At 65.0% G+C, this 257,661-nt stretch overlaps 14 protein-coding genes across 29 annotated transcripts; 6 read left to right on the top strand and 8 right to left on the bottom strand.

Moving 5' to 3' along the window:
- Positions 1–8,089: 8,089 nt before the first annotated feature.
- Positions 8,090–16,420, top strand: WBP2 (WW domain binding protein 2). Of its 2 annotated transcripts, XM_012934318.2 has the most exons (8): positions 8,090–8,239; positions 10,699–10,807; positions 13,652–13,787; positions 14,175–14,267; positions 14,946–15,080; positions 15,164–15,289; positions 15,501–15,577; positions 15,685–16,420. In XM_012934318.2, the coding sequence occupies exons 1-8, from the start codon at positions 8,181–8,183 to the stop codon at positions 15,736–15,738; spliced, it is 789 nt and encodes a 262-aa protein (XP_012789772.2). In that variant the 5' UTR covers positions 8,090–8,180; the 3' UTR covers positions 15,739–16,420. The 2 variants fall into 2 exon arrangements, with proteins under 2 accessions (XP_012789772.2, XP_054989507.1); XM_055133532.1 differs by lacking the exon at positions 14,946–15,080.
- A 989-nt stretch (positions 16,421–17,409) lies between these two features.
- UNC13D (unc-13 homolog D) lies at positions 17,410–29,103 on the top strand. The gene is made up of 32 exons (XM_055132292.1): positions 17,410–17,529; positions 17,889–17,981; positions 18,172–18,279; positions 18,428–18,487; positions 18,572–18,638; positions 18,733–18,913; positions 19,800–19,844; positions 19,934–20,002; positions 20,214–20,283; positions 20,421–20,525; positions 20,621–20,713; positions 20,781–20,884; positions 22,540–22,657; positions 22,742–22,866; positions 22,960–23,050; positions 23,131–23,187; positions 23,273–23,370; positions 23,455–23,506; positions 23,579–23,709; positions 23,795–23,915; positions 24,294–24,437; positions 24,594–24,692; positions 24,779–24,985; positions 25,089–25,157; positions 25,712–25,791; positions 26,344–26,449; positions 26,531–26,602; positions 27,043–27,126; positions 27,210–27,330; positions 27,461–27,584; positions 27,827–28,023; positions 28,112–29,103. The coding sequence occupies exons 1-32, from the start codon at positions 17,410–17,412 to the stop codon at positions 28,231–28,233; spliced, it is 3,333 nt and encodes a 1,110-aa protein (XP_054988267.1). The 3' UTR covers positions 28,234–29,103.
- A 77-nt stretch (positions 29,104–29,180) lies between these two features.
- UNK (unk zinc finger) lies at positions 29,181–53,354 on the bottom strand. Of its 3 annotated transcripts, none has more exons than XM_055131684.1 (16): positions 53,201–53,354; positions 36,951–37,160; positions 36,688–36,864; positions 36,473–36,603; positions 35,690–35,825; positions 35,480–35,597; positions 35,111–35,195; positions 34,294–34,436; positions 33,916–34,116; positions 33,599–33,664; positions 33,334–33,508; positions 32,826–32,927; positions 32,564–32,752; positions 30,652–30,833; positions 30,305–30,559; positions 29,181–30,208 (listed from the first exon to the last, which is right to left on the bottom strand). In XM_055131684.1, the coding sequence occupies exons 1-16, from the start codon at positions 53,302–53,304 to the stop codon at positions 30,053–30,055; spliced, it is 2,430 nt and encodes an 809-aa protein (XP_054987659.1). In that variant the 5' UTR covers positions 53,305–53,354; the 3' UTR covers positions 29,181–30,052. The 3 variants fall into 3 exon arrangements, with proteins under 3 accessions (XP_054987659.1, XP_054987660.1, XP_054987661.1); XM_055131685.1 differs by having other exon boundaries at positions 33,952–34,116; XM_055131686.1 differs by lacking the exon at positions 33,599–33,664.
- Positions 53,355–61,317: 7,963 nt separating this feature from the next.
- Positions 61,318–64,492, top strand: LOC101557733 (histone H3.3A). The gene is made up of 4 exons (XM_055131399.1): positions 61,318–61,474; positions 61,835–61,969; positions 62,055–62,208; positions 62,285–64,492. The coding sequence occupies exons 2-4, from the start codon at positions 61,842–61,844 to the stop codon at positions 62,411–62,413; spliced, it is 411 nt and encodes a 136-aa protein (XP_054987374.1). The 5' UTR covers positions 61,318–61,474; positions 61,835–61,841; the 3' UTR covers positions 62,414–64,492.
- A 6,917-nt stretch (positions 64,493–71,409) lies between these two features.
- Positions 71,410–75,678, top strand: GALK1 (galactokinase 1). The gene is made up of 8 exons (XM_004615662.2): positions 71,410–71,655; positions 72,431–72,620; positions 73,139–73,258; positions 73,417–73,552; positions 73,648–73,829; positions 75,097–75,247; positions 75,319–75,481; positions 75,556–75,678. Exons 1-8 carry the CDS (start codon positions 71,491–71,493, stop codon positions 75,625–75,627), a joined length of 1,179 nt encoding a protein of 392 aa, XP_004615719.1. The 5' UTR covers positions 71,410–71,490; the 3' UTR covers positions 75,628–75,678.
- An 85-nt stretch (positions 75,679–75,763) lies between these two features.
- Positions 75,764–101,883, bottom strand: ITGB4 (integrin subunit beta 4). Of its 2 annotated transcripts, XM_055131133.1 has the most exons (40): positions 101,639–101,883; positions 99,503–99,594; positions 98,603–98,685; positions 98,383–98,484; positions 98,081–98,285; positions 97,691–97,787; positions 95,162–95,333; positions 93,772–94,035; positions 93,567–93,656; positions 93,329–93,451; positions 92,806–92,970; positions 92,602–92,678; positions 91,704–91,906; positions 90,067–90,170; positions 89,874–89,972; positions 89,666–89,795; positions 88,961–89,083; positions 88,762–88,868; positions 87,606–87,639; positions 87,274–87,465; positions 87,082–87,185; positions 86,858–86,916; positions 86,660–86,683; positions 85,735–85,883; positions 85,472–85,651; positions 84,140–84,288; positions 81,768–81,972; positions 80,445–80,605; positions 80,065–80,245; positions 79,843–79,980; positions 79,198–79,380; positions 78,867–79,001; positions 77,996–78,226; positions 77,757–77,915; positions 77,396–77,533; positions 76,877–77,065; positions 76,610–76,765; positions 76,362–76,526; positions 76,161–76,271; positions 75,764–76,070 (listed from the first exon to the last, which is right to left on the bottom strand). In XM_055131133.1, exons 2-40 carry the CDS (start codon positions 99,582–99,584, stop codon positions 75,931–75,933), a joined length of 5,409 nt encoding a protein of 1,802 aa, XP_054987108.1. In that variant the 5' UTR covers positions 99,585–99,594; positions 101,639–101,883; the 3' UTR covers positions 75,764–75,930. The 2 variants fall into 2 exon arrangements, with proteins under 2 accessions (XP_054987108.1, XP_054987109.1); XM_055131134.1 differs by lacking the exon at positions 77,757–77,915.
- A 3,261-nt stretch (positions 101,884–105,144) lies between these two features.
- SAP30BP (SAP30 binding protein) lies at positions 105,145–130,043 on the bottom strand. Its single transcript, XM_055133043.1, has 11 exons — positions 129,870–130,043; positions 127,855–127,964; positions 123,997–124,044; positions 113,328–113,370; positions 110,159–110,247; positions 109,098–109,189; positions 108,529–108,589; positions 108,233–108,284; positions 107,772–107,830; positions 107,333–107,417; positions 105,145–107,229 (listed from the first exon to the last, which is right to left on the bottom strand). The coding sequence occupies exons 1-11, from the start codon at positions 129,973–129,975 to the stop codon at positions 107,048–107,050; spliced, it is 927 nt and encodes a 308-aa protein (XP_054989018.1). The 5' UTR covers positions 129,976–130,043; the 3' UTR covers positions 105,145–107,047.
- A 332-nt stretch (positions 130,044–130,375) lies between these two features.
- RECQL5 (RecQ like helicase 5) lies at positions 130,376–160,925 on the top strand. Of its 5 annotated transcripts, XM_004615713.3 has the most exons (19): positions 130,388–130,590; positions 132,185–132,306; positions 134,287–134,805; positions 135,172–135,277; positions 135,757–135,868; positions 137,339–137,501; positions 145,414–145,493; positions 158,191–158,412; positions 158,489–158,588; positions 158,671–158,707; positions 158,786–158,844; positions 158,917–158,990; positions 159,138–159,231; positions 159,327–159,461; positions 159,559–159,980; positions 160,067–160,124; positions 160,196–160,396; positions 160,473–160,542; positions 160,618–160,925. In XM_004615713.3, the coding sequence occupies exons 1-19, from the start codon at positions 130,464–130,466 to the stop codon at positions 160,716–160,718; spliced, it is 2,802 nt and encodes a 933-aa protein (XP_004615770.3). In that variant the 5' UTR covers positions 130,388–130,463; the 3' UTR covers positions 160,719–160,925. The 5 variants fall into 5 exon arrangements, 4 of the variants coding, with proteins under 4 accessions (XP_054988388.1, XP_054988390.1, XP_054988387.1 ...); XM_055132412.1 differs by lacking the exons at positions 159,327–159,461; positions 159,559–159,980; positions 160,067–160,124; ... (1 more) ...; positions 160,473–160,542; positions 160,618–160,925 and having other exon boundaries at positions 130,384–130,590; positions 158,917–159,043; positions 159,138–159,230; XR_008629293.1 differs by lacking the exons at positions 158,489–158,588; positions 159,327–159,461; positions 159,559–159,980; ... (2 more) ...; positions 160,473–160,542; positions 160,618–160,925 and having other exon boundaries at positions 130,383–130,590; positions 159,138–159,202.
- On the bottom strand, positions 146,874–147,490 carry SMIM6 (small integral membrane protein 6). The gene has a single exon (XM_055132416.1). The coding sequence runs from the start codon at positions 147,488–147,490 to the stop codon at positions 147,311–147,313; it is 180 nt and encodes a 59-aa protein (XP_054988391.1). The 3' UTR covers positions 146,874–147,310.
- Positions 160,926–161,074: 149 nt separating the features above from the next.
- Positions 161,075–189,685, bottom strand: MYO15B (myosin XVB). The gene is made up of 64 exons (XM_055132291.1): positions 187,533–189,685; positions 187,399–187,462; positions 186,382–186,491; positions 186,192–186,268; positions 185,908–186,017; positions 185,627–185,730; positions 185,468–185,531; positions 185,212–185,325; positions 184,976–185,137; positions 184,190–184,303; positions 184,050–184,108; positions 183,843–183,981; positions 182,954–183,049; positions 182,708–182,839; positions 178,231–178,356; positions 177,271–177,348; positions 176,993–177,093; positions 176,875–176,920; positions 176,665–176,789; positions 176,373–176,490; positions 175,872–176,035; positions 172,777–172,870; positions 172,216–172,353; positions 171,967–172,024; positions 171,640–171,770; positions 171,029–171,124; positions 170,712–170,947; positions 170,437–170,615; positions 170,249–170,321; positions 169,429–169,590; positions 169,162–169,267; positions 169,001–169,066; positions 168,834–168,915; positions 168,643–168,738; positions 168,482–168,576; positions 168,272–168,397; positions 167,960–168,041; positions 167,848–167,855; positions 167,332–167,549; positions 167,160–167,250; positions 166,883–167,067; positions 166,217–166,379; positions 166,068–166,127; positions 165,666–165,741; positions 165,464–165,582; positions 165,259–165,377; positions 165,020–165,161; positions 164,828–164,939; positions 164,629–164,759; positions 164,292–164,440; positions 164,155–164,206; positions 163,994–164,066; positions 163,725–163,801; positions 163,538–163,611; positions 163,351–163,466; positions 163,167–163,261; positions 162,798–162,875; positions 162,613–162,709; positions 162,381–162,526; positions 162,187–162,302; positions 161,974–162,107; positions 161,759–161,892; positions 161,545–161,685; positions 161,075–161,253 (listed from the first exon to the last, which is right to left on the bottom strand). Exons 1-64 carry the CDS (start codon positions 189,683–189,685, stop codon positions 161,197–161,199), a joined length of 9,039 nt encoding a protein of 3,012 aa, XP_054988266.1. The 3' UTR covers positions 161,075–161,196.
- A 1,905-nt stretch (positions 189,686–191,590) lies between these two features.
- Positions 191,591–209,590, bottom strand: LLGL2 (LLGL scribble cell polarity complex component 2). The gene is made up of 26 exons (XM_055132366.1): positions 209,498–209,590; positions 203,808–203,896; positions 199,514–199,611; positions 198,867–198,948; positions 198,352–198,467; positions 198,112–198,270; positions 197,369–197,531; positions 197,160–197,292; positions 196,997–197,051; positions 196,529–196,683; positions 195,487–195,704; positions 195,300–195,367; positions 195,057–195,210; positions 194,882–194,986; positions 194,433–194,725; positions 194,197–194,347; positions 193,869–194,019; positions 193,436–193,552; positions 193,170–193,336; positions 192,775–193,039; positions 192,546–192,699; positions 192,388–192,416; positions 192,253–192,300; positions 192,118–192,160; positions 191,966–192,027; positions 191,591–191,885 (listed from the first exon to the last, which is right to left on the bottom strand). The coding sequence occupies exons 2-26, from the start codon at positions 203,880–203,882 to the stop codon at positions 191,878–191,880; spliced, it is 3,069 nt and encodes a 1,022-aa protein (XP_054988341.1). The 5' UTR covers positions 203,883–203,896; positions 209,498–209,590; the 3' UTR covers positions 191,591–191,877.
- Positions 209,591–210,259: 669 nt separating this feature from the next.
- TSEN54 (tRNA splicing endonuclease subunit 54) lies at positions 210,260–217,118 on the bottom strand. 2 transcript variants are annotated; one of them, XM_055133687.1, is made up of 11 exons: positions 216,994–217,118; positions 216,742–216,906; positions 216,609–216,672; positions 216,450–216,533; positions 216,176–216,274; positions 215,281–215,333; positions 212,991–213,092; positions 212,277–212,872; positions 211,403–211,463; positions 211,051–211,167; positions 210,260–210,684 (listed from the first exon to the last, which is right to left on the bottom strand). In XM_055133687.1, the coding sequence occupies exons 1-11, from the start codon at positions 217,041–217,043 to the stop codon at positions 210,534–210,536; spliced, it is 1,542 nt and encodes a 513-aa protein (XP_054989662.1). In that variant the 5' UTR covers positions 217,044–217,118; the 3' UTR covers positions 210,260–210,533. The 2 variants fall into 2 exon arrangements, 1 of the variants encoding a protein (XP_054989662.1); XR_008629363.1 differs by having other exon boundaries at positions 210,665–210,684; positions 211,391–211,463.
- A 1,090-nt stretch (positions 217,119–218,208) lies between these two features.
- Positions 218,209–229,231, top strand: CASKIN2 (CASK interacting protein 2). 3 transcript variants are annotated; one of them, XM_055133276.1, is made up of 20 exons: positions 218,209–218,345; positions 219,362–219,840; positions 222,867–222,918; positions 223,616–223,713; positions 223,932–224,077; positions 224,165–224,260; positions 224,344–224,474; positions 224,564–224,672; positions 224,867–224,975; positions 225,301–225,392; positions 225,488–225,743; positions 225,845–225,966; positions 226,045–226,105; positions 226,184–226,275; positions 226,353–226,463; positions 226,552–226,653; positions 226,730–226,868; positions 226,965–228,353; positions 228,446–228,668; positions 228,845–229,231. In XM_055133276.1, the coding sequence occupies exons 2-20, from the start codon at positions 219,747–219,749 to the stop codon at positions 228,933–228,935; spliced, it is 3,513 nt and encodes a 1,170-aa protein (XP_054989251.1). In that variant the 5' UTR covers positions 218,209–218,345; positions 219,362–219,746; the 3' UTR covers positions 228,936–229,231. The 3 variants fall into 3 exon arrangements, with proteins under 3 accessions (XP_054989251.1, XP_054989250.1, XP_054989252.1); XM_055133275.1 differs by having other exon boundaries at positions 225,298–225,392; XM_055133277.1 differs by lacking the exons at positions 218,209–218,345; positions 219,362–219,840 and adding an exon at positions 222,690–222,760 and having other exon boundaries at positions 225,298–225,392.
- TMEM94 (transmembrane protein 94) lies at positions 229,216–255,858 on the bottom strand. Of its 5 annotated transcripts, XM_055133274.1 has the most exons (32): positions 255,733–255,858; positions 244,699–244,828; positions 239,338–239,457; positions 238,678–238,805; positions 238,416–238,552; positions 237,375–237,577; positions 237,066–237,217; positions 236,715–236,817; positions 236,554–236,640; positions 236,338–236,454; positions 236,082–236,138; positions 235,881–235,985; positions 235,635–235,799; positions 235,336–235,545; positions 234,623–234,938; positions 234,326–234,499; positions 234,127–234,229; positions 233,814–234,031; positions 233,190–233,371; positions 232,964–233,102; positions 232,677–232,792; positions 232,475–232,574; positions 232,234–232,342; positions 231,943–232,132; positions 231,789–231,866; positions 231,581–231,666; positions 231,389–231,470; positions 231,149–231,297; positions 230,944–231,038; positions 230,755–230,848; positions 230,344–230,514; positions 229,216–230,065 (listed from the first exon to the last, which is right to left on the bottom strand). In XM_055133274.1, exons 2-32 carry the CDS (start codon positions 244,720–244,722, stop codon positions 229,993–229,995), a joined length of 4,083 nt encoding a protein of 1,360 aa, XP_054989249.1. In that variant the 5' UTR covers positions 244,723–244,828; positions 255,733–255,858; the 3' UTR covers positions 229,216–229,992. The 5 variants fall into 5 exon arrangements, with proteins under 5 accessions (XP_054989249.1, XP_054989246.1, XP_054989247.1 ...); XM_055133271.1 differs by lacking the exons at positions 244,699–244,828; positions 255,733–255,858 and adding an exon at positions 242,575–242,720 and having other exon boundaries at positions 233,190–233,368; XM_055133272.1 differs by lacking the exons at positions 244,699–244,828; positions 255,733–255,858 and adding an exon at positions 242,575–242,720 and having other exon boundaries at positions 235,647–235,799.
- Between the last annotated feature and the right edge of the window lie 1,803 nt (positions 255,859–257,661).

Below are 257,661 nucleotides of genomic sequence, written 5' to 3'. Positions count from 1 at the left end.
CGGCATCCCATATGGTCCCCTGAGCGTGATTCCTGAGCACAGGGCCAGGAGTAACCCCTGAGCACTGTGGATGCGGCTAAAGAAAGCCAACAGGGTCCAAGAGATAGTTTAGGTGTCAGAAGCCGCATGAGCCAGGCTCGGTTCCCAGCACCGCGGGCTCCGACCCGGAGGCCCCTGTATGGCTGCTCTGGTTTGCCGAGAATGAGCGGAGGTGCCTGGGCTCCCCAGCGCCGGAGCAATAACAACCACAGTCCCTTAATACAAACAGCTAGAAAGAAACACAGCAGGCCAAGGCAGCGCTTCCGCCAGGGCCGAGGCAGGACCTGAGCCGCTCTGGGCCCCCCAAGTTTCCTGGTGGAGCCCCGCAGACCGCATAACAAAGGAACCCCAAGAATGCGGTATGAACAACAGCCCTGGGGGGGGCTGGAGGGGCCTGGAGGGGGGTTCTGGAGGGGGCTGGGGGGGCTGGGGGGGCTGGGGGGGCTGGAGGGGGCTGGAGGGGGCTGCTGGGGCAAGCTGCAAACCCACAAACCAGAGGGTCCCTCAGACCCACTCCGCCCTCCGTGTGTCTGACCCACAGCACCACATCACCGTCACCCCCACCACTGTGCTGGTTTAGTTTGTGGGTTTTGCTTTATTTTGTGTTTAGAGCCACACTCACCCAGCTCAGGAGCTACTCGTGGCTCCGTCAGTGCTGGGGAGAAGGGACAAAGTGGCCACCACTGTGTCACACCCATGACTGGTTTGCATCCCTCTTTTTTTTTTTTGGTGTGGGGAGGGAAGCCATACGCAGCAGTGCTCAGGGTCTGTTTCTGGCTGTGTGCTCAAGAATGATCCCTGGAAGTGCTCAGGGACCCTGTGCAATGCTGGCGACTGAGCCAGAGTCGCTGCGGAAGCGGCCACATAAAAGGCAAGTGCCGTCCCTCCTGCACTCTCTCCGCCCAACTCTCCCTTTTTATAAGGGCAATAGCTCTTTTGGGTGCGGGCCCAGGTGAATGACCTCACCGGCAGTAACTACTTCTGCAATCACCCTGTTTCCAAATGAGGTCCCATTTTGGGGCTGGAGCAATAGCACAGCGGGTAGGGCATTTGCCTTGCATGCGGCCAACCCGGGTTCGATTCCCAGCATCCCATAGGGTCCCCTGAGCACCGCCAGAGGTGAATCCTGAGTGCAGAGCCAGGAGTAACCCCTGTGCCACGCCAGGTGTGACCCAAAAAGCAAAAACAAAACAAAACAAAACAAAACAAATGAGGTCCCATTTTGAAGACTGAGGTAGGGGTTAGAAGCCCAGCCCAGGAATTGGGGAGGGTGGCCTAGAGGACCCCCTGGGAAGCGGCTGGGACAGTCCTCTTGGTGCCGGGCTCCCTGCCACACCTTGCCAGCAGGGGGCGCTAGAGGCCGTGGCAGGTGCTGGGCTGCACTTCCTTTGCTATCCACCCACCTCTTTTTTTTTTTTTCTTTTTGGGTCACACCCGGCAATGCACAGGGGTTACTCCTGGCTCTGCACTCAGGAATCATCCCTGGTGGTGCTCAGGGGACCATATGGGATGCTGGGAATCGAACCCGGGTCGGCCGCATGCAAGGCAAACGCCCCACCGGCTGTGCTATCGCTCCAGCCCCTCCACCCACCTCTTGCAGATCCCACTGAGACCCCAGACCCAGGAGAGCATTAGGCCTCTTCCCTCGGACACGGATAGGGCCAGCATTTGTGCCGCTTGTTAATGTTTGGCGTTATGAGAACGATGTCATCAGCGAAGCGGAGGTGGTGGTGTCGCCGACCGTCTATCTTCACTCCCATTCCTTCCCATTCCAGTTGTCCCAAGACGTTCTCAAGGGTGGCACTGAAGAATTTCTTTTTTTTTTTTAATTTTCTCTAATTTAATTGGCTTTCACTTTATTTCTATCCTGATTTTTTAAATTAATTTATTATTTTTTCTTTTTTTTTTTGGAGGGGGGGTCACACCCGGTGATGCACAGGGGTCACTCCTGGCTCTGCACTCAGGAATTACCCCTGGCGGTGCTCAGGGGACCATATGGGATGCTGGGAATCGAACCCAGGTCGGCCGCGTGCAAGGCAAACGCCCCACCCGCTGTGCTATTGCTCCAGCCCCTAATTAATTTTTTTAATTAGTGAGTCACCATGGGACTGGAGCGATAGCACAGTGGTTGGGCGTTCGCCTTTCACACGGCCGACCCGAGTTCGATTCCTCCACCCCTCTCGGAGAGCCCGGCAAGCTGCTGAGAGTCGAGCCCGCAGGGCAGAGCCTGGCAAGCTACTCGTGCGTATTGGATATGCCAAAAATAGTAACAATAAGTTTCTTAATGAGAGACATTACCGGTGCCCGCTCGAACAAATCGATGAGCAACGGGATGACAGTGATGGGATGACAGTGAGTCACCGTGACGGTACAGTTACAAATTTACCCATCTTTGTGAGGTACCCAATTTACCTCATACAATGTTCGAGAACCCATCCCTCCACGAGTGTCCATTCTCCACCACCAATGAACCCAGTATCCCTCCCACCCTCCAATCCTGTCCCCCCACCCCACTCTGCCTCTGTGGCTGGGTATTTCATTTTGTTCTCTCTCTACTTTTGGGTGTTGTGGTTTGCGATAGGGGTATTAAGTGGCCATCATGTTCAGTCTCTAGTCTACTTTCAGCACGCATCTCCCTTCCTGTGCGGGACCTCCAACCATATTTTACTTGGTGTTCCCTTCTCTATCTGGACTGCCTTTCCCCCCAGCATGTGAGACCAGTTTCCAAGCCATGGAGCCAACCTCCTTGTATTATATACTACTATTTCTTGGGTGTTAGTCTCCTACTCTGTTATTCTATATTCCACAGATGGGTGCAATCTTTCTATGTCTGTCCCTCTCTTTCTGACTCATTTCACTTAGCATGATACTTTCCATGTTGATCCACTTATATGCAAAGTTCATGACTTCATCTTTTCAAACAGCTGCATAGTATTCCAGTGTGTAGATGTACCAAAGTTTCTTTAACCAGTCATCTGTTCTCGGGCACTCGGGTTTTTTTCCAGATTCTGGCTATTGTAAGCAGGCACTGAAGAATTTCAGTGAAATGGTATCACCCTGCCAAGCCCCTCTCTTTACGTCAATTATCACTTCCTTGTAGAATGGTGAGATCCTGGTGGTGAATCCATAATACAGGTCACAGAGAATCTTGATGTACTGAGCTATATATACTTATATCAAGTATATAAGTATACTTGATATATCTTGACCTCCACTACCCAGCTGTCTCTCCAGCCTGAGAAAATTTATTTTTGTTTCTTAGCTGACGTGATTTAATCTCCTAGAGAAGAAAATACTTCAGCTATTTTTAGATAGACTTCCAAGGGCACGAAGGTTTGGTCTGACTTTTCTCTCTGTGGTGCCAAATAGCTCCTGCAAAGAAGGCTGGGGTGATGCAAGGAGCCAGAGGCCCCAGGACACACCCACAAGTTTTCTTTGCACCTTGGGGTTGTGGGGTTCACGGAACAAACCCGTGGGTGTGCAGAGCTGCAGGAACTTGCCAGGAAGGAGACGGAGAAGGGGCATGTGGCACCAGGTTCCCAGAGCATCCGCGCCAGAGGGACTCCTGAGCAGTTTAGAAGGTGCCACAAGAAGGACTCGACAGAGCAGCACTGGACGCCAGTTACAGATCCTGTCACCTGGTCCAAAACCAAGACGGTTGACGGGCCGGAGAGACAGGAGAGTCGGTAAGGCGCTTGCCGTGCATGCAGCTGGCCCGGGTTTCGTCCCTGGCAGCACACAAGGTCCGCCAAGTCCCACCAGGAATGACCCTGTGCAGAGCGAGGGCACCGGGAAGGGGACAGCCAGAGATGAGGGTTTTTTTTTTTATTGTTTTTGTTTTTTCTTTTTTGAGACACACATGGTGATGCTCAGAGGTTCCTCCTGGCTCTGCACTCAGGAATTACTCCTGGTGGTGTTTGTGGGACCCCAGGGGATGCTGGGGATCGAACCCGGGTGGGTCTCAGCCGCATGCAAGGCCAATGCCGACCCTGCTGTACTATGGCTCCAGCCCCGGGAAGGGGTTCCTGAAGCAGACAGAGCCCGTGGCAGAGGGGCTGCACGGGGCCTGGGGGGGCCCCGGCCAGCAGTGGCGCCGTACCCCAGCACCCACGGAGGGCGCTGCTCACACTGCGCTCATGTGATCTGTGTTTGCACAGAACCCGCCGGAAGCAGCCGGCTCTTATCTCCCCCACCGGCAGACTTCCTGCCAGAGGCCTCCGTGGGGCCCAGGCCGCTGGTGCGCACGACACGCACGACCCGTCTTCCAGCTCTTACGCGTCTTCCCAAACTGGAAGGGCGTCAGACCCCCCACCCCAACCTTCTTGTACCTCATTGTCCTTGAACTTCCTTCCGTGGAGGGGAGCAGAGCGGCTAGACTCCACTTTCTTTTGTTTGTTTGTTTGTTTGGGGGGCCACATCCGGTGGTATGCAGGTCTTGCTCCTGGGTCTGCACTCGGGGCTGACTCCTGGCTGGGCCGGGGGGACCCTAGGCCAGGCAAGTGCCCGACCCCCCATACTCTCACTCTGCTCCTTCCACTTACCTTTTTATGCTCCTTAGAAGTCACTGACTTTTTTTTTTTCTTTTTGGCTCACACCCAGCGATGCTCAGGGGTTACTCCTGGCTCTGCACTCAGGAATCACTCCTGGTGGTGCTCAGGGACCCTATGGGATGCTGGGAATTGAACCCGGGCCGGCTTTGTGCAAGGCAAACGCTCTCCCTGCTGTGCTATCGCTCCAGCCCCAAAGTCACTGACATCTTACTGGGGGTTTGTTTGTTTGTTTGTTTTGTTTTGTTTTTTGGGTCATACCCAGAGATGCTCAGGGGTTACTCCTGGCTCTGTGCTCAGGAGTTACTCCTGACATTACTTGGGGAACCATATGGTATGTTGGGGATTAACCCCGGGTCCCGGCTGCGTGTAAGGCAAATGCCCACGCCTCTGTACTTCTGCTCCAGTCCCTGGGTGGATTTTCTCGCTGAAACTTGCTATGCTTATTTAAAGTCCACCATTACTGGGCTGCATCTGGCTCTGCCTGTGAGACCCACATGCCATCCTGGGCGCTGTAAGATTGCCTGGACGCCACTGGGCATGACCCCGGGCACAGAGCTGGGAGCCCCTGAGTGCCTCTAGGTGTGCCCCCAAACCCCCAATAAAACCAAAATAATCACAATTAACAATTAAACAATGAGCGAGGGGGCTGGAGAGGTGACGTAGACTTGCCTTACATGCGGCTGACCCAAGTTCGATACTCAGTACTGCACTTGCTCCCTTGGCACTGCCAGGGCTCATCCTCAGAATACAGGGAAGAGGAGCCCTGAACACCGCAAGGCATGGGCCAACCATCCCCCCAAAGGAAATTAAATCAGAATGTCAGAGCATATTTTATTTATTATTTTTGTTTTGCAGGGCCATATCTGGCAGTGCTCAGAAGTTACTCCTGGCTCTGTGCTCAGGGATCACTCCTGGTGGGGCTCAGGGACGATATGGGGTACCAGGGACCAGACCCAGGTCAGCTGCGTGCAAGGCAAATGCCTTCCCCGCTGGACTATAGCTCCAGGCCCTAGAATAGCATATTTTAGATACTCTAACCCAGACCTACATCTCTGGATAATAAAACTCCAGGGCCGGAGAGACAGTAAAGCAGAAAAGATGCTTTCCTTGCACACAGCCAGTTTGGGTTCCATCCCCGACACCACCCGGCCCCCTGAACCCCGACAGGGGTGATCCCTGAGCACAGAACCAGAAGTAAGCCCTGAGAAATGCGCGTGGGTCCCCCAATTCCTAAGAGAATAACACTTCACTGTCTGGTTGTTTCCAGACCTTTTCTGCCTAGCTTCTATTTATTTATTTATTTATTTTTGCTTTTTGGGTCACACCCGGCGATGCACAGGGGTTGCTCCTGGCTCTGCACTCAGAAATTACCCCTGGCGGTGCTCAGGGGACCCTATGGGATGCTGGGAATCGAACCCGGGTCGGCTGTGTGCAAGGCAAACGCCCTACCCGCTGTGCTATTGCTCCAGCCCCCCTAGCTTCTATTTATTATTACTGTTATTGCTCTATCATTTTCGTTTGGGGGAGCTGCACCCTACCGTGCTCGTAGCTTATGTGGGGTCACTCCAGGAGGTACTCAAGGAACAATGTGGAACGGAACTGGCGACTCCCAAAGCCAAGGCAGCCTTTCAGCTCTGAGCATCCCCCCGCTGTCTCCTCACTAGCTCCCATCCTGGGTGGGGAGGAGTTTGAGCCACAATCGTTGGTGCTCACGGCTCACTCCTGCCTCTGCACTCGGGTTACTCCTGGTGGGCCCTGTGTGGTGCCAGGGATGGAACCCGAGTCAGCCGCATGGGGGCAAGCGCCTTCCCCGCCGTGGGATCGCTCCAGTCCCACATATTGTCCCTTTTAAGCCAACGGCAGCTCTGCACTGACTTTTTTTTTTTAGTTTAAAAAATGTAAATATAAATATTTAACCTTTGTATCATACAAAGTAACTCTTTTAATATCTTCCTCACTTGTAACTTTTTTTTTATTTTTTTTATTTTACTGCACTGACTTTTTAGGGCACAGGTCACCACGGAGTCTGACTTCATTCAAGGGCAGCCTGAGATTGCACCGGCCGCAGATCCTCTAACCCCACGGCCCGTTTCCTCAGCCTCTCTCTCATGCATCCGCCCAGGCCTGCCAGTTCCAGCCCGGTTTTGCACAAGACCGCCCAGAAAGGCGAGAGTCGTCCCCTCATCTTCTCCAGGGAGGTGTTCTTAGTCCCGGCACCCGAGAAACGTCTCTGGGGGTGCAAGCAGGTAGCTCAGTGGGCAGGTGCGAACACTCCGCACGCTGCCCAGCACCGGAGGGTCCTCTGAGCACCACGGGAACCAAGCCCCGTCCCCAAGTCAGGAGCAGGCCCTGAGCACCATTGGGTGTGGCTCCATAAAAAAAGTAAATGCAGTGGGTAGATTCTCAAGTTGGCCACCACGTGTCAGGAAATCAGCTGACCGCTGAGTCCAAACTGCGGTCTTAAGATGAATGATGTGGGGCTGGAGCGACAGTACAGCGGGGAGGGCCTTTGCTTCGCAGGCGGGCCGACCTGGGTTCGATCCCCAGCATCCCATAGGGTCCCCCAGCACTGCCAAGAGTGATTCCTGAGTGCTGAACCAGGAGTAGCCCCTGAGCATTGCCAGGTGTGACCCAAAAGAGCAAAAAAAAAAAAAAAAAAAAAAGATGAATGATGCAGGAGCACTGTCCTGGTTCCTCCCAACACTCCCCTCCCCCTCGGGGGTGGGGCCCCCGGGTTGCGTCACACCAAGTGAGTCAGCCTCCTTGCTGAGCGGCTGATCTCACCGGGCGCCCAAGTCTGCGCTGAACCTTCCGTGCCAGGGCGCGGCGGGGGGTGGGGAGGCACAGGCGGAACATTCCAGAGGGAGCAGCGCCACCGCGAGGCCGCGCGCGCGGGAGGCGGGCACCGGGAGGGGGCGCTGCGGGCCCACCTGAGCGGCTCCGGGCCCCCCTGCCCCCCCGCGCACACGGAGCCTCTAGGACCCCGCTTCGGGGGCGTAGGCTGACTTTCACCAAGCGGGTGGGACTTTTTTCCTAATTTCCACGGCCGGCCCCACACGTCCTGTGCTGACGACGCAGAGTTAAGCGCTCCCTAGGCGACCCGGGAGCCAATGACAGGCATAGGTGACCCTTGCTCTGCGGGTAAGGTTTCGAGCTCAGGGACCTTAAGACCGACGGCCCCGTGACGTGTGCAAGTGTTTATTCCGGTGCCTCTGGGGACAAGGTGGGGACTGGGGAGGGGCTAAGGGCGCTGGCCAATTAGTTATGCAATTAGTGGACTCCAGCCAACCCTATCGGCTGAGGGACTACAAGTCCCAGAGGGCCCGCACCCTTGGAGCCGGGAGAGGCGGTGGCGGGGGGAGCACTGCCTTCTGGGAGTTGTAGTCCTGAGCTTGTTTGTGACGCAGGCGAAACTAGAGCGCAGGGAAAGAGGAAACGAGCGCTCTGTGACGCTCGCGGTCAGGTGGTTGGACGAGCCTCGGAACGAGAGCTGTGATTGGCTGGCCTCGAGACGACCGACGCCGCGGGGGGCGGGCCGAGGCGGCGCGCAGGCGCACTGCGGCGCGAGTCTCGGGACCCCGCTCCGAGACTATGGCGCTCAACAAGAACCACTCGGAGGGCGGCGGAGTGATCGTCAACAACACCGAGAGGTGAAGCCCGCTGCGAGGGGCGCGGGGCTTCGTCGGGGGGCGGGAGCGGGCGGGGGGCGCCGGGGGGCGGGGCGGGGCGGGGGCGGGTCGCGGGGGAGGGGCTGATTTCCGCTCGTTGGGGGCGTTTGGGGGCGGGGGGCGTCCGGGCGGGGATCTGGTCGCGTCTGGGCCCTCCCCAGAGTCGCTTCCTTTAAGGGACGTGGGCGCCGCGGGCGGGGCGGGGTGGGGGGGGAGGTTAAGTTACTCCCGGGACCTGCGCCGCTTCAGGTTACGGGGAGGGAAACTGAGGCCGGGAGCGTTCAGGGGCGGGCCCGGGACGACAGCGCCGGGGAGGGCGTTCGCCGGGGACCAGGCCGCGGCGGGCTCGTCCCCGGCACCCCCAGATGGTCCCCGGGGCCCCGCCGGGTGTCGGCCAAACTAAAGAGCGGCACGAATAAGTCAAGTCGCTGGACCGGGTGCCGGGTGTCGCCTGTGCCCCCATCGCCCCGTGCAGCCCCCGCCCCCGCACTCTCCTCCAGCCCCGGGCTCCCCTTGGGAGCACCCCTTGGGAGCACCCCTTGGGGCCCGGACCCCGCGGCGGGGCGGCCAGGCCAGCGTCGCGCCCCGCTCCCCCTCCAGCAGCTGCTCGGCGCTGACAGTGGACAGTGACAGGGTCCCAACGGACTGGGCTGCTTGCTCCTTCCTGTCGGGCGCAGGCCCCCTTAACCTCTGTTCTTTCCCCTCTGACCCCAGCTCTGCCGCTTACTCCTCCCCACCAGGGACTTCTGACCTTTGGAAAGTGGAAGAAGTCTCGTGGAACCGTGGGACCTGAGACCTTGTTACCTTTACTTTTTTGCTGTTTTTGTTTGGGGGCTGTGCTCGGGCCTGACTCCTGGCCGTGTGCCCAGGGGTCACTCCTGGTTATGCTCGGGACTTCCCGTGTGCCAGGTACAGGCCAGGGCCAGCCGTGTGCAAGGCAGCCACCCTACCTGCTGTACTATCTCTCCGACCCCATCATTAAAAGTTTTTTTTTTCTGGTTTGTTTAGGGCCTTACCTGGCAGGGCTCTGGGGCAGCTCCTGGCACGGGAGAGCTCAGCGGTCACTCCTGGTGGTGTTCAGGGAATTTTTTTTTTTGGGGGTCACACCCAGCGATGCACAGGGGTTACTCCTGGCTCTGCACTCAGGAATTACCCCTGGCGGTGCTCAGGGGACCATATAGGATGCTGGGATTAGAACTCGGGTCTGCCTCGTGCAAGGCAAACGCCCCACCCGCTGTGCTATCGATCCAGCCCCTGTTCAGGGAATTTTTGAGGAACTCCAGATTAAATTCATCCCGAACAAGAACATTAACCCCTGTTACCCTCTCCCTGGGCCTTTTTCAGTCATTTTCTTTTTTGTAGGGGTCACACCCAGCAGTGCCTGGGCGGGAACTTGGGGTCACATCCACACAAGGCGCGCACTATCTCCGAGGCCGCCCCTGTGCCCCTGTTATCTTTCCCTTGGGGAAACGTCACAGTCTGCTGGCTGATAGCGTGGCAAGGCCGGCCTGGGCACCCTCCTCCCAACCCCCCTTGATGGTAAATGGACACGCTCTCTTGGAATGACTTCTTAACATTCCTCTTTGGAAAACCCTTTCTTTCTCTCCCAGTAAAAATTGTGCAGAAGGGGTGTGCAGAGCCGTGGCACAGCCGGTAGGGCGCTTGCTGTGCATGTGGCTGACCCGGGTTCAGGCTCCAGGATCCCATACGGCTCCCCTGCCAGGAGTGATCCCCGACTGCAGAGCCAGGAGTAAGCCCTGAGCACCCCTAGTGTGGCCCCCAAGGCCCCCAAACAGTTTTTTTTTTTTTTTTCGCTTTTTGGGTCACACTCAGGGGTTACTCCTGGCTGTGCACTCAGGGGGACCATATGGGATGCTGGGAATCGAACCCGGGTCAGCCACGTGCAGGGCAAACGCCCTCCCCGCTGTGCGTCCATTCTGGCCCCCCAAACAAATACTTGTTGGATGGGAGCTATATCCCTCCCGCTGGGCGTTCTCCCTGTGTTGCGGGTTCAGCGCTGTGAAAGAAGCAGTTTTGTTTGAGAAAGCACTTCGGCCTGGCGTCTGCCAAGCACCGGTTTGGAACTTTTAGTTTGGCGGTTTTGGTGGTGGATGGTGCTGGGGATTGAACCCGGGGCCACTGGCATATCACAAACTTTGTGACTGAGTTTTAGGTTTCCTTGTGCCCGAGTGGGAGCGATCGGACGGCGGGCAGGGTGTTTGCCTTGCAGGACGCTGACCCGGGTTCCTTCCCTGGCACCCCCATAGGGTCCCTGAGCCCCCCCCCAGGAGTGAACTCTGAGCACCGAGCCTGAAATAAGCCCTGAGCACTGCCAGCTGAGGTTGAAAAACCCAAATCAAGTTTCCGTGCAGCCTGGCAGCGGCTCGGGCCCTGCGGGTCAGGGGTCGTGCCGCAGGCCCCTGAGGTCTGTCTCTCCGCAGCATCCTCATGACCTACGAGCATGTGGAACTCACGCTCAACGACATGAAGACCGTGCCGGAGGCCTTCAAAGGGACCAAGAAAGGCACCATCTACCTGACCCCCTACCGGGTGAGGCAGGGCCGGAGGGAGGTTTGGGCGCCGCGGAGTCCCGTGGCCTCTGGCCCTTACCGTCCAGCCACACTGTGGAGCTAGGGCTGCCCAGGCGTGTAGCTGGAGGCCCAGGAGAGGGGCGGCCCCCGCACCCCTCTGGAGTGGTCAGTGCTAGCAGGGCGGTCTCGGGGCTGGACGGGAGCCCGGCTTAGCCAGCAGAATCGGATCGGCCTTGCTGCCGGCGGGCCTGGCCTGCTGCGGGCAGGGTCGTCCACGGGCAGCGTGCCACGGCGCTGAGTCCCCTCCTGCGTGCCAGCCACAGACGGGCGCCGTGGGTGCGAGATAGGGTCCTCTCCTGCCCCGCCCTCCAGCCCCCACCCTGCTCCTGCCCGGCTGTCTGCCCTCAGCCCTCCACCCTCCCCACACGCCCCCCCACCTCCGGGCGCCCGCCAGCCCAGGCTAAGCCTTCCGCTTTGTGTTACCCTGGCCCTGGGCCGGGTCTGGCTCCTGCGGGCACTCTGGCTGGAGCTCAGTGTTTGCTCCCGGCAGGCTGGGGGGCCCCGGGGCGCTGGGATCCAAGCCTGCCCTCCCGCATGTGCGGGCTCTTTGGATCTCTCCCTGCCCCAAGGGCTTCTCCTTTTAAAAGTGCTCTTGGCCAGAGTGATACCCGGCAGAGAGGGCGCTTGCCTGGCAGATGCCTGGCCTGGGTCCACTGCCCAGCGTCCTTCTGGCCCCCTGAGACTGCCAGGAGTGGCGCCTGAGTGCAGAGCCGGGAGCAGGGGGGCTGAGCATTGCTGGGAGTGACCCCCACCCCCACACCAAAAAACAAAACAGAAAAAGTGCTCTTTAAGGCTGCACCGGGCTCTGGCTTTGCACGTGACTAAGCCTGGTTCGATTCCCAGTACCCCATATGGATACCAGCAGTGACAGCCAGGAGTAGCCCCCGAGCATCGCCAGGTGTGGCCTCAGAACAATAAAATACAGACTGCCCTCTGCCTTGCCTGCGCCCAGCCCGGCGGTCCCCACCACCTCCTACGGCCCCCCCGGTCCTGCCAGGAATAAGCCCTGAGTAGAAGGGGATGTAGGGGGAAAGGACGGGAGGAAGGGCCACGGCTCGGAAATTTCTCTGGGTTCAGAGCTCTGCTGGGTGCCAGTGCTGGTGCCAGTGCTGGTGCCCGAAAGAGGGGGTGGCAGGGGTGGGGGTGGAATTATGCTCGGCCACCGCCTGCTGTGCTCCTGGCTTCATCCTGGCACCGCCTGGTCCGGGGCCCTGCCGAGGCCACGGCATGCTGCAGTCCTCACGGCCTCAGCAGACAGAGGGGGGAGGGAGTTTGTTGTTCCTGTTTGGGGGCCACACCTGGCGGTGCTCCGGGATTACTCCTGGCGGTGCTTGGGGGGGCCATATGGGGTGCCGGGATCTAACTTGGGGGGCCATATGGGGTGCGGGATGGACCCTGGGCCTGCCGTGTGCAGGGCAAGCATGGTGCCGCTGTACTATTGCTCCAGCACCGGGGGTTTTGAACAAATAAATAGTTTTGGCTTTTGGGGCCACACCTGGCGACACTCTGGGGTTATTCCTTTTTTTTTTTTTTTCTGCTTTTTGGGTCACACCCAGCAATGCACAGGGGTTACTCCTGGCTCTGCACTCAGGAATTACCCCTGGCGGTGCTCAGGGGACCATATGGGATGCTGGGATTCGAACCTGGGTTGGCCGCGTGCAAGGCAAACGCCCTCCCCGCTGTGCTATTGCTCCAGTCCCTCTGGGGTTATTCCTGGCTCTGCACTCAGAAATTATTCCTGGCAGTGCTTGGGGACTATATGGGATGCCGGGGATCGAACCCGGGTCAGCCACGTGCAAGGGAAACGCCCTCCCTGCTGTAGGGAGCGGGTCTTCTCAGTAGTGGGTGTTCCCCTGGGAGGGCCCGCGGCCCCTCACCGCACGCCTGTTTTGTTTTTGTATTTTTCAGTGAAGCAGTCCAGTTATTTTGGTTTTTGTGTTTGGGTTTTGTTTTGGGGCCATAACCAGCAGTGCTCGGGGCTTACTCCTGACTCTGCACTCAGGAATTACCCCTGGCAGTGCTCAGGGGACCATATGGGATGCCAAGGATCGAACCCGGGTCTGGGTCGGCCTCAGCTGCTTGCACGGCAAACGCCCTACCCCTGCCACTATTGCTCCTTTTTAGTGAACAGAATGTCCTTAGCCGAGAGGCGGGAGGAGGGTGTGTGTGTGCGAGAGGGAACACGGGCTTCTCCGGGGGCAGGAAGCAGAGGAGGGTGTTGGAGACGGGCTGGAGAGAGCGGCTGTGCCACTCGCTGTGGTTCTCGGCCGCCCTGACTCCACGTCACCCAGGCCCCTGCGGTGCCGAGGGCCTCCAGCCTCAGGCCCGGTGACCCTCGGGTGACCCTCGGGGGGCCCTGTGTCGTGGGGACCAGAGCGGGGTCTGCCGTTTTCGAGGCCCGGGCCCCTCTCTCGGGCCCTGTTGTCTTTTTTTTTTTTTTTTTTTTTTTTGGTTTTTGGGTCACACCCGGCGATGCACAGGGCTTACTCCTGGCTCTGGACTCAGGAATTACTCCTGGCGGTGCTCAGGGGACCATATGGGATGCTGGGATTAGAACCCAGGTCGGGCCATGTGCAAGGCAAACGCCCGCCCCGCTGTGCTATCGCTCCAGCCCTGGGCCCTGTTGTCTTGTTTGACTTTGACAAGGTGCTTCCCAGAGGCCAGAGATAGTGCAGGGCTAAGGTCCTCGTCCTGCATACAGCTGACCTGGGTTCGAGCCTCCGCCCTGCCAGGGGTGAGCCCTGAGCACAGTCAGTGTGGACCCAGGTGCTGCGGGCCCCTCGGTGACAGCCTGTCCCTGCAGGTCATCTTCCTGTCCAAGGGCAAGGACCCCCTGCAGTCCTTCATGATGCCCTTCTACCTGATGAAGGACTGCGAGATCAAGCAGCCCGTGTTCGGCGCCAACTACATCAAGGGGACAGTGAAGGCCGAAGCCGGAGGTGGGTGACAAGGCCTGGCGCCCCGATCCTCTCCGGACCCTTATCCTGGCCGCGTCCACTTCCTGGCTCTGGATGAGCTTCCGGCACCAGCGCCGAGGAGCCGGGTGGCCGGGGGTGGCCTGTGGGGCCAGCACAGAGCCTGGCGCCTGGCGGGGGCGGTGTGGAGTCCCGGGGACCACCAGCTGCCCCGAGACCCCAGGCCTTTCAGCCCCCCAAGCTCAGCCTGGCCCAGGGTGGCCGTCCAGAGGCTGTGGGGCCTCCCTGGGCATAGGTGAACCCCTGGGCAGTTGCCACCCGCCCCTGCTCCTGGGGGTGGGGGACAGGCGCGTCTCGGGCGGGGGAGGCCGCCCCCCCACCCCCTCCTGTTCCTTGTCTGGTCCTCCCCAGGCGGCTGGGAAGGCGAGGCCACCTACAAGCTGACCTTCACGGCCGGGGGCGCCATCGAGTTCGGCCAGCGGATGCTGCAGGTGGCTTCCCAAGGTACCGTCCTTGCCCAGGGGCTTGGGGGCGCTCAGGCCTCTGCACTCGGGACACTCCTGCCGGGGCTCGGGCCCTGAGCGGGGCCAGCAAGCACCCTGCCCGCCGCCGGACTGACGCTCCGGCCCCGTTTGCTTTCTGATGTCCCGCAAGAGGCAGGGCTGGGCACAGCTTCCACTCCCCCTCCTCCCCACCCCCGGGATGTGTGCCCCAGACCCTCCTCTCGTCCCCCAGTCCCCAGGCTCTGCGCTCACCCTCCCCGCCCCCTCCCTGCGTGTCCCCTTTGCCCTGGTGGTCCTCCCTGGCCCTGTGTCCCCCCCCCTCAGTGGTCCTTCCTGACCCCGTGTGTCCCTCTCCCTGATGGTCCTCCCTGACCCCGTGTGTCCTTCCCCCTGGCAGTCCTCCCTGACCTCGTGTGTCCCTCCCCCTGGCAGTCCTCCCTGACCCCATGTGTCCCTCCCCCTGGTGGTCCTCCCTGACCCCGTGTCTCCCTCCCCCCAGTGGTTCTCCCTGACCCTGTGTTCCCCTCACCTGGTGGTCCTCCCTGACCTGGTGTCCCCCCCAGTGGTCCTCCCTGGCCCCGTGTCCCCCTTCCTGCCCGGGCGGGAGCAGAGCGGGCGGGGGGGGGTGGTCCGCGCACACCCCTGGCGCCACTCACGCCTCTCTCCCGTGTCCTTGTAGCGTCCCGAGGTGAGGTCCCCAATGGAGCGTACGGCTACCCCTACATGCCCAGCGGGGCCTATGTGTTCCCCCCGCCCGTCGCCAATGGAATGTACCCCTACCCTCCGGGCTACCCCTACCAAGCGCCCCCACCTGGTGAGTGCCCCACCCCCGCCCAGGCCCGGGGCGGGTCTCGGAGAGGGGCTGGGGCGCCTCACGCCCGTCTCTCCCGCGAGCAGACTTCTACCCGGGGCCGCCCATGATGGACGGGGCCATGGGCTACGCGCAGCCCCCGCCGCCGCCCTACCCGGGGCCCATGGACCCGCCTCCGGTCAGCGGCCCCAATGCCCCCTCGACGTCCGCAGGTGAGACCCAGGGCCAGCCTCCCCCCAGCCGCACCCCCGGGGACGGTGGCCGGGGGCCCAGCCTGGTGGGGCCAGCCCCGTCCCCCTCGGCCTGCGTCCCGCGTGGGGGTGAGGTGTGACGGGAGGGCGGGGCTGCCTGAGGGGTGGGCAGGGTGGCCGGGAGGGCCCTCGGCGGCCGGCCTGGCCCTGACCGGGCCCGTTTGCTCCGCAGCGGAAGCCAAGGCGGCGGAGGCGGCTGCCAGCGCCTACTACAACCCGGGCAACCCGCACAACGTGTACATGCCCGCGGTGAGGCCCGGGCGGGGGGGGGGGGGGGGGGGGGCGGGGCGGGGCGGGGCGGGGCGGGGTCTCCCGGGGACCTTCCTGCCCTGACCCTGCCTTCCTTCCTTGTGCAGAGCCAGCCGCCCCCGCCCCCCTACTACCCCCCGGAGGACAAGAAGACGCAGTAGAGGCGGCCCGCCCCGTGCTGCCCCCCCTCCCCCGGGCCGGGCGGGAAGACGAGGGGCGCCTCTTGGTCTCCAGTTCTGATGTCCAGATTTGTCAGGACCCCGCCGGGAGGCCAGGGAGGCCCTGAGCGCAGGGCAGCGCCCCCACCTCCCCCGCCTGCTCTCCTGGCGCCCCGAGCCGCGCCCACTCGCCCCCGCGGCTGCGTCTCGTCTCGGGAGGGGTGTCCCGCCTCCCGCCTCGCGCCAGCAGCTTCCACCCACCCAGAGGGACCCTCTGGCCACCTCTGCCGCAGCCCAGCCCCCTGCCCCCTGCTGCTCCCCTGCCTTCCCGGGGCCCCCAGGCCCTGTGGCCACATTCCCTCGCACGGGGGCTGCCGGACCCCCACGCCCCCCGCCCCCAGTGGCCTGCTCCCCGCCTGCCCCCACTCTGCGACCTCCAGGGCTGCTGGGCGGGCCCGGCCCAGCCCCTCCATCGGCCCTTTTCCTTCCCAGACTGGAAGTGCCCGGAGCGCGCGTCCCTCCTGCCGTTCGGGGAGGGGGCGCCCACCCCCTCCAGAGCTGCCCGATCCTCTTGCTCCTGGGCCGGCCGAGGCACGTGGCGATGGTTATGTAAAGAGAAGCCCTATTTATTGACACACAAATCCAATTAATATATTAATGTGAAATAAACCCTGTTTGCACCTTGGTTTGTCCGCTGAGAATGTGACTAGTAAAAACAAGTGACTGTTGTCGTCTGGCTCCTGCGTGACCAGGGCGTGTGGGGGGGGAGACTGGCCCGAGCCCGAGGCCTGACCGAGTGGGGGACGGGTGACCAGTGCCCGGGTCCTTGTCCATCCGTGCTGGCCGCTCTGGGAAGAGCATTAGCCCGGGGCCAGGGCCTGCGGCCATGGGCAGGGGTAGGGGTGACGGAAGCTGAGCTGGGTTCCCTCAGCCCCGTCCTGCCCATCCCCAGGAGGCCGGTGGCGGCTTCCCAGGCTGCTGCTTCCTCCTGGGGCCCCGCCCGGCGTGCTGGCTTGGGTAACCCCCCACAAGGGCATTTGGAAGCTCCTTGCTGGCCCTCCTGCGGGCTAAGAGGCCCCAGGGCTGTCCAGTCACCTGGGTGGAATGTCCCCAGGGGTGGGGCAGGCCGGGTGGAGCCGGCTGAGCAGGTCCAGCATTTGAGCAGGCTTGGTGACACCTCAAATGTATCAAACGTGTCCCTGGGGAGAAGCCTCCCTGGAGCCCTCCCTGGAGCCCCCCTGGAGCCCCCCTGTGCCACACTCATCTTTCCCCCAGGCTGCGCGCCTGGGCCCAGGTGTCCCTCGCCCACCCCCAGGGGCCGCGGGCACGGCACCTGGAAGGGGGTCTGGGGGCCTGGCACCCGCCCGCCCTGCTGGGCATCTCCGGGCCCTCCCTGGGCCGGGCCAGGAGGGAGGGGCTCGCCCGCCCCCGCCCACTGGGCCCACCTACCTCTGCCTCCGGCCCAGACAGCGCCCACGGGAGCCGCGGGCACGACGGCGCTGGGGAAGACACAGCCACCACCCCGTGATGAAACCCTGACGGCCGCACCGCCGCCTGCCCCCTCCCCCCTCCCCACCCCCGGGCGCGGGGCAGCTGCCCTGGCGCTTTGCATAACCCGGTGGTGGCGACACTGTGCAGCGCCTGCCTGCGGGCAGCGGTGGGCACAGCCCGGCCATGGCGGCCCCCCTCGGGCCCCGGCAGCAGCGGCGCCCGCCCCTCTTGCGCCAGGCCATCAAGATAAGGCGCCGCCGAGCCCGGGACCTGCAGGAGCCCCTGCCCCAGAGCGTCCCCGAGGTAGGCCAGGGCTGGGTGGGGTCCTGCGGTCTGGGTGTGCCCGAGTCACCTCTCTGCCAGGGCGTGGGCCTCCCCGGCCTGTCTCGGAGTTCCTCCTGCCGGGGGACAGCGCCCATCCCTGAGGCGCGGCTCCCCGGGGCCAACAGGCCGCCCCCGGCCCCTCAGGCGCCCCTCGTCTGCCGCCGGGCCTCACTTCCGCTGCCGGTGCACGCGGGGCGCTGATAAGCGGGGTGCTTCCTCCGGGGACGGAAGGAGGTGGGGACCGCGGGGCCAGCTCCTGCTGCAGATGGACCCCAGCTCCAGCCCACCAGGGGGCAGGCGGGGGGCCCCGGAACAGGTGGGGGCGGAGGCGGGTGCAGCCCCCGTGGGTGTGGGCGCCCACGCCAGCCCTGGACACACTGTTCTTCCTTCCCCAGACCCAGCCGCCAGCCCCCCACCTCTCCGCGGAAGAGGTAGGAACCGGGGGCCGGGGGAGGGGGCGTCCGGGGTGCGGGAGGCCCTGGCAGCTCTTAGACACCCGCTGGGCCTCTGGCCGGGCTGGTGGTGGCGGCCGTGGATGGGGTCGGTGCCCCCCTGTGGGTGCCCGTGGGTGCTGGGTGGCCGGGGGAGGGGCACGGGACCCCTGACGCTGCTGTGTCTCAGCGGGACGTGCTCTACGAGGAGGCCGTGTACAGCGTGCTCCACCGCCTGGGCCAGCCCGAGCCCCAGCACGTCTCCCAGGCCGCCCAGCTGCTGGACTACCTGCAGGAGGTGAGGCCACCTGGCCCCCAGCCACAGCCTGGGCTCAGCCGCCGCCGCACCCCCACGGGGGCCAGACTCAGCCCCTCAGCCCCACCCCCCTGCAGCCTGCACTCAGGCCCCCGCGTCCAGCGGGCTCCAAACCGCCTCCTCCCCCCAGGCCTTCCAGCTGAAGCCCGAGGAGCACCAGCAGAAGCTGCGGGCGGTGCAGGAGCTGGAGGCAAGGCAGCACGGGTTGGGGGGCGGAGGGTCCCGACCCCCCTCCAGCCGACCCCTGCCCTCAACCTCCCTCCGGTCCCTGCAGAAGCCGATCTTCTGCCTGAAAGCCACGGTGAAGCAGGCCAAGGGCATCTTGGGCAAGGATGTGAGCGGTGAGCCCGCTGGCCTGTCCGGGGGAGGGGGGAGGGGGGCGGGCAGGGGTCTCTCCCGGGGAGCCAGCCCACACCCTGCTGCCTCGGCCCCCAGGCTTCAGCGACCCCTACTGCCTGCTGGGCATCGAGCAGGGGCTGGGCACGCCGGGGGGCAGCCCGGGCACGCGACGCCGGCAGAAGGCCGTGGTCCGACACACGATCCCGGAGGAGCAGACGCACCGCACCCAGGTCATCAGCCAGACGCTCAACCCCGTGTGGGAGGAGACCTTCATCCTGTAGGTGCCGCGCCCACCCCGGGGACCCCGGCCCGTAGTGCCCACGCCCACCCCAGGGACCCCGGCCCGTAGGCGCCCACAGGCCCACCCTGGGGGGTTGCTGGACTCAGGCCAGGGACTTGTGCCAGGAGAAGTCTGGGTGGGGGACAGGACCAGAGCAGAGACCGAAGTCACCCTGTGCTACCCGGCGGGGCCTTGGGCACCTCTGGACTGGCCTGGGGGTGAAGCCTGTCCCTGCGGGCAGGGGGGTGGCGGGGAGGCAGCTCAAAGGGCTGAACTCGATGCATCTCCAGCACCACATGGTCCCCAAGCACCCCTGGGAGCAACCCCAACACCGTGCCGAAGCTTCCCCGAGCACTGTGCGGCACCACAAAGGACAAAAAGTGAAGGGAGGCAGGGGCTGGAGCGAGAGCACAGCGGGGAGGGCGTTTGCCTTGCATGCAGCCGACCCGGGTTCGATTCCCAGCATCCCTATGGTCCCCTGAGCACCACCAGGGGTGATTCCTGAGTGCAGAGCCGGGAGTGACCCCTGTGCATCGCCGGGTGTGACCCAAAAAGCAAAAAAAACGTGAACGGAGGGTGGGGTGGGAGGGCGGGGGCGCGATGTGATAGCACAGTGGGCAGGGCCCTTAGCTTGCACGGGGCTGAGCCGTTTGATCCCTGGCACCCCGTAGGGTCCCCTGAGCGTGCCAGGAGTGACCCCTGAGCTCAGTCGGGAATAAGTCCTGAGAATGCTGGGTGTGCACCCCCCAATAAAAGGCGGGTGGAGGATGTTGGGGGGCTGATAGCAGTAGCTTGGGGTGCAGGACCTTCAGCTCTCCTTAACCCGGGTAGTTTGGGTTGGGGGGCAAGGGTGACCTTGGGCTCTACTCTCTGTTCCCTCTAGGGAGTTTGAGGACTTAAACACCTCAAGTTTCCACCTGGACATGTGGTGAGGGGCGTGCGCTGCCCTGGGCGCGGGGAACGGGGTGCCTTCTCCCAAGGGGTCACGGGCTCCGGGACACTCCCCCTGTGCCCCAGGGACCTGGACACAGTGGAGTCGGTCAGACAGAAGCTGGGCGAGCTGACAGACCTGCACGGGCTGCGCAGGTGAGCCCCTCGGGCGGGGAGGAGGGGCGCCCAGGTGGGGTGTACCCCGCTGGGCAAGGGTCTTGCGGGAGCAGGTTGGGACCATACCTGGGAACCCTGGCTCTGTGCTCAGGCGCGCCCCCTGGTGGCGCTCAGGGACTCTGCAGCGCTGGGGTTTCCCGGCAAGTGCCTCCCGCCCCGCCTTGCTGCCTCCCCCCACTCCCCACTGTAGGATGTTTAAGGAGGCCCGGAAGGACAGAGGCCAGGATGACTTCCTGGGGAACCTGGTCGTCAGGCTGCAGGTGAGTACAGGACAAGGCCGCGTGGGAGGGTGAGGGCGGCAGGGAGGGAAGGGAGTGGGGCTGCGGCCAGCAGGACCTGGGCCCGGCCGCGCCCGGGTGCTCACAGCCGACCACCCTCTGCCTGCGGCCCCCGCCAGGACCTGCACTGCCGGGAGGACCAGTGGTACCCCCTGGAGCCGCGCACGGAGACTTACCCAGACCGCGGCCGGTGCCACCTCCAGTTCCAGCTCATTCACAAGCGGGTGCGTCCGCGGGCTTCACCCAGTCCAGCTGGGGTGGACCCGAGGGGCTGCCATGGGCATGGGGGCCCCCACTCACCCCAGCTGGCCCCCCGCAGAGAGCCACTGTGGCCAGCCGGTCCCAGCCCAGCTACAAGGTCCACCTCCGCCTGCTGCAGCAGCTCGTGTCCCACGAGGGCATGCAGCACCAGGTAGGTCCCCCACCGGGCCGGGCGGGGCCGCACTGGGGGCCAGCGCCTCACCCCTCCCCCCCCTCAGGCCGGCAGTTCCTCCTGGGATGGGTCACTGAGCGCCGAGGCCACCACCATCCTGCACCTGCACGCCACCCAGAAGGATCTGTCTGACTTCCACCAGTCCATGGCGTGAGTGGACACCACAGTGCTCCAAGTCTGTCCTGGGCTCTGTGCTCCAGGGCCGCTCCTGGCAGTGCCCGGGGGACCACAGCCTGGGGTCTGCCTTGCGCAAGGCAAGTGACTCACCTCTGTGCTGTCTCCACCCCCAGAGTTCTTTTGGGTTGAGACTGTTTCAAATTTTGCTTTGTGGGACCAGAGCAATAGTACAGCGGGGAGGGCGTTTGCCCCGCACGCGGCCAATCCCGGTTCGATCCCCAGCATCCCATATGGTCCCCCCATGGAGCACCGCCAGGAATAATTCCTGAGTGCAGAGACAGGAGTAACCCCTGAGCATCACTGGGTGTGACCCAAAAAGCCAAAAAAAAAAAAATTTCACTTTGTTTTGTTTGGAGGGTGTCAGATGCTCTGGGCTGTCCCAGTGACCCCTGGTGGCCATAGGGGACTGTATGTGGTGTTGGGACTTGCACCCGGTCAACCACATGCCCTGTACTATCTCTCTAGACTTCAAGAAATTCTGAGGGACCGAGAGATGGCAAGTGCACAAGGAGCTTGCCTTGTGCACAGCTGACCTAGGTCCAGTCCCCGGCTCCGCATGTGGTCGCCTGAGCCCTGCCAGGTGTGACCCCTGAGCACTGCTGGATGTAGCCCCAGACACCAACAAAAAACCAAAAAATCCTGAATATTCTTTTTTTTTTTTTTTTTTGCTTTTTGGGTCACACCTGGCGATGCACAGGGGTTACTCCTGGCTCTGCACTCAGGAATTACTCCTGGCGGTGCTCGGGGGACCATATGGGATGCTGGGATTCGAACCCGGGTCGGCTGCGTGCAAGGCAAACGCCCTACCTGCTATGCTATCGCTCCAGCCCCAAATCCTGAATATTCTTTATAATTTGGCCCAGCTGAAAATTGAACCTGGCACCTCATCCAGGTGAAGCTTGTGTTCTGCCACAGGGCGACATCCCAGTCTAAATTTTGTCCGTGGATTTTTGGGCCATACCTGGCCACGCTGGAAAGGCTGCCAGGATATTTTAATCACAAATACCCTAATGTTTAGGGTTTGGGTTCATTTAGTTATTCATTTATTTGGGTCACACCCAGCAATGCCCAAGGATCACTCCTGGCTCTGCACTTAGAGATTGCTCCTGGTGGTGCTCAGGGGACCCTATGGGATGCTGGGGATCGAACCTGGGCTGACCGCGTGCCAGGCAAGCGCCCTACCTGCTGCGTTTCCTCTTGGCCCATTTTTGATTTTGGGTCACACCCAGCAGTGCTCAAGGCTTTCTCCTGACTCTGAGCTCAGGGATGCGCCTTCCTGCCAGTGCTCGGGAGACCAACCTTGGAGCTGAGGGTCAAACTGGGGTGGGCCACATGCAAGACAGGTATCTCGACCGCTCTGCCCTCCCTCTGGCCCCTAGTTTACGGGGTGAGCTTGGGATGTGAGTCGGCGGCAGGGAGCAGCGCTCACTCTGGTCCAGGCCGGTGACCCAGGGCTGATCGCGGGTTCTGCACGCGGGACCCTGGGCACTGCCAGGAGGAGCGCCAAGCTATGAGCGGGGAAGAGCCCCCAAGCACCGAGAGGTGTGGCCCAAAGGCCTTCAGCCGCTGGATTTCCCCCGTCTGGGCACAGCAGGCAGGTGGGGCTGAGGGCTTCCTGTCCGCCGCAGGCAGTGGCTGGCCTACAGCCGGCTCTACCAGAGCATGGAGTTCCCCAGCAGCTGCCTCCTGCTGCCCATCACCAGCATGGAGTACCAGTGGATCCAGGGCCGGCTCCAGGCCGAGCAGGTGGGCGTGGCGCGGTGGGCGGGGCCGTGGGCGGGGCGTCCCGCGCCCTCCCGGATGCCCGGCTCACGGCCCCTCTGGCCGCAGCTGGAGGAGCTGACCACGTCCTTCAGCTCGCTGCTGGCCTACGGCCTCTCCCTCATCCGGAGGTTCCGGGCCGTCTTCCCGCTGTCCGTCTCGGACTCCCCGGCGCGGCTGCAGTCGCTGCTCAGGTCAGGGGCGCCCCTGGCCCGCCCCCGGTGGGGGGGCTCTCCGGGATGGGAAGCCGGGACCCGCAGGGGATCGGGGTGCGGCTGTCTCCACAGGGTGCTGGTGCAGATGTGCAAGATGAAGGCCTTTGGAGAGCTGTGCCCCGACAGTGCCCCCCTGCCCCACCTGGTCACCGAGGCCCTGCGGGTACCGTGCCCCCTGGGGCGCTCCGGGGAGGGGGCGTGCCCGGCTCCGCCCTGCCCCGCTCACTCGCTCTTTGACCGCAGACTGGCACCATCGAATGGTTCCACCTGAAGCAGGAGCAGCACCAGCCTATGGTGCAGGTGAGGGGCCAGGGGGGTCTCGGGGTGCGGGGGGGGGTGGCGCGCGTGCCTGGCGGCTCTGCTCAGTCCACTCTGTCCCCACCAGGGCATGCTGGAGGAGGGCAAGGCTTTGCTGGGCCTGGTGCAGGACATCACGGGGGACCTGCACCAGTGCCAGCGCACGTGGGACAAGATCTTCCACAAGTGAGTGGGGGCCAGAGGCGGGGGCTGGGAGTGGACCCTGGGGAGTGGGGTGCCTGGGGTCACACCTGGCCGCCTTTCCCCCAGCGTCCTCAAGATCGACCTCTTCTCCACCGCCTTCCTGGAGCTGCAGTGGCTGGTGAGTCTCCGGGCCGTGCGCCCCCGGTCAGGTGCACCCCCCACCCCCTGCCAATGGGACTTCGCTCTGCAGGTGGCCAAGCGGGTACAGGAATACATGGAGGAGGTGGGCAGCCCCGTGTCCCCGGAGATGGGCGAGAGTCTCTTCCAGCTCTACGTCAGCCTCAAAGAGCTCTGCCAGCTGGGCCCAGCGCCCTCAGAGAGGTGGGCAGAGAGAGCCGGCCTCGCCCGCGATGGTGGCCCAGAGGGGAGGAGGAGGGGCGGCCTGGCTGAGCTCCGTCCTCCGCAGGGAAGGAGTCCTGGACCTGGACGGCTTCCATCGCTGGTTCCAGCCGGCCATCCCCTCCTGGTTGCAGAAGACCTACAGCGTGGCCCTGGCCCGCGTGCAGCGCGCGGTGCAGATGGACCAGGTTGAGCAGGACAGCGCGGGGCGGGGCCTCGGTGTATGGGTGGGGCCTTTGGTGTGGGCGGGGCCTGGGTATATGGGCGGGGTCTTTGGTGTGGGCGGGGCCTTTGGTGGGTGGGGTCTAGGGCGTGTGGGCGGGGCCTCAGCTCAGGACGAGGACTCCAGTGGACCTGGTGACCTGGCTGAAAGGTGGCCTTGAGGCCAGTTTTATGTGGAACGTGGCCTGACAGCTTTGGGGTGCGCTGTCTGAGGGGAGCCTGGCTGGCTCCGCCGTGGCCCCCTCTCCTGGCTCCGGACCCTCCTTTTAGTGGGAGCAGCTCCGAGTGCTCATGGGGGCCCCACCAGCTCTGAGCCTTCTTCCTGTGCCTCTCCTGCTCCCTAGCTGGTGCCCCTGGGCGAACTGACCAAGCACAGCACCTCGGCGGTGGACCTGTCCATCTGCTTTACCCAGATCAGCCAGACCGCCCAGCAGCTGGACTGGCCCGACCCGGAGGTGGCCTTCATGATCACTGTCAAGTTTGTGGAGGTGCCATCTCCTCCCACCCCACCCCTACTTCCCCCCTACTCATGCAGCAGCCCCGCAGAGGCCTCCTGACCCCGCTCGCTCCCCTCTGCACATGCCCTGCTCTGCCTCCCCACCCGCCCCCGGCACTGAGTGCCCCGTAACCCCATGCCACTGCAGGACACGTGCCGGCTGGCCCTGGTGTACTGCAGCCTGATAAAGGCCCGGGCCCGGGAGCTCTCCGCAGGCCAGAAGGACCAGGGCCAGGCGGCTGACATGGTGAGCGGGAGCTGGGGGCCAGGCGGGGCCTGCGCGGTGGGCTTCTGCCCCAGAAGCCCTGAGTCCTGGCCCCGTGCCGCCCCCAGCTGTGCGTGGTGGTGAACGACATGGAGCAGCTGCGGCTGGTCATCGGCAAGCTGCCCGCCCAGCTGGCCTGGGAGGCCCTGGAGCGGCGGGTGGGGGCGGTGCTGGAGCAGGGCCAGCTGCAGAACACGCTGCACGCGCAGCTGCAGGGTGCGCTGGCTGGGCTCAACCACGAGATCCGCACCGGCGTCCGGACCCTGGCCGAGCAGGTACCCGAGGCCCCCGCCCCCCGCCCCCCGCCGCTCGGCCCCCTCCCTGTGAGCTGGACCCCAGGCAGCCCCGGGCCCGCTCTCCCTCTCTCTCTCCCTGCAGCTGGAGGCGGGCATCGCCCAGCACATCCAGAAACTGGTGGGCGCCGGCGCGTCGGTCCTGCCCGATGATGTGAGTGGGACCCCCTTCCCGCTCTGGGGGGCTGAGACTGCCACGGAGGGTCTGTCAGCAGGGGTGGCTGGTCTCAGCACTGTGCGGCCACTTAGGGACAGAGTTGCCAGCTGCCCCCAGCCAGCTGCTGTCCGTGCCGCACCGGGCCGTGCGGGCGTCCTCTCGTGCCTGTGATTGTTTGCAGCCAGGCCCTTCATTCATTCGTCTGCTTCTTAGTAAGCGCGAGGACCCGGGTCTCCGCCACCGTCGGCGAGCGCGGAGGAGCCGAGTGTGTGCTGGGCTTCTCACCGCACACAGGGGACCCCTGCCAGGGGACCCCCAGGCCCGTGTCCTGGCTATGGACCAGGCTGACCACGGGAGGCAGCTGGAGGATGAGGGGGCGGGGGACAGCCAGGGCAAAGGCTGCAGGGTGAGAGAGACCAGGGTGTGTGACCGGGGCAGACAAGCTGTGGTTCTGTCACGTCGACCCAGACCCCCGCCCCACAGATCAGGGGACAGTGTGGGGTGCAGCCTCCTGAGCTGGTCACCCCCGCCCCCCGCCCGCCACCCCGCAGGCCATCCTGCCCCTCATGAAGTTCCTGGAGCTGAAGCTGTGCTACATGAACACCAACTTGGTGCAGGAGAATTTCAGCAGGTGTGTCCTGCGCCCCCGCGCCCCGCAGCCCTTCTCAGCACGGCCCCGCCTGCGCAGTCCGACTCCCCCCACTCCCGTGCCGGAGGGACCAGGCCGCCCTGCTCCTTCCTGCTGCCCCCCCCCCCCCCGTCGGCGTCTGAGAATGGGGCGTGGCCCCTGGGGCAGGAGGGCGAGAGGCCAAGGATGGGGCTGCACCCCTCGAGGGGGCCTGTGTGGAGTCATTGTGGGAGAGCCCTCCTTAGTTTAATGGGGGTGTTTTGGTTTGCTTTGGCTTTTTGGGTCACACCCGGCGATGCTCAGGGCTTCCTCCTGGCTCTGCACTCAGGAATCACCCCTGGCGGTGCTCAGGGGACCCTATGGGGTGTCGGGGATGGACCCTGGGCCAGCTGCGTGCCAGGCAAACGCCCTCCCCGCTGTCTGATTGAGTTGGGTTCCCCCCGCCCCGCCCTGGCCCTGGTCCTCGTGACGTGTGGGGGTGTGACAGGACAGGGCTGGGGCACCCGCCCCCCCCAGGCCTCCTGTTGCTCGAGTGTCCTGTCCTGTGCCCGGCAGCCTCCTGACCCTGCTCTGGACGCACACACTCTCCGTGCTGGTGGAGGCGGCCGCCTCCCAGCGCAGCTGCCCCCTGGCCTCGGGCAGGCTGAAGCTGGCGCTGCAGGTACTGGCGGTGGAGGGGACAGCGAGGACGGGGCAGGGGGGTCCAGTGTGCGGGGACTCACCTTTGACACCTCGTCCCCAGAGCCTGGAGGCCTGCTTCTACGCGGAGGGCTGCGGCCTGCCGCCGGAGGCCCTGCACACGGACACCTTCGAGGTAGGGCCGCTCCGTGACTGTGGCCGGATCCGCACCAGGAGTGTGGGTCCCTTTAAGGAACATCGGTCGGGGCCGGGGCCATAGGACAGTGGGGAGGGCGCTCGTGTCCCTGAACCCACCAGGAGGGATTCATGAGTAAACCTTGAAACCACTGCGTCTGTCTCCCCAAACAAATGCAAAAGCAAAACAACAGAAGCAGTGGCTGGGGCTGGGCAGAGGACAGCAGGGAAGGCGCTGAGTGACCCCAGGGCACCGCTGGGGGTGGCTCCCCACTGAAGAACACGGGTGGGGGCACCAGGGAGGTGACTCAAAGGGCTGGTCTGCACTCGAGAGCCCAGGTTTGATTCCTGGCACCACCTGGTCCCTACGGCACTGCCCAGGAGCGACCCCCGAGCACTGGGCTGGCCACTGGGGGCTGAGCCGGGCGCTGCTCCCTGCAGGCTCTGCAGAGGGACCTGGAGCTGCAGGCGGCCTCCAGCCGGGAGCTCATCCGCAAGTACTACTGCAGCCGCATCCAGCAGCAGGTGGGCTCGCCTGGCCGCTGCCCCCGCCCCTGCCCCCTGCACGCCCCCAGGGCGGCCCTGCTCATGCTGCCCCCGCCCCACAGGCCGAGACCACCTCGGAGGAGCTGGGGGCGGTCACCCTCAAGGCCTCGTACCGGGCGTCGGAGCAGAAGCTGCGGGTGGAGCTGCTCAGTGCCTCCAGCCTGCGGCCCCTGGACAGCAACGGTGAGTGCCTGGGGCCCCGCTGCAATTCCTCGGGGTGCCCAGGCGGGGGCAGTGCTGCCCCAGCGGGACCGCGGCCAGGCCCGGTGGCAGAGCCGCGACTAAGGCCCCCCCTCTCCTGGACGCGTGCCAGGCTCCAGCGACCCCTTTGTTCAGCTGACCTTGGAGCCCCGGCACGAATTCCCCGAGCTGGCCCCGCGGGAGACGCAGAAGCATAAGAAGGAACTTCACCCACTGTTTGACGAGACCTTCGAGTTGTGAGTGGGTTTGCACGGCGCGGGCCTCCCACAGGGCCCCCGACCTGTCCCCGGAGCTGGGTGGCTTCTGGGGACCAGACACGTTCCCGAGGGCCCGGTCCCCCAGCTGGGGTGCAGGGAGCCGGGACTCGGCCTTGGGCACAGGCAGCCTTGCGTGGACGTCATCCCCCTAGTCCAGCTGGACGGCAGGAATCAGGGCGCCCCGTCTGATGAGTCGGGCTGACCGCCTGCCGCCCCCGCAGCCTGGTGCCCGCCGAGCCGTGTCGGACGGCCGGAGCCTGCCTGCTGCTCACGGTCCTGGACCACGACACTCTGGGCGCGGACGACCTGGAGGGGGAAGCCTTCCTGCCGCTGGGCTCCGTGCCGGGGCTGGCCGGGCCAGACGAGCCTGGCGAGGTGCCGCAGACCCGCCTGCCCCTCACCTATCCAGCCCCCAACGGTAGGTCCCACTCCAGGGGGCAACCGTGTCCCCCTGGCCACACCGCGCGCGGCCCTTCCTCCACCGTTAGCCCTTTCTCCACCCGCAGGGGACCCCGTCCTGCAGCTCCTGGAAAGCCGGAAGGGTGACCGCGAGGCCCAGGTGTTCGTGAGGCTGCGGCGCCAGCGGGCCAAGCAGGCCTCCCAGCACACACTGCGGCCGGGGCCGTAGCAGAGGGGGGACGCAGGGCTGGGCAGCCCAGTAGGTGGAGGCCTGAGATGAGCGCCTCCGAGGCCCCAGCCCCCCTCCCCTCTGTGGGACAAGCAGTGGCCCCGCCTACCCCGCCCCCACTGGGGCCCTCCCCCCCCCCAAGAGGGTGTTTAGCTGCCCCCGGGTGGTCAGGGATGGAGAGGTCAGGGGTCAGGGCCGGAGGGGAGCTGCACGGACAGATGGAAGAGAAGGGATGGTGGGGCTGGACAGCACCTGCCACCTGGACACTCCTCACAAAATAAAAACGGAGGCCACCAACCTGCTGTCCTCATAGCACGTCACTGTAGCCTACCTGGGGGGGGGGGAAACTGAGGCAGAAGCAGCGACACAGCAAGGGGTCAAGGGCTCTGGATGCACCTGCCTGCACCCTGCCCCCCTGCCCCAGAGGCTGTGGCCTAGCAAGGGCCTGTAGGAGTGTGCAGGGGACAAGCAGCTTCTCACTGGAGTGCCAGGCTGAGAGGCCTGCCTGGAGGAGGTGGCCTGCGTGGGAGCGGGAGCTCAGAACCCTCTCACGGTGAGGGAGGTCTTGGCCGTCATGTCCCCTCTGTGCCTGTGTGGGCCAGCAAGGGCCGGCCAGAGCCTGTGCTAAGGCTCCCGTGCCCCGCCTGGCAGAGGGGACCCTGAGCTGCCTGGCTCAGTGGGTGGGGTGGGGCAGGGCAGGCCGAGCTGCTGCCCCGGGGCCACCCACAGCCACAGCAGTCACAGGGCTGTGGGAATCGAGGTGGGGGACACCAGAGGGGCCACAGCTGGGTACAGCGAGGTGTCAGTCAGGCCAGCACGGGGGTCCGAGCTGGCATGGGAGCAGGCAGGCCCTCTGGGCCCCAGCAGCTGTTCCCTCGGCTGAGGCTGGGACAGTCAGTCCTGGGGACCCCCCACCCCCTCCCGCCCCCACGTAAACAAGCCACCACTGCAAGTTCATATTTTATTTCCAATAGGTTTGGAGCTTTGTTGATTTTTGCATTTTTATAAAAAAAAAAGTTTTCACTTAATTCATTGAAAGCCCTTTCTTCCGTGCTGAGTCCAAGGGGGCCTGCGGGGGGCCAGACCCTTCCAGCCCTCCTGCCCGCGCCCTCCCGCCCGCTGCCTGTCTGTACAGAACAATGTTTAAATGGAAGCTAAGACACGAGACCCACGGACAGGCACACACACGCACGCGTCCGCGCCGAGGCCGGACTGCACTGCACTCAGAGCACCAGGAATGCGGACGGCGCCTCCACGCGGGCCCACAGCTGCCAGGGAGGCGGTTCTGGGGGCGGAGGGGGGAGGGCCGAGGGGGCGCCTGCGGCCGGGCCCCTCCGGGAGCTGCTGCTTTGGCCTCTAGTCCCGGACTAAATACACATTTGGTAAACCTAGGCGCCGCGGCCACTGACCGGCACGCGCCGCGCCGCCCCCGGACCCCCACTCGCTGCCGGCTCGGCTCTCGCTCCTGGGCGGGGAGGGGGGCGGCCGGGCCTCCCCGCCCCCCTGCTCGGCCCCAGGAGGAAGTTACAAAGAGTTAGTTCCTACGTGTAAAAAAAGAGAATCCCGGCCAAGGTGCGGGGGCAGGGCTGCAAAATAGTCTCTTCTTTAAAAAGTGCTTGGTAAGTCTGTTTAAAGTGTGCGCGCGCACCCGGTCCGGGCGCGCACACAGACACTCTTCCCACACTGGCCGCGCGCGGCTGCACGCACACAGATGTATACAGTCATGTACATATACATACATACATACATACATACATATATATAGATACTTTAAAAAGTCCTAGTGGGGCCGGGCCGGGCCGGCACCGGGCCTGCGGGGTCACGACTGGAGGGTGTGGGCCCGGCCCGGCTGGCAGACCGGGCACTCGCTGCCCTCGGCACACAGCTCGCACAGCACGGCGTGTTGGCACGGCAGCACCGCCCGGTTCTGCTCCTGGCACTGGAGGCATTTCACCGACTGCATGTGGAACACGGCCTGCGGGCAGGGGCGGGGCGGGGCGGGGCGGGGCGTGGTGAGCAGGGTCACGTGGCCCCCACGCCGCCCCTCCCCTCCCCGGAGCCCCGGGCTCACCTTGTCCACCTGCTCCAGGTGGGCGCGCAGCTGCTTCTGCAGGGAGTACAGGGTGGACAGCGAGAGCGCCTCGAGGTCGGGGAAGGGGGGCGCGGCGTGCGGGTCGGCCGCGTGCAGCCGCTCCAGCTCCTCCTGCAGCCGCTTCACCTGCGCCTCCAGCGCGTCCCGCTGCTCCCGCGCCAGCTCGCACTCGGCGCCCGCCGCGCTGGCCCGCTCCCCCGCCTCCTCCGCCTCCTTCTTCCACGCGTCACAGGCCTGCGGGCCCAACACGCGGGCGCGTCACCCCTGGGCTCCGGAGCACCGGGCCCGGAGCCCGAGGGGCAGTGACCCCTCCCCCGCGGGCGCACCTGCTTGGCCTGCTTCCAGGACTCCTCCCACTGCTTGATGGTGCCGTTGGCGTCCTCCAGCTCCTGCCGCAGCCGCGCCAGCTCGGCAGCCCCCGGCCCCGACAGGAAGGCGGGGGAGGTGCCTGGGGAGAAGCTCCCAGAGGCGAAGTGCTCCCAGATGCTGCTGTTCATGCCGTTCAGACCTGCCCGGGAAGCGGGGGAGCGTCAGGGCCGGCCGTGCGGACCCCAGGGCTGGCGCGGGCGCGGGTGGGGGGCTGGGGTCTCGCAAGGCCCAGAATCCTCGTCTGGGCAGTGAGGTCTCATCCCTGGTCTCGGGAGACCGTGAAGCCGGCAGGGACCCCGGGGCGGCTTCGGGCCACAGCCGGGCCGGGAGGGCAGCAGAGTCCACACGCAGGGCTGGGGCCGATGGCACATGCCAAGTGGCGCCAATGCCCGCTGCTCCTGGTCTGCCCACACGCCTGCTGCAGCCGATCCCGCCGCCCCCCTTTCCCAACGGGCCCAGATGTCCCACACCAGATGGGTGGGGAAGGCACCCTTGACAGGGCTGACCAGGGTTAGCCCCAGCACCCAAGAGGGTCCCCTGAGCCCCGCCAGGAGTGAACTCTGAGCACTGCCGGGTGTGGCCCCAAAACAAAGTCACACACACGGGGTGTTGGTGGAGGCTGCGGTGCGGGCGTCAAGCCCTCTCCCCTCCACCCCCGGGAGGCCTCTTGGCCCGACCGCCCAGCGCTCTCCTGGGAGCCGGGCGGACAGTGCCGCTTCAGCCTGATGCTCCGTGTGACGGGAGAGTCGCTGTGTGACTTCCAGACCAGGAGGCCCGTCCCTCGGGTCTCCCGCAGGCAGGAGACAACGGGGTAGCTACCTCCTGGCCAGGACGCAGCACACTCTGCACATGCATACACACACTCACGGATACACAAGTGGGGAGACAGGGCAGGACACACACACAAACACACACACACATAGATACACATGGAGAGACAGGACAAGACACACACACACACACAGATACACATGGAGAGACGGGGCAGGACACACACACACACACACACAGATACACATGGAGAGACAGGACAAGACACACACACAGATACACATGGAGAGACGGGGCAGGACACACACACACACACACAGATACACATGGAGAGACAGGACAAGACACACACACACACAGATACACATGGAGAGACGGGGCAGGACACACACAGATACACACGGAGAGACAGGGCAGGACACACACACACAGATACACATGGAGAGACAGGACAAGACACACACACACACAGATACACATGGAGAGACGGGGCAGGACACACACAGATACACACGGAGAGACGGGGCAGGACACACACACACAGATACACACGGAGAGACAGGGCAGGACACACACACACACAGATACACATGGAGAGACAGGGCAGGACACACACACACACACAGATACACATGGAGAGACAGGGCAGGACACACACACACACACACACACAGACACACAGATACACACGGAGAGGGAGAGACAGGGCAGGACACACACACACACAGATACACACGGAGAGACAGGGCAGGACACACACACACACACACAGATACACACGGAGAGACAGGGCAGGACACACACACACACACAGATACACACGGAGAGACAGGGCAGGACACCCCCCCCACCACACACCCCCCCCCCCCCCCACACACCACCACCCCCCCACCCAGGCCCTGCAGAGCCAGCATGCAGCTCGGACTCCAGGGGTGACGTCGGTGACATCCACCTCTGGGCAGAGGTCAGAGGGCGGCCAGGTGGCTGGGACCAGCCTGCGGGCAGCGACTGAGGCGCGTGTGGGGACTAGAGACCCAGGGCGCCCCGGGCGCTCGCCCTCCTCCTCCAGCACCCCTGCAGCTGGCCCTGCCGCCTTACCCAGAGAGCCACGGGACGCAGAGGTGCCCAGAAAGGTGTTCTCCGCCTGGCTCAGGTGGCCCTGGGGCTGCTGCAGGAAGTGTGACGGGAGGCTGACGGGCGGGGACGGGGACGCCGAGTGGAAGGACGCGGAGCTGCCCAAGGAGCCGGGGATGTTGACGGGCGCCGAGCTCTGCAGCAAGCTGCCTCCTGCGGGCGCGGGAGGGGGTGAGCGTGCGCAGCGCCCCCCACCCGGGCCCGGGGTCCCGCGCTGCCCCAGTACCGAGCGTGACGCTGCCCGGGTGGGGCGCAGCGCCGCTGTCGAAGGTCTTCTCCAGGGCGGCCACCCCAAACTCGTTCAGGTCCAGGTCATCCAGGGCCGACTCTGAGGGGAGAAGCACGGGGTGAGCCGCAGCCCCGGGCCCCATCTCAGGCTCAAGGCCCTCCCCGAGCCGTCAGGCCTCTCGCCTTCTGGAACTTGCCAGTGATGCCCGATGCCAGCCCGCCCGCAGGGACGCACAGCTGCCCGGGCCCCAGGAGCGGGCGCCTGGTGGTGCCCAGAGACGCACAGCGCCCCCTGCTGCACGGCACGGGGAGGGCAGCGCTGGGGCCGTGGCTCTGGTGTGAGGGGTGGGTGCTGGGCGGGCTGCCTCCGGGGAAGGAGGGGTGCGGCCCACGGGCCAGAGGCGCGGCGAGTCCATCTGCCCTGCCCTGGGGGCCCAATGCCCACCCTCTGGGCGCGGGTCCGAGCGCTGGGGCTCCCGGGCGTCTCTCAGGCCTGTCCGCATTACCTATGACCGACTCGACCGTGTCGCTGGTGGGGTAGAAGGGCAGGGCGTTGGCGTTCATGCCGGGGGCGCTGCTGGGGCCTGCGGGGCTGGGGGGCGTGGCGGCCAGGCTGGACGTGATGCTAGAAGAGATGCTTGAGGTCAGGGGGCTGCCCGCGGGGAGGATGCCCAGCACGTCCTGCAACGAGAGCGGGGAGAGAGGCGGTGGGCGCGCGGCGGGGCAGCGGCAACAGCCCCCGCCCGGCCGGGGGGCGGCGCCAGCCCCTACCTGTTTGGGCTGGAGCAGGGGCTGCTCTTGGCTCCGCGCCTCTAGGGAGTGGGGCTTTAATTTGGCCTGGGGAGAAAAGCCGGGCGTGGGTGAGTGGGCACGGGAGGGGTCCCCCCGCGGCAGCCCCCTGGGCTGCGGCATGAGGGGCCCGCGGAGGCTGCGGGGTCGCCCCCAGCTGCGTCCTTTCCCTGGGTGGCCCTGAGCGCCTCTGCCAAGCGGGCCTGGCCCGGGCGGGGGGCTCTGCCTCGCCCCGCGGCTTCCTCTGCGGGGGTCGGGGGCTCGCTCCACCCCGGCCCGTGGCGCAGCCCCGCCCTTACCTGGCAGGCGAAGGGTTTCAGGTACTCGGCTCCCACCTGGTCCTCCCTCTCGAAGCCGGGCGCCTTCTTATAGCTGCCGGGGGCGAGGCCGGCCTCCCCGGGGAAGACGATCCCTTCCAGGTTGGGGGGCTTCCTCATGGAGCCTGGGGGGGACCCACACAGCCGGGACGGGCTGCCCAAGCCACTGTTTCTACAGAGGAGCTGTGGAGACGGGAAGGGACGACGGGTGAGCGGGCCCGGGCGGTCGCTCCCGACGGTTCTACTCACCCCCCACGCCCCCCCCAGCTCAGATGCGGGGACAGTCTCTGGGGCCCGGGCCCGAGACACGGCCAGGCCCCCCGCCCCCGCCCCACCCCCCGTCCTGCCCCCGGCACGTACAGCACTAAGGTCAGGGGCGTGCGGGCTGGAGGGGCTCACGGGCACGGAGTCGCCGGCGGCGGAGGGCATGTAGAGGACAGGGCCGGGCTGGGTGGGGCTGGACACGGCGGAGGAAGGCGGCAGCTCGTCGCTGAGGGGGGGCTCTGCGGGTGGGGGCGGCATCAGTGGCTCTGCCCAGCTGGGTGCCCCCCGCAGTCTGGAGGACACCAAGGCCCGGGGTGGGGGGGGGGGGGCTGCCCAGAACAGCCGAGGGACAGCCCAGGCTCAGCCCGGGTCTCTTCCCCGAGTGGCCGCGGGCAGCCTGGAGACAGCCTGAGCCCAGACGGGTGCCAGCCTCCAAGGGCCCGGCTGGAGGGAACAGCGGGGGCGTCCCCGACACCCCCCGGTCCCCGCACGATTCTTCTCTACAGATTTCAGATGGACTGGAGTTTGTGTGTTGTGTCTGGGCCACACCCGGCGGGGCTTAGGAGTCACTCCTGGCCCTGCACGCAGGAGCCACGGGGTGCCGGAGAGCGGACGCAAGCGCCATACCCGACAGGCCACACTCAGGCCACGACGCCGGAAGGACCCCCGGGGGACCCCACGTGGCGCCAGGGACCAAACCCAGGCGGGCGGCATCTCTCCGGCCCCTCGTCTTGGATTTTTAAGAAACTGCTGAAATGGAGCCTGTCTGTCCCGCCCCGCCCCCGTCACGAGAGAAGGGCTGAAGGGGCCTGGAAACATCTGGCTGGCCAGCTGCCCTCTGCCGGCAGCTGGACACAGGCCCTGCTCCCCACGGGGGGTCTCCGGGGCGGGGGTGGGGGTGGGGCGCTCTTACGTTCTATGTGGGCGAAGGCGCAGAAGGGCCCGCGGGGACAGCTGCCCGACTGCTGCATGTCGTTGCACTTGGTGGATTTGTAGATCTGAGGGGACAGAGCAGAGGGCGGCGCCCGGCCGGGGGTCAGCACGGCCTCGCCGCTCCCTCCTCCCTGCCCGGAGCTGACCCGCCCCGGCCGCCTGGCGTGGTTTCTCCCGATGCTCCTTGTTGCCCTGGCAGGACCGTGGGCCCAACTGCGCCAGGACCCCCCGCACCCGGCCCCTTCCCCGTGCAGGAAGTCGGTGGGAGAGATGCCGAGGCTCTGTGTGTGTGTGTGTGTGTGTGTGTGTGTGTGTGTCCCGTGTCCCGTGTCCCCCCCCAGGCCCCCACCTCGGGGTGGAACTGCTGCTCCGTGCGCGTGTGACATGACTGGCAGGCGTCGCCATTCTCACACTTGCTGGGGTCCCCCCACTCGTCCCCGTGCTTCACATTTGGGCATGGAGACGACCTGGGGTGGGGGACACGGGGGGGGGGGGGTGTCAGACGATAAGAGCCACACACAGAAGCCCCGTTCCTGGGCGCGGGCGGGCGCGGGCTGACCTGTACTTGTGCTTGCGGGGCCCACGCCGCCGGTCCTTGCTGTTGTGGTAGTAGGGGCAGGCGTAGCCCTGGCGGCATAGCCGCGGCGGCTTCCTGCACGGCTCCGTCTTATAGTTGCCCAACACGTACGCCGTCTCTGCAGGGGCCAGGTGGGAGTGAGGGCGGTGGGCCAGGGTGGGGGTGAGCAGGGCAGGGCAGGGGTGAGGAAGGTGGGCCGGGGTGCAGGGGCTGAGGCGCCTGGGTGCAGAGAGGTGGTGGGTTGTGCACCTCAACAAGCTGTCAGCCAGCAGGTGAGGGGAGAAGGCCAGTGTCCCCATCAGTGCAGGGGTGCGGGGAGAGGGCAGTGCAGGGGTGCGGGGAGAGGACAGTGCAGGGGTGCGGGGAGAGGGCAGTGCAGGGGTGAGGGGGGAGAGCCAGTGCAGGGGTGCGGGGAGAGGGCAGTGCAGGGGTGCGGGGGGGAGAGCCAGTGCAGGGGTGCGGGGGGAGAGCCAGTGCAGGGGTGTGGGGAGAGGGCAGTGCAGGGGTGTGGGGAGAGGGCAGAGCAGGGGTGCGGGGGAGAGCCAGTGCAGGGGTGCAGGGAGAGGGCAGAGCAGGGTGGGGGGGGAAGAGCCAGTGCAGGGGTGCGGGGAGAGGGCAGTACAGGGGTGCGGGGGGGGGAGAGCCAGTGCAGGGGTGCGGGGGGGGGGGAGAGCCAGTGCAGGGGTGCGGGGGGGGGGGAGAGCCAGTGCAGGGGTGCAGGGAGAGGGCAGTGCAGGGGTGCGGGGAGAGGGCTGTGCTCCATACCTTGCCACCGCGGCTCCTCGCTGAGGATCTTCTCGATCATGGCGTGGCTGGCGGCACTGGCCGACTGGCCCTCCAGGCTGCTCTCCACGGTGCTCTGGCCGTTCTGCAAAGCCTCCATGGCCTGCAGCTCCCTGAGGGGCAGGACGGGGTGGGCATGAGGGGCGGGGGCGGGCGGGCCGGAGCCAGGGGCAGGGCCGGCCCGCCCGCCCGCCCACCTGATGTCGTAGACGGGGGAGCGCAGGTCATGGGGCCCGTGCGCGAAGGCGCAGTGCAGCCCGTTCTTGGTGCAGTTGCCCTTGGAGTCCGTCTCGTGGATGCAGATCCCCGTCTTGTAGTAGCGCAGGTGGTAGCGGCGCTCCGTGTCCCCCGTGGTCCGGTGCAGGAACGGGCACCTGGAACGGGCCGCGGGGGGTCACTCGCGCCCGACCCGGACGGAGGGGAGGGGCGGCGCGCAGCGGGCGGCCAGGCGGGCACTCACTCGTCGCCCTCCGGGCAGAGCCCCGCGGCCTCGTCGTACTTGGTGCAGTAGACGTCGGGGCTGTAGTTGAAGGTGCCGTCGCGGCGGCGCACCGAGCGGCGCCGGCGCTGGTTGACGAAGTGCCAGTGGAAGCAGGTGTAGGGCCGGTGCTGCGTGCATTTGTGCTGCACGAAGAGCGGGCACTGCTCCGTGCGGAACTCCTTCAGGTACCTGCGGGCGCGGGCACGGTGAGGGGGCGGGGCGGCACCCCCACGGCTGGCCAAGCTGGGGGGCGGGCCCCCCGGAGTCCGGAAGGGGCGGGCGGCTGTGCGCTGGGCCGGGCTGGCCACTGAGACCCCGCCACGGCTCCGGGTCCCTTATTGGGGATGAAAAGTGGGCGACAGCGACTGCAGCGGGGGGGGGGGGGGAAACGGGACACTGGCCTCGCACATGGATGACCAGGGTTCGATCCCAGCACATATTTGAGTCCTTCAAGCCCCACCGGGAGTGACCCCGAGCACTGAGTCACAGTCAGGAGTAACCCCAGAGCACCAGGGCGTGTGGCCCCAAAACAGCTGCGCGGAGGAAGGTCCGGGAAGGGGCGGGGGCAGGGGCTCTCCCTGCACCGCACACGCCTCCCCGACCCCAACAGGAGGGATCCCCGGGCAGAGTCAGGATGAGCCCTGAGCACTGCTAGGTGTGGCCCCAAAAAGAAAAAGAAAAACATGGTCCTCACCCCGCCACCCTGGGGGGGGTCAGTGTGGCCGGCGGAGCAGCAAGCCGGGGGTTCCAGCCAACTTTCCCCCCGAGACAACTGGAAGCAACCCCCAAGCAAAGGCAGGAGAGCCCTTAGTACTGCTTGGGTACGGCCCCCCCAAAACAAGACTGAATTTAGCAGTGATGACGCTCTTGGTGCCACTACCTCCCTGAAGCCCTCCTTGACTACTTATCCTCCTCCTGCTTCCAACCCAGCTAACACTGTCTTTACTACTGTACTGCACTTTCTCTAGATCTGTTCACTGGGGCCATCCCCAGTGGTGCCCAGGATGGCACCAGGGCGATGCCACGCAGGGCTCCTGTCCTGCCCTGTCCTCTCTCTGGCGCGCTCTGCACTCCTCAGTCCCGACCCTGCGCTGCCTGTGACGACGTTCGTCTCTCCCCACTGGACTAGAGCCAAGTCCTGGAGACACCACACCGTGAATGAGGCAGGGTGAGAAAAGGAAAAATAAGTATCTGGAGCCGGAGCGACAGTACAGCGGAAGGGCGCTTGCCTGGAGCACAGCTGACCCGGTTTGGCCCCTGAGCATGGCTGGGCGTGGCCCCCAAAACCATTGTTATTTTTTTTTTTGGTTTTTGGGTCACACCTGGCGATGCACAGGGGTTACTCCTGGCTCTGCACTCAGAAATTACTCCTGGCGGTGCTCAGGGGACCATATGGGATGCTGGGATTTGAACCTGGGTCGGCTGCGTGCAAGGCAAACGCCCTACCTGCTGTGCTATCACTCCAGCCCCCCAAAACCATTCTTGCTGAACAAATGCAAGAAGTGGGGTGATCCAGTCCCCGTGCCCCGGGAGTGCATCCCGCGAGCCTGCGAGGAACCCTGGGGCTCAGCAGACGGCCAGGGAGCCCCAACGCGTGAACCCAGGCGGGCAACGGGCAATGGACACAGGCCAAGGTGGAACCACAGCTGCCTCCTGGCTCTCCGCTGTGAAGGCACACTGCCAGAACCACTTCCTCCAACGCCTTCCTGCGACTGACCTCACTTCCGGTGGCAGTGTCCAGCAGCTCCATTGGCTCTGGCCGCTGTGAGATCCGGGAGCCGCAGGGCTAAGGCTTACTCCTCCCCACTGCCCGGCCCTCGGGAGGCCCACGAGGGTGCAGGGCGACCAGGAAAGGAGGTGCCCCCAGCTGCCCCTCCCCTGTGCCAGGGCCAGGGCCGGGGGGTAGTATCTCAGCCTCTCATCTCCCTGGGGAGGTGCCCGAGGGCTGAGTGGGCTCCCGGGTCCAGCACTGTCCCCCACGCGCCTCCAGGAGGGTCGGTCTGAGCTGGGCAGCGCCCCGAAACCAGCCACTGAGCGCATAGCAGCCTCAGGAGGGACGCCGGGTGGGCCCAGCAACTCCAGAGCGAGCGAGGGCCTTCGAGAAGGCCACTGCTCCCCCGGACCCGCGAGGGCACAGCAGCTCCTCCCCCACCCCTTCCCTGGCAGGTGGCAAAGCAGCCACCGAGGGTCATTTAGGGGACAGGAACGGCGCACCCCAATGGGCAGACTTGGAAAACGGACAGAGGCAAAATCACCTTTTGATTCCCCCACCAAGAACGGTCAGAGTTTTGTCAAATTTTTTTTTTTTTTTTGGGGGGGACACCTAGTGTTCAGCGCCTACCCCTGGCTCCATGCTTAGGCATCACTCCCGGCGGGGTACGGGGGCCATAGGGGGGACGGAGATCCAACCTGGGTCAGCCTCCTGCCAGGCATGCGCACTACGGGGGCCCAGAGTTTTGGCAAATTTTCTGTTAAATTTTTTTTTTTTTTTTTTGCTTTTTGGGTCACACCCGGCGATGCACAGAGGTCACTCCTGGCTCTGCACTCAGGAATTACTCCTGGTGGTGCTCAGGGGACCATATGGGATGCTGGGAATGAACGGGGTTGGCCGCGTGCAAGGCAAAGGCCCTCCCCGCTGTGCTATCGCTCCAGCCCCCACTGTCAATATTTTTACAGATACAATGTATCAGGTTTTTTTCTTTCCTTTCTCTGAGTCACACCCAGAGATACTCAGGGGTCACTCCTGGCTCTGCACTCAGGAATTACTCCTGGTGGTGCTTGGGGGACCATCTGGGATGCCGGGGAATCGAACCCGGGTCGGCCACATGCCGGCAAATGCCCTCCCTGCTGTGCTGTGCTCCGGCCCCCACAATGTATCAGTTTTTTAATATTTTTGGTCACACCTGGTGGTGAATGAGACTGCCCCCTGGTTAGTGCTCAGGGGGTCACTCCTGGTGGTGTTCCGGAGGCCTGCGGGGTGCCGGGTATTGAACCTGGACAGCTGGGCAAGGGGCAAGTGCCCCCAGCTGTGCTATTGGCCGTACCACCGCTCTGGCCCAACCATGTGCCAGTTCTAAACTTAAACAACTATTCCTACTTCATGGGGCTGGAGCAGTTGTACAGCGGGACGGCGTGTGCTGACCTGAATTTGGTCCCGGGCACCCCAGAGGGTCTCCCGAGCACCGCTGATGTGACCCCAAACAAACAAACAACTATTAACAGTTTCCTTTAATGACTGTCAGATCAAATACCAGCATCCGATCTTTAAAAGTTGGACTCCTTGGGGCTGGAGGGGCAGTACGGTGGGTAGGGAATGTCTTGTCCATGTCTGACTCGGGTTCGATCCCTGGCTTCCCCTACAGCGCCCTGAGCACCGCCAAGAGTGACTCCTGAGTGCAGAGTGAGGAATAACCCCTGAGCACCGCTGGGTGTGACCCCCAAACAACCCAAAATACAAACGAATACATTTTTTTCAAATAAGGAAAAATCAAATACTGATTTTATTTGGGCGGGGGGGAGAACAGGTACTGGGCCACACACAGCTGTGCCCAGGGGTCACTCCTCGAGGCTTGGGGGCTAAACGCGCTGCTGGGGACTTATCCAGGTTTGGCCACGCGCAAGGCAGGCGCCCCAACTCTGCACTATTTTCCCAGCCCTTATCTTGTTTTGGGGCCACACCCAGCAGTGCTCAGGGATGACTCTGAATGGTGCTGGGGGACCACATGGGTGTCGGGAATCGAACCCGGGTCGGCTGTGTGCGAGGCAAGCACCCTAACTGCCATACTATCACTCTGGCCCCACCCCAAAAATTCTAAACGAGAGAGGGGGCTGGAGGGCTAGTTGAGGGAGCAGGGCACTGCCTGGCATGCAGCCAACCCAGATTCGATCCCCGCACCCCCTGTGGTCCTCCAAGCACTGCAAGGAGTGATTCCTGAGCAGGGAGCCAGGAGTAGCCCCTGAGCATCACTGGGTGTGACCCAAGAACAAACCAAAAGAAAGGGGGAGAGACACAGAGAGGGAGACACACTGTGGCTGACGGAGTGACAGAAAGCCGAGCTGTGTCTTTGGACCTGGGGCCGGGAGCGCACACCCGGCGGTGCTCGGAGTCACTCCTGGTGGGCTTGGATCAAACCCGGCTGACGGCGTGCAAGGCCAGAGCCCTCTGCGCTGTCCCACGGCTCGGGTCCCCCCCCCCCCCAGCATGCGCCGTCTCCCCGGCCCGAATCAAAGGACAAGGGCTATGGTTTCTGTTACATGAGGTCTAAGACTGGACGTGGAGGAGCTGGAACAGCAGCACAGCCGGGAGGGCATTTGCCTCGCATGCAGCCGACCCGGGTTCGATCCCCGGCATCCCATATGTCCCCTGAGCAATGCCAGGAGTAATTCCTGAGTGCAGAGCCAGGAGTAATCCCTGAGCATCGGTGGGTGTGACCCAAAAAGAAAAAAAAAAAAAGTTCAAGACTGGACATGGAGGGCTAACCCTAACCCTAACCCTGGCCTGGCCAGTCCCCCCGCACTCTCGAAGTGATGCCCAGCACAGAGCTAGTTATGGCCCCCAAAACAGACAGGCTGGATTTGCGGTGGGGGTGGGGAAACACACATCTGCAGTGTCCAATACCCCTTTCACGAGATCCATCACGAATGACGGCCTGTTCATGCTGAGCCTGTAACAAGTGTGGCTTTCAGGGCCGGAGAGCTCGGCGGGTAGGGCCCCATCCTTGCCAGGGTGACCCCAGCACCACATGGAGCCCGGAGCCCTGCCGGAGAGACCCCGCAGCAGGGGCAACCCCGAGGGCCACTGGGGGTGACACCAGAGTAACAAGTCATTTCTATTTTCCGTCTGTTCTTTGGAAATACCCTGCTATGTTTTTGCTTTTCCAAGGGCTACTCCTGGTTCTAGAAATATCTTTTACACGTGAAGAGGTACTGACAAATGCTTGTGCTACCCCTCGAATACAGTCTGAGCAACGATTTGTCTCCTGGAAGCCACAGGTGGAATTTTATTAGTCTCGTGCTTGTCTTTCCTCGTTTCTAATTTCCGTGTGAATCGCCCTGCCCCACGGGCATCACCGTGAACACAGACCCTTTGCTTTCACTTACAGGCCCATTCGAACCATGATCTGATGTGGGGTTGTTTTTTGCGGGGGGGTGGGGGCTACACTCGATGCACAGGGCTCACTCCTGGTGGGGCTTGGAGGCCTATATTCAGTGCCAGGGATTAAACCCAGGTCAGCTGCATGCAAGGCAAATGCCACCCACCGTACTATTTCTATGTGTTTTTTTTTTTTTTTGGGGGGGGTGTTAAACTCAAATCCTGAGTCTTAAATATAAATTTTTTTAAATTTCTCATTTTCACTTTTTTTTTTCTTTTTGGGTCACACCCGGCGATGCACAGGGGTTACTCCTGGCTTAGCACTCAGGAATTACTCCTGGCGGTGCTTGGGGGACCCTATGGGATGCTGGGAATCGAACGTGGGTTGGCCGCATACAAGGCAAACTCCCTACTCACTGTACTATTGCTCCAGCCCCTCATTTTTACTTTTGATAGCACAGAAAGTGTGTAAGTTTGACATGATACATATGGTTGAATCACTGTTCAGAGCAGCTGTTTACAGCTGCAGGTTTAAACATAAGTGATGCTTTGCCTCGCAATTTTAGGGAGAATTCATTAAGGAAATTATGTTTGCAGCAAAAGCAAATTTCCAAAGCTATTCAGTGTTCTAGAATAGTGACTGGGAATAATTCTAATTCAGAAAAACTTCAAGCTCCACTTTGAATTCAGAAAATTGCAAGACTGGGCTCCGGACACGCCTCAGAGGGCTGGGGCCCCTCTGTGCAGGAGCCCGGGGGTCAGTCTCCGGCACTGCATGGCCCCGACTCTGGCGGGGAGAGCCCAGACAGCAGAACAAAACCATGGTACCATCACAGGTTCTAACCCCCAGGCCCCACTGTGAAACAAATACTCAGAAACACTCAGCTTCCGTTTCCTACAGAAACTCACAGACTGGCTTAGTCTAGAGAGGGTGTGATGGTGTCCACGGTGCTAAAGGCTCAGGAACCCACAGGTCAATCCCACACCCTCCATCGCTGAGGACCAAATAGAAACAAACAAACAAACAAACAAAATGCAGCCCGAGAGAGAGCACAGTGGGGAGGGCACTTGCCTTGCACTCGACCAACCCAGTTCAATCCCCAGCATCCCCTACAGTCCTGAGCCAGGAGTACGCTCTGAGCACTGCGGGGCATGACCCAAAGAACAGAGTAAGAACAACAATGAAGATGTTCATGTCAGTGGAGTTCCTTCACTATTTCTGTTTTGAGGCCACACCTGGCGATGCCCTGGGGCTCCTCCTGGCCAGGACTGGGTCTCTACCCATGTAGAACGCCAGGGATCAAATGCAGGTCAGCCTCGTGCAAGGCAAATGTCCTCCCCACTGTACTATCGCTCCTGTCCCTCTACTGCCCATTTATTTCTGTCCCCCCGCATAATCACGTAAGGGATAATCAGAGACATCCTAGCTCCTGGGCTTCTTTTATCTGTTCATTTTGGGGGGTGTACCATGTTGGGGCGCACCTGGCCGGGCTCAGGGCTCCAGATGAGGTGCAGATGGAAAGCAGCCAGCTGCGTGCAGGGCAAGGGGCTGCCTACTGCACCATCTCTCCAACACAAAGATTCTTTTTTGGTTTTTGGCCACACCCAAAACCAAAGTGGTGCTCAGGGCTTATTCCTGCCTCTGTGTTTGGGAATCACTTCTTTTGGGGCGGGGAGGACCAATGTGGGATGTCAAAGATCAAACCCAGGTCAGCCACGTGTGCAGAGCCCTGCCCACCGTGATGCTGCTCTGGCCAGCACAGAGTCTTAACTCTAAAAATCCTGAATCCCTTTTTGAAGCACACACGCTTTGTTCCAAACCTTCCTGTGCATGCACACACACATACGTGTAATGTGTTATAGGGCCACATCTAGTCGGAAACGGGGACAGGTGGGGCTCACTCCCAGCGGCACTGGGGATCGAACTGTAGGCACCCACCTACAAGGGAAGTGCCGCTCCCGGCCTCTCCTCGTCTCTAGAACGTCAGCACGGCGACTGCCAAGGCCGGCACAGTTGCCTTCCCAGCATAGGCTGATCCAGCTCCTGCCCCTGCGCCAACGCCAGCCCCTCCGCCTGCCCCCCAGGCTCCCTCCCACCCCTCGCCTCTTGTCATTCCCGGAGAGTTTTCGGGAACCACTGGCACTCGAGTCCTATTTCTAAGGACGCACATGCATGGTCTGGGCACCCACCAACCGCGCCAACGGGAGCGCATGAAGACGCTTCTGAAAACACGGGCCGAAGAAAGCCACGCTGGTCTGAACACACGTTTGCTCTGATGCCTGATCGCACCAGGCAGCAGCAGGGCTGTGGCTCCCGGTCTTCTGCAGCGCTGCTGGCTTAGTGGAGGCTCAGCTGGCATCACTCAGATCAGCGAGTGTCCAGCGGGTGTGCAAATCTCCTTTACGGCGCCTTAGGGCCGCTCTGGCCAGAGGAGAGCAGCGCATGGGGGGCTCGCGGGGCTGCTGCACAGGGACCAACCCTGGCGGGGCTCTGAGGGACCCACGCGGCTCAGCCCCGTGCAAGGCCAGCGCCCAGCATGTTGTACTAGGCTCTGCCCCCCCTTGCCCAAGACCATCCTGACACGGTGCCCCCTGGCCGGGGACAGCAGCCCGCACTTCGCTGAGCCAAGACCGGTCGAGTGCGCCAGCCTGTGACCGGGGGACCCTCGAGGTGTTCGGGAAGCCGAGGGGAGTTCGCGTGAAAACCCTAGCTCAATCCTCCCTGAGTGGGGGGACTCCTGACTTGATTTCCAGCTTCCTCCTGCCCAGCAGGATTCAGGGGCCAATGCTCCGTGCTCAGGGGTTGCTCCTAGCAGTGCCGGGGCGGGGGGGAGGGAGGCGGGGAGCAGAGTCAGTGGCACGCAGGCGGCGGCCGAGTCGGCTGGAACGGGAGCCATGAACCCTGGGAGAGGGATCCGTGTCCTTCCTGGGCCTCGGCCACACCCTCGGTGCTCGGGAGACCACATGCCGTGGCCGGCACAAGCAGGGTGAGGTGTGTGCGGGGCGAACTTCACCACTGCACCAGCTCAGTCTTCCGAGCAGACCCACTGGACGGGGGGAGGGAGCTGGCCTGGCACGCGGCTGAGGAAGACCAGGGTCCGAACCTGGGCACCCCCGAGGGTCCTCTGAGCCCCACCAGGAGTGAGTCCAGAGCGCCGACAGGCGTGACCCTTCCCCAAAGAGCAAAGCGCATCTGAACGCTTGTGTAAGACGCGCACGATCTGAGGGGGGTGCAGAACGGGCGGACCCTCGTGCAGGCAGAGCTCAGGTGACAGCAACGGGCCCTCCTTGAACCCGGGTTCACGCACAGCCCTTCCACCGTGCCTGGCACCTAGAGCCCGCTGGCCCCGCCACCTCCCGAGACGAGGCGCGCCTGCCCGCAGCGGACAGCCGGGTCCAGAGTCCTTCCCCCACACGCTGGGAGCCAGAATTTGTTGGGGTTTTTTTTTTGGTTTTTGAGGGGCACGACTCCTGCCTCTGGGCTCAGGGGCGACCTCGGCAGTGCCTGGCCACAGAGAAGTGCCGTAACTCCTGAACCTCTCCGGCCCCTTTATTAACCTAAAAATAAAATAAAAAAGAAGAAAAGCAAGCAATAAGCATAAGGGATTCTCTAAACGCTGCTCAAACTGTGTCAGGGGATTCTTGACAGGTCATGATTACAACGGCTGGTTTCTAAAAATATTAACAAATTTTTAAGGCTTACTGAATATTTAATGCAGGCTATGTATTCATGATAAAGGACTCTTGGTTCAATATTAAAACTGGATTTATTATTACTTTTTAATACAAGCAGCAGTCTCTAAGTTATATTTAGCTGAGTTTGATTTACACAATTACAGGGCGCCTCTTCACAGGAAAAATGACATGAGAAAACCTATAAAGCTCTTACCAAAATTAATCAAGGCTTCGATTAAAAAAGCTACTGGAGCTTTTAGGTCACGGAACATTCTGCCAAAGTTTTGCCAACCTCTTCTTTTCTCTCCTCACCAGAACTACCTGTCTGGCGGCGGGGCTGGGGGGCCGGGCTGGGTTCCAGGGGCCGCCTCGCCAGAAGTCCCAACTGGAAACAAGCGGGTCGCCTTGGGAACACGGAAAGCTGACTGTTGACGGAAGGACAAGGAAGAAGAGGGCACTCGGCTCGGACAGGACACGGGGACACTGTCCCGGCCTCCGTGAGCCCACAGGAAAGGCCACCCCAGAGAATGCTCTGAGACTGCTTTTCTAGAATCCTTTCCGTCTTCTCCTCCTCAGATCGCGACACTGCTGTCAAATTCTACACACTGGCAGGAAAAAAAGGGGTGCAAGTTGAGGGAGGGTAGAGAGAAATCAGAAAAAAAGCTTGTGATTATTTAAACGCCTACAGCGCGCGTCCAATCCTTCTAGGGTTTCCCAGTGGGCATTAAAACCACCATCGCCATCTCAGAGGGTGGGCCAACGCTGTTTCCCCAGACCGGGGCTCCTAGAACACCCGCAGGAAGGAGGAAACGCGGCTCCTTCCAAAGGCAGGGGGCAGAGAGGCCAGTTACAGGACGGCCACCTGCAGCCCCGCGCAACAGCTGGCCCCGGGCCTTCACTTCGGGTCGCAAGAGCGTCTCCGCAGACTGAGCCCCTGGGGCGTTCTCTGGGCAGGGAGCCTCGGGTGCGGCCCGGTCCTGAGTGGCCGGGAGCCCCAAGGCCTCTCCAGAACTCTCCTCTGGTGGGGATTTGAGTCCCTACCCACTGACTGTGTCAGTCCTTTTGAAGAAACCCGAGATGCTCTTGAAACAAGATGAAACTTTGCCATTTAAAACTGTTTTAGGGGGCTGGAGCAATAGCACAGCGGGTAGGGCAGGGAGGGCGTTTGCCTTGCACGCGGCCAACCCAGGTTTGATTCTCAGCATCCCATATGGTCCCCCAAGCACCGCCAGGAGTAATTCCTGAGTGCAGAGCCAGGAGTAATCCCTGAGCATCGCCGGGTGTGACCCAAAAAGCAAAAACTGTTTTAGCAGTTAGCATATTTACCATGCTCCGAAACCATCACCATTATCTAATTCCAAACATTTCCATCACCCCCTCCAAATAAATCCCATACCTACTATCCCTTGCACTGATTGTACCCACACTTTCTCCGCAGATAGCTCTGTGGACCATGCAGGTATTTACGATAGCTGGCTGGGGTGAATCTAGGGAGTATCTATATAAGAAAAGAAGAAAGCTACACTGTCCAGACAGTTACAGACCCAAGTCCTTGGAATGTTCAGTGATTAGACTAGTGAAAATGTTCTACATTGGCTAAAATTGGCAAAGAAGCTCAGACTAACATTCATCTTCACTTAACACATCAGTGCGCCCCATATTCATCTGCGATGTTTAAGACGGGAGGACAATCTATCACAGTTAGCCACAGCTGTCCAGAGGTGGAAGTTTCAAAACACAGATGATTCGGGGCTGGAGTGATAGCACAGCGGGGAGGGCATTTGCCTTGTATGAAGCCAACCCGGGTTCGATTCCCAGCATCCCATAGGGTCCCCCGAGCACCGCCAGGAGTAATTCCTGAGTGCAGAGTCAGGAGTAACCCCTGAGCATCGCCGGGTGTGACCCAAAAAAAGCAAAACAATCAAACAAACAAAAAAAAAACACAGACAATGCATAGATTGGAAAAAACCTTCTTTAGCATAGTTGGGTTTTAACACACACATACTCACTACAAGAAGAAAAGGAGAAACTTAAACCATTAGCCAAATAATGCTGTTAGGGGAAAATTACTCCTAGAATCCACTCATGAATGTCACCTTAAAAGCAGTGTTAAGGGGCTGGAGCAATAGCACAGCAGGGAGGGCATTTGCCTTGCACGCAGCTGACCCGGGTTCTAATCCCAGCATCCTATATGGTCCCCTGAGCACCGCCAGGAGTGATTCCTGAGTGCAAAGCCAGGAGTAACCCCTGTGCATCGCCAGATGTGACCCTCCCTCGCAAAAAGCAATGTTAAGGGGTCGAGGAATACTACAATGGGGAGGGTGCTTGCCTTGCATATGGCCGGCCTGGGTTCGATCCCCGCCATCCCCTATGGTCCCCCAAGCACCGCCAAGAGTAATTCCTGAGTGCAGAGCTAGGAGTAACCCCTGAGCATCGCAGGAGTGACCCGAAAACCAAAATAAATAAATTTAAAAGCAACCTTAAGGGCCAGAGTGATAGTTCAGCAGGTAGTATCTGCCTGGCACGCAGCCAACCCAGGTTCAATCCCCAGCACCCCAAAGGGGTTCCCCTGAGCCCTGCCAAGAGCGATCCCTGAGCTCAGAGCCAGAAATAAGTCCTGAGCACCACTGGGTGTGATCCCCAAACCAGGAGTAAAGTAAAAAGCAACCCTATCACTCTTCTGACCTAGAGTCTCTTGAATGGGGGAAAAGGCGGGCATTAAGCCCAGGCCTGCCAGGAGAGCGGGACGCTACTGGCTAGTTACCTAAGAAGCTCGGGCTCCTGGGACGCGCAGGAAGGCCTCACCTGCAGGCGCCAGGGGTGTGTATGCAGGAGGAAGTGTGTGTGTGGGGGGCGGCTGCTTTTGTGCACTCCCCTGGGGTATCTCCAGAGGAGCACCTTTGGAGGTGCCCGGGGCAATTTTCTGAGCTGTGCTCAGAGCAGGCAGCGGCCCTCACCCCAGGCCCCGCCCTGGTAGGTCGGTAGGAACCACCAGTCAGAGCAGGTGACTGCGGGCTGTGGGGAGCCTTCTTTAGGGCCTAACATGCTGGAGCAAAACAAAACAACCTCAAGCAAATCTTTCATCAATTTCGATACAGCAAATATTGGCAAGGTGCCAGGAAGCGTCCGTCCACCCTGCGGGGGTCTGTGTGTTCTTAACTCCTGCCTGCCCAGAGGTCAGTTCCACTTGATAAAGAGTGGGCAAGATCAGGAAACTTTTTCTTCAGTGAATCACCATGAGTTACAGTTACAAACTTGAAGATCAGGAAACTTTTACTGGTCCTTTAATCCGCTCTTCCTGAGGTTGCTAAGGAGTATTTTCAGGGCCCCAGGCTGTGCACTAGATGGCCTCTAGGGGGCCACAGAGAGCAGAGCTCCTCGCTAGAAGCTGACGGGGTTCCATGCCCCCTGGCCCCGCATCCTCCATCCTGGTGGCTCCCGAGTCCCACCAGGAGTGATCTCTGAGCACAGATCCATGAGAAACTGCTGGGTGTGACCCCAAAACCAAACTTCCCAGGAAACAGTTCTACATTAAAATGATACCTGGGTAGATGGGATTATAAAGCATTTTTGTCCATCTACATCTAAGCCAGAAGCCCCGGGACAGACGCCAGGACAGCGGTCAGGGCGCTCGCCCTGCACAGCGCCAGCCTGGGTTCAATCCCAAGCACCCATATGGCCTCCTAAGAGTCTCCTAGGAGTGGTCCCTGAGTGCAGAGCCAGGAGTATCCCTGAGCACTGTGGGGTGTGGCCCAAAAGAGCAAAATAAAAGAAACAAAGGAAAAGGAATCAGAGGCGAGAAAGATGGTTCAACAGGCTGAGTGAACCCAAACCAGGAGCCAGCGGGCAGCCGGAAACCTACAACAGACCTTCACGAAACTAAACGCTCAAGTGGGGGGGCTGGAGAGATAGCACAGCGGGTAGGGCGTTTGCCTTGCACGCGGCCGACCCGGGTTCAAATCCCAGCATCCCATATGGTCCCCTGAGCACGGCCAGGGGTAATTCCTGAGTGCAGAGCCAGGAGTAACCCCTGTGCATCGCCAGGTGTGACCCAAAAAGCAAAATAAATAAATAAATAAATAAAAAAATAAACGCTCAAGTGGGGGTAAGATGCTGGCCTTGCCCGCGGTCAACCCCGATCCCCGCCAGGAGTGAGTCCTGGGCACAGCCACGTGTGGCCCCAGAATCAAAAATAATAGAATAGGTTGTCAATTTACTTTAGCGCGAGGGTGTTAAGCCTGACAGGCTGGAGCGGGAGTGCAGCGGGGAGGGCAATGCCCGCCAGGAGTGGGCTCCGGGTACTGCCAGTATGGACCCCCAAACCAACCAACAAACCCCCCCAAAGCTGAAAAATAATACGAGTGCTGGATTCCTCCAGTCCAAATGCTCACTACGTCAATGTCCTGGATTAGTTCAAAGTTTCCCCTAAAGCAAGATTCTGAGTTTAGTATCTAAGACACTAGGAATAATCCTATGGGTTTAGTGACAGAACAGCTCAAAACCCTCGGACTCTAGTCTGGGACAAGCCTGAAGCGTGAGGGGTGCGGGGAGCCCTGCCCATGCGCCCCCACCGCGGGGAGCAAAGGCAGCCCAGGGAAGGTAAGTTTAGCTTCTGGTAGACCCCGAGGGTGTTGGCCAAGACTGTCCTGAGGCGGAATCGGAGTCAAGCGAAGGCCACTTCCCTCCCAGTCAACCCCAGGACGCCTGCAGGCCGTGGAATCTCAACAGCAGGCAGGACAATCACCAACGGTTATTCGTTTTACATGTTAATTCTCGGGGTTTTGAGACCCCACCTGGCTGTGCTCAGTACTCCTGGCTCGAGGAGCCCTTCAGGGTGCTGGGACAGAACCTGCATGTGCCAGGCAAGTGCCTGACCTCCAGGGCTGCACCCCGGGGCGTTGCCTGCGACCTCCAGGGCCACCTGCTGTACGACGGCTTCAGCCCCCTCCCCAAACCACCAAGGTTTCGAAGGGAGAAAGTCCTGACTGTGAAATTCGTGCTGCAAGGGAAAAGGGGAAAGTGCAAGGCAGCAAGACCCGAAACGGAAATGAAACTGAAGATGCTCCTGACCCTAAGCCCAAGGGCAACAAATGGTTCCCTTCGTGAAAAATTAAAAATCAGAGGGCAGGGGCTGGAGAGATGATACAGCGGGGAGGGTTTTTGCCTTGCATGCAGCCCACCAGGGTTCGATCCCCGGCGTCCCATATGGTCCCCCAGTGCACCGCTAGGACTAATTCCTGAGCGCAGAGCCGAGAGTAAGCCCTGAGCACTGCCGGGTTTGGGGCTCAAAAAAGCAACAACAAAAATATTCCCAGGACAGGGACGTGACTCTAGTGGTCAGCGCTGGCTCCGCAGGAAGCCCTGGGCACGACAAGCAAGCCTGGCCCATGGGCAGGTGTGGCACCACCAGCCCCAAAATTCAGGACCAAGTACACTAGACACACTTTTTTTTTTTGGCTGGGGGGGAGAGGGAAACTCAGCTTTGCAAGTGGGGTTCCAACTCGGGGGCAGGGCTGGCGGCCAGGAAGCTGCTCTTGCCCTGGGGTGCCTGAGAGGGCAGCTCAAAGACCATGTGCTCTGCTTGGGGGGCCAGGCACAGCCGAGGCAGGCCCGATGGCCATGCCAGCTTCCCCCCTACCCTTCCACTGTCTGCCAGTCCCTTCTCCAAGTCCCCATCGCGCTGAACTATCTAGACATCTAGAGGACCGCTGGCGATTCGTTTCTGTTTTGGGGCCACACTCAGAGATGCTCAGCTTACTCCTGGCTCTGTGACCAGGAATCACGCCTGGCAGGGCTTGGGACCAGACGGGGTGCGGGTTCAAACCCAGTTTGGCCCCGTGCAAAGCACCTTACTCCTGGTGCCTGGGGGGCCCCTATGGGATGGAGGGGATGGAAGCAGGATCAGGACCGGCAGCGTGCCAGGTAAGCGCCCCCCTGGCTCGCGCTGGATCCCCCGAGGCAACACACACACACACACACACAAATGCACCAGAAGACCAAGCGCTGGGCACCCCGATCCCTCGCAGCTCCCAGGTGGGCAGGGCTCCACTGACCTGTACCCACCCCCAAGGAAAGGGCAGACCGAGGCGGTGAGAGGCCAATCCCTCGGGCGTCTGACACCTGTCCACCCACTCCCAAGCTCCCAAGCCCAGCCCGGTTAACACAACACGGAAAGGGCGACTGTGGCCGCCCCCGGCGCTCAGCACTCGGAGAAGAAAAAGCAAAGTGACCAACAGGCTGCGGCGCGGGGGGGCCCAGGGCCCTGCAGTCCCGGACGGCCACCCCCTCACCTGTCCCCGCCCAGGCCGGCCAGAGGGGCCCCAGCCCCTGTGACTCCGGGGAAGTTAACCCGGCCCGGACTGGAGTCGAAAGTTTCAGCGCCTTCCGGCCAGTCACCGAGAATGTCACAAAGAAGCCGATCCCCCGGCAGACCCCCACGCGCCCCAGCCGGGGCCCGGGTGCGCGCGGGCGTGTCCCCGCGAGTGACCATGCGCCCCTCCTGGCGGGGGTTCCCACCCGGCTTCCGGGCCGGGGGGCGCGCGCAGGGGGAGGGGGCGTTCCTGGGGGGACTGCAGCCCCACACCCTTCATCTTCATCGCCAGTCTCCGTGCACCCGGGACTCCCTGCAGCCGCGCGCATCACTGCAGCGCCCCTGGGGGTGCCCCGGGCTCCCCGCGCTCCGCTCAACAGGAGGCTCGGTGTGCTGGTCCTCCCGCCACGCGCCGCCGCGCACAGGCGCCAGGCAGTCGCTCCGGGCACCGAGAGCAGGAGACCAGCACCTCCGCCCCCGACTGGTCCCCACGGCTCCCCCACCCGCGCGCGGGCGCCTGCAGCATCCGCCCCGCGGGGCTCCCCGGAGGCCGCGTTTCAGTACGGGCCTGGGCACGTCCCGGGACCTCTGATGCCCCGCAGGATGCCCGGCCGCGGCCTGGGTGCACTGGCGGAGTGGCGGCAAGCAAGCGTGGCATCGGTGGGCCACGGCCGGGCCTTAAGGTCACAAAAGGCCTCCGGGGCTCGGAACGGGGAAAGGGGGGGGGCGGCCTGGCGGGGACTGGACGCCCCCCTGGTCCCGCACGGGCGGCCGCGGGCCAGGCCCTCGGGAACTCATCCTGGCCGTGACGGACTCGGCACCGGCCCACCAAGCGTCCGGGACTGTGGTGTTCGGGTCTGGGCAACGGTTTAGGCCTCACAGGCCGGGCCTAAGGTGTGTGCACTGGGCATCCCGGCTCCCGCCTTCCCCGCGCGGCGGCGGCGGGACCCGGCTTCCCGCCCCGCGGCCCGACCGGAGCTCGGTGGCAGTTGGAGGCAGTTGGGACCGGCCCCAGCAGGTTGGAACCGGTCTGGGCCGGGCCGGAGGAGGAAGGGGGGGAGGGAGAGGCCGCCTCGCGCTCTCCCTGCGCGCGTGACTCACGCTGGCCGCTGACGTCAGGCGTGCGCGCGCGGCGGGGGGGGCTCTACGTACGTGTAGTGCTGCGGTTTCTCGGGCTGTGCCTGCAGCACCTGAGCGGTAGCGGCCGGGGGCGCCGAGGAAGCTGCGGAGCCGCCGGGCCCGGGGCCCTTCGACATGGTCCTGTCTTCCTGCCTCTTCGCCGCTCCCCTTTTATTATTCAGTCTGCGCGGTCCGCGCCGAGGACCCAGTGCGCTTGCGCCGCGCCACGAGAACGTGAAGACCCCCCGCACGGCCGCGGGGGCTGCTGGGAGTTGTGGTCCTGGCTTCGGCCGGGATTTTACCGCCGGCAGAGGGCTGCCGCCAAAGGAGAGGACCACAGTACCCAGGGTTCCGTGCGGCCGGTGTCCCGGATGCTGAGGGCCCGCGAGATCTTCTGGGGATTGGAGTCCGCTCGCAGCTCTGGAGCTGCGCGTTAGTAGTTGCGTAGGGGACCCGTGCCCTGAAACGGGAGCCCCTAGGGCACAGCGGCCTCCGAGGGAGAGGGGCCCCCGTGACTGCTGTGAAACAGCTCCTGGTGCAATTGCCCCGCCAACAGTGTAGTGACGCCCTCGCCTCCGTGCTCAGTACAGCCGGGCCACGGTTCTGATGCATCCGAACCTTCCCGTCTTTGCTTTGGGGCTCTGTGCTGCGGGTTCTGGGAGTCCACGGTCCTCCTCCTGTGTCCAGCAGCGGGACCGACCCGAGAGGCAGGCGGGAAGCAAAGTCAGCCTGCTGGAAGTCAGCCCGAGAGAGCTTGGCTGGAGAAAAGACCCGCGACCCAACGCTGCAAAGGCGCCCCCAGAAACCTTTCACGACCCCGAACGAAACCTGCAACTCGATGACTTCTGGTCTCTTCTCCACCTGACACCTGGCCTGGCCCACTTGTTTCCAGTGTGTTAGGGGCCAAGGGCGAATTTAATCTCCATCTAGGCTAGTTTCAGGGCCAGTGGCGCGGTGCAGGGGTGTTGAGAACGAGCCCGGTGCAGAGGCAGGGCCAGCGCCCTTTCGAGTCCTCTTCAAAGCCTGGGGAGAGAGGGCAGCGGGGAGGGCGCGTCCCTTGCCAGACACCCCATATGGGCACTGCCAGGAGTGATCCCCGAATGCAGAGCCAGGAAGAGCCCTGAGCATCGCCGGGTGTGGCCCCAAATCAAACCCCAAAGGCAGAGAATCCACTTCTTAAGTCCCGGCGCTGGACTGCAGCCTTCGCGTTGGGCACCCGGGGCGTCCCCCGCCTCCTTCCCACACGTGCAGGGTCAGAACAGAACGTTGCCCGGCGAGCCGTTCCGCCCCCGGGCCCCGAGCATTCGATCGGATTTGAGTACTTATATTTTACATTCGTTTTCCACACTGCGTCTTGTTCGGTATATGAATTTTGAGACAAATTTACGTTTGACTCGATAGGACTCTTCTTTACCCGTCAGAGAAAGCCATGCTCAGGAAACTTGGGGACGAGAGGATGTGGCGAGTGGAACTTTAAAGGGGTTAAGAGTGACACGTATGACACGAACGTACGTTCATTCTGACCAACTTGACATCAGAGGCCCAATTGTCAGCCTGCACAGTTGAGAAATTGCTATTTTCTAAACCAGCTAAATCGACTGTTTAACCACTAGGGGCGTTTGAAGAACAATTCCAAAGGAGAAAAACCAACCTTCGGTATGTTGCTTTAATCCTACTATTAAAGCCAAACCATGGTTCCCACGTCAGCCCTCAAATACCCGAGTGTGGTCCATACACTAGACCTTCAGTAAGTGCCAACCAGGAGCTTCAGAACCAATGTGGCCGGGACAGTTAGCAGGTGATACCAACCAAACCGCTTCATTTACCGAAGCACTGTAGCACTGTAGCACTGTCATCCCGTTGTTCATCGATTTGCTCAAGCGGGCACCAGTAACGTCCCCATTGTGAGACTTGCTAATGTTTTTGGCATATCGAATATATGCCATTTACCGAAGAGGGAACAAATTCAGAGAACTTAAGAAACTTGTGCTAGTTACTGAGTAACAGGAGCTGGGACAGTAGCCTCCAAACTGCACCACTTATATGTTTTTAAAAATATATGTTTGGTGGTTCTGGAGTGATAGTATAGTGGGTAGGGTGTTTGCCTTGCATTCAGCCAACTGGGGTTCGATCTTTGGCATCCCATATGGCCGCCCCAGCACCACTAGGAGTAACTCCTGAGTGCAGAGCCAGGAGTAACCCCTGTGCATCGCTGGGTATGACCCAAAAAGCAAATACATATATATATATATGTATATGTTTGGGGAAAAATGAATAAAAATTATATGTGTGTGTTTGGGGGCTAGAGTGATGTGATAGTACAGCAGGGAGAGTGTTTGCCTTGCACGAGGCTGACCCGGGCGGGTTCAATCCCCGGCATCCCATATGACCCCCCAAAGCACTGCCAAGAGTAATTCCTGAGTGCAGAACCAGGAACAAACCCTGAGCATCATTGGGTGTGACCCAAAAAGCAAAAAGCAAAAAAAAAAAAAAAGAAAAGAAAATTATATGTTTTGATTTTTTGGTTGAAGCTCACCTGGTAATGCTCAGGTCTCATTCCTGGCGGGGCTCAGGGTTCTGGGAATTGAACCCACACTGGCCACATGCGAGGCAAGCACCCTATGTGCTGTACTAACTCTAGCCCCCCATGTTTTACATTTTTTTTCTGTTTTTGCTTTTTGGGTCATACCTGGCAATGCTCAGGGGTTACTCCTGGCTCTGCACTCAGGAATTACTCGTGGGGACCACATGGGATTATTCAGGGGACCATATGGGATGCTGGGAATTGAACCCTGGTCAGCCGCATACAAAGCAAACGCCCTACCTGCTGTGCTATTGCTCCAGCCCTTGTTCTACATTTTTAAAAAGACATTTTCAGGGGTCAGAGGGACAGTACTGTGGGTAGGGCACTTGCCTGGCACACAGCCCACAAAGGTTGGATCCCAGGCACCCCACAGAGTCCCCCAGTTCTGCCAGGTTGGTCCCTATCCTGGTCCCTTGAGCACAGAACCAGGAGTAAGCCCTGAGTACTTCTGGGTGTAGCCCCAATACCAAAATAAATAACCAATTTTTGAAAATTGAACTATTTTAGTGGGGACAGGGCCACACCTGGTGATGCTCAGGGATAACTCCTGTCTCAACATACAGGAATCACTCCTGGCAGTGCTCAGGGGACCACATGGACAACCGGAGATCAAACCCAGGATGAAAGAGTACGAGGTAAGAGCCTTACTCACTGTACTCTCTCTCCAGAACCCCTCCCTCCCGTATAAATAATTTTTTTTTTAGAGTCAGAGCGGGCTGGAGCAATAGCACAGCGGGTAGGGCGTTTTCCTTGCACGCAGCCAACCCGGGTTTGATTTCTCCGTCCCTCACGGAGAGCCCAGCAAGCTACCAAGAGTATCTCACCCGCATGTCAGAGCCTGGCAAGCTCCCTGTGGTATTCGATATGCCAAAAACAATAACAACAAGGGGGCCGGAGCAATAGCACAGCGGGTAGGGTGTTTGCCTTGCACGCGGCCGACCCGGGTTCGATCCCCGGCATCCCATATGGTCCCCCAGGCACCGCCAGGAGTAATTCCTGAGAGCAAAGCCAGGAGTAACCCCTGAGCATCGCTGGGTGTGACCCAAAAAGCCAAAAAAAAAAAAACACACAATAACAACAAGTCTCACAATGGAGACGTTACTGGTGCCCGCTCGAGCAAATCGATGTGCAATGGGACGACAGTGACACAGTGACAGTTTCAGAGCACCCACCCCTTTTCCCTCCCCTGTGCCAAGTCAGGTCTGAATGGCAAAGGGGGCCAGACTGTTTCCACGGATCATGTAAAGGCCAATCCATACATAGTAATCTCTGCTGGAGTGGTTTTAGTGCCTCTCTAATAATTAGCAACATGGAGAGAGAAAAAAAAAAAGCATTCTCATATCCTGACAACGGGACATGCTTGGATCTGGGTCTCCCAGCAAGGTTTTGAAATCCAATGGCAACATCCCCTCTCCAGTCGTTCTAAGCAGTCATAGCTGGGGACAGGGTTTTCCTGGTTACTTCCTACAACATCCTGCTAAGCAGAACTTTGCTTGAGCCTCTTTCTTGTTTTTTACAGGTTTTGAAACAGAGGGCTGGAGCAATAGTGCAGCGGGTAGGGCATTAGTCTTGCACGGGCCACCTGAGTTCAATTCCTCCACCCCTCTTGGAGAGCCCAGCAAACTACCGAGAGCATCCCGCCCGCATGGCAGAGCCTGGCAAGCTACCCCAGGCGTATTGGATATGCAGAAAAACAGTAACAACAAGTCTCACAATGGAGACATTCCCGGTGCTCGCTCAAGCAAATCGATGAGCAACGGGATGACTGTGATACAGTGATTTTGAAACAGGACAGGAGCCTCCAATATAGTTTTTCTTGTCAGCATGGTATACATAAAATATCTGTCTCCTTTTACCCTAAATTTTGAGCAGAGGGCACAAATCAAAGCTGGTTAAGTTGGCTCCGGAGAGCTAGCTCCGAGCGCTGACCACATGCTTTGCTTGCAGGAGGTCTGGGTACAATCCCTGGCACCAAATGGTCCCTCAGCACCACTGGGACTAGCCCCATATGATCCAAAATTAAAAACAAAAATTGATGATGTTTTCAGAGAAGCATCTTCATAGATGTTCCCAAACTTCTTTGGTCTACTACCCTCTTCTCAGAAGAAAAAGAACAAAAACAAAAACAGCAATCACTGGGGTTGGAGCAATAGCACATCGGGGAGGGCATTTGCCTTGCACGCGGCCGACCCGGGTTCGATTCCCAGCATCCCATATGGTCCCCTGAGCACCACCAGGGGTGATTCCTGAGTGCAGAGCTAGGAGTAACCCCTGTGCATGGCCAGGTGTGACCCAAAAAGCAAAAAACAAACAAACAAAAACAGCAATCACTCAGCTCTCTTCTGGATACTGCTTTTCTCTTTTCTTTTTCTTTCTTTTGGAGGGACCACAGCTGGCAATGTTCAAGAGTTACACCTGGCTCTGTACTCAGTAATTACCCTTGGCAGCGCTCAGGGGACCATATGGGATGCTGGGGATAGAACCTGGGTCAGCTGTGTGCAAGGCAAACACCCTACTCACTATACTATCTTTCTGGCCCTTGGAAATCTGCTTTAGTGAACAAAAAGTGAACAAAAATACAGTGTTCTCCAGTATCTTTGTAGGTTATTATCACTCTTCTAGATTGTTTCAGTACGCAGAACTTTGGCTGGTTGATCATAAATATGTAGTTTGCATCTATAACATTGAAAGAGGGTGGTACAGAGAGATAGTACAGTGAGTGGGTAAAGTACTTGCTTTGCAAATCACCAACCCATCTTTGATCCCCAGCATCTTCTGTGATCCCCAAGCACTGACAAGAGTAATTCCTGAGCAAAAAGTTATCCCTGAGCATCAGTGGGTATGGTCCATAATCTTAAAAAAAAAAAAAAAGAAAGTGCAAATAATACGAGGGATTTAGAACTTAAAACTGGGCCCAAGATTTTATTTTATTTTATTTTATTTTATTTTATTTTTTGCTTTTTGGGTCACACCTGGAGATGCTCAGGGTTTTTACCTGGCTCTGCACTCAGAAATTACTCCTGGCGGTGCACTGGGAAACTATGGGATGCTATGAATCGAACCTGGGTCGCCTGTGTGCAAGGCTACCTGCTGTACTATTGCTCCAGCCCTTTATTTTATTTTTTATTCATTAAAAAAATTTTTTGCCACACCTAGTGGTGCTCAGGACTTAATCCTGAGTGCATATGTCTCTGCACTCAGGGATAATTCCTGCTTGGGCTTGAGAGACCATATGGTTTGCGGAGGAATGAGCAAGGCCAGCCTCATGCAAGGCAAGCGACCTCCCCACTGTACTATTGCTTCAGCCCCCAAGACTTTTTAAAAAGTTTTTATTATTATTATTATTGCTTTTTGGGTCACACCTGGCGATGCACAGGGGTTACTCCTGGCTCTGCACTCAGGAATTACCCCTGGCTGTGCTCAGGGGACCATATGGGATGCTGGGATTTGAACCCGGGTCGACCGCGTGCAAGGCAAACGCCCTACCCGCTGTGCTATCTCTCCAGCCCCTTTAAAAAGTTTTTTAATGAAAGTTGCTTTTTCAAATTGTGGCATTAAAAAAAATCACTGCTGATACCAAAAAAGGGGGATTTTGGTATGGCATGCAGTTTTTGAGAATATTCCTGACTGGAGCAATAGCACAGTGGGTAGGGTGTTTGCTTTGCATGCAGCCAACCAGGGTTTGATTCTCAGCATCCCATATGGTCCCCTGAGCACCGCCAGGAGTAATTCCTGAGCGCAGAGCCAAGAGTAAGCCCTGTGCAATCACAGGGTGTGACCCAAAAAGCAAAAAAAAAAAAAAAAAAAAAAATCATAGATATTCTATTACTCAGAGCAAAAAAATTAAATAGAGATGGATTTATTGCTTTTTATTTGAATAATATGAAATGTTCATTGAGAATAAATTCAACCTGCTTTGCATGAAGGAGGCCCAAGTGCAATCTCGAGCACTGCATAGTTCAGCTCTGCCCGCACCCACTAGAGAGGCATAAAATAACTAAAGAAGATCTGGAGTGATAGGACAGGGGGCAGGGTGTTTGCCTTGCACACAGCTGATTCAAGTTCTATCCCTAGTATCCCAAAGGGTCCCCTGAGCCCACCAGAATGAGCCTTGAGCACCACGGTGTAAGGCCCCAAAACAAATAATAATGACAATTAAATAAAAATAAAATAAAATACTCAGTGAACCCAGAGTAAGAATTGCAGAATAGAATGCCCAGGGTTCTATATCAATTACCTGAGTTTTGTTTGACTGCCCTTAACCTTAAGCCTACTTTGCTGTTTATAAACCTGAGTCAGCTGGAGAACTGAAGATTGCAATATGCCAAGACATTTACTTAGGCAAGGGCAGAAATTACCATTTTTACACAGTTGTTATGCTTTTTCAGAAGATTTACCTGCCAGAACAAATCATTACATGGGCTGGAGCCATAGTACTGCAGGTAAGGTGCTTGCCAATCTGAGTTCGATCCCCAACATCCCCTAAGGTCCCCTGACCTCCACCAGGAGTGATCCCTAAGCACAGAGTAGAGTAAGCACCTCTGAGTGTGGTCCCCAAATTTAAAAAAACTATATATCTATAGTAAAAAGATTTTAGCCCTGCTAAAATCTCAGGGCTAGGATGAATGGAGATGTTACTGGGCCCACACGAGCAAATAGTTGATCAACGGGATGACAGTGATACAGTGATACAGTGATATATCTATATGGATATATAGATATATAATTATAGCTATGTATGTATATGTACATATATGTATGTATATGTATATACATACATATGTATGTATATGTACATATTCCTTTCCTGGATATAGTTAATTTGGTTGAATTATATAGTTTAAAATTTTGTTGGTTGGTAGATAATATAACTGGAACATATAGAAATCTGAAAAGTATTTTGTAATGGCCTAGGAATATACAAACCACCCTCGTAAAATTGTCTATTGACCTCTGTCTGATTTGTCTCTATCACTTTTTCCTCCCAACCCTATTCAATAAAAGAACTGCTTTTTGGTTAAAACTTGTTTTTCTGGTGTATAAAATACTTGCTAATGTAAAAAGATTTAGTGAATTCCAATTCTCATTTTCACATACTTAAGATTTGAATGCAAAGTAAATAATATCTAGGAACACATTTATTTGAAAGGGTTATAAAATTTTCACTAAAGTAACTTCTCATTCTAGCTTTGAGGCAACTTGGATTAGGCGTCTGCCCCTCCCTACTCTTAAATCCTAATAAGGACCAAAGTAATTCATTTACATTGACTTTCTATTGTAGAGCTTTGGAACCAAGGGAAGGATCCAAACATAGTTCTATTTTATCCAATCAGAAGAGCCGCTTAGTGCTAAACTCTGATTCGTCCATTCCTCTTTGCATTTATCCAATCAGCAGGCCAGTTTAAGAGCCAATCAGCGGCCTAGATATCCACCAATCAGAGGACGGTGCCGAAGCACGGCCTTTGTGTCGGGGATGTCAGCGCGTCGGCGAGGGCGCCCGCCAATAAAAAAAGTCGTTGGTGTATGCAAATGAGGGCCCTGTGACGCAGGGACGCAGCGTGAAGCGTGGGTATAAAAGCGGAGGCATCGGGGGGGTTTGGAGCGCAGAGCGGTTGGGTCGTTGGTCGGGGAGTCTTGTGCCCCTCGTTCGGGAACTGCGGCTCTCCCTGGGGCGGCGGTAGCGGCGCGGCGGTCGGAGAAGCGGCCGGAGACCTCGGCTTCTGGTAAGTCGCCCCCGGTGGCCCGGCCCTTGGGGGCGCCGCTCGCCCCGCAGGCCGCGGCCGCTGCGAGCCCCCGGCCGGCCGGAGCGGGCCGCCGGCGTCGGGAGGCTGCCCCGAGGGGGCGGGGGAGCGCGGCCCGGGCGGCGCGGCCTCCGCCCGGCGCCCACCCGAGGCGCCCGCCGCGGGGCTCCGCGCGTCCGGCCGCCCGGGCCGGGAGGTGACTCCTCCCCGCGGCCCCCCCTCCCGGGCCGGCCCCGCCGCCCGCCGCCCGCCGCCTGAGTCACTAGGGGAGGGGGAGGAGACGGCGGCCCGCGGCCATCTGCCGCCGCGGGAGGGGGCCGCGAGTCACGGCTGTCGCCCTAGGTGAGCGATGGCCCGAACCAAGCAGACGGCGCGGAAGTCGACCGGGGGGAAGGCGCCCCGCAAGCAGCTGGCCACCAAGGCGGCGCGGAAAAGCGCGCCCTCTACCGGCGGGGTGAAGAAGCCCCACCGCTACAGGTAGGCGGGCGCGGCCGGGCCGGGCCGGGCCGGGGGGGCGCGGGGCGCGGGCGCTCACCCACCCCGGCCCCCGCGTGCCCCGCAGGCCCGGCACCGTGGCGCTGCGCGAGATCCGCCGCTACCAGAAGTCCACCGAGCTGCTGATCCGCAAGCTGCCGTTCCAGCGGCTGGTGCGGGAGATCGCGCAGGACTTCAAGACGGACCTGCGGTTCCAGAGCGCCGCCATCGGGGCGCTGCAGGTAGGGCCCCGCCCCCGCCCCCGCCCGGGCCGCGCGCGCGCCGCGGCTCACGGCGCCCTCCCGTCTCCCCGCGCAGGAGGCGAGCGAAGCGTACCTGGTGGGGCTGTTCGAGGACACCAACCTGTGCGCCATCCACGCCAAGCGCGTCACCATCATGCCCAAGGACATCCAGCTGGCCCGCCGGATACGGGGGGAGCGGGCCTAGAGCCAGGGCAGTTTTTACGGTGTTTTGTAGTAAATCCTGTAAAATACTTTGGTTTAATTTGTGACTTTTTTTGTAAGAAATTGTTTATAATATGTTGCATTTGTACTTAAGTCATTCCATCTTTCACTCAGGATGAATGCGAAAAAGTGACTGTTCACAGGCCTCGGGGATGTGAGCGCTGTTGCTCAGGAGTGACAAGTTGCTAATATGCAGAAGGGATGGGATGGGTGATACTTCTTGCTTCTCATGATGCATGTTTCTGTATGTTAATGACTTGTTGGGTAGCTATTAAGGTACTAGAGTTGATAAATGTGTACAGGGTCCTTTTGCAATAAAACTGGTTATGACTTGATCCAAGTGTTTAACAATTGGGGCTGTTAAGTCTGACCATACATCACTGTGATAGAATGTGGGCTTTTCAAGGGTGAGGATACAAGTCTTAACCACAGTGTAACTTACAGTTTCCTAAAAAAAAAAAAAAAAGAAAAAAAGAAAAAAAAGTAAACCTGGCAGCTATAGATACACTATGTGCATTTATAATAGCTATTTTATATATTGTAGTGTCAACATTTTTAAATTAAATGTTTTACATTCACATATGGTGGGGAGTCTTGTCATTAAGGTGTGTGTAATTTAAGAGTCCAGTTGGTTTCCTTTTGAACTAGACTGCACTCGTTTTCATAGTAGTATGAACCGCTTTTGCGCATTCTATACCTTGCATAAGTCCTCATTCTACCACATGTTAACTAACCCTCTAGCTGATAATGCAACCACTAATGCGGGGGTCTTATTTATAAGGGCTCTAGAATATAATAACAAGTTATTCACACCAGCATCATCTGTTACTAATACTCTAAACTTAGTATAGTGCGGCTTTTCTTTGTGTTGTGGTTAGTCTCAACTAAGCTTGAGTTTTCGACCAAGAGGAAACAATACTGAAGCTCTTTCTCGTGGCATCTTGTGAGCTCTGAGGGAGGGGCACAGGGAAAACCTCTGCCAGTTTTCAGGGGGCAGTGGGTTAGGATGCGTCTGGTGTGCAGTCAGTCCGGAAATTGCACCTGACGATGGCCTTCTGAGTGGTGGGAAACCTTATCCTTTGAAAGTTTTTAGGTTAATTATGTATGTTGGCTAAATTTACGAATAAAACTTGTTTCTTCAACTGAGTGTCAGAAACCTAAGTTGAATGTACAAAGTTTTGATTAGCTCCATCATCCAGGTTCTTTGTGCCCTAAAGTTTAGCTTATTTCAGGTTTTTCTTGGTAGACCAAGGAACTTTAAAAATATATATAAAAGCATGTACCTGGCCCTCGGCCTAAATGCTTGTGATTGCCGAACCTGCAGCATGAGCTTAAGGCAGTTTCTGAGCAGCTTGGAGCTGTCCAGCATAGAAATAAATACTCGTTATTAAGGCTATATATACATAGACCCAGGGAAGGGAAATTTGATAGCGATCTCTATCACTGAATGCTGTGTTGGTCCTGAACCACACCACCTTGGTGGTAGGAAAAACCTGACCCTCGTATGTCAGGTGTAAGCAAATCAGTCATCAGACGAGCATGCTGTAGATTTAAACCTAATAGTTTAGGAAGACTTTTCCCTCTATTTAAAGGCATAAGCCACTTGAGACATAACCTTTTTAAAATAAGTTAGGATAGGCCTGGAGGGGTCTTGGTAACAGCCTTGGTGAGGTGTCCACAGGTAAGAGTTCTTAGGCTACGCTGGTTATCAAGAAAGCCAGAAGGGCCACCATAACCTGGTTTGGAACAAGAATTTGCCAAAGATGACTCAGTCGGGGTTTCTGAGGAGACAGGTGTTCGGCGGTCTTTGGAGGGCTGGAGAATAGCACCTGGGCCTCGCCAAACTGCTTTCTGAAGTGACAGGGCCTCGCTTGGTTGGGCGGCTTGGCAACTGGCTGGTGAGTGCTCGCCCGGAGGACAGTAGTTGGTCCTAGGGAGCTGCCCCTGGGCATTACTGCGAGGTAACAAACGGTCTGTTAGAGGAAGAAAAAGTGGGAGCTGATGAAGGTATCCTGTGCTCTTGATGGATGAGACAAAAATAAAAGGTTTTGTTTGACGTTGAGACTTTCTCATCGTGTTAATGGTTTTCATTTGATCAGAGGAAACTGCAGGGATGTGTCCAGAGAGGCTGACTCAGCCTCGGGGGTGTAATTGGGGGGGGGGGTGGCGTGGGTAAGGGGGCTTCCCAAGCACTACTCGGGTCGTGGCTCGCAGTACTTGGTGCTTGGGGACACCAGGGTGTCTGCCCACTGTGCCCTCCAGCCCTTTGAGCCTTTCCCTGGCCTTTGTGGCAGTGCTTGGGATCTGGGACCATGTGGTCCCAGGATCAAACCTAGGCCGCCTGCATGTCAGCGTGTGCGCCACCCTTGAGCCACTTGTCTGGTTGACCTTGCACTTCTTGGGTGGTGATGGGGCTGGGGTCAGGGAGGACGTTGTGCTCAGGGATTAAACCAGAGGCGGCCACATGCAAGGCAAGTGCCTTAACCCTGTATTCTCTGCCCCACCCCAATCCTTTTCCTGGCCACACCTGGCAGTCCTCTGGACCCTGTGGTTTGCCCCAGGTCCAGCTCCAGTGGGATGTGTGCATGGTAAGCACCTACCCGCTATACTGTCTCACCAGTCCTAGCCGACCTCCAGGGTTTGCTTTTGTTTTTGGGGGGTCATACTTGATGCTCGGGGGTTACCCCGACTGTACTCAGAGATAACTCCTGGAGGGGCTCAGGTTGGCCGTGAGCAAGCAACCTCTCACGATACTATGGCTTGGGCCCCACCTCCACTTCAGTGGGGTCTCGTGCCCAGGCCCGCATGTGCTATCAATAGGCTCGTCAGCTGTCCCACATTGGCCACAGAGAGCTGTCTCTGGGCTTGGAGCCTCCAGTTGTGCTTTCGAAGGGAGCTCAAGGACGAGGCACTGAAAATTTTGACGGAAGCAGGGTCCCAGCCCACACCCTCTCCACAATATCATGTCTCTCTTCTGCCTTTCGTAAACTTCATGTCTGTATCTGTGAAAGCCATGCCTTGCCACAGGACAGACATGTACCCACATGCACCAAGTCAACTCATTCGAGGACTAAGCCAGTCCCTCAGTTTTGCTCTTTATCTTGGAGAGGGTGAACCCCTAGCGCTGCTCATGACTTACTCCTGCTCTGCACTCAGGGATCACGCCTAGAGGTGCTTAGGAGAACGTACAGGGTGCCAGGGATTGAACCTCGGTCTGCTGAATGCAAAGCAAGCGCCTAATCGGCCCAAGCCATCTCTCTGGTCTCCTGCTTAACAATTTTTGTTTTGTTTTGGGGCCACACCTGGTATTACTCAGGAATCACTCCACCGCTGGCAGTGCTTGGCCCCTATGGGGTGCCAGGGATCAAACCCGGGTCCTTTGCTTGCAAGGCAGACACCTTTTCCACTGCACTATCTTTCCCTCCCCTTCAGCCTCACTTTTTTTTTGGCTCATGCCTGGTGTTGCTCAGGGATTACTTCTGGCTCTGCACTCAGGAATGACTCTTGGCGGTGCTCAGAGACCCCTATGGGATACTGGGAATCCAATCCTGGTCAGCTGTGTGCAAGGCAAACGCTCTCCCCACTGTGCTATTGTTTCAGTCCCAGCTTCACAATTTTTTAAGGTGGTGTAAGAGATAATTCGGGCCGTGTCTTTTTTTTTTTTTCCTTCTGCTTTTTGGGTCACACTTGGCGATGCTCAGGGTTATTCCTGGCTCTACACTCAGGAATTACCTGTGGCAGTGCTCAGGGGACCATATGGGATGCTGGGAATCGAACCAGGGTTGGTCGCATGCAAGGCAAACGCCCTCCCCGTTGAGCTGTCGCTCCAGCCCCAGGGCCAAGTCTTGCACACGCATGCCTGTGAGAGTAAGGAGAGCACCTGCACCAGTAGCCAGAGCCTGCCCACCGCGCAGCCGCGCCCCCAGTTGCCGGTTGACCGGCCGTAGGGAAACGGGCGGAGCTGGCCAGCTGGACTGGAGTTCACACATGGACACTGGATTTCCACGGTCATTCCTCTGCGACACTGGGACACACTGCTCTCTGGGGCTCCCCCTGTCCGGCACCCCACAGTTGCACATGCTAGCCGTGGCCTTGCCAGACAGCAGGGCAGCTCGTACTCCTGGCTGCGGAGGGTGCCACGGGCTGCCACAGTCTGCAGTGGATTCCAGAGGAAACGGCTGCCCTGCAGGGCCAGAGAGGTCCGTGGGAGGGGCTTGCCTCGCACACAGCCAGCCCAGGCTTGAGCTCTAGAAACCCAAATGGTCTACTGAGTCCCACCACGAGTAACCCCTGAGCATGGAGCCAGGAGTAGGCCCTGAGTACCACCAAGTAGAACCCCCAAACCCTCCAGAAACAAGCCCGGGGCTCTCGAGAGGCTAGAGTGTAAGGAGGTTACCTTGCCTGCGGCTGACTCCCTGTGATCCTTGGAACCCCATATGGTTCCCCAAGGCCCACCAGGAGCAATCCCTGAGTGCGGAGCCAGGCCCAGCCCCGAGTACCACTGGGTGGCTCAAGAACCAAAAGAAAAAGGAACTTGGGACTTCCCTAAGGATCTCAGCAGGATGGGCCAGCCTGAGCTACAGTTAGGGCCACAGCCGCTGGGATCAGGCCCCTGGATATACCTCCCGTGCCTGGGGCGGGGCCCTTCACTGCCCACTGCTCTCCCGGGCTCACCAAGACCAAGGCTGAGCTAAGCTGCCTGCACCCCCCAGCCGCAGCGGCCTCACCCCTTCCCTCCCGCCCTGGAACTGTAACTGGTGAGTTCCTCCATGCTGGAACTCACCAGCAGCTTCTTCGAATCTGAGAGCAGAGAGTCAGGCCCCTGCCCCCCCGCGCCCTGCAGGGGTCCCTAATGCCCGTGTCAGCGGCCTGGGTTCGAGGTAGGTAAGGTGAGACACGGGGGGCTGTGTGAGGAGGGCTGGCAGCCCCTCTCTCCACTCTGACCAGGCGGCCTGTGTCCTGTGGTCCCGTGAATGCCCATCACCATTCCCCGGTCCTCCCGTCTCACGCGAGAACCCCCCATCCTGGCATGCGCTTCCTCCCCTGCTCTTCGCCCTGGGACAAACACGGGCAGTGTGGGCGCCCCTCCAGGAGACAAGGTGTGTCCATCCTCCTGGACAGGACGAGGCATCAGTGGAGCCGAGTGGGGCTGCATCTTGCGGGTCTAGATTTGTCGCCTGCCCATGACAGGATGGATGGTGGCCAGGGACTGGGACCTGGCAGCAATGTGGGCCACCAAATGCCCAGGCCTGCAGCTGCCCCTTCTCAGCAAGGACCTCTGAGGCCAGGGAGGGACAGCTGTCACCTGGGGCTCTGGGCGCAGGGCTGCAGGCCTGCCTGGCGCCTGCAACTCTGGGCATGTTTGCCAACCACACCAAGGGCAGCCCCACAGCCCAGCTGGCCGGATTAGCACCTGGCACAGGGGGCAAGGACTCAGCCTGGTTCCGAAGAGCTTTCGTTACGGGTCTGGCTTCCAAATGGGGAACGTTCCAGAAGGAACTGGGGCTCCCGGGGTCAGGAAGAGCAGCTGGCCCCCTGGAGCCCAGCCCAGAGACTGAGCTTTCATCTGGGACTTGAGCAAGTGGCTCGTGCAGCCCCCTCACCGTGTATTCCCCCTTCACACCACCAGGGGGCACTCTCGAGCGTCGGTGGAACAAACCGGGCTGCATCTTGGTGGTCTAGAATTGTCACCTGCCCACGACAGGGTGGTGGCCAGTCTAGAGGACTGGGACCCGGCAGCAATGTGGGCCACCAAATACCCAGGCCTGCAGCTGGCACTTCTCAACAAGGACCTCTGAGACCAGGGAGGGACAGCTGTCAGCTGGGGCGCTGGCGCAGGGCCAGGATAACCCTGGCCGTTACCGTCATCACCACCTTCCCTCTGAAACAACAGAGAAGGCGACCCCACACGGCCCCCTGGCACGGGCCCGAGTAACCCCTGAGCACTGTTGGTGATGACAGCCCTTCCCCTCCCTCATGAGACTATACCCCCAAGAGGCAGCTCCCCGGAATGAGCATTGGCGGCTGCAGCAGGAAACCGGAAACCATGCAGCAAACTCAGAGCACGCAGTTGGGAGTAACTCTGGAGCACTGCTGCAAGCGCACCCCCATCCCACTCTTTCAAATCAGTTTCGGCTCTACAGGTTTGAAAGATTTAACAACTAAGCTGTGAAAAGCCAGGTAGAGCCCTTGTTTTGCGTGAGGGAGGTCCTGGGTTCAATTCCTGTCATGGCTAAACAACAACAAAAAAGGACGGGGGGGGCCGGAGCGATAGCACAGCGGGTAGGGCGTTTGCCTTGCACGCGGCCGACCCGGGTTCAATCCCCGGCATCCCATATGGTCCCCCAAGCACCGCCAGGAGTAGTTCCTGAGTGCAAAGCCAGGAGTAACCCCTGAGCATCGCTGGGTGTGACCCAAAAAGCAAAAAAAAAAAAAAAAAAAAAAGGACGGGGGCCTGAAGAAAGAGTGCAGTGGACAGCACTTGTATGTGGTCAGCGGGGGTTTGATTCCTGGTACCCCATATGGTCCCCCAAGCCCACCGAGAGAGCCAGGAGAATAAGCCCTGAGCACCGCCAGGAATGGCCAAAACAAACTAACAGAAAATGATGAAAAACCCAAAACCCAGACTAAGTAAGAGCCGCCCTGTGCCAGCTAGCTCGGGAGCCAGGGATAAGCCTCAGCCGCGGCTGGCATGAACAGCGGGGCCGGGAAGGAGAGTCGCAGGGGACAGATGGGGCCGGACTCCAGCCAAAGCTTATCTGCAGGTCTAGCCAAGGCCCAGTGGAGACACGAGCGGAGCAGCTGGCTGGTGCCTCGCCCAGAGGCTGAGCTGTTTCATCTCGGAGGCCGGAACCCAGCAGGAATCGTGCTTCTCCCCATGGAGCTGATGGCCCTGTAGGGCTCGGAATCCCGTCAGGAGAGTTCAGTCCTGCTCGGTGGTCTCACCACACTGGGAAAGTGTTCAGCCAGAAGAGCAGACAGACCTGGGGACTTAGAAGCAGTGTAACCTTCATGGGCAGCACAGCTGCCTCTGGGCACATTCACCTCACGTGCTGGATGATTCGCCAGTGGAGAGGAAACATCTGCCTGATGAAATTCACGTTTCCAAGGCCCTCCAACAGACACAACGCAAAGGGTGAAGATGGTAGGGCCGAGCCATAGCAGGCGGGGAGGGTGTTTCCCTTGCATGCCGCTGAGCTGGGTTCAATCCCTCGATCCCTGGCATCCCATATGATCCCTGAGCACCACCAGGAGTAATTCCTGAGTGCAGAGCCAGGAGTAATACCTGAGCAATGCCAGAGGTCTCCTCCCCCCAAAAAAAAACCCCAAAAAACCAAAGAAACAAATATCACATGCTTAGTTGGGCACTCCAGGGAGAGTCCTGTTTTAAGGATGAGAAACTAAGGCTTAGGTCAGCCTGCTATCACACCCTTCCCAAAGAAAGGGCAGAGATTTGGGCTGTGAGCATCAAAGCCGAGGGGGGCCAAAGTACATAGAAAGGGTGTCTTTGCTCAGTCCCACCAGCTTGGCATGAGAGGCCTGGCTCAGGAGTTTCATTCTATCTCTAGCTATACAGAGAAATTACTTTTGATTCGGGGGACACACTCTGCCATGCTCTAGGGCTTATTGCTGGCCCTGCACTCAGGATAATTATTTCTGATGGTGCTCAGGGGATCATATGGGATACCCAGGATTGAACCCAGGTCAGCTGCGTGCAAGATAAGTGTCTTGGGGCTGGAGAGATAGCACAGCAGATAGGGTGTTTGCCTTGCACACGGCCGACCCGGGCTCGATTCCCAGCATCCCATACGGTCCCCTGAGCACCGCCAGGAGTAACCCCTGTGCATCGCCAGGTGTGACCCAAAAGGAAAAAAAAAAGGTAAGTGTCTTACTCACTGTACTACCTTTTTATTTTTGGCCACACCAGTGATGCTCAGGGGTAACTCCTGCCCTTGCAATCAGGAATTACTCCTGGCAGTGCTCGGGGTCCATATGGGGTGCCAGGGATCAAACCCCGCGCGTGCAAGGGAAACACCCTATTCGTGCTGTACTATTGATCAGGCTCCCAGATGTATCTATATCTGCATTTATGTACCTATATATTTTTATGCATGAGGGAGAGAGAGAAGGAGGTGGCCACACACAGCTATTGCTCAGTCTGTTTCTAGCTTGGGGAATCACACAGTACTAGAGATCAAACCAGGGCCTCCTGCATGCAAAGCATGTGCTCTGCACAATGAGCTATTTACTCTGCCTCTTCAGATACTTACTCTCTCATTCTCTCCATTTTTTTTGCAGAGGGGCGTGGCGGGGGACGCCGTTTTCCTTGGGTACACCTGAATGTGCTCAGGGATCACTTCTGGTGGTGCTGCGGGATCACATGCAGTCCTGGGAATCGAACTTGGGTCGACTGTGTGCAAGGTCTTTGCCGTAATGTCCAGGGTGCAGAACATTATGATAGAGGTTCAGAGATGGGGTAGCCGGTGACCTCTCCCAGGGAAGATGTGGGACTTAGAATGGCAGCTCAGATCTTTCAGTCAGGCCTATATTAGTCAGGGCAATAATCCACTAGCGTGACGTCTCCCCCAAAGTCTGCAGCTAGCAAGAACTGGGGACACTGGTCGCCCCGCTTCCCAGGCTGCCGGCGGCAGGGGCGGGGTCTGTGCCGCGGAGGCGGGGCCAGTCTCTGGGGGCGGGGTCTGCAGCAGAGGCAGGGCCGGGCCTCCTGGGGCGGGGTCTATGCAGCAGAGGAGGGGCCGGAACGCCAGGGGCGGGGTCTGTACAGTAGCGCGTGTACGGGCCGCCGGGGGCGGGGTCTGTGCAGCGGAGGCGGGGCCGGAACGTCAGGGGCGGGGTCTTGCAGCGAAGGGAGGTGAATCCGGGCCGCCGGGGGCGGGGACTGCTGAGCAGAGGCGGGGCCTGTGCGGCGGGGGTGGGGCCGGGCCTCGGGGGCGGGGCCCTGGGACGGGGGCGGGGCCAGGGCGGTGCGTGCAGGAATGCGGCCCCGCCCCGAACATCCCGCGCCGCCGGGGTTCCGGACCCAGCTGCAGGCTGAGCGTCATGGCCGCGTCGACACCGCCCCAGCTCGGGGAGCTGCTGGCCCAGGCCCGGAGGGCTTTCCTGGAGGAGTTCGGGGCCGAGCCCGAGCTGGCCGTGTCGGCGCCCGGCCGCGTCAACCTCATCGGGGAGCACACGGACTACAACCAGGGCCTGGTGCTGCCCATGGTGAGCGGGGCCGCCCCGGAGAGCGCCGGGGGCGCGGGGGGCGCCCGCGAGGGCTGCTGGCGGCCGCGCGGAACTTCGGCCCCCGCCGAGGTCGGGCGACGAGCACGTGAGCGCGACCCCGGCACAGGCCTTTTCCCACGTTGGGAGGGAGAAAGTGAACTGGGAGGGGGTGTGCCCACGCCTTCCAGCGCCCACCCTGCCTCCCGGGGCTGCGGGGCTTCTCCAGCCAGGGAGCCCCCTCACCCGGGGGGGCCCCTGAGTAGCCTGCGGATTGGGACGTTCCGGCCGCAGCCCCCCACCCCTCTGGGCAAACTAGCTCTAGCCTTCTGCCTCTGCCTGTGGCCCCAGAGAGGGTGAGAGACTTGCTTAAAGTCACACAGCAGTTTCTTGGTGAGACTTGGAGGAGAGGCGGGTCTTCCTGCTCACAGCGTGGGGGGTGGGGGTGGGGGGTGGGGGTCTGCTACCCGACCGTGTGTTTGGGCAGGAGGCTGGCTACCGCTTCCTAAACCATCTCCAAGCGCGAAAGGCTCCAGGGAAGGCTTTTCTGCCGCTGCTGTTGTTGGGAGCCCTTTCTGCCCCCTGCCCCTTTGCCCAAGCTAGGGGCAAAGTCCAGACCTGATCTGCCTTTTGGCGGCACTGGCCTTGACCCTGAAGACCCAGGGGGCAGGGCCCCAGCCCCAGAGGCCTGGGACACACCCATTTCCTTTGTGCTCTGGCCTGGGGCCCCCACCCCCTTCCGGATCTAGATTTTGCACAGGGCTTTTTCTCCCTCCAGGCCCTGGAGCTGGTGACGGTGCTGGTGGGCAGCCCCCGCCCCGACGGCCTGGTCTCCCTGCTCACCACCTCTGAGGACGCAGACCAGCCCCGGAGGCTGCAGTTCCCTCTGCCCACCAGCCAGCGGTCCCTGGAGCCTGGGACTCCCCGCTGGGCCAACTATGTCAAGGGTGTGATTCAGCACTACCCAGGTATGGGGTCCCGGGACCCCACAGCCCCTGAGCCGACTCGCTCCTCAAGTCTGCTGCGCGGGCAGGCTGGGGGGTGGAGTCTCCCCATTCTACACACCAGCAAACTGAGGTTCCAGCCATGCCAGTGGATGGCCGGGATTAGGGGAGACAAGAACACCCCCCCAGCCTGTTGACTTCCAGCCCACACTCAGAGCTAGGAAGGCTGTCTCAGGAAGAGGGAGCAGGGGCCCCTGGGCCCCGAGGCTGGTGACCTCCGACCATTGGGACATTGCTTGGGGCCGGAGAGGGAGTACAGAGGGCAGGCGCTTGTCTGCAGACGGCGGCAGCCTCTGGTTCAGTCCCATGACCCCTCAGGGCCCTTCGAGCACCGCCAGGAGTAAGACCTGAGCCGTGCAGGGGGCTGGGGGGGCGGGTGCCCCTGAACCCAACAAAACACAACTCCGCCATAGCCCCCGGCTGCCCTTCCTGCAGCCCATCCTCAGCCCATTCTCCGCGCCCCTCGCCCCTCTCCCCTGCAGCGGCCCCCCTCCCTGGCTTCAGCGCAGTGGTGAGCAGCTCCGTGCCTCTGGGGGGCGGGCTGTCCAGCTCGGCCTCCCTGGAAGTGGCCACCTACACCTTCTTGCAGCAGCTGTGCCCAGGTACCGCCTGGCCCCCACCCTCTTGCCTGGGGCCTCCTTGTGGCCTGGGAGTCCTGCCCCCTGGAGGTGGGGGGAGGTCGTCTCTTGGCTCCTGGCCTGTGTCCCCTTCCCGGGTGCCCCCTCCCAGGCCAATGTCTCCACCTCGCCCTGTGCCGCAGACTCCGGACCCATCACCGCGCGCGCACGGGTGTGCCAGCGGGCCGAGCACACCTTCGCAGGGGTGCCGTGCGGCGTCATGGACCAGCTGATCGCGCTGCTGGGGCAGAAGGGCCACGCGCTGCTCATTGACTGCAGGTCTGGGCCCCCGGGCCTCCCGCCCCATGCCTGGCGCGCCCGCGGCCCTCTGGCCCTGCCGTCCGACCCGCGCCTGGCCCCCGACTCCCTCCCAGGTCCCTGGAGACGAGCCTGGTGCCGCTGTCGGACCCCAAGCTGGCGGTGCTCATCACCAACTCCAACGTCCGCCACGCCCTGGGCTCCAGCGAGTACCCGGTGCGGCGGCGGCAGTGTGAGGAAGTGGCCCGAGCACTGGGCAAGGAGAGCCTGCGGGAGGTGCAGCTGGAGGAGCTGGAGGGTGAGAAGGCCGCGCCCCTCCACGCTGCAAGCCTGGTGCTCTCAAGCCTGGTGCTCGCCGAGGGGGCGGGGGAGTCGGGCTGGGAAACGTAGATCCGGTGGGAAATGTTAATCCGCGCGCGGGAGTGTCCTTCCGCGGGGGCCTGAGCGCAGCGCGGGGTGGGGGGCTGAGGTTTTTTCTCATGCCCTCCCCAACCTTAGCTTGGCTACCCCAAAGTCCCGTCACCAACCTGACTCCCCCCCCCAACCGCCGCAGCCCCCTTGTTGCTGGGGATCAAGACCCTTTGGCAGAAGCCGCTGGAGGCCAGGCACCTCCGGCCCTGCTCCCTGGCGCTGTATGATTGGGGGGGGGTCTCCCTAGCGGTGCGGGGGGGCCACCGGGCTGCAATGGGCACGTGGTGGTGGGGATCACGGCTAGGCGGAGCCTGCCCCGCCCTGTATGGATTTTCTCCTGAAGGGGTGGGTGGAGACAGATGCAGGGCTGGGGCTAAGGCTGCCCCAAGCGTGCCCTTAGCTGTCTGTTTGACAGTTTGAAGGTTGTGTAAATATTAACTCAGTTCGGGCCCCACCGCCAGGGCTGTGCGGAGACTTGGACCCCGGTGGCTCAGCACTGCAGACCTGCTGCCCGTCTGGCCTACCCCCTCAGTCACCACTCACCTCCCCGCTCAGGCCTCCCCTGCCTGGCTCTCTCCTGCAGGGCAGTGGCGGGGCAGTCGCCTCTGCTGCGGAGGTCAGAGCCCGCGGCCCCCGGCTTCCATCTGGGACCCTTCCCTGGCTCAGCAGAGCTCACCCACCACCACGCTGTCGAGGGCTGGGGTCCCGCACGGCAATGCTTGAGCCCTCCCTGCTGCCCTCTGTTGGGGCCACTTCCGCTCTGGTCCCCTCTCACCCCCCTCCCCCACCTCTCTGGGTTTCACCTGTCCACATTCCGCACTCACCTGCCCAAGGCTCCGCCTCCCCCAGCCCCCATCCTGAACCTCTGGACGTGCTGGGGGTCACCCTGACCTCCGGACGCTTCCCTCTGGAGCAGTAGCACAGCGGGGAGGGCGCTGGCCTTGCACGCGGCCGACCCGGGTTCAGTCCCCGGCACCCCCTGTGCACCACTCTCTGCCAGCCCCCACTCCCCCGAGTCCGCACGCCCAGCCCCCACTGCCCCCAGCGGGGGAGAACCCGCTCCCACAGGGCGCATGCGCACAAGGTCTGGGGTCCGGCTCGGCGCCCCCCGTGGCTGGCACAGGTGCCGGGAGCCTCACACCCCCTCTCCGCAGCGGGCCGGGAGCTGGTGAGCAAGGAGGGCTTCCGGCGGGCGCGGCACGTGGTGGCGGAGATACGGCGCACAGCGCAGGGGGCGGCCGCCCTGAGCCGCGGGGACTACCGGGCCTTTGGCCGCCTCATGGTGGACAGTCACAACTCGCTCAGGTGAGCCCCTGCCCGCCCCGGAGCCCCCGGCAGGCGCCCGTGCCGGGCTGACCCCCGCTGCGCCCCCGCAGGGACGACTACGAGGTGAGCTGCCCGGAGCTGGACCAGCTGGTGGAGGCGGCGCTGGCAGTGCCCGGCGTCTACGGCAGCCGCATGACCGGCGGCGGCTTTGGGGGCTGCACGGTGACACTGCTGGAGGCCTCGGCCGCTGCCCGGGCCATGCAGCACATCCAGGTGGGGCTCGGGGGGCAGGGGCGGGGGGTGTTTCCCGGGACCCCTTGTGCTCAGGCCCTGCCCCTCTCCTGCAGGAGCGCTACAGCGGCACCGCCACCTTCTACCTCTCGCAGGCGGCCGACGGGGCCCAGGTGCTGAGCCTCTGAGCCCGCCGCCGCGCGCCGCACCTGCTCAATAAACGCGTGCCTGCACCAGCACCTGCCTGCCTGGCCCGGGGTCCGGCCGTCCCCTCCCCCCCCCCCCCCCCCCCCGCCCCCGGGACAGGGCGGCCGAGCTGGGTGCTAGCGACATCCTTTATTAGGTGCGGATCAAGTGTGGGTCCCAGCGCTGTGGTTATACGCGGGCCGGGGCAGGGAGGGGGCACTGACCCCCGTATCAGCTGCAGAAGGATGAGCTGCGGGGTGGTGGGGTGGAGTGGGGGGCGGGGCCAGCAGTGGGGGGAGGGGCGCTCAGCTCTGGAAGAACTGTTGGTCCACCTGGCGGCTGAGGGTCCCGCTGGTGGTCAGCGTCCGGCTCACAAACTCCTGCGTCACGTGCCGGGTGAGGGAGCCGCTGGCCTCCAGGTGCTGGGACCCAAGGGTCACTCCATCTGCCGGAGGACAAGGTGGCACCCTGACCTTCTGCTCCTCTGACTCACCGCCCCGCGCCCCCCCGGCCCCGAGCCCGCTTGCCGGCTCACCCAGGAGGAAGGGCTCCGTGGTGCTGCTGAGGGTGGTGGTCAGGGTGCTGTATTCCGGGGGCAGCGACTGCTGGAAGAGGCCTGGGGCGCCGCCCAGCTGCGGGAAGTGGCCTGAGGGGACAGCGGGGTCAGGGGAGGCCCAGCCGGAGAAGGGCCGGTCCAGGGGGTGGTGGGCAGGCGGGCGGGCGGGCGCAGCCTCACCTCCGTCCTGCGACTCGATGGTGATGACCCCCTCCCGCTCCGGCCCGAAGCCGTTGGTGGTCTTGGCTTGCACCTTGAACTTGTAGGGCACGTTCTCGCTGAGGCCCGGCACGGTCAGCCGGCTCTCGGGGGCATCGCCGTCCACCAGGAACGTGGTGGCTGGTCCTGGGTGAGGGACGCGGCGTGAGCACGCCCCCTCCCCCAAGCTCCCCGAGCCCATCTCCACCCCCAGCCCGGCCCGGCCGCACCTGCTCCGTGGGCCATCTCGCAGGTCACCAGGTAGCCCAGGATGTCCCCGTCAGGCCTGCGTGGCCGCTCCCAGCTCAGCTGCAGCGAGTCTGGGCTCAGGGCCATGAACACCAGGGGGCCCGGGGCGCTGGGGGTGCTCAAGGTGAAGACGGAGCCTGGGGCCAGCGGGGAAGTGAGTCAGGGCGGGTCAGGGGCACCAGGCGGGGTGCCCGGGCCCAATCCCTGCGGCACTGCTGGGCTTCGCTCAGGAAGGGAGGGGAGCTCACCTGGCAGCGGGCACAGCGGGCTCTGGGGGTGCACCTGGGACTCGATGGTGATGACGCCCTCCCGCTCGGGGCCCCAGCCGTCCTGGCCCAGGGCCCGCACGCGGAACGCGTACGAGTGGTTGGGCAGGAGGTTCTCCACCACCACTGACGTCTGGCTGGGGTTGGTGATGCTGAGCTGGTACACCTCGCCTGCGGGGCCAGGGCAGAGCTTGCAACCGCCGGGGTCTACCCCCCACCCCCCACTCGGCCCTCAGAGGGTGGCTGGGGCCGGATATCCCCAGGGCTGAGGGGAGCCTGGGGGCCCGTGTGGGGGCAGTTCAGGGCTGGAGTGTCCCCCACCCCGCCCCGGGGCAGCCCCGAGGGTCTCCAGCTGCTTTTCAGGCCACACCCACTAGGGGGTGCTGTTTGGCCGGCACAGGACTGACCCCCCTCCATGCCCCTGGGTGCCAGGGCATGCACAAGGCCGAGCATTGGCTGTGCCCCCCAGACAGGGTGGGGGAGGTGGGCCGGGCGTCTCACCGCCGCTCAGGAGCTGGTACTCCACGCTGTAGCCCTGCAGGGGGTGCTCGCTCTGGGGCTCCTGCCAGCTCACCTTCAGCGACGTGGGGCCCAGCGCCGAGAACACCAGGCGGCTGGGGGTGACGCCCGAGTGGGGGTCTGCAGACAGGAGCCCGTCAGCCCGCTCCCCCCGCTCACCATGGTGCCCCCCCTCGCCCTGCTCAGCGGCCCGCCCCGCCCCACCCTGCCGAGCAGAGCGGTTAGGCACCAGCGAGTGGGCGATGGAGGGTGAGCGGGCCGAGGGCCGAGGCAGCGGTGCATGGATGGATGACGGGTGGATGGCGCGGGGCGGCTGCGGACCCCGGCACGGCGGCCCTAATACCTGGGTGCCCTGAGGGTGCCGCCGGCTGCCCCGCCAGGATTATAGAGTCTGTCGAGGCCCCGCGGGCGGGGGCCCCCTGCACCCGGGCCCAGCTCCGGGAGCCCAGGGACCAGGACAGCGGAAGCCTGCTCCTCCCGCCTTCCCAGATGGGAGGGAGGCCTAGGGCAGGACAAAGCACAGTGAGGGTGAGGGGCGGGCGGGCGGGCTGGGGGGCTCGCCCGGCGGGGAGGGGCACTCACGGTCCGGCGGCGGCAGGGTGGAGAAGCCCCGGGGCAGGGTGGCGGGCTGCGAGCGCTCTGTGCGGCTCAGTGAGTGGTAGTCGCGCGTGAGGGTGGACGAGGTGCTCAGCACGCGCGGCCCCAGGTGCGGGCTCAGGTGGGTGCCGTAGGCCGCGCCGGCCACCGTCATCTTGTGCAGGGAGCTGCTGCTGCCCGGGAAGGCCAGGTCCACGCGTCCATTTGCCAGGTGCTCTGCAAGCAGGCCGGGGGTCGCTGGGGCGTCGTCCCGGAAAGTCCCTGCCCCCTGGGGACTGTAGGGCAGCTTCCCTGGGCTCTCCAGGACCAACGTCCCTGGTGGTGTCCATGGAGCCACCACTGACCTCGTCTTGGGGTCATTCAGGCCGGCATCAGCCCTGCCGGGGGGAGCCCAGGACCAGTGACCCCCGAGGGCTCGAGCTAGTCTCCTTAGGGACCAAGCGGACGCTATAATGGCATGTCGGGGCTGACTGTCCCCATCTCCCTGGGGGTGCCCCGTGGCTGAGGGCTGGGCTGTTGGCAGAGCTGGGGGTGAAGAGCACTCGCCTCGGAGTCCTGGCTGTCTGATCGCCCCACCCCCGGCTGTCTGTCCAATCCTGCCCCTCCCCCAGCTGGCCCCGACTTCCCGGGGAGGCCCTGAAGGGCTGGGGCAGGTCAGCCTGGGGGTCTCTGGGACCCAGGGGGCAGGGCCCTGGGTGGTCCTGGAAACCCCCAATGCAGAGCTGGGCTCCCCCGGTGTGTCTGCACCCCCGCTGTTTCCCCTGCGCCCTCCTGCGGGCCAGGATGGCCAAACTGTGTGCTGACCCCTGGGGTGAAGGGCCCCTCCCCTGGGACGCGCAGACAGACAGACGCTCACCTGTGTCGTCAGACACGCTGGGCCTCTGGCTGCCACCCGGGGAGCGCAGGACGTCGTCGCTGTACATGAGGTAGCTGTCGTACTCGCCCCCGCACTGCGCGGCGTCCACGATGGGGATGTCAGGGATGATGGGGACTGCGGGAGGGCACGGGGGGGCTGAGGGGGGCTGCGGGCCAGGGCACGGGGGGAGGGGCGGATGGGGGCCAAGGGTGGAGGGTGGGGGGGCTGACGGGGTCTGCAGGCCAGGGTATGGGGGGAGGGGCTGACAGGGGTTAGGGGGGCTGACGGGGGCTGGGGGCGAGGGCACGGGGAGGGAGTGGCCCCCACTCACTGGACATGGGCCGCTTGGGCTGCGTGGCCAGGTTGATGAGCGCCTCCCGCTCAGGCCCCCAGCCCGCGCCGTTGCGCGCCCTCACGGTGTAGCGGTACGGCTGCGACTCCCGCAGGTTCTCGATGAGCAGCATGCGCTTCCGGGGACTGTCCACCAGCACCTTCTTCATGGGCCCGATGGGGCCTGCGGCGGGGAGAGGGCACCGGAGGGGTCGCCGGGCAGCCCCGTCCCTGGGACCCCCCACCACTCCCTCACCGCCCGCACTGCGGGAGGGCTTGGAAACAGGCCGGACCCCCACAGGGCAGGACAGGACGGGGGCAGATACCGGCTCTGGGGGTCTCCAGTCCCCGTGAGACTCGGGGACCCCCTAACTGGCAGCGAGTGGCCACGGAGGCTGTGTGGACCTGGCCAGCGGGCGAGCTCCGGAGCTGCCCTTTAGGGGGCCAGTGGAGGTCCCCACTCCCACCCCACTGCCAACACGCCGCCTTCCATGGAAGGTTCTGGAAAAGGGCTATGAAGGTCACCCTGCACAGTTCTGTGGGGGTCCCTTCTGGGGTCCACAGGCCACGTGGGGGGGAGCTGCCCGCCACGAGCACTACCCCGCCCCCAGTGCCCGCCCCCGCGCCCGCCCCGCCCGGTCCTCACGGTTGTCCTCGTTGACCAGGCCGTAGCAGACCTCGTAGGCCGTGATCTCGCCATTGGGCTCGGCCGGCTCGGCCCAGCTGAGCTGGGTCACCGTCGGGGAGACGACGTTGAAGGCCAGCCGGCCCGGCTCGCTGGGCACTGCAGGGGGGTGGGGGTGTGGTGAGCGGGTGCAGGGGCGTGGCACGCGCAGCACGGGGGGGGGGGGGGTGGGGGCGGCCTCACCTTCCTGGTGGGTGCGGCAGGACACGAGCGAGCTGTAGGGGCCCTCGCCCTGCGCCCCGTACGCGCAGACCTTCATCTCGTAGTCGCAGTACGGGTACAGGTTGGTGAGCTCCACCGACGGCACCCGGCTGTCCAGCAGGTGGGCTTCCGACTCGGAGTCGCCCTGCATCCAGTACTTCACCTGTGCCGGGGGCACGGCCGGGGCGAGAGTCAGCGCCCCGAGTCGCCCCAGTGCCCCGCACTGGCCCCGTGGACAACATGAAAGGGAAGGGACACCCTTGGGGGCATGCGGGGCGAGGGGGGAACATTCTAGAAATGGGCTTTCCCTCCCCCGGGACACACAGCCCTGTCCACTCTGACTCCACGCCACCCCTCCTTACCCGGTACCCCAGGGGCTTGCCCCGGGGGGGCAGCCAGTTGAAGTGGATCTTCCGGGACCCGGCAGCCTTGGCATTGGGGCTCTGCGGGGCGCCCAGGTCCACACCGCGCGGGGGGAGGGCCCCTAGCAGCGTCTGGCTCGTGACGTTCCCGTCCACATCATCTAGGGGGTGTCGGCAGCTCGGCACCCACTCTTTGAGAGGGGCAGAGCCCCACCCGCCAGGGGCCCAGTCCCTGTTCAGTTGGCACCAAAACTCACCCCCCGCCCACCCCATGTGCTCTTCACTGAGCTCTGTCCCCTCCACCCTGATGCCCAGCTCTGCCCAGGGGCTGTGCCTCACCTCGACCCTCTACTGGGGGTGGGGGGGGCAGGGGCGTCTCCAAGGAAGAAGGGAGAAGAGCAGGTCCGCCTGCCCCCGTGTCTCCCTTGCCTGTCTAGGGAATGTTCCAGTGAGAACATCTGTCCCCTCCGCTGCCACCACTCCCCCCTAAGGGGACCCTCCCGACCCCTCATCTTCTCAAAGGGCACCTGCTGGGCTGGGCTCAGAACCCCATGCCCTGGGAATGGGGGGCCAGTAAGGAGGGGCAGTTGGTGGCGCTGCAGAGAGTACAGCAGCTAAGTGCTTGTCTGAGCACAGAGCCAGGAGTAAGCCCTGAGTACCGGTGGGTGTGGCCCAGACTTCTTCCTCCCCCCAGAAGAAGGGGCAGTTGGAGCCCATCCTGGCAAGGCGTGCATTTGATTCTTTAATTTTTGGGGTCTCCCAAGCAGTGCTCAGGGAGGGGGCCTGGGGTGCCCCTGATGCTGCCCCGCCAAGGGGGCCAGAGCCAGTTGTGAGACCCGGAGGTGCCATGCTGCCGGGGCCTGCAGTGCTGGGGGAAGACTCGCATTTCGGGTGAAACTGAGGCTGAAGCCAAGTACTCGCGCCTCATGAGGGGAAAGAAGGCACCCCCTCCAGCCATGCTGGCCCCGAAACTGGCTGACAGTGGAGTGGCCAGATCAAAGGCAAACTGTGATCAGCTGGATGCTCAAATAAAACTTTAAAAATCTGGGCCCCACCCAGTGGTGTTCAGGGATCATTCGGGGGGACCCTAAGGGGTACAGGGATCGAACCTGAGTTTGCTGCATGCAAAACCAGCTGCCTGCCGGCTGCACGCTCTGGCCCCCAGCACCTCTTCTTTTACAGAATCAGTAACCCCAAGCACGGCCGGGAACGAACCAACCGGCACCACCGGGGTGCGGCTGTGGACGTGGGGCATTCACCTGTCTGTCCTGTGCTCTGCGTTGACCCACACCCTAGGCCTGCCCTCCCCACGTCTGTGCCTACCTCGGTCCCCGATGATGACAGTGGCTGACGGATGCTGGCCCAGGCGGGTCCCAAACTTGGGGTTGAAGAGCTGGACCAGGAAGCGGCGGGTCTGGTTGCCGCGCAGGAGGGTATCCATCTCCTGCATGTCCAGGAGCTTCACGTGCAGCTCCTTCCAGGTCTCTCCAGGTTGGAACAGCAGCTCGCCCTCCTCCGGGAGGTAGTCCTGGGAGTGGCCAGGCGACGGGTCAGCTTGGCTCCGCCCCTGCCAAGCCCCGCCCTGCCCGAGATTCTGCCCAGCCTCACATCAAGCCCGCCCCGTCCCAGTCCCCGCCCAATTCTGCCTCAGGCCCCGCCTCACCCGACTGAGGCTCCGCCCGATCCTGCACCAAGCCCCGCCCACCCAAGACTCTGATTCTGCAGCAAGTCCCGCCCACCAAGGCCCCGCCCAGTCTTTCCCCAGGCCCCGCCTGATTCTGCAGCAAGCCCCGCCCACTCCCAACCCAGGCCTCGCCTGTTCTAAGGCTCCGCCCCACTCCAGGCCCCGCCCCACCCTAGGCTACGCATCCTCCCTGGACACCGAGAGACCAGAACGTCCCACGTGGACGCGGGACCAGACTTGTGCTCCAGGCACCTCACAGTGTTCAATGAATTAATAGCTCGATGAGCTCGCGGCAATGTGGGGCAGCGATATTACTCCCCCGGGTTAGGAAACTGAGGCACACAGAGGAAGGAACTCGCCCAAGCTCGCAGGCGGCCCTGCCGTGCTGCCGGGGAGTTGAAGCAGGGCAGCGAGAGGGACACCGGGCCCCACACGTCAGGGCTCCGCCGCGGGGGCTGAGGTTTGCAGGCCAGAGAAGGAGGAACTGTCCCCCCTTGCTGCTCTGAGGTCTGGGGTCCCAGGTCCCGGGCATCCGCGCGTGGAGTGCAGGTGAGCGCGGCTGGCGCCTTCTCTCACGCGATCACTAGGGGGCGCCCTGCACTAACATTTCCATTCCAGATGCTGGTCCAAAGCAAATTCCATCAGACTCCTAAGGCACGCAGGCACTCCCAGCACGGGCCTGGGGTACGCCGCCCCCAAGCCAGTCGCTTAAAATGCCTGCGGGGGGCCAGGGAGAGAACACAGAAGGCAGGGCGCTAGCCCCTGGCCCCCTAGATGGTCCCGCTAGCACCGCCAGGACTGATTCCTGAGTGCAGAGCTGGGAGAAAGCCCTGGGCACCACCAGGTGTGGTCCCAAACACAAAATCAAGAAAGAAAAGGCTGGAGAAAGTCCAAATTTCAGGGAGGGGAACACGACAACAAAATACAATGTAGATCCTTATGGGGCATGGGGTTGGGGGAGGGGAGGGGGGTGTTGTCAAAAGAAGACTTGAGCACCCCTTCCCCCACCTGTGAACTGAGTCGCAGGTGGGCGTCTGAACCCGGACAGAGAGATCCTGGTGTGAAAGGGTGTCTCAGCCCTCATAAAGGGAAGAGCCTTCCTATTTTTTTTTTCTTTTTGGGTCACACCCGGCGATGCACAGGGTTTACTCCTGGCTCTGCATCAGGAATTACCCCTGGCGGTGCTCGGGGGACCATATGGGATGCCGGGAATTGAACCTGGGTCGGCTGTGTGCAAGGCAAACGCCCTCCCTGCTGTGCTATCGCTCCAGCCCCTGCATTTTTTTTTTTAATGGGATGCCAGGGACCGAACTCTGGTCAACCCCATACACGGCAAACGCCCCACCTAATGTACTCTCTCTCAGGCCCTGTGAGCGGGGTTCTTAGCAGGTTCTGCAGAGCTAGCTGACTTTGACTTTTGTTTTTTTTTCTCTGCCACACTGCAGATGCGCAGGGCTTACTCCTGGCTCGGGTCGCCAGGGATCCAACCCAGGTTGGTTATGTGCAAGCCCAGTGGTGCCCCACCCGCTGTCCGGCTTTGGTTTGGGGTGGGTGAGGAGCTGAGGATGGCACTTGGGACCTCACCCGGAAGGCATGTGCCCTGCCACTGTGTCCCAGCCCCCGCCCGACCACTCTGCCTACGTTCAGCAAACACTGAGCACCTCTGTGGGAGACAGAGTCGAGTCCCGACAAGGAGAAACTACAGAGTCATGCGCCTTTCCACCTGTCCTGAGCATGTGTGCGTTTGCTTCTGTTTGGGGCCACCGCTGGCGCTGCTCAGAACTGACTCCTGGCTCTGCTCTTCAGGCTCACTCTGGGCATGCGGGGGGAGGGGACCACACGTGGTGCTGGGGACGGACTCAGGTGGCAGCTGGGACGGCCACACTCTATCATCTGTGCTCTCCACGTTTCCTTAGGTTTGAAATACTTCCAAGGGGAAACTAGGGAAACGATTTAAAAGACGCTTCCAGCCCCGTCCCCGGCCCAGTGCCACGCCCGGCCCAGTCCTTACCCGGCTGCCCTGGGCGGAACCGTCCTGCGTGCGGTAGGACACCTGGCATTTGCCACCGTCCACGGCGCTCCGGACGACGGGGATGCGGGCCACGCCGTCCCCTCTGCTCACCACGTACTCGGGCTGCTCAAAGGACACTGTCCCACTGGCTGCAAAGAACCCGAGCAGGGGTCAGGGGGTCCCGGCCTGGACCCCCGCCGGGGCTCGCTACTCTCCTCTGTGCCTGAGAGCTAGCAGCTAGCCTCGGGTCGCCCCCGGCCCATCGCCCCGGGGGGTGGGGGGCAGGGAAGGGAGAGAACTTGCCGGAAAGGTGCAGGGGCTGAACAACGTCCAGGCCCAGCAGAGAGAGGAGGCCAGAGGGCAGGGCAGGGCCAGCGCCAGGGGGAGCAGGACAAAGGTCCAGGGTCCTGGAGACAGTGCGTCAGGCACAGCACTGGCCTTCTGCTTTCTGTCACTTTCTGGCTGAGCTGTCCCCAGCACCTCACTCGTGCAAAGCGAGTGCTCACATCTGGATTTCTTACAGGAGCCCCGCCCGGGCGGAGGGGACCCGGTGTCCACTCTGGGCCTGCTCTGCGCGGGCTGCACGGGCCCTGGTGGGACCCCCAGGCCTGACCTGTGGTGCAGAGCTGGGTCCCGGCGGTGTCAGGGAACCCAGGGCCTCACGGAGGCAGGTGCCCGCCCCACTGGGTTACTCCCCGGGCCCCGGGCCGGCCGCCGGGTGCAGTGTCCATGGGGCAAACCCTTGCCCACCCCCTGAACGACGATGAAGAGAAGATGGACCCTCAGTCCCTGCACTGGAAAGAACCTGTGATGCCCCGGCCATGGGGAGAAAGAACCAGGGATGGGACGGGGACAGTCCCCGGGTGATAACTGACCCCTACGCTCCCACCATGCTCTGTGTAGAAGGTCCAACCGGAGCCCGAAAACTGTCCCGGAAACTGAGGAGGCCACACCTGATGGTGCTCAGGGCTGACTCCTGGCTCTGTGCTCAGGGCTGACTCCTGGATTTATGCTCATGGCTGACTCCTAGCTCTGTGCTCAGGACCTCACACACACCTGGTGATGTTCAGGGCTGACCCCTGGCTCTGTGCTCAGGGCTCACACCCGGTGATGCTCAGGGATCACTCCTGGGGGTGCTCAGGGAATCTTATGTGATGCCAGGGATTGAACTGGGATTGGCCGCCTTCAAGGTATGCACCTTCACCCCAGTACTATTTCTCTGTACTTAGACCCATTTTACGGATGGCGAAACCGAGGCCTGCCAAGGTGAAATAAGCAGCCTCAGCACACTGCCGCTCGAGTGAGTCAGGGCCGACTCCCGCCCCCACTGACCCTGCTCCTTGATGATGGTGATGTGCACCAGGCGGCGGCCCAGGGTGGCGGTGCCCACGGGCACGTCGATGGCCTCCACCAGCAGCTGCTTCTCGTCATCGTCCTCAGGCCGGATGAAGAGGGGCACGCGCACGTCCACCAGCTCCACGCCGGGCTGGAACTCCACCATGCCGCGGGCCTCTGGGGGGCGTGGTGGGGCGGTCAGACGTGGGCCGGGGGCTGCCAGGGACGGAGGGGCGCGGGGGCCGGGGGCGCCCGCCTACCCTGCTCGGCCGTGAGCGTGTAGTAGCCGGGGGCCACCTTGAGGTCGTGGAAGGCCCTTTGCTCCACGTGCCGCTCCGTGAGCTTCAGCAGCGCCGGCTTGGCGGAGCGCGGCGCCGTCAGCACCGTGTCCACGATGGTGTGGTCCTGCCTGGGCGTGTGGGCGCCGTCAGGGGGGCGGCTGGGCAGGGCGGGGCGGGGCACGACCCCCCCTCCCCTCAGGGGACAGACTGCGGGCAGTGAAAAGTACAGGCGGGGCCACAGCAACAGTGCGGCCGGGAGGCCATCTGCCCTGCATGCGCGTGTGCGATCCCGGCGCCCGTGCTGTCCCCCGAGCACCGCCAGGAGCGGCTCCTGAGTGCAGAGCCAGGAGGGACCCCCGAGCATCGCTGAGTGTGGCCCCCCTCAAAAAAAAGGTGCAGGGGCTGGAGCGATAGCACAGCGGGTAGGGCATTTGCCTTGCACGCAGCCGACCCGGGTTCGATTCCCAGCATCCCATAGGGTCCCCTGAGCACCGCCAGGAGTAATTCCTGAGTGAAGAGCCAGGAGTAACCCCTGTGCATCGCCGGGTGTGACCCAAAAACCAAAAAAAAAAAAAAAACAATAAGTGCAGTTCTTGGGCCAGGAAGATGGCACAGTGGGTACTGGGGGAGCTTGGCTTGCCCACGGCCGACCTGGGCTCCATCCTTGGCATACCAGGAGGGTCCCCTGAGCCCACCGGGAGTGGGCCCTGCGCTCAGAGCCGGGAGTGAACCCAAACATCACCAGGTATGGCCCAACCTCCTCCCAAAAGCCAGCTGGTCCTCGGAGGGGTCTCCGATGACGTCCTTGCCCCCCCTGCACGCCCCACGCCTCAGGGACCTCCTCTGGGCATCGGGGTGGGCGTCCCAGGCAGGTGGGAAGTGGGGTCCAGGGGGCACCACTTACTTTTTCCCGGCGTTGGGCTGCTGCCTGTGGGGGAGAGGAGGGTGGGAGTCACGTTCCTGGGTTGCGGGCAGGACCTGCTTGGGGGCTCCAGGGGTTGGCCTGAGGGGCCGCTCCCCCTGTCCCCAGCTCCCAGGGAGCCAACCATGGGGCGTGGGGTGGGCATGGCACAGCCCCGCCCGCCCAGGGCCACGGACCCACCGAAACTTGGTGCGCTGGAGCCTGTGTGCGCCGGGGACCTGCTTGTACACCTCATTCAGCTGCGGGGGGCGAGGGGGACCGTCAGGCGCCCGCAGCCAGCTGCCCCCCTTCCCAGGAGCCCCCCAACGCCCCTGCTCTCTTCCTGAGGCACCTCTGCCCTCTCCCCCGCCCGCGTCCGCGTCCACGGTCTCGCCCCTGCCCTCCCGCGCCCCGCCCCTGCTCACGTTCTCCTCCACCTCCTGGCGCAGCTGCGCGCACTCGCGCGTGTCCGGCTTCAGCAGGTTCTCGGTGCAGAGGCGGCCGAGGCGCAGGGACAGCCCGTAGGGCACTGGGGGCGGCGGGAAGGGGGTTCTCAGGGCCTGGCCTGGCGGGAGCACGGCAGGAGAGGGGGCCGGTGGCCTGCCCCGGGGCCTCACCCAGCTCGGACGGGTTGGTGCTGCCCACGCGCGAGGCGAAGCCGGGGCGCTGCACGTTGTTGGTGACCTTCCAGCGCACGGTGTCCCGCCCCTTGAGGGTCCCGCTGCGCAGCAGGGGCGTGTCCAGGTGGTCCGAGGCCATCAGGTTCTCCCGCAGCATGTAGTGGTCCTCCTTGAAGCCCACCATGTGGCCTGCGGGGCCGGCGCTCAGCACGGGACCCGCCCCCAGCCGCCCTCGCCCCGCCCCCAGCTGCCCTCGCCCCGCCCCCTGCCGCCCCTCGCCCCGCCCCCAGCCGCCCTCGCCCCGCCCCCCGTCCTGGGCCCTGGGGTACCTCGGTTACAGCAGGGGAGCAGAGCCAGGCAAGCCTAGGAGACAAGAGGGGGTGGTGAGGCGGGGACAGCAACCCCCAGACACCAGGATGTCCGGCCGCTGCAGGGGCTGGGGGGGCACCAAGGGCGAGCAGGGACTCCCCAAAGCTTGTGCCAAGAGACCCTGGTTCTGCCAGGGGTTGTCAAGGCTCCATTAGGAAACTGTCCGGGAGTGCTGCGTGCCCCCCCTCCGGTCATGGGCCGACCCCCTGCCTGTCATGCCTGAGGGAGCTGCTCGGCCACCAGCACTGACAGCCACGACTCGGGGGGTTCAGGACCCCCTTCATCATCTCCTTCCGGGACCCCCTCCACCAGCCTGTCAGCTCCTGGGCCCCCGCCCTGACCTCTGGCCTCTGAGGTCAGTGGCTGCTGGGCACCTGGACACTGTAGTTGGTAGTTCCTGCTCTCAGGGGGCCTGGGGCTGGGCCAGGCGGTGACCCCGCCAGGGCACAGGGGAGATGGAGGGGTGGACGCTGCCAGAGCCCAGGGAGGCGCGGGGCAGACCCCAAGGGGCGCAGGAGGCCCCGAGGCAGACCCCCGGGGTGTGGGAGGCCCCAAGGCAGACCCCTGGGGCATGGAGGCCTCAAGGCAGACCCTAGGCAGACCCCCAGGCGCGGAGGCCCCGAGGCAGACCTCCAGGGCATGGGAGGCCCCAGGCAGACCCCCCTCCCCCGGGCGTGGGAGGCCTGAGGCAGACCCCCGGGCGCGGAGGCCCTGAGGCAGACCCCGAGGCAGACCCCTGGGTGCAGAGGCCCCGAGGCAGACCCTTGGGGCGTGGGAGGCCTGAGGCAGACCCCCGGGCGTGGAGGCCCCGAGGCAGACCCCGAGGCAGACCCCCGGGGCGTGGGAGGCCCCAGGCAGACCCCGGGGCAGACCCCGGGGCGTGGGAGGCCCCAGGCAGACCCCAAGGCAGACCCCCAGGGCGTGGGAGGCCCCAAGGCAGACCCTGAGGCAGACCCCCGGGGCGTGGGAGGCCCCAGGCAGACCCCAAGGCAGACCCCTGGGGCGTGGGAGGCCTGAGGCAGACCCCCGGGCGCGGAGGCCCCGAGGCAGACCCCAAGGCAGACCCCCGGGGCGTGGGAGGCCCGAGGCAGACCCCGAGGCAGACCCCGGGTGCACCTTGCAGCAGGCGCAGTACTTCCAGCAGAGCAGCAGCAGCAGCGCCAGCAGCAGCAGCAGGAAGATGAGCAGAGGGATGAGCCACCAGAAGGAGCCGGGAGGACAGTCTGGGGAGGAAGGAGAAGGCCATGGAGTCCGGCTGGCTCCCTGCCCGGCCCGGCCCTGGGGCTGCCCCTCGCCCGCCTGGCGGTGGACTCACCCTTCTTCCTGTGCACCAGGACTGTGCTGTTGGGGCCGGGGGCGCCGTCCCCCTCCACCGTGTAGCTGTAGGTGCAGTCGTCGTCCTCGTCCCGGAAGGAGCAGTGCTCCACCACCTCCTCCGCTGCGCCCACACAGCCCGCGGGCACCCCAGACGGTCAGCGGGCACCCCAGCGCAGCACCCCCCCAACCCCGTGGTCAGAGGGCACCCCAGCGCAGCACCCCCGCACCCCGTGGTCAGAGGGCCCCACCCACAGGCCCCTCCCACACCCCCATGGTCAGAGGGCCCCACCCCCAGGCCCCTCCCGCATCCCCATGGTCAGAGGGCCCCACCCCCAGGCCCCTCCCGCATCCCCATAGTCAGAGGGCCCCACCCCCAGGCCCCTCCTGCACCCCCCATGGTCAGAGGGCCCCCACCATGCTCAGGGCTGACTCCTGGCTCTGCACTGTGGGGTCACTCCCGCAGGCTCGGGGGATCCTAGGCCCCTGGGTGGTGCCAGGGATTGAACCCGGGTGGGCTGCGTGCAGGGCAAGAGCCCACCCCACTGTCCTGTCACTCTGGCCTCATGGTCCCTCCCTCTTCTTTTTCTTTTTTGAGCCACACCGAGCAGAGCTCAGGGGTCACTCCTTGCGGGACACACGGGGGACCCCGTGGGAGCCGGGGCTGGGAGCGGGGCAGGGGCTGCAGAGCCCGGCCCCCACGCACCTCTCTTCAGCTCGTCCACCATCTTCACGCGGAAGCTGCAGTCCTGGCACGCGCGCCCCTTCTTCTCCCCGGTGCCCCAGGCCTGGCACTGCACGCAGGAGCGCAGCTCCTCACAGAGCCCCAGGCGGATCTGGGGCGGGGCAGACAGCTCAGCGCACCCTCCCCGCGCCCCGTGGGGTCCCCCCGCCGGCCCCCGCCCGGGCCTCACCGCGGAGTAGTTGATCTCGCAGACGGTGTCTGTGTAGAGCGAGTGTTGGCTGCAGTGGCAGCGACCGCACTCGCAGACGCCCCGTCCGTTACAGATGCCCTGCGGCGGGGGGGGGGGGGGACCTGCGCGTCAGCTGCGCCCCCGCCCCAGCCCCCGCCCGCTCCCCTCGGACCCGGCTCCCGCTCCGGCCTACCCCGCTGCTGTCGATGCAGGTGGCGTTGCTGAGCGGGCAGTCACAGCTCAGGCCCGTCCAGCCAGGCTCACACACACAACGGCCCATGGAGCAGCGGCCCCGGTCTGCGGGGGTGGGGGGGTGGGGGGGCAGGGAAGCAAGAGGAAGCCACGTTTGCCCTGTCCTGGCGCTGCCTGTGCCGGCCAGGATGCCCCCCAGACACGGCCACTGTGCCCCTTCTAGGAATGTCCTTCCCTCTCTGGTCCCTTCCACACGCCCAAAGCAGATATTCCCTCCAATGGGCTGTCAGGACTTTGGTCTAAAAATGGCCGAGGCGATGAAAGGGAGAAACTAACTAAACCACAGAAGGGCCGGAGTGACCCCACGGCAGGGAGGCCGCGGCCTTGCGTGCAGCTGACTGGGGTTTAATTCCTGGCACCCCGTAAGGTCCCCCGAGCCTGCCAGGAGCGAGTTTTGAGTGCAGAGCAGGGAGAGTAAGCCCTGAGCACTGCCAGGTGTGGCCCCCAAACAAAACGAAACGAAAAACAGAATCTGCAAGTGGAAGACGAGCTATCATCGTGGGTGTGGGATGGCGGCTGGATTAGGCTAACACAGAGCTGGAGATAGAATCAGCTCCTCTAATGATCCTTCCTCCGAAGGGTGAAAACCCAGCTAACCTTAAACAAGGCTTGGCGAGCGTCACCGGGGCTGTGCTAGCAGTGCAGAGGTGCGGTTCTGGGGGTCAAACTCAGGGCCTCTGCAGGCTAAGCTAAGTGAGCGCTCCAGTCCTTTCTGTGCTGGGGCCACACCCGGCGATGCTCAGGGGTTACTCCTAGTTCTGCACTCAGGCTCTACTCCTGGTGGTGCCCAGGAGGACCGTAGGGGATGCCGGTGATTGAGCCTCTGCCGGCAGTGTGCAAAGCAAACACCCTACCCGCTGCTCTATCACTCCAGCCCTTTGAACCGTGTCCCTGGCCCCTCGCCTTTGTGTGCTTCTTGGAAAGTGTGGATTTGTTTCGGAAAGACTGTTCAGCCGCGTGCCTTGCGTGCAGCTGACCCTGTTTGGTCCCAGGCACCACAACCGTCAGCACTGCGAGGCACGCCTCCCCGCCTCCCCAAATAAAACCCGGGACTGGATGGGCCCTGGACTCGGACCCCAGCCCGCATTTGAGCTCTGCCTCCTTTTTCGGAGCATCTCGCTCCCAGCTCGGCCTGTGGGGGCCCCCACATTCTCCCGGAGGTGCCAGGCTGAAGGAGCGAGCTCTCTGCTAGGGGATGGATCCCCGCCCCATGCCAAGCATGAGGCCTAAAAAGCATTGGGTGAGTGAACTGTCACTCATCCTCCCCCGTCCAATCCCGTGGCCCATCTACGCGCCCAAACTAGTGCTGGGACCGGCGCAGGCGCAGAAGCCACGGCGAGGTCACACGGCCGTGCCAACGCTGAGGGCAGAGACCGTGGGCGTCGGGGGAGAAGGTCCAGAGTGGGGAGCGCCCAGGGGTCCGGCCCCCGCGGCCCTGCGCCGGCCTGGGCAGAGGGGAGAGCGGGGTGGAGAGTCCCCCTACCGTGCCCCCGACCCCCACCACTGACCCCGACCCCCGGTCCCGGAACCCCGACCCCCGACCTCCGCCCCCGGGCCCCGCCCGCGCCCCGCGCTCACCGTTGCAGAGGAAGCCGGACGTGCGCGGGCACTGGTAGCTGTCGTACTCGCAGAACTGGCCCTCGTAGCGGCCGTCGCCGTAGCACACGCAGCGGCCGCACTGGCACTCGCCGCGGCCCGCGCACGGCTTGTCGTCGCCGTCGCGCACGCAGGGCGCCGTGTCGCTCAGCGAGCCCGTGGAGCAGTTGCAGGTCTTCCCGCTCCTGCGGGAGGGAGGGCGCGGCACGGGGCTCGGGGGTCGCCCTGGCCCGCTCGGCCCGGCGCCCCCGCCCGCTCGCGGCTCGCTCGCTCGTCTGTACTTTGGGCCACACCCTGCAGTGCTCAGGGATCACTCCTGCCTCTGGGCGCAGGGATCACGCCTGCCGGGGCGCGGGGACCATTCGCAATGCCCCGTGCCAGGCCAGGGCCCTCCCCGCTGTACCATCTCTCTGGCCCGTTTCTACTCTGGTTGTTCTTTTGCTTTTTTGGGGGGCTCACACCCTGTGGTGCTCAGGGTTTACCCCTGGTTCTGCGCTCAGGGATAACTCTTGATGGGCTGGGGGGCCGTGGAGGATAGCGGGGACGGAACCCGGTGGGCCTCGGGCAAGGCAGAAGCCCTGTCCGCGGTACTGTGGCTCCGGCCCCTCCTTTCTACTTTTGCTTTGTTTTGCACCATCGTCAGCCGTGTGGGGACTCGGCTCCTGCAGTGCTCAGGGAGTCGCGCCTGGGGCTCCCGTGGGCAGAGCCAGCACCCGCCTGGTGCAGAGCCCTCAGGTGAAAAAGCAAGGCCCCCGACACCCCCCTGCCTGCTGTCCAGAAACAGCTGGACGGAGGCGGTCAGAGCTCTGCGCTGCCTCAGCACGCGGCAGGTGGCGGCGCCCCCACCGCCCGCCGCCCCCCGCGCGCGCCCCGCACTCACCAGCCCTCGCTGCACACGCAGTGGCCGCACATGAAGTCCCCGTTGAAGTGGCAGCGGGCCGAGCGCACCTCTTTTTGCTGGGGGGAGACGGGCGCGAGGTGTTGGTGGGGGGCCACAGCTGCCTGCCCCTCCCGCCCGTCCAGCACCCCGCGGGGTGGGGAGGCGCGGCCGTGGGAGGAGGTCCCGCCCTGGGCCCGGGCGCACCAGCTCGCAGGCGCACACGTCGCAGATGACGCCCACGTCCATGCGGAGCCCGTCGGAGAAGGACGGCTTCAGGTGGATGTTGCCCCGCTGGTCCTCCTCCGGCAGCTGGCACACGTGCGTGCCGTCCACCTCTTCCACCGCCCGCAGCTGCACGCGGTAGGTGCCCTGCAGGGACCCTCGGGTCAGCCCTCGGGCGCGGGGTCCAGGCTGGGTCCCCCGCGCATGCGCGGGCCTGCACTCCCACACCCGGCTCAGGTCCAGCAGTGACCAACGGGGGCGCCCCCCCCCCCCCCGCCCTGAAACTTAGCCTGGGGGGCCCTCAGGTTTGGGGGATGTCGGGCCCCACCCCCAGTGCTCAGACGCTGCTCTCAGCTTGTTGCCCCCACAGTGCTCGGGAGACCAGGCAGCGCTGGGGCTGGCCCCGGGCCCCCCATTGGTCAAGGCCTGTGCCCAGCCCTGGAGCCGGTCCCGGAAGGCGGCCGGGACGGGTCAGCAGTCCCCGCCGCGGCGCCCGGCAGCATACCACTTCCCCCCGCCGGATGTGGAAGGAGCCCTTCTCCGTCTTCTGGAACATCACGGAGGTGACCTCTGTCCGCAGGCCTCGGGGGCTGTCCAGGGCCCGTATGTCCAGGTTGGAGCGAATGCGCTGAAGGAGGGGAGGGTCTAGTGGGGTGGGGGTCCGGGCGCAGAGCCCACAGGAGCCCCCTCCCGCCGGAGCAGGGGCTTTTTCCACCCCCCCCACCTCGGGGGGGCGCGCTCACCTCGAAGGCCTCCTCCAGCAGCTCCACGATGTTGGACGAGTCTTCCTGGAGCACCCCCAGGGATGACACGGGGAAGTACGTGTGCAGCTTCTGGGGAGGACACGCGGGGATGCGTGTGGCTTCCACAGGAGGGCCCGGCCGCCCTCACCCCCCTCCCCGGGGACCTCGGAGAACTTGGGGGCCCCGGAGGGCGGGGGAGGGGCACCTCGTAGTAGCTGTAGGAGTAGTTGGTGACGGCGAAGATGGGGATGATGTTGTGTTTGCCCAGCAGGCGCACCAGCGTGGGCACCGACGGGTAGTCCTGGGCGCGGTACCGCGTGTAGCTGCCCGTGGCGTCCAGGTGGCACTCCTCGTCGTTGCGCCGTATGATGCCCGCCAGCACGTTGGCCCCGTCCGCCTCGTAGTGGAACGCGGACTCCGTGGAGAAGACCAGCAGGTGGGTGCTCTCGGGGCGCCAGCCGATGTCCCTCTGAGAGGGCGAGGGCGGCCGTGAGCGGACGCCAGCCTGCGGGTCGCTCCCCGCGGCCGTGACACGAGTGGGACTCGGGAGAGCAGAGCCCGGCAGCGGGGCCCACGGCGGGGCAGGGGCCGGCCCCCTGGGGGGCCCTTGGGGAGGTGAGACATGGGGACAGTAGTTGGGGACCTCCCTGGGCCGCCCCCCCATCCTTGGCGTGGGGCGCATCAGCTGACCTCCAGGCCGACACTTGGGGGCCTCCACCTCGGGGGATCAGGGCACGCAGCCCCGACCACTGAGCTATTTTCTTGGTCCCTCTGTTTGCTTTGGTGGGGGCTGTATTTTGGCTCTTGGCAGCAGTGCTCAGGGGCTGCTCCTAGCTGGGTGCCTGGGGTCACTCCCCGTGGTGCTGGGGGGCTGACCTGGCCCTGCCCTTGGCCCTCTGAGCGCTCCCTGCAGCCCCTCTGTACTCTCTAACGCAAGGCTGGCGGCCCTGTGGGCGAGCCGTGCTCTGGGGCCCGTCTCACCCCGAAATAAATGACTGATAGGACAGTGGGGAGGGCGTTTGCCTGGCACGCAGCCACCCGGGTTCGATCACCGGCATCCCATGGGGTCCCCCAACTCTGCCCGGGGTGATGCCTGAGTGCAGAGCCGGGAGTCAGCCCTGAGCACCTCCGGTGTGGCCCCCAAAGCATAAAGTGAGCACTGTGGCCATGTTCCGTGGGAAAGTGCAGGCCTGGGAATCGGAAGCACACGGACGCCAGGGTATGGCGGGAAGAATGTGCCGCGGGATTCCAGGTGCCCGAGTGGAGAAACGACGGGGACTCTGACCTCTCTCCCCCGAACCATCCGTAACGTGGACGCCGTTTTCCGAACGGGGGAGGGGGAATGGAACCCACAGAAAGGACGCCTCGCCCCGTTCTGTCGGAGACGGTGGCAGTTGCCGGGGTCCGGCACTAGCAAGCAGGGAGGTCGGGTGTGAGGCAGCCACTGGGCACACAGAAGCTTCTAGAAGCTTCGGTTTGCGGTGTTCAGGCCAGGAGAGGGTAGTCCATGCGTCCCGGGAGGTCTGGGTTGGTTGCAGGCCGGGGTGTGGGGGCGCCTGCAGCGGCGGGCGGCTGGGAGAGGGGGCGGCACTCACGGTGCACACAGCCGTCTGCAGGATGGCGTCAAAGCCGCCCTCGGGGGCGTCCAGGTTGCCGGAGATCCTCTCCCCCTGCAGCTTGGTCCGGAATTCGTCCACGTCCTGCGTGAGGCTGATGACGTTCTTGAAGGAGAAGGGGGCGTCGCTGTTGGGCCAGGGCTCCTTCAGCCTGAGCAGAGTGGGGGGAGTCAGGAGGAGCACCTGCACCCCGGGACCCCTGGCTGCTATGTGCCCCCTCCCCACGAGCCACTGCGCCTGCGGGCACCGCCCAGCATGCCAGCATTTCCCTTAAGTGCTTCTCTTTTTTTCTTTTTGGGTCACACCTGGCGACCCACACCTCTCCACAGCAGGGAACAGATGGTCAGTCCTGGCTCTGCACTCAGGAATTACCCCTGGCGGTGCTCGGGAGACCATATGGGATGCTGGGAATCGAACCCGGGTCAGCCAAGTGCAAGGCAAACGCCCTCCCCACTGTGCTATCGCTCCAGCCCCCAAGTGTCTCTTTATTGGAGCCGGAGAGATGGTCCCGGGTTAAGTTAAGGCCCTTGCTCCATACCTGGCACCGCGTGGCCCCCTCATGGCCTGAAAACACAACCCCAAACCCCCAAGGATAAAAGAGCCAGGTGGTGGTTTGGTGTCCTGGCTCCGTGTCCACAGCAGGGAACGAACAGATGGGCAGACTTAGGACAGGGGTGTCCGGGCCAGAGCAAGCGTAGCGTACGGCGGGGAGGGCGCTTGCCCTGCACAGGACCGGCCCAGGTCTGAGTCCTGGCACTGCGTGGGGACCCCCAGTGATCCCTGAGCACAGCTGGGTGGAACCCCCAAACCCAAACCAAACAATACAGCAGGGGCTGGTTCCGTAGGTGAGCGTGGTGGGAATCTGGGGTGGAAGACACCGGTGAGTAGTCAGTGGCATGCCAGGGGCACACGCCGTGGTCGAAAGGGAGGGCAGGGGCCGGGGCCAGGCTCAGCGGGCAGGACGATGCCGTGCACGTGGCATACCCGGCCTGGGTCCCAGCATCACATAGGGGCCCCCGAGCACCGCCAGGAGTGACCCCTGAGCACCGCCGGTGTGGCCCCAAAGCAAAACAGAACAAGGAGAGCCTGGCTGATCAGCTACAGATCCTTCCATGTGCCTCGCCGTCCTGCCATGCCACCGTTAGAACCAGTTAACCGAACTCTGGTTAATACCAGGGGCAGCTGGTGGTTTCCTGTGCCTGGCTAGGAGTGCCAGCAGCCGTTAGCTGACTTACTCCCGGGGTGCTCGGGGGTCACTGCTGGGCTGCTCCGGGTCACTCCTGGTAGGGCTCTGGGGAGTATCGGCAGTGCTGGGGATCGAATCCAGCAAAAACAAACGCCTTGTTCCTGTCCTGGCTCGCTGGCCTGTTATTATTATTTGACTTGGGGCCATACCCGGAAGTGCTTAGGGCTTTTTCCCGGCAGTGCCCAGGGACCATAAGTGATGCAGAGCATTGAACCCGGGCCAGCACAGGCAAGGCCAGCGTGCCTCCCACGATGCACTGTCTCTCCAGCTGTCACTTTGCGTTGGCTGGGCGTTGGGCCCAGACACGCCCCCCCCCGCCCTAGTACGCGCTCAACCACCAGGCATTCTCCCTGGCTCCCTCTGAGCTTTCTGTGATTTTTTAAAAAAGAGTTTTTTGGGTTTTTTTGCTTTTTGGGTCACACCTGGTGATGCTCAGGGGTTACTCCTGGCTCTGCGCTCAGGAATCACTCCTGGCGGTGCTTGGGGGACCCTATGGGATGCTGGGAATCAACCCGGGTCGGCCGCGTGCAAGGCAAACACCCTCTCCGCTGTGCTATCACTCCAGCCAGCCCCTAAAGAGTTATTTTTAAAGGGGCCGGAGCCATAGCACAGCGGGTAGGGCGTTGGCCTTGCACGCGGCCGACCTGGGTTCGATTCCTCGCATCCCATAGGGTCCCCCAAGCACCGCCAGGAGTAATTCCTGAGCGCAAAGCCAGGAGTAACCCCTGAGCATCGCCGGGTGTGACCTAAAAAGCAAAAGCTGACTCCTGGCTGTGCTCAGGGATCACCCCTGGCGGGGTCAGGGGACCATATGGGATGTTGGGGATTGAAGATGATCACCGCCTGCAAGGCAGATAGCCCACCCACTGCACTATTTCTTGGGCTAAATCCATTTATGATTAAAAAAAATATTCTTGGAGGAAGAAGTCTGTCTCTGGCCAGTGGTTACATAATGAAAACACTGATTTTTATTTGGGGGGAGTGTTGTTTGCTTTGGGCCCACACCTGGCGATGCTCAGGGTTACTCCTGGCTCTGTGCTCAGGAATCACTCCTGGCGGTGCTCGGGGGACCCTGTGGGATGCTGGGGATCGAACCTGGGCCAGCCACGTGCAAGGTGGGTGCCCTGCCTGCTGTGCTACAGCTCCGGACCCAAAAACGCTTGTTGGCTGGACCCTGGCAAGACAGACTCCCAGGACCCACCCGGCCCAGCGTGCCCGAGGGGACAGGCTGGGCAGCGGGCGGGCCCTGTCCCCGGACTCACTTCTCGGGTCTCATGTCCGTCTGCGGGACGCTGACTTTGTCCACGAACTTGCCGAATCCGATGGTGTAGTCGCTGGTGAGCTGGCTGAGGACTCGGGCTGGGAGAGGGGGGTCCGCTGAGCACCGCCTCGACCTCCCCCTGCTCTGCCCAGGGAGGGGAGTCGGTCCCGGTCCCGGCCCCAGACAGGGACCCGGGCTCGTGGGAGCACACTGCGGGGGAGTCCAGCCCCACGGGCCCCGCGCCCCCAGACCCGCTGTGTCTTCTCTCCTGTCTCCAGGGGCCCAGGCTGCCTGGCGGGGACCCCCTGGGCCCCGGGGCCTGTTGCTGGGGTGTGGATGTGCCCTGTCTCCCTGTGGGGTCCACGCAGCCCCCAGCCCCCCGGGACTGTACCCAGGTTCCGCCCCATCTGCTTGAGGTTGTCCAGATCATCAGACATGGAGTTGGAGAAGTCCATGAGGATGTACAGGTCCACGGGGCTCTCCAGGGGCTCGAACACCTCCAGGTCGAAGAAGCGCTCCTCCCCCGGCCGCAGGCGGGCGCGCAGGCCCTGCGGGGCCACCTGGCTGCGGCGCAGGGTGGTGTCGATCTGGCCCTCCTGCGCGGGGGGGGGGCGGGTGGTCACTCCCGGAACCCGGCCCCGGCCCCGGCCCGGGAGACCGGCCCGGCCACCCCGGCCCTGCCTCCCGCCGCACCTCTGTGATCTCCAGGCTGCTCTCCATGACCACTAGGCTCTCCTGCCCGCAGCCGGCGGCCACCAGCTCCTCGCGGGTGTTACAGCGATGGCCCTTGAAGAGCTGGGCAGCAGAGGGAGAGGGGGTCAGCGGGACCACCGGGGGTGGCTGACCCTGGCCTTGGGTCTCCCACCCCGCCCCGCCCCCGGGACCTGCGGGGTGCGGGGGCCACAGCGGTCACCTCGTCCGTGCAGTACGCACAGTCCCTGGCCACGCGGATGCACTCGGTGCAGCTCTTGACCAGCGCTTTCTTGCAGCGGTTTGCTGGGGGGAGACGGGGGTGAGGGGGGCGAGATGGGGGCGCCCCCTCCCCCGAGGCAGTGCTCTGTCCCCAGGCAGAGACCCCAGGGGAGCCCCTGGACCAGGTCCCCAACCTTTCCCGTCTGGGGTGCAGGTGGGGAGGCTCTTGGGGGCCCCGTGCCAGGCCTGGTGCCACTGTGCCAGGGTGCGGGAGTACGGACAAACTCCTGCCGGGGTTCCCCGTTCCCGGGTTCCCTGTGCCTCCACAGGGAACATCACTGCTGGAAAGACTCATGCGCCCAGTGGGGGTCTCCGTCCAGCTTCATATTCCTTTCATGTCATTTTTCGGTTTGTTTGTTTTCCTGGGCCACACCTGGCGATGCTGGGGTTACTCTGGGCTCTGCACCCAGCAATCACTCCTGGTGGGGTTCAGGGGACCATCTGGGGTGCCGGGGATCGAGCCCGAGTGGGCCACGTACAAGGCAGACGCCCTCCCCGCTGGACTATCTCTTTGGTTCCCCTTTTCCTGACTCTGCACCCAGGGGCCACTCCTGGGAGGGCTCAGGGGGCCCAGTGGGGTGCTGGGGACTGAACCTGGGTCAGCTGCGCGCAAGGCTGGTGCCACACCCCTGTGCCATCTCTCCAGCCCCCCACCCGCCGTTCCATGATCTCAACAATGCTGCTGTGGGTTCGAGGCCGTGGGGCGATGGAGCTGGCAGTCCTGGCGGACGGCCCCTCATCTCCCATCCCCCCGCCCTGGGACCTCAGCCCCCCACCGTCATCCCTAGGGACCCCTCCACAGGGCGGTGGCTGAGGGCAGCGAGGGGTGGGCGGGACTTACCGGTGGCCCCCGGGAGGGTGGCGCTGAGCAGGGCAGCGAGCAGCAGCCGCGTCCACCAGGGGCTGGGCCAGGGCCCCGCCATCCTGTCCCTCCTGTGAAACAGCAGCTCAGGCCTCGCCCTGGGCCTCCCTGGGCCCCTCTTCCCCACCCCCCGATGCTAGACCCCGGCGTGGAAACGGAGGCCAGGCCCCGACTCGTCCCCGCCAGGGCCCTGCCACCCGGCCCGGCCGCAGCTGCAGGCCCCGACCCGCCGCCAGGCCCCACCCTCGCAGGGCTGGGGCTCCGCGGGCTCCCTGCGGGCAGGAGGAGCTGGTCTGGTTCTGCCTCCCAGCCCGCGGGGCGGCCTCCCCGGGCCCAGCTCCTGCCTCCTCCCTCCTCCCGGGGCCCGGGGAGCCGCCCGCCCCTGCCTGCTGCACTTTGGCCTCCCCCCAGTGGTTCTGAGGCCGAGCACAGCACCCCAAGTTCCGGCTCCCGCCATCACCCGCACCCGAGCAGGCCCCTGGGGAGCCTCTGCCCCCAGCTCGGGGTGAAACCACCCACGCCTGGGACACGTGCGTGCAGGAGAACCAAGGCAAGGGCCTGGCCGCCCCTCCTGGGGCCGCCCCTCCCCGGGGTCCACACGGAGCCCGCTGCCCGCCCGCCCCCAGGCCCCCAGTCAGGAACTGACTCAGCCTGGGGGGGAGTAAGAAGCTGGGTGCCCCCTGAGCTGCGGCAGGATGCGTGAGGAGCCCCCCAGCCGGCGAGCCCCGCCCGGGGTACCCGCTGGGGAAGGAGCCACCTTCCGTGCCCCCCGCGTGCCCACGCCGAGCCTGATGGCTCTTGTTTGTTATTTATTTTCAGTTGTGGTTCACACCCGGCGGTTCTCGGGGCTGACTCCTGGCCCATGCTCAGGGGCCACTCCTGGAGGGGCTTGGGGGGCCCTCCGGGGAGTCAGGGATCAAGCCCAGGTCGGCTGCACGCAAGGCCAGCACCCACCCCGCCGCCCGACTGCTCCAGCCCCTGAGTCCAGAGGCACCCGGAGGAGAGGGGGGACCGGGACCCCGTCTTCTGGGGAAGCCTGTTTGGGAGCCGGGGTGGGGGCTGGCCTGTGGGTGCCAGGACCCGAACAATGGGCTTTCACAGAGGCCGCCCCAGGCTGCCAGGGGCGGGCGCCCAGGCTCAGCCCCCCGGAACTGCCGGGCTGCTTTTGCTCTGGGGGGAGCATTCCCAGCGGGACTCAGGGCTGACTCCCAGCCCCGTGCTCAGGGGCCACTCCTGGCGATGTCTGGGGGACCCCGGGATAGAACCTGGGCCGGCGTGTGCGAAAGCAGCCCCAGGGGGGGCGGGGGAGGGCTGTGTTGCTGCTCTTGGGGACACACGTGTGTGCGGACACTGCGCCCTCCTGCCCAGCCCTGCAGGGCTCCAGTCCTGCACCTTTGTGCTCGCCCGCCCGTAGCCCCTTGAACCCCCGGGAAGTGGGAGACACCCCAGCCCGGCCCCTGGCACCAGCTCCTGCTCCTGCCAGCCGTGACGTCCAGCTGTGCCCGAGGCTGCAATAAATCGGCCTGTGGGCTGGGTACTTGGACTCAGGGTGCGGCCAGGTCAGGGCCACTGTCCTGGGGGACCAGGAGGAGTCCCCAGACCACAGGGCAGGGGAGGCTCCGGGCTCTGCTCTGGAGCTGAGCGTGTGGGTACAGTCCCTGGTAGTAGGAGCAGGGCAGAGGGCTTCCTGGAGGAAGGGTGACCCGCGCTGACTCTGGGAGAACAGGGAAGTCTGGGACTCCCCAGGGCGCCGTTGGGCTGGCGCCGTGCAGGGAACCCTCCTACCCAACGAGGAGGGGGGGCCGCGGCCTCCCCCTTTGCAAATCCTAGCGGGGCTCAGCCAAGCTGGGGTCGGGCCCTTCCTCCCCCTCCCTGCTGCCCTCTGCAGCCCCCAGGCCTGGCTGCCCGCTGCACTCTGGCTCGCGCCAGCAGCTTGGGCACCTTTGGGCAGCAGGAAGAGCCGGAGCCAGGCCCGCCAGGCATGAGGAAGGAGGGGAGAGAGAGAGAGAGAGAGAAGGGGAGAAGGGGAGAGGAAGAAGCAAAGCGACCGGGCCAGCTCCGCGCTGGCGGCCACCGGCCCCGGTGCCCGCGCCCACCCGCCGCCCGGGGTCCTACCTTGGCGCGCCCGACTCGTGCCCTGCGCGTTGGCGGCGGCGGCGCGCCCGGGCCGGTCTGTCGGGGCGGCGGCGCGGGGCGGGGAGGCGGCAGCGGCGGCCGGGCCGGGCCGGGCCGGGCCGGGCCGGGCTTTAAGGCGGCAGGTAGGACGGCGGCGCGGTGAGTCAGGCCGCCCGCATTCCTGCGCGCCGCGCGCACCTGTCGGGGCAGAGCCGGGGCGCCGCCGCCGGGCCCGCCCCCCGGAAAGGCCCGACCGACGGCGGCGGGAGGAGCCGCCGCGCCCTCCGCCCCGCTTTCCCGGCTCCCGACCCGGCGTCGCGGGCCCGGAACCCCGCCCTCCGCCTCCAGATCCCGGCCCGGAGCCGGGGCGCCCCGACGGCCCGGACGGCGCCGCCCCCTGCCCAGCCCCGGGCCGGCCGGCCGGGGAGCGCGGACGGGGCTGGTTCCCGGGTCCCCGCCCCGCCTGCCCGACACTGACCCCGTCGGAGCCCCCGGGGGCTGCACCTGCTTCCTCCCTGCGGGTCCGGGCCGCAGGCAGGCAGACAGACAGACAGACAGACAGACAGACAGACAGACGTAACTTCGGGGCTCTGCGGTGGTCAGCACATGCGTGGGTCCCATCCTGGTAGCGCCCTGTCCGGCGCGCCCGGCCTCCTGCTGTCCACACCAGGCTGGTACCCGTTAGGGAACCGCCGTCCCCTCGGCCCCCGCCCCCCGTCCTGTCCTACGGGGCACCCTGCAGGCTCCGCGCATCCCCGGGGCCTCTCCACGGCCCTCGCGGCGGGGGCTGGAAGCGGGTGACTCCGCGGCCAGGCCAGGCTGCGCCCCTCCGGAGAGGAGAGCGCGCGGCAGAGCGCCAGGCGCCGCGGGGAGCGCTCAGCGTGCGCGGCCACAGGTGCTGGTCCAGCAGACGCCCTGGCCTCACCTCAGTGGCCAACGGGCACCTGTGTGGCTCCTGTGCGGGCGCTGCCCAGGGCAGGGTGCAGGCGGGGGCTGGCTTCCGTGGGTGTCTAGGAGAGATCAGCCTGCAGGCGCCCCTTCCCCCCACCCCCAGGGAGAGCTCCAGGGCTGAACCAGAGGCTGGGGGGCGGGAAGGGGCACCCCACAGTCCTGCTTGGCTCAGCTCTTCCTCTCGCTGCCAGTTCTGAACGTGTGAAAACACTGCCCCCTCCCCCCCATTACCTAGTGTCTCAGACTGTTGGGAGGGCCCAGGGAGATGCTGTTTGGTAGTTTGACTTGGGGCTGCATCTGGTAGTGCTCGAGGATCATGTGGTGTGAGGGGTGGAACCGGGCCATCCACTGAGCCACCTCTCCGGAGCCTCCTCAGAGATTTTCATTTTGTTTTTGGGCCACACCGGTTGTGCTCAGGGCTTACTCCTGACTCTTTTCTCAGCAGTCTTTCCTGGCGGTGCTCTGGGGAATCAAACCTGGGATGGCCACGTGCAAGGCAAACACCGAAACACCCTCCCCGCTGTTGTACCATCACTCCTGTTAGCATATCCTTTTATTCTTTTTTTTTTTTTTTTTTTGCTTTTTGGGTCACACCCGGCCATGCACAGGGGTTACTCCTGGCTCTGCACTCAGGAATTACTCCTGGCCGTGCTCAGGGAACCATATGGGATGCTGGGAATCGAACCTGGGTCGGCCGCGTGCAAGGCAAACGCCCTACCAGCTGTGCTATGGCTCCAGCCCCCTAGCATATCCTTTTAAAAGCTGTATACTATTCCACCTCATTGTAAGATAAACTTCCTTTTGTTATTCAATTGTCCATAGAGGGAGGCTGGGGCGGCCCCACCTCCGGCTGTTGTAAATCGTGCTACTAACAAGATGGGGTGCAAAGTTCTCTTCTTGATTCTGCTTCTAGTTTTGTTTTGTTTTTTTTTTTTTGCGTCACACCCTCGATGCTCAGGGGTTACGCCTAGCTCTGCACTCAGGAATTACTCCTGGTGGTGCTCGGGAGACCCTCTGGGGTGCTGGGAATCGCCCTCCCCGCTGTGCTATGACTCCAGCCCCTAGTTCTTTTATTTTTGATAAATGCCCCACTGTGGAGTATCTGACTCAGCTCTAACGGGGGGGGGGGAGGCGGGGGGGACACAGCTTTTTCTTTTATCCCTGCACCGCGGCTCTGCACGCATGAGCTTTGATCACTTCAGTTTGCAACCGCGATTGCTGGGCTCTGAGAACTGTGGATTTGGCCTGGGAGCAGCTCCAGGGCCATGGAGGAGAGAGACGCATCTTTTGTCGTTCAGAACAAGCCCCTTCCAGCCGCCCCAGAGTTTATGCTAATGAGGGGGCTGTGGCAAAAGCCGCTGAGGATGGGGTGCTGGTTGCCAGGGGAACCAGCTCTGTGATCTGAGAGTTGGAACGTTCAGTCTCCACCCCCAGGAGGGACTGCGGGCCCGGGGCGAGATCCTCACCCAGGCCGGGCCAGTGACTTACAGTCCTCCGATGCTCAGGCCGCTGGGCCGCTGGCCTCCAGACTCGCCCCGCGTGCTCATCCTGGGTCCGCAGTGTGGGAAGGAGCTGGGTTTGCAGTGGTGACAGCGGGGGCTGGCCCGAGTCCTGAGCCCGAGCCTCGGGGCTACTGTCGGGTGTGGGAAGTGCTGCGGCGGGCTGGCAGGAGGGGACACCAATGGGGGCTCTTCCTCCCGACAATGGGGGCAGTCATTCTTTCCCAGTGACCACACTGAATAGCTTGGCCAGCACAGGCGCCTTCAAAGCAGCTTTTAAAAAATGTTGTTTTTGTTTTTGAGCCACACCCGGCGATGCTGGGGGGTTGCTCCTGGCTGCACTCGAGTCACTCCTGGCGGTGCTCAGGGGACCATATGGGATGCCGGGAACCAAACCCAGGTCAGCTGCATGGAAGACAGATGCCACCCCACTCCAGGCCTCTGGGCCACAGCCAACAGTGCTCGGGGGTCACTCCTGGTGGGGGCCCTGGTGCAGAGGGTTGAACCTGGGTCAGCTGCGTGCAGGGCAAGCACCTACCCTGCGGTCCTATCACTCCGGCCCCTAAAGCAGCTCCTTTGACCTTTGGAACCCGCCTGGCAGGCTCCCTTTCTGGAACTTACCCTGCCCAAGACTCAGCTAATTCTTCCTTTGGGAGCCCGTTTGTAATCTTGGACAAATGGCTGATCCGGTGCTGCACGGGCCTCGCTACTGGGGGAGACTCGGAGACCCCGCCCTAATCACCTGTCACCCCCTTGAGGACTGGGGCACGCCGCTGTGGTGCTGGGAGGGCGGCATACCCCCCACACCGTTGTTGTAGTGATCGCACACACCTGAGTTCAGCACATTTTGGTGTTTTGGGCACACCCGGCGGCAGGCGGCACTCCTGGTGAGCTCCGGGGACCAGACACTAAGCCAGAGACGAGCCCGCGAACAGCACTGGTCAAACTTGGGGCTCCCACATTTTGCCCTCGAGTCATCCCTTGGGCCCTGGAAACGTGTTTGTGCACAGTGCCGGGACCATTCAGGCGAAGGACGTGCATGCACCGAGCCACAGCCCCGCTCTCTAAACAAGTTTATTTTACATCGCGAGGTTGAACAAATCGTCCAGTTCCAACGGAGGTTCCCTGTTTGGAGGCTACACCCAGATGCTCTCACGGGTCACTGCTGTGGGCACTTGGGGACCCCGGGGGTGCCAGGGACAGACCTGTCGGCTACATGAGGGCGCCCTCCCTGCTGCCCTACACTCCGGCCCTGGGTTCGCTGGGGAAAAGCGAGTCGGTGCCCAGCACCCGGTCCGCTTCTGTGGCTTAATTGCTATTTTCCTGTCTTCAGTACTTCCCCTTCTGTTCCCCGAGAATCAAGCAAGCTCATCCTTTAAAGCTCAGCCCGTGAACTGACCAGCCAGGCCCCAGTCCACGTCCACGGTGCGGGGCCTCAGAGGCACCTCTGGCCCCACCCACGGCGCTGTCAGCACCCGGTGCCGTGGACCAACTCCCGCAGGCCCAGGGGTGGCCTTGCAGTCGGTCTAGGGCTCTACACGAGGTGGGCAGGAGCAGACGGGCCTCGGGGGTCAGCGCACGGAGCACTGGGCAGTGGCGGGGCCTGTGGCTGCAGGGGGGGGGGTGCTGGTGTGGCCGCCAGGCTGGCCATGGGGATGGCGGGCACTGTGGTCCTGGCATGAGGTGTAGGGAGGGGGTGGGGTGGCCGGTGGTCCCAAGGGCCAGGACACCCCGTGTCGATGGAACTGCCATGTCCCCCTCGGGCAGCAGGGTGCCTAGACCACAGAAGTGGGGCTTGGTGGACTCAAACCCAGCCCATGAGGTCAGAGCAACCCAACGGGGGAGGGGCTGAATTGTGTGGCCTCACCCTTGCTGACCCCAGTTTCTGGAGGCTGCAGTTAACAGCAGGCGTACCCCAAAGGACCCCAACCGCGGTGCCTGCCTCCACGGCACCCCTGTGTGTCCCCCTCAGGCAGGCTGGGTGGGGCCAGACCAGGGGGCTGTGACCTCACGACCTGCCTGCGTCTGGCCTTGCTCCCCACCAGGGCACGGCACAGCCCCCGTGTGGCCCGAACCCCTCGGGTGGCCCCTGGACACAGCCGTGCCCCAGGCCTTCCTGAGCCACTGTGCACCAGCCCCGGCCCTTCCTCCTCCAGTACCCGCCTTTCCGCTGCGGCAGCCAGGTGCAAGGGGCAGGAAGGCGGGGACCCCCGTCTCACATGCCCGGGAAGCACATGCTGGCCCCTCGGGGGGCGCGGGCACTGCCCAGGGGCGGCTGCGGGACGGAGATAACAGGCACAGGAAGGACTCCGTGCCAGGCCCTGGGCCACCGGCCCCTCCCGGCCCACAGGGGCTGATTCATGCCTCCGGGCACTCGGGTTGGGTCAGCGCCGGCCCTGCAGGGCGACTGCCAGAGCCCAGGAGTGGCCAAGGGCGGGCAGGGCTGGGCGCCTGCGGGGTCCCCAGGACGGGGAGTGCGGGGTTGATGGGGCCTCAGCCCGGTGCATGCCGGCGCCCTCGACAGTCAGCCCTGCCAAGAGGAAGCGGGGACCGGGTCTTCCGCGCGTCCCTGAAAACCAACACGGGGCCTGGAGATGCTCGAGGGGCCGAGGGGCTTTGCACGCGGGCCCCTGGGTTGGCCCCACGCTGGCCCCAGCACCCCTGGGAATGGACCCCCGAATCCGTCCGTGGCAGGTGCGGTGCACCTGGGAGGCCGTGACCTGGGAAAAGGGACTTTTAATGGGGCGAGAGACCCCACGGGACGAGCGGACGCTGTCTGCGGTCGCACACCCCCTCGGTGGCGGTGTCCCGTGTCCCTGGCAATGCCACCCGGGCGGCTCCCCGGTCAGCTGGGCAGCAGGTCCTGTCCCGCAGGCACCGCGGGGCACCCTGGGCGCCTGGTCTCCGGCTCGTGCCCCCTGCCTGGGAGGGAGAACGTCTGCGGCTCGCACGGCGCCAGTCACTGCTTGGCCTTCTTCACGATGGTGCCCACAGCCGAGATGACGGTGGTCTTGGAGCCGCTGGCGCTGGTGGTGACGGTGACGACGGCCGGCAGGGTGGCGGTGGTGGTGAGGATGGTGGGCTGCGCGATGCTGGTCACCGGGATGGCCGAGTCCCACTTGCTCTTTCTCTTCTGGGCGTCTGCAGGAGGGGGAGGGCGTGTGGGCACCCGGGCGCCCCGCGGCCAGGCCCCCCCCCCCCAGCAGGGCTGGGGCCCCCCTCCCGTCCCCGTGCGGCCCCTCACCTGCGACAGCAGTGCTGGCCGTGGCGGTGGCCGGGGCCGTGGCGCTGGTCGTGGTGCCCTTCTTGGTGCCCGTCACGAACTCGATCTGGAGTGGGAGTGGACAGTGAGACGCGGGCTCTGCTCTGCGCAGGGACATGCCCCCGGCCCCCTGTGGGGGCAGAGGATTCACCCCGGGGAGGGTCCCGGCCTTGGGTGAGGCTGGTCACGACGGCACCCAGAGGGCACGTCCGGCCTCAACTCCCGGGAGCAGGTGGGGCTCAGGGTCCGAGGGGAGCCCCCTGGTCAGCTGACGGCCAGGAGGCTCCAATGGCCCCGGGAGCCGGGGAAGGGGCGACTCCAGACACTGGAGTCCAACGGGGACAAGGAAGCGCCTTCAGCTGGGCAGGGGCGACACCCCCCGGCCCCCCCCACCCCGCCGGCCCCCGCCTGGCCCACGCACTTTGGTCCGCTCCTTTTTGGCCTTCTCCAACTTGTCCATCTCGATCTTCTGGGCTTTCGCTGCGACGGTGAGAGGGGGGTTAGGAGAGCAGCGTGGGGTGGGGCAGCACGGGAATCGCCAGCACATGCCCACGAGAGGCAGGCGCCGGCGCCGGCTGGGGAGCCCTGCTCTCGGGGATGCTCCCGGGCAGAGAAGCCTCTGTCTCACAGGGACTCTGGCCCCAGGGCCCTACTTTCCCACCCAAGTGGCCCAGCCGGGTCGCTCTATTACAACAGCGCTTATCCACGCCCACGGCACCCCGCCCCGGGGGCTCAGTGCACACCCCTGGCCTGGGTGCTCCGAGCAGGCACGTCTGCGCCCTGGCCCGAGCACGCTGCTCTCCTGTCACCCAAGGGTGCCCGCCGCTGGCTTCCCTCACCCCTCCCGGCAGCAACCACCCGACACTCCCCTGCGCCACCTACCCAGGGCCTCGTAGTAGGAGTCCTCAGACCAGCCGTGGGGGTCGAACATATCCTGCAACAGACAGGGCCCGGGGGTCAACGGGCCAGTGCCTGGCCAGGACCTGCAGACAAGTAAGGGCCCCGCGACAGGTCCCCTCGACCTTCTAGGGCTCAGTGGTCACCCAGGCCCGCCCGACAGGTCAACGCCCCCCTGCCCGAAACCTCTCCGCTGACCCAGCTCACACCCGGCCAATGGGGTGCCCTCCCGCCAGTCCCAAAGAACCCCACTGGCTCCCCGGCTGCCGCCCGCGACCCACCTTCGGGTAGTTGGTGCCAAGCTCATCAATCGCACAGAACTGGATCAGCTTCTCATAGATGCTACGGAGGGGAAACTGAGGTCGAGGGCAGGCCCAGAGCCTGGAGTGTGGATGAACCCCGAGTCCCAGCACAATCGCTCCAGGCGTTTCCAACGTCTGCACTCCGGGGGCTCGGGACAGACAGACACCACCGGCCCACCCCCTGGGCCCCGAGTGAGGCCGGGCCAGGGAGAAGCTGGAGCTGAGACGGGCTCGTCTGGGCCGTTTGTGTTTTGGGGGCCAGACCCGGAAGTGCTCAGGGCTTACTCCTGGCTCTGCGAGCAGGACTCCCTTCCCGTGGGGCTCGGAGACCACCCGGGGCAGCCCTCCACGCTGTGCTCAGGTTCCGGCCCCACGTGTGGTCTGAAGCTGACGCTGGACGGGGCCACCACGGCGAGGGCAGACCAAGACCACCTCATCCCTTCCGTGGGGCACAAGCCTGCGGCACAGACTGCGGCCCAGAGCTGGGGGGACCGGGCACGCCCCCCGCCCACCATCCGCATCTAGTCTCGCGCGCGCGGGAGGCGCACCTGGGGTTCCGGAACTCCTTCTTCCTCTGGATGATGTAGTTCATGTCCATGCCCTCCTTCACCTTCCGCTCGTACAGCTTCTGGATCTTGTCCTCGGGGGAGAACAGGCCGGTCAGGCCACGCGCCGTGGCCACTGCACAGGACTCGGACCCAGCGCCACACCCGGGCCCTGTCCCTCTGCGGTGAGGACAAGGGGATGGGGAGGGCGCAGAGCAGCGGGGGACGACAGGCAGCCCGGGACCTGTGCGAGTGGGGCGGCCTGCAGCCAGTCACAGCCCCATCAGCTCGTTCCAAGGGGACCCCCAGCCCTCGAGTGCTGCCATGACGGCACGCGTGAGGTGGGCCCAGACTTGGCTCAGGCGGAGCCCCCCCGCAGTGCTGGGGCGCTCTGCAGCCACAGACTCCACGGGAGGAAATCCCGGGCCCACACCCCCCTCCTGCCAGCGGGCCTGTAGGAGCACCACAGGGGGAGTCCACACCTCCACGGCATCCCCCTGAAGATTGGCCAGAGGAAGCTGTAATGGGGGTGGTGAGGGGCCCAGCCTGCACCCGGGAGGGTGACAGTGAGGCCCCCCAGCCGTGTGTGTGTGTGTGTGTGTGTGTGTGTGTGTGTGTGTGTGTGTGTGTGTGTGTGGTGGGGGGGAGGGCTGGGCGCGCGCCGCCTGGCCGGCCGCTGGGCTCACAAGCCGGGGCTTGCTGCTGGCGTGTGGGGACACGGCGCTGTGGGGGGCGGGGGGGGGTGAGCTGGCAGCTCAGCAAAAGGGGGAAGACTTCCTGGAAGGGGGAGTCTCTGCTGCTCCCAGCCCTGGGCCCGTGAGTCACCGTCCCTGGGGGAGGGCAGGCGGACAAGCAGAGGCTGAGGACGAGGGGCGGCCGGGGTCCCCAGGGCTGCTCCGGGGCAGGGGGCAGAGCCCCCCCGAACACGCCAAGCACAAACGCCCCGTTTCTCCTGGATTTCTAGCATTTTCCATTCCCACAGGCCCTGGAGACCGTGGCCAAGGGCGCCAGGAGGAAGTGGCCCGTCCCGGGGCCTCCTGAAGCCGTGCGGGCGCGGCGCTTACTTGTAAGTGGTTTGAGCACCGGCCAGGGGGTTCCGGCGGGATCTTGATCTCGTCAGGTGCCATGTTCCGCACTCGCTCAGAAAAGGATGCTGTGGGGACACGGGGAGCGGCTCAGGGGGCGGCCGAGGGCCGGGGGCCCTTCCTCTCCCGGCCATGGGCGCTCCCCCGGCGCTGCAGGCCAGAGTCAGGCCTCCCGGGCCCAGCGGCCCCCTGTCACAGGCACCCTGGGGAACAGGCCCGACCCAGGCCAGGCCCAGGCCGCGGCTTCTCTTGGCCCCTGTCCCCAGGGCCCCGGCCCGCCCGCCCGCCAGGGCCCGCTCGCTCCCGCGCCCACACAATGCTCCTCTTGTTGGCTCCCAGAACCTTCCTCATGAAAGAGGCTTCACAGCGGGCAAGCAGCAGGCGGGCGGGGCGGCGTGCACGGACAGGGCTCGGCGTGTGCCCACCGCCCCCCAACCAAGGCGGGCTCGGGCGTCCCGGGGCGGCTGGGGGCTGCTCCATCTCCCTGTGTGTAGAGCACTGGGGGGCTGAGTGGGGGCACCCACAGGCCGTCCCCACGGAGGCACGCAGGCTTCTCTCTGCCTGGCCCCCTCGGGTGCGGCCGGAGCCCGGCCCAGCGGGGTGGGGGGCAGGGAGCCTGCCCTGGGGTGCTGCTGGGCCTGTGTGTGCCTGGGACAAAGACAAAGGACACCCTTTGGCATTTGCCAGGAAAAAGCCGTTTGGAAAAACAGGGTGTGACGCCGTTGCCACGACAACCCAGCCACACTCAGGGCGACAATGGGCCGGGGTGTGCAGGCCGGCTGGGAGCCAAAGAATTCCCATAGGAAGTGGCGGCAAATACACCCCCCCTCCTCCACCCCACCCTTGGCCGCAGGCCCTTGCCATCAGCCGTGGCACGAAACGGGCCCCCCGTGCGGGCACTCTGAGGACGCGGCTAGGGCCGGGCTCGGAACCGCCAGGCCCATGCGCTCAGCTCTGGAGTCAAGGCCTTCACCCCACGCGCATGCGGGGCAGGGGTACGTGGCACGGGCACCGTTAGGCCCGGGGGTCTGGAGTGTGGCCCCGGGCAGAAGGGAGAAGCATTCCTGAACGTAGGGAGAGATTCAGGAGACGCGATAAAAGCTTGTCCTGTATTTTTTTTTTTCTTTTTGGGCCACACAGCGATGCTCAGGGGTGACTCGGGCTCTGCACTCAGGAATCACTCCTGGCAGTGCTCGGGGGACCTATGGGATGGCTGGCCGCGTGCAACGGAAACGCCCTCCCGCTGTGCTATCACTCCAGCCCCAAAAGCTTGTCCTGTAGATTCTGATACTAAGAAAAAACCGAAACGGTTTCTGAGCCAGGGCCGGGAAGAGAGCGTGGGGTAAGGCACCATTTGCCTCGCACGTGGCTGACCTGGGCTCGATCCCCGGCATCTACAGGGACCCACGCACAGCACCCGGAGCCGGAGCCACGGCCCGCAGCGCCTTGGGCACAGGGGCCGCCGCCGCGCCCCTCCCGCCGCGCTGGTCTCCTGGGCCCTCTGGGAAGCAGCCACACGGGCCCAGGGGAGCCGCGTGAGTCACCCGTGGGCACGGCCAGGCCAGAGCCCAACTCTGGCAGCCATAGCTGCCAGGCAGGAATGTGAGCAGGTGGCAAGGCCGCTGGGCTCACGTCAATGGGGGCGGGGGAGGCTGAGCCACGGCGCCCAGTTAGCCTGTGGGCACGGAAACGCCCCGAGCTCCCGCTCCCGGCCGGGCTGGACCCCGGAGTCTGGCCTGGAGGGCTCCGTCAGCGCACGGCATCCCCGAGAGCCCTGGGTTTGCTCCCTGACACGAGGAATACAAAGATCAGAACCAAACCGTGGCGGGGGCTGATGAGCCAATGCGGAGAGCACTACCCAGCGAGGCCGGGTAGGGGCCACCCCCCGCCCAGCACCCGGCGATGCCTGGAAAGTCTTTCCTGTCACATGGGGGCAAGGGCGGAGCCACTGGCGCTGCAGCTGGGGCGGGGTGGGGGGTGGCGGCTACACCCCCCGGCACGGACGCACAGAAGCCAAGGCTGGGCGCAGGGCCCGGGGCTCCTCCGTCCCAGCCCCATGACACAAGCCGCATGCGGGGGGTCCCGGGTCTGAACCCCGCCCCGCATGGCCTTCCACATGGCGAGGGTGGGAGCCCAGTTTCTGGGTGACGCACAGACGGGACGGGGGAGCCCGGCTTCCGGGGGACGCGAGGGGCACAGGGAGGAAGGGGCAGCACCTGCGGGCCGAGGGCGAGTGTCTGTGGGCCCCTGCCCGGGCCGGCTGTGGACGTGGCTTCGGGGCGCAGGCGCCTGTCTAGAAAGTGCCGCCCTCTCCCCTCACCTCTCCCCTGCGCCTGGAGCAGGTGCCGTGGGGAGGCGGAGGGCAGGCCCGCAGCCCCTGGCCGAGGGGACCCAAGTTCCCTGGGCCAAACCACTGGGCCCAGCGGGACTCGGTTCTCAGGCGAGTCCGTCCTCGGGACCCGAGCCACCCGGACAGCCCGGCACCCGCGGGGGACAGGGGCGCTTCTCCAGCCCCTTCCACATGGGCAGGCCCTGACGGCCACTGTCCACTGTGACCCTCCCCAGCTCCGGCCATGGCGGGCCCGAGGGTGTGGCTGTCCTGGGTGATGAGGAAGAGGCTCCAGGCCCACTGACCCGTCAGCCCCGCTGTGCACACAGCAGGCCTCAGCCCTGGGAGGGGAGGGGCGGGAAGGGCACACGGGACAGACGGACACCACCTGCTCATGTTACTTTCCCCCCTTGGAATAAACATCGCTTGTTTGAGGGCCACACCCGGCGGTGCTCAGGGAACCACGAGAACCCGGGTTAGCCGTGTGCATGGCAAGTGCCCTACCCACTGGCCTCCCCGGCCCGGAAACACCATTTTTCTTTAGCCTGGGGGTGGGGCGATGCTGCGGGCTTGCGCCTGGCGGGGAGCTCAGGATTATTCCTGGCGGGGCTCAGGCGGGGGTGGGAGACCGGTATTCGGGACGCCGGGGACTGAGCCTGGGTCAGCCCCTGCGAGGCCAACGCCCGCCCTCTGTACTACTGCCTGGCCCCTAAGTATTGATTTTTAAAGCAGCAGCGGAAGCAGCAGGGAGCCGTTCCCTGGCATGGGGCGCGTGGCCCCCCGGAGGCGGCCCTGGCCCACGGCGCCTGGGGCACTTACCCACTAACTCCTGGGGGTCCCGCTTCTCTACCTCCGCGTTATCCTGCAGAAGAGGAGCAGAAACAGGACGTGAGCTGGGGCTTCCGTGCCAGGCAGCCCAGCGCCCCGGAACCCCCCCATTACAGTGGCCAGCGTCGGCCCGGCCAGCTAGCCGGCACCGGAGCCCACGGCCTCGCCGTCTCCAGCCGGTACCAACACGGAGCCGCGAGCAAACACACAGGACTCGCCGGCTGCTCCCGGGAGGGTTTATTTATTTTTTCTGACTTTCGGCTGGAGTGAAAGGGAAAGCTGCCAAGGGCAGGCGGCAGGTGACGGGGGACCCGGGCAGGCCCCGGACAGTCCCCACTCTGCCCGGCTGGTCTGTCCTAAGCAGGAAGCGCCACCCGCAGGCACGTCCAGCCCTTCCCGGCCCTCCTGCAGAGACCAGCACTGGGGGGCCCTCCCGGCCGTGCCTGGGGCTGACTCCTCGCTCTGTGCTCAGGGATCACTCCTGGTGGGCGTCGGGGGACCATGTGGGGTCTGGAATTAACCCCCAGGCCAGCTGCGTGAAGGCCAGTGCCCTACTCTGGGCTACTGCTCCGGGCCCTCCCCAAAGCACCTTCTCGATGCCACTCTTCTGGGTGGGCCCGGGGGAAATGCTTCACCTGGACTGAACTGAGCCTCGAGGGCCAGACTCGGTGTGGGGGGGGCGGGCCAAGTGTTGAAGCTGCGCCCACTCACTGCCCTTCTCCTCGGGGAGGGCAGGGTCGGGCCGGTGGCACGGCAGTGTCCTCCGCGCCCCCCAGTGCCCAGTGCCGACTCTGGGCGTGCCCAGTCTCCATGGCGGGCAGGGTGGGGGGTGGAGGCCTTGCCAGAGCTCCCTCACCAGGCGCCCCAGCACCCCCCGAGGGACACGCCTGTCCCCCTGCCCCCTCCACGCCCTCCTGGGGACTCTCTGGGTACTAACTGTAGGGCAGTAGCTGCAGAGACCCCCCCCCCCACACCAGCCCATGCGGAACCCCAGGGACCCCAGGCCCAGCAGGAGGGGCTGGAGGGGGAACACCCACACCCCTGAGGGTCGGCCCCAAAGGCACCAGGCTGCAAAGCAGAGCAAAATCCCCTTCCTAGACGCCAGGCGAGGGAGCGGCTGACCTTGGCCGAGACCTGAGCTTCTCTCAGCGGGTGGGAGCCTCCCCCGGCACTGGGGGCCACCAGGGGGACACCTGGGGCCCCACACACGCCAGACAGCCCCCCCAGCCCCCACCGGGTTTCTTTCAGTTTTGTTCTGTGTGGTGGACCCAGGGCCTGCGGCTGCGCCCCACCCGCCAATCCCGGCCTTTAGGGCCGTAGGAAGCCGCAGCCCTGGCAGGGGAAAGGCAGAACCTGGCCCGCAAGGCCCAGCAGAGACGCCAAAACAATGTGGCTCCGGGAGGCGGGTGGAGCCGGGAGGGGCGCGGCCAGGCCGCCAGGGCCCTGCAGTGCCTGTTTCCAACCTGCAAGTGGCTTCATCCGGCCCGGGAAGCGTCCTGGCAAGGGGAAAGCCGCCGCCAGGCCAGCGGGGCCAGGGCGAAAGTGCCCGAAGGGGCTGGCTGCCCTGCGGGGTGACGTCACGGGGAGCGCGAACAATGCCTTCCAGAGCCGCCGGAGCACCGCAGGAAGCCCCCGCTCCCACCAGGCCCCCGCAGGAAGCCGCCTCTGCCCCCACACGTGCACGGCCGCCCTCGCTGAGGGCCGCGCTCTCGGCCGCTGCTTCCCTGCAGGGTCTGAAGAGCCGAGAGGGTTTCGCGGGGGGAGGGGAGCAGAGCAGGAGGCCCCGAGCACACAGACCCGAGGGCCCCGCTTCAGAGAAAGTGTCCCCCAAGTGCCCTACCTTCTACAGCACAGGAGGACGCTCCTGCCACCCCTCTAGTGCCCCCTGGGGGTGGCACCGCCCCCTGGGGCACCTGCTAGGCTCAATGGCTGCCCTGCTGGCCGGTAGGGGACAGAGGTGCCTGGGACCGAGGGGCCTGCCCTGCTTGGCCTCCCTCCAGCCCCGGGCACACGCCGGGCACGGAGCACAGAGGAGACCGGGTCTGGGCAAGCGCGCAGTGGGGCTGAGGGCCCCAGGGGGCCACGGACAACGCTGTGTTCCCTCTGTAAGTTCTGGGTCTCACCCAGCGGTGCTCAGGGCTGATTCGTGGCAGGCGTGAGGACCCGGGTTTCCCGCCATCCTGTTGGTGACAGCGCTCAGGATGCCGAGGACGGAGCACGGGTGACGGCCCTACCACCACCCCAGCACCAAAACCAGCCCCACGAGGTTGCCAGGACAGCGGCAACTCTGGAACGTGCCTCAGTTGGCCTCAGGAGCCTCAAGCCCACCATGTGCAGCTTGACGGCTGCGGCTGGGCAGATGGCAGCCACCGGGGAGGGTGAGACGGGCCCTGTGCCCACCGAGGCCTGTTGCTGCTCTGGGGGGCCCCCAAGACCTCACACTACCACCCCTCCCCCCGCGGCGGGCCTGCAGAGGAGGGCCGGGTGGGGCCTGCTCCTGGGCTGGTCCCCACAGCCCCACGGGTCCATGCAGGGTCCATGGGGAGCACGAAGGGGTCGCCCCGGGCGCAGGGGGCAGCTGGCGCTCTGCTGACCCCAACTTTCAGGGCCGGGTGTGGCCCCAGCCCTCCCCACGGAGCCGCTCCTGCCGAGAGCTCGGTCAGGACAAGGCCCCGGGCCTGCGCCTGCCTGGGCACGTCGTGGGTGCTGGGCCCCGCCCAGAGGGGAGCGCAGCACCCCAGCAAGCACAGCTTCCCCAGCTGCGGGCGGGGCGCAGCCACACCCCAGAGAGTCACGCTCGGCATCCGCACCCCGCGGGCAGGGGGGCCCTCCGGGGCCCCGGGCAATGCCGGGCACGGCCCCGGGACAAGGAGGCGCGGGGTGTGCGGGCCTCTGGGTCGGGGGCTGCTGGCCTGTGGGTCCCTGGGGCGGGGGGCTGCTAGCCTGCGGGTCCCTGGGGCAGGGGGGCCCCAGGCGATGGCTGACTGGAGCAGAGCCCCCTAGAACTGCGACTGCCCATCTCTGGAGACCACGGAGCATAGTTGGGCCTAGAGGAAGGGTCAGCAGGAGACTCCTGGTCACCGTCGTCCTCTGCGAGGCCCTGCACAGAGGCAGCGGCGAGCCAGGAAACCGGGCCCCGGGGCCTCTCGGGCCGGGCCGCACGAGAGCGACGCCCACAGCTGCCCGGGCTTCCTGCCTGCGGCTCACCTCGGGGCACACGGGGACAGAGCCCGGCGTCCTTCCCAGCACACTGAGATTGTGCCGCTACGGCACTGGGGGCCCGGGAGGCCAGACCCCGGGTTCCACCCCTGGCACCACCGACAGGAGCGGGCCACGGGCCCCCCTCTGAGGGAGGCTGGGTGGTGCCTGCCAAACTAGGCGTGGGCATCTGTAACTGCACAGACGTCACGTGACAGGCTCCGGGGCCCATGCAGGAAGACAGCCAGGGTCAAGGGTTGGCACGTCCTGGGTCTCCAAGTCGCTCCTGCCACCCCCCCCCCCCCGGCGCACCCCCTCTTACGGGGGGAGAGGCTGGATCAAAAAGCCGAGGGGCCAAACCTATGTTCTCAGAACTCCCTCGAGGGTGCGGGTGAGTCAGGCCGCACCGCGGGCCCGGGGGCAGACATGCCCGTCCTCACTCCCGGTGAGTCAACAGGCAGAGTCCACATCAGGCTGGAAGCGGCAACGCTAAGCTTCAAAGTCGGAGCCTGGGACTTCAAAGCCCCGTTACTCACCCACTCCCCACCTCCGAGCCTCCTGCCCCTGAACGGGGGACACTGTGGGCCCAGGAACGGTCAGCGCTGGCCAGAGCCAGGCAGCCGTAAACCCTGGCTGGGGGCAAGAGGTTCAGATTCGAGTCTAACTGTGGACGGGGGAGAGCAGCTCAGGAACCCACGGGGCGTGAGTCAGGGCTGAGTCGGCCGACCGCGAGGGTGGCCCCCCCAACCACATCTGAACAAGGGGGCGCAGCTCTGGCTCTAGCCTGGAGTCAGCGGGGCCTCGGGAAAGCTCCAACCAACCTGGAACCCCGCTAAGCCCTGTCTTTTTCGGGCCACACCTGGCGGTGCTCAGGGCTTACTCGTGGCTCTGGGCTCAGAGATTACTCGCGGTGGCACCTGGGGGACCCTATGGGGTGCTGAGGACCGGAGCTGGGTTGTCTACTAGCCTGGCAGGACCCCTGTGTGCTGTGCAAAGGCTCTGGCCCACACCCTCTGCTCTGACTGCGTGACCAGGCGTGTGGATTTCCCGTGAGAAGTGGCATTCCACAGAGACTGTCCGCCCTGCGCCCTAGCACTGCTGAGTCTTGACCAATTCATGTACCATGAAAGTTGTGTTTTCTGTCTTTGGGGGGACTCTACGGGGTGGTGCTCAGGGATCATTCCTGGTTGTGCCAGGGGCCAAACCAGGTTGGCTGCGAGCAAGGCGTGTGCCTTATCTGCCACGCGGGAGCTCCAGCCCCAAGTCACCAACTCCTGTGTACACACCCTCAGAACCACACCGGAGCACGCAGCCCTGGGGACACTCGCAACAGACACACAATGAACTGCAGACACACAAGGACTGCAGACATGACCCTGAAGGCAGGCTCGGCAGCCGACAGAGACCAGCACCGAAGGGGAAGGGCCGACCCCTCACACAAACCAATCTGGCGACATTGATGACCACGAAAACCGCATCCGCTGGAAAGCCAAAACCAAACCCCGGTCACAGCCCCCCGCGAGGCCTGCTTCCTCCCCGGGAAAACTCCAATTTCCTAGTGGTTCTTTCTCTCGGGATCTCCTAAGAGAAAGTCCAAGTGGAAGCTCGGAGCGGCGGCTGCCGGGCCCCGTCCTGAGACCCGTGAGAGGAATCTTGGCCCATCGGCCACCGGGCGTGGGGGGTCGCGCTCACCCAGCAAACGCTCCCGGGCTGCAGGGCACACCCCTGTGGGAGTCCCTGGTTCCCGCCTGGCACCCGGACAGCAGGAGGGAGAGCGGGCGAGACTCCTGCTTCTGCCCAGACACCTCCCGGGGCGACTGCGGAGTTCTCGGGCTTACACCGGAACAGACCGGCTGCCCCCCAGTATGCCCGACACCCACCCAGAGACGGCCAAGCGCCACCGCTGAGCCCCGTCAGACTGACAACCACCGGACCGCTCCAGCTCTCCAGCCCCGGGACCGTGCGTTCCCCCCGTTCAGCACACTGTCCCCGTCGGCCCTGCAGGCTCACTGAAGCTGGTGGGAACGCTGCCCAGAAGCCCCAGCTCAGGGGCCTGATCAGTAACCAGAGGCGCAGCCAGCAGCAACCAGCCGGCACAGCCTCGGAGGGCGACTTTACTAACCCCAGTGTGAGGGGACAATCGCCACAAGGGGACTTTTTTTTTTAGCTTTTTGGGTCACACCCAGCGATGCACAGGGGTCACTCCTGGCTCTACACTCAGGAATTACCCCTGGCGGTGCTGGGGAACCATATGGGATGCTGGGAATCGAACCCGGGTCGGCCTCGTGCAAGGCAAACACCCTCCCCACTGTGCTATCGCTCCAGCCCCAGCAAGTGACTCTGAATGATGTAAAATTTGGTGATTCCATCTGCCTTTGTGTTGTGACAGACAATAGGAAGCACACTTATCTGTGCCCACGCCGGGGCAGGCTGGGTGGCGGGTGGGAAACTGGGGGCACTGGTGGGGGGCACATCACCTCGTGCTGGACTGATGTTGGAGCACTGAGTAGCTGAAACAGCTCGAGACGGACAACTTGGTGAATCACGGTACTATAATCAAACATCACACACACGCGTGCGCGCGTGGCCAGTAATAGGGGCTGGAGGACTGGAACAGCGGTTAGGGGACTTGTCTTGCACACTGACTCGGGTTCAATCCTTGGCTCCCTGTATGGTCCCCAAAGCCTCACCTAGAGTGATCCCTGAATGGAGAGCCAGGAGTAAGTCCTGAGCACTGCCAGATGTGGCCCGAGAACCAAAATAATAGTAAGTTTAACAAGCCCAGGAGCTGGGGATGTAGCATAGCGCTAGGGGGCTCGCCTTGACCTGGTACTGGTCCCCAGCATGGTCTGATCATGGTCCCCAGAGCCCACCAGAGGGGATTCCTGCGTGCAGAGCCAGGAGCAAGCCCCACCCCCCTGCAATAAATAAGTCATATCAATGAAAGCCCAGTGACAGGGCCAGAGAGCGCGGGAACTGCACTCGAGTTTGCAAGCAGGAGGTCTGAGTCCGATCCCTGACACTGCACGGCCCCGGAGCACTGCCAGGAGGAGCCCCTAGAAAGAGCTAATAAGCCTGGGGGCGAGGGGCTGGGGGAAGCGAGGGAACGACTCAGCACCTCTGTCCTATGCAAACGCCCCCTTGGGCACCCGGGGGCGGCAGGGCCGCAGGGCCGTCCCGGGGCACCACTCTGGCACTGAAGCCACTCCCCAGACCCCCGGGCCCGGGACTCAGGCCGGACCACACACGCTCACGGTGGGGCTTTCCCAAGCGGCCGAGAGGTGGGCGGACAGGAGGGTCACCGTGTGCAGCTGCCTCCGGGTCGGAACACTCCCGCCGCCTCGGCGTGTGGCCAAACATTCCAGAGACGCCGAGGGGCGAGGAGCCGGGGCGCCTCTGGCCTGCAGGCAGGGGGCAGGGGCTCGGAGATGTGCCTGGCCTCGTGGGCCCGGCCCCCCGTGCAGCAGGGTGCACAGGGCCTGCCGTGGAGGGGTCAAGTGCTTGCACCCCGAGCTGGGGCACAGGTGCTGGGGGGAACTCCGCATTTCTGCATGGTTTTGGAGCTCAGAGACTCACACGGGGCTGGAGAGATGGAAGAGCGGGTTGGGCCCTCGCCTTGCCCATGGCCGGCCCGGCTTCGATCCTTGGCATTCCATAGGGTCCCCGGGGTCCCGCCGGGAGTGACCCCTGAACACTGCCAGGTGTGGCCCAGCAACAAAACCAACCCCAGAGAGAATCTCACACATGCCTTCTCGCACTGAACTGGGGTCACGCACGCCTGGGAGAAGAATGTTGAGGGGCCGGAGGGGGGCTGGGAAGGGCCGGGTGCACCCCGGCCACCCGCCCGGCACCACTGGGGGAGACCCTCCAGGCACAGGGCCGGTAGCGCAGCCCCTGCCCAGCGCTGGCACAGGGGGTGTGACACAAAAACTGAAAATAAAAAATAAAATAAAATAAAAAAATTCTGGCGCTCCCACGCCCCCAAGGTGACCCTGAGCCCTGGCTTTGTTTTGACAGATGCCTGTCTGCCGGCCAGGATTCCTCCCCGGGGTGGGAGCCGGGCCCCAGGGGGCGGGGCGGGACGGCCCGTGGAAATACCTTCGGCCACAGGAACTGCAGGAGCGTGGAGCAAAACAAACACGGAAAATGGTTCGGGGCAGCCGAGGTAAGAGGCAGACAAAGGAGAGTGGCCCCGAGGGCAGCCCTGATGCCAAGGGCCGCCAGATGGAGGAAGCGACTGGGCACGGGACAGCAGTGCCGCCTCCCGGTGGCCGTCACTCACCCCCTCTAGGACACTCAGCCCCGCCCCCGCCAGTGCACAGTCAAGTCTGAGCAAGAGTCAGGACCAAGAGTGCTCACGAGGGCTGGGCTCGGTCCTCTCTCTCTCTGGCTCCAGGCCACCCTGGGTGATGCTCAGGGGCTACTCCGAGTTCGGGGGTCGCTCCTGGTGGGTACGGGAGTGGTGCCACTCCCGGGAACAAATTGCGCCTCTGTGCTAGGCCTGCAGCTATCTCCAGGCCCCCCGGGGTTACCCTTTCTCCCAGACAACCCCAAGTGTCAGGTAAAAGTCAGGGCGCCCTCAGCCGCCGCACCTGTGTCCCTCCTCAGTGCAGACAGACACCCCAAGGCGCCTTGGCCCAGGCCCACCCCCACCCCCTCATCTGCAGACGGTCCCCTGACGCTCTCGGTCGGAGAGGGACAGGCCCACCCCCACTGGGCTGATGGTGGGGGGCCGCGTGGGAACGAGCAGCCCCCCCGCCCCGGGAAGCTGGGGGCAGTTTCCAGGACGTCTCTGCAGAGAAGCGCCGAGCACCAGGGGTCCGTCCACGACAGCCCGGGCCAGTCCGGGGCTTCCATCTGCCCCCCTGCCGGGCCGCCCCCTCTTCCTCTGGAGTCAGGACAGCCCCCACACAGCTCAAGGCTCTCCCCGACACTCAGCAGTGGCAGGGCCAGTGCCAAGCGCCTCCGGGCATCACTGGGGGCTGAGCGGGCGCCCGGCCCGGCCCGGGCTCCACCGACCCCGCACCAGCGCCCCGAGCACTTGCAGAAATACGAAACAAGGGGCCGGAGCGATAGCACAGCGGGGAGGGCGTTTGCCTTGCACACGGCCGACCCGGGTTCAAATCCCAGCATCCCATAGGGTCCCCTGAGCACCGCCAGGGGTGATTCCTGAGTGCAGAGCCAGGAGTAACCCCTGTGCATCGCCAGGTGTGACCCAAAAAAGCAAAAAAAAAAAAAGAAATACGAAACAAAACAAAACGAAACTTAAAAACAGGGGCTGGAGCACAGAGAACAGGACGTTTGCCTTGCATGCGGCGACCTGGGTTGGATCCCCAGCACCCAGCGTGGCCCTCCGAACCCCACCAGGAGTAATTCTGAGTGCAGAGCCAGGAATAAGCCCCGAGCACTGTTGGGTGTGCCCCTCCCCCAATAAATAATTAAAACCACACTACTCTTAGCACTTCTGGGCAGAGAGGGGGTTCATTATTATTTCGCGCGACTTATGGGGCCAGAGATAGTACAGCAGGCGGGGCGCTTGCCGTGTCGTGCACGCTGTCACCCTGGGCTCGGTCCCTGCATCCCATATGGTTCCCTGTGCACCCTGCCCCCCGCTTCTGAGCTGTCCTGTCATGCCAGGACTGAACCGTGAACACTGCCACATGCAGCCCCAAACCAAACCCAAACAAGTGACTTCCGGTTTCCTTTGCGGGAAGAAGCCAGAGGTGGAAGCCAGGGCCTCCAACACACCGACCAGAGGCCACGTCTCCACACGGACCCACTTCACAGGGAAGGACAGGGCCTGCTACTCCCAAGGGAGCAATATTTGCAGTTATGTTTAACTTCCAAGAGGAAAAAATAAACAATAGCTCAATAGAGAATAAAAAAAAAGGGGGGGAATTGGAGTGGTAGCATAGGGGGGAGGGCATTTGCCTTGCACGCGGCTGACCCGGGTTCGATTCCCAGCATCCCATAGGGTCCCCCAGCACCACCAGGGGTGATTCCTGAGTGCAGAGCCAGGAGTAACCCCTGTGCATCATCGGGCGTGACGCCAAAACAAAAAAAAGGGGGGGTTCAGAGCAATAGTATAGCAGGTAAGGTGGCCAACCGGGCTCAATCCCCGGCATCCCATAAGGTCCCCCGAGCACCGCTAGGAGTAATTCCTGAGAGCAGAGCCAGAGTTGGGGCAACTCAAAAACCAAAACCAAAACCAACCAAAAAAAAAAAAAAAAAAAAAAGCTTTCTTGCAAAGCTGAGGTAGGCTGGAGTGCCACCTAGTGGGCGAGGCAGTCATAGCGCGGCCGGCTCGGCGCCTTCCTGGCGGGTCAGTAGGGTCAGTAGGGTTTCTTCCCCTCCCCAAGGCTGGGCACGGAAGACACCGTTCCAACTCTGCTCCCCGCTTCTCAGGGGTCCTTCCCGTCTCATGACCCCCCCCCCGGGGACATGAGGTTTGGATTTTGCATTCTAGAAGTATGTGTCCTGCGCTCCAGCCACCTTGGGGCTGGGAGGGTGTCTCCGGCTCCCCCAAAGGCCAGCAGTGCGCACACAGCCCCAGGGCCCCTCGCACGGAGACCCGGAGGCCCACACGCCCCAAACGGGGGCAGCAGAGGACAAGCAGCCGTACGCGCCACTCGGGGGCCCGGGCGCAGCTCCGTGGCAAAGCACATGCCTTGCATGTGTGAGGCTGGGGTTCGACCTGGCCACTCCCAAATAAACACAAAAACCAAAGTCAGCACCTGACAAACAGGCCTGAGAGTCGGGATCACTTCCCTTCTGGCGCCCACTCGAGTAACCACAGAGTGACCGTCCTCGGCCCGGCACACAGCAACCCTCCCTTCCCTGGGGCCCAGACACGCGCGGGCCCGTGCACCCCCTTTCTCTGCGGGCTGGCGCCCGGGGAATCTGCTGGAACATCCTCCCGCCCGCCTCACCCCGGGCTCCACCAACCCGGTCAGCGCCAGCGCCCAGCTGCTCCGTTAGGTTTTGGGACACACCAGGTCTTCACACTGTCACTGGAGGGAATTTGCTGAAATTCTACGTGGTCACCTTGCCGGTTTTGCTTGTTTAGGGGCCCGGGATGGAACCCAGAGGACGAAAGAGACGGTCAGACTCTCCCTCAGCTGCCCGCCCGCAGGCCAGCGGAAGCAGCACAGGCGGGCCCTGCAGTGCCAGCGACACCGGGCACCAACGTGCCTGTGCCCCCGCGCACTCGGCGGGCCGGCAAGGCGAGCTGCCTCGGCCTTCCTCCCCCCGGGCCCCGCCGGGTTCTTCTGTGAAGCTGGTTTCTGGACGGAGGGATGGTCAGTGGGGGCTGTGCACTGGGAGCCCAGGACTGGACCCCGAGTACTGGACGGTCCCTGGTGTGGCCCCCAGCGGTGAATGAGCTGGTGGGATCCCGGATCAGTAGTCCCAAGACGCCCCCTCCTTTGCCCCCAGCCACCCCACCACGGCCAACGCCAAATACCTCCTGGTCATCGGCCTCGGGCTTTTCGCTCTCTGAGTCTTCATCTTCCTACAAAGACAAAGAATGGAGAGGATTAAGCGTCAGGGAGCCGGCCGAGGACTAGAGGTTGGAGCAAAGGGGTCCTCCCCCCCAGATCCCCTCCCAACCACAGGGGCCAGAGCCAAAGAGGGGGAAGGGGGTGGGGCGCAGGGAAGAACAGAAGGCCAGTAAGAGGAGTGACGAGTGACGAGGTGCGAAGTCATAGCCACGAGACCGGAATAAAGCAAAGCCCACCAGAACCGCTGTGGAAGCCCCCACCCCTCAGGACAGAGGGAAAGACGCTCGCCCTGTCCGTGGCCTGCTCGGGTTCCACCCGGGTACCCCAGGCTGCCCCCAGCCCTGCCAGAAGGACACTGGGGGGCAGGGGGAGGAACAGCTAGTCACAGTCAGCCCATCACGGCATCTCCCAGCCCATTACTAAGTGGCCCCAGCCCCAAACCGGAAGCAGGACTAGAACCAGTTTCCTCTTTGTTCTCACCCCCCATAACCAGACTACCAGGCGTGTGCACGTGCCCCCACTTACCCCCCACCGTCTCCGCACCACCATGAGCAGCAGGAAGGGGGTGGCGAGTGACCCCGAAAGGCAGGCATGCCCAGGGGGCCTGGGGCGCTGGCGCTGCCCCATCCAGGCGCGCAGCTGTCCACAGAGTGGGGAGGAGGAGGGTCAGCAGGACCCCCTGGGCTCCACCCTCAGAAAACCCCAGGGCACGAAGCATAGGGCCAGGAGGGGGAAGAGAGATCTCACTCAAACAGCTGCTTCCTCTTTGCAGAGCGCGAGCCACAGCTGGCGGTGCTCAGGGGCCAAATGCGGGGACCAGAGACTGACTCGGGGCGCTGCAGGGCAGGCCCCCAGGCCCTGCACTTACTTTCTCGCAGGCCCAAATTGTTCTTCTCTTGGGGCTGGAGCAGTAGCACAGCGGGTAGGGCGTTTGCCTTGCACATGGCTGACCCGGGTTCAATTCTCAGTATCCCATATGGTCCCCCGAGCACCACCAGAGGCAATTCCTGAGAGCATGAGCCAGGAGTGACCCCTGTGCATCACCGGGTGTGACCCAAAAAGAAAAAAATAAAAACCCCAATTGCTCTCATTTTGGGGGGGCCACACCAGGCGGTTCTTGGGGCTAATTTACTGCCAGTTCTGTGCCCAGGAGTTATGGTGGGCCGATGCCCAGGTACTGACCAAACTGTCAGCCTCTTGCAAAGTGCGCGCCTTAAGCCCCGTGCTTGCTCCCTGAGCCCAAACTGGTACTTTCAACCAAGCTGCACCTTTTACCCAGTGTGAACCGGCACCCAGAGGATAGGAACGTCACGGGGGTGACACTGGCCGGGCAACTGACCAGGGTCTTGGAGCCCCGGAATGCAGCGCTGGAGGCTAACCGAGCTGGAGGTACCAGCCAGGCAAGGTTTTAAGCAAGAGCCCCCAAGTCTCCTCTGAGTGGAGCCGGAGCGAACAGCAAGCAGGGCACTCGCCTTGCACGCGGCCAAGCCGGCTTCCATCCCCGGCCCCCTGTATGCCCCCCCAAGGCCCACCAGGAGTGATCCCTGAGCACAGCCAGGTGTGGCCCCCAAACAAAACAACAACGACAAAAGCCAACCGCGCCAGTCGGACAAGCAAATCCACTATTTGGTTATCTGTGTTAGATTTCAGGGAGAGAGCTTGCCGGCAGGATGGGTAACGGAAGCTCTTTGCAAAGCAAATGTGGCCCGGCACAGCCTGGCTGGAGCACGGGTTTCGCACCCAGGAGGCGCATTCCATTCCCATGCATGCATCTCAGCACCACCAGGAGCGAGCCCTGAGTGCACCGCTGGATACGGCGACATGCCCAAAGTCAACAAGCAAAGCCCCAACCCACACACCACCCAAATTTATTTCCAAAAAGAAACAGAAACAACCCAGCACGAGTAGGTTAACAAAGCCAGTAGGTATGATTTAAGGTCACAAAGAGGGCGACTCAGGTCAAAGGACACATGGTCCCCGTGCAGGAGGCCCCAGGATGCTTCCCTGAGCTCCTCAGAAAACAAAACAAACAAACAAAGAAACCCCAAAGACAGGAAAGGAAAATTTGCAAAGCTTTTCTAAACAAAGTCCAGTCAATTCTGGGTCATCAGCATTAGTGATGGTGCTAAGAATATAAAAATGACGCCCAAAAAGCATTTAAAAAAACAACAACAGAGGATCCGCCCCCCAAACATGCCATTAAAATGGGACTGGAGCAATATCACAGCGGGTAGGGCATTTGCCTCGCACACAGCCGACCTGGGTTCGATTCCCAGCATCCCATATGGTCCCCTGAGCACCGCCAGGAGTAATTCCTGAGTGCAGAACCAGGAGTAACCTCTGTGTATCACTGGGTGTGACAAGAAAAAAAAAAACCAACAAAAAAACAACAAACCACCACCACCACCACCAAAAAACCACACACATGCTGTTAATGATTATTTTTGTTTTGTGGCCACAGCCGGCAGTGCCCGGAGCTTACTTATGGTGGGGGCGTGGGGGGAGGCGGAAACCGTACGTGGTGCTGGGGAGCAACCCAGGTCTGCCCCATGCGTGGCTGACGCCCTCTCCCCTGAGCTGTGGCCCGGGCCCACACTGTCCAACTTGGAAAGCCCGGTAATACCAACTGTGCAACAGCTGGAAGGAGGAAACTTGCAGACAATGAGGCTCAGCGGAGCGTCCGGGTGACGCGACTGGCCAGCCTCACGGCAGCTCTACGCGCTGAGTGCCAGCTGCGCCTGCTCTCCCGCCTCTCCGGGGCCAAGGGCACCAAACCTTAATAAAATTCTGCCTTTCCCCCCTAGGTTTTGGGTCCCCCCCGGGCTGTGTGCTGAAGGATCACTTCTGGTGGGGCTTGGAGCACCATATGGGGTGCAGGGGATCAAACCCGGGTGGCCGCAGGAGGTGAGCCCCCTGCCGCACCGTCTCTCCGGCCTGATACTCCGGGGTTCTGGCTCACAAGGCCCAGGGAACTGTATCTGAGGTCTTTCCTGGTAATTAAAGTCTCTTTCTGGTAGGTCAAAGAGACACAGTACGGGGTGAGAGCACTGGCCTGGCACCACGGGCCCTGAGCACCGCTAGGGAGAGAGCGAGGCTATTTTACGGAATACACGTAATAAATACAGAACAAAATATTTCTTTTTGGGTCACACCCGGCGATGCACAGGGTTTACTCCTGGATTTGCACTCAGGGAATCATATGGGATGCTGGGAATTGAACCTGGGTCGGCGGCGTGAAAGGCAAACGCCCTACCCGCTGTGCTATCGCTCCAGCACCCAGAACAAAACATTTTAAAAGATAAAAGGAATTATGTTTTTTAAAGTAATTACTGCATGCTCTATTGGAATATGTAACCTATTACTGCCACCAAAAATGTATCACTATGATAGGAAGGACTGGAGTGATAGCACAGCAGGTAGGGTGTTTGCCCTGCAGGTGGCCGACCTGGGTTTGAGTCCTCTGTCCCTCTCCAAGAGCCCAGCAAGCTACCGAGAGTATCCTGCCCGCACAGCAGAGCTGGGCAAGGGCCCCGTGGCATATTCGATATGCCGAAAACAGTAACAAGTCTCAAAATGGAGACGTTCCTGGCGCCCACTCAAGCAAATCGATAAACAACAGGACAACAGTGCTACAGAAAGTGCTATGATAGGAAGGAAGGAAGGAAGGAAGGAAGGAAGGAAGGAAGGAAGGAAGGAATGGAAAGAGAGCAGGTGAGAGGAAGTCTGCCGGGAGAGGGAACGAGGGAACACAGCACAGTCCAGGGCGTTTTGGAGAAACCCAAGGGGCCTTTGGGGGCCCCTGGCGGGCCGGGTTTACTTACTGACTGCTTACTGTTCTCGTCCTCCTCTTCTTCGTAACCTTCTTCATCACCCCCAAGACGGGAAAAGTCATCATCGCCGTAGGCTTCAGACACCAAGCCGCCCTTCTCCTCTGAAACCGAGAGGAAACCAGGTTTATAACACACGCCACCCCTGCGGACGGCGGCTGGGGGCTGCCCTAGCCAGGCCTGCCCCCGGGACGGGCAGCGGTGCTGAGCTTCCAATGACGGCGCCTGATGTCTTCCTTTACCCAACCATCACAGCAGTTGGTTGAACACCTCTATTTTGGGGGGGGGGGGGGGGGGCTCTCTAACAGTGTTCAGGCAGCACAGGGCCCCACTGGCAATTCTTGGCTAGCCAGGCTGGTGGTTCAATGCATGGCCTGAAGACTCGGGCCTGAGCCGTGGGGGGCTACCAGGGCCAGCCCAGGGGTGCAGGGGCCTCCAGGGTCACACCCAGCAGTGCTCAGAGGACCTTGAAGGGACTTAGGGCATCTGCCTAAGTGCCTGGCCCCCTGAACACCTCTTTTCATTTTGGCCGGGGGTACTTAGTGCTTTGGCCAGCAGTACTCTGGGCTTCCTCCTGGCTCCATACTTAGTAATGGTCACTCCTGATGGTGTTTGGGGGACCCTATGGGGTTCCAGGGATTGAACCTGGGTTGGCCACATGCAAGGCAAGCGTCCGACCAGCTGTATTTCAGCTCTCTCCTCTTTCCCGATGTACCTCTCCCCCTCTGTCAAGAAAGAACCTCTCTCCTGTTTCAAGCCCAGGACTGCTCTGCCCCTCCTCCCCTTGGGTTTTCCTGCTGGAAACAGGACCTGGAACCTGGCCCCCTGGGGGTTCCCCATCACGCCTACCTCACAGACATCTGAGAGATTAACACAAACACAACACAGAATCTCCTGCGGGGAGAGACCCACGAAAACAGACCAACTAGCCGAGCGCCACCTTCCCACGCTCCCTCTCCAGCCGGGGAAACCAGGCCTGGACACGTAGGAAGCTAACCTGCAACTTGCCGCCTCTCTCTGCCCCCAAAGAAACCCGTTTCCAAGTCGGAACGCCGAACCCGAAGGTGACGATGGCAACAGCAGCCCAGAGGCTGGACGGACTCACGAGTAAATGGAGTCACCGCGGAGGCTCAAGAGGTTCACAAAATACCCAGGTCTGGCCGGAGACTGAGTATATGCCTTGCACACAGCGATCCCTGGCCCCAGACATAAGCCGGGAATGACACCTGAGCAAGAGCCCGGAGTAGTAGTTTGCAAGCTGTGGCCCAAGCTCCCGCCCCAAGCAGACCCAGACTATACCCCAGACCTACAGAACCACACTCTCTCGCGGTGAAGACCGGCCGATGTGCGTTCTTAAAAGGTTCAAGAAAAGCTGAAGGCCAATTTCTAACGGAAAGCTGCTGAGAGCCAAGAGCTAGAGTACAGCAGGTACTTGCAAACGGCTGACCGGTCCCGGGCATCCTCTAAGATCCCCGAGCACCAGGGGTGGCTCCTGAGTGCAGAACCAGGAGTAACCTCGGAGCATCTCCGCGTGTGGCTCCAAAACAAAAACAATTAAAGAAAACAAAACAAAACGCGTGGTCCCCCGGTCCCGCCCGGAGTGATGCCTGAACACAGAGCCAGGCGTTAAATAGTGAGCGCAGCCAGATGTGGGCCATAGAGAAAAACGAGCAAAATAATAAAAGCCACAAACCTAACAAGGTACCACCGATCCCCCCCCGCCAGGGAGGTTTTTCTCATCGCGCCTCCCCCCCCCCCGGGGACAGCCCCTCACTCCCCCTCGGCGCCTCCTCGGCCCGGCACCGACCCTTCCGATACGTCTCGGCAGAACCATGGAACCCGCGGCAGGGGGCAGCCCACCCTGCCTGCAAAGCGCCTACTCGGGGCAGGGCCGGAGGGCGCGTGGGCGCCGCGGGTCCCGGCCCGGGGGGAGACTCCAGGGACCTCCGCGTCCCCCCGCCCCGCGAGGACCCCGCGCCGCCCCCGCCAGCTCCCCACCCGGGCCTCACCAGTCGCACTTCCCGCCGTCTCCACTCCCGCCTCGCCGTCGGACTCGGGCTCTGAGTCCTCCGCGTACACCGCCAGCGACGAGAGCACATTCTTCTTCCCCGCCATCTTCCCGCTCGGCGGCGGGCTCACGCCGATGACTCTCCGCGGCCGGCTTCCGCGCCCAGAGGCGCCCTCCTTCCGGGTCCCAGAAGCCCCCGCGCGCGGGGCCCAATCAGGAGCGGGGCCTGCCCGGGCCGCCGCGCCCCGCGCTCGCGTGACGTCACTCCCGCGCGACGGGACCGGCCGCGTCGGCGGGCGCTGACAGGGAATCCCCGAGCGCCCGGCTCCTCGGAGCGGGGGGTCGCGCCGGGGTTGCCGCTCGTGGGCGGCGCGGGGCCGGCCGCGGTGTCTGCGAGAAGCGCCCGAGGGGCGTGGGCCGGGGGCGGCGGGGCGCGCGGGAGGGGCGAGTCGGGGGCTCGGGAGGGCAGCGCGGGGCGATGCGGTGGGCGTCCCGGGAAGCCGCGGGCGCCGGCGACGCGCGGGGCGGCTGCCGACGGCCCGGGGGGCGCCCGTGAGCGCCCGGCCTCGCCCGGGGCCCCGGGGGTCGCGCCGCCATGAGCGCCCCCCGCGCCGCGCCGCCCGACCCCGCGCGGCGAGTCCGGAGCACGCTGAAGAGAGTCTTTGGGTTCGAGGCGTTTAAGACGCCCCTGCAGGAGCAGGCGACCATGGCGGTGGCGAAAGGTAACGGCGGCGCCCCCCTTCCGCCCGACCCCCCGCGCCGGGTCCGTGTCCCGGGCGGGGCCGCGGGAACCCCTTGGTGACGAGGGGGGAGTCTGGTCCCGAGTACAGGACAGACGCGCAGTCACGGCGGCCCGACGCGGTGGCAGATGGAGCTGGTCGAGAAGTGGGGCTGGGGCGACAGCACAGCGTTCGCCTCGCACGCGGCGGACCCGGGTTCGATTCCCGGCATCCCATATGGTCCCGCAGCACCGCCGGGAGTGATTCCTGAGTGCAGAGCCAGGAGTGACCCTGTGCATCGCCGGGTGTGACCTGAAAAGCAAAAAAAAAAAAAAGAAGAGAAATGGGGCTGCAGATAGAGCCCAGAGGGAAGGGCGGCGTTGGCCTCCCAGCTGGCCCGCCCAGCTTGCGTCCTCAGCATTCCTCGGGCGGAGCACTGGCAGGAGTGACTCCTGAGTGCAGAGCCAGGAGCAAACCCTGGACATTGCCCGCGGAAACAAACAAAAATTGCCAAGAAACAAATAGCCAGGCGCTGCAGATGTACAGCCCGGAAGGCATTTGCCGTGCACACGGGTTCAACTCAGGTTTGATCCTCAGCACTTCAGAGGATCCCGGAATCCAGCCAGGAATAGTCCCTGAGCACCACCACATGTGGCCCGAAAACCAAAAAAGAGAAGGGAGTGGCTTGTGCTATGTCAGCTATGCTATTTATTTATTTATTTTTGCTTTTTGGGTCATACCGGCGATGCACAGGGGTTAACTCCTGGCTCTGCACTCAGGAATTACCCCTGGCGGTGCTCAGGGGACCATATGGGATGCTGGGAATCGAACCTGGGTCGGCCGCGTGCAAGGCAAACGCCCTCCCCGCTGTGCTATTGCTCCAGCCCCACAACTATGTTATTTAAAGTGAAGAGGCCTCCCTGGTCTCTGTCTACGCAGGGGCCTGCTCGCCCAGAATAAATCAATTTTCCGGCCTGCTGTTCAAGCCCATTTTGTCCCGTGAACACATCTCACTTGTCTGTTTCTTTTCTGCCCGTGTTCTCTCTTGAACATATTTCCCCTCTTTCTAGCCCCTCACGTTTTTCTGTTACCGAAAAAAAAGTAAATCAGTTTTTCTGACTGTTGTTCCATTATCTAGATCTACATGCCCATCAACTCAGACTTCTCCTTAATTGTATTAATGTGGTTTGGGGTCCAGTCTTGGCAGTGCTCAGGAGACAGAAGTGCCAGGGATGGAACTGAGGCTCCAGCAGAGGGGACAAGCGCCAGGCCCCCTGGACTCTCGGCCCTCATTTGTTTCTCCTTTAGGCGCTGTGGTTTACAGTATTGTGATGAAAGAGAGGCAGTTACAATTCGAACTTCCTAACTTTGTAGTCATTCTTGTCCTTCCCAGAAAAGGCCTGTGGCCATTCCGTGGTCCTTCTTGAGGCCTACTCTTTCCCTCGGAAGCCTGGGAAGGAAATTCCCTTCCCACTGAGAGCTCATGTGACCCAGACGTGGCGAGGGGCTGAAATCTCCCATGTTCTCTCCACTGCCGCAGCCTTGAGGGAGGGCATTGCTCAGAGCTCAGGGGAGCATTGTGTTTGTCATTTTCCAGGTGACAAGGACGTCTTTGTGTGCATGCCTACAGGAGCAGGCAAGTCCCTGTGCTATCAGCTTCCTGCCCTGCTGGCCAAAGGCATCACCCTCGTGGTCTCTCCTCTCATTGCTTTGATTCAGGTGAGGCTCCGGGCACCAAAGATGGGGCCCGGGAGGTTTTCTTTAATCGCTTAACTGTCACCTCTGCTGTCGCCGTAATTGTGTTTCTCCTTTCCCTTTGATTTGCCTATCTCCCTCCCTAGGTCTCTGAATTTCCCAAAGGTGGGCTTCTGCCCAGGTGCGTGTCACTCGGGCAAGTGATGAATGAGTCTTCAGACTGTGATGGCCCAGGCCTCTCAGTTCCTTTTTGTCCAGAGGGATGTGAAACTACATCTGCAGGCTCCTACACAGGCTCCTGTGTGCCAGTGCCCTGCTTTTTCCTGGGGGGGAGGCTATGAGATAGCAAACAAAGATGAGGAACTAGATGGGTTAGTGTCAGCACCTGCCCAACACTTGACTGTACTGAGGCTGCGTGTGTGGGCTGCAGTACTGGAACTCAGGAGGTGTGCCGGGCACTTGAGTGGCATCGTCCTTGTTCCAGGGAGAACACGGCCTAGGGAAGGGTCGCTCTGTCTGGGGCTTCATATGCGGCAATGCCGACTTTGAGAGTTACAGTTGTATTTCTTTTTTGTTACGGGGGTTATACCTGGTGGTGCTCAAGGCTTACTCCTGACTGTGTACTCAACAATCTCTCCTGGGGAGGGGCTGGAGCGATAGCACAGCGGGGAGGGCGTTTGCCTTGCATTCGGCCGACCCAGGTTCGATTCCCAGCATCCCATACGGTCCCCCGAGCACTGCCAGGAGTAATTCCTGAATGCATGAGCCAGGAGTAACCCCTGTGCAATGCCAGGTGTGACCCAAAAAGCAAAAAAAAAAAAAATCTCTCCTGGGGACTGGAACAATAGTACAGTGGGTAGAGCATTTGTCTTGCATACAGCCAACCCAGGTTCGATCCCCTGCATTTCATGTGGTCCCCCAAGCACTGCCAGGAGTGACCCCTGAGCATGGCTAGGGGTTGCCCCAAAACAAACAACAAAGAAGGCATCTCTCCTGGGGGTGCTCCCAGGACCACATGAGGTGCTAAGGATTGAACCCAGGTCAGCTGTGTGCGAGTCAAGTGCCCTGCCCACTGTGCCATCTCTCCGGCCCTTAATTCCTACAACAATCCTACCTGACAATGAGTATTTTCACAGGGGAGAAGAGTAAGAGGAAAATGGAAAAGTTAACTAGTCAGAGTATGTGGTAATTAGGTGAACTGGGATTAAATACAGGCCTAAGGGCCAGGAATGTGGCTCAAGTGGTAGAACTTGTCGGTTTCAGCCCCCAGTACTGTATGGCTCTGGGTACCTACTGGGTGTAGCCTGGTGGCTCCCCGAACACTACCAGGAATGGGTCCGTAACAACAGGCCAGAGAAACAGTCCAGTGGGTAGTGCACTTGCCTTGCACACAGCCAACCCGAGTTCCATCCCCAGCACCGTGTAGGTTCCCCTAAACCCTGCCAGGGGTGATCCCTAAATGCAGGGCCAGGAGTGAGCACTGAGTTCTTAGTTTGGCTCCCAAGTAAAAACAACAAAGATAAAGACAATAAAATTGAGTCAGGGATGTGGTTCAAAAGACCGGAGCATAGGGGGCTGGAGCAATAGCACAGCGGGTAGGGCTTGCACGAGGCCGACCCGGCTTCGAATCCCAGCATCCCATATGGTCCCCTGAGCACCGCCAGGGGTAATTCCTGAGTGCATGAGCCAGGAGTAACCCCGGTGCGTTGCTGGGTGTGACCCAAAAAGAAAAAAAAAAAGAAAAGACCGGAGCATAGGCTTTGCATGTGTGCGCCCTGGGTTCCACCCCTGGCATCACATGGCCTGCAGCATCAAGCCAGGTGTGACCCAAACACTAAAAAACTTCGAGAGTAGAATGCAGACCTGCCCTAGGAGCTGGCCTCTCCGCCTTCTCCCTCCCCCCTTCCTCCCTTCCTTCTTTCCTGGCCAAAAAGACCAGGATGTTTTCGGAAGCCCCTCAGGGCTCACAGTTCTCCTCTGCGGTCTCTCGCCCTCTGCCGGCAGGACCAAGTGGACCACCTGCTGGCCCTGAAGGTGTGCGTGAGCTCCCTGAACTCCAGGCTCTCGGCCCAGGAGAAGAAGGCGCTGCTCTCCGACCTGGAGCGAGACCAGCCCCGCACCAAGCTTCTGTACATCACGCCCGAGATGGCGGCCTCGGCCTCCTTCCAGCCCACCCTCAACTCCCTGCTGTCCCGCCACCTGCTCTCCTACCTGGTGGTGGATGAAGCTCACTGCGTCTCCCAGTGGGGCCATGACTTCCGGCCCGACTACCTGCGTCTGGGTGCCCTGCGTGCCCGCCTCGCCCAGACTCCGTGTGTGGCTCTGACGGCCACGGCCACGCCGCAGGTCCAGGAGGACGTGTTCGCCACCCTGCGCCTGAAGCAACCCGCCGCCACCTTCAAGACGCCCTGCTTCCGAGCCAACCTCTTCTACGATGTGCAGTTCAAGGAGCTGCTTCCTGACCCCTACGGGAACCTCAGGGACTTCTGCCTGAAGGCTCTTGGGAAGAAGGCTGATAACGGGGTGAGGGAACTGCGGGGTCAGAAGAGGCCGAGCTGCAGCGGGAGCTGTCTGCAACACAGCCTGGAGGTCCTGCACAACCTCAGCTGTTTGAAAGAGAGGGGACGCGGCTCCTAAAGCAGGTCCCTTTGGTTACGTGGCTCCAGTTCTCTCGGGGCCCCTTGTCCGAGAATCCTTCTGTTCAAAGCGCCTGGCATGGGAGCAGGGGCCTTGCTTATGGTGGGCATTGAGCTGCTTTGGCCAGAAAGGGGCAGCCCTGCTGGGTGTTCCTCCCTGGAGGAGGCTGGGTGCTGGGGACGCGGAGTGGCGTCATAGGCAGAACCTCCTCTTGCTCCCAACCCTGGTTTTCTCCTGTCTCTCCCCTTGCAGGTGTTGGCCGGCTGTGGCATTGTCTACTGCCGGACCCGAGAGGCCTGTGAACAGCTGGCCATAGAGCTCAGTTACAGGGGTGTGAATGCCAAGGCGTACCATGCAGGTAGGCAGCGCCCGGGCCCTCTTCTCTCCCGCCCTGCTAGTGTCCCCGATGGGTCCCGAATATTCGGGATGCGCCATCTTACCCCAGATGCCCAGGCAGAGCTCAAGTGAGTGCCTTAGTAACCACGAGAAAGGAATTCATAAGACCAAGGTCTAAACTGAGCTTGCGACTCCTTAATCAGTGCTCTCACCTTGGGAACAGTGAGGCGGCTTTCCTAGCTCGAGAATTGGTGGTCTAAGAGGAGCCCAGACTTTGGAGGTCCTGTCCCGGCTCTCGTGCTGAATGCCCTGTGCCCATGCGGCTGGGTCTGGGGAGCCGTCTTACCCCGAGCGAGGGTACAGACCTGGCCCAGAGTCCGACAGCGGTGAGGGATGGATTTGGTGGGGTTCGGGGTGTTCACACCCAGCACAGTGTCAACCCCCCGTAGACACCCCCCACAACGGAAATGGAAGTTCTTTGCCCCGCTTTGTCCTCTGCAGGGCTGAAGTCTTCGGAAAGGACGCTGGTGCAGAACGAGTGGATGGAGGAGAAGGTCCCTGTCATTGTCGCCACCATTAGCTTCGGGATGGGAGTGGACAAAGCCAATGTCAGGTGTGCTGGGGTTCCCATCTTCCCTTCTTGGCAGGGCTGGGGTGCGTGGGCTCCCTCTGCCAGAGGGGCAGGTGGCTATGGGTGAGCCCCAGGACTGCCAGGCCAGTGCACTCTGCTCCTGGCTGTTCCCTGGGCTGTTTCCCCAGCATGGTCAGGGCCATCTGAGCAGACAGCTCCGGAGAGGAGGATGAAGTAGCCATCCTGCGCCACTTCCGGTCAGAAGGCTTGTTCCCGTCCGCCCCTGGGACTACTCTCGGACCATTGAGAAGGGATAGGAGCTGGGGACACGCCCAAAGGGCTGAGCACAGGCTCGCATGCGGGAGACCTGGGCTCTCGCCCTGTGCCGCACGGCCCCTCACCCCGAGTGCAGAGCAGGGAGTGGCCCTGAGCATTGCTGGGCTTGGTCCAGAAGACTGTGGACCCCCAAACCAGCCATCTACAAGGGGCAGCGGGACCCTGTCTCCCAGCCCTGCAGTAGGGACTGTGCTCAGGGCCAGTGGCGACAAACAGAGCCAGGTGTCACACCTGGGGCTCTCACCCCAGTGCAGCCTCTCTGGCCCAGTGAGCTCTCTGCCTCCTGGGCCTGAATTTTTTTGCTTTGTTTTATTCAGGGGGTGGGGGAGCTTGTGGGGGTTTTGGGGCCACACCCAGTGATGTTCAGGAGTTACTCTTGACTCTGCACTCGGGAATCAGTCCTGGTGGGCTTAGGGGATTATATAGGGGCCCAGTGACCGAACCTGGGTCACTCACATGTAAGGTAAACACCCTCCTCTGTGCTGCCTCTCTGGCTCAGAAAGTTCCAGGCCCGGGGGCTGGAGCGATAGCACAGTGGGTAGGGCGTTTGCCTTGCACACGGCCGACCCGGGTTTGAATCCCAGCATCCCATATGGTCCCCTGAGCACCGCCAGGAGTAATTTCTGAGTGTAGAACCAGGAGTAACTCCTGTGCATCGCCAGGTGTGACCCAAAAAGCGAAAAAAAGAAAGTTCCAGGCCCAGGGCTCAAGAGCTAGAACAGCAGGGTGGGCGTTTGCCTTGCGTGCTGCCGGCCCAGGTTCGATCCTCAGCATCCAATGGGTTTCCTGCCTGGAGCACCACCAGGAGTGAGCCCTGAATGCAGAGCCAGGAGTAACCCCAGGGCATTGCAGGCTGTGGCCCCCCAACAAAAACTGTTAGTTTCTTATCGAAAGACAGAACTGTTAATCTTCCAGTTCAGTGTTTCCCCCGGCCTCTGGCTCTGTGTTTCTTTTTAGTTTGGGTTTTCTGTATGTGCCTTAATTGTCCCCCGTAGTCCCTGGGCTGGCCTTGGCAGGGAGGCCCGCTGATGGGACCCTCGCAGTGTCTGAACCTCGCTTCCTCCAGCCCCCGGTGTGCCTGACTCCCAGCTGGGCGCCCTGCTTCGATGGCTTCTGGTCCTTCCTGCCAGCAGCTTTCTGCCACCCGTCACGCTGCGCCTCCCTTGCATCCTGCAGGTTTGTGGCCCACTGGAACATCGCCAAATCCATGGCTGGTTACTACCAGGAGTCGGGCCGGGCAGGCAGGGACGGGCAGCCCTCGTGGTGCCGTCTCTATTACTCGAGGAGTGACCGGGACCAAGTCAGCTTCCTCATCAGGAAGGAAGTCGCGAAACTCCAGGTATGTTCTCGGAGGCAGGTGGAGCTCTGTGGACTGGGGGGGGCGCTCCCGGCCTGGGGGGAACCGCAGGGGCTGGTGTGTTGGTGGATTGGCGGCTTGGCACTGCGTTAGGCCTTTCTTTTTCTTTGTGGTTCTTTTTCTTAATAGTCTTTTGCACACATGTCGTTATTCATAATCAAGCAGAAATCCTATTCACCCCCCCCCAGCCACACCCAGCATGCTCAGGGGTTACTCCTGGCTCTGAGCTCAGGATTCATTCCTGGTGGGGCTCAGGGGACCATCTGGGATGCCGGGGATTGAACCCAGGTGAGCCGCATTAAGACGAGCACCCTGCTCGCTGTTGCTGGTGCTCAGGGATCATTCATGGGCCCCTGCATGGTGCCAGGGATTGAACTGGGTCAGCCGCATGCACGGCAAGTGCCCTACCTGCCCGGAATCCTTTTTAAATTGGCGTTGGGACATAGCAATTTCCCATGTAAGTTCTTTGATTTTAGTCTTTGAGTTTGTTTTATTTTTTCCCTGACTGGTTATACATATTATAGAGTTCTAGACATAGCTCTGAATAAGTAAGGGAATACAGTTACGTAGGTGTGAGAGGTAATGTAGAAAGCCAACAGAAAAAGGAAGAACTACTATGAAAATTAATTGGTGCTGGAAAAGAGGTAAAATTGAATTTCTACCACATAGCATACACCGCACATCATGTATCAGAGGTGGAGTGAAGACCCCTAAAAACTGTAAAACAGGGTTGGGGGTGGGTATTTTGTGGTTGAGGGAAGGCAGAACTGTCAAGGTTTGGAAAGTGGAAATCATAGGATTGGAGAGACAGCTGAGGGGTTAAGGCACTTTCCCTGCACGCAGCTCAGGGAAAATTCCATCCCTGGCACAACGTGGCCCTTCCTGAGCACGGCCAGGAGCAGCCTGCAGTGACCCCTGAGCATGGCCAGGTGTGGCCCAGACTCCCCCTCCCACCCACCCTCAAGTTGAGAAAAGTGGAACTCAAAAAGGAAGACAGCGGGGCTGGAGCTATAGCACAGCGGGGAGGGCGTTTGCCTTCCACGCGGCCGACCCGGGTTCAATTCCCAGCATCCCATATGGTCCCCTGAGCACCGCCAGGAGTGGTTCCTGAGTGCAGAGCCAGGAGTAACCCCTGTGCATCGCCAGGTGTGACGCAAAAAAAAAAAAAAAGGAAGACAGGTCTGGGACTTGAATCAGAAGGAGTTTTTCTGTGTAGTGAGACACGTGGCAAGGGGCTGTGCTGAGTACCCCGTGAGGAGATGTGGGTGCAAACCCTCTGGGGGGGACACGGGCGTCTGCTTCACATCACACAGGACAAGTCTCCTGTGCACACAAGTCAGCTTGGACAGGGTCAGCTGTACCCCAGCACCAGCCAAGACAGTGGGCCTAGACCTGGCTTCCTTTCTCTGCCCCCTCCTCCTGGCGTCTGCTGGGTTTCATGCCGTACACCCCCACCCCCGACGTTTACATGATTCTTGCCCATGTTCCCCTTGGAATACTCTAGGGCCTGCAGATTGGGGAGGTATTACCCTGACTGAGAAATGCTGGCCCGGAGCAATTGGCAGGGATACCTTCTAGCCTGGGATTAGTATGTGCCTTGCAGGGGTGAGGCTGGGGTTCTGTCCCCAGCACCCCCACAACAGAGGGTTCCAAACTGGTCTTCAGAAGAACTGCCCCTGAGCTGTCCACCCCGTGTCTTCCTTCTTTTAGCAAGTCCAAGGTGTCCCCCAGATTGTACGCAAGGCTGCTCGCTCCTGGGTTCTTCCAGTACCCTTGGGACCCGCTGTCTCCCCTTTTAGGAAACACTGATCCCCAAGAATCAGCCTGGATAAAGCCCCCCAAGGCATAACATGTGTGAAGAACAAGCTGGGAAAGGAAACAGCGGCTGTATGGCGAGGATCGGGCGGAGAGACAGTGCAGTGGGCTGGAGCCCCACGTTGACCCCAGTGCTGCATGGTTCCCTGAGCATCACTGGGAGTGACCAAAGTCCTGCCAAGTGTGTCCCAAATACCCACATTCTCCAGAAAAGAACCACTCCCCCCTGCCCCCAGTTTGGGGGCCATACCTGGCAGTGATCAAGTGCCGCTTCTGTCCCTGTGCTTAGGGGCTCACTCAGGTGGTGCCCAGATCACTGTACACGATACCAGGGGTTGAACCAGAGTGAGCTGCATGTAGGACAAGAGCCTTAACCCCGGTGCTCTCTCTCCGGCCAAGATCCACTGTCTGAAAGGGCCTTGGGACTCCTTTCAGTGAGCCGGGAATGTGGCTCGGTGGAGGGCACACACTACACACACGTATGACGCCCCGAGTCCCTCCCCAGCACCCCACCCCACAAAGCCCAAACTAACCAAGAGCATGGAATCTTCCCAAAATAGGCACTGCATAGGTATCAAAACTGAATGAGAACATGTGACACAGTTATTCCCTCTGAAAGGCAAAAATAAATATTTTGTGAAGTTCTGTTTGGACTCCCAGCAGAGTTTTAGAGGCAGTAGAAGCTTAGAGTGTATCGGCAGAGAGAGTGCCCAGAAGCCGGCAGAGGGAAGGATGGTGGGGGGACCTGCCTGTCCCTCAGGACCCGCTTGGCAGCCCTTGGCATCTGGTCCTCACAATCCTAGACCCACTGCAGGACCCAGGTGCCGGAATGTGTGAGCGTCTGTTGCTTGGGGGAGCCTGTCAGCTTAGCGCAAGGATTTGTTCCTTGGAATGTGCGTCCTAGCTACTTTCTCTTTTCCTGTTTCTCGTTTTCAGTTTTTTTTTTTTTTTTTTTTTTTGCTTTTTGGGTCACACCTGGCAATGCACAGGGGTTACTCCTGGCTCTGCACTCAGGAATTACCCCTGGCCATGCTCAGGGGACCATATGGGATGCTGGGATTTGAACCCGGGTCAGCCGCGTGCAAGGCAAACGCCCTACCCACTGTGCTATCTCTCCAGCCCCTCGTTTTCAGTTTTGTTTTTGTTTCTGGGCCACACCTCGCACTGTTCAGGGCTCACTCCAGGCTCTGCACCCAGGGTTCACGCCTGGTGGGCTTGGGGCGCCATACGGGGTGCTGGGATCAAGCCTGGATCAGCTGTGTGCAAGGCAAGCAGCGTGCTTCTGCACTGTCTTATAGCCCCCTGCTTTCTCTTTTCCTCAAGTAAACACTTTACTTCAAGGACCAGAGAGGTCGCACAGCGATTCAGGCTCATGCTTTACGTGCACCCTGGAAAGGTCCCTGGCACCGTGTAGTCCCCCGAACTTCGCTGGGTATAGCCCTGGAGACCCCAGACTCCGCAGGCCTGCGCAGGATGGCATTTTCCTTTTCTCACACTGAACGCAAGCTTGTGTTTGGGAGGCCCTGACCCCAAATTGATTATAAAATGCTTGCATTTCTATAAATTACAAACCCATAAAAAAAATTATGGCAAAAGATAGCATAAATAAAGGAGCCCCAGTCAGTACAGGGATGAGGTACCTAGCTTGTACTTGACTGGCCCCGTTTGAACCCTGGTACCACATACGGTCCCCCAGTACTGCCAGGAATGATCCCAGGGCTCAGGCAGGTGTAAATCTTGAGAACCAGAGATGTAACTCCCACCGCAAAACAATGAACAAACAAAACCCAAAACTGCCTAAAAGGAACATAAACAATATTTATAGATAAGCAATAGAGAGAAAGTATTTACAGTAGAGGCTGGTAACGTGGCCCCACGGTAAAGCACACGCCTTGCATGTGGAAGACCTGGGTTTGATCTCTACCAAAAAACATATCAGGTAGACATAATTGAGAGATTTTAAGGGGCTGGAGCAATAGCACAACGGATAGGGTGTTTGCCTTGCATGCTGCCGACCGGAGTTCGATTCCCAGCATCCCATATGGTCCCCTGAGCACCTTCAGGGGTGATTCCTGAGTGTATCGCCAGGTGTGACCCAAAAAGCCAAAAAAAAAAAAAAGATTTTAAAGGGCCTATTTTTTGTTGTTGTTGATTTTTGTGTCACACCCAGTGATGCTCAGGGGTCATTCCTGGCTCTGCACTCAGGAATCATTCCTGGTGGTGCTCAGGGGACCCTGTGGGATGTCGGGAATCGAACCCGGGTTGGCCGAGTGCAAGGCAAACGCCCTACCCGCTGTGCTATTGCTCAAGCCCCAAGCCTTTTTTTTTATCAGTTGACAGTAAAAGCAAAATAACCTAAAGATAGGAAAAGCGAAGTCTATAAAAAGCAGATTCTCAGAAAAGCTCACCATCTGGCATGTCCAGGGCTGGGCAGATTGAGTAGTAATCAGAGAAATGCAAATCAAATTGAAATGATTTGACAGGTATGTAAAAGAGCTCTAAGACCCATTTGTTGCAAGTGAGCATGTGGAGGAAAAAGCCTGTACTTTGCCTAGAGGAAAATGAAGTATTACATCCTTTTGCAGGAAGGGGGAAACAATCTAGCAACATCTAGGGTTTTGTTTTTTTTTTTTTTTTTTTTTTTTTTTTGAGGGGAGCAGGGTTGAGTCATACTGGGCTGTGCTTGGCGATGAGGGACCCTTTGTAGTGCTGGGAATCGAACTGGGGTCAGCCACATGGAAGGCCAGCTCCTTAACCCCCTGGACTGGGGCTGGAGCGATAGCACAGCGGGGAGGGCGTTTGCCTTGCACGCAGCCGACCCGGGTTTGATTCCCAACATCCCATATGGTACCTCAAGCACCACCAGGAGTAATTCCTGGGTGCAAAGCCAGGAGTAAACCCCGTGCATCACCAGGTGTGACCCAAAAAGCAAAAAAAAAAAAAAAAAAATCCTTCACCCCGTACTCCTTAACCCTCTTCAGCCCCCTCACTATTAAACTTCCAAATATAGGAATCCAGGGCTCGGGACTGGTAGCACAGTGGGTAGGGCGCTTGCCTTGCGTGTGATTAACTTAGGCTCAATCTCTGGGATCCCGTTTGGTCCCCTCAGTACTGCCAGGAGTGATTCCTGAGTCCAGAGCCAGAAGAAACCCCTGAGAAGCACTAGATGTGGTCCAAAACCAAACAAGGAACATGAGGAACCCAGATGAACTTGGACATGCTTCACTCGTCTTTCACCTGAAGTCTAAGTTAAATAAGGAAAGACATTTTGACAAGTGATTGGTACAAGGTGTTTATTTAAAACCCAGTGACACAGGGGACTTGAGCAATAATACAGTGGGTAGGGCGCTTACCTTGCACCCAGCTGCCCTAGTTCAATCTCCGGCATCCCATAAAGTCCCCAGAGCACTGCCAGGAATAATTCCTGAGTGTAGAGCCAGGAATCATTCCTGAGCATCAACAGAAACAAAAAGCCCAAACCAAACTCTGCTAACAATGGAATTGCAAGAATTCACACTACATTCCTCAATGAGACATCCAGGATCTTTCTGGAGAAAGAGAAGCTCCAGAAAGCTTCTGGAGACATGAAGGCCGGGCAGCCAGGAGAACCTCAGTCTTCTGTCAGGCCAGTGAGGAGGCTGCCGTGCTGCAGTGCCCTCCAGTTCTGACTGTTCTAGAATGTTCTCTCCGGCTAAGTATGGAGGTAGGAAAGAGTCCACATGCAAGGTTTCAAACAACTTCCTATTCCGCAGAAGCTACCAAAGGATGGGTCTCTTCATGGGCCAGGCAAAGGGACTGTCCCAGGAAAGTCCCTGGGTCTGAGTGCTGGCCAAGCACAGCGCTCCAGTCTGATCTGGGATTGCAGAAGGCTCCAGGAAGGAAGTTTGGGGGAGTGGAAACCTGCATCTGTGTTTCTGCCTTATTCTATTTGCAGTCCTCTAGTTGCTGGTTAGACACACGCTCTTATCTACAAGTTACAGCGGGTAATCAGACTCGATACATACGGGACATCGGGGATTTGAAGCTGTGATTATGTCTGTATGGTTGGTTTGGGGGGGCACACCAGGGCTTAATCCTGGCTCTGTGTTCCGAGATCACTCCTGGCATGGCTTGAAGGACATGTGCCAGGGATTGAGCCCGGCTTGGCTGTGGACAGACAAGCACCTCCTCGAAGTACAGTTCCTCCAGCCTAATCATATGATCGTATTTAGAGTGTGGGCAAGCGTTATAAGCACCATGCTGCCATGCTGTCATTTCTCAGGGCCGGAAGCTAAGTCTGGGGCCCCTTCTGAAGTGAGTTTTTTCTTTGTTAGAACAGTAGGGAGCCGGGCCAAAGTGATAGTAGTTGCATTTCTTTTTGTTACGGGGGGTACACCTGGTGGTGCTCAAGGTTTACTCCTGACTGTGTACTCAAGAATCTCTCCTGGGGGCCGGAACAGTTGCACAGTGAGTAGGGCATTTGCCTTGCACACGGCCGAGCCGGGTTTGAGCCCCAACATCCCATATGGTCCCCCTAGCACCGTCAGGAGTAATTCCTGAGTACAGACCAAGGAGTAATCCCTGAGCATAGCCAGGTGTGACCCGGAAAGGGGAAAAAAAAAAAACAGTAGGGAGCAGATTAAGGAGATGCTAAGCTTTAAGTCGATGAGAACATGAGGCAGCCATTAGCTTCAGGGAACTGAAGCTGCTCCAGAAAGGAGATTGATGGCAGGACGTGGGAAGGTGTCTTCAGGTGGTTCTGCTCTGGGCAGCGCTGTCGGTAGGAAAGTCACTCCTCAGCCAGCAGCCGTGGCGTGAGCCCCGGGAGAGCGGGGCCCGGCTGCTTGTGTTGGAAGTGGGGTGGCTCGCCTTCCCACCAGCCGCTGACGTGGCAGACTCAGGTGACCTCAGGTCATTGTCTGCTCTATTTTCTCGACTTTCCCAGAGTGTGTATTTGTTTTTGTTTGGAGGTTACACCCAGATCAGTGCTCAGGAGTTTGTCCCCGCAGTGCTCAGCAGAGCAGCTGATGCGCGGACTCTGGGTCTCCTTGTACAAAGCCTGTTCCCCAGCCCCCTGAGCCCCACTTGCCTCTAGTCTCCCAGCCTCGTGATCCGGGGAACCGTCGAGATGGCTTAACGGCTTAAGTACCTGCCTTAATAAGCCGTGCCCCAGTTCCGAGCCTCAGCACTGCCAGGTAGTAGCCCTGGCGGCCCCTGGCACGGCTGGACCACAAAGGCACTTTGTCTCAGACACCCCAGCACGCCCCTGTCCAAGTGAGATCTCAGCCACTGAGTTTTTCATTTTGGTTGCCTTGGGGGGCTCATCTTTTCCAGAGCACGCTTTGACAGGCCTGAGAGGCAGCTAGCTGCAGTGCTGGTGCTCAGAAGTGACTGGTTAGCCTTTGGTGCCCGCCCCACACACCCATGGCGTGTGCATGCCGTCTCATGTGTGAGCTCCCACGTGCACACTCTGCATGTGTTCACTGTTGACATATCACACCCTACAGGCTCCCAGGTGCCATCCATGGGCATTGTGAGGCCTCCCTGATGCACTTCTCCTGAGGGGTGGGGGCGCCACACCTGGCGGTGCTCAGGGGTCACATTGGTGATACTTGCATATGGGACACCAGGGATAGAAATGAAGTTGTCACACGCAAGCAAGCACCCTGCTCTACTACCTCTCCTCAGCCAACTCTTTTTGTCTTGTTTTTTTGGAGTCACATATGGTTGTACTCAGGGCTTACTCCTGACTCCGCACGTAGGGATCATTCCTGGTGGGCTCGGGGGACCATACGGGATGCTGGGAATCAAACTTAGGTCAGCCGTGTGCAAGGCAAACGCCCTACCCGCTGTACCATCTCTCTGGCCTAAGCAACTTTTTAAGGAACCAACTCCCAGAAGGTCCATTTCCAGAACATTCAGTGTTCCTGTGTAGTCCCAGGGATTCTGTTGTGTGGCCAGGTTTGGGAATCCTGATGTCTAATTAGCTCTGCCATTTCTCATTTTTCTCCCTCGACACTTTTGGGGTGCAAGGGATGCCCACCGGAACTCTTGCTTATTGACTTTGTGTGTGTGTGTGTGTGTTTATTTTTGTCACCAGGAAAAGAGGGGGAACAAACCGTCTGACAAAGCTGCTTTGCTGGCCTTCGAGGCCCTGGTGGCCTTCTGTGAAGAATCAGGGTGAGTGTCTGCTTCTGTTTGTGCGGGAACTATTTGAGAGCTGTCAGGCAGCCCTGCTTCCCCAAGGCCCCCTGGGAGTGGAGGGAGGGAGGCCTCCCGTTCCCTGCCTGACGCCCCAGAAACACCAGCAGGGGGAGCACTCATGCCGCACTTCCCCCGTGGTGGAATGACTGGCGTCCGCGTGTGACTTGTCTGAGCTACCCACGCTCAGTCATCCCCGACCCTCTCTGAGGGTCCACTTTGCTTTCTGTGCCTGAGGGCCAGCAGGCTGGGGCAGGGCAGGGCAGGGCCTGGGCCTGACCAGCAGTGAGCACTGTGTGAGGTTCCAGGCAGGCACGGAGTCCTGGGCATCTGTGATGGGCCCTCGGGGCTCCAGCCAGCAGAGGCTCAGACTTTACCACCGCCCAGAACTGGGGGTCCAGGCTTGCGGCCACTGGCCATTCGCAGAGGCACCTGCTCGCTTGAGGGCAAAGAAGTGACATTGGGCAGGTGTTGGGGGCTCTGCTCTAGAAACCAGGGGCTCTTCCTTGGAGGGTCGCTTTGCCGCGCCCGCCTCCTCCCCACCTTTCACCCCCACCACCAGGAAGTGGCTCCCGGGCTGAGGCACCTCCTGCCCACGGCCTCCTCTCTCGGGAGCACAGGGATTTTGTCCGTGGAACCTGGACCTACCGCCATGGCCCCCGGAACCTGTCTCGGGCCTGAGTGCAGCGTGTTGCCAAACCAATCTTCCAGGATTCTTGAACCAAGGCCTTGGAATGACGTGCCCAACGCCCTTGGAATGTCGTTGTCAGTCCCCTCTGCTGCCACCGGTTCTGCTGGGGTCTTGTCCGGGATCAGTCTGTGGGGCTTGAGAGGGACCGTGACTGCTTTTCTTCCTCTTGCTTCTGCCAGGGCAGGGGTCCAGGGGTGGACCCCGTCCTTTCCGTTTGCTGCGGAAAGTTTCCAGATACCAGGGCATGAGGCCCTGGCACACACTGGGGCACTGCCATGTAGCTGCCTTCAAAACTGCTCTTTGAGGAAAAGAGAAAGTGTCTTTGTTTTTTTGTTTTTTTTTTTCCAGTTTATTTTAAGGCTACACCCAGCGATGCTCAGGGTTACTCCTGGCTCTGCACCCAGGGATCACCCCTGGCAAGGCTCAGGGGCCCCTTGCCTGTGTGGTGCTGGGCATCGAACCTAGGTCAGCTACATGCAGGGCAAGTGCCTTACCCGCTGTGCTATCTTTCTGGCCCTAGGGGAAAATTTCTCAGTTGCACAAATAGTGCCCAGTGTGTGGGGAAGCCCTTCCCCCCGCTCCCGACATGTCCCCTTTTTCTGCGACTTGCCCTGTTTCCAGGCAGATGTGGACCCACTGCTCCAAGGGCGGGTAACAATCAACGCGGGTACTTTTCCATACAGAGTTGCCGGGTCAGAAGCATGGGAGACCAGCAGGGAGTCAGTGGGGTCCGTGTGATGGGGCGGACCCACAGCGTTCCCCGAGTGCGTTGGGGAAGGAGCGTTGTTTGTTCGCAGTGGCTTTTATCTGAGTGTGATTAGGAGGGGGCTGGCCCAGAGGCCTCGCGCTGCTCCGACCTGGCATCTTTGGGCTGGAGGTACCCGCGGCGCTGCCCCTTCTGTTCGTTCATCGCTTCCTTGGTGTTGGCAGTGGACCCGGGGGATAGCTGTGAGCCCAGGGACCCGTCCCCGCTTCCCAGGCGGACTGTCCGTGAGGAAGACAGATGCCCGTCAGAGCCCCGGGAAACCATGTATTTGCGGATTGTCACAGGGCTTCGGAGAAGGGGCGCGGGGGGAGAGCTGGCTCCCTGCGTGTCCGCTGCCAGTTATTGCTCGTCACAGTTGTCACTCGTAAGCAGAGGGAAGGTCCCAAAGATGACGGCGAACAAGACGACAAATAGGATCATGGCGATGAATAAGACGATCACAGCCAGGCTCCCCTCGTCCCAGGGGTTCTGCCAGTACTCCTCATTCCAGATCTGCCTGTACTTTGTCAGGATATCCATGTGGGCCTGGGAACAGGGGACAGCCCTGAGCGCCAGAGGCCCCAGCCCTCCTGCTCCGTCCAGCTGCCCCTTCCGCGGCCATCCCCAAAAGAGTGCGGGGGTGGGGCACAGGGGTCAGGGCCCCAGACCTCCAGCAGGAGCCGTGGACAGGCCGGGAGAGGGGCCCTGGCACCTCCCCAGTGCCTGAGTCTCCAGCCGTGCCCCTAACGGTCGTGCTAGGGGCCTCCCCAGCCCCGTTTTCCTTCCCCAGGTGGCTCGCGTTAGAGGAGCCTTTTGAGAGTTAGCAGGGGCCCTGAGGAGGGAGGGCGACAGGGAGACAGCACAGGTCACAGGCCTCATGTGCCCAAGGCCCTGAGTTCGATCCCCAGCACTGCACCCCTCTGAGAGCCTCAGGGCGGCCTTAGCAGCCCCCCCACTGGTTGGCCAAACGTCACGGGTGGTCCCTGGTCCCCTCCCCTCTTGGAGACCTCTGGAAGCCGGGCTATGGCCTTGCTTCCGGACACGCGGCCACGAAGGGCAGTTAGGGGTGCGGCAGCAGGGCGGGCCTCACCTGGTCTGGCCCTAGTGCTCCTGTGTCCTGAGAGAGACGGGGTGGGCGGTCGTTCGGGCTCCACACTCTGGGGTCCGGATCTGCTCCCTGACTCGGAGACAGGCTGTGGGGCAGGGGGGTGGCTGCATTGGCCGCACCTGACCAGACCCCGCTGTCCCCAGCGCAGACAAAGGCAGACGGGCCGTTGCCTGGCGACCGCGTTCCCTTCCGGCCACACTCCCCCCTTGGCTGCCTTCTGCCCTTTGTCAGGTGGTTCTGGGGGCCACGTAGGGCACCTGTGTGGAGCCGCCGAGAGAAGTCAGACCGGGTGGAGGTGGGCAGAGAGGCTGGATTCAGGGCCCAAGCCCCCTGCCACTTGCCCGCCTTCCATGGGGTGCCCCCCGCCCCCCGCCTTCTGCCTCGGCGACCTGAAAGTGCCCAGAACCGGGAAGTGTGGGGCCGGAGCTGCACCCAGGCTCCGTGTCCTGGGTGCGGGTGGATGATTAACCGCAGGTCTGACCGACTCCTCCTGGAACCGGTTTCTGGGTGCGAGTGTTTATCGCCATCGCGGCCCGGGTTCCCGGGGAAGGCGGCCTGGCCTCTGCGGTATCTGGCCTGCCCCAGCCCAGCCTTAGCCACTTCCTGTGCTGGGTCTGCTCAGAAGCGGGGGCGGGGTGCTGCTGCCATACAGCTCCCACCAGGGTGCCCCCGCCGCCCCCTGCCAGCCGCTCAGTACAGGGTGCAGGGGACACTGGCCGCCACCAGGCCCCGGGAGGCGGGGGATGAGCAAGGCCTCCAGCAGCCACGCTTGGTGGCACCCGGGCTTACCTGGCACCGCCTTCCAGGAGGCATGGCCACCGGCCAGCTGCGGCCTGGCCACGCTTCCGCTCCATGGTGGGCGGACACTTATCAGGAGACACTTGTTTGCTCCCGAACCTGTTTGTGATGGTTGCCTTGTACTCATAATTACATAATTACGCCTGACATTTCCTTAAAAATGCAGCAGCATTTACCTCCAAAACCCCACCTTCAGAGCTGGGGAACAGGCCCAGAGAGGCCCAGTATCTACCCATGGCCGCACAGCCGATGGGTTTGAACCACGAAGCCCGCATGGAGTCAGGACAGTCCTCGAGCAGGCAGATGTTTCTTTCCTTTCGGATTTCGGGCCACACCCGGCGGTGCTCAGGCTTACTCCTCTTCGCTCAGGAATCACTCCTGGTGGTCCTTAAGGGGCCCATGGGATGCCGGGGATGGAACGGGCCGGCTGTGTGCGAGGGAGATACCTGCTGTACTGTCGCTCCAGGGTGACTGTTCTTATAAACGCCCATTTGTCCACTGTCAGAGCAGAGACAGACACGCCAGCTGAGCGTTTGTACAGACCCAGAAGGGTTTCACACATCTCCACGCAGCTGTCTTTTAAGTTTTTGTTCTGTTTCAGAGGAACCAAAATTAGCCACTAAAACCCACACAGAGAAAGGTCCAGCTGTTACGGCTCCTTCCTCTGCTGGAGTTTTCCTGCTTTTGTACGAAGTTGACATTGGCTCGCCGCGCCGTGGTGTAGGGGTGCATTTTCATGCTCTAAGTGTCAGTGTCCCCCTGCCATGGCCTACGGGGCCCCTCTCCCTTCCTCAGCCCCCAGCGTCCTCCCCCTGGTGACCTCACGTCTATGGTCCAAGGGTGTGTTTGCATTTGCCTGTGCCTTGGTTTGCTTCCCGAGGATTGTGTGAGGGGGACCGTCCAGTACTTTCCTCGCTGATGGGCTTCATTGTCACGGCTCCCCAGTTCCATCCGCAGTGCTGGGGACTGAACCCGGGCCTCTTGCCTGCAAGGCCCACACCCAGCTGTCGCGCTCTCTCTGGCCCCAGAGCACAATGTTTTGGTTTTGGTTTATAAGCCACGCCAGCGGTGTGCAGAGCTTACTCCTGGTTCAAGGATCGCTCCTGGGGGGTTTGGGGCACCACGTGGGGCGCTGGGGATCAAACGAGGTTGGCCGCATGCAAGGCAGACACCCTCCCCACTATCCTGTCGCTCCGGCCCCCACATATTTTTATGTGTAACTGTGTGACTGTCTGTGTGTGACTTTATGACTGTCACTCAGATTGTTCCCAGGTGTCAGCTATTGGAAGTTGTGCTGCAGTGAGTATAGGTGTGTGTGCATGCGTGTGCACACATGCCTGTGTGTGTGTGTGTGTGTGTGTGTGCGTGCGTGTGCGTGTGTATATTCTTTAAGTCACCAGGGCTGTGCCTGGCTCTGCTCAGGAGCCCCCTAAGGCCATACCAGGCACTGCAGGGGGTTGAATCCAACATACCTACAAGACACACGCTCTGCCTATTGCCCGTATCCACCCCTGTACGTGTATTTAGAGGGGTTTGGGTCACACCAATGGTGCTCAGGGATCACTCCTGGCAGTGCTCGGGCACCCAGATGGGCCACGTGCAAGGCCAGCACCTCACCCCGTTCTCTCGCGCCCTGCGTGTCTTTTTAAATGAATGGGGTTTTGTCTTTTTGTTTGTTTTGCGTTTGGTTTTAGGGCCACACCCAGTGATACTCAGGGGTTACTCGTGGCTCTGTTCTCATTCCTGGTGGGGCTTGGGGGACCCGATGGGGTGCCGGGGGTCCAGTCCCGGGCAGCTGCGTGCGAGGCAGGCGTGTTCCCCGCTGTGTCTTCACTGCAGCCTCAGATTGTTGTTGTGTTCTCCTGGTAACTGAAGAACCACTGGATCGGGCCGTAGCTGTATCTAATATTTGGGGGGGGGGTGTTTTTTTACTTTAAAACGAGACCAGCAGACACCAGCAGCCTTCGCTAGATCTTTGCAGTGGGTCGCCAACACTGAGACAGGTGGGCTAGAGAAGACGAGGCGATGGGAAGGCAGAAGGGGTGCCCCTGTCCGCAGTGACCCAGAAACCAGAGAGGAGAGAGGATTGAGGTGACGGGCGAGCACTTGGCTCAGAGCTGCAGTGGGCCCCCATCACCAGCGCGACCCGCCGTCCTTCCCGCAGCGGCCGTGGTGGGGGGCTCGCTCGGCTGCTCTGGCTTTCGGTTTTGTTTGGGCGGGGGGGCTGCACCCTGCGGTGCTCAGTGCTTCCTCCGGGCTCTGCACTCAGGGGTCACTCTGGGGATGGAACCCAGGGCCGGTCCCGTGTCTCACCAGCTGCCCCGGGGACGAGGCCATGCCCCCTGCCCTCCCGGGTTCCTCTGATCTGGCTGATAACCGGCTTCGGACAGATTGACAAGAGAACAAGACCTCTGGAGAAGTTTAATAATAACGTTAATAATAAATACATCTCGGACTGGGTAGAGCCCGAGATTTGTTCCCTGGTACGTGCCCCCCTCCTCAGCACCTCTGGGTGTGGCCCTCGCCGGCCCCCAGAATAATGGCAAAAATAAAGTTGACTGTGACCGCAGATAATGACGGTGATGGACAGTAACTCCCATAGGCTTGAGGGGAGCCCAGCCGGGTCACACGGCACAGTCACCGATGGCTTCTGCAGAGTGGGGCGCGGGGCGGCGGGTGCACCCCTGCCCTTGAAATGCTGGTTCGAGCACACTGAGAAGCAGTGCTCGGGCCACGCCGCCCTCTTCCCGCTGCTGGGGCCCTGGCGTGGCTCAGCCCACGGCGGGGGAGGGGGTGGGGGAGGAGGGGGCCTGGCCGCGCCCCTGCTGGTCCCTGGCCTCAGACCGCCGCCACCCACTCCAGAAGCACCCGCCTTGCTGGGCCATGTTTAGTCTCTGCCATGGGCGTGCAGGAGGCGGCGCTGGGCCGGTACTGGCCCCTCTCCATGCCCGTCCCCTTTGCGAAGGTCTGGGCTGCGGAGGGCTGCGACAGGGTCTAGCAGCTGGAGGGGGCACGCTGGCGGTGGGGCTCTGTGGGCCCCCTCGGGCAGCTCCCACATCCCCTTGGGACTTGGCACTCGGCACTGGCTGCAGGAGAAGCAGGCACCGCCTGACACGAGGCAGACGGCTGGCCGTGCCCTGAGAACAGCAGCGGGGGTGCGGGACGGGACACGGAGGGACGTCTGGGTGGGGGGAGGCCTCCGGGTGGCCACAGGTCCTCCACCTTCCCTGTCCATCTTCTAGCAGGGCCCCGTGGGCCCTGACTCAGGAAGGTTGTGGAAGTCTGGGGTGTAGGGCAGGGTTGGGGGATGGGATCCAGAGCGGTCAGGGGAGCCTGGGCCCTGGGCGTGGTGTGGTCAGGGGGAGGGGCTGAGGCTGGCTCTGCCGCCGGCTTTGCTTTTGGTCCCGCTGGGTCCCGCTCAGGGGACCCCTCCTGGCTCCGTGCGTGGGGTTCACCTCCCGTCCGGGGAACCCTGAAGTGCCGGGTCTGGCCCAGGCCTCCTGCGTGCAGAGCCTGTGCCCGGCCTCCCAGCTGGCCCCGGGCCTGCCTGGAGCCCCCTCCCCAGCCTCTCTGAGCCGCTTGCACGTTGCGTGGCTATCGACGTCCTCGTCCCTAGAAAGGGGACGGCGAGGTGGCAGCGAGGGGTGAACGCCGCCCGCACAGGCAGCAGGTTTCAGCTCCCCATCACCTGGGCCCCGTCCTTCGGGGTGTGCTGGGCGGAGGGTGCGGCCAGGTTCTTTCGGGCACAGAGGCACTTCCCTTTCGGGGCTCCAGCCCACGCCTAACCCGTCGGACAGGTCCGTGGACACCAGGAAGTGAAACTGGCCTGCGTGAGCCGCACCCGCGGCCAGCTGGAGATGGAGGCCGGCTGGCCCGGGCCCTGCCCCTGGCTGTGCAGCCTCTGTGGCCCCGGAGCCAGAGCAGGGAGGCCCGTGGGAAGCTCGGGCGCCTCACTCTCTGGGCTGGGGTCCGCAGGAGCCCCACCCTCTCCTCTTCCCTCCTCCTCGGCAGCTCTCTCTGGAACCTTCTCCGGGGGGCTGGGGGCAGGGGCGAGGCGGCTCTCTGCAGGAGCAGCCCGCGGAGGGGCTCGGCGCACGGTCCTGGGCGTGTCCTCGCCTGCTGCCCCGGGAGGGGGCCTCCCGGAAGCCCCTTTCCACAGGGACGGGAATGTGGCTGGGACGAGCGCGTGGCTGAGCAGCTGGGCAAGGACCTGGGCCCCGATAATGAGGCACAGGGCCAGGGTGCAGAGCCTGCCGGGGCCCGGGGGTGGGCACGCAGCCGTTCACGCGGGCAGGACTCCATGCTCCCGCCCGCCAGTGTTTTTCCAGCTTTCCTGGGCACCCTGGGTGCAGTGGCCGGGAAAGGAGCGCCCCTGGCCCCCAGCCAAAGCCCTGCTGGGAGAGGAGGCTGGCGCCGACCCTGGCCTCCAATACTGACGTGTGGCCCGGGGGGCACCCGCAGCTGTTGATCCAGGGGGCCCTGGCTCCTCCCGGTGGGCAGACTCCCCACTCCTGTCCTTGGCGGCCTCAGTACCCGGGTTCCCGGCAGGGCCGAGCGTGGAACCTGACGGTGGAACGGGCCCTGTCTGCGTCTTGAGGTGCGAGGGTTCGGGGCCCGGCTCGGGGCCGGCTGCCCCCGCCCCGCCTGCTCTTCACTCACGTCGCCGTCGTCACGCGGGGGTCAGGGGCCGCACCTGGACCTTCCTGGGCCTGGGCTCCGGGCAGCAGCAGCCCGAGCAGCAGCAGCTACAGGCGATCAGCAGGAACAGCAGGACAGTGCCTGGGGGACACAGCCGAGTTGAGGGGGCCCGGCCCCGAGCACGGGGCTGGGGAGGGCCAAGGGTCCCTTCCCGGGGGACAGATGTCCTGGCCAGAGCTCGGCTCCTCTGTCCCCAGGCTGGGGGGCCAGGGCCCGCTTCCCGCCCCGCCAGGGCCCCGCGCCCTGACCTGTGAAGAGGAGCAGGATGGAGAAGGCCGCCACCTCCACGGGCTCGGCCTGGGGCAGCCCCTGCAGCTTGAGCAGCAGCCTCTGGCCCACGGCGCGCATCTCCTGCACGAAGTCCAGGTCGGCGGCTGCCATGCTGGGGCGGCAGAGAGAGGCCGGCGGGCGACGGTGAGCGCAGGCCCCAGGTCCCCGTGCCCGCGGAACGGGTTTGTCGGGTCTCACCCCTCCCGCTCTTGCGCTGGAGGCAGAGCAGGGGGCCCCCACTCAGCCCCGCCAGCTGGCACTGCCCAGGTGGCAGTGCCAGTGTGACCGGGCCCCTCTGCAAGGCATGGACGGCCGGGGCAGGGCTGCCCTGTGTGAGCCGAGGCAGGTCCCTCCCTCAGCCACGGGGGTCCCCGCCGCCCCGGTGATGACACAGGACTTGGGGGCCTCCCCAGCTCTCTCCGACCTGCTGCTCTGACCTGACCGGCCGGGGTGTCCGCTACTGCCCCTGGGCTGTGCCCACCTGGCCCGGCACCTCTTGAGAGCTCAGAGCTCCTGCACGCGCCTGGCCCCTGGCCTGCGCCGGCCCTGCAGGGCAGCGCTGACCCAAGGGTGGGCACCAGCTCTAATTACTGCCGCTGCACCGGGCAGCCAGGCAGGTTCTGCCCAGTGAAGTGGTGGTGCCGGCGGCACGGCCAGGGAGGGCCGCCGCCGTGTGGGCCCTGCGTGAGCCCCTCTGGTGTGGGGGCCCACCCATTTCCTGATTGTTAGAAGGTGGGGCCTTTCCCCTGCCCACCCCACACGGGCAAGGGCTTCCACTCCTGCTGCTGCTCCAGTCATCCTGGGCTTGCAGGAAGCCCCCCTGTGGCGTGTCCCACCTGCCGGACCCCCTGTCTTGCCCCGCTGTTTGGGTTTGTTCGGGGGCTGTACCCAGCGGTGCTCAGTTACTCCTGGCTCTGTGCTCAGGGATCACTCCTGGTGCGCTGGGCGGACCCCCTGGGGTGCTGCGGATTGGATTGGGTTCAGCGGCGTGAGACCGCTCGCCCCGCTGTCCTGTCCTCCGCCCTCCCTGCCGCTTCCTGGCCCTCGGGGAGGGGTGGAGATGGCCTTGGGGGTGTGGACCCCCATGCCTGTGTCCCTCCTGCTTGGGGTGTTCATGCTGCTGCTCCCCACCCCACCATGGGCCAGGACGGAGGCCGGTTTCCAGATTCCATGTCCCATACTCCTAGGGGCAGACAGGCCCGGGCTGCCCCTTTGGACACGGGGGCGAGACGGAGAGACGGGAGAGGCTGCGGGTTCGTCTCCGCGCAGAGCAAGCCCAGGCGGCCGGGCTGCCCCTGCAGGGGCGGCGCAGATCTCAGCCCCCCCCCCCCCCGTCCTGCCACCCCCGACATCCTCCCAGGGACCCCCTTGTCCCTGTCCCCTACCCCGGTCTGCGCTCAGCTCTGGCTGTCCAGTGTGGCCACAGATCCTCCTTAGCCAGGGAAGGTGCTAGAAGGCGGGTGCTGGGGAGTTTGCACGTCTTCTGCTCTTCCTAATGACCCGGGCAGTGGCGGGGCTGGGGGCAGGGTGGGGGGACGGGGCTCCCCGCAGGCCCGATCAGGAAGGAGGCGGCGTCTGCAGGAAGGGCGGGTGTGGGGCTCCAGAGTCTGCCACCCTGTGGGCGCTGCGTCAGGACCCCCGCCCGGGGCTGCTGACCGCGTCCCAGGCCTCAACAGGTGTGCTCGCCGCCCCCGCCGTGCACCCCTGCTCCTCAGGAGGGATTTCCCCCCTTTCATTTCCAGCTAGAATTTATGCAGGGGCCGAGCGGGGCCTGAGGGGAGGGGGCACATTCCATGGCGCCCAGGCTGGGCTCCCAGTGGGCTATTTAAAGCGGAGCCAAGAGGGTGCTGACGCTGGTGCCCGATATAGCCCACAGCCGTCAGGTGACCAGTCACTGCCCTGAGTGTGGCCTGGGCAGGGGAGCCGGGGGCTCGCCACCATGGGCCCCCTGAGAAGGGAGGAGGGCAGGGACGCCTCGCGGGGTCCTGGCGGTTCTGTCTCAGCCGCCCAAACTGGACTCCCTCCTGCCTGCCGACCCGGGAAGCTGTCCTGCCGCGTCTCGGACAAGTGGGGGAACAGCCCCGCCTCTGTGCCCGAGTGTGGGCTCGTGGGAGGGGCGGGGAGAGCCCCTGTGTGTGGGGGGCTGATAAGGCCCTCATGGGCACAGCCGCAGCCGCCTCTGCCCTTGTCTGGAACCCGCAACCCACCCCGGCTGCCTGGGCTGGACCTGGGGTGGGGAGTCGGCGCTGGGGTCCTTACGCCAGCAGCACTGGTGTACACGCGCCCCTTCCTCTACCCCAGCTCTGCCCCATCCCTGCATCCTGGAGGGACCCTGGGGCATCTGAGAGCCTGGTGACCACCCCCCGGCCACCCTTCCACAGTCTGAGTTACCCCAGCCCCCGACTCGCCAAGTCCACACCGCTTCGACCTTGTTTTTCCGGGGGAACTGGCTCATTTCCTTGGGGGAGAGCATCTGGGGGCTGGGGGTGGAGACTGACCCAGGCTGAGGACAGAAGCTCTGGCCAGGGTCAGCGTCCAGGGTGGAGCACACGCCTACACCCCGGCATGGCCTGTGTCCCGGGGGTCCCCTCCTTCCCACAGAGCCGCTGTTACGCTCTGCCTTCCGGGAGATTTGGGAGCACGAGGGTTTCGCGGACTGAGGGAGGCGAGTGGGGCAGAGCCTGGGCCGGGCCATGCTGCACACGGGTCCCAGGGGCCCGTCACGCCAGGGACAGCCGGTTTCCCCCCCTGCTGGCGCAGGCCCCTCCGTGACCCTGTCCCTGGGCTCAGAGACGGCGCCCACGAGCATCCCCGTGCCCCGAGGAGGGTGGTGACGGCGTCCTGGCTGCTCCCTGGGCTCCCGCTTACCTGGGAACTCAGGGGTCCCCGGCCTCGCCACCTTCGCCTCGTCCCAGCTCTGCTGAGAGGCTGTGCCTCCTGGCCTGCGCTGACAGCCAGCTGCAGCCCGGCCCGCCCGCCCGCGGCTCTCTGTTGTGAGTCTGGCGAGTTGTCCTGGAGATCCTCGTGTCAGGTTTCAGGGGCGGCCCCTGGAGGGGGCAGCGCCAACGCCGGCACCAGCACCGGCGGGAATCCCTGCAGGGCTCTGGCCCTGGGGCTCGGGATTCTGGCCCGGCCCGGCCCAGCCGCCCAGCTCCCCACTCGGCGCCTCCCTGCTCCCGGGGCGGGCTGTGGGCTGGGCCTGGCCGGGGCTGATGAAACAGGAGGTCGGCCCGGCTCCCTGGCGGGGATGCCCCCTGGGAGCTTCCACCTGAGCCGCGCAGGAAGGGTGGGGCCCCTGCCTCCCTGCCCACCCCAGCAGGGAGGGCCCTGGGCGCTGTCTCCCACCCACCCCACCGTCCCTCCGCTCCCTCGGCCTCTCCCTGGAAACCCCGTGGGGGGTGGGGGCGGCCCGACCACCCAAGCAGCAGCGCCCGCCCCAGAGACTTCTGGGGGGGGGGGCTGGGGCGTCCCCTGTGACTTGGGTGCAGCCAGGCCGCGGCAGGGAGGCACCGGCTGTTCCTGGGCTCCCGGCGGAGGGACCAGCTGCTCTCCAGCTTGCCAGGGTCCGCTCCGCCCTCCCGACCTGGCCCTCTGCAGGAGGTGGGGGGGCGGCTGGGCAGGGCGGGCGACCAGGCTGTGCCCGGAGCAGCCCAGGAGCATCAGCGCTGTCAATGGGGCCTTTGAGTGCGCACAGAGGGCCAGTGAGTCAGGCCCGGAGGGTGGGGCGCGGGAGCCAGCCTTGTGGCCACACTGGGGGCCGGCGTCTGTCGGCTGTCTGTCGGGTGGGCGCGCCAGGCTGGGGAGGTGGGGAGCGGCGGGAGCAGTGCCCTCTGGTGGCCGCCGGGTCCCGCCCTGGAGCTGCACTGTGCCGGGCAGAGCTCACGCAGGGAGGCGTCTGGGCGGGCACGCTCCAGCTCCCTCGTCCCTGGGAAGTGGCCGTCGGCCAGTGAGCCCGGGCCAGGCGTCCCCTGGCCACTGAGTCTGTGCCCTGCCTCTCCTGTGCCCTCTCTGGCCTTGGCAGGTGGCACATTCCTGCAGCAGGAACAGGGCGGCTGGAGGGCCTCTGGCGTGCTGGGCCTCTGCAGCTGACCAGGGACACACCTGCCCTCCCACGCCCCTCTGCGTCCTTGTCCCTCAAGCCCGCGACCCTGTTCAGACCCCCGGGCAGTTTCTCAGGCTCCCGCCCGGTCCTCAGAACAAGTCCCCGTTTTGCAGGCGAGCCTGTGGGCTCCGAGGTGCCAGCTGCGTCCCCAAAGCCCTCCCTGGCCCCTCCCGGACACTCGCGTACCTGTTACCCGTCACCCCCCACCCCAGCTGTGACCTGGCCGGGGGGCCCTCAGCCTTCCCTGTCCTGTCCCCGCCCCAGGTGCCGCCACGCCGCCATCGCCAAGTACTTCGGGGATGCTGTGCCCGCCTGCCCCCAGGGCTGCGACCACTGCCGGAGCCCCGCGGCCGTGCGCAGGCAGCTGGACGCCCTGGAGCGCAGCGGCAGCCGCGCCCCCAGCACCAGCGTGGGGCCCGCCCGGGCCGGCGACTTCGACCCGGAGCTCTACGAGGGCGGCCGCAGGGGCTACGGGGGCTTCAGCAGGTAGGGGTGGCCCCGCAGCAGCCGGGCCCTCTCTCCCGGGCCCCCGCGGGGGTGCTCACGCCGGCCCGTCCGTCAGGTACGACGAAGGCTCCGGGGGCAGCGGGGACGAGGCCCGAGACGAGGCCCAGAAGCGGGAGTGGAGCCTCTTCTACCAGAGGCAGATGAGCCTGCGCAAGGTGACGGGAGGGGGGCCGGGCCGGGCCCTGCCCGCCCCGCCTGGGGGTGCGGCTCCTCAAGGCCCTTCCTGTCGCCTTCCAGGGCAAGGACCCCAAGACGGAAGAGTTCGTGCCCCCAGGTGAGTGGGGCGGGGGTGCCCGGGGCGGGTGGGGGCTGCTCCTGGGGGCTCACGCCAGGTGGTGGCTGCTCCCCCCAGATGAGGACTGTCCGCTGAAGGAGGCCTCCAGCAGGAAGATCCCCAGGCTGACCGTGAAGGTGAGGCCGCCCCGCCCAGGAGTGTCCCCCACCCCCCACCCCTGCCGGCTGTGACCGTGCCCTCCCCTGCAGGCCCGGGAGCACTGCCTGCGCCTCCTGGAGGAGGCTCTGAGCGACAACTGCCAGGCCACGGGCTCTCCTGTGGGGTGAGTGCCCCCCCCCGCGGGTGCCCCCCGGAGCTTCTCCCGGGGTGGAGGCGGTGAGTCCTGCCCTAGCGCTCTGAGCCGTGCTGGGGGTGCGGGGGGGGTGCGGAGGGTGGGGCCCGAGCTCTGGTCCCGACCCCCCCCCCGCAGACCCGCCCTCCAGGCCGAGGCCGTGGAGCTGGAGCACCAGGCATTCCGGAGCGCCAGGCTGGCCACCGTGTACAAGGCCAGCATGCTGAAGAAGGTGGGCGCAACCCCCCCGCGGCCCTCCTGGGGAGCCCGGCGCCCACGCTCTGTCCCTGGTGCCACAGCAGCCCGCCTGCCCGCCCGCCCACCCAGGTGGCCGAGATCCACAGAGCCTCCCAGAACCGGCAGCCCTACTGTGTGCCAGAGGCCGCTGGCAGCCAGGGGGCCCAGGCCGCACCCCCGGAGCCTGACGAGTACGACATCCCGCCGGCCTCTCATGTGTACTCGGTGAGGCGCGCCACCACCCCTGTCCGGGACCCCCCAGGACGCCGCCCCCCCCCCCCCCGGCTGAGGCCTGGTGTTCACCCGCTCTCTCCCCTCCCAGCTCAAACCCAAGCGGGTGGGCGCCGGGTTCCCCAGGGGCGCCCACGCGTTCCAGACGGCGTCTGAGCTGCTGGGGAAGACACGGGCCGAGAGCCCCCCGCCCGAGCCCCCCAGCCAGCCTCGCGGACCCCAGGACGAGGACAGTGGTGAGCCCCTCCCGGGACCTCCAGGAGAGGCCCCCCAAAGCAGCACTCGTGCTGGTGCTCCCTCCCCCGGCACGAAGGCGCCCGGCGCGTCCAGGGCCAAGAGCCAGCCCAAGAAGCAGCAGCTCCTGGCCTCGGCGGCCCTCAGGGACTCGCAGGACATCACCCGCTTCCTGGCCCCGCCCGCACCTGCCGCCACCCCCGGGGAGAAGGGGCCGGGCGCTCCGGGACACGCAGCCGCCCCCGCTGCGGCTGAGGAATGCACCAGGGACGGGCCGAGGTAAGGCACGGGCGGTCTGGAATGCTCCGGAACTCCCGAAGCGTGTGGCCGGCCCCCGGGCTTGCAGCTCTCTCCTGTCCACTCAGAGGCCAGACCAGCCCCACACAGGAGCCCCAGCGGGCCAAGCGGCCCCGACACGAGCAGGTACGGATGGGCGGGATGGGGGGAGCCCGACCCCCCCGGGGGAGCCCCGTGACACCTCGTGCCCTGGCCAGGAGGGCCCCGACAGCAGAGCCCGGAAGAGGCAGTGCGCCCCCGCCAAGAGCCCCGGGGCCGAGGGCTGTGTCCGAGCCTCGAAGCCCAGAGCCCCGGGGGACAGCGAGCCCTCCGCCCCCAGCGTGTCCCTGAAGGAGGCCGCCGGCGTCGTGGTCCGATGCCTGACCCCCTTCTACAAGGAGGGCAAGTTTGCGTCCAAGGTGGGCAGGGCCCGCGGCGGGTGGGGCGGGAGGGCGGGAGGGCGGGCTGGGCCCTGCTCATGCCCGCGGCCCGCAGGAGCTGTTCAAAGGCTTTGCCCGGAGCCTGTCGCACGCGCTGGCGCAGCAGCCCTCTCCGGGGGGGAGCGGTGAGTGCCCGGCGGCCCTGGGGGGCGGCGGGGGGCGGCCGGGGGCGGGGCTCACGCTCCCCCACCCCCACCTAGTGACGCAGCGGGCTCAGCATCTCATCGAGCAGTTCTTCCACGGCCGGGCGCGGTGCGAGAGCGAAGCCGAGTGGCGTGACCTGTGGGGCCCCCAGAGGTGACCCGGGCCCCTGGGGACCCTCCGGACCCACCCAGCGAGGCGCCAGACGCCGGCTCTCAGGAACACCCCCTCTCCGCACACACCCCTCAAGGCCAGCGGGCGGCCCAGGGCCAGCCGCCCCCAGCCTCACTCAGGAAGTGCCCTGTGCCCGCAGGACCCCCCAGCGATGCTCGGTGGGAAATAAAGCCTGTGCGGTCGCACCCCTGCGCTCAGCGCTTCTCTGCAGCCTTTATTCCTCGGGAGCCTGGTGGGGTGCGGGTGGGGACGCCACCCCAGGCCAAGTTCCGGCAGCCCCTCCCCGGGCCCACCCTGGGACGCCGCTGCTCTCCCAGTGGGCTTCAGGCCCAGGTCACAGGGGCGAGGCCAGAAGGTTCCAGAACACGGCGCCGGGCAGTCCGGATCCCAGTGGCTGCTGGCACCGTCAGGCAAGTCTTGAGTCTGGGGGCTCTGGTGGGCCCCCCGCCCCCGCGGCTGAGGCGCTAAAGGGCAGTCGAGTTCTCCATCAGGAAAGCGATGGTCTCCTGCAGCTCCTTGGCCTGCGGGTGCTGAGAGTCAGGCCAGCCCCCCTGCGGCCCGCAGCCCGCCCATGTCGCACCCTCACTCGAACCCTGTACCAGACCCCACAGCCCGTCCACGTCGCACCCCCACTTGCACCCTGCACCAGCCCCCCCGCAGCCCGCCCACGTCGCGCCCCCACTCGCACCCTGCACCAGCCCCCACAGCCCGCAGCCCGCCCACGTCCTACCCTCACTCGCACCCTGTACCAGCCCCCCACAGCCCACCCACGTCGCACCCACGCTCGCGCCCCTGCCCGCACCCCCACCCACCTGCGGCAGCTCGAACCAGATGGTGCGGGGGCTGGCGGCGGGGCCGAAGTGCAGCTCGAGGCCGGGGGCGGCGCCGTACTCCTGCGGGCTCAGCAGGCGCAGCCCCTGCACGTCCCGCAGGGCGATGGCGCAGCACTGGGTCTGGGGCGGGCAGGGACGGGGGCTCAGCGCGGCGGGCGGCGGGGGGCCGGGGCGCCCCGGGGCCCAGACCCACCTGGGAGCCGCGGTCCATGAGGACCAGGCGGTGCCGGTTGACGCCCAGGACGCCGTGGGCGGGCAGGGCGGGGTCGCTCACGCGCAGCACCGTGTATGCCGTGTAGCCGAACAGCGGCAGCTGGCTCGCGGCCTCTGCGGGCACGGCGGGCGGGTGAGCGCCGTGGGGGCCCCACCGGGCCCGCCCCCCGCCCCCCACCCCGGCCCCGCACCCACCAACGAAGCGGGTCTGGGCCTCCAGGGCGCTGCAGCCCTGCAGCTGCTGCAGCTCGTGCCTCAGCAGCTCCGCGATGGCGGGCAGGTTCAGCTGCGGCAGCAGCGGCTGCGGCAGGAACGGGACCGGCTCCAGCCTGGGGGCACCGGGGCAGGGTCAGCGCGGGCGCGGGCCCGGGCGGGAGGGGCCCCGCGCGCGCGTGGCGGGGGGCTTACACTGGGCCGGGGGCGCCCTGGGCGCTGCCGAGGCACTGCAGGGCCGCCAGCCTGGCCAGCTGGGCCTCCTCCTGGGCGCCGACGAGCAGCTTCCCCTGCACGTAGTCCAGCTGCACCTGCGGGCGGCAGTGAGCGGCGCGCCCCGCGTCCCCCACCCCGCGCCCCAGCCGGGGGTCCCCCTCCCCGCCCCGCACCTGGCTGTAGTGGACGCTGATGTAGATGGGGTTGCTGAGGCGCAGCGGGGCGTCCCAGCCCAGGCGGCGGCTGTGGATCCTCGTGTCCTTGTCGGCCACCACGCTGTTGAGGTACTCGTGGGGCCGCAGGGGCCGCACCAGCTGGCCTAGGGGGGAGCCCCATCACAGCGCTGCCCGCCCCCCTGAGGGCGCCCCTGGCGGGCGGCCGCCCCCCCCCGACCCAGAGACGCACCTTCCCCTCTGATGAGGAAGAGAGCGAACTCCTGGACTTCCTCGGGGTCCGTGATGCCCATGTTCCCGCACAGCTGCTCCAGGACGTCCTCGACCACCTGGGCCCCGCCGGGCCGGGAGAGGGGCCGGGTCAGGGCGCCCGCCCGGCCCGCAGCTCCCCTGCCGCCCCACCTCGCCCGCACTCACGGTGAAGGTCTGGATGTTGGTCTTGAAGCTGGTGCCCCCCGACAGGTAGATGACCAGCAGGCGGGACATTTGCCCTTTCTGCCAAGGCAAGTTGCAGCATCACTGGCCGGCAGCAGAGGCCCCCGCGCCCCCGCCCCAGGCGGCCCGACTCAGGCACCCCGTCCCAGGAATGCCCGCAGCCCCCCAATGCACCCCCAGGAATGCCCGCAGCCCCCTGATGCAGCCCCGTCCCAGGAATGCCCGCAGCCCCCCGATGCAGCCCCGTCCCAGGAATGCCCGCAGCCCCCCGATGCAGCCCCGTCCCAGGAATGCCCGCAGCCCCCCATGCAGCCCCGTCCCAGGAATGCAGCCCCCCGGTGCACCCCGTACCAGGAATCCCCGCAGCTCTGCTGGGGAGGGCAGCCGCTGGCGCCCGCCGTACTTGACGGTTCTCTGGAGGTGCTCCTGGCTGTGCTGGGCCTGCCCTGAAGGGAGGAGCAGGCTGCGGTCACGGTCACCACCTCCTGGCCCCCGCCCGGGCTGCGCGGGTCCCCTCGCGCCCCCCCCCCAGCACCTTGGCTCTGGCCCGCCTCCTGCAGGAACTTGGTGACGTAGGGTAGGAGCGTGGGCGACGGGAGGAAGCAGCCGGTGAGGAGGCTGAGGAAGGCCCAGCCGCGGCCACAGCGGTCACTGCGGAGCGAGACGGGGCTGCAGGCTGGCCGGGCCACCCCAGGGCCCTCCCCGCCCGTCCCCGCACTCACGGCCGTGGGTGTCCTGTGACCTGTTTGATGGCTTGGCAGTAAATCTCGTCCCTGAGCTGCTCCTGGTGACACAGCTGGGGGGGAGGGGACAGGTGGGGCAGGGGTGGGGGAGGCGTGCCGGCCACGCTGCCCGCTCCGGTCCCCCGTTCGCCGCGCTGCCCGCTCCCGTCCCCCGCGCCCCGCTCACCTTCAGCAGGCTGTACAGGAGGTCCAGCTCGTCCTTGCCCTTGGGCCGGGGCTGGTCCCCCATGAACTGCCTCAGCACTGTGTGCAGGGAGGTGTGAGAAGGGGGCAGGGGGCCTTTCCCGCCCGGTGGCCGGTGGCCAACAGAGCAACGGGCTCAGCCCAAGCCGTGGACACATCGGGCGGCCCCTGCGTGCAGTCCAGGCAGGGTGGGGACCCCCAGGAACTCCCGAGAGGAGATCTCGCTCAGAGGGGAGGTTTCGGGCCACTCACCCTGGAAGCTCTCCACCGCCTGCCTGCTGATGCTCTCGTCCGGGAAGCTGATGAGGGAGTGTGGGATGGGGTCCTGCGGCCAGAGATGCGGGGGCCGGGCCGTGAGTGGGGGGGGCTGGGCCCACTCGCAGGCCAGGGCCCAGCCACCCCCGGCTCCCCACCTTGGTGTAGCGCACCAGGCTGGCGACGCTGCGGGCGTCCACGGGGTGCCGCCTGCGGAGAGAGCGGGGTGGGCTGCGGGTCCCGGGTGGCGGGGCGGGCGGGGGAGTATCTGGGGAGGCGGCTGCAGGGCACTCACGGGGCCTGCGGTTTCCGGAAGTATTTCAGCGCAAACTCGGGCATGCTGTAGTTCTCGGAGTCCATGGACTCACGGGCCGCGCTGCTCACGGACGGGGGCAGGCTGGCGGCGTCCTCGCTCTGCGTCCGTGACGGGATGCAGCTGGGAGGCTGGGGGCACAGGAGACCCACTGGCACCCTCTCCAGCCCGCCCGGGCACCCGTCGAGCCCGTCAGCCGGGGTGGGCAGCGCTGAGAGCTGCGTGAGTCTGGGGGGGGGGCGGTGGACAGGACACTCCCTGCCCCGTGCTGCTGGGGAGACACAGCAAAGAGCCGGGGGTCGCCAGCAGTGGCCCTCACCTCAGCGGCCCTGCTCTGCCCGGGGTCTTTTCTCTGCTTGGGCGTGAAGGAAGGGTCGGGGGCGGCCGCCGGCTGCACGATGTCAGCAGGGAAGAGTCCGGAGCGGCCGCCCAGGGAGCCGAACCGCCAACCTGCAAGGCAGTCAGGGTCTGCGCCGCCCCCCGCCGCCCCCCGCCCCGCACCAGGGCCCGCCCCGCACCTGGCTCCTGAGGGGCCGCCGGTGACAGCTTGATGAGGTCCCCGCGCTGGAAGCTGAGCAGGCTGTGGTTGTCGGTGATGTAGCTCCGCAGGGCCACCACGTAGCCCGAGTCCTGGGCACAGCAGACAGGAGGGTCCCACCCAGGCCCCCGCGCCCCCCGGGACCAGGGCGCCAGCCCCGCCGGGCACTCACCTTCCTCAGCTCTGCCAGGAACAGGTCGACCAGGGCCTTGACGGCGTGTGCCCAGGCGGTCTGCAGCACCAGCTGCTCGCCCCGCAGGGACAGCTCCAGGGCCGAGCCCGCGCGGCTCTCCACGGCCAGCACCTCCGAGAAGCTGGGGGAAGGCGGGTGGGAGGGAGGGAGGATGGGTGCACGGGAGGGGGGAGGGAGAGCACGGCGAGGGTGGGGGGCGAGCGCCCACGCGGGCCCACCTGAACGAGCGGAGGGTCTTCAGCTGCTCCGGCTGGAAGCTGGTGCCTCGGGCCTCCTTGAGCAGCCTCAGGCCTCGGTGGGACACGGCCAGCAGCTGCACGTCACTGCCACTCTCGCCCTGCAGGGCGGGCGGGGCGGGTCACCACGGCCCCCCGCCCCACGCGCTTCACACCTCCCGAGAGGGGTCGCCCGCCTGGCGCTGACCTCGACGGGGAAGATGCGGGAGAAGTAGTTGGCCCAGTTGTCCCGGGCGGCCACCACGATGCGCTTCTTGACACTGTCGTCCACGCTGTGCAGCGACTCCAGGCCCACGTCCAGGTCCCCTGCAGGCGGAAGCAGCCCCGCTGTCCCCAGGCCCCTTGCCGAAACCCCGGAGTCAGGCCTCCCGCCCCGGCGCCCCCCCTACCCAGCAGCTCTTTCATCCGGCGCCGCTCGCTCTGGGAAATTCGAATGCAGGACTCGGCATAGGTGTCCCGAATGATCTGGGGGCGAGGGGGGGGCAGACCCCTCAGAGACGATGCCCAGCGCCCCCCTGCCCTTCCCCCTGCACGCTGTCTCCGCCTGCCTCGGGTTCGGAGGCCGCGGCTCTCCCAGAGAGGGAGGAACTAACCGGGGAGAGCCTTCCGGGAGCCGCCGCGTACGTGGCCATTCTCAGGGCCGCTCAGGGGACCAGGATGCAGCTCGGCCCCTGACACCATCTCCCTGGCACACTCTCTACTTTTCGTGCCCTCCCAAGGATGCCAACCCCCCTCCCCTGGGCTGATGGGACTGGCAGGGCCCCATGAAGGTGCGTGGGCCGGGGCCTCACCTGCTCACACAGCAGTCGGAGGTACACGGGGTGACTGAAGTTCTCCCGGGGGTAGAAGAGCTGGACGGGGCAGGGGTGAGAGTGAGCAGGAGCAGCGCCCTCCGCCCGGCCCTCCTGCCCTCCCCCACCCCCCTGCGCCCCGCGCCCACCTCCTTGCGCAGGAACAGCTTCCAGCCTGGGTTGGCGTAGGAAAAGCACACGCTGCCCGAGGGCGGGTGCAGCTGCGTAGGGACGCCCCTGTCCTGCATGGGCTCCGTCACGCCTGCAGGGGGCGCCCGAGAGGCGAGGGGCTGAGCGCCTGGCAGGTCCCCACTGCCCTTCCCCTCCGCTCCCCTCCCCCACCATCAAGTTCTCCAAGGGGATGTCAGCGAAGGCCAGTCCCTTGGCCAGACGGCCCCAGGGGTGGCCTGCCTGGCCGGGCGGGCCTGCGCGGGAGCCCGGAAGCCGCCCGTCGCGGGTGTAAAAGTCCACGGAGCCCCAAGGCTGCTGGGCACCCTGGCCCGGCCTCCGGGGACGAGGGCACGCCCCTTGCATGAGGCCACGCCTCTCACCCAGACACGCCCACCCCTGGATACGCCCACCATGGGACACGCCCATTACAGGACACTCCTACCACAGGGCACGCCCCTCATCTGGGACACGCCCATTACAGGACACGCCCCTCACCTGGGACATGCCATTGCAGGACACGCCCTTCACTCTGGGACACGCCCATCACAGGACCACGCCCCTTACCCCCAGCGTTAGCCAAAGGAGCAGCTCTGGTCTCAGGTGGAGGCGGTGGTGGAGCCAGCGGGGCTCTTGGGGGTGGCGGCGGAGACCCCGGAGGAGGGGGCGGCTGAGACACTGGAGGCGGCGGCTGTGGCACGGGGGGCTTGGTCTGGCTGAACAGCTGCTGCAGGGGCCCCTGTTTCTCCTTGATGGTGCTGGAGAGCCCCGTCCTTCGGGGTTTCTGAGCTACGGGGGGCGCGGGGTCCTTGCCGGGGCTGGCGAACTGTGGCTGCGGGAGCACCGCGGGAGCAGCACGTGAACCTCACCGGGGAGCAAGGGCAGGTTCAGCCCCAGGCTGGGGACAGCAGAAAGGGGCCTCACCGCAGGGGACAGCTGGGCACCGCTGATGCCCAGCTTGGCCAGCGCCTCATCCTTAGGGTCGCTTTTCTTCAAGAAGAGATTCACGGGCTTCCTGGCGGAGAAGAGGCCCCGGGGTCAGGGTGGCCCGCCCGGCCCAGCGGGGCCCCACGTGCGCCCCCCAGCCCGGGCCCACCTGGTCGGCTGCACGGGCGTGGGCACAGGGGCCGGGCGGTTCTGGTACATACGGATCAGGTTCCCGATCTCCCTGCTGGGCTGTGGCCGCGGCTCTGGGTCTGAGCTGGCCCGCACCACCTCCCTGCGCGGGGCCTCCACGGGCGGCGGGGCTCTGGCCTGCGGCTTCTTGGCCACGGGCGGGGGGGCGGCCACGGGCGGCGGGGGGGCCACGGGCGGCTGGGGGGCCACAGGCGGCGGGGGGGCCACCGGGGCAGCGAGGGGCTGGTGCCCACTGTCCGTCTCGCCACCCGCTCTCAGCTCCTCCTGCGTGTCCCTCGGTGGCGGCTGCCACACTCTGGTCGGGCGCTTCCTGACGGTCCTGGCCGGCCCCTGCCCTGTGAGAGCCCCAGGCCTGGTTTCTTGGTTTTTGGGTTTTTTTTTTTTGTGTGTGTGTGTGGTGGGGGGGTCAAACCCTGCAATGCTCAGGCTGTCTCTGTGCTCAGGAATCACTCCTGGCAGGCGTGGGGGACCCTACAGGGGACCCTACAGGCCAGAGGTAAACCCCGGTCGGCCACGTGCCAGGCCAGCACCCCGCTCGGGACTGTGGCTCCAGAACCTGCCCCCCAAGCCTGAGCCCGGAGCCTCACCGATCTTCTGGAAATACGCCCGCTTCTCCTGGAAGCTCCTGGTACTCTCCGTCCCATCGCCGAGCTCTGGTGGCCACTCGTCCTGGGGCCCAGGGACAAATGAAAAGGAAGGCTCGGAGGCTGGAGTTCACCCCAGCCCTGCCAGGCGTGGGCCCTGAGGGCAGGGCCCCGAGTGCTCCCCGAGCACTGCCCAGGGCCAAAACCGAAAAGGAAACAAAGACAAAACCACAAAGGCTCAGCCCACTGGCCCGGGACACCCCGGGCCGGACACCCCCCCACCCTGCAGCCGCCCCCACCCCCACCCCTCCACACCAGCCCGGCGCCCACCGACTCCAGCTCCTGGCCCTGCTCCCGCGGGGGGCCCGGCGGCCTCTTGGCCTGCTGCTGCAGCAACTGCTCCCGGGACATGCTCAGGGCCGAGGCCGCCACCTGCTGGGCCTGCGCGCGACAGGGAGCGTGAGTGAGGGTGGCCCGGCCCGGCCCCCACGCCGGCCCGGCCCGCAGCCCCAGGGCGCGGCCCACCATGATCATCGCCTGCTGGTTGATGAAGTTCTGCTGCTGCAGCCACAGCTCCTGCGCGTTCATGCTCGGAAACGGAGCCTGCGGCGCCATCATGGCTGCAAGCGGGGGGCGTTGGCGAGGCGGGTGGGTGAGGCCTCGGCCCGTCCCCGACACCCCCCCACCCCCCGCGCGCCCGGCCAGCGCGGCCTCACCTGGCATCACAGGCGCAGGCATCATGGGGGGCTGGTACCCCGGCATCTGCATCACCCCGGGGTACGCTGAGGAAACAGGGTCTCCTGGGTCAGCCCCTTCCCGCACTCGCCGGCAGCTTCCTCCCCTCCCCCTCCCGGAGCGGGGTGTGGGGGGGCCCCACACTCACTCATGCCCTGCTGCATGGGCCCGACGCCACCCCCGCCCTTCATGCGGCTGCTCAGGGCCAGGCTCTGCTCCAGGTCCTGCGGGTGCAGAGAAGACAGGCTGGGGGGTAGGGGTAGGGGAGGGGGCGGGGCGGGGGGCAGCCAGCTTGGGTGCAGGACTCACACTGGGGTTCTCAGAGAGGACAGGATTGAAGAGGTGGTCCACGAAGCGGTCCAGGGTTCCCGGGGCCTTGGACCCGGCTGCGGGGACAGGGGAGGTCAGTGACCCGCGCCCTGGGGCCTTCCTGCCTGCTGCCCAGCCCACTGCCCGGTGCAGGGCCCGGCACCAGCCTCACCTGAGAAGGTGCCCGGCAGCGTCGGGGCAGGGCCTGGGGGAGGGGCGGGGAAGGAGGGCGCCTGGAAGCCAGGGGCGGGGGGGATATCCTCGACTCTGCAGGAGAAAGAGGCCGGCTCAGGGGGTCCCCGGACTGTGTGGAGAAACTGCTTTCAGGGTCCCCAGAGGAGGGAAGGGGCAGGGCAGGGGGCCACCTCCCAGAGTTCCCAGGAGGGGGACGGGATTTGGGAGGGCCAGAAGTGTTGGCGGCCACCTACAGGCCCCGGGGGGTGATGGGGTAGCTGCGGGGGGCCGAGGGGTCCCCCAGGTCCTCAATCTGGCCGATGAGGTCAAGCACGAAGTCGCAGCCCAGCAGGTCCTGCCAGGAGTCCCTGGAGTGCAGTGACACGGACCAGCCACGTGGGGGCACCTCCAGACCCCTGCGAGGGACAGAGGCGGTGACCACCTACAAGGCAGGAGGACCCAGGCGGGGGCGGGGGGTGGGATGCTGCAGAAGGGTCCACAACCTGGACAGGCGGGACCCCAGGTGTCATCGCGCCGGCCACAAAGGCTCAGCGACAGCCCCTCTCCCTCCCCCTCAGACAGGCCCTGACCCAGGTTTTCTGTTTTGTTTTGTTTTTGCTTTTTGGGTCACACCCGGCGATGCTCAGGGGCTACTCCTGGCTCTGCGCTCAGGAATTACCCCTGGCGGTGCTCGGGGGACCTACGGGATGCTGGGAATCGAACCCAGATCAGCTGCGTGCAAGGCAAACGCCGTCCCCACTGTGCTATCGCTCCAGCCCCGACCCAGGTTTTTGTTGCGGGTTTGTCTGGACACTCTTGTTTCTGGGCCACAGGCGGGGGGGTGCTCAGGGATCACTCCTGGAGGGGCCTCGGGGACCCTACGCAGTGCTTGGGATCAAACCGGGTCAGCTACGAGCAAGGCCAGCGCCCTCCCGGGCTCTATTAAGACTCTGGCCCCTGCTGGCCAGGACAAGGATGAAGGAGAAGCCTCCGGGCGACCCACCTGCCCCCAACCGTGCTCCCCAGCCCTGCCTCCAGGTGGGGCTGCTGAGCCGGGGGGCAGGGACCCCTTACTGTGCTTGCAGGACGCGTCCAGCCAGCTCCTCCCCAGTGGTCCAGGACTCCACTTCCACAGAGTAGCACCGCTCTGCCGTGGGGAGGACGGGGTGGGGGACTCACGTCACGTCACGTCACGGGGAAGCGGTCCCAGCAGGAGGGGGCGGGGCGGGGGGCGGGGGGGTGCAGGAAGAAGGAGGGCTCACCATTGAAGGTGGAGACGTCCAGCGCCATGCGGCCCTTCCGCCACCCTGCCGTCCACTCCAGCTGGGTGGGGGGGTGGGCCCGCGCCACCCCAGGGGTCACCTGCGCCTGCTCCAGTGCTCCCAGCAGCTTATGCTGGCAGAGAGCAGCCGTGCCCTGGGGCGCCTGGTCGGACACGAATCTGCAGGCAGAGTGGGGAGGGGGTTGCGGGGGGGCTGGCTTGGCCCAGGGACGCCCCTGGGGGTGGGCCCCCCCCCGCCGCCGGCCAGGGCCTTACTTGAGCAGCGGCTTCTGCAGGGCGGGCAGCGGGGGGAAGGCGCTGAGCAGGAGGGCCATGAGGGCCCAGCCGCGCTGGCCCTGCTGCCCGTCGGGGTTCTGCCAGAGCTGGGCCACCAGCTGGCAGAAGAGCTCGTCCCGCAGCCGGGGCTGGCGCTGGCCCTGCGCCACCAGGTACGAGCCCAGGGTCTGCTCCTGCCAGGGCGCCAGCGAGCTGCTCTGCAGGAGCCACAGCAGCTGCGGGCACAGGCGGTGAGTGAGGCGGGGCCGGCTGCCCAGGACCCCGGGCTGGCCCCGGCCCTCCCGAGGGTCACTCACCACTTTGTTGATGTCCAGCACTTTCTGGAGGCTCTCGCCCGCCAGCCGGGTCAGGGGCTTGGTCAGCAGCTTCCCGGGGCTGGGCAGGGCTGGATCCTGCGAAGAAGGAGAGGACGGCGGCCTGAGCGCGAGGAAGCCCCTCCCGGCGCCGCTCAGAGGGGCCGAGCCCTGGCCAGCACCGGGAGCAGCTCTTCCTGGCCTGTCCCCAGCACCGCTTGGTAACGAAACAAACAACAGAGCCCCCCAAGTGTCTGAATCGCTCTGTGGGCTCAGAAGACAGTGCTCCGTGGGCTCAGAAGACAGTGCCCGCGCTAGGCCAGAGCCTCCGCCTTAGGGACTGGGGCAGCGCCTCCTGCTGGCAGAACGGGGGCCCACTCTGCAAGTCTGTTCCCGCATGGACCCCGGCTGGCTGCGTGCAGGACAGTGCCCGCCCCTCCGTCCGGCGCCCATGGACGGTTTCCTGTTGTCACTCCTCTTCATGAGGCGCCCAGGGCAGCCCTGACCATAGGTGTGGTCCTGGGTGTGGCCCCGTGATCTGGGCAGAGTAGCCCCACAAAGCTGTCACCTGGCCTCGGGGACGCCCCGGGGGAGAGCCGGCCGAGAGAACTTGCCTGAAAGCCGGTGGAGACGAAGCTGGAGAAGGGGAAGCTGTCAATGTCGGGCGGGAGGGCCAGGCTGGGCCGGACGGGCACTTCTGGGGGCAGGGACTCCTTGATGCTCTCGGCCAGGGTGTGCTGACGGCCTGGGGGCAGCGCAGAAACTTCCAGGGGGGCCCGGCCCCACCCCCACCCCTCACCTCGGGACCCCCGGGGGGGGCAGACCCACCCACGGCCCAGCGCCACATCAGACAGGACAACACTGGGGGCGCGGGATGACGGCTCAGAGCACCGAGCTGGGAGCACCGGCAGGGGCAGCCCCAGCAGCAAACAGAGACTGACCTTCTGCAATCTTCAGCAGGACGGCCAGCTCGGCCGGGAGCTCCGCGCGCTCCAGCTCCTGCAGGACCAGCCGCCCAGTTAGGGGCGCGGGGGACCCCCACTCCCACCCGGGGCACCAGCCTGGCCCCTGGGATGCACCCGGGACCCGGGACGGGGTCCCAGGGGCCCTTGAGGCTCCCAGCCCCCTCCCGCTCCGTGCTGGGCCTGGGGTCCGCCAGCAGACGCCCCTCCCGCCCCCAGCCCCCCTACCATGGCAGGTGCTGTGTCGGGGCTCTCGCCGCGCTGCCAGCCACGCCCGTGCCCACACTGCGGGGTCAGAGGGGACGCGCCTCTGCCTCCAGGGACTGCGCCCTCGGCGCCCGGCGCCCCACCTGCCCACCCTCTCCACTGCAGACCCGGGGGCCGGGGGCCCACCCTGCGGAGCCCTCAGCAGCCTCCAGCCGAGTGCGGCCCTGCCCGTCTGCCGGGAGCCGGGAAGTGGGCATGAACGGTCAGCACCGAGGGCAAAGTCCGGGCAGGGAGGGGCCCAGCAGGGGGAGCGCGCGGGCCCCGACCTTTGAGCTGCTTTATGGGCCCCAAATCGGAATCATCATCATCATCGGGCGGAGGAGGGGGGTCAGGGCGGGCTGCAGGGGCACCGGGGCGGGGGCAGTGGAGGATGAAAGGGCCTCCCGGAAGTCCAGGCTGCCCGGCCCTGCCCGCAGAGCCAGAGCCTGGGGCTGGGAGCGGGGACCGACCGAGAGCCAGGCGGGGCCACATGGGGAGGGGGGGCGCTGGCTGGTCTCCCTGGGGGCTGTCCACCCCTCGCACCTGCAGCCTCTGGCGTGTCCAGAGCAGTGGCCGGACCACCAGGAGCACCGTGGTCAGCTGGGCCAGCGCTGCACGCCGCTGCAAGTAGCGCTTCCTGGGGACGGGCAGGGGTGTGAGGCGGCCACGGCGGGGTTCCAGCCCCCCCGCCCCCGCCACGGTGCGGGGCCCAGTGAGAGGGGTCTCCGCAGTGTGCGCCACACATGGGCAGCCCCTCGGCCCGTCCCCCAGCCCGGGCCGCCGGCACGGACCCCGCCGCAGACCGCAGACACCAAGCTCTGTGTCTGGCGAGAACGCGGGAAACGCGCATCACGGCGGACGCCAGAGGAGCTAGAGGGACCCTGAGAGGGCCGCGCTCGCCTTGCACGCAGCCGACCCGGGTTCGGTCCCGGCACCCCAGAGGGGCAAAGTCCTTAAAACACAAAACCCTGCAACTTTGTTTTCCCGAAGATAAGTGGAGAAGGTCATTGATCGATTTGCATTATAAAGTCAATATTTGCTCGCGTTCCCTCTCACAGTCGAGAGAAATTATTTTAACTGAAAAATAATTGCTTTGACCAGGTAGATTTTAATAAACCCAGGGGCGGAAACTGCTGTGGGGGAGGGGAGGCGTCAGAGGGTGTATCGGGGGCCACACCTGGGGGAAAAACACCAACTTTCCTTCCTGCACCCAAGAATTCGTTCCAGGGGCAGGAGCGAGAGCACAGCGGGGAGGGCGTTTGCCTTGCACGTGGCCGACCCGGGTTCGATTCCCAGCATCCCATAGGGTCCCCCGAGCACCGCTCGGAGTGATTCCTGAGTGCAGAGCCAGGAGGGACCCCTGAGCGTCGCCGGGTGTGACCCGAAAACAGCTCCAGCTATTGGCTGTTTCTTCTTCTAGAGGGGCGGCTTGGGCCACACCCGGCGGTGCTCAGGGCTCCTGACTCTGTGCTCAGACACCACCCCCTGGCGGGCTCGGGGCCATATGGGATGCTGGGGATCGAACCTACACTGGCCGTGTGCGAGGCAAGCACCTGAGTGCTGGAGGGTTCCTCGGCCTCTGCAAACCCTGTTCTGGATCAACGTCTGATGCCCAGAATACCTGAGTAACCGCAGAGCAAAGCCCCCGGACAAGCTCACAGCCCCGGGCGGGGACCAGGCCAAGGCCTCAGAGGCACCGTCCACGCCCGCCGGCCCTGCTCATGTCCCGGTGGTCCCCGGCACCTCACGCGATCGCCGAGCCCACCAAGAATGACCCCTGAGCGCAGAGCCGGGAGGAAGCCCTGAACACAGCCGGGCGGACCCCCCACACAAAACACACCCACAAGATCACTCCTCAGAGAGGTCAGAGCAGTGATACAAGGGGTCGGGCACTTGCCTTGCACGCGCCGACCCAGGCCACCCCACAGCCTGCCCAGGAGTGCTCCCTGAGCACAGTCGGGAGTGACTCCTGGGCACAGCTGGGTGGGGTGCCCGCCCGCTGGAAAAAAAAACAACAAAAAAAGAAGTAAAATTCTGTTTGTGCTTTTTGTGGTGCCAGGGATGGCCCCGGGGCTTATGCTCGCACAGGCAAAGAGATCTAACCCTGAGCCACGTCCCCTGCGAGAAACGGAGTTCTCAGGCGGAGAGACCTGGTGGGCGGGGCCCCCAAACAAACGGAAAGTAATTCCGACCTGTGCTACGTGGCTGACCTTGAAAGCAAGAGCCTCGGCCAGACGCGGGGAAAGGCTGCACAAGAGAGACGAACAGCCCGAGGACAGATGCACGGTGACCCTCGCACACCACAGGGACCCCACGGGGGCCCCTCCACCGCCAGCGGCAGCCGAGAGCAGACCCCGAGCACCGCCAGGCGCGATCCCTCCCCCAAATAAAAGGTGCTGGAACAGTAGGAGGGAGGTAAGTGCTTGCTTTGCATGTAGCCGCCCTGGGTTCGATCCTGGCTTCCGGTAGGGGGTCTGAGCCGCACCAGGAGGGGTTTCTAACGCAGGGCCAGGAGGGTGCGACCCCAAACTCAGAAATGATGGTAAAAAGGACTATTGTAGGGGGTGACTTAGAGGAACTGTGTGGAAGAGGCAGATTCACAGAGGGAAGTAGACAGGGGAAAGGGGGGAGCAGCCCTGTCCCCTTCAATGCACTGTCTTTTTGTTTTAGCGTTTGGGTCACGCAATGCTCAGGGCTGATCCCTGGCTCTGCACTCAGGAGTCACTCCTGGCAGTGCCCGGGGGCCGTATGGGATGCGGAGATCAAACCCAGGCAAGCTATGGTATCACTCTGGACCCTCTGTTAATTCTGTGTTTTTGTTTGTTTTGTTTTTGGGGTCACACCTGGCGATGCTCAGGGGTTCCTCCTGGCTCTGCACTCAGGGATTACTCCTGGTGGTGCTCTGGGAATGATATGGGATGCTGGGAATCGAACCGCGGTCGGCTGGGTGCAAGGCAAATGCTCTCCCCACTGTGCTATTACTCCTCTATTAATTCTCTTTTTTTTCTTTTTGGGTCACATCTGGCAATGCACGGGGGTTACTCCTGGCTCTGCACTCAGGAATCACCCCTGGCAGTGCTCAGGGGACCATATGAGACGCCAAGAATCGAACCCGGGTCGGCCGCATGCAAGGCAAACGCCCTCCCCGCTGTGCTACCGCTCCAGCCCGGCTCCTCTATTAATTCCTTTGGTGGCGACACTCAGTGGTGCTCGGGGGCCCGGGGCCGTCCCGTCTAGGGGACAGTCCCTGCACTGTCCCTCCCGAAGGCCATCCCGTCTAGGGGACAGTCCCTGCACTGTCCCTCCCGAAGACAGTGCCATCGAGGAGGACACGGCACGACTTCCTGCCACATTGTGACAACACCCTCCCCCGGCCCCTCATCTGCTCTTTGCCTTTGTGGTGCCCGAGTGGGGGCCTGCGTCCAGGGGTCTGCCCCGGGCCCTGTGCAGGCCGGGCCTGTGCCCCCCACCTGCACCTCAGCCCCCGCTCAAGGCCCTGCCCGCGGCCAGTGTGGGACGGGAGAGGCCCCGAAGGGCGGGGGGCGCGAGCTAGCCTGCCGTGGGGGCACACGGCCGGGAACGACCGCACACGAGAGGTCCCCACCCTGGGGGTCCCCGGGCCCCCCAGCCCCGCACACCTGGCCTGGAGCCCGCGGACACGCGCCTGCACGCGGGGCAGCAGGCGGAGGCGCTGGTGGGACAGGCAGGCGCGGAGGCCGCGGCGCAGGGCCAGCAGGGTCTGGGCCCGCCGCTGGGCGCGGAGCTGCTCCAGCCGCTGCCAGCCCGACTCCTGCAGCAGCACCTGCGGGCGGGGCGCAGACGCGTGGTGGGGGCACGCCGGGTCCCAGCTCCTCTCCCAGCCAGCCGCGGGCCCATTCTCGGGGTGCCCTGCCCGCCCCCTCCCCGGCCACCCCACCCATGGCCCATCACTCAGGATGCAGACTCGTGTCTGCCCGTGTGTCCACCGGTGCGCACACACACATGCACATGCATTCATGCACACACACATATACAAACACACATATGTGTACACATGCATGTGCACACACACACATGCACACAAATGTGCATACACACATGTACATACCTGCATGTGCACACATGCATGCACATACACACATGCACACACACACACACACCTGGGTGGTTCCGAGGTGGTAGAGGGGGGACTCAGCCCCCAGCACCTGGCTCAGGATGGCGCTGCATCTCTCCCGATCCGAGGGGTCCCCCTGCGGGTGCGTCCCCAGGGCCTGGAACCTGCCGACCCCACCCGAGAGCTGAGGTGTGGGCGAGCTCCGGAGCTTGCCAGGGGCTGGGGCGGGCTGGGGAGAGGAGGGCAGAGGGCAGCGGGGAGGGAGGCGGCACCCGGGTTCTGGAAAGCGGGTCCCCAGCCAGCGACCCCGGGGTCCTCATCCCCCCCAGGCCCCGCACCTGGCCAGGAAGTCCCTGAAGGGCCTGCGCACGGGGAGGGTGGCCCTGCGGCTGCTCACCGCCTCCAGGACGCCCGCCTGGCGCAGCTGCTCGGCCACGTGTCCCATGTCAAAGACGCCCGGCAGCTGTGGCCAGGGACAGGGGCTGAGCTGGGGGCACCGAGGAGCGGGGAGGGGCCTCTGGGTTGGCACAGGGTGGGGGGGCGCTCACCCGCCTGGGGTTGGGCTGGACGCACTGGATGACAAAGACTCGGCTCCTGATGGGAAGGGGGGGGTCACTGGGCAGGCCGGCTTGCCCGTCGCCCTCGGTTTGGGGGGTGGACACTCACCTGCCCAGCTGGGCCAGGAGGTCCCCCAAGGACTGCTGGAAGCTGGAGGCCAGCGTGGCTCGGTCTCGTCCTCCGCCTGCCTGGAACAAGCTGCCCACCAGCTGGGGCAGGGGGGGCACTGCCCTGCTGCCCCCGTCCCGCCACTGCTCGCCTCACTCCCCGCTGCCCCACCCGCCCCGTGCCCTGCGGCCCAGGACCCAACGTGCCAGCCCCCGGGCAAACTCATCCCCTCCAGGACAGGGGGGACCCGGCGGGGGCTGCGGGGGCTGCGGGGGCACCTGAAGCCGGCTCCGGGCCAGCATGTCCGCCACGTCCGGAGCAACACTGTCCCGGTTTCTGCTGAGGAACTTGTGAACCTGCAAGTCAGGGAGGGGTGGGGGCGGGCGCGTGGGGGCATCTCTCTGCCGCGCCCCTCTGGGTTCAGGGAAGACCGTGAGGGTGAACCTTGCCCCCCCCCCCGAGACGAGCAGAGAAACAGCCAGAAGCTCAGTGGGGGCTTCAGGCTGCAAGCTCGGCCAAGACAGGCCCAGAGGACCAGCCTTGCACGGGAGAGGAGGGAGAGAGGGAGGAGGAGGAGGAGGAGGAGGAGGAGGAGGAGGAGGAGGAGGAGAAGGGAGGGGAAGAGGAGAGGGGAAAGCGGCAGTTTTAGTTTTTTTGTTTCTGGGCCCCCTGGACAGTGCTCAGGGCTCCCTCCAGTCGAGGCCCAGGGACTTGTACGTGATGCTGGTGACTGAAGCAGGGTCGGCTGCGTACAAGGTGAGTCCCCAGCCCGCTGTACTGTCGCTTGACCCCTGTGGCCCCCCTCTGAGGTTTATTTCCACACCCAGAGGTGCCCGGGGGCTGCTCCTGGCAGTGCGGGAGGAGGGGACCATCTCCCGGGGATCGAGTCCAGGGTTCCCGCTTGCTCCAGTCCCTCCCGCCACCTCCTGGGCCCCTTCATTTCACTGTTGTGACTTTCAATAGTTCCCCCTTTTTCTCTTGTTTGCCCCTGGGGCCTCCTCCAGGAAGTCTTCCCTGACTTGCCCCACCTCATACTGGTCCCAGGCCCTGGCAGGTTCCGTGCTGTCACCTTTGGCCCCTGCAAGGAGGCTCTCGGGCAGATTCCCACCCATCTTACAGACGGGGCGACGAGGTCACAGGGGCTGAGCTCTGCCCTGTGAGGTGGAGGCTCCCAAGGTCAGCAAACGTGCTTGCCCGGCATGCTCCCGCGGGTTGAGCCGGCTCCACCTGGCTCGTACCTGGTAGGTGACGGTCCCGGCTGCGTGGCGCACGGTGAAGGCAGGCAGAGGCCGTGCGGGCTTGCCGTAGCAGCGGTGCTGCCCGTGGCGGTAGTGGCACTCCTGCAGGAACGTGTGGTCCGTGGCCTGGGGAGCGGGAACCCTCAGGCCCTGTGCCTGGTGCCCGGGCCCTCCCCGAGCCTGCAGGCACGAAACACTGTGGGGGGTGGGGGGGGCGGCGCTGAGTCTGGCCTGGCTCCCCTCCCCCCTCCTCTCAGCAGGAAGGGCCCCGATTCCGAGCCGGCGGCCTGTGGGGTCACTCGGGAGTGAAAACACGGGGGCACGGGGGTGGGGGTGCAACAGGCTGGAGCTGGAGCTTTGCAGTGGGGGGCCTGGGTTGGATTCTGGGCCCTGCAGGGTGTGGCCCCAAAAACACACACTCGTGCACACTTTCACACATGTATACACACATGCACAACAATGTATACATGCATGCACATATGCATTCACACATGCAAACACACGTTCACACACATGCACATACTCATTCACACATGCATGCACATGTAAACACACGTTCACACATGCACTCATTCACATATGCATGCACATGCAAACATACATGTTCACACTCATGCACATACTCGTTCACACACGCATGCACATGTAAATACACATGTTCACACATGCACACTCATTCACACGTGCATGCACATGCAAACATACATGTTCACACTCATGCACGCACACACACACACCTGCTCACACACATACACAAACACATGCACGCCATTCCCGACCAGAAGCAATTTGTCCACACCGTCCCCTCATTGACCCTCAAAGCCCGGCACTCCGACCCCTCAGGCACGTCCTCCGCGCCACCAAATACAATCTCAAACTACGGGCTCTGTAGCCAGAGTCCGGGTTCGATTCCCAGCAGTGATCCCTGAGCACCACGGGGCGTGGCCCAAACCTCCCCAGGACACCCGGGGTAACTCAGCACTGCCGGACTACAGTCACTTAGGGACAAGAACCCGCTCGGCCAGCGAGGGCAGGGGGGTCTGTGAGCCGAGGCGGACGGGAAGGCAGGTGGGCCGCCCGCAGGCCGGGCAGAGTGACAGTCTCTGAGGGCCCGAGCAGCAGGGCGGCGGGAGGGGCTGCCCGCAAACGGGCACCACACACGATCCCCAGTGCCGCGCCTGGCAGGAGGGACCCCCGAGACAGGCCCGGGGGGAAGCCTGGGGCCCCGGCAGGGGTGGCACCCAAACAGAAGCACGGACAACAGGAAAGTCTACGGAGCGTGGCCCAAAGCCCAAGCAGGGAGAAAGAAAAGGTCGAGGAAACGCCAACTTTTGTTTTTGTTGGTTTGGCTGGGAGGAGCTGGGCCACTCCTGGCAGTGCTCAGTGCTGAGTCCCAGGGGCCTCGGGGGCCACAGGCAGCGCCAGGGACGAAGCCAGGGCCAGCTGTGTGCCCAGGGGTCACACTGGGGTCGGCGGCGAGCGAGGCAAGTGCCTGACCCGCTCACTCTCGCCCCGCCCCCGGCCCAACATCTGGACACTGGACAGCATCTGGCTGAATAATCACCAGGTCCAAGAAGAAACCCAAAACGATTTCTCAGGATGGCAGAGCGAAGAAGGGTGACAGGAAGTAACAGAGCCAGTGGGGCAGCGCCAAAGCCACACCGCCAAGGATCTGCACAGGCACGGCACACGCCAGGGGACCGGGAAGCCCAGTGGGCAGCGACCCCACAGCTGAAGACACTGGGGCCAGAGTGACGGGACGGTGAGAGGACAGCGGCAGGAGCTTGCCTTGCACGCAGCCAGCCCAGCACCCTGTACGGTCCCCTGGACGCTGCCAGGAGTGAGCCTTGAGCGCAGAGCCCACGGCCCAAGGCAAAAACAAGACCAACCAAAGAAAATATTAACAAATAAATTCCAAAGCAAGGAGAAGGAAGGAAATGATACAACTGAGAACAGAAATCAATGATAGAGAAATCAATACAAGTGAAACAAAGGTTTTGGTTTTCCAAAAGAATAAGATTGGGGCTGGAGCGATAGCACAGCGGGGAGGGCGTTTGCCTTGCACGCGGCCGACCCGGGTTCGATTCCCAGCATCCCATAGGGTCCCCTGAGCACCAGCAGGAGTAATTCCTGAGTGCAGAGCCAGGAGTGACCCCTGTGCATCGTGCATCACCAGATGTGACCCAAAAAGCAAAAAAAAGAAAAAACGGATTAATAAGACTGATAGAAATTAGCTAGACTCACGTGGAGAGAAAGAAAAGAGAGAAAACCCGAAGAAATATGATCAGAGAGGAAAAGGGAGAAATTTCAACGGACAACTGCGGAGGAAATAAATAAATAAGGGGGCTGGTGCGACAGCACAGCAGGGAGGGCATTGGCCTTGAACGTGACTGACTAGGTTCGATCCCCGGGATCCCATATGGTCCCTGAGCACCACCAGGAGTGATTCCTGAGTGCAGAGCCAGGGGTAAGCCCTGGGCATCACCAGCTGTGACCCAAAAATAAATAAATAGGGGGCTGGAGCGATAGCACAGCGGGAGGGCATTTGCCTTGCACGCGGCAGACCCGGGTTCAATTCCCAGCATCCCATATGGTCCCCTGAGCACCGCCAGGGGTGATTCCTGAGTGCAGAGCCAGGAGTGACCCCTGTGCATTGCCGGGTGTGACCCAAAAAGCAAAAAAAAAAAAACAAAAAAACCAAAAAAACGCAAAACCAAAAATAAATAAATAAGCAAGATCCTCCGCGGCTCCTCTCAGAGTGTGTCTCTAGGCGGGTGCGATGAAAAGCAACAGGCCCTTGACGGGGGAAGCAGGAAACCCGAAGCCTCTGATCTCAAGGAAGGAAAGCGAGAGGGTCACGGAAAAGTGTCCCCAGGGCCCAGGGCCAGATGAGATCATGGGTGACTCCTCCCGAGACGTCACTGACAGCCCCAGGTCCTTGCAAAGACACGGGGAGAAGGCAGGCGCCCTTCCTTAGGGCTCTGTGTGCTCCCTGAGCACAGGGCTAGGAGTGAGCCCTGAGCACCAGCAGAGTGACCGGCTCAGCAGAGCAGCAGCCGTGGTCGGTACTGACAATGGAATACTACGCAACTGTCAGAGGAGGCGAAATCTCAGTTAGCTGTGGCCGGGATGGAGCTGGAGGGTGTCCTGTTAAGGGGAACAAAGTCGCAGGTAGGGCATGTGCCTGGTGTTTTTTATTTGTTTGTTTGTTTTTTGTTTTTTGGGTCACAGCCGATGATGCACAGGGGTCACTCCTGGCTCTGCACTCAGGAATTACCCCTGGCGGTGCTCAGGAGACCATATGGGATGCTGGGAATCGAACCCGGGTCAGCTGCGTGCAAGGCAAACGCCCTACCCGCTGTGCTATCGCTCCAGCCCTAGACATGTGGCTGGTACTTGGCCAACCTGGGTCCAATCCCCAGCATCCCACAGGGTCCCCCGAGCAGTGCCAGAAGTGATTCCTGAGCACAGAGCCAGGACTAACCCCTGAGCACTGCTGGGTGTGGCCAAAAAAGGAAAAATAAAAAGTCCCAGTGGGAAGGGCAAAGACTGGTGAGCTCACTCACCTGGAATTGAGACAGACAAGGAAACAGACAGTGGCCTTGATTGTCACGGTCAGATTACGGTGACGACGTGAGACCGGGAAGGGGAGGAGGCGCACCTGAGTGAAGGCGCTGGTGCCTTGTACGTCAGAGACATTAAAGCTGACACCACGGGACCATTTTACCAGAAACTACAATTAAAAAGTTTGTCTGGGGGCTGGAGCGATAGCACAGCGGGGAGGGCGTCTGCCTTGCACGCGGCCGACCCGGGTTCGATCCCCGGCATCCCATATGGTCCCCTGAGCACCGCCAGGAGTGATTTCTGAGTGCAGAGCCAGGAGTAACCCCTGTGCATCGCCGGGTGTGACCCAAAAACAAACAAACAAACAAAAAAGCGAGTCTGGGGATAGAGTGCAGGGCACGGGGCTGGGCTGGCACTGGGCCGACTCTCGCCCCCACCCCAGACGGCAGAAGCCCAGTCCTGAGTGGGTCTTGCCCGCCGCCAGCCCTGGAGTCACCCCTGGGTGAGGCTGTCCAGACATGAGCCTGCGACCACCCTGCAGGTGCTGAGGGGAGGGGCTGGGCCCGACACACACACTCACTCACTCACTCACTCACACTCATGCGTTCACTCACTTGCTCCTGTCATCCGTCTACTCATCCCTCGCTCCCTGACTCACGCCCTGACTCACTCCAGATGTGCCAGGCCCCGGGGAAGCGGGTGCCAGCCCTCCACCGGGGGCCCAGCTGCCAACGCGCCCACGGCGGCGGCCACTGGGCTGTGAGTGGGCAGGGGCGTGGGGAGAAGGGCGGTCACGCGGGGGGGGGGGGCGGCAGGTGTGGGCTTCTGCGGGGGGGGGCCTCCGGGCGAGCGGGCAGCTGCATCACAGGAACCTCGGGGTGTCTGAGGGGCGAGTGTGATGCCCGGCTCTCACCTGGGACAGCCGGGTGTGGGCGTCCAGGATGTCCAGGAGGCCGTGGGGCTGGCCGGCCAGGAGGCCCAGGCACGACTCCTGTGGCGGCGGGGGGCTGGGCGCCCAGGGCAGCTGCTCGCGCGCACACTCCTCCTGCAGAGAGCCTCGTGGGCCGCGGACAGGGCAGGGGGGGCTCTGGCTGGGGGGGGGCTCAGGGGCCCAGCTGGCAGGCCCCGCCTCCTCCCGCCCTCGGGGGCGTGGCCCTACCTCCTCCTGCTCCAGCAGCCTCTGCGCGGAGAAGCGCTGCAGCCGCTCGCTCGCCAGGTTGTTGCAGAGCTGCTCCAGGCCGTTCACGCGCAGGGCCTGGGGGGGCAGGCGGTGAGGGCCCCCCCCCCCCGGGACTGAGGTGACAGCCCGAGGGGCAAGGCCAGAGGCCTCAGTCCTCCTGAGGTCTGCCGGGTACTCTATAGCGAGGACCCACTGACCGGCCCCCAGGATCCGCCATCCCCTCTGGCTGGGCTCCAGCTGCCACCTCCGAGAAGCCTTCCAGCATTCCTCCCGCCATGTCTGCAGCCCCTCCCAGCCCAGCACTGTACGCACACACCCCACAGTGCCCCACGGAGGAGCTGGGTGGAGGGTGGGATCTGTAGGACGCGCGTGCATGAGCGTGTGCGTGCACAGAGGCTACGCAGAGGAGCGGGCCAGAGCCGCACTACCCCACCCCAGGGAGTGCAGAACCTTCTGGAAAGGGACCATGGAAAGCCTAAAAGGTCAGCCTTGGCTACCGAGTCCTCAGGGCTAAGCTCAGTCACGGGCCACCCGCCCCTTTTTCTGTGTCCTGGGGGCCACAGCTGTGGTGATCAGGGTGACTCCTGGCTCAGTGCTCTGGGCACTGACCCCAGGCCCCAGCGTACAAAGCGCCAGCCCTGCGCGCTGTCTCCCACCCCCCTGCAGCCCCGCCGGAGCCTCCTGGCCGGCGAGGTCAGCTCCATTCTGATCTAGCTGGGCCTCAGAGACGTGAGCACGTCTGCCTGGGTCACACAGCGCTGAGTGGCAGGACCCACACTCGGAGGACGCCCCGCCCAGGCGCCAGGGACGGAGTCACGGGCCCCCTGCAGCCCACCCGGAAGTGGCAGGGTGACCCGTCAGGGGTGACCTCAAAGCCATAGACATCCACGACAGCGACCGTGACGGTGCCCTCGGTGCCCGCCTTGCCAGGCGGTGCCAGCCGCGCGTTGGTCCTCTGCAGGAGCCAGGAGAAGAGCCGCGAGTACAGGGCCGTGGCCAGGGCGTCCCTGTGGGCGGGCCCCGTGAGTCACGCCGCCCGCCGGCCACGCCGCGAGGGGGCCCCACCCCGCAGCACCTGGCGTCCAGGGCACTTTCCACGGGCAGGGGCCGGGAGGCCCGGCCATAGGGCGTGTCCTGGAGGGAGAGGAGGCCGGGGGTCACGCGGGCCCCTGCCGAGGGGCCCCCCTGCCCGCGCACCCGGGGCCCCGGGCTCACCGCGGCCTTCCTGGTGACCGCCCCCTCCAGGCCCTCGGGCGGCACCCGCAGCAGGCGGGCCGCCGTGTGGATCTCAGCCCAGCTGGACACGGCCGCCACCTCCTGGGACTCCCGCTGGGCAGAGGCGGGAGGGGCAGGCTGCTGGGGGCCCAGAGCTGCCCCCACGCAGACCCCAGGGACAGGGAGCCACCGTGGGGGCCGGGGACGAGCGCCCCCCTCCGTGCGGTCACGCAGGCCCCATCGGTGGGTCAGTGACCAAGGCGACAGCCCTGAGGGGTGCGAGGGACTGAGCGAGGGCAGCTGGCAGGGCTCCGGCCTTCCACGGCTGACCCGGGTTCAGTCCCCGGCACGTGTCAGCCCCAACCCCACCGGGCGTGAACCCCGAGGAAGTCGTGGGTAGCCCCAACACGAAGCGAAAAGCAGGGAGCCGAAGCCAGGGCACGGCGGGGAGAGCATCTGCCTTGCACGCGGCCGACCCGGGTTCAATCCCCGGCATCCCAGAGCGTTTCCCGAGCACCGCCAGGAGTCATTCCTCCGCGCAGAGCCAGGAGCAACCCCTGAGCATCACCAGGTGGGGCCCAAAAAGCCGAAGAAAAAAAGCAAGCAAGCGTGTAGGACGCAGTCTGCTGGGCCAGGCTTGGCAGACACGAAACGCAGGCCTCTGTGTTCCCATCTGTGCAATGGGCCTTCGCAGGCACGGGGACTCTGAGAGCAGCACCCCCTCCCTCAAGCCTCAGCCTTCTCAGGGGGCGGCCCAGCCCACACCCTCCTGGGCCCCAGGCCCACCTCTGAGGAGGAGAAGCAGATGTTCCCCAGGTGCAGGATGGCGGCCAGCACAGCCCAGACCGCGGTCAGCTCCTCGGGGCTCATGCCCAGCGCCCGCAGCGCCTGCAGCAGCTCCAGGAAGTCCTGGGCGTCCTTCTTGCCCTCCAGCCAGCATGCCCGGCCCTGCACATGGCAGCGGGGTGAGGGGCCGGGCGGGGCCGGGCCTCCGTCCGCGGGGGCAGGTGCCCAGCACCCACCTGGTTGAGGTAGTGATACGTCTCCGGACCCTGCAGGGACAGTCCCTCCCGGGCCACCGGGTCCAGCCCTGCCAGCACTTCATAAAAGACGTGGAAGTTCCGCTCAGCCTGGGCCTGGCAGGGAAGGAAGGGCCGAGGGGACCAGTGACCGGGCCTGGCCTGGTGGGGGGCAAGAGCAAGGCAGGGGCAGGGGGGGGCTCGGGGCTTTGGGGCCCGGGGGCTGCTCCCTTCCCCACGCGGCAGCGGGACCGACTACCTGGAAGGCCACTCTGGAGGTCTCCAGCAGGTAATGTGACACAGACGCCCCCACGACAGCCCCCCTGTAGGTACAGGAGATGGGGGGAGCCCTGGGGCGCACAGAGGGCCCACCTGGGCGGCCCCGGGTCCCCGTGCCCCGCCCCGGCCCCTCACTCACTGCTGCAGGCAGAGGCGGAAGGCCTGGCCGAAGCGGCTGGCGTTGGCATTAAGGACCGTTTTGGCGTGGCCAAAGCTGCTGAGGATCGGCAACATCTGGGCCAGCTGTCAGGGGAGGGGGACAGCTGTCAGGGGAGGGGGACAGCAGGATCAGGGGGGTTTGGGGGGTCCCCACCACGGGGCTCTCCCGGATGTGCCCGCAGAGCCGGCAGGGCCTGGCCTCCCTGACCACGGCCTTCTCTTGGCCCGAGGGAGCAGGACGCCGTGCCGGCCACCCCTCACCTGGCACCCCGGGTCCCTCGGCCCCTCGTGCTGCAGGCTGCTCAGGAACCCCACCAGCTTGCTGGCCGCTTCCGTCTTCCCGGAGCCGCTGAGCCCGCTGCAGGGTGGGGGTAGAAGGGGGCGCCGGGAAGAAGCCCAGGAAGCGGGCGGTGCTGACCCGGAAGTGAAACCCACCAGAAATGGACAATTCCAGGGACACACACCAAGGCCTCATCCCAGGGCACAAGCGGTGGCTTCAGCCCTTCCCGGGCCCACATCTCCCGGGGCCCCGGCGGTCACCACTCACCCGAGCAAGATGAACGTGCTCTGCCCTGTGTCCCGTGCCAGGCTGTAGGCAGAGGCCGCGACGCCAAAGATGTGTCTGCGGGCGCAGTGGGGGCTGAGCAGGTGTCCAGGAGCGCCCAGGCCGGCCCCCCCTGGGGCGGGAGACGGGGCCCGCGGGCCTGGAACCTCAGCTGTGCTGCGCTCACTTACGGGGTCATGTTGGGGGCCTGCCCGGGGCGGTAGCTGGCCAGGACTTCAGGCGAGAAGAGAGATAGGGGCCGCAAGGGGTTCAAAGCCAGCAGGAGGGGTCCCCCAAAGGTCTGGGGGAGAAAGTGAAGGTGCTTGTCAGAGCATGGGAGAAAACAACAAAAAGGAAAAAAAAAAATGAAGACGGGAGCGACAGCACAGCGGGGAGGGCCAGTCCTGTATGTGGCTGACACAGAGATCCCTGGGACCCCGCACCCTGAGCCCCACCACGGCGGTCCCTGAGGGGAGGTCCAGGGGTAAGCCCTGAGTACTGCTGTGTATGTACCCTCCCCAAAAAAACCCCCATAAAATGCAAACGAAAGATAAGGAAACAAAGATAACTTCCCAAATTAAGGTACACCAACCCCCCAAGAGATGAAATTGTGAAAAAAAGGACAAACACTAAGAAAAAAAATAAAACTGAAAATGAAGAGAAAACAAAAGAAAAAGAAACAGTTTAGAGGCCTGAGAGACGGAACAGTGGGGCGGGTCTCTGCCTTGTGTGTGGACCACCAGGGTTCGATGTCGGGCACCTCATCATATGGTCCTCTGAGCACACCAGGAGTGATCCCTGAGCACTGCTGGGTGTGACCCCAAACATCCGTCCCACAAAAAAAAAAAAAAAAAAAAGAAAGAGAAGAGAGGCTGGAGTGATAGCACAGCGGGGAGGGCATTTGCCTTGCACGTGGTCGACCCGGGTTCGATTCCCAGCATCCCATATGGTCCCTTGAGCACCGCCAGGAGTAATTCCTGAATGCAGAGCCAGGAGTAACCCCTGTGCATTGCCCGGTGTGACCCAAAAAGAAAAAAAAAGAGAGAAGAAAAAAGTGCAATGAAGGACACACAGAAGGGGAACAAATAAACAGGAGAAGGGGAAGCGCCGAGGTGGGGCGTCCCGGCCCGGGGGGCTGCCCCAGGAAAGTCGGAAGCTGAGGCCCGCGCGGGAGGAGGGTCCGGGAAAGGCCCCCCAGGGGCCCTTACGTAGATCCGGCCCAGGTGGAACCGCTTCTTGAGGCACAGCAGCACGGAGCTGTCGCACACGGGCCTGCGGAGACACGGCGGTGAGCGCGCCCCCACCCCGCCGCCCGGGCCCGGGGGTGCGGGTCCGCGCTCACTGCAGCCGCGCCAGGTCGTCGGTGTCCTCCAGGCCCTCGGCGAGGCTCCTGCGGGGGTCGGGCCCGAGGCTGCGCTCCAGGTCCCGCTCCAGCGCCGCCTCCGCCTCGTCCTCCGGCTCCCAGCGGGGACCCGGGCGCCCTCTCCGCCGCTGGCGGGTCTCCAGGGCCAGGCGGGGCAGCAGCGCGTCGGGGTCCAGCGCCGGGTCCTCGCGGGGGTCCGCGCCCTGCGCCCAGTGCACCGGGGTCGCCGCCCGCACGGGATCGCGCCCCGCTTCGCTGTCGGAGCTGCTGGCGTCCAGCGGGGACTCGCCGGGGCACGGCGGGGCCTCCCCCTCTTCTGCCCCGCGTCCCTCGTGGTCTCCTGAAGGACCCGCACCCGACCCCTGCCCGGCGGGTGCGTTTGGGGACGACCCCTCCGTGCATCTCGGCGTGTTCGACGCCCTCCCCGCCCCCTGGGAGCTGGGGAACACCGCCGCGAACTTGGGATCCGGCGTCCCCTCGGCGCCGTCGGGGACCAGGCTCAGAGAGCTCGGGCCACAGCGAGGGGCAGCCCGCGGCCGCGCCCCCAGCCCCGCCAGGCCAGCCAGGCGCAGCGCCAGACGCCGCCGCAGCCCGGCCCCGCGGCCCCGCCCCCCGGCCAGCGGCCCCGCCTCCCGGCCAGCGGCCACGCCCCCGTCTTGCTCTCGGTCCCGCCCCAAGCCTGCCCGAGGCCCCGCCTCCTGGTCTGAGGTCCCACCCCCGTCCTGCTCTCGGTCCCGCCCCACGCCTGCCCGAGGCCCCGCCCCCAGGCCAGAGGCCCCGCCCCCGTCCTGCTCTTGAACTCGCCCCGCGCCTGCCAGGGGCCTCGCCCCCCTGGCAGCGGCCCCGCCCCCATCTTGCTCAACGCCGAACCGAGTCACCGCCCCTAGATCCCGGGCCCCGCCTATGTCCTGCTCGAAATCACGCCCCACATCTGATTTAGGCCACGCCCCCATACTAGAGTCCCCGCCCCTGTCCTGCTCGAGGCCCCTCCCGGCACCTACGTGAGGCCCCGCCCCACCCGGGGCACCGCCCGGATCCTGATCAAAGCCCCGCCCCGGCCCCGCCCCGCCCCCCCCGCCCGCGGGCCTCGCGAGCCGCCGCAGCAGCCACCGCAGGAGGCCCAGGGCTCGCGCCACGCGCACCAGCCGCTCCTTGAGGCCCGTGCGCCGGGGACGCGCGGCCTGGGGAGCCGGGCCCAGCGGGGGCCTCGCGCGGAGCCTGCGGAGCGCCACGAGGGCGGCCAGCGGCGCGGGGCCACCCTGCTGGCCGTCCCCTGCCGCCGCCGCGTGGCACTCGGCCGTTGCCACCTGCGCCGCCCCCACCGCCTCTCCCAGCTGGCGGCGCCCCGCGCGGGCGGCCGAGGCCTCGGCGTCTCCCGCCTGCGCCCGGCTCTCGCTCGTGCCCCGGCGCGGCCCCACGTCCCCGGAGACGGCCACGTCGGCCTCGGCGTCTCGGCCGGGCCCGGGCCCCCCGGGACTCGGGGCCGCGTCTGCCCCCCGGGTCACGCGATGGGGCCCGGACGGTTCCAATGCCGGTTCCGATGCCGACCCAGGCCCGGTCTCGGAGCCCCCCGAGCCGGCGTGTGTGTGCCCGCCCCGCTCCCGGGCCCGGCGCGCGTCGCTGTCCGCGCAGGAGCTGCCCGCGTCCCGGCCCGACGACGTGTCCCCGTCCAGGCTGCGCCGGGGCTGGCGGCGGCCGCGCGGGCCGGAGGGGCCCCGGCCCTTCCCTCTCCGCCGTGGGCGGTCGCGCCCCCTCGCCCGCCCTTCGCGGGGTTCGCCCTCCTCCGGGCGCGCTCCGGGGCGCTCTCCAGGCTCTGTGCTCGCCCTGGACCCGCCGCTCCGGCGCCCGGCGCTGCCGCTTCCCTGCGGGGCGTCGGGTCGGGATCCAGCTCCCGGCCGCGCGCAGCCGCCGCTCCCCTCTGCCAGGGGCTTCCTGCCACTCTCAGGGGTCTCTGCGTCCCCGGCCGGGCTCCGCTCCGAGCTGGATCCGCGCGCGTGGGCCTTCCGTCGCCCCTGGGGGTGCTGTCCGCGGGGCGCGCGGTCTGCGCTGGCGGAGCTGGACTCGGGCTCCCCGGAGGGGGGCCTCCGGGGTCGCTCTGGACGCGGCACCGCTTTGGCCTTGCGCCGGCCCATGCTGGACTCTGAACAGGGGCTCTGCGCGCCCCTGCCCGGATCTGGCTGCCCTTGCACTGGTCCTGCTGTGCCCGGGTGCCCCCAGGAGAGTATCAATAATGCAGATGCCTCGCGTCCTGACCCCCAGGCAACAATGCACCAGGCAGCCGGGGAAAGAGGAGCCGGCGGCTGTGGGCATAGGTGGCGGGCAGGGCAACCGGGCACCAAACCTCACCGTTCCTGGGAGGGCGGGCAGTGCCAGGCTGAGCTGATCCTGAGTGCTGGCGTGGAGGGTGCAGTCATCTAGAACCATCCCCAGAGCTGTCCTGGGTATAGTATGTAGAGAACCTGGCGCAGGACTGACCTCTGGACCCACCTGAAGGCTTCTGGGACATTTTGGGGGGCAGGCTCGGGAGTCCCCAAGGAGGTGGCAGCTGGGGCGTGAGCTCCCCACTGGGAATCCTGCGTCTGCTGACCACTGACTCGGGTCTGTCCTCACCAATAGCCCCTCCAACCCGCCTAGAGCCAGACCAGGCCAGGGGACACTCCTGGCACTCTGCCTGGGAGGCATGCCACAGGCCATCAACAGCCCCTCTGTGTGCCCCTGGACTGGCCACAGACCCCGGTGCAGGGCCCGCCAAGGACTGTCCTGACCTCCTCACTGCCCAGAGGTCTCTACTCTGCGCTGTGGGCTGCCCAGGATTCTTGCCCAGATTGCCAAGAAGGAAGCAGTGGTGTCCCTGGAAGGTCACATCTGTCACTGTGCAACTCAGGAAACGCTGGGCGGTTCTCGCATAGACCCTACGTCAGCTGCGTCCAAGTGCCGCACCCACTGTACCATCCAGTCCATTTAAAGACTGCTTCTGTACTGCGTCTCTTCTGCAAGACGGGTGGAGTTCCTGCCTGCCTGCTCTGGGCCTTGAATCTGACCCCTGTCACTATCAGCACTGGCCCAGCTGTGACGCTCCCCCCACCCCAGAGATGGGGGTAAATGATGATATAAGTACCCGAGAATAGGCCAGGAGCCGTATTCCCACCACACCGCCATCCTGCTCAGTTCTAGGATGAAACCTTTTGGTTGTTGTTTTGGGGTCACACCTGGCGACGCTCAGGGGTTACTCCTGGCAGTGCTCGGGGGACATATGGGATGCCCGGGACCCACCTGTTTGGCTGTGTGCAAGGCGAGTGCCCGACCCGCTGTACTATGGATCTCTCAGGCCCCTCTAGGATGGAACTTCAGGGGCTGGGGGTTTAAGCTAAGGTCCTTCCGGCATGCGGCAGAGCTCAGAGGGGTGTGTGCAGACCCGCCTCAGGGGTCTCCTTCCCAGCATGCTTCCTGCCGGCCCGCTCTGCACCCCCACGGCCAACCGGCCGGCCGGTGGGCAGTTCCTGCCGCTGCATCCCCTGTGCCCGGGCCGGCCGGCTCCCAGCCAGCTCTCCAGGCTTGGTCTCAGGACCCTGCGTTTGCTCCTCGCAGACCCTTGTCAGAGTGGGAGCCCTGGAGGGCCCTGGATGCTCTGGGACCGTGCTGTCGCCCCGGCAGGTAAGTGCCCCGCTGCTGCAGGGCTCAGTCCACACCCACCCCTCACTGCCCAGAGGTCCCCAGGGAGCTGCACAAAGGGAGGAGGAGGGGAAGGAGCGGGAGTGGAGGGGGGGAGGAGTAGAGGGGGAGGGAGACGGAGGAGTAGAAGCGTGGGGAAGGGCGGCATGGCCTTTGAACCACCTTGGGAGCAACTAGCTGTGCTCCTCAGACTCGGGCACAGTGCTCGGGCGAGGGTGCACCCTGTGAGTCGCGCTCCTGGGTGACCTGGGCACAGCTAGCAGGGCCCCAGCCCGGCTGTTACTCTGCAGAGGTGGCGCCGTGGATCAGTACCGGGTCATGAAGGAGTGAGGCCAGCAGAGGTAATAAGGTATTTATTAAAAACTCTTCCACCCAGAGGCAGTTACAGTTTATAATTTAAAATCCAGCCCGCTACAAAAGGGGGGATGGGGTTAAAAAGTGTGCAACATTGACGAGGGGAAAACGGACGGGGCCGGGGTCCCTCCTTCCCCCCCCCCGAGGCCAGGTGTAGCAGCAGGGTGCAAGCCAGGGGCCCCCAGCCCCTGGCACGGCCCAGAGCGTGGGGCGTCCCGGTGGGGCCCGGGCCTTCCGGGCGCTGTGGGCGCCGCGCCCGGAGCTGGCCAGTAGTGTGTGTGCAGAACGCCGCGTCCGCTCACTCAGCTGCGGGGGAACGAGAGCTCAGGCGCCCGCAGAGGCAGGGGCCCCGCTCCCCCAGTCCCTCCCGGCACGCCCCCTCCTACCTCCCCCGTTGCTGAGGCGGTACCCCACGGCGATTCTCTGAGAGCGCCAGTCTCCGCAACTCCTGTGCGGGCAGAGCCGGCGTCAGGCGGGTCAGGCGGGGCCCCCCATGCCTCCCGCACCCCGGCCCCTGCGGGTCAGGGCAGGGACTTACCCCCGGTCTCCCTCCAGCGTGCTCTGGATCTCCTTCAGGACCCCTGTGCAGGACAGACCACAGCTGTGAGCCCGGGGCGGCCAGAAGCACAGAGACCCCCAACCCCCCAGCGGGACGGCGGTGCCCCCCACTCACTCTCGTCACTGAGCAGGGCGCGCTCCATTGTGGGGCCCGGCCGCCGTGCTGGAGGGCAGAGTGCGGGCCGGGGACCCCCCCCCCCCCCGAGGCCCGTCTCCCCCTCCCGGCCACAGCCCCGCCGGCCTGCCTTACCGTCACAGTCGCTCTGGCTCCCCGGGTCCCTGTGGGGGAAGGGACAATGAGGCCGGGCCAGGAGCCCCCGGGACCCCGGGAGTGGAGCCGACAGGCTGTCGGCAGGGAGTGGGGCTGCCACAGTGAGGGGCCGGAGGCGGGTCCTCCACGCGACCCACCTGGCCGGGCCCGAGGCCCTGTCGGGGCCTGCGGCGTTGCGGGGGCGGCCTGGATTCTTGGTCTCCGCCGGCTCCACCAGGCACCGGGGCTCAACCAGCCACTTGGTGGAGAGGGAGAAGCGCTCGAACTCCGAGGGCGAGATGAGGTAGAAGCCTGCGGGCCAGGCGGGTGGAGTGAGGCGAGGCCGGGCCGGGCCTCCTCACCCCGCACCCCTGCCGCGCCGCCCACCTTGGCCGTATTTGGTGAAGACGCAGGAGGCGATGCCGCTGACGTCCTCGCGGCGGATGCAGCTGTAGCGCACCTGCGGCCGGAGCAGGGGCAGCGAGACCACCTGCACGTCGCCCAGGTTGGTCAGGACGGCCAGGTGGTGCTCGCCGTAGTCCTGGGCGCGGCAGCTGCCGAAGTGGGCCGCGCCGACGCGCCGCACGCGGGAGCCCTCCAGCGCCGTGAGCTTCAGCTTCAGCTTTGCGCTCACCTTGGGCAGCGTGAACACCTGCGGCGCCGCGGCCCGCGGTCAGCTGGGGGGGGTTGCGCGGGGCCCGCTGCCCACCTCGGGTGCTGGGCCCCGCCTGGCAGTGCCCGGAGCCCCCCCACCCCCAGGACACCCCCGCCCCGCGTGACACCTTGAACTGCTCCTCGGACACCACGAGCAGCTGGTGGCTGCCCTGCATGTCGGGGCTCTTCGACAGGTCGTGGGCCACCTCCAGGGGCTCAGGCAGGGGCACGCTGCGCCCGTCCAGCACCAGGATGCCCACCACGGGCGCGCGGTGCATGAGCTGGATCTCCTTGGCTGGGGAGGGGGAGCGGGGGTGGCTCAGACAGACCCCGCCCGGCCCGACTCAGACCCCACCCCGGCCGGCGCTCCGCCCACACCCGCCCTGGCGCTCACCCTGCTCTGCCCGCACTGGCTCGTCCATCCTGCGATCGGCAGGGGGCACGCGCAGGGCGAAGGCGTAGACGGTGCCCCCGTTGGTGCCGGCCCACAGCGAGGGGCAGTGGCGGGAGCCTGTCAGGAGGCAAATGCTGGTGGCAAGGAGCCTGGCTTAGCCCTCCCCTGCCCTGCCTCAGTTTCCCCCCCGGAGAGGGCGCTGTCCACTGCACGGGCGTAGCTGCGGAAGCTCTCTCAGCCCCCGACACAGGGGCGAGCTGCCGCAGCCCCCCGGGCCGAGGGGCCGAGGGGCCGAGACGGAGCTTCTCCGGCACCCAGCAGGGGCCCCGCAGACGCACGACCCCCACTCACAGAGGGAGCAGCCAAGGACAGGCCACGGGCTCGGACCCGGGGATCTTGCCGACACCCCCACTCCCCGCAGCTGGCCACTCACTGTCCCTCAGGTAGGTGTCGGCAAAGTAGAGGGTGCGGACGAAGCCGGTGAAGGAGTCCTCGGCCGAGCGGGCCTCGATCTTGCGCTGCACCGGCGCCAGCTCCATGTTCTGCAGGCCCGTGCGCTCGGTGCGGCCGCCGCCCTCGGACAGCTGCGGGGAGGGCTGGGCTCAGGGCGGGCTCTGCCCGAGTGGCGGCTGGGGGCACGGGGGCCCTGCCCAATGGCATGTGGCCAACAGGCCTGAGGGTGCGGTGCCACAGGCAGACCCTGAGGGCTGGGGGCGCCAGGAGACCCCTGCCAGAGCTGTGCCCCGCGGCCTCGGACCCACCTCTCCCGGGGCCCCCGCTGGGCGCCGCTTCCGGCTGGACACGCGGCTTCGGCGGATGCGGCGGAAGGACTGGCGCAGGGACTTCTTGAGGGACTTCACGCGGGACAGCGGGCCCTCCATGGCCAGCTGGTCGCTGGGGTGCAGCGTGCACCTGCGGACGGAGCGGGTGGTCGGGCCCCTGCTGGCCGGGCCCGGGGGTCCCCGCCAGGCGCCCTCCTGCCCCAGGAGCTGCTCACTTGACAAACACCTGCCGCCGCTGCTGGTGGTCGAAGAGGCCGAAGCCGTGGCTGGTGCCGAAGGCCACGAGGCGCCACTCGGAGTGCAGGGCCAGCGAGGTGACCACGGCCGGCGGCTGGCACTGCAGCAGCACGAAGGGCTGGAAGCCCGGCTCGAAGCGCACGGGCCCCGGGCGCGCGCACAGCCGCTCGTGGCCCTTCCAGCGGTAGCCCTCCTGGTCCCGGAGCAGGTCGGCCTCCACCTGCTCCACCGCCTGCTCGGCCGCCTCGTCGTTCAGCTCCAGCACCAGCACCTGCGGGGCAGGTGAGCTGAGCGTGGCCCGCACAAGGGCCCCGGGGCCACGGTGGGGACGGAGGTCGCTGCCCAGCGCTGGCCTTAGCTCTGGGGGACCCTGGTCTGCGACCGCTGCCCCCCACCCCCGCCGCAGACCCCTCTCCGCGCCTGCTACCTGCCCCGCTGTACCGGCCACAGCCAGGTAGCCGCTGTACTTGCACAGGAAGATCTTCTGGATGCCCAGCCGGGGGTCGTCACTGTAGGGGTCGAAGGAGCCCACCTGGCAGGGAGAGGGTGCCCTGAGTGGCCCCGCCCCGCGCCGGCCCCTCCCCCGCGGTGCCCGGCCTCACCTTGCGGAGCGGGGGCCACTCGTCCTCGCCGGGCGCGGGGAGGCTGTCTCCGGGCTCGCTGTCCGTGAGGAACACCCGCACAGTGCTCAGCTTGTACAGCAGCCGCAGGCAGACCCCCGAGGCGTCCCAGAAGCGCACGGTGCCGTCCTCGTGCCTGCGGGCAGCGCCCCCGCAGCTGTGAGTGTGTGGCGGGGCCCCCCCAGGCCCCCTCTTGAACCCTCCCATCCCACCAGCGTCACCTACCCGGTGAGCAACAGATCCCGCTGGGGCGGGGTCGGGGCCAGGCTGGTGCCTCCATCAATGGGCCACTCCTAGGAAAGGGGTGAGGTGGGCGGGGCGGTGCAGGGGCGGGCCGGGGCCAGCCCCCACCAATGGGCACGGCTAGGGAGGCCAGGGGGCGGGAGGGACAGGGGCGGGCCGGCCCACGTACCATGCTGGAGAAGTGTGTGTTCTGCCGGGCGCCGGCCGCGATGACTCGCTCCCACAGCTTCAGGGGGATGTTGGACACGTGGTGGGAGCAGGTGATGGCAGAGCAGTGCAGGGAGGCCAGGTAGGGGGGCTGCACCGACGGCCAACCAGGTGTCTGCAGGTCGATCACCACCAGCTCCTCCTCGGCCAGCACCACCAGGGCAAAGGGGTCATCAAAGGCTGGGGGGAATGCAAGGGTCAGGGACCGGGCCACCCCCACCCACCTCACAGCATCGGGCGCCTCGGGCTGAGCCCAGGAACCGGCATCTGGATACTGATGCTCCGAAACGCAAGGATGCGGGAGAAGCATGCGAGGGCTGAGCGCAGGGACCGCGGCAGGAGGCCTGGTTCCGACCCGGGGCCCACTGGGCGCGGCCCCACGCACCGAGCCAGGAGCAGCCCGAGACAACGGAACAACTCTGTCACGAGCAAGTACCCCGGACGACACCCAGGAGGAGCAGGGGACCCCCGCACGGGACAGCGCACGGGAAGGCACCCAAGCCCAGACTCCAGGGGGAGACACCGGAACTTTCTGGACGCCTTCCCTGGGGCAGCCCCTGTTCCCCTACCGCCTTCTTTTCAAGCATCTCGTCAAACGCAACCAGACAAGGAAATAATTGGCAAGAAGATTGGCCGGGAAGGAGGAAGGACAAGCGTCAACACCTGCTGCTGACCAGGAAGCAGGATGTACCCCGGCATTAGGGGCGCCGGGGGCCAGGGAAGTGGGGGCGAGGCCGAGAGCCAGGCCCGGGGCTCGTGTGTGTGGGGGGAGTCCTCTGAGGTCAGGCCTCCCCCGCATGTCCCTCTGGACCCCTCGAGGCGGCTCTCCTGGCTGAGCTCCAGGGAGCGGCCCACGCGGGCATCCCAGCTCCAGCCCCGGGGCCCAAGCAGGACCCCCCAGGGGCTGAGCCCCATCAGAGCCGGGGAGAGGCAGAGCGTGCAGGGCTGTGGGGGAGCAGGGGTGCGGAGGCCCTGGGGGCGAGGGCGGGCCCGAGCCGGCCTACCTGCCGTGGGGTCGGCCTCGCCCAGGACGGTGAAGTCGATGACGCGGGAGGTGAAGTCGAAGGCGGTCTGCTCGCCGTGGTGGAACACGGAGATGCAGTGGCGGTCCCCGTAGCTGGCCCGAGGCATGCCGCCCTGGAAGATGGTGAAGGGTAACCTGCGGCACAGAGGGGCGGGGGTGGGCTGGGCTGGAGCCCCCGACGGACCTGCCCAGCCCCAGCCCCAGGTGGGAGCCTGCGGCCCCCAGCCAGGGCCCCCCCGCCCCCTTCCTGCTTCTGTCCCAGGACTCCCTGGAGATTCTGCCTCAAGAGCCAGGCCCAGAGCGGAACCTGAAGCTGGGGATCCCCGGCGTCTCCCCCGGTGGAGGGAGGAGGATGTGGGCCACAGCCCCTCCCCAAGGCTCTCCGGAAGCATCTCCCATCCAGAGACCCTGCTGGAAGGTTCTGGAAGGGGAAGGGCCCCATACCTACCCCTGCTGGGTGGTCAGCCAGAAGATTTTGGTGATAGCTTTGCACGGGAAGGGCCCTGGGGAGAGGGGGGAGTTTGCCAGGCTGCCAGGCACGGGCCCTGCCCTGAGGGCTGGCAAAGCCCCCCGACTCCCTCTCCGGGGCCTTCAGGGCGGCGGGCACTGACCGTAAGGCACAGAGCTGCGCAGGGGCTCCGGGGACGGGGCGTCCGGGGCCACGGGCCACTGGCAGTAGCTGCCGTCCGAGTGGCAGCTGACGATGAGCCGGCCGTCCCGCTGCCAGCTCACGTTCTCCAGTTGCTGCGGGGACAGGGGACAGGGCGGGTTGGGAGGCGGCCCAGGGAGCCAGGCGGCCCCCGCCGGGTCCCGGCCCCACCTGGCTGCTGAGGTAATGGGAGAGCACGCGCCGCGCCTCCAGGTCCCAGATGACGATGAGGCCCCGGCTGTAGCCGATGAGGATCTGGTTGGGGTCCCGGGGGTGCTCCTGCAGCGCCTCCACCATCTCGAACCCCCGCCGCTGCCGCGACTCCTCGGGCAGCCTGTGGGGGGGCGCGTGAGCGGAACCGCAGGGGGAGACTCGCAGGGCTCAGCGAGGGCTCAGCCCGCGCCCCCAGGCTGCCTCCCTGCACCACACGGTCCCCCAAGAATCGCCGGGGGGACCCCCCAGCACAGGGCCAGGGAAGTCCCTGAGAACTGCAGTGACCCTCCCCGCAACTCAATGAGGCCGCGCAGAGGCGGGGGGGCGCTCAGTCTCGGGGAGGCTCTTGCTCCGCACGTGGCCACACCGGCTGACCACGGTGTAACCCCCAAACACCCCCAGTAAAAAGCTGGATGTCACTTAGACTATAGGAGGGGGTCCCAGGGCAGGGGGGGAGGCCCAGGGAGGTGACCACTCCCCACCTGCAAGGGCCTGGCAGGCGCACTGCCCAGGGCTCCCCGGAGCCTCGGGGACGAGGCAGGAACTCCCGTTCCACCCCCGGCACTGGCGGGCTCCCCCCAGCACCACCGGGCGGGTGCAAAGCAAGTCTGCAGAGACGCGGGCCACAGCCCAGCCCAGGAGCCTCTTCTTCCCTAGCCGGGAACGGGGTCCCAAGCAGCCTGCCCCCGCCCCCCGCTCACCACTGCAGCACGGCGTCCGGGCCCACGCTCCGCTGCTCCAGCGTGCGGAAGGCTGGCACCTGCACCACGAACACGGTGCCGCTCTCCGTGCCCAGGTAGAGCAGCTTCCGCGAGGAGTGCGGCAGGACCACGGTGATCTGCGTGGCGCTGGGCGCGGCCCTGCCAACGGCAACGGCAGCGTGAGCTGACCGTGGTCAGCAGGCCCGCCCCGGGCTGTGGGCCGCCGGGCCGGGGGCTTACCCGGGGGTCCCCCGCAGGATGAAGCACTCGTCTTCCTGCAGCTCCGACACCCCGGCCCTGAGCGTCAGGCTCCACAGGTGCAGGCTGTTGTCATCCAGGAGGGTCACCAGCTGGCACTGGGGGACAGGGCACCGGGCAGGAGCGCCCAGTCAGCCTTGCCAACGGAGTTACGCGGGGGGGGTGTGCTTGTTTTTAAGATACCCGCCCACCTGCAGCCATTATTTTTTGTTTGCTTTTGGGTCACACCCGGCAATGCACAGAGGTTACTCCTGGTGGTGCTCGGGGGACCATCTGGGGTGCCAGGGATTGAGCCCTGGTTGGCCGTGTGCCAAGCCAAGTGCCCTCCCTGCCGTGCTATTGCCCCGGCCCCTCCTTCAACCATTCTTAGGGTGGCCAGGAAATGGCAGAGAGGGAAGGGCGTGCCCCAGCCCAGCAGGGACCTGTGGCGGAGCTCCCTCCCTCCTCCCCCTGTCCCATCCCCCACGTGCCCCAGCTGGAATGGGGGGGGGCCTCACCTGGCCGGGCAAGAAGTGGATCTGCACCACCGCGTTGTTCTCACGGTGCAGCCCCATGAACTCCACCCCTGGGGCACCATAGCTGGGGACGGTGGTTCAGGAAAAGCTGCCAGACAGGACCCCCGCCCCACGGCCGCAGGGGGGAGGGCGAGGCCACGCGCAGAGGCACGTGAGGGAGGAGCCACGCTCACGGGGTGGGCGAGGACGTGGCCAGGCCTGGCAATGGTTAACTGGCAGGGCCGGGGCCCCCACCCCGCGCCAGCACCCCTCTCACTCTGGGCCAGACTGGGGGCCCGAGACTCGAAGCCCAACCCAGGTCAGCTACAGGACCGGGAGTGGCCTTCCGCCCTGAAGCCCGGGGCTCAATTCTGGACCCCCCCGGGGCCCCGTGAGCACTAGGCCTGCAGGGGGCGAGCACTGAGCCTCGCGCCCGAGCCAGTACTGGGGACGAAAGGGCACGAGGACTTTTTACAGAGGACTGTCTGCAGCCTCAGACGGGGCGGCTGGCCCCACCAATCAGGCCCCCGGGGGTGACCCCCAGGTGTGTGGATCAGCTGCCCACAGGCCCCTCTGCCCAGCGGGGTGGGGCGGGGCGTGTGTGTGTGTGGGGGGGGGGGGGTCTCGGCCGCTGGACAGGCGCAGGATACAGCTTGACTGCCCCCGAGCGGGTGCCGATGGCCAGCAGGCGCAGGGACGGGCTGTAGCCGAGGGCGCTGGGCTGGTGTGGGAAGCCGTGCTCCACCGTCTGCAGAGAACCAGAGCCGTGAGATGGGATGGGGGCTAGGCGGGGCCTGGTGGGGCGGTTCCCTGCCCCCCCCAGGGTCCCGGGCTCCTGGCCGTCCTTATTTCTGCAGGACACCACAGGGCAGGGAAACAAAGCCCTCCAGTCCCTCTCCACACCACTGTTGTGGGCGGCTGGGGGGGGAAGACAGTGCGACACTCAGGCCCAAGCAGGGGACACGGCTGCACCTGGGCCCCCACTGAGGCACTCCCCAGGCGGCTGTGGGCCTGACCTGGCAGAGCCAGCCCCAGCGGGTGCCGGGTGGGGTGGGGTGGGGCCTCGAGGGCCACTTGAGGTGCCTTGGTGTGGGGACTCTGGCAGGGCACGTGACCTTTCACACGGCCTCCCCCGACCCTCCCAGACCAGACTTTTGTCTTCAGGGCCACACCCGGGGGTGGGGCCGTGGGATGCAGGAGAGGGCTCTGTGGGGGGCCGTCCTGGGGGCAGGCGGCCTCCGAGTGACCCCTTCCTCCCCTCCGAGTGACCCCTTCCTCCCCTCCAAGTCTCTCTGGCGGAGCGCGTGCTGCCCTGCACGGCCCTACCTGGAGGGGGCAGCTGGGGGCCGCCTGGCCTCCCCGCCCCCCGCCCGGGACCAGCTATGTGAGAAATGCGGAGCTGCAGCCCCGGAATGTAAGCGCGCCTGGAGGAGGCGCCGGGCCTCCGGAAGCCGGAGTGGTGTGTGCCGGGGCCCTCCAGAGCCCTGGGCCCACCGGTTAATCATTGCCAGGCTTCGCTGCGTCCCTCTGGCCCGGCTGGGCCGGGAGAGGCCCCTGGGAGAGCCAGAGCGCGGGTGGGGTGGGGGCTGGGGAGGATCAAGGGACTTATCTCGGCCTCAGGAACGCCAGCAGCCGCGTCACTGCGGCCAGGGGCGGCTGCGTGGGGCCCCGCGGGTGAGCCCCAGAGCGCACGGCGCTGGTCAGTGTCCCAGGCCGCGCGCCCAGTGCTCCTCAGTCTTTCTGGCTGAGGCCCCCAGTCTGGTGCCCTGCCCTCCACTGGGGACCGTCACCCGAGGCCCCTGGGGAGCCCCTGGGGAGCCCCAGGCGAGCCCGGGCCAGGAAAGGCTGCTCTAGACACTCTGGCCGTGGCCTCGGGGCCGAGTGGGCGCCCCCAGGCCCCCCACCCCGGAAGCGCCCAGAAGGCCACTCCCTTCTCTGACGCCCTCTCTCCACAGTCTAACTGGGGAGCACGAAGGGTTAAGGCAGGTCCCCCCACAAGGCTTGGGTGGGGTGAATGTGAGAGTCACTCTGGACACCCCACAGCACCAGGGAGGGGAGACCCCCAACAGAGGGCAGGAATTTCAAAGGGAGGCTTGAAATGTAAATACAGCCTGGGGGTGGTCCAGGCAGCACACCAACCCGGGTCACAAGCCACACCCAAGCCAGGCTGAGGCGCAAGGGGGCCTGGCTGGGAAGGGGGAAGGCAGGTCTGGGGAGGGGCAGCACCCAGGGCGTATGTCCAGCTGCCCCCCCACCTCCTCTCAAGCCTTTAGAATTTGCCCTGTGACCCTCAGGGGCGACTCCTGAATGCAGTGCCAGGAGCAGACCCAGGGCAACCCCAAGTCTGTGCTGCAGCCGGGACAGAAGGCGCAGCCCAGGGCCGCCCTGATACCCCCAGCTCCTGGCCCTGCCCCCACCCAGCCACCTGGCTCAGGTGACCCCGGGAGGGAGAACAAAGCGGCCTTTGACTGGGAGCCCGGGAAGCGGGTGGGAGAGTCTGGCAGCCAAACTGCAACCTTAGCCTCAGCCTAGTGGGGGAGGGGGCCTGGGGGGCGCCAAAGGTGTCTGCAAAGCCACCAAAGAGGGAGTGGGTGGGACCCCCTGGCCTCTGCATGCAGTGGGTGGGGAGGGGGCACAGGAGCCCCAGCTGCCAGCCCACACCAGGGGCAGGAGCCTCTGCTCAGAGCTGTTTGCACAGCCGACTGGGGGGGGGTGCCCGCTCCCCCCACAAACAGGGGGGGCAGGGAGGGTCCCCAGGGCTTGACTGGGCAAGAGCGCCTGCCCCTTTTTCTTTTTGGCTTTCTGGGTCACTCCCAGCCATGCTCAGGGGTTCCTCCTGGCGGTGCGTGGGGGACCCTAGGGGAAGCCGGGGATCGAGCCTGGTTCACGGCCGTCCCTGCTGTCCTACTGCTCCGGCCCGAGCGTCTGTCTGACCTGACTACCCCCCAGCTTGCCCCACTGGGGTGTCCAGGATGCCCTGCGTGGTCCTCGGACGCTGCTGGGGTGCTGGTGAGAACCGGCCCCACGGGCGGGGAGACTGAGGCACAGGCCAGCTCACAGCCCTCCCTGGAGGCCCCACATCCTCTGAGCTGCAGAAGCGGACCGGAACAGACCCTCTTTCCTCTCCCCAGCGGGGGGCGGGGGACTGCTGCCAGGCTCGAGGCTGCACATGGCACAGATGCCATCTCGCCAGGGTGCCAGGCGGGGCCAGAGCTGCGAGTGTGACGGCCCGAAGGCTGGTGGCCCTGCACTTGGGTGACCGGGATGCGGCCGCCCCAGCCCTGCGGCTCCGTGACACCGACCCCCCTAAATCCTCCCAGCCGCCTGGGGACCCTGGAGCGGCAGGGCAGGGGCGGGCGGTCCCTCCCGGCCTGGGGCTCTCCTGAACTCCAGGTCAGAGGTGGAATTTGACTCCTGGAGCCTGTCCCCCGCCACAACTAAAGTCCCCACCAACAAGGGTTCCCTGAAGACCCCCAGCCCCCCCCACCCCCCGGGGCGGTGCCCAAGGCCTCTTCCTTCACCCGTGAGCACTGGAGGGAAAGTTCAGGGCCCTCTCCCACCCCCCAGCCAGCCAGCCAAGGGGTGGCAGCCAAATCTGGGGCCCCTGGTTGGGAGAGATGGGGGGCTGCCACCTTACCCAGGCCCCACCCAGCCTTCCCCGCTGCCCCGTGGGACTTGGCCGGGAATCCACCCCTGGGGCTGGGCCTGCCGGGGGCTGTAGGGGGTATCAGGTCCCAGAGGAAGCCCCCGGGAACCCCCACCCCAGCCTTGGGACAGGATGCGGGGGCTCCCAGGCCCACTCCTGCCACCACAGCTCCTCCCCTGGGGCAGAGGGGGCTGCCCTGGGACTCTGAGCCCTCTACAGTCTGTCCTGCGGGAGGGGCTCACGGAGGAAGGTCGGACTCCCCCTGGCCCGTGGTCCGGGAAATCAGAGGCAGGCCGGGGAGATGGCTCAGGGGTCCTGAAGGACTCGAGCTTGGTCCCCAGCACCGCTGAGCCAGACCACTGAACCACCCGGCCACACTGACTTGACTGCCTATGGGAGTGGCCCCCAGGCCCCGAGTCTGCTGAGTCCAGTCCACCCCCCTTTTTGGGAGCCACGCCAGCTGTGTTCAGGACTCGGGATCTCCTGGGGGCCTGACCCCCGGTCAGCCGTGTGCGGCACCAGCGCCCAACCCGCTACACTGTGCTCCTGCCCCTGCAAGTCTTTGTTTTGTGTTTTTTTTTTTTTTTGTATTTTGGGTCACACCCGGCGATGCACAGGGGTTACTCCTGGCTCTTCACTCAGGAATTACCCCTGGCCGTGCTCAGGGGAGCATATGGGATGCTGGGATTAGAACCCGGGTCGGCCGCGTGCAAGGCAAATGCCCTCCCCACTGGGCTATCGCTCCAGCCCCCCCCCAGTCTTTAAAGAATCGGAGGAAAATGGCAGGGCACATGGGGTGCCCGAGCACCCAGACACGCCCCTGGGAGCGATCCCTCCCGGGGGCCCTCGAGTGCAGCAGCCTCTGGCCTCCCGGGGTGCCGGGCTCTGCCCCAGTGACCTAATTGCACAGAGCCGGGAACAGCCGGGGGGAAGGGGCGCGGGCACCGGGCAAAGGCTGGGCAGCACGGCCAGGAGGCCCAGGGGAAGCGAGGCAGCGCGCGCACGTGTGTGCATGCGTGTGTACACACGCGTGCGCGTCGCCCCTTCCTGCAGTCCACCTTGGGGCAGGGGAAGTGGGGGGTGGGCAGGGCCGAGATCAAAGCCCGGACAAGCTAATGACCCGGCGCTGCTGGCTGGAGCTCGTAAAGCAGCCGTGCCTCGGTTTCCAGGGCTGTCTCCTGGCCCGGCCTCCTTCCCCTGGGCCATGTCTGCTCAGGAAGGAGGCCCCCCCCCCCAGCGCGTTACAGCCTCCCACCAGGGCTGCAGGCCCAGGTGGGGACACTGAGGCTGGCTCCTACCTTGTTGAACTGGAAAAGGTCCTGCTTGAGTCTCTCCCTCGTGGGGTCGTGTCCCGACCTCAGGAAGCGCCTCATCTTGCTGGTGTCCCCTGGAGAGAGGAGGGCAGGTGGGTGTGGGGGGAGGGCACCCCAGGTCCGCTTTATAGGCACCAGGAGGGCAGCGGCCACCGAGGCCAATTAGCTTAATTGTTAACCTGCTTTCAAAAAACCCATAAAAGTCGGGCGGAAACAGAAAGGGAAACCGTGGGAGGTGGCTGGAAACGCAGAGAGACGCGGAGGCCGGTGGCCGGTGGCCAGTCCCCGGACCCCGGACCAGCACCCCAAGTGGGCAGGGGGCCGCCGGCAGCCCGCGGTGGAACAGAACCCAGGGAAGGACTCAGCCCTCCCCCGCCCCACGCACCCCCACCTTCGAGGGGCGACTATTTCTGGACCATCCCAGGAGGAAGGGGGAAGGATCACCCAGCCCAGCTTCCGGCAGCCCTGGCCCGGCCTCCCGCTGACCACAGGGCAGGGGCTGTCCCGAGAGCTGGGCTGGGCCCGGCCGGAAGTGGCTCAGGTTCAGCTCCGGAAGGGCAGGTGGGGAGGGGGCGGAGCGGGGACAGGTAGGCAGCAGGGCCCACACAGGGCCTGAAGTTTCTGACTTCCTGGAGGCGACCACAGTGCCCCGCCTCCGGGCATCCCCCACCCGAGGAAGGCTGGAGGGGCGCCCTCAGCCCCGCACCCCGGGGCCTCTGACCCGGGCTCCGGGACACCGAGGGGGCGGGGCAGGGCTGGCAGTGCGGGGCCCTTTCTTCGTGCCTCGGAGTTGGGGTTCTGAGCGCCAGAGCTGGGCACAGCGGCCCACACCCTGCACCCGGGCCCCGGGCGGGCCCTCGCCGCTGACAGGGTCAGACCTGCTCACTCGCCGGGGCCCAGGCAGAGGCCGCGAGAAAGCCCTCCAGACAGTGCTCAGGCGGTGACTAGAATGACCAGGGTCGGGAGACGGTTCTTCCAGCCCCCTGCGGGCTGCTGCTCCATGGACCTCCCCTCCCCGCCGTCACCCCTGGCTCCTGCCCCCTCCTTCCTTCACCCCTGCCCCAGGCCTGCCTTTCCCCAGGGCAGAGGCATGGACACAGCAGACTGAAACCGTTTCTGGAGTGCCCCGCTCCTCACTTGTGGAGGGGCTGTGAGCAGCGTGCCAGGAAGTGGTTCTGGGGAGTGGGGGTGGGGTGTCTGGCAGACACGCAGGGTGCCAGAGGAGGAAGGGGTCATAAAGCGGGGACGTGGGGACACTGAGTTTCACGCAAGAAGTCAGACGGTCCTTGCAGGGGTCCGATCTGGCCTGAACGCCCCACCACACCTGCCCATGCACGCACCCGCCCCTACACACCCCTGCACCAGCCCCACACACAGCTGCACGCAGCCCCACACACTCCCCTGCCCCCTCAGTCTGCATGCCCCCCAGCGTGACAGCCAAGGTCCCATCCAGAAAGCCCGGAACATACTGACCCGGGGGTCTCTGGGAGTTACCTGTCGGGGGCACCCTGGCCTGCGCGGGCCAGACACCCTCCAAGCCCCACCCTCATACACGGCGTGTCCCGACTGGTGGGATCACGGACGGAGGGGGGCCCAGCGCGACACCAGGGGCCACAGTAGGATGGGGGGGAGGGCAGGAGGGAGGGAGGGAGGCTGGGAGGGGCTGGAAGCCGCCGGGCTCACCTGGCGCTGCCCATGAACCGGATACCGGAAACGCGAGGCAGCCGGCCATGTGGGAGTCTGGGCCTGGGCCCTTGGTGCTACTGCCAGCAGGGACAGTGGTCGGGGAGGCCCCGAGTGTCACCCCAGTCAGCCTGGAGCAAAGGCCCCGGGACAGACAGACCCGCGCGTCCTCAGGCGCATGGCCCGGCGGGAGCTGCCACCCAGCGCCGGGCCCTCCCAGCCACCCCGTCCCCTGCACAGGGCCCCCGGCCTCGGGGGGCCACGCCGGCGGTGCTCCAGGCACCTGGGGGACCCTCGGGTGCTCCTATCTCGGGCTACTGGGGGAAGCAGGGCCCTGGGCCGGCTCAGACACGGCGACTGCTCTGTGCCGGGCCGGGTCGCCCGGGAAACCCAATCTCCCAAGGCGCCCGCGAGGGCCCTGGCAGCCCAGGCAACGAGCCGGCAGGCAGGGCCCCTCCGCGGCGGTGGGACGGGAAGGCGAGGGGGCGCTGTGGGGGGCGGCGAGGGCCAGCGGCCACCCAGAGGCCCCTCACAACCAGGTCCCTACCACGTCCCAGGAAAGCTGGTCCCGGGAGCGGCCGGCGCGGGCAGGGCGGCGGGGCGCAGGCAGGAGAGCAGTGGGCAGGGCTCTCGCCTGGCACGCAGCTCACCTGGGTTCTGTCTCCGGCACCACAGAGGGTCCCCCGAGCCCTGGGCGCAGAGCCAGGAGCCCTGAACACGTCTGGGTGTGGCCCCAAGACCAAACAAAGAATCCAGGTGTGGGCTGGGCTGGGGTCAGTGGGCGGAGCACAGGCTCTGCAGGCTGAGGCCAAGGGTGGTCCCGGGCACCCTCCCCAAACACAGCCAGTCCAGCAGGCAGGGCGTCTGCCTCGCACGCAGCTGACCCGGGTTCGATCCCCGGCATCCCATAGGGTCCCCGGAGCACTGCCAGGAGCAATCCCTGAGCATCGCTGGGTGTGACGCAAAAAGCAAAAAGACAAACAAAAACCCCAAATACAGACAGACAGGTGTGGTAAATACGAAACTAAAGAGGGTCCAGGTGAGTTTCCCCAGGCACAGCCTGCTGACTACCCAGGCGCGGCACGTACACAGCTGGCAGGGCGCAGAGGGCACGTCCAGCGCGCCAGGCCCCGGGTCAGAGCCCGGCTGGCCTCGCTGGCTCCCGACCACTCGGGCCGGCTTTCAAAAGGGGCCCCCCAGACAGTTGGTTCTTTCTAACCAGCTGGAATCACTTTTGTTCTGGGCACCGGAGGGGGAACCCAGGCCCTCCCGTGCCAAGCAGGTGCCCATCGGTCAAGCCACGAGATCCCGCTAACACCTGCTTTCCCCCGCCGCTCCCGCCCGCGCGGGGCCAGTGACCCCCGCTTGGGGCCAGCCGCACAACCTCCCGCGGCTCCGCTCGCGCCAGCACACCTGACAGGCCACAGGACACCGAGGCGGGGGCTGGCCCTGTCACAGAGACCGAGGACACCAGCGCCCTGGCCAGGAGTGTCCAGGCGCACAGAGCCTCCTGACTGGGCAGCGGGCAGGTCCTGTGCCCAGAGGCGGGCCGCTCAGCCTGGCCCCGGCCGGGCACGAGTGGGTCTGGCGCCCAGAGGCGGGCCGCTCAGCCCTGAGTCCGCTGGATTCCTGACCGGTAAGTCAGGCGCCTCCCCGCTCCCTGTCCCCACGCCCAGCGTCGCCTCTCCCAGCTCCAGAATTCTCCGTCTTCCTGGGAGGGGGCGGGACGGAGTGGGGTGACTCTTCGAAGGACCAGTTTCCTCGGAGAGGCAGGGTGGGGAGGGAGGGGCACCCCGGGGAGCGGAACCAAATGCCAGGGCACGGGGAGGGCAGGGCCGGGAGCAGCAGGGCCCCTGCGGAAGGCACGGCGAGCCCCCCCCCTTCCGCAGACTGCCGGGCACAGGAGTGCCCGGAGCCCCAGGCGTGGAGAAGCCGTGGAGGCAAAGACCCCCAGCCAGGGGGCCCGGGGCGTCTCCCTGCGTGTCCCCCGGCACATCTGGAGTCAGCCCCCAGCACGGCTGAGTGTGGTCGCCCCCCGAAAGACCAAACTGAAACAAGACTGTCCTGGCGCAGAGGGTGGCATGTGGGGCTTCCGGAAAAGCTGCGACGTGGGGAGGTGCTTGTGCCCTCTGCCCCCGCCCTCGCACAGGGGCAGCAGGCGGGGCCCTTTGGGAGTGCGGGTGAGGGAGTCAGGTGCCGCCTTCCAAAGCTGACCTGGAGGTGCGTGCGGGGGGCTCCCCCCAACACCTGCCTCTCTGCGCCCATCAGCCAAACAAGGTCCACAAGGCTCGGCTCAGCGAGTGACGGGCATGGACACAGCTGCAGGCCGGGAAGGGCGGGGGCGTGGGGGGACCCGGAGGCCCCACCCGTCACTGTCTGTTCTTAGTGCTTGCTATTCATCTCTTTTTGGTGGAAGAGCCGGGGTTTGGGGTCACACCCAGAGATGCTCAGGGCGGACTCCGGCCTCTGCCCGCGGGAATCACTCCTGGCGATGCTTGGGGACCAAATGGGATGCCGGGGATCCAACCCTGGGTCGGAGATCCCCGGGTCGGTCGGTGCAAGGCAAAGGTCCTCCGGGCTGTATTCTTATTCATCTTTTTATGCAGTAATTTCACAGGACTGGGGGAGCCAGGACCCCCTTCCCCCCTCTATCTCCACAGAGTCCAGCGTTATGGGCCTTCCCCCGTGCTACCGTGGATTAAAGAGCTACTAATCATTAACTTTTCATTACGATGACTTCAAAGGGGACTCGCCTGCCCGGGGGGTGCAGAATGAACCCCCAAGCTGTCCACGTTGACTAGAGCCACCCTCCCCCACGGCCCCTGTCTGCTGAGGCTCGCCGCACCCACACCCGGGCATTCGGACGGGCAAAACTAAGACACCCCCAATACGCCTTCCGTAAACCAGGAACACGGGGTCACCCCTCCACACTCTCCACCCTGGTTTCCTTAAAAACAGAATAAAACAGGGGCCAGGGGCTAGGACAGTGGGGAGGGCGCTTGCCTGCGCGCGGTCAGGCGGGCCCCATCCCGGGCACCCCACGTGGCCCCTGGAGCCTGCCAGGAGTAAGCCCTGGGCACCACGGCCACAGGTGGACACCGACAAACCAACCCCCCAAACAAACGAACGAGGGCTAGAGGGGCGGCTTGTGGCCGCCGGCCTTGCATGTGGCTGACCCGGGTCCGGTCCCGCGCGCCCTACGTGGTTCCGGGAGCCCACCAGGAGTGAGCCCTGGGCACGGCCGGGTGTGGCCCCAAATCCCCAAACAGGCTCGTCCTCCTCACAGCCTCCTCTGACCTTGGCGCGGGAGCGCGGCTGTCCCTCCCAGGGCGGAATCCCCTCCGCCGCCGGCCGCGCGTCCGCCAGGCCAGGTGGGGCCGGGCCTCCGCCCCGCCCGGGGCTCACCTGTCGCCGGCGAGAGCCTCCGCCCCCCCTGCCGTCCCGGCTCCCGGCGGCTCCCCGAGCCCGGGCGCAACGCGACCGCGGCCGCGCCAACTCTGCCCGCTCGCGAGCCGCGCGGAAAAGTTCGCTCCCGCCCGGGTCCCGGGGAGCTTGGCGCGCCGCCCCCGCCCCGCCGCGAGCGGGGGGACGCGGGACAGGTCGCCCGCACGGCCGCCCGGGGTGTCCGCGGGCGCCCCGGGGCAGGAAGGCCCCGGGCGTGCTTCCTGCGTCCGGAGATTAGAGGCACAAAGGGCCGGCGGGGCCGGGGCCCAGCTGGCCGCGGCTCGGCCGCCGGGGGACGCGCTCCGGCCACCGCGCGCCCGGGGTCCCGGGGCCGGCGGCGCCGCACGTGCGCGGGACCCGCTCCGCGCCCGGACACCTGTTTCCCCGCGCGGCGCGCGGCGGCCGTGGGCGGGACGCGCCGGGGAAAGTTCCCGGCCGCGACTCCCGGGGGACGGCGTCCGCCCCGACCGGCCGAGCGACCCGGGGCGCGGCCCGCCCAGCCCCCGCGCCCGGGGGTCCCGGCCCGTCCCCACCGGCTCGCGCCTCACCTGCGGCCCCGCCGGCCCCCGCCGCGGTCCGGCGTCGTCGGGCGCCCGCGCCGGCTCCGCTTGCCCCGCCGCGCCGGCCCGGCCGCTGCGGCTCCTTCCTGCTCACCTCGGCGCGGCGGGGCGGGGCCGCGTATTTACATAAAGGGCGAGTCGGCCGGGCCGCCGCGCCGCGCCCCCGCCGGGCCCCGCCCCGCCGCCCGCGCGCCGGCCAATCGGCGGCGCCGGCGCCCGCGGGGGCGGGGCCGCGGCCCCGGCGAATCGGCTCGCGGCCCCGGCGCCCGCCCCCAGGCTCACCTGCGCGCACCTGGCCGCAGGACGGCGCGCCGCGCCCCGTGTCCCGCCGCCTCCCGCGGGAGGAAATAGTCCCCGGAACGCGCGTCGGGGACGCGGCCCCGGGCTGCGAGGGAGGAGCTCGGCTCGGGCGGCTTTTCCCGAGGGCCCCCGGCGCGCTCCGGGCTCAGGCTTCGGACCCGAGAGGCACCTCCCCGCGGGACGTGCCCACCCCCCCCCCCCGCCTGGAACCCTTCTGGGAGCCCAAAGAGACAGCAGGCGCGACCCAAGTTTCAGTACCGGGGAGGGGCTGCAGCGCCCTGAGCCAGAGGGCGGGGACTTTCCACCCAGCCCCGCAGGCGCGGGCCCCCCAGAGAGGCGCGGGGTCACCGAGTTCCCATGCCCGAGAACGCAGGCGCTGGGGCCTGGAGGGTCACTTCCACGGACGATCGAATGGGGGGGGAAGGTTGTCCACTTTATCCAGGCACAGCAGAAAAAGGATCTGACTTTTAATGGCTTTGGCTTTATGGCGCGAAGCAGGCACCCTCTTGTTTAAAGGCACTGTCCTCTGAAACGGACTCCTGAGTTCCACGGTGCGGGGCAAGGCAGCAGGGTGGCCGGCGAGGAAGCGCTGGCGGCCAGCCAGGGGAAGGTGCGGGACTCCCCACCAGCAGCCCCCGCCTGGCCCTGACTGCTCTAAGGAAGCAGCAGCGGCTGAGGCTGAGATGGTCCTGAGTGGAGTGTCCAGTGCCCCAGAGCGGTGAGGTCACTGGTCCAGGTCCCTGGGCAGAGTGAAGTCCCTGAAGCTGTAGAAGGAGATGTCGCCGTGATCCACCAAGGCAAAGATCAGAGGGACGTCCCCGCTCTGGTAGGATAACCGCTTGAGGGTGCGGAGGTCTGGGACCGGCTCATCAAATCTGCAGGGACGAAGGGCATACTGAGACCCGCCCCTCGCTCTCTGGCCACACACTGCCTGGCCCTGGAAGGCTCTCTGAGACCCAGAGCCTGGGTTGGTCTCGGGGCCAGGAAGAGGAAGGTTCTTGCTACTGAGTCCGGCCGCCCACAGCCCGCCCTGCAGGATGAGCCCTGGACTAAGGTGACACAGGAGAGCGACTCCCCAGATACGCCATTGGGCAGCAGAGGGCCGGGAAGTTCCCCGCTGGGTGGCTGTGGCGGTGACTTGTGTGCCCCCTTGGTCCCTCACGCCTGGCACACATGTGCAGAGGGTGGGGCGAGGAGCTCCCTGAACACGGCTCACCAAGGGGCAAGGGCTGCTCTCGTACCCACTAACGCACATCCGGGCATAGGGCTTGCCAGGGTTATTCTTCCGGAACGTGGCCACGGCGTCGGCTTGGTACACATCAAAGCTGATCTCCAGGTCCCCTGACTCTGCCAGCAGCCTGAGGACATGGCGGGACCCCTTAGGGAAGAGGCTCGCCCCCCCACCTCCCACCGATGCCGCCTCTTCCCTCTGCCCAGTTTCGGGAGGGAAGCAGTTGCATGCAAGGGGCTGAGTCTGCTGGTGGGGTCCATCTGCCCCGACGCAGAACCCCTGGGGCTGAGCCCAGCAGCTCCCAGCTCCAACTCCTGCTGGCACCCGAGGTAGAGCAGAGAGGGCACTACCTGGAGACTCACCGGGCACCATCGTGGGCGAGGTGTGTCGTCTGCAGTATGGCGACCTGCTGAAGAACTGCGGCTGCGAGACAGGGAACACGGGGGCTGGAGACAGGGGCCCTCTCCCACAGCACTGCTCTCGCCCCACCCCCGCCCCGGAACGGAGGACCTTCCAAAGGGGCCAAATGGGGGGTGGAGAGAGGAAAGGAGCACGGTTGGAGGGCGGGCACGGCCAGAGAGGGGGCACAAAACGCTCTTGGCCCTCAGCACACTTTCCCACTCAGCTGTCTGGGCACCTGGGGCTGTCCCAGGCGATACCTGGAATATATTTATCAAAAAAACCCCAAAGAACCCAAAAAATTGGTTGTGGTTTATCGGAAGTGCAAACCTAGCAGGCCTGGGGAGTTTAGTTACTTACCATCGGCCTGTGCCTGGGGGCCACCGGGCGCTCTGACTGTCAGCGCCATGGCTATGTGAGTTTGGCTGTGCTCAGGGAGCACTCTCGGCAAGTGCCCCCTCCCTGTCCCCTCTCTCGGGCCCCAGCTCTCCCTGGGTCCTCCGCACACTGGCCAGGGTCTCGGGTCAGTCCCGGGCACTGCTGGGTGTGGCTCCAACACAGAGAGTGTGCAGGGCACACCCGCTTCCCTCTCTGGGCTGAGCCCCCCGTCTCCTGTTCCCAGGCCGACAGTGAGGGACGGGGGCCTGTCTGCCGTGTCCAGCCGCCCCGCCACGTGCTGCCCAGGCGGTGCTCTGGCTGCTGCCCGCCAGACAGGGCCCCGCCTTCCGGGTCCCAGTCCATCGAATGCTCTCGGCGCCCATCGAGCGGGGGCCTCAGGCAGTGGGTGCCGGGCACTGTCTCTCGGTTTCCTGGGGGGCGGGGGTGGGGCGGTGGTACCTGGAGAATCAGCCTGGCCCGGGCTCAGCAGGGGGGTGACGGGCTGGCGCCACAGGTGCGGGGGGCGGCCCGGGGGCTCCTGCAGGAGCCGCCGCCGCAGCAGCTCCTTGTACTGCCGCCACCCGGAGCAGCCCCGCACCTCGGGGTCGGCGTTCAGGCCCCGCCACCAGAGCCAGGCCTCGGCCGTGGGCTCCCGCTGCTGCCCGGACGGCTTGTCTTTGCGCTGGTTGAGCTGGTGGCGCCAGGCCTCGGCGTCGGTGGCGCGGCCCTGCACGTGGGCCGGGAGCAGCTCCGGGGCCGGGGCCGGCAGGCGCGTGTGGCGGCTGTCTGGGGCCACGTTGGGGAAGGCGATCTGCTCAAAGTTCCAGCGAGGCCTGCACGGCCCTTGGAGCCCGTTCTCTACCCGGCCGGCCCAGGCGTCCTGGGAGCCGGGAAGCTGCGAGGGCCCGGCCACAGGGCCCGGCTCCTGGGGCCTGTCCTCTGGGCAGCGGCCGTCCGGGCTGCGGGGCGCTGGGCTGGTGGCGGCCAGGTCGGCGGGTGTCCCACACGACCCCTGCAGGGGGCGCTCCAGGGCCTTGAGCTTCTTGGGAACAGACCTGGGGGACGAGGGGGACACACCTGCTCCTAACCGCTGAGGGGGCGGTGCCACCGTGGCAGGCACCTGGGCCCCAAGCCCCAGCCCTAGCTCTGTCCCCTGTGCCGCGGGGCGGGTACCGAGAGCTGGAGCCCCTCCTCTTCCTCCTGCCGCTCCGATCCTCCGAGCACTGGGCGCTGCCGTCCAGGTTCAGCTGCCGCTCGTAGGGGGACAGGACGGCACTGTGGGGTGACAGGGGGCCGTGCGCACGGGCTCGAGCCAGGCACCCCCACGGGCGAGCCCCGGGCACCGCTACGCACAGGGCACTGGCTGGGCTGGCTCCCGGCCCCCGGGACAGTGCTCACTGTTCTGACAGAGGGGCGGGGGTGGGGGTCCGCAGAGCCAGTGAACCAGGACAAACTAGCGGTGGGCAAAACCAGAGTGGACCTGGGAACACTGAAAAAACAGAAAAAGTGCAAGCCCAGATCCCGATCCGGCACTGACATCCCCTGGAACGTGCACTGTTCCACGGAAGTGTCTCTAGAGAGAAAGAGCCCGGGGTGCAGAGAGCCTGGGGCTGGGGTGCTGCAGGCAAGATGGCCAGGAGCAGGTCTGAGCATCACTGGATGTGGCCCCAAAGGGAATAAAAAGTATTAACATGTGTCAGTACCCACTTGATGCTGCCACACACCCTTCCCCAGAGATGTCTCCCGATTCTTCCCGTGTGTCCAACTGTCACCAGACAACGGGCTCTGGGCACGGCCAGTCAAACGCAATCAAGTCCCAAAGTCAACGGCACAGGCCACAGACCCCAACCACTTCATCCCCAGAGAAATGTTCCCGGGGGAAGTGCTGGACTCAGCACCAACACCACCTCGGGCCATCAGGCCTCCCTGCCAGGTCTTGGAGGACGTGCCCGCAAAGTGACAGTGCTGTGTGGAACAAGCGCCCTGCAAAAGCCAAGCACTGGCGGTCATGCGGCTCCCAGCTCTTCCTCTGCGAGAAGCAAGGGGCCAGACCCCCTGAGTGTCCCCAAGCCCGGAGTTGAAGAGTGAACACTCACTCACAGGTGCACGGCTGCAGGCACCCAGCACACCCCCACCCCGTCAATTTCTTTTTTCCTTTTTGACAAGAACCGGTTCTTTGAGCTGCAGCAAGAGCACAGCTGGCAGGGGATTTGCCGTGCACGCGGCCACCAAGGACTCCATCCCCGGATCCTCATATGGTCCCACAAGCACCAGCAGGGGTGACCCTGAAGCACCACACCGTGGGTAAGGCCCCACACACGCACTCACAAACACAAGCCAGAAAACTCTTACTAAGCGGAGCTGGCAGCAGCTACGGGTTTGGCTCTGGGGTGGTGCCCGGGGGAGCACTTGTGGTGGAGTGGATCAAACCAGGGTGGGCCGCGTGCAAGGCAAGAGCCTCATCCCCTCTGGACTCTCTTCTTTGGGCCCCCCTAAATTTTTTATTTGAAAATTTAAATGTAACTCAGGACAGCTGTCCTGGTTCTTCAGCTTTTGTGACCCCGGGCACAGCACAAAGGCTGAGGGGTGACACTAATAGCACAACGGCTGCGGGAACACAGCCTTGCGTGGGGGAGCACCTGCACAGGCGTTCCCTGCCCCCCAGCGTGGCTCTGTGTGGCTCCAGAGGAAAATATTCCTTTTTTTTTTTTTTTGGCTTTTTTGGGTCACACCCGGCGATGCTCAGGGGTTCCTCCTGGCTCTGCACTCAGGAATTACTCCTGGCGGTGCTTGGGGGACCACGGGGATCAAACCCGGGTCGGCCGCGTGCAAGGCAAACACCCTACCCGCTGTGCTATCGCTCCGGCCCCAAGGAAAATATTCTTAAAGAGAAAAGTTTGGCACCTTGGTAGGAAGCTCAGAGGCAGAGCACTTGCTTTGCACATGGGAGGCCCCAAGTTCCCCCAAACTAAAAAAACGCACAAGAAACAAAGCAAGAATCTGAACCAATCTACACCCCAGTCTGAAGCCTGATCTTAAACTTGGGGCTAGAGTGAGAGCGCACCGCCGACCCGGGTTCGATCCCTGGCACCATGGATGGTCCCGTGAGCACGGTCTGGAAGTGAGCTCTGAGGCGGGAATAAGGCCCGAGCATCGCTGGGTGTGGCCCCAAAATAAAAACAAACAAGGAGCCTGGGAAACTCCAGGGATCAGCGTGGAGCCAAAGCCGCACGAGCTCTGTTCCTGCCCTGCAGCCAAGGCCGCCGGTGCTGCGCGGAGGCTGAGGGCGGACGGGCTGGACATGGGCTCAGCCGCAGGAGGGAGGAAGCGCCACGTGCATCCCCACAGAGCAGTTTCCGCAGGGGCCCCCGCTGGGGTGGCAGGGAAGGAGGGAGCCCTCTCCCCGACTCTGGGAGCAGCCAGCCAGGCCCCGCACTGGGATGAAGGGGGGGTAGGGGCGTACCTCGGGCAGAATCGGCGAACCACGTAGCCCAGCCTCTTCAGGTGGCTGAAAACCTCGAGGGGTTGGAGAGAAGGCAGGGTCAGCCCTGCACATCCCCTCCCCCAATCAGTCCCCGGTCCCCTGGGCTCAAGGTGCCAGCCCTGCACATCCCCTCACTCCCAATCAGTCCCCGGGGCTCCTGGGCTCTCAGCCTCTCGCTGGGAATTCTGCTTTTCAGTTTTCCTCTTCCCCTGGGCACAAAGGGCGCGTGGCAGTTGCAAGACGCCAACACGAGTCCCACAAAGCTAACAGCCTACAGGCAGAGACGGCTCAGGGGGGCTGGGGGGCACACCCGCGGGGACAGCAAGGTTCCTGGGGCCGCCCAGGGTGGGTCCCCCCCCCAGCACAGAAACAGTTCCTGGAATATTCCTAACCCGAAGTACAGGAGCGAGAAGCTACTGTAAGCCACACGGAGAGGGCAGAGGGGGAAGGAGCCCACCCCAGTGCTCCTGTACCCGTGTCCTGATCCCGCAGGACTGTCCCCCATCGGGCTTCGCCTCTCAGCACGGCCACACGGCTCCCACTCCTTCCCTGGCTTCTATTCGCCGGCTCTCCTGGCGTTTCTCCTGCCGTTCCTGGTCCCTACGTTCCCCTCCTGCTGGGGGTCTCCAGACCTCAGCAGCAGCCCCCATCACACCCCGACCACCTCCCTACTCCCCGCACCGCCTGGCTGCAACCTGTCGCTCTGGTCACTTCCCCGCTCTCCAGGCCTGCCTGTCCGACTGCTGATTGGCTACTCGCCCCACTGTGCAGCACCCCAAAATGACCCTTTCTGCAAGGCATCCTAACAGCGGCACCCCGGTCCGCGCCCAGCACGCACGGATCCCGCGGCTGGGCGAGCGCGGCAGCTACCTACCTGGTACTGCAGGAACGTCACCGAGTCGCCGGCCAGCAGCAGCTGGTACGCCTCCTGGACGGACAGCGGCAGCTCTTGGTGGAAGAGCTGGATGGAGCCCTGGAAACGGAGCGACAACTCAGCGCCGCGACGTCGCAGAAGAAGAAGGGGGGCAGCGCCACCGTGTCGGCCTGGGACGCCCTGCACGGCGCGTTTCCTCCCGGGTCCCGGCTGCGTCTTGAGCACCTGGCGGCAGGTGCCCCCCAACCCCGCGCGCCGCCGGCGTCCCACTCACACACTCCAGCAAGTACAGGGCCTCCTCGGGGTGCAGCCGCTGCCGGCCCTGCTCGGAGAAGCCCATGGTCTGCCAGAACTTGCCCTGTCGGGGAGCCCAGAGGAGAGGTCAGCGGGCCCCGGGAGGGCGGCGCGGGCGGCCCCCCGGGCCCGGGCTCACCGCGGGGGTCTTCAGCTCCACCACGCCGAGCTCCGGCCGCCACTCGGCCGCCACCAGGCTGCCCCTGGGGAGAGGGGGGCGTCAGGGCCGCGCCGTGCGGGGGGGGGCCCGCCCGCCCGGCACGCCCCCTTACAGGCGCTCCACGCGCTCCTCGGCCAGCAGCTGCCAGAGCTCCTGGCGGCACCGGCGCAGCCGCTCGGCCTGCGCGGCCGAGCCGTCGGGGAGGAAGTCCTTGGGGCCATGCGAGCGCTGGGGCAGCTTCTGCGGCCGCGAGCGGGCGGCGAGCAGCTCCTGGGCGCTGCGGGGCGAGGGGCGGCGGGGTCAGCGCGCGCCCCCCGCCCACCCGCCCGCCCGCCGGCCCCGCGCCCCGCCGCCCGCCCCGCACCTGAGCACGCGCCCGGCGGGAACCTCCACGGCCGCGGGCTCGGGCTCCATCGGGCCGCCGACTGCGGCTGCGCGCGCGGGCCCGCCCTCGCCCCGCCCCCCGCCGGGCCTCCGCGCGGCCCTAGCGCCGGCGCCCGCCGCGCCCGCGCCGCCGGCTCCCGGGGCCCGCGGCCCGGCTCTCCGCCCGCCAAGCTGTCCTGGGTCCTAGCGCCGGCCGACAAAGTTCGGTGCCCGTGTTTGTGGGAGCGGGGGTGGGTGGGTGGGGGTTGCAGAGGGCTGGCCGGCTTTCCAGTCAAAAGGTCAAAGGCGCGAGCCTCCCGCACCCCTTGGCCACACTGACTTGCCCCCTTCCTGGACGCAGCAAGATGCGGGGAGCTGGGAGTGAGGGAAGGAAGCGCGGTGGGTCCCGAAATGCAGCTTAGCGTCCCGAAGGTCGCAAGGAGCTGTCGGAGACCGACTGAGGTCGAGTTCCTTCGGGGCCCGAGCCGTGGTACAGCGCTGGCATAACACGGGCCCACCCGGGTTCGATCCCCGGCACCTCCGACGCTCCCCGGGGCCCCGCCGGGAGTGATCCCTGAGCGCAGGGCCAGGACGCAGCCCTGCGCACCGCCGGGTGTGGCCCCCAAACAAAACCACAGTTCCTTCAGGGTCTCCCCAGGGGCTCGGAAGCCGGGGCTCGAGGCCCGGGAGGCGCTGTCCGGCCGTCGACAGTGCTGAAGCGCCACCCCACTCCCGCACCCGCACGTCCTCCGCGCTGGGGGGGTCCCCGCCGCCCGCCAGCGCGTCCGCGCCGGCCCCGTCCGCTAGGTGGCACCATCGCCCCGGCCAGCGACGGGGCGCGGGCGGAGGTGGCCGCAGGCGTCTCAGGAGCGGCAAGGGGCGACGGAAAGGGGCTCGGCGGGTCCGGAGGGCCCCCAGTCGCCTTCCCGTCACATCTCCTTCCCCACCCACACGGGTCTCGCCGTGGCGTCTGCACCCTGGAGGCCAGCACCCCCCGAGCGCCTCAACCTGGCGGCCGCCGCGCGCCTCCACGCCGGGAGCCGCTTGCCCGCGCTTCACCTGGGCGCATGCGTGGAGCGGGCCCGGGGCGGGGCGAGCGCGGTGGGGGGCGGGGCCCGGGCGGGGCCGGGGCGGGGCCCGGGCGCTGACTGACAGCCCGACTGCGCGGTCCGGACGGTCCCAATCCGGCGGGAGGGACGGGGGAGGGGCGGGATTTCCTGCGGGAGGCGCCGAGCCGGCCTTGGGAGAGGAGGAGGCGGCGGCGAGTCGGGGCGCGGGGGGCCGCGGGAGCCGCCGTCCCGAGTGCCCGGGACGCAGGAGGGCCCGCCGGAGCGCGGGGGGCGGCGCGCAGAGGTGAGGAGCGGCGGGAGCCGGGGCGGCGCCGCGCGGGCCGCCGCCAACTAACTTTTCCTGCGGGCTCGGCGCGTCCCGGGCGCGCGGCGCCGCCGGCCGTGCGGGCGCTGCCCGGTGCCGTCCGCTCGCCGCTGCCCTCCCGCCGCTTTGTTCCCGGGTCGGCCCGGGCAGCGCCGCGCCGCACGGGCATTCCGGGGGGCGGGGGAGCCCGCCCGACGCCCCGCGCCTGCCCGGGGCGCCCTCCCCCCCGCTGGTGGTCGACGGCCGTGAGTGTGCGGCCGCTCGGACTTGGGGACCCCTGCGGGGAGCGCGGGGCGCCCGGGCGCGGGCCTGCGCGGGTCCCACGGCGGCACGCTCGTGGCCACCGAGGCACTGACGTCAGCTTCTCGGCGCTCGAGCCCTGGGTCTCGGCCTCGGATGCAGGCTTTGCGGGGGGAGGCTTCCCCGGGGAGCCCCCCCCCCCTCTCCCGGCAGCGCCCCCAGCTCTCTCTGCTCCCTGCCCGGTTGTTCCCCCATCGGGGCTGAGGGTCAGCTCCGCAACAGGTGCTCAAGTGCCTCCCTGGCCAGCGGCAGACCCCGGCCAGAACCGGGTGCCATATGCTGCCTGCTCCGGCACTCCCCAGAGCCCGGGGCGAGGGTGTCGGGCCCCTGGCAGGGACCAGTGCTTTCTGCAGCCCGGTGACCCCTGCCCACCGCCGGCCCGCCCAGGCCCCACCTCCCTGCCGCCAGTTGTGGGTGTCAGAGCCTCGGGCTGTGGAGAATAGGCTGCCGGCCCGGCCTGCCCTGGCTGCCAGGGCCCCTCCTGCCCAAGGTAGAGGTGCTGCCAGGTGCCCTGGGGTTCGGTGACTCAGCCTCCCCCTTCCAGAGTGCCACCCGCTCCCCCGGGCTCCGCTCGGGCACGACGGCTCCCGCTCTGCCCCGCTTGCTCGCTCCCGCCGTGTGTCCCCCTCAAGGGCGTGCAGGGTGGCCCTCCCCGCAGCCCTGTCCTCTGAGCACGGTTTCTGGGGTCCCTGCAGGTGCTCGCCCAGCCTTTGGCTCAGGGCCCGGCCCCTCTTCTGAGCCCCGAGACGCATCTGTCCGGGCACAAGGAATGCCGGCAGCTTTCGGGGCGCATACGGGGGCTCCTGAGCCAAGTGGTCAGGACCGGCAGTTCCCGGCCGGGCCCAGCCCCGGGACGTCGCAGGGATCGGGCTGAGGCCGTCCGTCCAGAGTTCACAGGTGCGTTTTCTCGCCCGTGGGGGGCCCGAGAAAGGCACCTCGACCAGAAGCCTGCAGGCCTGGGAGGGCCGACAGCCCTGCCCCCCGGCCCGGAACACCTGGTGGGGCCCCGGCATGGGGCACTGACCCCGGCCACCCCGCGTCTGCCCTGCGCCCCTGAGCCCAGGGCCCGCGGCGCCCAGGATGGGGCGGGAGCAGGACCTGATCCTGGCCGTCAAGAACGGAGACGTGAGCGGCGTGCAGAAGCTGGTGGCCAAGGTCAAGGCAGCAAAGACGAGTGAGTCCGGGTGCGGGGTGGGGGCGCCTCCTCCCGGCCGGGCCGAGTGCCCAGGCCGCACCGGCCGGGGGCCAGGAGTTCCTTGGGGCAGAGCTGAGGAGGAAGCAGAGTCCCTTGCCACGCGTCCCTGGGCGCCTCACCCTCTGCAGACCTCGCGGTTCTCCCTGTCACGAGAGCTAAAGAGCAGTCACTTGGGAGCTCTGCGGAGGTTGCTGACCCTTGACCTCGACTCCAAGGGGCCCCCCAATCCCGCCTGGGGCGCCGCCTCCCGCAGGTGCTTCCCTCTGGGCCCTCCGGTTAGTTTTGTTTGCTTTGGGCTTTGGGGCTCCACCTGGCAGTGCCCAGGGGTCACTCCTGGCGGTGCTTGAGGGATCCTGAGGGGTGCTGGAGATCGAACCCGGGACAGACGCATGCAAGGCAGGTGCCCTGCCCGCTGTGCTGTCACTCCGGCCCTCATTGCAGTGCCCTCTGATCCGTGGGCTCCTGGCACTGCAAAGGCTCAGTAGACAGTGCTCCACCCCAATCCTGAGCCCCAGAATCTGCATCTGTCTCAGCCTGGGAGTGTTTCCTGGGGGTGAGCTAAGCCCTCCCCACCCACAAGCTCCCCAACCCCCAACCCCGCCTGGGCTCTGTCTGCAGTGGGTGGGGGGGCGGCCGAACTGATTTCTTGGAGGTCTCTGCAGCGAGGGAGGGTGCTTCTGACTTGGGGCTCCCTGGGCTTGTCATCCGGAGCTGCCCACCCACCACTCATTGTAGCCGTGGCTGGGGGGCTCTGGTGCCCGGGAGATAATCCCCCCAACCCAGGGCCGGGAGGAGGAAGTTTAAGGGTCCAGGAGCCAGAGGTTCCGACTTGGACCTGGGGCAGGTAGGAGGGCAGGGGAGGGGCTGCCTGGGGGTCTCTCCTCGAGCCTGTATGCTGGCGCTGGCCGTCCAGCACACACGGGGCAGGGTCCTTGCCCCGGCCAGCCTGTGATGGTGACAGGGCGCTGAGGGTGGCCGGTCCCCAGCCCAACCCCGCGGGGACTCAGATTGTGGGCACGCAGGGCCAGGCTGGCCCTCCTGTGTGGCCCGAGATGCTGGGAAAGCTGGGGACAAGCAGGGCGCCCCTGTCGGCGGTGACTCCGAGCACTGGGCGTGGGGTTTGCATGTGGGAACCCCAGGTTTGCTCCTCGGGACCGCGGAGTCCCCGACCGCTGAGTAGGCCAGTCCCCACTGGGTGAAGTGCCCCCTGCCAGAGAGGACACCTCCAGAGTGTGGGGTATCGTCGTCTCCCCACCTGCTTCCCTGCGGTCCCTGTGGCGGACGCAGAAGCACGCTCAGAGAGGGCTAGTGACCTGCCCGGGACCACACAGCCCAGGCTGGTGCTCTCTGCCCTGCGTCCCACGCCTGAGAATTACGGAGACCTTATTCCGAGAGGATCTCCCATCCCCCGGGGAGGGGCACCCCCAGATCAGAACCGGAGGCCCCGCCAGCCAGACTCTGCTCCAGCACACGGGAGGGGGCGGAGGGAGCGCCCGACAGGCTCGCGCTGGCCTCACCTGGCCCCGGCCCCCCCGCTGGCCGCAGGGAGCAGGTGGCCGCCCTGGCCCTGCCCCTCCCCCGCCCCTCCTGAGCAGCTCCTTTTTCTGGCCGGAGGAAGCGGGTGGGCTGGGGCTGAGCTCACATCCTCTGCCCAGCCTGAGTCGGGAGGCGCCCTCCAGCCCGGCCGCCGCCAAGGCCCTGCCGGGTCCTGCGGCCTTTCCGGCCATTGTTCTGGGAAGAACAGAGGCACCAGCCCGGCCGGCCCCTGTTCCTGTCCCCCCTGTCACATTGTCCCGCCACTCCCCGGAGGGACCGTATCTCAGGCTGTCCCCACCGCTGGGCCGCCTCAGCAGAGGGAGGGACCGGATGCGACTCCGGGTCTGCTCCTTGCCTTCACTGGGGCCCAGAGACGCACCCCGAGTGGCCACGGCCGCACAGCCGGGAAGAGGAAAAGCACGCGTCGGAACCGTGCACTTCCTGCCTCTAGAACCTTCTGTTCCTTCCGCTGCCCTGAACGGTTCTGTGTGACCAGGACTTTCCAGGGGGGGCTGCATTTCTCCCCAGAGGGCCCCCGCCCCCTTAGCCCTGCCGTCACCCCTCACTCATCGGCTCCGTATTTCCTTTCGCGGCGGAGCGTGAGCCAGCCGTGCCCCCATCCGCACCCCTGCGCCCCGCTGCCAGCTCCGTCCTCCCTGCTGGAACGGGGCCCTGGCGTGCGAGGGGATTCAGAGGCCCACCAGGGCCGGGGGGCAGGCCTGGACCAGCATGCTTGGCGCCCTGCCCAGCCCGGGGTGCGCCGTCGCCGCCTCTTTCCCGGCAGGGGCGGGGGGTTCCAGCCGGGCGCCCGGACACGCTGCCTCCCCCTGACCGCACCCCGCAGGGCCGCTGCCTCCTGTGCCCAGGTTCCCGCCTGCGGCCCAGCTCGGCACTCCACTGCTGGGGGCAGGGCGCACCCACCTCTGCCGGGTGACCTCAGATCTAAGGCTCCGGGGGGCGCCGGGCCAGCCACCCTCGCGGAGACACAGGGCCCTGAGAGGGTGCGGGACCTGCCTTGCCAGCGGTCACCCAGCTCGGGACGTCACCTTCCCCGCCCTGCTCGTCCCAGCCTTTTCCCAGCCTGGGGCCCACAGCCTGACAGGGGCTCTTGGCCCGTCGGGCATCCCGTGTCCTCCCCTCTGTCTCTGCCCCCTCAGCTCTGGGACAGCGGGGCCCCTGGTGTCCTGTGCCGGCAGGAATGCCAACCATGTGCCCGTGGGCCCGTCTGCCGAGGGCCGGGCATGCCAGCCCCCTCCCCGCCCCCTGCAGGCCTATAAACCCGGCCGGCCGGGCCCGGAGCGCTGCCCACACCAGCTGGGGCTGGCGGTGTTGGCCATGGGGCAGGTGCTGTCCTGCGCGCCAGGTCAGCTGCAGGGGGACATGGGGAGCGGGGGCAGGGAGCCCCACCTAGGGTGGGGGCTGGGCTGGGGGCTTTGAAGGTGCCCTGACAGCGGCTTCTCCCACCCCAGAGCTCCTCGGCTCCACGAAGAGATTCAACGTCAACTACCAGGACGCTGACGGGTGAGTGGGGACCCCCAGGACGCTGACGGGCAAGTGGGGACCCCCAGGATGCTGACGGGCAAGTGGAGACCCCAGGATGCTGACGGGCTAGTGGGGACCCCCAGGATGCTGATGGGCTAGTGGGGACCCCCAGGACGCTGACGGGTGAGTGGGACTCAGGACACTGACGGGCTAGTGGGGACCCCCAGGATGCTGACGGGCGAGTGGGGACCTCAGGATGCTGACGGGCGAGTGGGGACCCCCAGGATGCTGACGGGCGAGTGGGGACCCCCAGGATGCTGACGGGCGAGTGGGGACCCCCAGGATGCTGACGGCTAGTGGGGACCCCCAGGATGCTGACGGGCGAGTGGGGACCCCCAGGGTTAGTGGGACCCCAGGGCTGAGGGCCCTGTCCCTCCCCGGGGCCCTGAGCCTCTCCGGGGGCCTTCTCGGGTGCGACTCCTGCCGGCCCCCTCTTCTCCCCGGAGGGTCGGAGCCCTCGGCCGCTGCTCCCACGGCCCCTCCCGGGGGCGGCAGACAAACAGGCTTCTCAGCACGGACACTGGGCCCTTTCATGCCGCGGCCTGGCCGCTCAGCGGGCCCAGTGGGGTGGGGGCGAGGGGGTGCCCGGGCCAGCGGCTCGTCTGTGCCAGCCCCCAAGACGGTCAGGGCTGGGCTGGGGACCACCCCCGACCCCCCCACCTGTGTCCCACACCAGATTCTCCGCACTCCACCACGCCGCCTTGGGGGGCAGCCTGGAGCTCATCAGTCTGCTGCTGGACGCCCAGGCTACTGTGGACATCAAGGACAGCAATGGTAAGACCCCCAGGCCCCCCCCGCCGCCCTCCTGGTGGCCAGGAGCCCCGCGGGCGGGCAGGGCGGGCTGTGCCCAAGCCCTCCCCTGAGTGTCTCGAGCCCAGTTCCTGGGCACCGACGCTGGGCAGGAGGAGGCGGGGGCCCGTGGGAGTCACCAGCTCTTCCGGGGTGGGGGTCCTCGTGGGGTCCTACAGCCCAGCCTCTCCCTGGCCCCCCAGGCATGCGCCCCCTGCACTACGCGGCCTGGCAGGGCCGGCTGGAGCCCGTGCGGCTGCTGCTTCGGGCGGCCGCGGCCGTGAACGCCGCTTCACTGGACGGGCAGATCCCGCTGCATCTGGCCGCCCAGTATGGGCACTACGAGGTGGTACGTGAGCCGGGGAGGGTACCCGGCGGGGGGGGGCCGTGCTGGCCCGGCCACGTCTCACCCAGCGCCCCCCCCGCCTCCCCCCAGTCGGAAATGCTGCTGCAGCACCAGTCCAACCCCTGCCTGCTCAGCAAGGCCAAGAAGACGCCGCTGGACCTGGCCTGTGAGTTCGGCAGGCTCAAGGTGAGGCCCGGCGCGGGCACGGGGCGGGGCGGGCGGGGCGCCCAGCCGGCGGGAGGAGGCCCGACCCCAGCCTGGCCGTGCAGGTGGCGCAGCTGCTCCTGAACAGCCACCTCTGCGTGGCCCTGCTGGAGGGTGAGGCCAAGGACCCGTGCGACCCCAACTACACCACACCCCTGCACCTGGCGGCCAAGAACGGGCACCGGGAGGTCATCAGGTACCCGCTGCCTCCCCGACTCCCTCCCTTCCCGTGCGGCCGGCGAGGCCCCCGGGTGTCCCAGCCGCGCCCGTGCCCCCCCCCCACAGGCAGCTCCTGCGCGCGGGCATCGAGATCAACAGGCAGACCAAGACGGGCACGGCACTACACGAGGCCGCGCTCTACGGCAAGACCGAGGTGGTCCGGCTGCTGCTGGAGGTAGGCACAGGCCTGTCCCCGCCCCGCCCGCTGCTGCCGCCCGTGCCGGGACCCCAAGAGCTCGAGGGCACGGCCCTGACCCCCTCGGAGCTCGTTCCCTCCCCGCAGAGATCCGAAACGGCTTCCCCCGAGGGGCGGGCTGAGGCGGGGGCAGGGGCAGGGGCGCGCGTTCACTGGGGGCACCACGCACACAGGGCGGGGTGGACGCCAACATCCGCAACACGTACAACCAGACGGCGCTGGACATCGTCAACCAGTTCACCACCTCGCAGGCCAGCCGGGAGATCAAGCAGCTCCTGCGGGGTGAGCCCCGCCCTGCCCGGCCCCGACCAGCCCCCCCCGACCCCAAGGCCCCCTGGACCCGCCCTGCCCGGCCCCGACCAGCCCCCTGACCCCAAGGCCCCCTGGACCCGCCCTGCCTGGCCCTGCCTGGCCCCCCGACCCCAAGGCCCCCTGGACCCGCCCTGCCCGGCCCCGACCGGCCCCCCGACCCCAAGGCCCCCTGGACCCGCCCTGCCCGGACCCCGACCGCCCCCGTGCCCGGAGCCCGGTGGCCCCCCTACCACAGCGGGCCGGGGTGAGGTCACCCGGCGTTGTCCCGTGACCCCGAGCCCGCGTCTCTCAGAAGCCTCCGGGATCCTGAAGGTCCGTGCACTCAAGGATTTCTGGAACCTGCACGACCCCACGGCCCTGAACATCCGGGCGGGGGACGTGATCACGGTGAGCCCCTGCTGGGCACAGCCAGGCCGCTCTGGAGGGCAGAGGCTGCTGGCTGGGGCGGCGCAGAGACCCACCCCTCCCCCCACCCCGGGCAGGTCCTGGAGCAGCACCCTGACGGCCGCTGGAAGGGCCACATCCACGAGAGCCAGAGGGGCACGGACCGCGTGGGCTACTTCCCCCCGGGCATCGTGGAGGTGGTCAGCAAGCGGGGGGGCCTCCCTGCAGCCCGCCTCCCCTCCGCGCCCACCCCCCTGCGCCCGGGCTTCTCGCGGACCCCTCAGCCTCCGGCCGACGACCCCCTGCACCCTCTTGCCTACGGCCCACGTGGAGGCCTCAGCCCAGACAGCCCAGGTACCGCCCGGCCCAACCTGCATGGGGCGGGAAGCTGGGCAGCTGTCGGCCGCGCCACCACTGCCCGCCGGAGCGCTGACCCTTGGCTCTGGGCCCCGCAGCAGGTGACCGGAACAGCGTGGGCAGCGAGGGCAGCGTGGGCAGCATCCGCAGTGCTGGCAGCGGGCAGAGCTCTGAGGGCACCAGCGGCCACGGCCCCGGCCTCCTGATCGAGAATGCCCAGGTAGGAGGGCGGGCACGGCCCCGGGCTGGACCCACCCCCACAGCCAGGTCCCCACTCTCGGCCCTTCCCTGTCTCCAGCCGCTGCCCTCGGCCGCAGAGGAGCCGGCGCTGCCCACACTGCACCCTGCGCTCCTGGCAGGTAGGAGAGGAGAGGGCGGGGGGCGGGCAGGCCTTCAGCCCACCCCTCTGATCTGACCCCGGGTCTCTCCGCCCACAGACACCGCGGGCCTCCGCCCTCCTGCTGCCCACCGGCCCGGGGACCAGCCCTTCACCCAGGACGTGAGGCCGGAGCAGCTGCTGGAGGGGAAGGTGCGAGCCCCCCGGGATGGGCGGGGCAGGGGCAAGGCGGGGGTCGGCGCGGCGGGCTCACCGCTGACCCCCCACAGGACGCACAGGCCATCCACAACTGGCTCAGCGAGTTCCAGCTGGAGGGCTACACCGCCCACTTCCTGCAGGCCGGCTACGACGTGCCCACCATCAGCCGAATGACGCCTGAGGTGGGCACTGGGAGGGCGCGGGCCGGGCAGCGGGGGCAGGCCGGGTGCCCCAGGCAGGCGGGGGCCTGAGGGTGCAGCTCTGTGGCAGGACCTGACGGCCATCGGGGTGACCAAGCCGGGCCACCGGAAGAAGATCGCCTCCGAGATCGCGCAGCTCAGCATCGCCGACTGGCTGCCCAGCTACATCCCGGTGCGTGCGGGGCCTCCTGGCGCGTGACCTGGGGGCCCGTGGCCGCCGGGCCGGCCTGACCGTGCGCGTCCCCCAGGCCGACCTGCTGGAGTGGCTGTGCGCCCTGGGGCTGCCGCAGTACCACAAGCAGCTGGTGAGCAGCGGCTACGACTCCATGGGGCTGGTGGCCGACCTCACCTGGGAGGAGCTGCAGGAGATCGGCGTCAACAAGCTGGGTGAGCTCCCGTGGGGGGCTGCCGGCCACGCCCGCCCCCGGCCCCGCCCACCGCCTCGCCCCGCCCCCGCCAACCGCCTCGCCCCGCCCACTCTAGGTCACCAGAAGAAGCTCATGCTGGGGGTCAAGCGTCTGGCCGAGCTCCGCCGGGGGCTGCTGCAGGGGGAGGCGCCGGGCGACGGTGGCCGCCGGCTGGCCAGGGGCCCGGAGCTGATGGCCATCGAGGGGCTGGAGAACGGGGACGTGCCCCCGCTGGCCGCCGGCCCGCGCCTGCGCACCTTCCAGGGCAGCGAGCTGAGCCCCGAGCTGCAGGCGGCCATGGCTGGGGGGGGCCCCGAGCCGCTGCCCCTGCCCCCTGCCCGCTCACCCAGCCAGGAGAGCATCGGTGCCCGTTCTCGGGGGTCGGGCCACTCCCAGGAGCCGCCGGCACCCCTGGCCTGCGGGGGCACCTCCGGCAGCCCCCAGGAGCGGAACCTCCCGGAAGGCACCGAGCGGCCCGCCAAGCTCTGCTCCTCACCCCCCGGCCAGGGGCCCCCCGCGTATGTCTTCATGGGCCCCCAAGGCCCGTCCTCCGGCTCTGCCCCAGGGACGCCCGCGGGCGCGCCCCGGGCCTTCTCCTACTTGGTGGGACCCCCGGCCACCCCCCCAGACCCGCCACGGCCCAAGCGCCGGTCACACAGCCTGAGCCGCCCGGGCCCGGCCGAGGGGGATGCGGACGGGGAGGCCCCGGGACCCGTGGGCAGTGCCCTGGGCAGCTACGCCACACTGACCCGGAGACCAGGGCGCAGCACCCTCGCCGGGACCCCCCGTAGTCAGTCTTTCGCCCTGCGGGCCCGCCGAAAGGGGCCCCCGCCCCCACCCCCCAAGCGCCTCAGTTCTGTCTCTGGGCCCACCGCAGAGCCGCCCCCGGCAGATGTGGGCTCAGAACCCAAGGAGGGGGCCGGGGGACCCCGAAGGCGGACACTGAGTGAACCGACGGGCCCATCTGAGCCCCCGGGCCCCCCAGCCCCGGCCGGGCCAGCTTCGGACACAGAGGAGGAGCCGGGCCCCGGGGGGACGCCCCCGTCCCGGGGCAGCTCCGGGGAAGGGCTGCCTTTTGCGGAGGAGGGGAACCTGACCATCAAGCAGCGCCCCAAGCCCGCTGGGCCCCCAGCCCGGGAGACCCCCGTGCCCCCTGGCCTGGACTTCAACCTCACGGAGTCCGACACGGTCAAACGGCGGCCCCGGTGCCGGGAGCGGGAGCCACTGCAGACGGCCCTGGAGGCCTTTGGGGTGGCCAGCGCCACCTCCAGCCCCGCGGTGCCCACCCCCGCTGCCCCCGCACCCCAGCCTGAGCCCAGCAGCCCTTTAAGCCAGGGGGGCCCTGCAGCCCTCATGGCCCCCTCACAGCCCCCCACGCTCCCGGGCTCAGGGCCTACCCCGGGAGAGACGGAGCCCCCAGCACCTCCCGCACCCCCCACGGCCCTGCTCAAAGTGCCCGGAGCAGGTGAGAAGGGGCTTCGGGGTGGGGGGAGGGCGTGGCAACCCGCTGCACCCCCCGCCTCCCCCTGCGTATCTCACAGCCGTCCTTGTCTACAGGAACTGCCCCCAAGCCCGTGTCCGTGGCCTGCACCCAGCTGGCCTTCTCCGGCCCTAAGCTGGCAGCGCGGCTGGGGCCCCGCCCAGTGCCCCCGCCCAGGCCGGACAGCGTGGGGCCCGCAGGCCAGGGGCACGCCCAGCAGCGGCTGGAGCAGACTAGCACCTCCCTGGCCGCCGCGCTGAGGGCCGCCGAGAAGAGCATCGGCGCAGAGGAGCGAGAAGGGTGAGTGCGGGGTTGGAGAGTGGGAGGGCACACGAGACAGGAGCCCCCTGCCCCCCACAGCACCCTGAGTCCGGGGGCTCACTCCCCACCCCCACTCTGGGAAGGCCATAGTGGGTGCATGTCCTGCACTGGCGCTGGCCATCGGCTCATGGGCTCCCCTCCCCCACACCCTGCAGCCCACCCGGTACTTCCACCAAGCACATCCTGGACGACATCAGCACTATGTTTGATGCCCTGGCCCACCAACTGGACGCCATGCTCGACTGAGCTGGAGCGGCACGGAAGACGCCACGCACAGGCCCGTGGCCGGCCACTCTGCAGCTGGAGCCACAGAGGGGACCCGTCAGGCAACATCCCCCCGGCCTCCCCCCAGTGTGGCACCTGCTGCTCCTGCCCCCAGCCCCCCCCAGCTGAGGTGCCCTCCCTGGGCCCTGGACATGTAAATAAGCCCCCCAAGGCCTGCCCTGGATAGGGCAACGGGATGAACTAACCTCCCAAGTCCAGACTTTCAACTGTAAATGTTATTTTTTAAGCAGAGAGAAATGCATATATTTTAAATGGAATTTATTCTGTAACTGCCTGAGAGGCCACGATGGGGCGGGGTCTCAAACCACAGCAGGCAGTCCCGCCCGGCTCTGTAACCCGTCACCCCTCCCACGCCCCACTAACGCCAATGAAAGTGTCACTGTCATTCCACGTGGTGGCCTGTGTTTGGGTCCGCGCCAGCACCTCCAGGAACTTGCAGGGCTCACCCTGGCCAGGCCTTGGCGCCATCGTGAGGCTTGTGGACCAGCCACGCGTTTTTCTTCAGCGGTTTACAACTTTTAATACAAACCAGTCTGCATTCGTTCCTAAAGGCTCATTTCCAGTAAAAAACACGCAGAGTAAAAACATTCTCGCAGGAAAAGTGATGGGGGTAGAGGTGGGGAACCCTGCCTGGTGGCTAGCCTGAGAGGGTGCGGGGTGAGGCGTGGGGGGCTCAGTGGGAGGGAGGGGAAGTGCTTGTCCCCCCTCCAGTTCCAGCATCAGGAAGGGAGGGTTCGGGACACGGGAGCACACCAGCACCCCAACTTCTGGCGTGACCCCCAGAGACACTTCCCGCCCCCAGCAGCTGCCGACTCTTCAAGAAGAGTTCACCCAGGGGGACCCTGACGGGCAGCACAACAGTGTCGGGGGGCCCTCTGCTCGGCGCATGAGGCTGGACATTCACGATGCCCTGGCCAGGCCTGGAGGAGACTCAGTGTCCTGACAAGGAACCTGGCGTCCAGGACCTCAGCCGGCCTCCACAGCCCTGAAACATTCACGATACCCATCCCCGGGCAGCTCAGAAGGGAGAGTTCATGCCCAGCTTGGTCTCAAACTGCAGCTTCTGGCGCTTCTGGTAGCGGACACGGACCCTGGGGGCAGGAGATTAAAGTCCAGATTAGGGCCAGGGCCAGGGCCCAGCAGGTGACCAGGGTTGAGTCCCGGCACCCCACAGGGGCTCCAAAGCCCCACCAGGAGTGATCCCTGAGCACAGAACCTGCTACGGGCCCCAAACCAAGGTAAGAATAAAGGTCAAGTGCAGGTTAATGCAGACGCCCCCCCCAGACCTCGGAGGGAGCTGCGGTGCAGGCGCCGGTGGGGACGGGACAGCTTAGGGCCCAGGCTGAGCCAGGAAGTGGGGCCGCCCTACCGGATCTCGTGCAGTTTGACGATCTCGTTGGTGACCACCACGAGGACAAGGGACAGGCAACCCAGCAGCCACGTCAGCAGGGGCACGTCCTCCGAGCCAAAGTGCACGCGGCTGGCCCTGTGTGTCCACAGCTGCAGATCCACGGCCGTCTGGGCCAGCTGCCCCAGCAGCCTGCGGGCCGGAACCCTGAGCTCAGCTCCTTCTCCCGAGCTCAGCCCAGACTGAGGAAGCTTGGGGAGGGCCGTGCCCGCCACAGCCCCGCCTACCGGCCACAGCCCCGCCCACCAGCCAGATCTCCACCTACGACCAAGGCCCCACCCATTGCTCACAGCCCCGCCCACCAAAGCCCCACCCATTGGCCACAGCCCCGCCCACCGGCCAAGGTCCCGCCCACCAGCCACCCCCACTCACACCACAGGCAAGGTCAGCGCCCACCACAGATTGGTCAGAGGGCTCTTCCTCCACAGAGGCTTGGTGCGGTGCACGTGTGTGATAGAAATGAAGACTAGGGAAGATGGGGAGGAAGCGGGGTCAGGCCAGCTCCTGGGGCGCCCCACCCTCAGCCCCAGCTGCCTTCGGCCCGCCCAGGGAGCCCCTCACCTGTGTGCAGGACGATCAGAGCCGCGGCGAGCTTCTGGGCCGACAGCAGCCCATTGGCAAAGTCGTCAAACCAGGCAGGAGCCGTGTCCACATTGCTGCCGGAGCAGGGCACAAGTGGGAGGTGGGCGGGGGCCTGGGGGAGGGGGAGGCCGGGGGCGGGGGCGCTGGGGGAGGCGCGGGGGAGGGCCCAGGAGGCGGCTCGCACCTGCGCAGCATGATGGAGGAGCAGTTGGTGAGGTTGCGGGCCCGGGCGCTATCGCAGAAGCTCTGCAGCGTGAAGCCGAAGCAGACCAGGCACGAGCCCACCGGGAGGCTGAACTTGAGCAGGAAGCAGAGCAGGAAGTAGTGCTGGGTCTGCGGGGAGGGGGTGCGTCACTGGCCTGGCCGCCCCCTGGCCCCGCCCCCACCGCCGGGCTGGGCCAGGCTCCCAGCCTTGGGTGCTCACCTTCTTGGGGATGGAGTGGAGGTTCTTCCCCGTCGCCATGGACATGATGGAGCTGTGGGGGGGCTTTCCCAGCAGGGAGATGCTGGGCAACAGACGCCAGGTGAGGGGCGGTGGCTGGGACCCTCCGTGCCCGCCCCCCAGATAAGCCGGGCTCCCGGGACCCCTGCTGCTTGCGGGAGGCCTGGCACTCACCTGAGCAGCGGGAAGCAGAAGCAGGACAGCCAGAGGATGTCGGTGGTGCTCAGGATGGGCGGCAGCTGCACCAGGCAGGCGAGGAACTGGGTGGGAGAAGCAAGGCGGGGGCTGTGGGGCGCACAGGGAGGGGCCAGGTCCCGGGGGCACCCAGGCCTCTTGTGAGCCCCGAGGCAGGCCGAGGGCAGGGCCAGCCTGGCCCACTCACCTGGACGGCCACGAGCATCAGCTGGCACTGCAGCAGGAAGAGGAAGCTCTTGCGGATGCCGTAGGTGGCGTGGCGCGCCTGCGTGCGGAGACGGGACCCTCAGCGGGCTCGCGCAGGCGCGCGCGCGGCGGCCCCACCCCGGACCGGCGCGCACCTGCTCGATGAGGCGGATGATGCTGATGGTCTCCTCCTGGCGGAAGGCCAGCGAGCAGGCCAGGCTGTTGAGCTGGCCCGAGAGCCGCAGCGGGCTGAGGCTGTCCGCGTCCTGCGCCATGCTGGTGCTGGCCGCGTAGCCGAAGGTCTCCCAGGAGCAGCGGGACGGGTACAGGGGGTCCAGGGCAATGCTGCGGAGGGGCCCCCGCGCAGTCAGCGGCACCCCCAGCACCCGCCCCCACAGCCCTGCAGGGCACCTGCGTCCTCCCCAGCCCGCCGGGCCGGCGCCCACCTCACGTCGCTCTGCAGGAAGAGGCAGCTGTTGCGCAGGTTGGCAGAGCTGCCCAGGCAGCAGGTCACCTCCCCGTACTCCTGCATGATCTTGATCATCTCGCACATGGCTGGGCGGGGGCGGGAGCAGCGTCAGGCAGGCACAGCCCGGGGCAGGAGGGGCGGGACCCCCGACCCAGTCTCCGCCCAGGAGAGCCCCAGCGTCCCCGACGTCCACCCAGCGGCTGCCCGGGGAGGCTCACTCTCGGGGGTGCAGTCGGTGAAAAGGGGCACCAGCAGGGGCACGTTGTCGATGCTCTGCAGGTGGGGGCGCACCTGGTGGATGCCCCGGGGCAGCTTGGCCTGGAGAAAGCAGATGGGGCATGGGGTGAAGGGCCCCTCCACCTGCACTTCTCGCCCCAGGCTCCCCCCCTCCCACCGGGTTCCCTTGGGCCCTGACCGTACCCGGTTGCAGTCCTCCAGGAAGCTGGGGAGGTCGCTGTCCGTAGGCTGGAAGCTGATGAGGTCTGAGTGTCCCTCCTCCTCCATGAGCAGGAGCCCCTCCGGGTCATCTCGGGACACTGCGGGGACAGAGGCCCGTCAGGTCCAGCACAGCCTGCGGAGCCCGAGCCTCCTGCTCCAGCCTCGCTGACCTGCAGCTGCCCACGGCAGGGCCCAGGCCTATCCCCGGGGACAGGCGCCCTATCAGAGGGGCCCAAGAGGAAGCTGCACCCCCCCGCCGCGGCCCTCACCCTGATTGGTGTCTTCGTGCAGGGAGCCGGCGTGGCTGGGGCTGGAGGGTGGGATCTCGGAGCCCTGCAGGTCCCCGTTGGGCGTCAGGGAGATGTGGCAGTTCCAGCCTGTCTCCAGGCCCATCTTCTCTGCAAACACCTGGGAGGGCGGAGGGCAGTGGGTGTGAGGCGGGGGGCCCCGCAGGGTAGCGCAGGGGTGGCCCCGGGGGCCAGGCCAACCCTTGACCTTGCTTTTGAGCTCGTCCTCCAGGGAGAAGTAGACGAAGCGGATGCAGGCGTTGACCAGCCCGTCGATGAGGCGCACGATGTCCAGCCGGGCCTGGTACTGGGAGGACACCATGCCCATGAAGATCTGCCCGCTCAGGGCCTGCATGCAGTCTTCCTTCTCCAGCACCTCCCCGATCCCTTCTTCAGACACGAGGTGGGGCCAGCCAGGACACGGAGGCACGTGCGCGCGCGCACACACACACCACGCAAGTGTGCCACACCCGTCAGTGAACAAGGCAGGACACGGCCCACAGATTCCAACACACACACACACACACACACACACACACACACAAAGGTGCCAACAGACATGGAGAAAAAACAATGAAAAACACTCATCAGTCAAGTGTCCACCCCGAGGGCTGAGTGAGGCTGGCCCCACCCTCTACCACCCGCTGGTAGGTAGGCCGGCCAGGGCCCCCCAGGGCCCCAGGCCCAGAGTGGGTGCCTCTGGCAGAGCCCCGTGCCCCTCCATCCCCACTGGTTCCGTGACCCGGCGCTTTCGGCCAACTGGTCACAGCCTCGGCACGTGCGGGGGCCGGGCGTGCAGGGGCCGGGCGTGCCGTGGCCGGGTGTGCGGTACCGTCAGAGCTCCAGCTGTTGCGGCGCCCGCCCAGCTTCAGCGGGATGGTGCTGGGCAGCTCGCAGGTGCTGACGATGCCGCCCTGGCCGGGCGCCTGCACCAGCTCGATGCACTTGCCATTGAGCTGGGAGGACAGGCTGCAGCTCATGGGCTTGTAGGCGAAGGCCGAGCAGTAGCCGGACAGGCAGGCCCGCTGGTAGAAGTCCAGCACCTTCTTCCTGCGCGGAAGCGGCGAGGGCAGGAGTGAGGGGTGCGGGGGGGTGGGGCCAGCTGGGCCCGGGAACCTGGAGCCCAGCGGCAGCCCCGTCCCCACCTGTCGGACCCCGAGAGCGGGTAGATGTCGGCCCCGTCCCAGAAGTCGGTGCAGGCCTCAAGGACCACGTCCGCGGCGCCGTGGGACAACATCTGCTCGGTGCCTGCGGGGTTGGGGGACGCCGGGACCATGAGTGTCCACTGCCCCCGCGCCGCCCAGTCCCTCTGCACCGCACGGCCCCCCCGCCCCGAAGGCTCACTGGTCGTGGTGTCCTTGATGAAGAGGCTGATCATGTGGCTGAGGGGGGGGCGCCGCTTGGTGGCGCAGGACAGCCGGCCCAGTGACGTCTCCTTCACCGACTCGGCGCTGGGCAGCCGGTACAGCGCCAGGTGGTTCTCCTGCTTGAAGAGCTCCTTGGCGCCCGGCGTGAAGCCTGGGGGGCAGGGCGGGAACTCAGACCCCCGGCCCCGAAGTTCGGGCCCCTTCCCCGCCCACCCTCAGCGCGGCTGAGGTACCCAGCAGGGGTGCGGGGGGACGGGCACCGGCTGGCACGCACCGATGAGGCGGGCCAGCTCGCACAGGCCCCAGGGCACGTGCACGGGCAGCACGGCGCTGTGGCTCTCCTGCAGCGCGATGTTGCACAGGTGGTCGGAGAAGCGACAGAGCCGCTCCGTGACGCCCGCGCTGCACAGGTTCAGCAGCACGCTGAGCCCCAGCGGCTTGAGCGACGTGAGGTGCAGCTGCCAGTTGGAGTCGTCGAACTGGATGCACGAGGGGTTCTGCTGGTCCTGCGACAGGCTCAGCATCTCCAAGTGGTAGTCGCACACGAAGTCCTCGGCCTCGAAGGCCGGGCCGTCCAGCCCCGGCAGGCTCTGGGGGACGCAGGGGGGGGGTGGGCGGGTCAGGGTACAGGGTGCTGGCCCCGCCCTGGCTCCCGGTGGCGTCCCCCCATCCTCCGGGCCCCAGGACACGGGTGGGGCTGTCGGAGCCGGACGCTGGCCCACAGAGGGGCACAAGGGCGTCTCTCGGCCCGGGGCAGCCGGCCTGGCTTGGGCCCCTCACTGAGGGACAGGACAGCCCCGGAGTGCGGCTTGTCTGGTGTTTGTTCCTGGGCCACCCCAGCTCTCCGCTCGGGGTTCACTGCCACAGAGGCCCCGAGCCTGGCCCCTCTGTCCGGCATGACGCCATGAGGAGGGAAGGGCAGGCGGGAGACAGGACGGGCCCAGGTGGACTTTGGGGTGATGGGCCTGGCCCCCGGCGGCACCCCACCTTCCGGGGCTCGTCCTCGCCACCCTCGGTGTCGCGGCTGAAGCTGACGTTGGAGCCGGAGTGGTGCTTGCTGCGGCCGGGGCCCTTGGGGTGGGCGTGCGGCTCGGGGGCCTTGGGCCGGTCGCCCGGCCAGTCCCCGCGCTCCTGCTCGCCGGTGAGGTGGCAGGAGGTGCTCAGGGAGCCAGTCAGCAGCGCGTCGCGCTCCTGCGGCTGCAGAGGCAGAGGGAACGGGGCTTGGGCCAGGCCGGGCCCCCGGGCGCCCCACCCCACCCCCACAGCCCAGGCCAGCCCTGGCCCACCTCCTCCAGCACCTCGGGGTGGCAGAAGGAGCGGGTGGACAGGCCCTCCGTCAGGTCCTCGTGGCTGCTGTGCGGGGGCTCCACCTTCCCGCTGAAGAACAGCACGGTCTCGGGGCTGGGGTTGGGCCACGACAGGACGCCCTGCTTGTCCACGCAGCACAGCACCTGCGGGCGGGCGCGCGCGCGCGTGCGCGTGAGGACGGGCCAGGTGTCGCCGCCCCCACCCCGCCCCGCCCCGCGCCTCACCGTGACTGAGCCCAGGCTGTGCAGCAGGCTCGAGCTGTGGCTGAGGGTGGGCGACGTGCCCCGGACCACCCGCAGGAAGTGCTCCCAGACGCAGCACAGCATCTCCTGGGGGGGGTGCGGGGGGACAGTGAGGCCAGCGCAGAGTCAGGGCCCGAGGGCCTGGGGGCTGCCGGGAACTGTCAGGGCCCGGCCTGGGGGTACCTGCGTGGACACGGCTTCTGTGTAGCTGCTGAGTGTGTCCTCCGAGAACTTGGCCAGCTGTGTGGACAGAGGGGGCGACCTCAGCGGGAGGGCTGGCCCTCCACCCGGGGCCCCCCGCCCCGGACCCTGTAGGTGCCAGGGACCCCGGGGCCCTGCCTGGAGGCCGCCCTGCCCAGAGGAGGCGACAGGACGCTGGCCCGCTCTCGGGGGTGCACCCTGCCCCCGCTTCCCGCCCCCGCCCCCCGGGAGCACCTACCAGGGAGCTGGGGGAGGCCTTGCTCATCTGCGCGAGGACACGCGCCTCCCCGCAGGCGGTGGCCAGGACCCAGAGCACCGGGAAGAGCAGCGGCAGGATGGGCAACGCGCCGTTCACCTGGGGGTGGGGAGACGGACGGAGAGACAGACAGAGCGGGGGCGTGGAGGGGCAGAGGCGGGAGGGGGCGCGGGGCGGGGGGCGGGGAGGCCGGGCTACCTGCAGCTGGAGGAGGGTGTACTTCCAGGAGGTGACGCCCGGGGCGCCGAGCATGAAGCGCAGGGCGTTGGTGATGAGGAAGCCAGCCTGTGGGGGACAGAGCCCTCAGCCCCGCCAGCTCCGCCCCTGCCCCCTCCCCAGGGCGCCCCCGCCCCACGCACCAGGACCACGGGCAGGGCGTAGTGCAGCATGGCCGACTGCACCGTGAACCTCTCGTTGTCCAGCGCAGTGACGGGCCGCGAAAGGGCCATGTCCAGGCACCACCTGCACAAGGGGCGGCTCAGGGGGCCAGGCCAGCTGCCTGCAGGGGCGATCCCAGGCTGCAGCGAGTGACCCCGGGCCATGGGGAGCAAGCCCCAGGCACAGGTAGTGGACCCCCCCCCCCACTGCAGGGAGTGACCCCGGGCCAAAGCGTGGCCCCCAGGGTCTGAGCAGGGATGGAGCTGGCTCCCCGACACCCTGACCCCCACAGAAGGCACCAGGCAAGGCAGGACGCTGGGGGCAGCCCCTACCGGATGTTGTCAATAACGGGGGTCTCCAGCACACGGAAGAGCCGGTGCTGCTGGGGGCTCTGGGGGCCCTTCTTCACTTCCCCCCGTGGGGAGGGCGGCGGCGAGAAGGGCGGGAACAGGTCCCCGGGCTCCAGGACGATGTGCTCGTCATCCTGTGGGCAGGAAAGGCGGGGCCTGGGCACATGGTACAGGCCAGACCCTCCCCAGAGGCGCTGTGTGCTGGGGGGTGGGGGGCTGGATGCCCGGCAGCCCGAGACAGCCCCACCCCTTGCCAGCCAGACCCGGAGGGGGCCCAGCTCCCAGCGCTACCTTGATGCCCCTCAGGGAGGCGAAGGACTCCTGGCCGGGCCGCAGGGCGATGATGTCCCCCTCCACCAGGAGGCTGACGGGCAGGTTGACCAGGTGGCCGTCCCTGTAGGCCCAGTGCAGGGACCAGGACGGCGCGAAGGGCATGTGCAGGTCGGGGTACATGGCACTGGGCCACAGCACCTCCCTGCCGTCGCTGAGGGCATCTGGGGAGGACACGAGGGCGCAGCGGGTCAGCCCTACGCCCGCCACACCCCGCCCCTCCCGCACGCGTCCACCTGGCCCTGCTTTCCCAGCAGCCCGGCAGTGACCCCCACACTCACCCCAGCTCTCCCCACTTCAATGGAGATCCCTTTCAACTCCTGCTGGGGGCCTTCCAGCCCCCCAGAGCACCAAGTTCTCACTCCCTGCACCCCACTTCCAAAGACCCCAATGGGGCGCTGCTGGCCCCAAGCTGGCTCCAGGGGAAGGGGAGCCCCTGGGCTGGGCCTGGAGGGGTGAGGTGAGGCTGTGGGGGGCCAGGCACGGGGGCCAGGAGCCTGCCGTGGGCACTGGAGTCTGAGTAATGACGCCAGGCTGAGAGACGCCAAGGAAGGGGGGAGCTGCGGGTGGTTCTGGAGCAGGGTCGCCTCAGCTCCGCCGGGGCCTCCTGCACCCGACACCCCGGCCCGGTCATCTTTGATCAGGGGGTTCAGTGCTGACCAGCACAGCGCAGGGGACGCCCAGGAGGGGAGGGCTGCCCGCTCTCACAACACCTGGGCACCACCACAACCCCGTCACCAGCAGGGGCTTCCAGCATGGCCCTAAGGGGAGGAGCAGGAACCCCCCTGCGCTGCGCCAAACGGGGCGCCCGCTTGCCCACGGGCAGCAGCTGCCAGGGCTGGGCTCACCGCAGACTCCAGACCTGAGCAGCAACTCCCAGCCTCCCTTCCAGCCCCCGGGGCGCTACCGACACCGGCCACAGGCCACACCTCGGGGCTGGCCCCACGGACACCGCCCACGGGCAACCTGGCGCTGCACCTGCCCCGCTGCCCGGGCCCTCACCTTGGATCTGGTCGATGATCCCCCGGAGCCGCCGCTCCACCTCCCTGCGCCTGAGCCGGTCCTGCCGCCCGATGAGGAGGAGGTTGAGCAGCAGCAAGAGGAAGAGCGCGCAGGCGTTGACCAGCTCCACCCCGTGGCTGCGGACGGGGAACGGCCATGGAGAGGGGCTCTCCTGCCCGCCCACCCCCCCCACCCCCCCCCCCCGCTCTGGTGTCTGCCTCCCTGCCCTCTCAGAGCCCAGGTCTTAGAGGCGCGCCCGCACCTGCCGGCCGGCTGGCCCCCGTAGCACCCCAGCAGCAGCAGCACGGCCAGCAGCATGAGCGAGGCGCCCGGCCAGTGGAAACAGGAGCAGCGGTTACTCTGGTGCAAGAAGCTGCTCCTCCACATCTCCTGCGGGGAAGGACGCGGGAGACAGGAAGGGTACCAGACAGGGGGCATGGTCAGGGCTGGGGGTCCGTGAGACCCAGGGGCAGAGCTTGATGAGGCGGGGTGATGAGGTCAGGGGCAGGGCTGAAACCCAGCGGCGGAGCTATGAGGCCCAGGGGGTGGGGCCTTCAGACAGGGGCGGTGCTTGAGGCCCAGGGGCGGGGCCCTGAGACCCAGGGGCAGAGCTGCGATGGGCGGAGCTATGAGGCCCGGGGGTGGGGCCTTCAGACAAGGGCGGGGCCACGCTACAGGCGCCGTTGTGAGATGGGACCAGGTGCAGCAGGGACACCTGGTCTTGCCTCCGTCCAACCCACCCAGTCACAGGTCCACCCTTCCAGCTCATCTCTGGACTGGGTGCAGCCCATGGGGCCGGCGTATTAGGTGAGGGGCAGGACTCCCTTGACAAAGGAAGCCTCGCTTTCTGCTTTCCAGGGTGGTAGGAAGCACGGGTTCAAGGCGGCCTGCCCGCCCCCACTTCCTGGCCCCAGCAGCCCACCTTCCACGTGAGCCGTTTCTTCCGCTCCTTCAGGTGACCGTCCAGCACTGCCTCCAGCTGCTGCTTCAGGATGCCAAGTGCCTTCCTGGTGGACAGGCCCAGGGCTGAGGGTGGCTCGCCCTGCAGAAAGAGAGGCGCTCAGCACCGCCCTGGAGAGCAGGGGGTCTTGCCGAGTGACCCAGGCCCGTCTCCAGCCCCAGGTCCCCACACTTTCTTCCTGCTCATTGCCAGGTGCGGAGTTGGGGGGAACGCATTCAAAGCCCGTGTCAAACTCCACTCAAGGCCAAGTTTAAAACCCAGCCCAGGGGCCGGAGCAATAGCACAGCGGGGAGGGCGTTTGCCTTGCATGCGGCCGACCCGGGTTCGATCCCCGGCATCCCTTATGGTCCCCCAAGCACCGCCAGGAGTAATTCCTGAGTGAAAAGCCAGGAGTAACCCCTGTGCATCGCTGGGTGTGACCCAAAAAGCAAAAAAAAAAAAAAAAAAACCAGCCCGGGGCCAGGCAGAGAGCACTGGGTCAGGAGCACTGGGGTCAGGAGCACTGGGATCGAGGCACAAGCCTGTTTGATCCCTGGTACCACACCCCCCAGCAACCAGATTTGGCCCTGAGGGAGCCCAGTCCGCCAGGTGTGGCCCAGGTGCCTGCTGGCTGAGGCACCCTCGGGCCTGGCTGGCTGGGAATTGCTGGCAGCGGGCCCCGGAGCACCGCTTGGGAGCTGCTCCCCCGCAGAGCCCTCCGCAGAGCTTCCTGACTAACCTTTGCGAGCCCACAGCCACTGGCCCCACACCTGCCATCCCTCACAGCCCGCCTCCCCCATGGCTGGCAGGCACCGCACAGAAATGCCCATCTCCGGAAGAACATGGAGGGGCTCGGCAGCTGAGCCCCCAGCGTGAGCGCGGAGCTGAACTCCTGGCGCCGGGAGGGAAAAAACAACCGCACGACAGTACGAAGGCAAAGCTCCACCGGGTCTCTAAGTGACGTTTCACAGGGGAGGCCACGGGGCAGAGGACAGGGCACGAAGGGCCCAGCACATGTTTTGTATGCTGGAGGTCTGGGCTCGAGCCTGGCACCACTGAGAAAGACGCCCCCGCCCCGCCCCCAGCACAGAGCCAGAAGTAGGCCCTGAGCACCACCGGATGTGGCTGGGAAAAGAAAACTCCAGAGGGCCAGTGCAGTGGGGAGGGCACTGGACTTGCACTTGGCCAACCCGGGTTCAATCCCTGGCATCCCACACGGTCCCTGGAGCCCGCCAGGGGTGATTCCTGAGTGCAGAACCACGAGTGACCCCTGAGCACTGCAGGAGAGATAGCAGAGCAGGGAGTGCACTTGCCTTGCACGCAGCCGACCCAGCACAATCCCCGGCCCACCCACAGGGTCCCCTGAGCACCTCCAGGAATGATTCCTGAGTGCAGAGTCAAGAGTAACCCCTGAGCATCACCAGGTGTGGCCCTTCACACACAAAATTATTATTTTCACTTTCAGAGACAGACAGTGGGGAGGACGCTGGCCTTGCACACAGCTGACCCGGGTTTGACACGGCACCACACGGCCAAGGGGACAGCCGGGAGCCCTCGAAGCAGAGCCCTCCCCAGGCTGACCCGCACTCCCGGGATCCGCCTGTCTGGGGGAAGCGGAGACAGAAGCTCGGACCTCAGCTTTGGGTGGGGGGATGGAAACCAAGGCAACAAACCCGAAGACAGAGTGTCCCCCGCTCCCCCGGGCCGGAAGAGCAGAGTCCCGGCAGGGTCACGCCCCCAGCTCTGTATCCCCTTCACCAACCAGCGGGTCCCTGAGCCTCGCCCTCCACAGCCCCCCTGTGAAAAGGGGGGAGCAGCACCTCGCGGGCCCCGCCCTCCACGGCTCCCCTCACCCCGCCTCACCCCGGCCCTCCCCCTGGGCTTTCGGGGTGAGGGGGCAGCGCGGCTGTCCCCGGAGGGAGGACCTGCTTCTCTGGGCTCACAGAGCAGGGCTGCCACTGAGCCCAGGAACCTCCACTTGGGGTGGGGGTGGGGAGCCCAGAGTCCCCTGAGGCCGCGTCCAGGACAGACGAACATCGCTGAGGCCTCTCAAGTGGCCGTGGGCGGAAGGGACGTCTCTGGGGGCAGAAAGCGGAAGAGGCTGGGGAGAGGGGAGCACGCGCAGGGGCCCGGGAGGAGGACACGTGGGGAAGCCCCACAGGGCGGGGCGGGGCTGGGGGTCCCCGGGATGGATGTGAGGTCAGGCTTCCAGAAACTTCTGCCCGAGGCTGGGGTCTGCAGGCTCCAAGTGGGGGCTGAGAAGGGCCGTGGGGGACCGAGACCACCCCGCGGGGCTGCGGAGCCCCTGCAAGGCACGGGTGCCCGGGATGTTCCCCTGCCTGCCCGGGGCCGTCCGGCCACCCCCTACCCGGCCCGGCTGCCCCCCACATCCCAGGCCCCGCGCCCCAGCACGGCCACCCCCGCGCCGCTGACTGCAGACACTGCGCTCAGCGGCTCCTGATTACACGCCCCGAGGCGAGGCCTGCCCGCACAGGCCGGGACTCGGCCCTGGCGCCTGTCCGCCCCCGTCTGCAGCGGGCCGGCGGCAGGGCCCGGTGTGGGCTCTGGGGAACTCTCCCTGGGGAGGTGCTGGGAGGGGGCAATGGGCACGGGGAGGCGGCTAAGCGGGGGGGGGGGACTTGGGGGTCAGAGGCGAAGCGGACACCGGCAAACTGGGCCGCTGACCCTCCCGGCCGCGCTTAGGAGGCCCAGGTCGGCCTACTGAGGTCCCGGACCCCCAAGGGGCGAGACTCTCCTGCCCAAACCCCCCGAGGCAGGCTGCTTTCCGGGGTGAGGGCGCCTCTCCCCCTCGCCCCCCGCACTGAACCAGGCCCCAGCAGGGCAGGCGATGAAGCCCCCTCCCCACCGCACAGTCGGGACAAGGCAAAGCTCCCCCGTGCTTCCCTTCCTGCCCGGCCCTCGGGGGGCGCAGCGGACTCCAGGTCCAGGCTAAGCAAGAGCCCCCGGTCACCACTGCCCCCTGCTCTGCCGGGGGTGGCCACGCGCAGCCTCCCCCCCCCCCCCCCGCCTCACCATGTCCCCAGAGCACATCCCCGGGCAGGCGGGGCACACGCACGCGGCACCTCACCCTCACCCCTCACCCCTCCCCCCTCCCGCTACCCCTGCGCCCACCTCACCCAGGCGGGGCCAGCGGGAAGCCCCGTCTCCACTGGGAGCCCCCACCCGGCCCGGAGACCGCGGCCCCCCGTGGGTACTCACCGCGCAGCCCTTGCCCTGCCCGGGCACCCATAGCCCTGCCTGCTTGAAGAGCATGTGGGAGCGGTGGGGAGACCGGCCCCGCTGAGCCGGGCGCGATGTGCTGATTAATTCAGCCTATTTCAGGGGCGCTGCAGATTTGGGGAGGAGGAGGCAGCAGGGGAGGGAGGAGAGGCAGGGAGGGGGCGGGGGTGGAGGGGAGAAAGTTTGTGCACTTCGTGCTCTGCCAGATGTCCAGGGGCCGGCCCGGCCGTCAGGGGCCAGTGCAGGGGAGCAGGGGCCGTGCAGCCCGGGGGGGGGGGCGGGGGCGGTCTGGAAGCCGGGAGCCACTGAGTGGGCGACACATCCCTCCCCAGACGGCCCTTCTCTGCCCCAAGGCAGGGCGAGGACCCCCGGCCCCCTCCCCACCACAGGGCCGGCCGGCATTCCACGGGAGTCCCCGGTCACTGGGGGAAGCCTGGCACGGAGCCAGGCCCGCAGGCGCCGCAGGAAGGAGGGCAGAGGGCCGGGGGCTATTAATAGCAGCGCATCCTGCCGGGGGAGGGCCTGGGAATCTGGAACGGGGATGGGGGGGCTGGTGGGAGCCGGAGGACAGGAGCCAGGCGGGCTGCGGCTCCTCAGGTATGTGGGGGCGGGGGCTCCCGGCCGCCTCAGGCCCACACAGCTGCACCGAGACATGCGTGCCCAGGTGCCCGGAGGCCTGGGGGCACCTGCCCGCCCCTCCCAGGCAGACGAGGAAGAGGGTATGGGGTGCCCCTCCCCTGCCGCCGCAGCCCCAAACAGTCCAAGTTTCTCTCTCAGGGACCCCAGGGTGACCACCGGGAAGTTCTCAGCGCGCATCCTGGGTGCGGGGGGTTGGGGGGGTGAAGCACGGGGCAGAGCCGACGGGCCCCCGCCAGGCCGTCCTTGGGATGGCGCTGCGGGGCCCCGGAGGGCAGGCGGAGGCTGTGCGGCTCCCCCAGGGCCTGGTTTCCTAGGCGACGCCGAGGAGCGGGCAGCGGGCGGAGCCAGGCTGGGGACAGCGGCCAGGCGCCCCAGAGGGGACGGGCGCCCCAGAGGGGACGGCAGCAGCGTCTGGGGGCCAGCTCCACACAGCAGCGGCCCGGGCCGCCAAGGGTCTACGGGAGCCACGCTCACCCCCGAAAGCTCCGGGGGCCGCACCCCAGCCCGGCAGTGTGCAGCCCTTAGGACTGGGGGGCTGCGGGGGTCCCAGGAGCCCTGGCGGCCAGAGGCCACGGGAACCGTCTGCAGCTTCTGTCTTTGTCTTGGGGGCCCGGGGCTCCCCATGCCCTCCCTGGCCCTGGGGCGCAGGCACAGACACGCCGCCTCTGGGCAGAAGCCCCCGGGCTCCGGATTCGGGCGGGACTTGGGGGCACCAGGCCCTCTGGGAGCTGGGGTGGTGTGGGCAGGGGGGCAGGACGGGGTCGGGCCAGGGGTCTCTCGGGCTTTCCTCGTCTTCCGAGCCAGCCCCTCCCCAGAGGGTGCCCCACGCACTCGGACCCAGGGTCTCTGCACTGCACCCGCCACGGTGGGGGTGGGGGTGGGGGCCGCGGGCGGCATCAGACGGGTGCCCTCCTCTCCCCTCCCGCCGTCATCAACAGACACTCACCCCTTCAGCTGGGGGGCCACCAGCCGCCCCACAGCCCACCCGGTGTCCCCGAGGCCCAGGGCAAACCACCTCAGCACCCAGCAGGGCACCCCGGGGTCCCCTCAGCAGGAAGTCGAGTGGGCCCCACTGCTCACTGCCTGCCCAGCTGTGGGGGGCTGAGCCCGCAGGGGCCGGGTGGGCTCAGGCACCCGGGGTGGCCCGGAGGACAAGGCCCAGGGAGGGGACTGGCATGGACCAGGTGTCACCTAAACCGGTGTCAGGAATCAACCAGGGCGGCAGTGCATGTCAGGGTCACAGCTAGACGGAGAGCCCGGGGCCGCGGGCAGGGCACCTGGGGGTCTCTCTGGGGAGTGGGACGGAGGAAGGGGGAGGGAAGCGAGGCCTGGCGGGGGGGGGGTGGGCATCGGCCAGGGAGCAGGGGCCCTGCTGGGAAGTGGGGCTCATGGGCAGGCCGAGGGGCCCGGGGGCAGAGAGCTGCAGGGACCCCTCGGCACCCGCAGGGTCGGGGTGCCGCCTACCGCGTGCTTCTCCGTGGCGTCCATGGGCCCAGGGCGCTGCAGACATGCCCCGCGGGTCGCGGTCAGCCCTGGCGGGAAGGCTCCTCCCCCACATGGGCAAGGCCCGGTCACTGCGTCTCAGTCACAGCCTCTAGGACAGGAGAAAAGACACGTCGTGAGTCAGGGGGCCCTGGCCCCCACCCTGCCCACCCCGCTCCTCGAGGTCGTGACCCCGTGGGCGCCCACTGAAGGTGGGGCCCAGTCGTGAACCCAAGGGGTCCCCAGATGAAAACTGCGCGAGAACCCCCCCGTGGCCCCGCTGCCGGCCCCCCACTCTCCCAGAGACCCCAGGTTGCTCCGGGACCCAGGAGAAGCCCCAGGCAAAGACGGAGCCGGGTGCCCAGGCCCGGCCTCGCGCAGGGGGGCGGGGGGGGTGGAGGAGGGAGTGCCCTCCCCTCCCCGCTCTCCCATCACTGCCAGCAGCGGGCTCAAGGCTGGACCCTCGTCCTCTCCGTGGGGGCCACCAGCCAGCCCCAGGCCCCTCCCCCAGCCCCGGGTGTGGCAGCAAAATCCGAAAGAGAAAACAGCGCGAATGCCAAGTGGAGCCAGGCAAGCACTCGGGCACCCAGACGACTGGGGGCGGGGGCTGCGGCACGGGGAGAACCATGCCCCGGGCACAGCCCCCGCCCAGCCCCCGCACCGCCCCCACCACACCCACCCATGCCTGGCACACGCCACAGAACAGGCCTGGCAGCGGGCAGCACTCTGGGGGCACGCCCACCCCCACCCACCCCCGCACCCAGCACTGGGGCCCAGGACTCGGGAGCTGATCTCCGGGCCGTGCTGTTGGGGGGCTCGAACCTGCTGCCCAGGGCCGGTCCTGGGGGCGGGGGGCACTGCAGCGAAGCCTCACGAAGAAGAGCTGGCCAGAGAAGCCAGGGGCCCCGTCCATAAAAGAACTTTCTAGAAAGCGCCCCGGACTCCGCAGCCACCGGCTCCCCGTCCCTCGGCTGCCCACCCGCGCGCCCGGCCGCAGCTCAGCTCCAGAAGCATCGGCTGGGAGCCGCCTCCTGTGGCTCCCGCTCCTCGGCGGCCCGGCCCCGGGGCCCCTGCGAGGCCGAGCCTGCGCTCCCCAGGGCCCCGTTCACAAACACAACCAACCCCAGTCCCCATGGCGCCCTCCCACGGGGCCGCGGCCGGCAGCGAGAGGCCTTCCCGAGTCCCCGCTCATTCTCCCCGGCCATACACGGGGCCTGCGACAGCGGGGCCGGACCTGGCGAAAGGGCCTCAAAGGGCTGGTCCTGCCCCCTGGCTCCCGATCCTGGCATCTCCAGGGCCTGGCGCCTGGCACACGCCTCGCCCCTCTGGGCCTCAGAGTTCTCCACAGAACAAGAATAGTGCTCGGGAATGGTGCTCGCCAGGAGAGGGGGCGACAGTGGGCGTGTGCGGGGCCGGGCACCGTGCGGCACACCTGTCAGCACTCAATTCCATCAGCGGCAACAGAAAACACCAGCGCAGGGACAGAGGTCAAGAGTGAGAACTCACGGGGTGAAGGAGAGCGCAGGGGCAAGGAGCTGGGGGGAGAGTGGAGGGGCGAGACCCTTGGGGGAGAGCACAGGGGCAAGGAGCTGGGGGGAGAGTGGAGGGGCGAGACCCTTGGGGGAGAGCACAGGGGTGAGAAGCTGGGAGGAGAGCGCAGGGGCGAGGCGCTGGGGAGCAGAGCACAGGGGTGAGACGCTGGAGGGAGAGTGCAGGGGCGAGGCGCTGGGGGCAGAGCACAGGGGCAAGACGCTGAGGGCAGAGCACAGGGGCGAGACGCTGGGGGAGAGCGCAGGGGCGAGGCACTGGGGGCAGAGCGCAGGGGCGAGGCGCTGGGGGGCAGAGCACAGGGGTGAGATGCTGGAGGGAGAGTGCAGGGGCGAGACACTGGGGGAGAGCGCAGGGGCGAGATGCTGGAGGGAGAATGCAGGGGCGAGGTGCTGGGGGGCAGAGCACAGGGGCGAGGCGCTGGGGGGCAGAGCACAGGGGCAAGACGCTGAGGGCAGAGCACAGGGGCGAGGCGCTGGGGGGCAGAGCACAGGGGCGAGGCGCTGGGGGGCAGAGCACAGGGGCGAGGCGCTGGGGGGCAGAGCACAGGGGCAAGACGCTGAGGGCAGAGCACAGGGGCGAGGCGCTGGGGGGCAGAGCGCAGGGGCGAGGCGCTGGGGGGCAGAGCGCAGGGGTGAGGCGCTCCGGGGCAGAGCACAGGGGCGAGGCAATGGGGGGCAGAGCACAGGGGTGAGATGCTGAGGGGAGAGCACAGGGGCGAGGCACTGGCCTCGCACGCAGCTGACCCTGGTTCAATCCCTGGCGACACACAGCGCCCTGAGGACCGCCAGGTGTAACCCCAGCACAGGGCCGGGGGTAGGCCCCGAGCACGGCCACGGGTGGCTCCCCTGGCCCAGAAGGAAGCAAGAATGAGTCTCAAGTAAGGAGAAGGACAGGAACGGGAAGCCGTCGTCAGGCTGTGCAGGCCGGCGGCAGGAAGGGCAGGCGGCTGCGACCCTGCTCCAGCCCAGCACCAGCACACGCCACACGGGCCCGGCACCACGCCTCGTGTGCGGGAAACCAGAATCTACGGCAGGACGAAGCACGCAAGGCGTCGAGACCCAAGGTCACGGGGCGACAGCCAGCGGGAGGGCCTGCACATGTCCAGCCCGGGCTCGAACCCCGGCACCCACCAGTCCCCCAAACTCCTCCAGAAGTGGTCCCTGAGCACAGGTAAGGCCTGAGCACAGCCGGATGTGGACACACACCCCCCCCAACCGGCTCCTAGAAAGCTAGCCCGGCGGCGAGTCCGAACATGACAGTGGAGGCTCAGGCCCACGAGGACCCCCAAGGGAGCACAGAGCCAGGCACGGACCCAAAGTCAAACAGAAAGTCAATAAACAAAAATACAGGGGCCAGAGCGATTGCACAGCGAGGAGGGCGTTTGCTTTGATGCTTACGACTGGGCTTCGAGGGGCCGGAGCCATAGCACAGTGAGGAGGGCGTTTGCCTTGCACGCGGCCGACCCGGGTTCGATTCCCAGCATCCCATATGGTCCCCTGAGCACCGCCAGTGGTAATTCCTGAGGGCAGAGCCAGGAGTAACCCCTGAGCATCGCCGGGTGTGACCCAGAAAGAAAAAAAAATGAAACACTGGACTTCGACCCCTGGCCCCACACATGGTCCCCGAGTCCTGCCAGGAGTGATCCCCGAGTGAGAGCCAGGAGTCGGCTCTGAGCCCACGGGGTGTGGCCCCAAAACCAAACCAAACCAACCAACAAAAGACCAAAAATATAGCCAGAAGCAGGGAGTCAGCGCAGGGCTGTGGGGTGCTGACTTAAGCCCACTCACCCCGCAACACAGCGCCCAGACACTGCCAGGTGTGCCCGTGTGCCCAAGCACGGCAGTGGCCCTGACGGTCCCTGGCACCATGCCCTCAGGCCCTGACACTCGTCTGCAAGTCGACAGAGAACAACCCCAAGAAGTGCCCCCGGGCCCTCAGCGCACTTCTCGGGACCCCCCCCCCAATATAAATGCATCTGATTTCTGAATGGCACAAGTGAGGAACACTTTAAATTCAATTATCACTTAAAGTAATATTATTCCCTAAACATGAAAAAGTTGGATGGCATCAACAGAACACACACAATCACAACGGACCACTACTCAGCTCTCACACAAGAGGAAGGGGCCGGCACCCGGACAGCGGCTAAGGCACTTGTCTTACACGCAGCCAACCCAGGTTCTGGCCCCGACACTGAACAGGATCCCCCAAGCCCTGCCAGGAGTCAGCCCTGAGCACAGAGCCAGGAGTCAGCCCTGAGCACAGAGCCAGGAGTCAGTCCTGAGCACAGAGCCAGGAGTCAGCCCTGAGCACAGAGCCAGGAGTCAGCCCTGAGCACAGAGCCAAGAGTCAGCGCTGAGCACAGAGCCAGGAGTCAGCCCTGAGCACAGAGCCAGGAGTCAGCCCTGAGCACAGAGCCAGGAGTCAGCCCTGAGCACAGAGCCAGGAGTCAGCCCTGAGCACAGAGCCAGGAGTCAGCCCTGAGCACAGAGCACACTAGGACATGTGCCCCCAAAGTCAAAAAAAAAAAAAGTCATGTTGAAATCTTGAGTTTTCTGTAACTCCGATGGAAACGGAGGGCGTCATGTGGGGGCAGAGGGGAAGGACAAAGGCTGGGTGATGTCTCTCACACACGGAACACACAGGAGCCACAGGGGACAGACCATCCCTTGGCCTTTGATTACGAAACAGGCATCACGGGCGCGGCAGGAAGAGGCCGGAAGGAAGGCCGGGGGGAAGGAAGGTGGAGGCGCGGTAGCTCTGTCTGGGGGACCGTGAGCGCTGGGCCAGTGAGGTGCAAAAGGTGGTCCAGTGGGCGGCGCAGGCTCTGCACGCAGCAACCCGGGCCTGCCCCGGCCCACCCAGTCCTCTGGGTCACCAGGGTCACACCGCCACCAGGCTCCTAAACTGTGGTTAGAAAATCATTTTTGCTTGTCTGTGAGCCACTCGGCAGTGCTCAGGGCCTACTGCCGGCTCCGCACTCTGCGGGGCCCAGTGACCCCGGGACGCCAGGGACTGAGCCCCGTCAGCCGCGGGCAAGGCAAACACCGACCCGCGGCAACCACCTCGGGTCCGACAAGAGATAATGTGTTTTTTTTTTTTTTTATTAAAGCAAAAGAAAATAACAGGGTAGCAGGAAAAACACTGTCCAGACAAGACCCTCCAGGGCTGGGGAAACCGGAGCCCTGCAATGACAGACGCGCCGTGCAGGGGTGGAGGGTCTCTCCTGGCGCTCAGGCACAGGCGGCACGCGAGGGGCATCACAGGAACACACGGCGCTCGCGAGCAGTGCCGGAAAGGCGGCCCACGGGGGCGGGCGGGCGGGCGGCAGGAGCCTCATCTGCGCTGACGAGCCAACGACCCCTCGGGAAACTCATCGGGGCGCATCCCCCAGATCCCCCTGAACTGGAAGGGTCGGATCCTAGGGGACAGGCGGGGGGATGTGGCGGGGCGGGGCCTGGACCTGAGTGGCACCAGGAGCATCACACCTGCAGCAGGAGAAAAGTGAACGGAGGGCGAGTGGGGAGGGGCACCGAGGGGGGAGGGGGCAGGACCTTCTGTCCAGTGCCTCCATGGTGGACAGCGGCCACGGGGGGACACATTTGACAAGATTCCCTGAACCACAAGCTTCTATAGGCTCGTTCTGTGTAACCTCTCACAGTGGAGGCGGAACTGGGTCCAGCTAAGCCCGCTGCGCCCCCCTCGGTGCCGCCCGGCCGGCTAGACGCAGAGGTGACGCAGAGCGGCTGGACCCTGCTCAGATCCCTGCGGCACACACGGCCCTCCTGGGCACCCCCAGGTCCACTGCCTAGCAAAGGGCCAGGAACGGGGCTGGAGGGTAGACGGCAGGGGCCGAGCCTTGCACACAGCTGACCTAGGTCCGATCCCCCGCACCCCAGGGCCCCCCAAGTCCCACCAGGAGTGGCCCCTGAGGCAGATCCGGGAGCCAGTCCTGAGCACTGCTGGGAGAGGGGGAAGGAAATGCAGGAAGGGCCAGAGAGAGAGCACAGCGGGTAGGGCGTTTGCCTTGCACTCGGCCGACCCGGGTTCGATCCCCGGCATCCCATATGGTCCCCCAAGCACCGCCAGGAGTGATGCCTGAGTGCAGAGCCAGGAGTAACCCCTGAGCATCGCTGGGTGTGACCCCAAAAAAAAAGAAAGTCGGCGGCGGATGGGAGAGCTTAGCGGCTCCGAGGCTGAGGCGGGCCCGCTGGTGTCGGTGCCGGGCGTGCACACGCGCCCGCCCAATGCCCCCACACACAGCGTGGCGACCCCATATTCAATCGGTATCTGTGCCACAGGGTTAAGATGGAGAGAGTGATTTTGTTTTGTTTTGGGGTTGGGGTGGGTGGGGGCCTTTTATTTGGGCAGGGGAACACCTAGCAATGCTCAGGGGCTACTCCGGGTGCAGTGCTCAGGGAGCCACGTGGTGCTGGGGATGGAGTCCTGGGCACGGCCGTGCCGCGCCTGGGCTCAGCCCTTTGCTCCCTTCTCCTCGGCCCTGGCGAAACACTCGACTGTTGGGCTGGTTTGTTTTTAACAGCTCCTCTCCTCCAAGTGTCCACGACTCTCAGTGCTCAGGACTGACCCCCGGAAGAGCTGCGGGGACCACAGGGGGTGCTGGGAACTGCACCCTGGTGAGCCGCGTGAAAGGCAAGCGCCCTCCCCACTGTGCCTCCGCTCTGGCCCGATGTCCTAGTCATTGTCACTGTCGTCCCGTTGCTCATCAGTTAGCTCGAACGGGCACCAGTAACGTCTCCACTGTGAGACTTGTTTTACTGTTTTTGGCATATCGGATACGCCACGGGGAGCTTGCCAGGCTCTGCCGTGCGGGCGGGATACTCTCGGTAGCTTGCCGGGCTCTCCGAAAGGGGTGGAGGAATCGAACCCGGGTCAGCTGCATGCAAGGCAAACGCCCCACCCACTGTACTATCACTCCAGCCCTAGTACTTTTAAAAATCTATTTTGGGGGGGCTGGAGTGATAGCACAGCGGGGAGGGCATTTGCCTTGCACGCAACTGACCCGGGTTCGATTCCCAGCATCCCATATGGTCCCCCAAGCACCACCAGGAGTAATTCCTGAGTGCAGAGCCAGGAGCAACCCCTGAGCATCGCCAGGTGTGACCCAAAAAGCAAAAAAGAATCCGGCCGGGAGGCGCTGGCCTTGGTCGCGCCTGGCCTAGGGTCAATCCCTGGCACCTAAGGTCCCCAGAGCTCCGGCCAGGAGGGATCCTGAGCTCAGGGCCAGGAGTAAGCCCTGGCCACCGCCGGGGGTGACCACACACCCCAAGAACAAAAACAAAGCAACAAGCAAATCAGCACCGGCAGCTCCCCCGGGGTCTGCTCGCTCCCCCCCCACCCGGGAGACGCCAACCTGACACACTCTTGCCGCGCACGTGGCCCACCCAGGTTCGATCCCCGGCATCCCATAGGGTCCCCTGAGCAGCACCGGGGCAACTCCCGAGTGCAGAGCCAGGAGTCAGCCCGAGTATTGTTGGGTGTGGCCCAGAAAAGAAAACAAACAAAAAAGCAGCCTGAGCGAGAGCACAGAGGGTAAGGCATTTGCCTTGCACGCAGCCGACCAGGGTTCGATTCCCAGCATCCCATAGGGTTCCCTGAGCACCGCCAGGGGTAATTCCTGAGTGCAGAGCCAGGAGTCACCCCTGTGCATCGCCGGGTGTGACCCAAAAAGTAAAAAAAAAAAAAAGCAGCCCAAGTTCATACAACACGGCAGAGTCCTGGACCCCAGAGGCAGCTGGAAGCCCCCCACGGCGCCCCTCATGCCACGCGCCTCTCCCTGCTTTTGCCTTGAGCGAGTGAGACCACAGGCATCTCGGGTGACATCCAGGCCGACGCGGGCATCCTGCGGGGATGTCACGTCCCCGGCTTGCCCGCCGCGTGCCCGATGGTGTTTACAACTGCCTGGTTCAACAGGCCAAGCTGCCCATTACACAAACCCTCATCACCGCCGGGCCTGCCCAGAGCAAAACCCTCGCCCGCCCTCACCGGTGCTGCTGGGACAAACCAGGCGAGCAGGAAGCAGGCTGGGGGCTCCCCTGGGAGCCTCCCGGGCAGAGTTTGGGGGGCCCTGGGGGGCAGCCCTGCTCTGCGGGCCGGATGCCCCTGCCTGGCCCATCATGCCCGAGCTGTGACTCCACCAGCAGTGCTCCCGGGGCCACGTGGGATCCGGGAGCAGCCTTGAGGCCTGGTGCTGGGGGCGGGAGCAGTGCCCGGGCCCCGCTCACAGGCGCGTACCCCTTAGCCGCTTCCCATCCCTGCGCGTCTTCTTGTTCCCCCAACTGCTGGACAGTCTTTCCAGTCCCACAAACAATCTTTTAATTTTAGCTTTATTTACTTGTGTGTGTGGGGGGGTGGATTAGGTCAGACCTGGCAGTACTCGGGGGTACTCAGGGGCTATTTCTGGCTCCGTGCTCAGGGTCACCGGCGGGGCTCAGGGGACGGCCTCACCTCCCGTATTATCTCCCAGGCCCTGTGGTTTGTTCCCTGTTTGGGGCCACACCCAGCAATGATCAGGGGCTGCTCAGGAATTACTCCTGGTGGTGCTCAGGGGACCATCTGAGGTGCCGCACCTGCGGTACTGGCTCTCCAGCCCCTGACTTCTCTCATCCTTCCATCCTTCCTCCCTCCCTTCCTTCCTTCCTCCCTCCCTTCCTTCCTTCCTTCCTTCCTTCCTTCCTTCCTTCCTTCCTTCCTCCCTCCCTCCCTCCCTCCCTCCCTCTCTCCCTTCTTTCTTTCTTTTTTCTTTCTTTCCCTCTTTTTCCCTTTTCTGCGAGGGCCACACCCGGCAATGTTCAAGGCTTACTCCTGGCTCAGTGCTCAGGCAAGCGTCCTCCCTGCTGTCCTCAGGCCCCGGCCATAACTTAACTCTTCAAAGATCTGATCATTTCAGAAAAGAAAGATGTTTGCAGGTCAGGGACAGGGCACAGAGGCTGAAGAACAAGCTTCACCAATGCCAGGGCACTGTGTGGCCCTCCCCCAGTCACGGGGGGCGGGGGGACCCCCGCACTGCACGGTCCTCCAAGAGCCACGGGGAGAGACGGCCACTGCCCACACCACTGGGTGGGCCGGGGAAAAGAAAAAGCAAAGAAAGATGCTCCCAGGATAACCAGAGACATACCAAGATAATACACACATGTGTATACACATACACAAACACACACACACGATTTGCTGTGAAGTGCCAACCATGATCTGGAAGCTTCTGCCTTGAGCCGGGGCTCGGAGCCTTGGGCCCGGGGCACACCTCCACCAGGGCCCCTTCTCTGCCCTGCTCGCGGGAGCAGGGGCGCCCGGCCGCTCGCACTTAACCTCTCAGGCTGGCGGGAGTTCAGCCTCCCAGAGGCTGTGCTCTGCTCTTGGAACGGGCACTCCCTAGCAACTTCTCAAAATAGAAATGCGAAGGGCTTGCTGCTCTCTTCCCTCCCGGCCGGGCCTGGCGCACCCGCTAAGCTCCCAGGTTGGTCCCCAGAAACCCAGTGGGGGTGGGGAGTTCCAGGCAGCTGCCGGTCAGAGGAGCTGGGGCCCGGCCGTCTGCCCGGCCAGTGGCGCCAGCCCGGGGCAGCGAGCAGGTCCCCTCCCGGAGTTCTGATAAAGAACCCGTGAGCAAGGAAGGGACCGCTAGCAGGAATTCTATTTCTGAACTAAAACTCTCTTAACTTTAAGCACGCACGCATGCACATGCACACGCATGCACGCACACACGAACGCACACACACACACACGCACATGCACGCACTCATACACACGTACGCACACACACACGCACGCACTCTTACACACGCACGCACACACACACACGCACGCACTCATACACACGCACGCACACACACACACGCACGCACTCATACACACGCACGCACACACACACACACGCACGCACTCATACACACGCACGCACACACACACACGCACGCACTCATACACACGCACGCGCGCACACACACACACACGCACAACACACAGCCCAGGGGCAGCTAAAATAAGGCTGAAGGAGCAGGAGCGAGAGTACCACAGGCAGGACGTTTGCTTTGCACACGGCTGTCAGGTTCGACTGTGGCACCCACAGAGCCTCCCGGGTCAGGAGTCACTTCTGACAGCAGAGCCTGGAGAAGCCCTGACACCCGGAGTGTGGTCCAGAAACAGACTGACACGAATAATAATAATAATGTATACCCCAGATTAGAGAGGGGGTAATACAAGAAATTCTCCGGAGTTACCGGTTGCCTAAGGTTTGTGAGTGGGGGGGCGGGGCGGGAGCCCCAGAGTCCCGGGTTCACTTTCTGGCCCCACGGTCTCTGAGCAACACCCCGGAGCACCGACAAGTGGGGGCAAAAAAATTTTAAAAACGTGACGAATGCTGGGCCAGAGTGATAGCACAGCGGGCAGGGCGCCTGCCTTGCACCCAGAAGACCCGGGTTCAATCCCTGGCACCAACACAGTCTCCTGAGCCCCGCCGGGAGTGCGCCCCCTGAGCACACAGTTAGGAGCAAGCCCTGAGCACTGCAGGGTATGGCCCAAAATTAAAAAAAAAAAAAAAAAGTTAACGAAAGCAAACTGGCAAATATCTCAAGGCAAACTGGCAAGTATCTCTAATAACTGCGCGCCAGACGTCCTTGGAGAAGGGCCGCGACACAACTCCTCGAAGGGGACCCCCACTCCAGGGCCCGGGGGCCGCGGGCAGCCGCCGCGCGCGCAGGGAACTGCAACCTCGGAGAAGCGCGCAGGGGTCGGCGCCGCCTTCCAGGCCCTCGGGACGGCGTCCCAAACCCCCAGACCCGCTGGGGGCCGTCCGGCGGGGACGCGCCTGCCCCCAGGGGGCCCCGAGCACCCCGCGAGCCCCCCGCGGCCGGCCCGGGCGGGGAGGGCGGGGAGGGCGGCGACCCGGGCCCGACCCCGCGCCTGCCCCAGGCGCCTCCCCCAAAACTCGCCCGCGGGGGGAGGCGCTCACGTGACCAGGTCCAGCACGCGCCCGCGGGCAGCCCGGGGACCCCGACGAGCGGGCGGCGGGCCGGGCTGGGGCACTCGGGGGCCTCCCCAAGTCGGCTCTTGGGGGGCGGGGGCGTTGGACGCGCAGCAGGACTCGGGGGGTCGGGCGAGCGCGCGCCGGGCGGGCAACGGTCTGGACCGCGGGGGGCTCGGGGGGTCTCGGCGCTGGCCACGTCGGGGGCCCGCGAGCGGCCTGGCCAGGCGGGGTCGGCGGGGCCGTGGGGCGGGGGGCGTCGGCGTCTGGCCAACCCCCAGGGGTGGCGCCGGGGCCCGGGCGCGCGGGAGCCTGCGGGGGGCAGTGGCCGGTCCGCGGACTCGCCCCGCGCCCCGCGACCCGCGGCCGCTCCCCGGGCGCCGACCCCCGGCGCCCCTCGCCCCGGCTCCGGATGCGGCGGCGGCGCCAGCCGGCCCCGGGGCCCCTGGCGGCCCACGCGGAGGCCCGCGTGTGCTCGTACTCACCGGGACCCGGGGCCGGTCTCCGTCGCCCGCGTCCTCTCCCCCTCCCAGCCCCCTCCTCACTCGGCGTCCCCTCCTCCAAAGGCCGCGGCCATGTCGGTTCCGGGCAGCCGGAGGGGGCGTGCCTCCCTCCTCGGGCCGCGGGGACGCCGGCCGGCGCGCTGGAGTTCCGGGCCCCGATTGGCTGGAGTCCGAGACGAACAGGGGCTCTGCGCTTTCTATTGGCTGCGAAGTTCGCTAGGACTGTAGCTGGCACCGCCCCTCGAGGAGCCTGGCGGAATTCTCGGCCCAGTGATACCCACGGGAGAGAGCGCAACCTCTGTCCATCCTTGGGCGCAGCGTTGAGCAACCTTTTGGCCCCGAGGTCCTGGTGGGGGGCCAGCGCCAGGCTTTCTTTCCCCTTGATTCATTTTCCTATGGAATAATCCAAAATAGAGAACTTTATTCTTTTTCTATTTTTTTTAATTTTTAAGTTTTTTTTTAAGACAGCATGATTTACAAAGTTGGTCATAATAGAGTTGTTTCAGGATTTAACTTAATTTTATTATTTATTTATTTATTTATTTGGGTTTGGGGAGCCACAGCCGGGATGCCCAGGGGTTACTTCTGGCTCTGAATTCTGGAGTTACCGAAGAACCCTATGGGATGCCAGAAGTTGAACCTGGGTCTGCCCCGTGCAAGGCAGGTGCCCTACCGCTGTACTCTCTCCCCAGCCCACTTTTTTTTTTCTTTTTGGGTCACACCCAGCAATGCTCAGGGGTTACTCCTGGCTTTGCACTCAGGAATTACTCCTGGCAGTGCTTGGGGGACCATATGGGATGCCGAGGATCGAACCCGGGTCGGCCGCGTGCAAGGCAAATGCCCTACCCGCTGTGCTATCGCTCCAGCCCCCCCAGCCCACTTTTTTTAAAAAAAACTGGGATCAACGCTGGACAAGATCTGAGTATTAAAAGTAGGTGACGGGATGTTCTTCACTCTGAGTATCAGTATTGCAAGCCACGTTGCCCAGAAGGAGAGAGAGAGAGAGAGAGAGAGAGAGAGAGAGAGAGAGAGAGAGAGAAGAAAAGCACCTGCCATAGAGGGAAGGGGGGTGATGGGAGGGAACCTGGGGACACTGGTGCTGGGAAATGTACATTGGTGGAGGGTTGGGTGTTGGACTGAAATATAGTCATGAACATCTTTGTAAGGATCTGTCTCACAGTGATTCAATAAACAGGTAAAAAAAAAAAAAACCCTCTGGGATCACCCCAAGAGGTGCTTGGCAAGTGATGCGAGCCTGTAGGGTATTTTGACACCGAGAGGATGAAAGTATTGATTGTGGGGTCCCGTGTGCCAGACCTGCGCTACATCACTTGGCCTATCTCCCTCTTTGGGTTTCGAAAGACTCCCTTGCTGTGTGCAGAGGCTCCTGCCTTCTCTCCGCACAAACCTTGTCCCTGGGAAAGCCTCGCCCGGAGACGCTGGAGGAACCCGGCGGGAGGGACATGCACCCAGCCAGAGCAATTCTGCAGGTTCCCCCGCAGCTCAGCTTCACTGGGAAGGGAAAAACAAGTTTATAAAAAAAAGACGATTTCCCCCCCCCTGCATCATTAGCGAACCCTCCAGGGAACCCTCTCTCGGGGAAGCCAGGGGGCCTGTGTCAGCATTCGCTTCTGTTTTCCCAGAGATCTAAGTCTGGAGACTCCGGGGGATCTTTGTTTTCATTTTGAGTCTGTTTATAAAATTGGAAGAAGACAGTAGCTGGCCGTGGGAAATTAGAGACCCAGCCCCTGATTAATAAATTTGATTGTGTCATTAAATTGTGTCCTCTTTTTTTTTTTTTTTTTTTTTTTTGCTTTTTGGGTCACACCCAGTGATGCTCAGGGGTTACTCCTGGCTTTGCACTCAGGAACTACTCCTGGCAGTACTTGGGAGACCATATGGGATGCTGGG

Source organism: Sorex araneus, chromosome 3 (assembly GCF_027595985.1).
Source record: "Sorex araneus isolate mSorAra2 chromosome 3, mSorAra2.pri, whole genome shotgun sequence".
Lineage (NCBI taxonomy): Eukaryota > Metazoa > Chordata > Mammalia > Eulipotyphla > Soricidae > Sorex > Sorex araneus.
This window is presented reverse-complemented; position numbering and strand designations above follow the sequence as displayed.

What these genes read in the sequence shown, in the direction of transcription:
- TMEM94 (XM_055133270.1), bottom strand. Translation starts at nt 242,628, where the DNA reads ATGCTCTTCAAGCAGGCAGGGCTATGGGTGCCCGGGCAGGGCAAGGGC. An exon ending in CAGAAGCCGTGTCCACGCAG is followed by an intron (nt 235,986 to 236,081) that starts GTACCCCCAGGC and finishes CACCCCCCCCAG; the next exon opens with GAGATGCTGTGCTGCGTCTG. An exon ending in TCCACTCCATCCCCAAGAAG is followed by an intron (nt 231,298 to 231,388) that starts GTGAGCACCCAA and finishes CCCTCCCCGCAG; the next exon opens with ACCCAGCACTACTTCCTGCT.
- SMIM6 (XM_055132416.1), bottom strand. Translation starts at nt 147,490, where the DNA reads ATGGATATCCTGACAAAGTACAGGCAGATCTGGAATGAGGAGTACTGG.
- MYO15B (XM_055132291.1), bottom strand. Translation starts at nt 189,685, where the DNA reads ATGGGCCGGCGCAAGGCCAAAGCGGTGCCGCGTCCAGAGCGACCCCGG. An exon ending in CCTCCAGAGTGGCCTTCCAG is followed by an intron (nt 185,326 to 185,467) that starts GTAGTCGGTCCC and finishes CTTCCCTGCCAG; the next exon opens with GCCCAGGCTGAGCGGAACTT. An exon ending in CCCGCATCTTCCCCGTCGAG is followed by an intron (nt 165,378 to 165,463) that starts GTCAGCGCCAGG and finishes CCCGCCCTGCAG; the next exon opens with GGCGAGAGTGGCAGTGACGT.
- TSEN54 (XM_055133687.1), bottom strand. Translation starts at nt 217,043, where the DNA reads ATGGAGCCCGAGCCCGCGGCCGTGGAGGTTCCCGCCGGGCGCGTGCTC. An exon ending in TGGAGCTGAAGACCCCCGCG is followed by an intron (nt 216,534 to 216,608) that starts GTGAGCCCGGGC and finishes GCTCCCCGACAG; the next exon opens with GGCAAGTTCTGGCAGACCAT. An exon ending in CCCTGTACTTGCTGGAGTGT is followed by an intron (nt 216,275 to 216,449) that starts GTGAGTGGGACG and finishes CTCCGTTTCCAG; the next exon opens with GGCTCCATCCAGCTCTTCCA.
- ITGB4 (XM_055131133.1), bottom strand. Translation starts at nt 99,584, where the DNA reads ATGGCGGGGCCCTGGCCCAGCCCCTGGTGGACGCGGCTGCTGCTCGCT. An exon ending in ACGTGTGCGCCTGCGAGCTG is followed by an intron (nt 92,679 to 92,805) that starts GTGCGCCCGGGC and finishes GTCTCCCCCCAG; the next exon opens with CAAAAAGAGGTGCGCTCGGC. An exon ending in CTCCAGCGCACCAAGTTTCG is followed by an intron (nt 86,684 to 86,857) that starts GTGGGTCCGTGG and finishes TCTCCCCCACAG; the next exon opens with GCAGCAGCCCAACGCCGGGA.
- UNK (XM_055131684.1), bottom strand. Translation starts at nt 53,304, where the DNA reads ATGTCGAAGGGCCCCGGGCCCGGCGGCTCCGCAGCTTCCTCGGCGCCC. An exon ending in TGAAACCCTTCGCCTGCCAG is followed by an intron (nt 33,665 to 33,915) that starts GTAAGGGCGGGG and finishes TTTTCTCCCCAG; the next exon opens with GCCAAATTAAAGCCCCACTC. An exon ending in ACCTGGAGCAGGTGGACAAG is followed by an intron (nt 30,209 to 30,304) that starts GTGAGCCCGGGG and finishes CCCTGCCCGCAG; the next exon opens with GCCGTGTTCCACATGCAGTC.
- LLGL2 (XM_055132366.1), bottom strand. Translation starts at nt 203,882, where the DNA reads ATGAGGCGCTTCCTGAGGTCGGGACACGACCCCACGAGGGAGAGACTC. An exon ending in GCGCAGCTCTGTGCCTTACG is followed by an intron (nt 197,052 to 197,159) that starts GTCAGTGCCCGC and finishes CCCTCTCCCCAG; the next exon opens with GGCCCTTCCCGTGCAAAGCT. An exon ending in AGGGCCTCGGGCCCGGCCAG is followed by an intron (nt 192,417 to 192,545) that starts GTGGGTCGCGTG and finishes CTTCCCCCACAG; the next exon opens with GGACCCGGGGAGCCAGAGCG.
- LOC101557733 (XM_055131399.1), top strand. Translation starts at nt 61,842, where the DNA reads ATGGCCCGAACCAAGCAGACGGCGCGGAAGTCGACCGGGGGGAAGGCG. An exon ending in AAGAAGCCCCACCGCTACAG is followed by an intron (nt 61,970 to 62,054) that starts GTAGGCGGGCGC and finishes CGTGCCCCGCAG; the next exon opens with GCCCGGCACCGTGGCGCTGC. An exon ending in CCGCCATCGGGGCGCTGCAG is followed by an intron (nt 62,209 to 62,284) that starts GTAGGGCCCCGC and finishes CTCCCCGCGCAG; the next exon opens with GAGGCGAGCGAAGCGTACCT.
- UNC13D (XM_055132292.1), top strand. Translation starts at nt 17,410, where the DNA reads ATGGCGGCCCCCCTCGGGCCCCGGCAGCAGCGGCGCCCGCCCCTCTTG. An exon ending in AGTTTCCACCTGGACATGTG is followed by an intron (nt 19,845 to 19,933) that starts GTGAGGGGCGTG and finishes CCTGTGCCCCAG; the next exon opens with GGACCTGGACACAGTGGAGT. An exon ending in CGGCTGCAGTCGCTGCTCAG is followed by an intron (nt 22,867 to 22,959) that starts GTCAGGGGCGCC and finishes CTGTCTCCACAG; the next exon opens with GGTGCTGGTGCAGATGTGCA.
- SAP30BP (XM_055133043.1), bottom strand. Translation starts at nt 129,975, where the DNA reads ATGGCGGGGAAGAAGAATGTGCTCTCGTCGCTGGCGGTGTACGCGGAG. An exon ending in TTGGCACCAACTACCCGAAG is followed by an intron (nt 108,285 to 108,528) that starts GTGGGTCGCGGG and finishes TGTCTGTTGCAG; the next exon opens with GATATGTTCGACCCCCACGG. An exon ending in CCAAAAAGGAGCGGACCAAA is followed by an intron (nt 107,418 to 107,771) that starts GTGCGTGGGCCA and finishes CTCCCACTCCAG; the next exon opens with ATCGAGTTCGTGACGGGCAC.
- GALK1 (XM_004615662.2), top strand. Translation starts at nt 71,491, where the DNA reads ATGGCCGCGTCGACACCGCCCCAGCTCGGGGAGCTGCTGGCCCAGGCC. An exon ending in TGTGATTCAGCACTACCCAG is followed by an intron (nt 72,621 to 73,138) that starts GTATGGGGTCCC and finishes TCTCCCCTGCAG; the next exon opens with CGGCCCCCCTCCCTGGCTTC. An exon ending in GCGCTGCTCATTGACTGCAG is followed by an intron (nt 73,553 to 73,647) that starts GTCTGGGCCCCC and finishes ACTCCCTCCCAG; the next exon opens with GTCCCTGGAGACGAGCCTGG.
- CASKIN2 (XM_055133275.1), top strand. Translation starts at nt 219,747, where the DNA reads ATGGGGCGGGAGCAGGACCTGATCCTGGCCGTCAAGAACGGAGACGTG. An exon ending in AGTATGGGCACTACGAGGTG is followed by an intron (nt 224,078 to 224,164) that starts GTACGTGAGCCG and finishes GCCTCCCCCCAG; the next exon opens with TCGGAAATGCTGCTGCAGCA. An exon ending in CCTCAGCCCAGACAGCCCAG is followed by an intron (nt 225,744 to 225,844) that starts GTACCGCCCGGC and finishes TGGGCCCCGCAG; the next exon opens with CAGGTGACCGGAACAGCGTG.
- WBP2 (XM_012934318.2), top strand. Translation starts at nt 8,181, where the DNA reads ATGGCGCTCAACAAGAACCACTCGGAGGGCGGCGGAGTGATCGTCAAC. An exon ending in CTACCAAGCGCCCCCACCTG is followed by an intron (nt 15,081 to 15,163) that starts GTGAGTGCCCCA and finishes TCCCGCGAGCAG; the next exon opens with ACTTCTACCCGGGGCCGCCC. An exon ending in ACAACGTGTACATGCCCGCG is followed by an intron (nt 15,578 to 15,684) that starts GTGAGGCCCGGG and finishes TTCCTTGTGCAG; the next exon opens with AGCCAGCCGCCCCCGCCCCC.
- RECQL5 (XM_004615713.3), top strand. Translation starts at nt 130,464, where the DNA reads ATGAGCGCCCCCCGCGCCGCGCCGCCCGACCCCGCGCGGCGAGTCCGG. An exon ending in GTGGACAAAGCCAATGTCAG is followed by an intron (nt 135,869 to 137,338) that starts GTGTGCTGGGGT and finishes TGCATCCTGCAG; the next exon opens with GTTTGTGGCCCACTGGAACA. An exon ending in TCCCCAGGCTGACCGTGAAG is followed by an intron (nt 158,845 to 158,916) that starts GTGAGGCCGCCC and finishes CCTCCCCTGCAG; the next exon opens with GCCCGGGAGCACTGCCTGCG.